General features: G+C 42.1%; 4 protein-coding genes across 15 annotated transcripts in view; 1 reads left to right on the top strand and 3 right to left on the bottom strand.

Annotated features, from left to right (window-relative positions):
* The window catches only part of CAMKMT (calmodulin-lysine N-methyltransferase), a 361,094-nt gene extending 321,196 nt beyond the window's left edge, over nt 1–39,898 (bottom strand). The window contains exons 1-3 of one of the 3 annotated variants that reach the window (XM_030557678.1): nt 39,373–39,898; nt 25,770–25,942; nt 14,973–15,037 (exon numbers count right to left, since the gene is read on the bottom strand). In XM_030557678.1, coding sequence (XP_030413538.1) covers nt 14,973–15,037; nt 25,770–25,942; nt 39,373–39,522 — 388 coding nt within the window. In that variant the 5' untranslated portion in view covers nt 39,523–39,898. The remainder of the gene's footprint in view (nt 1–14,972; nt 15,038–25,769; nt 25,943–39,372) is intronic. The other 2 variants (XM_030557680.1, XM_030557679.1) reach the window with 2 other exon arrangements.
* Nucleotides 39,899–40,281: 383 nt separating this feature from the next.
* Nucleotides 40,282–65,867, top strand: PREPL (prolyl endopeptidase like). 3 transcript variants are annotated; one of them, XM_030557674.1, is made up of 15 exons: nt 40,282–40,564; nt 41,001–41,355; nt 42,557–42,685; nt 45,636–45,702; nt 48,306–48,509; nt 50,168–50,291; nt 53,507–53,723; nt 55,249–55,434; nt 57,031–57,225; nt 57,957–58,132; nt 59,769–59,985; nt 60,496–60,645; nt 61,771–61,897; nt 64,701–64,783; nt 65,781–65,867. In XM_030557674.1, the coding sequence occupies exons 2-15, from the start codon at nt 41,146–41,148 to the stop codon at nt 65,832–65,834; spliced, it is 2,139 nt and encodes a 712-aa protein (XP_030413534.1). In that variant the 5' UTR covers nt 40,282–40,564; nt 41,001–41,145; the 3' UTR covers nt 65,835–65,867. The 3 variants fall into 3 exon arrangements, with proteins under 3 accessions (XP_030413534.1, XP_030413535.1, XP_030413536.1); XM_030557675.1 differs by having other exon boundaries at nt 40,314–40,387; XM_030557676.1 differs by lacking the exons at nt 40,282–40,564; nt 41,001–41,355 and having other exon boundaries at nt 42,597–42,685; nt 48,371–48,509.
* On the bottom strand, nt 65,832–89,345 carry SLC3A1 (solute carrier family 3 member 1). Its single transcript, XM_030557677.1, has 10 exons — nt 88,792–89,345; nt 87,141–87,320; nt 85,042–85,196; nt 80,375–80,500; nt 77,460–77,579; nt 76,359–76,483; nt 74,720–74,918; nt 73,083–73,229; nt 68,796–68,912; nt 65,832–67,867 (listed from the first exon to the last, which is right to left on the bottom strand). Exons 1-10 carry the CDS (start codon nt 89,225–89,227, stop codon nt 67,427–67,429), a joined length of 2,046 nt encoding a protein of 681 aa, XP_030413537.1. The 5' UTR covers nt 89,228–89,345; the 3' UTR covers nt 65,832–67,426.
* Nucleotides 89,346–140,436: 51,091 nt separating this feature from the next.
* PPM1B (protein phosphatase, Mg2+/Mn2+ dependent 1B) lies at nt 140,437–251,754 on the bottom strand. Of its 8 annotated transcripts, none has more exons than XM_030557670.1 (8): nt 250,787–251,004; nt 207,362–207,506; nt 170,752–170,999; nt 169,468–170,331; nt 167,604–167,721; nt 152,499–152,610; nt 151,178–151,235; nt 143,334–144,414 (listed from the first exon to the last, which is right to left on the bottom strand). In XM_030557670.1, the coding sequence occupies exons 4-8, from the start codon at nt 170,311–170,313 to the stop codon at nt 144,109–144,111; spliced, it is 1,440 nt and encodes a 479-aa protein (XP_030413530.1). In that variant the 5' UTR covers nt 170,314–170,331; nt 170,752–170,999; nt 207,362–207,506; nt 250,787–251,004; the 3' UTR covers nt 143,334–144,108. The 8 variants fall into 8 exon arrangements, with proteins under 8 accessions (XP_030413532.1, XP_030413530.1, XP_030413531.1 ...); XM_030557671.1 differs by having other exon boundaries at nt 170,752–170,996; XM_030557672.1 differs by lacking the exons at nt 143,334–144,414; nt 170,752–170,999 and adding an exon at nt 140,437–142,286 and having other exon boundaries at nt 250,787–250,999.
* Between the last annotated feature and the right edge of the window lie 36,604 nt (nt 251,755–288,358).

The raw sequence follows: 288,358 nt of genomic DNA, 5'->3' as shown, positions 1-288,358 counted from the left end.
ACACAGCAATGACTACCTGTGTCTAAAGATAGCCTTGAACACTAGAGAAGTATGAATTGCTCCATTCCTAGCAAAAGGGCTTAACGCACATGCTCAAGGCCAATAATTGAAATACCATTATTGTCAAATATGGCACTGCACATAAAAGAATGCAAGAAAGAAGAGGGACACAGTCATATTATGAAGATCTACACAAGCTACTGTGAGGGACATAACTGACTAATTCATTATAAAGGCCAGAAAGAACCACTGTGATAACTAGTCCAATCTCCTATATAACACAGGCCAGAGGACTTCCTTGAATGAATTCCTATTTGAACTAGACCATATCACTTAAAAAAAACATTCAATCTTGATTTTAAAATTTCCAGTGAAGGAAATCCATGCTAAATTGTTCCACTGGTAAATTACCTTTACTGTTAAAAATCTGCACCTTATTTCTAGTCTGAAATGATCCAGCTTTCAACTTCCACCCACAGAATACCGTTATATCTTTGTCTGCTACACCGAAGAACCCTCTTGTTATATTGCAGCCCCTGCCTAGGGGCTCTCCAGCAGTAGGCCCCGGCACAACCAATGCACCTGCATCAGTTTTCCCTTCAGTGCTTCCCTAAAATAGTCCAAATAGTCTTTCTGAATATAAACAGCCCCTGTGGGTTAATTTATCACAAAAGAAATTCCTGTGACTATAAACCATAACAAACCTAGCCCGCAGCAGTCCCTCAATCTACAGCCCCAGTGTCTCTCACTATTCTAATGCTTTCTGCAGCTCCAGTCTCTCTCTCACCAGGCTCACCTACCAGGTATTGCTCCAGTATCCCTTACCACACCTCAACCCAGCCTTCAGTCCTTTCTGGCCCTTCAGCAGGGATCTCTGTCGCTCTCAGCCTTCAGCCCTCTCTGGCTCAGGAAGGTAAGTAGGCATCTCCTTCTGCTGGCTTCCTTGCAATTCCTCACTCTTCCCAGGGAGCGACAGCAGAGCTTTCTGCTATCTCCAGGTTTCCCTTAAGCAACTTTGCTGCTCCTTGTGTCTCTCCTCTCCCCTGTGCTCAGGCAGCAGGGGCGGCAGGTTTGTATAATTTTTGGTGGTGCCCAGAATGAGTCCAAGTCCTACCCCCAACACACACACCTGCCTTGTAAGCTGATATATATATATTTTTAAAAGAATGTAAAAATGGACTGGAAACAGTAAGTGGTTAACAATGTGAGGGTGTGGGGGGGGGGTGAGGGATCTGCCTGGGGGTGTGGGTTTTGGGGTGAGGATGAGGGGTTTGGGGTGTGGGAGGGCTCAGGGCTAGGGGAGAGGGTTGGGCTGAGGGGGAGTGAGGGCTCTGACTGGGAGTGCAGACTCTGGGGTGGGGCGGGACTGAGGATGAGGAGTTTAGGATGCACGCAGGCTGCTCTGGGGCTGGGGCCAGAGAGGAGGACTCCACGGTCCTCCAGCTCTCCCCCCGCTCCTGGCAGCACACTCACCTGGCACCATCACTGCATGTGCTCCTGGGGGCCAGGCCCCTCTCAGGTCCAAGAAGCCCCCTCACCTCCCCTGTAGTGGGTGTTGGGGGAGGGAGGGCTGCCCTCACATGTGGCCTCTTTCCCTGCTGCAGCCTGCTGCCCTTCACCATAGCCTCACAGGAAATGGGGCTGCCCCTTGCCCAGCATGGGGCAGGAGTGGTGGCTGCAGGCAGCAGAGGGATGTGGATCACACTGTCAGACACTCATCCAAGCCCCAGCAGCTGCTCAGGAGAGGTCCAGACTCCATCTCCTGGAAGCCCCCTCGGCGTCGCTTCCCGGTGGGTGCGGGGGAGTGGAGGGCAGCCCCCCACTTGAGGCAGTGACACTCTGGGGCCCGGAGGGAGGCGCGCAGGACCAGCAGACAGGGGCCGGAGGACACTCTGGAGGAGGTGCGCGGGGCCAGAAGACAGGGGCCGGGGGAGAGACCCACTCTGAACACTCACCTCTAGGGCCCCTCTCTCACCACTAGGGACTAGCAGCCTGCTTTTAAGACAAATTGAATGGTATGGAATGGAAGTGTGTTTACTAGTCACAGGTCTCCTCCCCCTTAAAGGGCCAGTGTCACCCTGTGAAAACTCTATTATTAAATTTTGTTTCCCCATGTAGATACTTACACTATGATAAAGTCATTTCTTACCCTTCTCTTTAATAAGCAAAACAGATTGAACGGCTTGAGTCTTTCACTATAAGGCATGTTTTCCAACTCTTTATGCACTCTCTTGGCTCTTCTCTAATCCTAAATGGGTGGTGATTGTAAGAATATCACAGATTATTCCTTCCATTACCATCAAAACTGACCTCTGAAGCCAACAAGACAGCGGAAGGAGCAGAGCTCAGGGGTCTTCTGAACCCACAAAGGGGAAACCAAGCTCAAGGAGCCCAAGAGACCTCAGCAAGGAATCTGAGATGCACCAAGCAGGAGCCAAGCCCAGAGATGACCAGCAGAGCATGCATGATCACATTTTGAACTTCCAGGTGATTTACTATCTGGTTTTCTGGCAGTAGATCTTGGTATGTGGGAGGAGCCTCAGAGTACCACTGCTACTTTTCTTTTCCAATATAACTCCTGCAAGTTATATGCTGGAAAACATTTAGAACAGTCTACGGTGGCTTAAAGTAACTTCTGGGACTATCTCTGAATGTCTGTTGGGTTTGGATGGTTTTGATTAGAATCTGATAGAAGATTTGCAAAAACCATTGTTACTTCTCACGGCAGGTCTACACTACAGCCAGAATCGACACTCTGAGATCGATCCACGGGCAGTTGAATTAGTGGGTGTAGTAAAGACTCACCAAATCGACCGCAGATCGCTCTCCAGTCAACCCCTGTACTCTATCCCCAACAAGATGACTAAGCTAAGTCGACGGGAGATTTTCTCCCCTCGACCCCCCCCGCGGTGTAGACGCGGCGGTAACTCGACCTAAGATACGTTGACACCAGCTACATTATTCACGTAGCTGGAGTTGTGTAGCATAGGTCAACTTAGTGCAGTAGTGTAAACAGCCTCAGAAAAATCAAGGAGTCCAACGATGTTAGTATGAATTGTATTATATACAGTGAAACCTCGCTATAAAGCGATGTTTGGGGTCCAAAAACTTCCATCGCACTAAATGCGGGGTAGCAGTATAGCAGGGTTTGTCATTGATGTGCGCCACCTAGTGCCCCTAGTGCCCAGCAGGGGAGAGGAGTCGCGGCCCCCGCCTGCCGGGGACAGAGAACTCCAGAGCTGTGGGTGCCGGTGCTCTCTGTCCCCAGCACAGGGGCAGCTCTAGGAATTTTGCCGCCTCAAGCACGGCAGGCAGGCTGCCTTCCACGGTTTGCCAGCTGCCTTCCACGGCTTGCCTGCAGAGGGTCCATTGGTCTTGCGTCTTTGGCGGACCGCCTGTGGGAAGTCCTCCGAAGTCGCGGGACCAGCGGACTCTCCACAGGCAAGCCGCGGAAGGCAGTCTGCCTGCCGCCCTCGCGGCGCCGGCAGAGCGCCCCCGACGACTTGCCGCCCCAAGCATGCGCCGCTTCAAGAGGAGCCATGGCCCCCCATCTGCCGCAGAAAGAGAACTCCGGGGTTGCGGGCGCCGGTGCTCTCTGTCCCCGGCAGGCACAGGGCCGCAGCTTCTCTCTGGCTTCAAGAGAAGCCACGGCTCCCCGTCTGCTGCGGGCCCCAGAGTTCTCTGTCCCCAGCAGGCGGGGAGCCGTGGCTCCTCTTGAAGCCAGAGAGAAGCCGCGGCCCCGCTCCTGCTGTGGACAGAGAGCACTGGCGCCCGCAGCCTCGGAGTTCTCTGTCCTCGGCAGGTGCAGGGCTGCAGCTTCTCTCCCCTGCCATGGTGTTGGGGATCATTGGTACAATACTGTACTGCATTATGTCTTAAAGGGGAACCAACCTGTGATAGTGTTATATGCGATTTCGTGTTATGGTGGGGCGCGTTATTGCAGGGTTGGACTGTAGTCTTAATTATTATTTGAATTTGGTGAGAAGCGGACTTTTTGAACTATGGGGTTAGGGGTCATGGTTCATCAGAAGCCTGTAAGTGAGAAGAACAACAGGCCTTAGAGAGCAGGGAACGGAAAGATTGCTGGAAGGCCAGTGTTATGTCCCCTTTTCGCTAAATAGGGAAGTATCAACTTGTAGACCAGCACCAGGTATGCAGCATCAGGACAGAGGGGGACTAGATTTTATTCTCACTCCTAACACAAATCTTCCTCTGCAGTCTTAGCCTGATTTCTGTGTCTCCATCTGTAAGACAGAGATATTTTTCCTAACTTAATGCATCTTAATTCTTTAACATTTGTAAAGAACTTTGAGATCCTTGGGTAGTAAACATTACAGAAGTGCAAAATATTAAGTGGAACAGTGGACTAAAAGAGATAAAAATGTGACCTATGAGATACAATTTTGAAGTCTCATAGACAAATTCTGTGTCTTCAGGCCCTATCTACACAATGGATACCTTTTCCTTCCTGGAGCTACTACAGAGTGTTTTCACTACTATGGAGTGTGACAGGGTCAGGCCAGACCAATACAGGAGAGTGTTAGAAGAAAGGTATTAGCCTCAGGATAAGCAGCTTCCTCTTCCCCTGGTAACTGAGGAGGGGTTACTCCAAGTTAATTAGGACACCTGAAGCCAATTCAAAATCTGCCAGAATGGGTTAGAAGCCTTCCCCCTAGCAGGTGGGGTTGATAGGAATTGTGAGAGTGAAGGCATGCTGTTGTAGATTTGACAGGTGTGGAAGCTGACAAGGACCAGGGGAGACCCCCACACGTACAGGAGCTAGGGATCCTTCCATATTCAAAGACTGAAGAAAAGGACTCCACCTGAGGGGAGAGATTGAGCCGTGTGTTTGGTGTGGTGCTGCCATGCCCAGAAGGGCTACCGGAGACTAGGGGCTCTCCGTCCCCTGGCAGGAGGTTGGGAGGAACCCTGCTCAAGCAAAGTGGGGACAATAAGCCAAGGGGTGTGGGGAAGTAACCCAGGGAAGCTAGCAGCTGTCCTGGGAACTGGTAGAGTGAGGCTGCTACTTGTAGGGTCCCTGGGTTGGGGCCTGGAATAGAGGGCAGGACCCTTACCCCCTTTTTCCTCTCACTGGATGTCCACCGAGGAGGCCAGAAGCTCCAGTGAAGCAGTGAGGGCCTAGCAGGCCCAGAAACGGGAAGACCACTTGAAGACAGAATTTGCTCACCCACTATAAACAAAGTGTGGAGGAAATTCTGAGAGACAAGACGCTATCCTGACCCTCCGCTAGAAGGGAAAGCGGGACCCACCAAGACGGAGAAGAAGCCCTGCTACAAGAGATGCAGTAGGTACCTATATTTTAAAATACATTTTTAAGAATTTACACACTGTACTTGGAAATTGGTAATTTGTAACTTTCCAAGGGGCAACTTCAGGAAGTACACAGTAGATTATTGCCCTCACTCACACACTGTGGGAGGTGTCACACATCTTGAATTTTTTCACTTAAAAACTTGGAAGTTGTATCCATTTCTCTCTCAAAGGGATACGCATAAAAACATAACATAAGAACATATGAATGGCTGTACTGGGTCAGACCAAAGGTCCATCTAACTCAGTATCCTGTCTACCAACAGTGGCTAATACCAGGTGCCCCAGAGGGAGTGAACGTAACAGGTAATGATCAAATGATCTCTCTCCTGCCATCCATCTCCTCCCTCTGACAAACAAAAGCTAGGGATGCCATTCCTCACCCACCCTGGCTAATAGCCATTAATGGACTTAACCTCCATGAATTTATCTAGTTCTCTTTTAAACTCTGTTATAGTCCTAGCCTTCACAGCCTCCTCAGGCAAGGAGTTCCACTGGTTGACTGTGTGCTGTGTGAAGAACTTCCTTTTATTTATTTTAAACCTGCTGCCCATTAATTTCATTTGGTGGCCCCTAGTTCTTATATTATGGGAACAAGTAAATAACTTTTCCTTATTCACTTTCTCTACACCACTCATGCTTTAATATACCTCTATTATGTCCTCCCATGCAGTTCTGGCATGACCAAGAATAATTCTAAATGTCAATTATGTGGGACGAGACTGGGAAGAAGCTAAATGGCAATTTTAGGGGGGACATCTAGTGACGAATGTTGGGAGGCAGGGAGCATCAAGAGGGGAATATTTCTTCCATCACAGAAAACAAAGAATCTCCCCAAAAATAGAGGAAGAGGAGGAGGAGTTTCTGCATCAGCATTTGCAGAATGTTGACACACTCCCTTGTGGCAGCTAACTGAATGACATGTTACATGAAATGCAGGAGCAGCATGCACCTTTACTGCCGATAAATGATGTCAGCCGACCCTTTTCCCTAGATAGCTTGATGGCATCTCCTTCCAGGCATGATGAATCAGTAGCTGCCACAAGCTCTCCATAGTAGAGCTCAGATATCTTTGAGCTACCCAGTGAGACCTCTGAAGAAACTAGTAGGCCTCTGAAGAGAACCTTACATTCCACTTCTGGGAAGAAAAAAAAACAGACTCTACTTCCAGTTATTTGAGGGGAAAAGGAGAGTGTAAGAAAATGTGATTCTTTTCTGTAATTTAGCAATCGTATTTTCTTCCACAACAGCACATTTCTAAAAATACAGAAAGATTGGAGTGGGGAAGTTATGTTAAAAGTAATTGATTTAGAATGAAAAATCATAATTTACAAAATGAATATTATTTGAAAAAATATTGATTGAAAAAAATTATGGAAAACAGAAATAGAAAATACATACACCAAATTATTTCTCAAAATTTAGTACAAAAGGGTGTTCAACTTAACTAGAAAAAGCAGATACTGTTTTGTAATTAATATTTTTCAAGATGTTATTGTACATAAGTAGGAAGAAAGAAAGGAAAGTTAACATAGCTCATGCTTATTTTCGAAAATTCAAACAAACAGTTCATTCTGGAAGGAGAGGGAATCAAATTTGTAAAAAGAATATTCATGTTCTAAAAGATGACATTGATGTTTTTGAATTCCTAGTATCTCAATCAAAATTCACTAGAGTAAAAACAATTCAATAGATAATAAGAGTCTTCGCTATTGTTTATGATGAATAGAATGTAAAAATGAGTTCAGTAACAAGAAAAATATCTACTCATCATGCTTTCAGAAATGCATGTTGAAGTTTCAATCTATGACATTTTTGACAAACAACCAAAACAGATATTAAAAAATATGTATCAAGAAAATACATTGGTCTTTGGACTCTACAAATAAACATGTAATTTTATCGTGGGTGGAATTTATGTTAGGTTAACTATTCCCCGACCTTCATTTTTCTGAGTGCATTACTATATCCAACTGTACAACAGTTTGGGAACTGAGAGTTTTGTATTTGCATACTCATGTAATGAATATGTTACAAGATGTTATTGTACAGAACAATAACTAGAAAAAGCAGATAAGTCCAACATCTTTTTACCTAAACTTTGATAAATAATTTGGTATGTTTTATTATTTTCCCTTTTTCACAGAGAAGCAAGTCAACAAGGAAATCTCTCCATATCAATTCCTGCATATTACCAAATCAGTTTAATTGTCCTCTGCACCCTAACAGAGACTACAAGTGGCTAATGCTCAAAAAAAGAAATAATATAAGAAAAATGGCAATTTATCATGCAAACTACTATTGAAAATCAGAAAGTGACCCATCATTGTTAGAATCCACTACTAGGTATGCCTGAGACAGAATTCTCATGGAGCTGCAAAGAAGACAACATGGTATTGTTTGACTCTAGTAAGTCATATTCTGTAAGTGAAGTTTTACAGTATAGTTAAAACAGAATTAGAGTCAGTAGAACTAAAAAAATCTACAACTTACCTATTAAATGTTGAAAGTTTAAGTCTTCACAGTAACTGTATCTGCTTACTGCAACAGCTACTTTAGAGTATATGCCTGGTAGTTCTGTAACTGCAGCACCCTCTGCTGCTTTTTCAGTTCCAGAACATGTAATTTTACACTCAAATGGAATCACACAGTCAATTAGCTAGAAGACAAAAACTTGACTTACAGTGATTTCAAATCAAAGGAATGTTTGCACAATTAAATAATCTTATGTAAAGTTTACAAGAGAAAAAAGTATTTTTCTAAGCAAACTCATTCCTGTGGTAGATGTGCACCTTTACATCACGACAACATTCCAGAGCGTGCTGTTGGCATCAAAAGCATATGGTGGCATCAAGTGGATATTACCTGAAAACTCCACAATGCTTAACAATTTTATTTCATAGTTTCCCACACAAGGCAATTTGTTTAGGCTTGCAGCAAGTAATGCAGGAGATTTATAATCTTTTGGTAATTTTATCTTTTAGTCATTTCAGTTGATTAGGTTTATGTTTAATTAATAAATAAATAATCTAAGGATGTCTATTGTATGATATAATCATGTAACAATTGTGGGCCCAGACTGCCTGCTTCTATTGGAGGAGGCCAAAGAGAGGAAACACTCAAAAGAATCTCCTTGCAGACTTTCCCCCCCAAAATAATCTACTGATATGGAGGACTGTCTCTATATGGAATGAGCAAGGTCTCTACCCTCCAGAGCCTGCTGACACCACCCCACAATATCAGCACAGCTGCACTGGACCACTCTGCTAGGGCTTCACCTGTTGGCCACAGCTAGCAGAACTTCCTTTAAAGAAGCATCCTATGATAAAGTTAATGAAGCCTTCTTAGAAGACACCACATTGTTGTCCATGGAGAATGAACTAATCATTCCTCAACCCCACACTACTCCTACACATTCTTTAAAAATAATAAATAAATAAAAATAATAAATAAATAAATAAATAAATAAATAATAAATACTGATTTCCAGTTGTGATTTTTACACCTTCTAGCAGTAATCTTTTAATGAAAAATACATCCTTTGAAATTTTTTTTTAGAAAGAGACAGAAACCAGGCAAAAGGGTGCAGTCTGAGCAAGACATTAAAGCAGCAGTTTCCAAGTTTAATGCCAGAAGCCTCATGTACATAGCTTACTGTAGCTACTTCTACTGGCTCTATGGAAGAATTATTCAAGGTTCTTTTTTCATATACTCTTACCTGTATCAGGTAATACTTTTGGAAGCAGTCACATGTATTCTTTAACACCAGTTTATGCATATTTTATATAATGCTGCCAGCTAGTGGCTCACCTTAGAATAAGTTAATGTCTACTAGGAATTGTAACAACAGGTAATATGTACTTCCTCTACCATTTTATTCTTGGTGATGTACAGTGATGTCACAGGACTATTTAAAGAATTATGGGCAAAAAGAGTGAAGTACAGTGAAACAGGTACTAAATCACCACACAAGAGACTAACAAGAAATGGTCTTTTAAAGAAGGCTGTGTTAATAAAGGTAGCTGGGAATCTTACTGGAAAAAGCTAAGAAATAAGATATTAAATCATACTTATTTGATACCAAAACAATGTTATGATTTAGAGAACATTTGATGTGCAAATATATTAAATTATTTTATTTTTATAAAACACTTTAAATATCAATATTTAATAAAAGCATATATGTAATGTACAAAAACTCTCTTGTAGCCAAAACACTGGTGCTATATATAGCAGAGATATATGGTAGGCAAAACAAAAATGCAAACATTTTATATTTTTATCTAATAATCAGGCAAAAACCCTACAGCAACGTATACAGATCTATGCAAAGAGCAGAGTCTTCTGTGAGCAACCTACATGTATATAGTGTGTCCCTAATGAGTACTAAAGTCCATACCTGGGAGGCCTGTTGAGCTGGAAAGGGTATTACTGTATACGGGACCATTGCTGTATCTGTCCGTAACACACTGCAGGAGCTAGCTGGAGTTGTGAGCCACAGTCTTACCTCTCTGTCTTAGCAAGAGTGAGCTTTACTAGAAATTAGACTGTGTCAGCTCCCTGTCACACCAGTCTGTCTTCCTTACTGGCAAGTTCCTCAAGGCTCTCCCAGCCCAAGTAGGCTCTCCCAGCTCCTAGCAAGTAACCATCAGTGAACGTCAGCCCTCAAGCTTCTCAGAGATGTTTCTCTGCCTTACAAAGCCCCTACCATTCTGCGTTCACAGAAAATATTAAGTTTGCTGCTCTTTTTAAAAAAGTCACACCATTACAGCTTATTAACTTAACTAGAGTAAACACACCCTTCCCTTCAAACAAGTAAAAATAAAACAGGCTTATTAAAAAAATCATAGGTTAAGTGATACCAAGTAGAAGGAATAAAGATAGAAATGGGTACAAGAAAATAAAAATGAAAACACACATCTAAAAGACTTAATCTAGCTTGATATAGTCTTTGTTCAAAATTGTTTCTCTGACCTTCATGCTCCTTTTCAGCTTTTACTCAGACCAGCCTGCATCACAGAGATCAAATTGCTTGGTCCCTTTGTATCTAAGGGGAAGGATAAAGATGGAGTGTCTCTCTGTTTCCTCATATCCCCAAAGGGATTGTTTTTGTCTTAGAAGGCAGGAAGGCCTAATGGGGATTCAGCCCCCTGTGTCTCTGTGGGGTGCAGGAGCCATGTTAATTTTCCATTTCTCGAGTTCAGGATCATAATATGCCTGCTGGTTTAGCTCAATGGCTTTGTTTACTGCTAATATGTAAACTGAGGCAAACCCATATTCCTTTGTCCAGGACAGACCTGTTTATCACATTTACCTAGGCTTGGCTGTCTGGAATTGAACATGTTCTAATACAGTGGTTCTCAAACTTTTTTTTCCGCAGACCACTTGAAAATTGCTGATGGTCTCGGTGGACCACTTAATGAGCTTTCCAAATGTTTTCTGTCCCATTAGTTAACTATTGTAAAGTGCTTTAGATAAAAGCATTATATCAAAAAAAGTAATAATAATAAACTTTTTTTGTTCTACAAATAAAAGCACACAACTTATATTTTTATATCAGTAGTCTTACCTTTCTAATGCGATGGATGTGCCCTATCTCCCCCGCTGTGGCAGCCCCCCGAGCTAGGGCTGGGAAGGAGAGGGGTCCTCTTCCTTTCTCCCCTGCCACAGAACTGGGGCTGGGAAGGAGGGCCGTCTCTTCCAGGCAGCTGCAGCCCTAGAGCTGGGGAAAGGCGCCTCTTTTTCTGACCGCCACAGCCCTGCATGTCCCAAATTCCTCCCATCCCCTCTTCTCACCCCACTGCCTCCTCCTATCTGTCTCTTATTCCTCCCAAGGCCACCACCTCACCTTACATGTGTGTCTTCTCCAGGGTCCAGGCACCTCATTAGTGGAGCCACACCTGCACAGCTCCACTAATTAGGTGGGTGGCCCTTCATTCTCTTGTGTGTGGCCACCCAGGGGCGCACCTTAGAGGGAACTATCCGTGGACCACCTGAATGGAGCTCATGGACCACTGGGTGGTTCACAGACCACAGTTTGAGAACCTCTGTTCTAATAACATCACACAGAGAGAATCCATAATTTCACATATAACATTAACACACATATTTTACAATTATATTAATAACCAGTGTGTTACTAGTTTTTAAATGATGCCTCACAAGGCATATTTTGAAAAAATATCATTGCAGTAGTGTGTGGAGTATGAATTAGAATAGGGCCGTACTTAGGGGGCTGTGGGGCCCGGGGCGGAAGTGACGAATCCATCACTTCCGGGACCGACCATGCTAGGTGGGGGAGGTTGTGCCTCCCCAAACAGCCAGGCGTGGCCCCGCCCACACTCCCCCACACTCAGTGCCCTTATTTGGCAGTGTTGCTGGGCTCCAGGGGGCTGGGGCCACTCTGTCTGCCTTCCCAGGGCCAGAGAGGCCGCAGCAGCAACACTGCATGCTCTCCCTCCCGGCACTCCAGGACTGGGGAGGCTGCAGCGGTGGTGCCACACACTCTCTCTTCCGGCGCTCCAGGACCACGGAGGTCACAGAGCTGCGTACTCTCCCTCGGGTGGAAGGTGCGGAGTGAGGAGTAGCCTTCCCCAGCCATCGGTTCACACACCGCCCATATGCGCCAGCCCACAGGGCCCCCCAAAGCACAGGGCCCAGAGCGGTCACCCTGATTTGCCATACACTAGAGATGGCTCTGCAGGATGCTTAGGGACACACTGTCACTGACCAGTTGCATTACAGTTAGTTGCTTAACAGAGGTAATTTAACATTTTAAAATGCTAGGGGATACCTTAGGACTGTCACTTAGGAGAGACTGTGGAGTGCTTTAAAAACAGACACTGGTTTATATAGAAAAGGTCAAACATAACACTAGAAAAATCCAAGTAGGAGACATCTAGAAAATAATGAATAATCTAACCTCAGAATGTTTAGGCAAATGCTCTCATATCACTATTTCCTTAATCATAATTTAGAAACTACTGCACAAAAGTCACAGGTATTAATTTTATTGTAAAATTATGTTAAAGAAGATAAATGCAGGAGGACTAACTGCCCACAGAATAAGGATATTTTAAAAGGGTAAATGGGATGAAAGAAGTAGTTAAAGGCCTTTCAGCCTGACACTGATCTTAGGCAAAATAATGGAACAGCTGTTACAGGATTAATAAAGAATTAAAGGAGGATAATATAAGCAATGCCAACCAAGATGGATTATGGAAAAAAGATCTGATCAATCTTACCTGATTTTTTTAAATGAAATTACAAGTTTGGTTGATAATGGTAACACTATTTAATATTTTTATCAGTGATCTGTAAGAAAACATAAAATCATCACTGATAAAGTTTACAGATTACACAGAGAATAATGTAGAGGTCAGGTCACTGATACAGAGTGATCGAGAATGCTCTGGTAAGCCAGGGGCAAGCAAACAACAGGTGTTTCAATACAGCCAAATGTGAAGTAACACATCCAGGAACACAGAATGCAGACCATACGTACAAAATGGAGGAATTTATTCTTGGAAGCGATGACTCTGAAAAAGTTTTGTCAGGTATGATGGATAATCAGCTAAACGTGAACTCCCAGTGTGATTTTGTGGCCAAAAAGGCTAATGAGAGCCTTGGATGTATAAACAGTAGGAGTAGAGAGGTTATAATACCTCTGTATTTGGCACTGGTGCAACTGCTACTGGAAATCTGTGTCCAGTTCTGGCATCCACAATTCAAGAAGGATGTTGATAAATTGGAAAGGGTTCAGAGTAAAGCCACAAGAATAATTAAAGAATTAGAAAACATGCCTTATAAGTGTAAAACTCGAGGAAATCTATTTAGCTTATCAAAGAGAAGTTTATAGCTTGGCTTAATCACAGTCTACAAGTATCCATACGGGGAACAAAAATTTGATAATAGAAGTCTCTTTTCTCTAGCAGACAAAGCTATAAAAAGATCCAAAAGTAAGTTAAAACTAGTCAAATACAGACTAGAAATAAGGCACAAATTTTAAACGGTGAAGGTAACTGACCATTTGAACAACTTACTTAGGGCTGTGGTGAACTCTCCATCACTGGAAACTTTTAAAATCAAGACTGAGTGTTTTTCTAAAAGACATTGTCTAGTTCAAACAGGAAGTAATTCAGGAAGTCTTATGGCCTGTGATATAGAGTAGGTCAGACAAGGTATTCATAATGGTCCCTGCTGGCCATATAATCTATGAATCTATGATAAACTTCATCTTTTTTAAAATTTGATCTGTCATTTAAACAAGAATTTTCAGTATCGCTAAATGTTTTTTCCCCAAAAATCCCAAGGCGAGGTCATAAATCCACATATTCTCCCAATCCTTTCACTTGGCTTAATTATCCAGCTACTGATGACTCACATTGTCCCTGACATCAGCCTTTATCACAAAATTTGGATTTTCTCCCTTGGCCTTGATATTATTCCTTCAGCTACTTGTAAATCCTTTAGATTTCATTTCTCTACTGAAATTTGTGAACTGCTTCACTTACCTGGCAGTTCTTCAAAAACAAATTTTCTAAGTATTTTTTGGCCTGTGCAGAAAAAGTCTGCAGTGTTAAAAAAAGAAGGCTACCAAGTCAAGAACGGACGGCACAGAATGTTAGTCTCAAACAGCTATCCATACTTTGAATTTTCATCCATAGATTTATTTTCCTTTGAAGTCAAAAAGGTTACTTTAATAAATTGACATTTCTCTGCTCCTGAATTGTCAGTGTTCACTGAAATATAACTTTAAGTTAAGGAGAAACAGAGAGGAATTTTGAGGTGAAACGGTCATATTTGAGAAGAACAGTCTCACGCCATAGTTTGGAGGAGGAGAGGAAAAAAAAAACTTGTCTCTTGATTCTGCGATCCTTAAAGATCCCCAACTTTATTCTTTAAGCCTTCCAATTGAAAAAAGCAACAAAAAAACAAACCTGGAATAGAGTGTGAGGTAGTGAAGGATCAAGCACATAGTACATGCAGACTATTTCTTCAAGAGAGAGCCCGCAACTCTCTTCCTTCCCCACTTGCCATTTTTGTTTCTAACATATTACAGGTCTTCTCAATACCATTGTTTTAAAAGTTCTCAATAAATAGAATATTGTATCCATTTATTTAAGATTTGCAAATCAGTCCTCAGACAAAAATCTACAGTCTGTTTTGACAGCATTAATGCACCACAGTCAGAGTAGGCTAACATAAAGGCCTTGAAAATCTACTCTATTTCTTCCTTCTCTGATACTACAAAATAGCTCCTCAAAGAAATGGAGAACAAATGGTTTTATATCTTGAAATACAAATGCTGCAAGTTACCTGCTTCTATGGCTAACTAGCGGGCAAGAAGTTTTCATTCTTTCTAAAGTGTTGGCTGTGTACTTAGCCCCAAAATAAAATGTAAAGCCAAGAGGGAAAAACAAATATCAGAAGTTTGCATCGATCAGACATGCCTGTTTTTGCCATTTTAGTATGTAAAATGGCATAAACATACATTTATCAACCATAAAGTTTCATATGCCACCATCACCATAATATCAATGTTTCCCTGGTAAGACAGGTTGGCACACAACAGTCAGGCTTAACATAATCAGGCTTCAACCTATACAACACTGTACTTATAGAATAAATTAATAACTTACAGATATTCCCTGTGTTGTCAAAACTTGTAAGAACATCTTCGATATCTAAAAGTCCATTGTTACATCTAGAAGACAACAGATATTTTCATTTTACCAACAAGTAAAAATATACTTCAGTCCTCTCTTAAGACAGTGAATTTGCCATACATGTTCATATCTCACAAATCTTCTTACTACTCCTTTCATTACTATTCCATGAACACACATTATTTTAGTCACTAGGGGGGAAGATAATGAGAAGTGTTCAGAAAATAAAGTATTAGAATTAAAATCTGGGAGATTGTTTTAAAAGGTTATATTCTCAACATTGAAGTATTCTTAAAAAACAAGCAAACTGTCCTTAATTAGATTCCATATAGTATAAGTATTATGAGAAAAATAAACAAACTGAATTCTTAAACAAGGTTTTTAATTATGTTTAATATTTATGTGTACTCTTAACTTAATGCATTTACTCATATGTATTATTAGAACAAAGCAAAAGGGGTCCAACTGACTAATGACTTGTTTTGCTTTTACACTGGTTTAACTCGATTAAAATAAATGAAGTTACACCAGCATAAAACAAGAGTAACAGATTAAATTTTACCAATCAAGAATGTCAGATACTTAAATTATAGAATACAGTTTAATAAATCATTCAGAGCCATAAAAAGAACCTGCATATAAATTCAGTAATAAATGGTGCCTAAAATGTTTACTGTATTAATTTAAATGCTACAGTTTTCAATCTAGAGTCACATAAAAATTGTCAGAATTTATTTAGAATAACTTGATTGCCTCCAAGATTATTTTAAAATACTGTGCCCATCTACCAGTACAGAATATCTGCAAAGATACAACCACGGATCTTCAGCTCCAAAAATACAGACCCTTGCTGCTTGCATTGAAAGAGTACTTCCATTAGCTGGCAGCAGCAGTAGGCTCTTATTCTCTGTGGACCAGTCACTAGGGCCAGGTGACATGCTGATTAAGTGTTTCAATACAATAAACCTTTTTCAAAACATGGGAAAGTAGAAGTATACCCTTTTAACCATTACAAATTGATGTCACATGCATAATAAGCACAAACAAGTTTTTAAAGATGTCCGTATCTCTTACCATCAAAGGAACAGAAAATGTGAGTCACAATTTCAAACACTATACACTGAGTGTGGCAAACTGAAACCAAAGGTGGTTACAAGAAATATATCTGCATAAACTGATTTTGGAATTAGAGCAGCCCTCGGTCTCTTCCTTGGTTCCCACATGCACTACCTTTTTCACCTGCCGAAGTTGATATCCTTGCTCTGCTCTTCTGATTGAACTCCATCCTTAATTCCTTGGGCAGTTTCAATCCATCCCATTCTCTCTCACACACACACTCCCTCCTATGGTTCCCCATCTTCATTTCCTAAAAGTACATTTTTTAGGTTTGTGAGTTGGGTGCAGTGAGCAGAGTCAGGAAAACTTAATTTTTCAACAAGTGGAACCAAATATTTATGAATGATTCAAAAAAATCTAAACCTTTCAGACAAATCAAATCAAGAGACACTATACATTACCATGATCTCAACAAAATCCCAACTACAACTCCATTAAACATCCTCAGGAGAATTCATCAAAGCAGTGAATTCCTGTACACCACAGCATGCAAACAAAATGTATGGCACTAAGAGTCATCTGCGATATATGGAGTTTTGCATATCACAGCTTGGGTTCTAGAGATCCAAAGGTCACGCCCCTGGCCAAAATCAGCCCTGAGTGTTAAATGGGTGAAAGAAAAAAGAACAAACAAAAAAAAACAAGGAAACTTGGGGATTTTTTTTGTTTGTTTGACTGGGGTTTTGTTACTTAATTTTTATTCTTATTTCTTTTCTGAGTCAATTCTTGCAGCAGAGGGTTGTTGCACTGATGAATCATAGTCTAAGACAAAGTCAGTCTTGACCTCTTGCCTATTCTACTATTCGGCAAGTACAGAGTCAAGAATGCCAGCTTATTAATTCAGTAGTCATGGCAGAAAACAGAAGTCGGAAACAAAGAATGGAAGACAATTCTGCTATCATCTTTCTCTGAACATGTGTGTTAATGAATGAGGAAGACATCCAATTTCACCTTTCCCATTACAATATAGTTAACTTACTCTTCCATAAACACAAGATTCTTGCACTCTTAAAATGGGGTAACTTCTGAAAGAAAAATGAACCTTGGATGCAACTAAAAGTATCTACATACTTCAACCTGTAGAGAAGACACAGCAGTAATCAGCAGAGAATGGGTAGGGATATCATTCATGTTCTGTACAAACATGCTCCATGGAGATAGAGAAGAGAAGGAAAATGACTTTTTTTCTGTCAAAAAGAGCCTTTCTAGTCTTTCAATAATGCAGCAAATACAGGCTTCTAAACCGATACAGGAAGCCTGGGAACATCGATACATAATATTTTTTACCACTTGAAAGAGATGGGAGAAATCCATAGATTTCAGCATTTACAATACTTGTTCTTTTTCAAAGAGATTTTCCTTTTTGAAGGAACACTGTTGCAAGAATGTTTATTTTTAAAAGCTTAAATCTTTTGCACTTAGAGAACTGTAGATTGATAACAGAATCACAGAAAGTATGCATACCCATAAACAAAAATAGATATTAAAATAATTTTTAAATGGTTAAATGTCAAGGTTCAACGGGGTTACATGAGCCAAATAGGTATCCTTAAAAAAATGAAAATCCATCCCAAATGAAGCCAGTAAAAAGAAATACAAAAAGTGGCAACTATCATGCATTATAAAAATTAGGAAAATTACGAGGGAACTTGAAGAACAAATAGCCACATACATGAAAATAAATTCTTTAAGCACATCAGAAGCAGATAGTTTACAAGAGAATCAGTGGATCAACTGAACTACAAGACAGTTTATGAACTAATGAGAATGACACTGCAAAGAAGTTTTACGATTTCTTTTCATCAGTCTTCACAGAGCATTTTTGGGCGATACTTCCCCCAGATCTAGTCTTTTCACGTAATAAAGATGAAGTACTGTCAGAGAATGAAGTTTCAAAAGAGGTAGTGCTGGAACAAAGTTAAAGCCATAAAACACCAGGATCAGATGGCATTTATCCAAGAGGACTTAAGAATGAATAAGTTGAGTTGTTATAAAACCTCAGCAAAGTCCCATTTTTCTAGTTCTGACAGGCACCCAAGATGCACCTTGAGAAAAATTCCAGAATACATCAAGCCAGGCAGCAGAAAATTGCACCATGGGTTATCTGCCAAGAATGCTGCATGGTTACACTGAAGAAGCAAAGTGCTATGTGGGACATAATGATTAACAAGAGAAGTACCTCAAGACAGCACAACAAAGTGGTGAGGACACACTTCAGTTCGATGTAGTTTATTCTGTGTAATTAGAGTGAACAAACTGATTTAACAACCACATGTAGACAAGCCCTCAGGGTACAATATTCAGATTTACAACACATATGGTATTGTCTTGAGTACAGCTCTTAGTGTGCACTTGAATCACAGAAAGAAATGGAGCAAACAATGTTTTCAATGTATTTCTCTTTGTCTTAACCAAAAAACATTCCTAATTGTCAACTATGGACATAACTTCAGATACTTAAAATTAAACTATTTTAGAAACGGGAAGGGAAAGTATCTGAAAAAATATTAAAGAGTGAAAAGCACCTTCTCTCCACAACACACAGAAAACTCAACTGTCAAAATGTATTTTAAAAAAAAGTTTAACAAGTCAACAAACAAGGGCACGAAGACAAAAAGCATTCAGAAAGACCAGAAAAAGATTAGCAGTACTCTGTAACTGTACAACAAAAAGTTTCCCCATTTTCCACATTCATAAGTCCTCAGTTTAATCAGTGGAGAAGAAAATATAGTTATCTTACAAATATACTAAACGGAAAGCACCAAGAAGGCTAAGGAAATCTACTGCCAAATAATATTTCCACATAGGAATCAAGAGAAAAGGCAAACCATTGACATGGACTATTATGAAGCTAGAGTTCTGGAAGTAACAGAAAGGAAGAGCAGGAAAGGGTGAAGAATTACTTCTATGTGTAGTTTGCTTAACTAGCAAAGGATTACCTATAACTTGCTAAATATCAGGATCAACTGACAAAGAGGACTGATAAATCTCAGAAGGACTATCATCTCAAAACTCCATATCAAACAAACATTTGGTTTCTTTGCAAATCAGAAAAAAAATCTTCTCTTCAATTTGAACCACAATTTAGCATGGTAAAGAAATGACAACAGCTTCTTTGTCCATGTACTCTTTTTTCAAATATATAAATCTTAGAGCACCATGGAGCAGTCTCGGCTGGCTGAAGGATACCTGAGTTAGGTACCTTTGCCAAATCATTTTTTAAAATCTGCTTTCCTTTGGATGAAATTTACTTCTGCAAGGGTGACATGTATAAGGATCCCTTCACTACTTAAGCCACATATTGCCCCTCACTGAGCAGTAGAAGGATGGGAGGAAGTCATCCTTTGTAATTTGGTCATATCACATGCCTCAGATTTACACCCTTTTCCTTTATATCTACATCCCTAAAACTTTCAGTAGGAATTCAAAAGCTCTCAACAGAAATTTCAAAACCCATTCCTAAGGCAATTTTCAACAAGTCCTTTGAAAAGAGACAAATGTCAAGCCCCTCAATTCTGGACAAAAGGTCCAGAATCCTCTGATAAATTTATTTTCATACTAATTTCTACAAGTTCACATGAGAGGGGGGGAGATATTATCTTTTACAAATGGCAATTAACATTCTTTGCAGAGATTCAACCTTTTCTGTGAATAGTTGAGATTATTCTTTCTAGCTTTGCATTTTAATATTTAGAGCAAATTACTGGTCAACGGAAATAATTCTGCCAGAAAAGTAACTCTTTTTTCTCTGCTTGCTTAAAACCAGCCAGAAATTTAACAGTAAACACAGACTGTAAAAGTGAAAAAGTCAGTATCATTAAACTTACTAATAAAAAAAATGATTCTGTTTGAAAGATAGATATCATGGCATATGGGGAAAGTAATATCTTCAGAGCCCATAATGTCTCACCTCCAGAACTATTTAATGTAAAATTAAAATTTAAGAATAAATTTCCCTTTCCATAAGAATAAGTCAATTTGGAAACATGGCATTAAACCATGCACTTATTACTATATGTTTTGTAAAATATCAGCAAAAACTATTAATTATATATAAAAAAAAATCTTCCAGTAAAGTTATTGAAGTTGAATACTCAAAAAGAAAAAGAAAAGCTGCTAAAAACTAGCAGCTTGATAAAGACACAACTAAGAATAGAAAATGTTTTCTACTTTAGTTGAAAGAACTACTTTACCTGATTGCTCACTCCTGTCCCTATAATAGCTGCAAGAGATGAGACTGGGAGACAGGTTTCAAAGTAGTACACAGCCTTGAAGTCCTGTTCAACTCCAAATTTAAAGGCCAGATGGCATCTATGATGAAAAAAAATTCTTCTTTCATAGTTAGCTTGCTAGAAAACTTCATCCCACCCCTTCCTCCCAATGAGTATCAAGCCACGGTGCTGCACGTACACCTCTACCTCGATATTACACTGTCCTCGGGAGCCAAAAAATCTTACCACGTTATAGGTGAAACCGTGCTATGTTGAACTTGCTTTGATCCACCGGAGTGCGCAGCCCCACCCCTCTAGAGCACTGCTTTAACCGCATTATATCCAAATTTGTGTTATATCGGGTGGCGTTATACCGAGGTAGTGGTGTATTTGTTACCCACAGACTAGATAACTGTAACTCATTTCTAAATCATTTGAAACTGAATGTGAAATTAACTGGAAAGACTTCAGTTTGTGCAGAGTACATCTGCCCGCCTTAGCCATGGACGAGGCTTCCATAAACACACTGCCCTATGCACTGGTCCCTTCACTGACTCCCAGTCTAATCTGCCGCCAACTCAATGCCTCAATTCCAATCTTCATAAAGAACCAGTTCCAAGATACGCTAGAGACAGCATCTTCAGTTACAAAAATGCTAAGACAGTTACATTCTATTAGGACAATCCAGAACACAAAGCCCAGGATGAACTGTGTGAAAGCCCAAGATGCGGCACTCATCTGAAGGGATCCAGCTGTAGAACTAACTTCCAGCACAGATTAGACTAAACCAGAGTCTGACCACATTTAGGTCATGCTGCAAGGGCTTCCCCTTTGACAGAGCTTTTCCACCACAAGCAAAATGATATTAGCAACTCCACTTACTTTACCACCACATCCCACATCCCTCCCATCCCACACACCCCCCTCCAAAAATCCTGCCCTCAGTGTTCTTTCCTGAAGTCAGGAAAGGAAGAAGAGCTGAATATTTCATGAAGGACCTCACTATGACAATCTATTTATTTGGGAGGCACTCAAATACTAAGAGGGATGGAGTCCAGTACAAAAACACAAAGACAGACAGGAAGGGTGGGTGCACAGGAATGGGCCCTGAAGTAGTAACAATGCAGACAAACAGAATTTTATCAAAAAAGAAAAAAACACACACAACACCTCACACACACTGACATCACACACACATCTTTACACTGAGATTAAACATGAGTAATTTCAATGCAAAGGATAATTCTTTTAAAAAGTTACATGCCTTAGAAGTGGCTTACTACTATAATGCCATTTTTATTACAATACAATAATTTATTTAAAAGTAACACTGAAAGGAAAACTGTCAGACACCACATTCAATTAAGAATTCAACCAGAGCAGTACAAGTATTTGAGACACAGTGTGTAACAGGAACCCAGCCTTTGAAACGTAGCCATTTAAAGCTTTTAGGAACGATTTTTTGCTATGAAAAGAAAAGCAACTGTGGTGGTGGGGGGGGGGGGGGGAGAAATGCAAAGCAGTGGCACATGGCAGGGGATAATTCTACTATAGCTGATCATGCCTGGACAGAATAGGATGACTTGGGCTATGTTCTTATACTTGCACTACACAGATAGACACTATGGGTTATACTTAGCATTTCCAATGTCATGATGTGTATAATTTGTTTTGTGCAGAATCCCATGATATGGTAGCAATTTCATCTTGATAGCCCTGATAAGTCTGTGCTTGGAAGTGCCAAAGCTTTTTCATTGGCTAGCCATCTAGAATTACTCTCTCAAGCTCATTTTAAGGTTGAGTTATTTTATATTTTGTGTTCAACCCTGCAAATGTTTGCTGGATCAGGTCCTAATGTCCTCTGGGCAAAAAGAAACAATGAACCTGAAGAAACAGCTATAGGAAGATAGGAATCTATAGAGTGACAGAGACACGATGGATGATACAGGAGCAGTGTTAACCAACTCCAGAAATATCCACATGCAGCCCTTCCTCACAATCAGGGATGCTGGGGGCTCATGGTAGTCAAGTGAGAGGGAGACTTCAGAAGGTTGGCTAAGAATATGTGGAACTCCCAGCATGGAAAAAGTGCCCCTGTTGGAAGAAAAGGTAAGAACAGGGAATTGGAAAAAGAAGAACCTTTCCTGGGGAAAAAGATATGAAAATGAGAGCTAAGAGACCCTGAATGAAGGGGGAAGGGAAAGAGAGAGAGGTACGATGATGCTCTGTGGCAGCTGACAAGTAACTATGATGCAGTTGTGCTGTGCACAGCAGCGATTGTCCTGGATCTGTTGACTGCTCTTCTGCCACTTCCGGGCAGCCACCTTCCAGCTCTGTACCCTGCAGCTGCCTCCTGCTAAAAATCCAGAGCCCTGCGCTCTGCACACAAAGGGAATATGGTTTACATACCATGTCAAAGTTGGACTCTGAGGTGGAGAAGGGCCAGAAGGGGGGGAAGAAGGACATTTCAGTAAGGAATTTTCAAATAAGCCAGGAGTCTGGGGACTGCTGGAGGATTCTACTTCCCTCTGCTTTTCTCTCCTTCCCTTCTAAAGGATCTAAGCTACAGTTGACTAGAATAAGTATGACACCCTGCAGTAGAAACGAGCCTAGTTGCTTTCACACCTCCAGCTGTCTCTGGAAAAACATTTCATATGTTGGCAACTATGGGAAACCTCCTCCCCTGGCCCGTGGGAGATCAGTTAGCAGTGACAACTCTCAGAAGAAGAGCAAATAAGTATCATATTGAAATGTTATCAGTGCTTTGCTCTCCCAAACTAAGCACCCAATCTCGGCTTTGTATTGGGAGAATAATAATGTGTAAAGTTATGAATCAAGCTCCTGTCAGATGTCTGGAAGATCACTTCAATCTGTACATGACAAAAAGATTCTGCTGAAGCCACCACTCTAAATAGAATAGTCTCCAAGATCTTTTGTACAACAACTCCAGCTAGGTCATAGCATATCTGAATATACAATTTGATCCATTTTGATAGTCCTTGAACTGATATAGCTTGGCCTTTAGACTTTTTGCCAAAAGCCGCAAACAACCTGGTGAACTTTCTTAAGTATTTAGTCCTGTCAAGATAATAGCTGACAACCCTTTAAACATACAGGATGTGCAATGGGCTTTCCCGAGAAGATCCTAAGGCTTGGGGGGAAATATGTAGATGAAAATTTAGTCAAAATTTTAGATAGGGTCACAGCATTACATTATTCTTATAAAAAGCAGCATACAGTGGTTCCACCATCAAAGCCTGCAGTCCTGCAACTCTCCTGGCTGATGTTACTGTCATGAGAAATAAAAACCTTCAATAAAAAGTGCAATAAAGACACCACAAGCCAGCACTAAAGACATGACTGTATTACAACATATGGGAGAGAACTGGCAGCTATAACCACTCAAACCAGTGGAAAGACAGAAATTAGGAAAGACTATGCATTAATAAATAAATAAATAATAATAATAATACCAACTGGCTCTTATATAGCAATGCGTGTTTTCCATTAGCTTTCCTCCCCCTGCTTTTTCTTCCTTTCTCTTAGCTGTTTCACAGATGTGGAAACTGAGACAGAGCAGTAGAACCCAAGTTTCCTGAATCTTAGTCCAGTGATCTATCCACTGCCTGATTCAAGTTCAAGTTCTATAATGCCTGAGTCAAAGGATGAGTGCACACACTCCGCCCCCAATGATCAGCTGCTCTAAAACAATCTGTGGTCAGGCAGCAGTGCACACAAGTCTCACAGCAGAGCCCCATTAGTTTGTTTATCCTTTTAATAAAAATCCTCTCTCACAGGGAAGGCAGGCACACCAATTACCAAAGAAATTTCTACTAAACTGCTCTTTGCTGGAGGTATTTACATTTTGTTCCTGGAAAAATATTCTGGGAATTTAGAGACTCCCTCTCCCTCACACACACTCTCTCTCTTGAAATAACAAGTATGAGCTATTCCATGCAAACTGGTTCAATCCAAAGGCAAAACAACTGGATCAAAATATGTTTTTTTAGCCCTAGGGATAAGTCATCTCTGGTAGGCATCATTTAATATTACCCAGAGAAGAATAAAACCTGCCAGGAAATCATCCCAACATTCCCATATGAAATTCTGAAAGCCCCCTCCAGCACAAAATGCTGCTTCATTGATTTACATTGGCCAATCTGAAAGGAATGCAAAAGATTTAAAAAAAAAGTAAACTAGAGTTTTACAATAAGTAAATGTATTACAATGTATTTACTTCTAATAAATTAAAGTGTAATTAACATAAGCAAAGATATGTGTCTGTTTACAGTATGAGATTTTTAAGTAACTAATAATTTTATTGGTGAAGAAAATACCATTTACCAAATATAAAATATCATTTGAAGTGATGATACAGAAGAAAGTGCAAGTATAACCAAATGAATATCAAATTTGAGAATCAGGCGAGCCTGATGCTTCTCTGACATTGTTCTATGCTGGCACAAATGTACTTGGGTTTGGGAACAACTTTAAAACTCATGCCTGAAACTAGCGAAGTCTAGGAGACACGAAGTAGTGACAATCTTACAGAGCTGATGGTGGAGAGCAAAGGAAATGGAATGAAGAAGCATTAAGAAATGAATCTCTAGCACTCCCTGATGGTTCCCTGAAACAGATGGCATGCAGGGTAAATATTGCATTTGCTGTGATTACATTACTAACAGCAGTAAAACACTCTATTCAATGGGTTGACTTATTGAGGCAATATAGCACTGCTGAATATAAAAATGGAAAATTAACAAAAATTGGGTAGTCTCTTTGGGCTCAAGTTTAAGATTGAGAGTAATTTGATATTTGGCTTTATACCTAGCTGCTATTTTAAGATAACCAGCATGCATTTTTCTGTAAACTAGCAAAATGTCATAGTTAATGAAGGTCACTTGTTTGTATAGATCTTAGTTCCCAAGAGCGACTTCAATTTAAAGGTCCAAGTCAAACAGAAATGAGTTTTATAATTTCTATGAGTCAGGCTCTCCAGAATATTCTCCTCTGCATGGACCACAAAATCCTAAACCCTCAGCAGGTCTAATTAGGGGCTTTACAACAAGCAACACTTCAGGGATGCTTAAGTTACTGTTTCACTGATGCCTGTTGAGGCGAGTACAAGTTACAGGTGTGTAGAAAATCAAACAAGGAGGAGAAAGCAGTGAAGTGGGAGGGGAGAAAAGCGATTTGCATTCCACTGTGCTCAATCCATGCCTATTTTACTGAAGCTTTCTAGCTCTGGCAACTCAATGAGAACCAATGAAAACTGGAGAGGCTGCTTAACACAATGATCAACTAAAATTCAGTCTTACACAGTTTACAAGTAAACTATCTCTAGATACACATAAATATTGGTAGAATAAACCATCAGTTTTAGATTTGATTCCTGTGCAAGAGTTGAGAAGTACTTGAATCTTAAAACTGGAATGACAGTTACCTTAAAGAGACACTATACTCAGGATAAAAGACACTTGTGTATTGAACCCAAGTCCCAGTTTCCTCTTCTGTAATCCTTTTGCAGGCTTCTGCTGAAAAGAGATTGAACGATGCAAACCTTCTTATAGATGCTTGTCGAAGATGCACATCCTCCAAGTGTTTTTTCTTCAGAACCTTTGAAATTAAGAATAAAGTGTTAAAGATTAAGTATACAACTCACAAGAAAATATCTAATCTGGAGAGGTAAGTCTGGAATCAATGGGAATAGCTAAGCAGCAAACAGTATAATTGGTCTTAAAATGCAAAGCACAAGCTAGGCAGCACTGCAGTCTGGTTCTTCAGCTCTGAAAAGAGACTGTAAATATGGCAGTTTTAGTGGGATGCTGAGTATATGATGTTTCAATACTTCCAAAGCAAATGCGGTCACTTTACAAATAAACAAAGATTGCTTTTCTAACTGCCAGTTCAGGAAACTCATCCTGGAATCTGAAAGTCAAATTGGGTCCTTTCTTTTTCCCACATCATCACTGTTACAAAATCTTTTACAGACCAAATTCTGCCTTCAGTGACTTCTGAGCAATACACTGCCTTCAAAGGGTTTCCACAGCTATAAATAAATTCCTATAAATGGAATTAAATGGAACTTAATAAACAAGTAGATAAGGAGCAAAAGGGGAAAAAAAAGAAATAAGTATATTAATTTACCAAAGTAAATGGATATTGCTCTGAATACTCAACAGTTCTATTATTTGGCTGTAATCAGGTGCCATTTTTATATGCTGAATTTTCAGACTAGAACTACACAAAGTAAAATGATAACACACACTCAACTAAGTCAATAATCTTGTGCAGAACACTGTAGTGAAATCTTGCTCATTGGGCTTGTCTACAGTAGGAAAAATATGGACCAACAATTCTCCATTGGTGTATCTTAACCTGTTAAACAAGTTATAAGCTGCAGCAGTGTCAGGCTGCAGACATTTTTACAATAGCATTGTCTAATGATGCACTGAGGACGCTAGTTGGTAGTGCACTGTCTACACTACAGCTTCTACTGCTTCTATTGACAAAGACTAGGGAAGTTCATCAGCAAATTACAGATCTCAGTTTTCCCAATACAGATGTGCCTGCTCCAAAACCTAAAGGGAGTGTGAAGGCTGCCATAAATGAGACAGTAGAATTAGAACATAAATTTCACTTTATCAGTGTTAATACCTTCTTCATATGAGGTAGCAGTGTGTAATACTTAAAGAGAAAAAAAAATCAGAACAGCTTAACAGCTAAAGAAAACTGTCAAGACTGGTTTTCAGAAAAGTCTAGATTTTATGGAAAAGCAAAAGCAAACCATTACTAACAAAATGAGAAAACAGTATGAAAACACTGCTCTGTTTTCCATTCTTTGGTTTACAGAGACATATCATTTCCTCTAATCATTCTGTAAAGTACATTCTCTAAGCTAGCCGAACACCCACTTTTTGAAGACATTTTTTAATGATAAATTGTGCCTTCTCATCAAACTGGAACTAAAATCAAGCAGAACTCTGAAAATCAAAAACACAACGGAAGGACAGATTTTTTAAGATTCTGAAAGTAATTAAAGAAAATGTAGACTAGAGGGAGAACATGAGGTATGGTTATATTTCACCCATGTATTTTTCAAAAGACTCCAGGTTTCTTTTCTTAATTCAACTCCGGGAAGCATCAAAATTGTGTTACAAGTCACAAAGATATAGTATTGCTATTGTATAACTGTAGACAAAAACAAAGCTATCTAGAACTAGTTATGATAACATTTTGAAGAAAGACAGTCTTCTCTGTTTTCATGATGCCCTCCAAGTGAACTTCAAGACTCACTTACTTACCATATAATGCCTTCCAAATTAATACCCTCCCAGGGAATAATATAACTAGTACTCTATAGAGCAAAGCAAATGAGAAATGGTCACTAAGGAAACGGATAAATACAAGAAAGAAAAAAGTTGATCCAGAGCTATAATCTATATTTGATTACTCCACTGTAGAAAGTGAATAAACGCTTAAAATTTGGCTGGAAACAATTTAAGTAATATGGCTTTTAAAATGACCACTGAAAAAAAGGCTACAATAATAAATCTCATTTATGTCAAACTAAAAAAAATATGCTTCTGGGTGCATATATAATAAAACAAAATTCTTACAAAATAAATCATGAAATTACTCATCCAATGATATGAATGAACAAAAAAATTTTACTTAAGTGACAAGTTTAAAAAAAATGAGACTTCTTTTTAAAATATTTATTGTTAGAATAACTAACCTGAGATTGCAGAAAGTAATTTTTAGCATGATTACACTGTGGATTTGACAACATTTTGTTTATAGTTAGTTTCCTGTTTCCCAGTATAGTCAGGAAGTCATTTTCCCCTTTTTGTCTGTGTGAGTCTTTCACACAAGAAAAGGACAGATAAAAACATTTTATAAAATAGAAAATTATCGTAAAATCCACAAAAATTGGCAGGGAGACTTAAGGACAAGTGTAGTACTTAAAACTAGTTTTAGTTTTTTTAAAACACTGGACTGATTTCAAGTTAATACTGCCCCCTAATTCCTGAGAGAGAGAGGGTGAGTGAGGTAATATCCTGAGTCCTACTCGACTACAACACCATTGCCCCTAATGCCATATTTACTCTACCTTTCCTTAAAAAGACCTAGAGAACACACAAGCCTTGCAGATCAAAAGATTCCTCTCAAGCAGGCTGATAGGAAAAATGAGAATCTTTGCATGAGTACCTCAGCTGATCTCACCCGCGTCAGCTAGATCTGGTCAAAATTTTTCCATTGAAAAAATGTGGTTTTATTGAAAAGGAAAGAAGGGAAATAAGGGGATAAACAAAAATTCCAACTTTTCAAAATAATTCTTGGAAAATTTTGAAAAATGTTCTATTTTGAGTCTTGCAGAATTGAAACAACTTCAACCCTCTCTATCCCCATCACACAAGAAGAGCGATACCTCAGCTCAGTAGACAAAAACAAGCCTCAGTATGGGCTTTCTATGTTTTAAACACCACCCTGTATTTCACCTTGTAAGAGATTGGAGGCCACTGCATAATACACAGAACAGGAACAAATATTTCCTTCTTAGGTGCACCACGAATCAAGTGAGCCATATTCTGCACTAGTTGAATCTTCTGGAGGTCTTCAGGTGTAGCCCACATAGAATGCATAAAGTAATCCAACCCAAAGATAACAAAGCTATGAATAGCTTTATCTAAAGCTTTGTAGCTAACATAAATGGTGACAGACTGCTGGCCAAGTGCAATCCTGGCCACATCTGCTATGTAGGCATCCAGAAACAGGAGAAACTAATGACAAATCACAGGCATGCCCCATCACTCTAAGTAACCTCTGTCTCATTCAAACTGAGTTTTCACCCAACTAGACTTCATCCAAGACCTAATATTCCCAGGGCATCAGTCCAATAGCATGCTTAAGCGAGTGTATCTTTATGTACATAAGTAGTCCCATTGAAGTCTATGTCACTTAAGAGCTATGCTGGGTTAACTCCTGGGAAAATTGCTCAACCAAACCAACTGGACTAGATGGAAATATAGAGTTGAGTGACACCCCCATACTAAAGAAAATGCAATTCATAATGCCTCACTAGAACTGATTAAATAATATTCATCAACATATTGGATTCATTTTGTTGCATTTTTCTAATACAATGCCTAATTATTTTTCATCAAACTCTTCTCCTCATTAATTCTCACAACAACTTCACACCATGCACATAAGTGGTGACAGAACTGAGTCCGATAGAATGCACCATAACACAGTCCTCCGAGTAGATGAGCAGTTGCCCACAACTACTCCCTAGGATCTCTTCTAATGAAAATAACTGAATAACTCCATCTACTCCTGCTAGTGTCCCCTGGTTGTCAATGTCACCTCATAATGGATGCTATCAAAAACAGTGGTCAGATCTAAAAGAATCAATGGAACATCCAATATCTCCCTCCATCACCAAACGGAGTCTATCAAACAACAGCACTGAGGCAGTTTCACCAATACACAAACCTAAACCAAATTCATAGGGCTAAAGAGGATTCCAGTGCTCCTGGACCTACCTTGCTACAACCTCCCCCTAAAAGAAATATCTGAGACAGTGCAATAATTGAAGCATTTGAAGGGATCATTTACTGGACATGCAAGATATGGGCCAGTAAAGGCCCTGCAGCATCACCCAACCTGGTCTTGGGTATTTTCTCAAATCAGGGCCACATCCATGATAAATTCAAGTTTAATACTCATAGACTCTAGGACTGGAAGGGACCTCGAGAGGTCATCGAGTCCAGTCCCCTGCCCTCATGGCAGGATCAAATACTGTCTAGACCATCCCTAATAGACATTTATCTAACCTACTCTTAAATATCTCCAGAGATGGGAGATTCCACAACTTCCCTAGGCAATCTATTCCAGTGTTTAACTACCCTGACAATTAGGAACTTTTTCCTAATGTCCAACCTAAATCTCCCTTGCTGCAGTTTAAGCCCATTGCTTCTTGTTCTATCATTGGAGGCGAGGGTGAACAAGTTTCCTCCCTCCTCCTGATGACACCCTTTTAGATACCTGAAAACTGTTATCATATCCCCTCTCAGTCTTCTCTTTTCCAAACTAAACAAACCCAATTGTTTCAGCCTTCCTTCATAGGTCATGTTCTCAATACCATCCATCGTAGCCTGTCATCATACATTAAACAGCATGATACGAAAATTAATGAGGAAATCCTGAAGAGACAAGCTGGGTGAGGCAGTATCTTTTATTGGACCAACTTTTGATCTTACAGAACTCTATGTAAGCTCAAAAGCTTGTCTTTCTCACCAACAAAAGTTGGTCCAGTAAAAGATATTACCTCACCCACCTTGTCTCTCTAATATCCTGGGATCAACATGGCTACAACACCCTGCAAACAACTGAGGAAATCCTGACAGACTGAAGAGAGACCATTAGTGACAGCTAGCTCCAAGCTTGGGATTAGTGGGAGACGGGCTACTAGGATGATCCGAGAAATGGAAAACCTGCCTTATGAAAGGAGACTCAAAGAGCTTGGCTTGTTTAGCCTGGCCAAAAGAAGGCTGCGGGGGGATATGCTTGCTCTATATAAATATATATGGGGGGTTAACGTTAGGGAGGGAGAGGAATTATTTAAGTTTAGTACTAATGTAGGCACGAGGACGAATGGGTACAAACTGGATATTAGGAAGTTTAGACTTGAAATTAGACGAAGGTTTCTAACCATTAGGGGAGTGAAGTTCTGGAACAGCCTTCCGAGGGAAGTAGTGGGGGCAAAAGACTTATCTGGTTTTAAGACTAAGCTTGATAAGTATATGGAGGAGATGTTATGATAGGATAGTTTAATTTGGGCAATTGATCTTGGATTATCACCAGATAAGTCTGCTCAATGGTCTGCGGGGAGATGTTGGATGGGATGGGAACTGAGTTACTGCAGAGGATTCCTTCTTTGGTGCTGGCTGGTGAGTCTTGCCCACATGCTCAGGGTTTAGCTGATCGCCATATTTGGGGTCGGGAAGGAATTTTCCTCCAGGGCGGATTGGCAGGGGCCCTGGAGGTTTTTCACCTTCCCCTGCAGCGTGGGGCATGGGTCGCTTGCTGGTGGATTCTCTGCAGCTTGAGGTCTTCAAACCAATTTTGAGGATTTCAATAACTCAGTCCTGGGTTAGGGGTTGTTATAAAAGTGGATGGGTAAGGTTCTATGGCCTGCCTTGTGCAGGAGGTCAGACTAGATGATCATATTGGTCCCTTCTGACCTATGAGTCTATGAGTCTATGAAACCACAACTTTCTCCCTACTGCTCTGTGCTAAGACAATTCAGTCCTGAAGAATGGTGTTCTGTCTGGTTATAAGTAAAGCTGCATGTTTGTCACAGAAGTAACGGATTATGTGACCTCCGTGACTTCTGCAGCGGCCAGCAGCCAGCAGCAGCAGTTTGGGTGCGGGAGGCGGCTCAGGGCTGAGGCAGGGAGTTGGGGTGTGGGACAGTGCTTACCTTGGGGCGAGGGGAGGGGTCTTTCTACCTGGCTCCCACCAGCATGTCCCTACAGCTCCTAGGCAGAAGAGCTACAGGGCTGTGCATGCTGCCTGTGCCCGCAGGTACCACCCCTGCAGCTCCCATTGGCTGCAATTCCCGGCCAATGGGAGCTACAGAGCCAGCGCTTGTGGCACGAGCAGCGCGTGGAGCCCCCCTAGCCACCCCTCTCCCCACAAGCTGCAGGGACATGCCAGTCAGAGGTGGGTAGGGAACCTGCCAGCCCTGCCAACTCTCCCCCGCCCAGCATGGGTCCCAGGCCACGTGCCACCGCCCACCCCCACCCCCAGCAGGAATCCCGGTCCATGCACCGCCACCCAGCCCTCCCTTTCCCCAGCAGGGGTCCCAGGCCGTGCCATCGTTTGCACCCTCCCCCAGCATGGGTCCGGGCCACACACCACCATCTACAACCTCCCTCCCACCAGCACAGGTCCTGGGCCACACAACCCCAGCACCTGCGGAGCCCTTGGACTGTCCCCTCCACAGAGTAGCCACGTCCCCCCAGCCCAAGTTTTAGTCAGGGATATACAGTAAAAGTCATGGACAGGTCATGGGCCGTGAATTTTTGTTTACTGCCTATGACCTGTCCACGACTTTTACTAAAAATACCCGTAACTAAAACATAGCCTTAATTATAAACCACAGTTTTAGACTAACAACAAAAATGAAGATGCCCTCCTTTCCCCCCATGTTAAATCAGACCATTCTTTGCAAGATGAACTGCTCTGTCCTTCAGACACTGAGATATGCAATGTCTGGTAGTGAAAGGCTGCAGCAGTGGGGAAAGACCATTTTTTGCAACGAGGTAGACTATGTTTGAAAATGTCTGACACTCATTTAAATTTTGTCTACACTTACGGCAGCATGTATAACTCAGACACTGCACTCCCAGCTAGCATGGGCATAAATAGCAGTGAAGATGTGGCAGGCACTGCTTGGGCATGTAGAGAGCCATATATACTCTGGAGGTTCGCAGCTGTTCAAACATAATCCACATGATTGTAAAAAATGGTCTGTTGGCCAATCTGGCCATCACTTTCTCCTGAGTTTACCTGTACTGTAGAAGTACCAATATTGGCTACCGATACAGGGCTTGCGTGGGATTGGGGGAGGAGCTCCAGCCCCATTGGGGGCATCAAGACTCCCCTGAAACCGGTTTCCAGATGCCATCTGAGAACCACTGCTCAAAATGCTTTGTTTAATGAGAATATGTAGGAAGGTTGTCCCCATCTCGCTCTCTGTGATTCATGGATTTATCTGAACATTATTGGTAAAGAATGCAGAACAGATTTTTTCTTCAGATGGACCAGTAAGATTAAATTGATCTTTGTTCATTGGACCATGTAAAACCCATAGAAGAACTAATAAAAAACATGAAGAAGCAAGAAATCTGCAGAGGAAAAGGTCACAGATACATACAGGTTGAGGAGGGAACATAAGCCTTCTCCCCACACACTCAGAAATGCATCACCCTAGACACTGCTCCTGAGTTCTCTGCAGTTTTTTGTGTTTTAAGCGGGAACATGACACAATTAACACTCAGTACAATTAAAACAAATTAAAGGAAATATTTCTGTGTGTAGTGCATAGCCAGCCAACATAATTTACTGAAAAAGGAATTTACAGATTTGATTTTCTTACCTGTAAGTCTGAATTTCCTATTATGGTTCTCCTTCTTTAACATAAATTATAATTATAGGAATTTTGTCCAATAAAACTGAATGGAGGCAGGGGAAGGTTGGCTGTTTTCGGTGTTTGTTGTGGGAGGAGAGGGTAAAAACAGACTAAAGGCTCCTCCAGTTGGCAGGTTTGCTCACTGAACCAACCAAACCTTCCCCATACAAAAACTTCCAAAGCTGAGAAGGTATAACACTAGAACAATAATTACCATGAACAAACTGAACAAATGCTCAGAATTGTAGTGTGGATGTAATTACTGTGACACATTAGCCTTGTTTGGCATTCCCTCATCTTAACTTAAAGGACAACAACAGAGAATCTCATAGTAAACCAAACATATCCATTACACAATACTATCATATGGGCAGTCTTTCCAGGGCTACTGCTCCAAATTATGGGAAATCAAAATTACACATTAAAAAAAAAGTTAAAATTAAGACCCTAATGCTACTAACACCTATGCAGATGTATAATTTTAGACAGCTGACTAATCACACTGAAGTCAACTGAACTACTCACATGTTTAAAATGAAGAACCTTGGAGGGATTCACTAGAGCAGGGGTCTGCAAACTTTTCAGGGTTGCGCCTCTCCCTTACCTCTGTCTGTGCCCCACCCCCACCCAGGAGTGGGGCCATGGCTCCCGGGCAGGATAACACAGACAGGGTTAAGGGGGCCGAGGCTGGTGCCACACTGGGAGTGGGTCTGGGGCCGGGAGCAGGGACGGAACCGTGGCCAGGAGCCGAGCCACAACCAAGCTGTAGTGGGAACTGGCAGCTGGGCCCAAGGCCAGGCACGGCTCCGCTCCCAGCCCTGCCCCATCTCCAGACTGCAGCCAGGAGGCAAGGAGGCAGAGGCAGGGGTAGAGCTGTAGCTGAGCCGTGGTGGGGGCCAGCAGCGGAGCCACATGGAGGCTGTGGACGGGGCCAGGAGCGGGGGCTAGGACTGAAGCAAAGCTGGAGGCAGGACTGGGTGGCCATCCGTCTCTGTTCCCCGCCCCTCCCCCCGGGGACTGGCCCAAACCTGCTGACCCCCGCTCCAAACGTTCTCCACACCCTGCTATAGGGGCTCGCCCCACAGTTTTGGGACCTCTGCACTAGAGGATTCAGACTCCCTAGCACCTAATGGAATTCATAACCCTGAGTTAGGCTCCCAGACTCCCTATTCAATGCATGGCCAGAGTTAGGCACCTAATGGGATTCACAAAAGCCACCATGCTGAGCAGGGAACTGCCTAAGATAGCCAACAGAAATGCTGCAGATCTGTGTGCACTAAGTGCCACCCTCAAAAAGACTTAGGCACCTAATTCCAGGCCAGAGGGAAGCATCTATCTCCATATGGGATTCACAGCCTTGAACCCCCTCCTGGAGTTAGGTGCTTAAGCCAGGTGAATGGTTTTCCAAGAAACATGGTAGTAGTGATATCTCTGAATCTGCTGGAGCTGTTGTACTGTGTATAAATAACTATAGATTCATTGGAGCAGAGAAGCTGGAACATGAGTCTCCAATCTGAGTGCCTAAACCATGAGGCTATATAGTCATTCCCTCTCTCTGGCCCAATTAATATTTAATCATTTACATACAGTGGAAGAGCTTCAAAATGAGAGATTCAAAAAGACCCATGCCAGCATACTCTATAGCCCAGGGGTTAGGGCACTCTCCTGGGTGATGGGAGACCCAGATTCAAATGCTTGTTCTATACAAGGCAATGAGGGAAACTGAACCGAAGTCTCCCACAAACTGAGTGCAGTAACCACTGGCTAAAGGTATAAGGGGGATGGGAGTGGCACCATCTCTTCCTCATCCTCTCACATGGATATAGGCATACTCTAAGCGCATATACCAGCTTGAGTCCTGAAGGCTAGATAGCCGGGGAATGCCTTGTTTATAAATCCTGCAGGGGTGAATTTTAAAAGCAGAAACTCAAGCACCTCATGACTTTAGGTGCCCAGCTTTGGGCGACAGCTGAGCGAGGGTTTTGTGAATACCAGCATTGTCTAAATCAGGGGTAGGCAACCTATGACATGCGTGCCAAAGAACTCACATTGCCCGGGTCCTGGCCAGCATTTAATTTAATTTTAATTTAATTTTAAATGAAGCTTCTTAAACATTTTTTAAATCTTATGTACCTTACATACAACAATAGTTTAGTTATATATTATAGACTTATTGAAAGAGACCCTCTAAAAACGTTAAAATGTATTAGTGGCACACAAAACCTTAAATCTGAGTGAATAAATGAAGGCTCAGCACACCACTTCTGAAAGGATGCCAACCACTGGTCTAAATGTTGGACTTAGGCACCCTGAGGGGTAGTTAGGTGTTTAAACAGCCTTTGTGAATCCCACCTCTAGTGTAAATATTTGCAAAATCAGGGCCTTAAAATTGCTTTTCTTCTGCACTGGTTCCACTCTTCTGGACAGAAGTTCTGCTGTAATTTAGGAGAGGAAGCAAACAGTGACTATCATCCACCAAGCACGTACTGGTAGGGAAAACATTCAGATAATTGACAAAGGAAATAAAGGGAGAACTGAGCTTAAAAAATGAACCTTTTATAAATTAGAATGGATGTGAAATTAAAGAAATGATGTAAAGACTTTTCAATTACCTTGGGGCTCTAAAATAATTATGGGCAGATTTTTAACACTGAGGATTAAATAACCACAAGAAGAGTTTTAGCAAAGGTGTGGTAAATTCTTCAACACTTGAAATCTTTAAATTAAAATTGGATGTCTTTCCAGAAGATATACCTAGTTAAACCACAAGTTTTTAGATTCAGCGCAGGGATTACTGGGAGAAGTTCTATGGCCTGTATTATGAGTCAGACTACATTATCTCATGACTTCTCTTTTTTGATTTAAAATCTATGAATTTACTTCTCTCTGAAATACTGGAAGGTTTTGGTGGCTGCTGCCACTCTTTTTACTGCTGCCCTGAGTGGAGCTGAATTCATGGAAGCAAGCAGCAGCAGCGGGAAACTTTAAGAAAAAAAGATTGGTGTAGACACAGCCTGTGTGACAGTTCAAATTTTGGTGGAGAGCAGAATGTCAGCAATGCTTCAAAACACCACTTTCCTGTTGTCCACTTTGGTGATGCCAAGCCATTTACCAGCCAGGTGGAAGGCTGGCTTGCTCTGGCATGACAGTGATCTTGAAGAAGAAGTAGGTGTAAAATCCACATCCAGGGCAGAGACAGATAAAGAGAGAGAGAGAGATCAGTGGTTCAAGCACCTCTGCTGAGAAGTAGGAGATCCCTATCTAAATCCTTTCCCCCTCTCTAGCAGAGGGGGGAGAATTGAACCTGCATGTCCCACACCCAGGCACATGCTCTAACCACCTCCTCTCTGACCAGATTTTGGACAGGACCTGATCTGGTAGGTGATCTCTGAGCACACCTACTAACTAGATCAGGCCCCGCATGCAATGTAGAGAGCTGAATGTCTATCTACCCCTGGCTTGTGAATTGCTCTGGGGCTTAAACAGAGAGGTGGGCATCTCAGTTCCTAAAGTGAGGCAGCAGTATGCATGCCCAGAGCCAGAAACATAGGAGCTAGTGAACTTTTATTCTGAAAACTTAGGGGCCCAGTGGATTTAGGCACCTACAGGATTCAGCTGCAGTTTTGTAGATTGCAGTGGAGACAAAACTGGGATTTAGGCCCTTAAATCTGGAGTTTAGACACCTAAGTACCTTTGTGGATCCCACCCATACTGCGTTTAGGCCCCAATCCTGCAAACACTTAGGCATATGCTTAACTTTAGGCACAAAAGTAATGCCATTGAACACAATGGGACTGCTTGTTCAACTAAAGTTAAGCACATGAATAAGTGTTTGCAGGATTGGGGCATTTATGCTCAATCTTGCAAACCCTTAAACATAAGTAATTTTACACTTCGGCCCCAGACCTACAAACACTTAAGCTTGTCCTTAACATTACCTATGTGAGCAGTCCTACTGAACTCAGTGGCATTGTTCATGTGTGTTAGGCACATCTTAAAGTGTTTGCAGGACTGGGCTCTACTTGCATATACAGAGATGGAAACGGACTATACATAAGGTGTTGTCAAATGCACAGATTAAACAAAATGAAAGATAATACCAAAAACCCCTCTCTTTCTCTAATGCCTTTCAGTTATACAGCAGCAATCTTGAGTCCCAATCCTACAGCTGGTTCCTCACAGGCTGACCCTCTGAGCCCATAGACTTCAATGTGGCTCCATGCAAGTGCGGGAGTCTGCCTGCACATAGCTAAATGCAGAACTGATGCATTAGGCATCACATGCAACAATAACACACAAAATATTTTCAAAGAGAAGTGTGAGTTTTAAAGCGACAAGTGTCCCTTTAACCATAAGGCTCATCTACGTCACAAGTATTGTAAGACTTTGTTAATTATCCACTTTAAGCGTTCAAAAATTTCGATTCAGGTACCCAAAAATCATGAAATTTGTTTAGAGTTCATGATACTTTTTAAAAAATCATATATTTTAGGTTGTTTTTATTTGTCTTCTGGGTTTTGAGCCTCTAGGAAACATTTAGGTCACATTTTCAAACTTTTCTCCACAATCATAAGGACTAGAAACCTGCTATTACAAAAACAAACAAACACACTGACATTCTCATCTATTCATATTCTTTCTTTCATGAGAATTTGCAACATTGATTACCTTTAAAGTATAGGAAAGCACTGAGTGATCCTTTAGGATGAAAAGTCCTTTCCATTCCACCTAACCTCTTCTTTTTTCCTCTCCTCCCCAACCCTCATCACCTCCTTCCCTCCTCTCCCTATTTTTGTATGTCTTTTCCTATTTTATTACTGTTACACCCACTCTAACACATTATGTCTATGCAGTATTTTCTGAACTTGCAGCTTTGACAATCTGTAAAATTGCACAATTCCATAATTCCATTGGCAAGCCCAGGATACAGTATTTGAAAACATACAAGCTGTAGGTCATTTACCATTTTTGTCTCTTTATGAAAAATCAGTTAATAGAAAAATAGAAATGCCAGTTAATAGTACATATACTATTTTGAGGCATTAGTTCCCATTTGCTCAGAACTGTTGCTGCCTAAGGCTCTGAGCCTGCAATTTGCCCTGCATGGGCAGACACTGGCATCTGTGCAGAGCCCCAATGAAGTTGGGGCTGCCTGCAGGAATGGGCACTATGCACTAATGCCCATTGGTCCACCACTACAGATTAACTGAAAGTTAATTTTTAAGAGTTTCTCAGTTTATGGTGAAGGGTTTCACTGTTTGTATTTCAATGCCTTTTTTAACATTCCACTCATTTGAATAGTCACAGTTTGCAATAGCTCTGCAGTTCCCCAGTCATTGCAAATATACCATACCAAAATGTGAAAACAAGCTAAGTGATTGCACAGCATTTTGTGACTCTCAGGTGAAGCATGTTGCAATGGAAGTGCACAGTGTATGTTCTGGGAGGTGCTTTAGTGGTCTCAGCACCAGGTCTGAAACACTTAAACTCCCTGTGCCCACAAGCCTATACCCCAGCAATGTTATCTTAGCCCTTCATCCTGGTGAATTGCAATTGAAAGCATTAAGGCATCTTTCAGCACAGCTCGTAAAAACTGCAGCCTTCGTTGTTTTGCATGGACATTCAAGTGCCCCTGGAGAGCATTCTCCTAAGTGCAGGACTCGTCCACAGTGTGTGACCAAAGACACGCCCCCCCCCCCCCGCTGCTTTGCCATGGGACAATAGCCTAGCTATCGCCCACCACCCCAGAAGTGGCTGCATATCAGTGGCCTTGTGCACAGGTTAGCAGGCTTTGCGGCACCCTTGGGAAGAAAGGGCCTTGGGGAAATGTAAAGTAGCATTATACCTCTCTGAGCAGTTTCCACCGGGCTCTAGCGGCTCCCTGTTTCCTTCCTTTCGGACCTTCCTCAGCGTCTCCCTCTCCTTTTCCTCCTCCTGACTCACACCTAGCAACAGGAGCTGGGATGCTCCCGGGACAGGCTGTAACCTCAGTCATGCTGAGACTGCTGGGAGCAGGCTAGGGGAGAGCTGAGGGAACCCCCAGGGGCTCAAGGGGAAACAAGCCCTGAGCCACTCACTGACCCGTCCCCGCCCGGGGAGCAGCAGCCAGGGATAGACAAAGGGGGGACTGAATAGCTGGGGAGGAAGAGACGTGCGCTCGGCAGCCCAGAAAAAGGACTTGCCCTTACAACTGCTGCGGGCTAGGCTCTCCCAGCACAGGCTAGGGAGGCGGGACGGCAGCAGCCATCTTTGATAAGGGCAAGAGGGCCCTGTGGAAACCGTCCTGCGTGTTTCTGCCCTAACCTATACAGCGCCTCACCTGGGTCTCTGTAACCTTGAGGAGCTCGGGGGGTTACTACAAGGAGCATCTTGCGATAATAAAACCCATTTGTTACATATCCACTTTTCTCTATTAAGTTACGGTTATCGAAAGAGTCAGGTGCCCGAAAGCAAACATTTCCAGGCACGAAATTGGGGTAAAATAGCAAAGAAAATGTTAATATGCCTTAAAGCCAACAACCGGACAGATTAGAATAAGTATCTGGCCAACTGCCCATAACCAAGATGGCGACAGAGCGCACAGATTTTGTCGCCATCTTGACTGCTGGTAACCGCGTATAGAGAGGTATTGGTTCGGACGCCATCTTGGCTATGGGCATGCCCGTGAATCATCTTGACTGTGGGCCGCTCAGCGTGTAGGAAAATCAGCTGAGTCTCTGGCTTCGGCGCGGAATAGAGATGCTCTTCTGTGATGTCATCATTGCGCGCCCGGTCCGGGGGCTGGGGCGGCGGCTTGAGGCTCACAAGTGGCAGCAGCCGGGGCTCCTCCCAGCTGCCAGAGGGACGAGTCCCCGCGGGCGGTGGGAGCTGTTGCACAGCCGTTTCCATTTCCAGCATCAGCGCCGCCGGGGGCGAGTGAGGACCCCTCTGGTCTCTGTCCGGTGCCCTGCCTCGAGCAGGCCTGGAGGGGTCTGTCGCGGCCGCCGAGCGCCTTGTCCAGCTAGCCCGGGCCTGCTGCCCGACTGGAGGCGTGGGTGGTTAGCATGTGCGCGGCGCTCCGAGACCTGCCGGGTGGGATCAGATCTCAGAGCCGCTCCTCCTCGTGCAGGCTTGGATGTTTTCCAAGCGGTGCGTTAAAGCCACTGGCCGGGGCTGACGGATTGTGTCTAAATACAGTTCAGTGAGCCTTGAAAATCGCTCACATTTTAAAAGCTCTTTGAACTGGTCACACATCTGAACAGGAAAGTATCCGGCAGGATGCCTGCGGCTGACCCTCCCACCTCCGGGCCAGCCAAGGTCTGCCCTTCAGCCGTGTGAGCCTGGAGCCAGGGGGAGAAACACGCTGCTTACGTGTACAAACGATTTATTTGAAAAGAGTTAGAGGAGGCAGCTTCAGGTTTGCTTTTGTTTTCCCTGCTGTTCACATGGTAACTAAAGTTTACAGCATTCAGTCTCAATCTTTTGCCCATTTAGGTTTAAAGCCGTCACTTTTGAAGAAATCCCTGCTTCAGTTTCACCCTGAACATTTCAGGTACCCAGTTTAATTGCGCGCAACATAATTTTGGATTCTTGGAAAGTTCGGAGTGAGTACAGTCAGTCAAGTCAAGATTTGGGCATCATGCATCGGACTGTGAAATCTTTTCTCCAGACTCTGAAGTTCAGTGTTGGTTACTGCAGATACTACTTTAACCATAACTGTGATCTGAGAATAGCTCTTTGCAGTCAAATAAAACCGCAAGAATTTCAGTTTACAAAGTGTTTGGGAAATTCATGGAACAACACAAACTCACCAGGGCACACTGTCCCACGGAGATCCTTTTCTTGCAAGGTATGCAGTTTAAATATAATGCCAACAACCATCATGACCATTGTATCAGTAATGACAGTCACACTGTTTCAAATGTTAAGGAAACATTTTTTTCCAAAGGGTTTGAGATAGGGATTGGGATTTCAAGTATACTCAGAGACAAATGGCGTTGTTCAACTTGTCAGTTTCTGTACTTATTTTTCTTGGGAGACAGAAGAGGTAAATGGATCAGCAGGCTGGAAACAGATAAGGGGGAACACCCAGGGAACCATTTACAATGGATAAGATAACAGACAAGATAAACCTGGGACACAAGATGAGGTAAAAAGTAAATTGGGATTGGTTCCTACAAAGTGACCAAACCAATCCCAAAATATGTGATGCAATGTATAGGGAATGTAATGTGATGTATACGTTTATATAAAGGAAGGGAGTTTCTGTGTAACTTTGGGTGTATGGTATTCCTTGTACCTATGCTTGAGCCTGATCAGCTGAAGCATAGTTTGATTGTATGCCAATAAAAAAAATCTCAGTGACCAGCTGAGTTGAGCTGAGTTCTTGGGAAGCAAGTAGATCAAGTCTCGGAGGCTACTAAGTGGATAAGGTCTCAGAGGATACCCCCAACATACTGTAGCTTTTTTCCTAAAATCTAAATAGCTGCCAGAAAGCTAATATTAGGGTATCAGGATAGAACTGTATAAAGAATCTCCAGAGTGATGAGACCAGAATTTAACCACTGCTAGGTGACACAATGCTTAACAAAACTTGTCCTTGTCTATACAGACTAGTCAGTCTGTATCCATAATTGGATCTACTGGCAGCTCATTGAGCCTGGACAGACCTTGATCCTCCAATTAAATCTGACTGACTGTGGAGGGGAAATAATGAAAATTATTTATCAGCGTCCATGTCTGATGCATGCAATAAACAAAAAGCAGAGAACAAATTCTGATATTTTTCAATAGTATAAATCTTAGGTGTTACTTGAAGTACATAGTAGGTGAAATATTTCCAGACAGAAATTTGAGTTGTTTTACATTGACAGTGTTTATTTAAAGGTGACTTTAAAATGATTTTCAAAAAGGTGGATTTCAGCCCAGCCAATTTAAGTTAATTTTGTATTGCATAAGTGATGCAACATGACCTTGAGAGACAAGAGCATCCATCCATAACTTTGGACATTTAAAATCAGAGGTTGATTGCATTGACATATTTGTACCAGGATCTTCTGAAATCAGAGCAGGAGAACTGGAAAGTAGCTTCAGCAAGATATATGGATACAGCAGAAAGAATCAAGAAGAAATTAAAAGTAATGTACAACAAGTATACATTCAGCATGAGCAGCCCAGCGGTGAGTGGCAATTTTTTTTAAAAAATGCATTATAGTTTAGTACAAGTAAGAGTCAGTGAAGCTGTACCTACTATGAAATGTCTTTACACTACATGTTTTTGGTTAAGCTATTTTGTGTTCATAGTCCTGATTTTTAAATATTTTGATATTTATATCAGAGAGGTAGCTATGTTAGTCTGGATCTGTAAAAAGCAACAAAGAGTACTGTGACACCTTAAAGACTAACAGATGTATTGGAGCATAAGCTTTCGTGGGTGAATACCCACTTCGTCAGATGCATTCACCCACAAAAGCTTATGTTCCAATACATCTGTTAGTCTTTAAGGTGCCACAGTACTCTTTATTGCTTGATATTTATAAAGTACGAACAAAATAGTCTGGAGTATGCTTACCGTATCTTAAATCTAACTGAATACTTTTACCTGAACAACAGTCTTAATGCCACCACAGTCAATAGAAGCAATAATAATTAACAAGTAGGATAAAGTTAAACTGGCTTTTTGGCAAACAGTGTAGATTATATGATCCAAGAGAAGATTTAAATGCTTCTAGCCATTATTAGATTTAGGGGGGGAAATGGTAACTGAATTGTGGAGTTTTGATTCCATGCACCGATAGGCTATGATAAACTGCAGACCTTTGCTCTCTTAGGCTACGTCTACACTACAGCATAAAATCGAAATAACTAAAACCGGTTTTATAAAACCGATATTATAAAATCAATTTTATGCGTCCACACTAGGGCACATTAATTCAGTGGTGTGCGTCCATGGTCCGAGGCTAGCGTCGATTTCTGGAGCGGTGCACTGTGGGTAGCTACTGTAAAATGATGAGGCCAATAACTTCAATTTCCGTCCACACTAACCCTAAATCGATATAGTAATATCGATTTTAGCGTTACTCCTCTCGTTGGGGAGGAGTACAGAAATCGATTTTAAGAGCTTTAAAGTATGTTGTAGTGTGGATGGGCACAGCGTTTAAATCGATTTAACTGTGTAGTGTGGACCAGGCCTTAGACTCCAGTTCTAGAGACACTTAACTTCAGTACCGTGAGTAATCTCATTGATGTCAATTGGTCTACTTGGAATAGTTGAAGTTAAGCACATGCATATGTGTTTGCAGGATTGGGCCCTTAGGCCTTGATCCTTAAACTCAATTCTGATTTTTTTTAACATTAAGTAGTGAATAGTCCCATTGAACCTAAGTTGTTAGCATACTTCTTCCTATTTGTTGTTATAGCTTTTATTTACTTCAGTGAGACTATTCCTGTGCTTAATGGTACATATGTGTTTGTAGGCACACGGATTAAGGGTCCAATCCTGCAAACGACATGTGCTTGGGTAACGAGTAATTCTGTTAAGTCAGCTGTTCATAGGATAATGCTTTTTGCTTGCATAGTTACCAGAGAAATGTCTTCTCCATTTGTCAGAGCCTCACAGCAGTGCTCTCCAACCTTTTTGTGCACAAGATCACCTTCTGAACTTAAGATCAATGCAGGATCTACCCCTTCCCTTCCCCAAGGCTCCACGCCATCCACTCCGTTCCCGCATCCCTCCATTGCTTGCTCTCCCCCGCCACCCTCACTCACTTTCACCGGGATTGGGCAGGGGGTTCGGGTGCGGGAGGGGGCGCAGACTCTGGGCTGGGGCCAAGGGGTGTGGAGTGTGGGAGGAGGCTCCAGGCTGAGCCTGGGGCAGGGGGTTGGGGTGCAGGCTCTGGGAGGGAGTTTGGGTGCAGGTGTCATATGGTCACACTGCACTTAATCTCAGAATCCACTGGACATTTCATGAGTTTTACTTTTTATTAGTGCCATTTATGGATTATAGATCCAAAAGTCTTCAGGGATCGTCACAAGTCAGTGTAACATTCTCAGCTGTGGAGTGTGCATTGGCTGAGCCTGGGACAACGGGTTGAGGAGCAGGAGTGAGGGGTGCAAACTCTGGGAAGGAGTTTGGGTACAGGAGGAAGCTCGGGGCTGGGGCAGAGTGTTGGGGAGTTGGAGGGGGGTGAGGGCTCTGGGAGGGAGCTTGGGTGCAGGAGGGAGCTGGGGTGTGTGGGCGGGGGTGAAGGGTGTGGGCTCTGGGAGGGAGTTTAGATGCAGGAGGGGGCTGGGGCAGGGGCTTGAGGTATGGGAGAGGTTGCGGGGGCTAGGAGGGAGCTCTGGGCTGGGGTGCAGGAGAGGGTGCGAGGTGCAGGCTTCAGCGAAGAGGCGGTTACCACAGGCGGCTCCTGGTTGGCAGCACAGTGGGGCTCAGGCAGGCTGTCTGCCTGCTGTGGCTGATGCCCCTCCTGGGAGCAGCTGGGTGCTGGCACGGCTCTGCATGCAGCCCCTGGGAGGGAGGGGGCAGCGGGTCTCTGTGCACTGCAAGCACTGCCCCCATGGGGACTGTGCTGGATTGGAGGCAGCAGGCGGAGCCACCTCTCTCACACGCACGCACACACCCTTCCCCCAGGGGCCACAGAGCCGTGCCTGCCGCTTCTGGGAGCTGTGTGGGGCCACAGCAGGTAGCCAGCCTGCCTGAGCCCCTGCACTGCAGGACTTTTAGCGGCCCGGAGATTGCGATCATCTGGCCGAGGCTCCAGGATCGACCAGTCGATTGCAATCGACAGGTTGGTGACCACTGTATTATGGTAGATTGACTTAAAAAAAGAAAATCTTAGTGTATGAGTGACTCCCTTTCATTCCTCTGAATATGGCTAACAAAATCCTTCAGTGTATCAAGCACATCTTTTATATTTTGTTGTCTTATTTATATATAAAATATTATGTATATGTTGCTGAATTAGATTTTATTTATACATAAAACCATAGGCCTATTCATCTATTATATAACCTTAGCAGAAAACAGATTGTTTGTAGTGGCTTTTAGGAAATATTTTGACCTCTAAGGTCTGACCATGATTTAATTCTGCCTATATATTGGCAACATGTCTGTTTTGTGCTTAACAGATTAGGTTTGGGGATTGTGTTTACTTTGAAGAAAATGGCTGCATATTTCGTTCAAAATCAGATGCTGGTAAGATATTTTTTGGATTCTCTGATCTTTCCGCATGCATTGAGTTTTAGGATACTTTACTAAGCTTCAAGCTTAACCATCCCTGTTACTTACTTTTTTTTAACTTACCCTTTTGAGCTATTTTTATTTTATTTTACATAATAAAAGTAATTTAAGTAATAAATTTTATAAAAGTACTAAAAGCTTCAGAATCTAGAAAGGAGAATAGGACAGGAACTGGGGAATAATGTCATATGATTACACAAATTAAAGTCTCAAACTTTTTAAGGTCAGAAGGGCCACATGCTGCAGAGGAAAGCGAAAAGGGTCTCTACCAATCTGACCGGGGGGGAAATTCCTTCCCAACCCCAAATATGGCTAGGGTTGCCAACTTTCTAATCACAGAAAACTGAATACCTCTACCCTGCCCCTTCTCAGAGGCTCTGCCCATCCCCTGCCCCTTTTGAGACCCTGCCCCCCACTCAGTCCATCCTCCCTCTCTCCGTTGTTCTCTCTTCCCCACCCTCACTCACTCTCACCAGCTGGGGCAGGAGGTTGGGGAGGCAAGGTTGAGGGCTCCAGCTGGGGGTGTTGGCTCTAGGGTGGGGCTAGGACTGAGGGGTTTGGGGTGCAGGGGGGGCTGTGGGCTCCATCTGGGGGTGAGGCCAGGGATGAGGGGTTTGGAGTGCAGGAGGGGGCTCTGGGATGAGGTAGGAGGTTGAGGTGTGGGGGGTTGAGGGCTGGGGATGAGTGGTTTGGGGTGCAGGAGAGAGCTCTGGGCTGGGCAAGGGAGTTCAGATGTGGGGGAGTGAAGGATTTGGGGAGTAGGAGGAGACTCTGGGGTGGGGGTGCAGGGTCCTGGTGGCGCTTACTGTGGCTCCGAAGAAGTGACCACCAGGTCCCTGTGGCCTCTAGTCACATGGGCAGCCAGAGAGGCTCCGTGCACTGCCTTCGCACCCACAGGCGCCACCACTCGCAGATCCCCATTGGTTGTGGTTCCTGGCCAATGAGAGCTGTGTAACCAGCACTTGGGGAGCCTCCCTGGCTGTCCATGCACCTAGGAGCCGCAGGGACCTGGCAGCCACTTCTAGGAGCCATATAGAGCTAGGACAGGTAGGGAGCCTGCCTTAGCCCAAGGCCCCTGCTACACTACTGACTGGACTTTTAATGGCCCGGTCGGCAGTGCTGACCGGAGTCACCAGGGTCCCTTTTCAAACTGGCGTTCCGGTCAAAAACTGGCAACCCTAAAATACGGCTGTTGGTTGAACCCTAAGCACATCAGCCACACTCACCAGCCAGACACCTGGGAAAGAATTTTCTGTAGTAATTCAAAGCCCTCCCCATCTAGTGCTCCATCACTGGCTCTTGGGCATATTTGCTACTAGCAGTCACAGATCAGCTGTATACCCTTGTGGGCAGTCTCATCGTACCATCCCCTTCATCAACTTACCAAGCTCAGTCTTGAAGCCAGTTAGGTTTTTTGCCTCCGCTGTTCCCCTTGGAAGGCAGTTCCAGAACTTCACTCCTCTGACTGTTGGACACCTTTGTCTAACTCAGCGGTCCCCAAGCTTGTGTGGTCGCGGCCCCCCCTTACCCTGTCCATGCTCCCTGCTGGGGCCAGGAGCGGGTACATGGATGCGGACAGGAGGAAAGGGGTCAAGGCTGGGTCTGCAGCTGGAGGTGGGAGTGGAGCCCAGCCGGGCTGTGGTGGGGGCCGGCAGCCAGACCCGCAGTCAGGTGCAGCTCCAGTCCTCCCCAAGCCTTGGCCCTGGGCCAGGACTGGAGCCGCCCTGAGGCTGGGGGTGGGGCCAGTCACAGAGCCAAGGATGCTGCTGAGGGTGGGACTGGAGCTGAGCTGGGGAGCAGGGAGAGGCTGGTGGCACTCCCTCCCCGCTCCCCATGTGGGCTGGCCCCATGTGGGCAGGGCCTGGGCCCTGCTGCGCCCCTCCTGGACGTTCCTCCACCCCTCCTAGGGGTGCGTATCTCACAGTTTGGGGATCTCTGGTTTAACTTCAAATCTAAACTTGTTGATGGCCAGTTTATATCCATTTGTTCTTGTGTCAACATTGGCACTTAACTTAAATAAATACCAGGGAGAGAGAAGAGTTATCAATTTACATTAGTAGCGAAAGCTATGTTGAGACTTCTATTATGACCATGTGAAAACAAGAATTTATAAATTTCTGGTGTTTTTTTTTTCAGTCAGCACTTTGGGCTTATACAAAACAGACCACTTCACTGGGGGGAAAAAATAAGCAAAATTAATTCACCCATTTTTTTAATTCCAAAAGGGTGAAAAATATTTCTCCTCTTATTGCACACACATACTTCAAAAGTTTGACTTTAAATTTAAACCTTCCTTCAGAAGTATGGTCTCCATTTCAGGCAAATTTACAAATCAAAAAACATTTTTAAAAATAGCAACAGCAAAATCTTTTTCGCACATGCCATTAAACTCAGTTATGATACTGTTTATTAGCATACGTTAAGACAACTGAACTATTCCGTGCTAACAAATTCCACTTTTGGATATCATTAGCAGAATCAAAGCAGAATATAAACTATTATGATTCATTGTGCTGGTTCTTGGATAATACTGTTGTCTATATTCTGTTATGTACTAGATGAAGGAAGTGTTGAGGTTTTACTCAGTACTGAAGATCTTGGTTTTCATGATGCGATTATTCAGCGCATCAGAATTTCCCCAGATCAGAAGTATATGGCTACCAGCATAAAAAGCTCAAATTCTGAAGAGTCAAGCTGTATTGTTACGAAATTTGAGAAGTTACCTATGGTGGAATATATTATCCCAAATGTGTTCAGTTTTGGTAAGTAGTCTGTAAATGTAATGTGAAATATACAAAATGGCAAGATAAAATGCTCCATATATTGCAACTTAGAATCAGTAATAATATTTTAACAAAATAAAGGACTGCCATGTTAAAATTGATATCTATTATAAAACGCTGTTGCTGTAGCCGTAGCCATGTTGGTCCCAGGAGAGAGACAAGGTAGGTCAGGTCATATTTTTGTATCTATCTTGTCATATCAAGACACACACATTTTAAAAGTGCAGAATGGTTCTCAATTGATTACAAAGATTTACTGGCTCAAAAAGTTTCTTTTATACTGCACAATTGTACATGTTTTACAATTCAAACAAAAGCAGTTTATTTAGTAGGGTGGGCATTCCTTTGTTACACATGGTTCCTGCAAACATATATGCACATGATTAACTTCATGTATGTGAATGTGCCCGTTGAATTCAATAGGCTTGTAAATGTGTGTAAAGTTATTCACATATGTAAACATTAGCAGGATCAGGGTCTTCATGTCTGGTTTAGCAAGCCCTTGCAGCTCCAACTGAAGTCAGTGGTGCAGGTGATCAGCACCTCTGAAAATTAGAACCCAAGCACCAAATACATTTTCAAAATGTTGAACAACTGCAGTTCCAGTTGATTTCAGGATATGGGCCCCAATTCAAAGCCCCCTAACGTCAACTCGGAGTCCTTCAGTTGACTTCAGTAGGCTTTGGTTGGGGCCCTGGGGCCTTAAATTTAACTTAGGAAACTTTACTAGCTCTCAGTTTTGCTGGTAAAATATACAACACAATACTGAAATGGAAGTGGAGAACTTTCTTTGCCCTTACAGCATATTAGAGCAATACAGTGGAGAGAGTGTACTGTTTTGTTACACCATATGTATGTCCATACTGATTGATTATTTATTATTATTGTTGGCCAGTATGGAGACTGATTTTAGATGCGTTATCCTATATTCAGTGATCCTTTGGCTAGGCCTATGAACTGCAAAACTCTGGGCAAAATTTCCTAATTCACTGATCAGAATAAAGCAGATTGACAATTCAGTAGGTGTTCGTACACATGCTGTTCTAGTACTTGAACATTCCACTGGCATTATTTTCTCTCATCATGACTAGAATCTTCCGATGATTCAATATATAAAAGGAAAAGCACAATAGGCTTGATTCTTCAATGTCTTCCACCTTGTGTGGTCATGTACACTTGTGCAAAACATTACTTAATCAGAATGGTAGCTATTCACACTCACCTTGCACAGGTGTGAATGACTTCGAGGTTCTGTGCAGTAGAGAATTGGACCTTATATGTCTATGCAAAGTATGTTCTCCTAGTGCATAATGTGTAATAACAGACAGAAGGGAAATGCTTGATAATGTACAGCTGTGGGATGTGCTGATAGCAAAAACCTGGATTTCCTCTTTAAACCAAATCTAAACTATTAAAGTCATGGCCAGAAAAAAAATAAGTTTTAATTTTGGAAAAAATAAATAAAACTTAATGTCACCTTTAGCTTAATTAAATTCAGATTAGATTCCCAAGATCAAACTTTTTCACAAATCTCCTCTGAAACTTGCTTTGGGATGGGCAAAATATTTGCTTCTATTTTTCCCTTCAATAGCACAAAATACTGTGGTGTAGTTCACTTGCATTTATCTTTTTTTCAGAATGGGCTACAAATGATGTTCTGTTCTACACCAGTCAAAAAAACCTTGTATGCCATAAGGTGCTTCTGGCCACTTTCACTAACAGAAAATATGCTGAGCTAGTTTATGTGGAACAAGATCCAAGGTAATATTTCTCATCAAACATATTAAACTTCCCCTTATATATTCTTGTATGTGTTGAATTATAATTCATAATTATCATAAAATATATAAACACAATTGCTCAGAAAATCTAGAAAATGTTTTCTTGGCCATTCTTTGTGTTAAGTCATGTAAAGCCTATTTTTTCTGTTACTGATTATCAGGTGTTCTTGGAGAATGTGCTCTGTCTGATTTGTGATCAGCTTAAATTTAATTGTTCTCAGTTACCTGTTTAGTGGTTCGTAAATGTCAAGGTCAGTTTCAGGTCAAGATGTTCTTTGGTGAAAACCAAGTTGCGTTTTTTTTCTACTGTAAGTGTGTATGTTATATCTGTTAAAAAAGAATGTTTGGGCTAAGCTTTGGTGCTGTGGGTAGTCTATGACTGAAGCCATTGTGTGATCAAACTGTTGTCAACTGAATACCCTTTCAGTAACCTTTCTGGAAGCAGTGGTTTAGGAAGAAAAGCAGATTCTTGCTAAATTGACTGCAGAACTAGTTTTCCAGCTCTATAGCATGATCTAGTCTGTCTGAGGATCTTAGTGTTATACAGTACATTGTAAATATGTTAGTTTTGTCTTACGGAATTACATTCTCTGTAAAGAAATAGTTTTTTAACAGGAGCATGACTGATGCTGTACAACTGTGATGAAATAACTGAGATCCGTTTTCCAACTGCGCTTTATACATCCACTTGTATAAAACTATACAGCAGGTGGCAGAATCAAGTGGAACAAGTTGCACTGACCAGACACTTCCCCACGGGGAAATTGTTGACAGTTCTGAAGGTCACAGTCATTACTGTAAATCAAACAGAAAGCTGAGGGTAAGGCTCATGTTCTAGTGCAGTGCATAGCTGAACCACTTGCTTTGTGGGCAAAAGAAGTGTAAAGAATTCTCCTGTGTTACTATTATACATCAGGAAGATGTAGGTGAACAGGCGAGCTCTTGAGATTTGCAGTATAACATTTCTAAGACGCTAAAGACTTCAAGCCTTGATTAATAATAATGTAAAAAAAAAAAATCAAACCAGGGCCTTACACTTCTGTGAAAGGAATGGAGCACTTTACTGCCTGACCTCCATGGAATCCTGGCAGAGTGAGTGCAGTTCTCCACTCTTGCTCAGTTGGTAAGCAATGGGTAAGCAGAGGACTTATTCTCTGCAAAGTCTAGAAGCTCTAACCACCACCACAAAGGAGGCAAAGGAATGAAGCAGAGCAGGACAGTGCGGACCTAGAGGAGAGGCAAACAGTAGTTAGTTCTGGAACATTCACAGACAGAGTGGGGAAGACAACTACCATGACAGTAAAAAGGTTAAATTAAAGCCCTGAAAATGCTCTTTAAAGATTTTGTTAATTCCTATTTGTAGATTTTATGACCAGAGAAAGGATCATAATTATCTAGTCTAACTGCCTGCATAACACAGGTCATAGAGCCTCACCCAGTAACTTTTGCATCAAGCCCATATCTTCTGTTTGAGCTATAATATGCGCCTTAATAAGACATGCCATCAATGCACAGCTTTGAAGTGATGGAAGAATCCATCACATCCCTTGGTAAATTGTTCCAATGTTTAATTATTTTTACTGTTAACAATTTGCTTCAAGTCTGAATTTATCTGGCTTCAGCTTCCAACCATTGGCTGTCATTATGCCTTTAGCTGCTAGAATAAATAGCCATCTGCTATCAGAAATCTTTTTCCTATGTAGGTATTTGTAGATTTGTAGAGAGTTATCAATTCACCTCTTAATCTTCTCTTGGATAAACTAAATACATTGAGCTTTTTCTGTCTCTCACTATAAGGTGTGTTTTCTAGACTTCAAGTTATTATTGCTCTTTTCTGTACTCTTTCCAATTTTTCAACCCCCTTTTTTGAAGCAGGCCCAGTATTCCATTAATAGTATCGGTAATACCACCTCCCTACTCCTACTTCCCCTACTTGTACATTAAAGGATCACATTAGTCACATTAGTATCACACTGAGAACTCAGTTGGTTTTTTATGATCCGGTAGTGACTGATAGGACACTGTCTAAGGTTTTGGTATAGTGCCTAATACCATAGTCTCAAAGCATCATTGATACTGATATCTACTAGAGTGAAATTACTCCAAAACTCATTTGACATTTTTACAAACCTCTGCAGTTACGCAAGAAGAATGCAGCACATGCAAGTGAAGAGGAGGCAGTGCAGCTCGGGATGTCTCACTTACAATACCTATTCCCTCTTCTCTCAATCCCAAAGTGGATCCAATTAAGGTTATCCTAGCATTCAAACCAAAATGCCAGTCTCTCCTCCCATTCCAATTACTGCACCAGTCAGACTGAACCCACTGAAAATATTAAGCACCTCCACAACATCGCACCATCTCAACGGGCAGATGTTATTACTTCTAAAGCAGGTTCATAAATTTTTTGGGGGGGAGGGGAAGGGGATATTGTTCCTTCTCTGTCTTTAGTTTTGTGTTCTGCTTCCAAAGATTTTTCTTTCTACTTGTTCCCCAGGAAATTTATTTTTTCTTGCTTCCGCCACACCAGATTTCATCTAGACCATTTTCTTTTTGGTATCAATCTTTTTCATATTATCCTCATACTGTTCTTTTTAAAGAAAAGAAAATTGTCATTTCTTCCTCCGTGGTCTTAAGCATCTCAGCCATTGTTGGGTTATCTCATACTAGCCAGTGTTAACTTTTGATTCATTGTCTTTTTCTGAAGCAGCTGCCGTTACCCTTTGTGTCTCACTCCTACCTATAACAAAGGGAAGTTTTTCCTGTTTTCTCAGTAATGATTTTGAACGCTTTACCAAGCCTTTCATTTGGGCAGAAGAATTTGATGTTCTTTCATAAAGGAACTTTTGTTTTGTTTTTGCATCTTTTGAGCCTGGTTAGTGGTTATACATCGATGAACTGCCAGTTGGCCTAAAACATCAAGAAAATCTGTTCTTGTCCAACTGATTTCAAAACTTGCCTCTCATCAGTGTTTCCTTGGAGGATTCCAGCTTTTTTATAACTGCATTTTTCTGAATCTCAGGAAGGAGACAACACATCTACCACTAGAATCCAAGGTGGCTGAACTTCCCATTCCTTGCCCTAACCCCTAGGTGTGCTTCCTCTTGACTTAGATAGAATTACTTGATTCTGACAGAACTAAGGATTTTTTTTAAATAAGAACTCCATGAGTTTAACTTCCTTTTTTTCTTGCAGATTTTTTGTGGATATATATTGCACAAAAGACAGGCGTTTTCTTACTATCAACAGTAACAGCAAGACTAGCTCCGAAGTTTGGTTGGTTGACTGTAGTAATCCTTTTAATTCACCTATTCTCATGCAACAGAGAACTAAAGGGGTCATTTATCACGTTGAGCACAGAAATGATGAATTATACATTCTTACTACTTATGGAGAGCCTGCGGAATACAAGGTAATCTTCTGACAAACTACTAAAGCATTGTATTTGTTCAGATACCTGCTACAAATCACATGGAAGTATGACTTGAATTTATCTGTAAGGGGTGAGAAAGTTGATTTTATTTGTGTTTGACAGCTTACTAGAGGAATTAAAAAAAAAAAACTAGACATAGGGGACTGCATGGCTCTAAGGACTAACAACAGTATATGGAGTCTTTCACCTTTAGGAATGCTAGTTTCACTCTAGCCCATCTGGTAATGACTGAAAATTATTACTCTCTGATGGTTGTTTAGCCTATATTAAAATGTGTTGGTGGTTTCTGTCCAATTTCTAGCTGACCAGCGTATCTATTGGAAAAAATACCACTCACAAGTTAGTGATGAAGCACATTGGCAGAGCAGTGTGAGGAAGTTTGTACTGCCATTGCCCATGCTGTTAGATATAAAAAAAAGAATTTTAGTCTGCAGGGCATCAGTCTCTCACATTGCATCAGCACTAACCTTACTTCTACAAATGTACATTTCTACAATATGCACTAGACATTTTTAACCATCCAGTTCTATTCCCAGTCTTTAGTGCATACATTGTCCTCTTGGACACCACTTCATCTTTTTATTGACTTTCCTGCTGAGCTGTTTAGAATCTCATAGAAAATACTGCAAGGTTTATTTTAAAAGAAACACTGTGCTGCTCAGTTTCTCAGTTTTTTGATTTATAGTAAAAAGGAAGCCTTGTACTTTGTTGGAATAGACATCTAACTTGCCGCCAACATTCTGCCTGGCTGGTTTATACCACTCTTCGTTATGTACACAAGTCAGAGAAACTGAATAAGCATGTGCAGTATTCACACAACGGGCTTAAATCTATTTTGAAGGTACTTCGCATTCCTCTAAAGCATCAGTTATTAGCCATTACTGAAGGCAGAGATAGCTAGATACCAGTGTTTATACAGTTGCCTTGATGGCCCAAGCAGTTAATCAATTTTCATGACTTTGTTGGGTTGTTTTGCCTACTAGGAGAAATTGATTATACAAATCAGATTTTTTTTTTGCACTCCTGTTTGCAAAGAAACAGAGAGTCCCTAAACACAGTAGAAACAAATAACAGGCAATTTCTTAGCTTGCCATTCTTACGGTCATGCCAGTGAGTTCTATGGCCCAATAATCTGTCTCTTTGCTCCACACTCACCTCTGCTTCTCTGCCTCTCTCACGCACACAACTGCAACCAATCAATACTCTAACTCCCCCTGAATTTTACCCTCAGTTCCAGAGAAACCCCTCAGCTCACACATCTTACCTGCTTGAACAGTGGCTTCCTATTGTCTCAAGTTATAATCACTACATTAAGGGACATTTAATTGCTCCTTCCATTCCCATTTAGCCTGAAGGGAAGGGTGGTTAGCATGCCCATCAACTTTAACCAGGTCTGTGATTGATGGCAGCCATTAACACCTTCCAGTATGATAATTCCCAAGTGTGTGTGCATTATTTTTGCAAATCCTATCATTTCATTCATGTATGTTTTTTCATTTTGTAGTTGATGAAGACTCCAGTTGGTTCCTATGGTATGGAGAACTGGCAATTGGTTTACACGTTGAAAGAAAAGACTAAGCTAATAGACTTAGAGATGTTCAGAGATCACTGTGTGATGTTTTTGAAACACTACGGTCATCTTTATTTAAATGTGATTTCTCTTGTTTCTCATTCAGTTCAGTCTATTAAGGTATATTTTAGATTTAATTTTAAAACAATTGGTTTATTACATGAAGACATTCACATTTGGCTATTAATGTAAAAGTAGAAAATATAAATGTCAGCAACAGAAAAGCTGTGTATGTTACAACAGTGACATGTCATTTTGTGTACTTTCAAGTGTGCGTTTCTGTCCTCTGATCTTATATTACAGTCAGACCTAGTACCATAAGGCCAGTTTCCGATCCCCTTGATCAGGTTAAGTAGTAGTCTCATTGACTTCAGTGGGCCAACTGGTGGTACTATGCAGTGAAAATTAGAGTATCATCATCTGGCACACTGAGAAGAGCAAGACAGATAGCCGAAGTCAATATATTGAAAGAATATTCAAAAGACCAAAGTGTAATGCTGACACACCCTAATAGTAAGTAATTTAGAAGAATTATGTTTATTACAGTATGATTGATACAAATAAATATTGCCTACTTTTCCTAGTTGTTAGATGCCAAATTTTCATTATGACTTTAATCCTTTTCCTTTTAACTCCTATCTCATCAAAATACTTTAATTTCTGCAGATAAACAATTCAACAACAGGATTTAAAATTGTTTCTTTGTATTTATTCAAAAATACAAAATCTGAAGAATACTTAACCTTGTTGCAATAAGTTACTAATGTTGTATTCTACAAACCTCCTTCCTAATGGTGTTCCTATAGGTAAATATAGTACACTCCCAGCACAGTTGCTGAGACTGTTGCTTTTTTAAATGATCTTGTTCAGTTGAATCAATTGTTCAGAGAAGGGACTGAAATTTCTCTGTAAAACTTTGACTTTTAGTGGCACAATTTCTGAAGCCTCTATCAACCTGCTAACCAGAATTCCTTAAAGAAAGTAAGTTGTGGTCTAGCAGGGGGCTTGACACAGGATCCTGCTGCTCTCAAAGAATGAATCTTGATTCCTTTCATTTTTAGTAGAGTTAAAAATCTTAAACATAATAGCAGTGAGTTTCTGAGTGTAGATGTGCCAAGAAAAGGTTTTGTTCTTCTCAGTGGCTAGCACTGGGAACAAAGTTAAAGGCAGGGGTCTTAAGTGGCTGAGCACTACTGAGTCAACTTACGGCACTGGAGTAATAACTGACATTGACTTGGCTGTATTACAAGTTGAACAAGAAGTGGTAGATCAGAGGAGAAATGAGAGAAGGAAAATTGTTTAACAATACAGTAGAATACAAGGTAATCCCTAAAGAAAGAGTATCTTAATTATATTTTTTTTAAATCTTGCTAATACAGTATTCCCATTTTCAAACAGTCTTTTGAGTATTGCTGTATTTATTTTGTCCTCTCTATGAAAAACTTTGGAATTAGGTTTTATATTCCATTTTACATCATTGTTGAACCTCATTAGGTGGCTGTAGAAAAAGATTAGCTAAAATCTTACACTTGCTGACACTGTTTCATTAAGCATTTTAATGTATAAGACATGGAGCTGGTGTTAAATACAAACTGAGGTAATTAAGCATTGTGTCCAAATCTTTTCATATGAGAGAAGGCAATGGACATAATTATAAAAGCAGTAAAAGGTTTCACTTTAAATTTTTGGGATTAACAACAATCTTCATTTTTTCAGTTACCTGCATGGGCCTGTGCATTTGAGTCAGAACCCCATCCTGAGTACAATGCCAGCACTTGCTATTTTCAGCTCACCTCCCCAGTACAACCCCCTAAACGTTTTGCATATAAATTAGTGGAAAATCATCTCGTTGAGCAGGAGGCACCAATTACAATTAATTGCCACATTGTACGGCTAGAAGCTAAGAGCCAGGTAAGATTTTCAGCCATTTCCCCTCCCCACTACCTTCCCCACAAACTCTACCCTCTCTGTAGAAACTGTTTGTGGAAGGGACTCAGGAATAAATACCATAAAGAACTACTGGTGCCATATTTACTAGAACAGTAGGTGTTTTCTCCAGCACTATATAAAAAAAGATCAGGAAAAGGTAGTGTTAGGGTTTTTTCCGGATTTGGTATACCTTGGAGCTGGTATGCTATAGTTAAGAGGACGTAGCTGAACATAACCTGATACAATTGTATTAGTATTATGTCTTTATGACAAACAAACAAAAAAAAATGCCAAAATGATGTACAGCATACATCAGTCAAAAAGGGAAAAAAGTTAACATCCTTCTGGAGTATAAAAAAGTTGAGATGTTAAGTTAATAACAAGTTTGCTGCTACAGTAAGTGCTAAACTATTCAGTTCACAATACATATTGATGGTGTTATAAGGGGATGGAAGAGCTGGGTACTTTGATACTTTAAAAACACCTCAGGTGTTGCACTTAAATGAATTTTATACTCTGCATCAGTAAACCAGCCCAGCAGAGGTTCAGTCTCTCGCTTTATTTTTCAAGAGTGCTTTGTACAATCTAAGTGGGGAAAAAAAATTACTGTAATCAAAAACACACATTTAAAACAAATAATTGAAGTTTTCATTGCCACGTGTCATAGTGAACTCTGAAACATCCTTTACTGTAAAATACTCCTTCATTTTCAGGATGAAATTTTGGTGCCAATTACAGTTTTTTATAATGCAAATTCTAAAGAGCTACACAGGAAACCACTTCTGGTTCATGTATATGGAGCTTACGGCATAGATTTGAACATGAGCTTTAAAGCTGAGAAGCTGATGCTAATTGAAGATGGTTGGATATTAGCATATTGCCATGTTAGGTAAGTTGTAGTTATATAATAAAGATTTTTATTTGTAGGGCACATGGTCAATATTCTTGAGACTCATCTGGACTGTTAGGAAGAGCTTTTTCATTTTGCTGTCTTGTACCGTAGCCATTCCTATACCATCACATTTCCATCTCTCCATAAAATTATAGGTATCCTTTTTGGTAATTAAGTGATTCAGTTACAACTCAAATGCCCTAAAGCAAATAATGTTAAATTCACAAGATCCATGCACAGTGCTTGAATGTCTCTACTTATCTATAGGATAGTTGTATTTGATTTTTCAGCTTAGCCCTGACAGTATCTGACTTCTCTAATACACACCCCATTTTCTGTAAAGTCGCTTCTTGTCCTTGCTCAAAAACATAATTTCTGCTATTATGTTCACGGTGTAAGGATTTACCATCCCCCTCTTATTCCCAGGCCGGTAGCATACATTCATGTTTGATCTGTATCTGTTGAAAGCATTTGTCTTTTAAAAACAGTATCCAAGCCTGTAACCTGTCGGTCTCTTTTTTGGCTAAATCCTCTCTGCTTTCTGTTCAGCTGCAATCCTGTTGCAATCACACTTTTACCACAGTGTACAGTCTCTTTCCAGCTTCCATTTGGTTCTAAAAAATTCATTCGTCTGATCAAAGATACAGGAAAACTCCATTATTTCTCAGTTATGTTCTTTAACAGGGAAAAAATGTTGCCTACATGAGGTGAAATATTATTGCTCATGAGGCTAGTTCAACTATAAAATCATCTTCGGAGTCCACGGTTACATTTATATTCTGATATTGCTCAATGGAAAACGTTCTTTTTCTATTAGCATCTTATGACTTAGCCAAGTCTTACTTGTTTTACAATGATAACATTACAGATGAAGAATTCTGGCAATTTATTCAGTTTTGATTTTGTTCTAAATTGAAGGATGCCATAAGGTAATTTAGATCCAAATTACTGATTTGTGAAAAATATTTCTGATGTTTCATATGATTAACAATATTAATGAAGTATTATTTTAAAAAAATAGAATTAAACTTTCCCTTGAAGTGTTTGCAACCGCACATTGTAGCGATGTGCAAGTGTATGTGAACCAGAAAGTGAAAGTGATTAGCCTAGTGTCCTAACTCAAACTCAATGAAAGGCAACATCTCAATGAATGTAATAAACTGATTTAATTTTTCATTGTTTAATGGATTAGTAACACACAGATGGAAAAATATTTTTTTCCTGAGTTTCCCTTTATTTTTTAAGTGTGTGTATAAATAATTTTAGAGTGATATTATCTACTTTGGTAACTTAAAGTATTGATCTACTGTGACAACAACCCAGGCAGACCTTCCCTCAAAGTCCTTCTCTGATGACTTTATGGAATATTCACACTAAGCAGATTGGTGCATATGCAGTTCTAGAGACAGTGCACACATACTAGGTTGGGGTTTTTTAAAGTTTCACCAGAGTTCATGGGGTTTTTTTCCCCTGCATTTTGCCATGAAGTGAGTAGGTGTTTGTATGATAGAAAGAAAGGGAAGGCTAGTTATGGATACTAAAATATTATTTTGTACTACCACAGATGATGATGTCTTAATATTTGAAACATAAGTTCTGTGCCATTTGTGACTTGAATTGTTTTAAATTTCAGGGGTGGCGGAGAGTTAGGCCTGAGTTGGCATAAAGATGGATGTATGCATAATAAACTCAAAGGTCTCCACGACCTTAAGGCTTGTATAATGCTCTTGCATGGACTAGGATTTTCTCAGCCAAAGTATACAGCGCTAACAGGTAGCAGTGCAGGAGGAGTTCTTGCAGGAGCTCTGTGCAATGCTGATCCTGACCTCATCAGAGCTGTAGTTTTGCAGGTGAGATGACAGATTTCTAATGGAATAGGAGGTTAAACTATGTTGTTTATTTTATCTTCTCTAATTTCAGAATTAGTCAACAGTTTCTTACTCAGTGAAAGATTGTTCAAGGAAGGGGGTAATGTTGCAATTTCATTATATGAGGGAGCAGACAGACATTGTTTACCCTGAAGAGCTAAGACTAGGGAAGGCTATAGAAAAGAGAGTTGTCATAGTGAAGGTAAGAGGAGATGGAAGTATGGCTAAGGATTTCAGCATAGGTAGAATCGAGGTGCTTATACATACACAGCATAGAATAAATAATTATTTGGAAACACTTTTATAATCATGTAAACTTGTGAGCATCAGCAAGAGGATTAAAGGAGTCTTTCCACTGACTTCATTGGATGTTGAGTCACGTTGTAATTTTGTGCCTTCACAGACATTTAGTGGATTCTAGTAGAGTAGACTGGACTTTACGTGAAGGTCCAGTGTCCTTGTATTAACTGTATCTTTTTGTTTTGTTTTTAGGCCCCTTTCGTAGATGTTCTAAATACAATGTTGGACACTGATCTCCCACTGACAATTGAAGAACAGGAAGAATGGGGAAATCCATTAGCAGATGAAAAGTACATGGAATATATTAAAAGTTACTGCCCTTATCATAATATTAAGCCACAGGTACTAAGGAGTAATTAAACCATTCTGCTTTTTCTTAATACAATGTATAGTACCACACAGAATAAATAAATAAAACATTTAATCATGAAAATGCAGAGTTGGATTTTCTAAAGATTCATTCTTTAGGGCCTTTGGAACATACAGCTTTAAAAAAGCTCTGAGATTGTGAACTATGTGTTCTTAAAAGATAAATCTTGATTGAATATGAGGAAGCCATCTTTGGCTAGTTAGTTCAAAGCAATATAGATTATTCCTGTAGTGTACAAAATCATAAATAGCTGCTGAAATTAATTGAACACCTCCCCTTAGACAAGCAATCTCAAAAGTTTTATTGCTGGCATACTATAAAGTATTCGATTATTCCTATTATACAGCAAACCACAGCATGAAAAATATTGCTGCTTCCCTTGTGAGGATTTTTAAATAGTTTTCCTGACAGACTAGGGAATTGTCACTGTGGAAGACAAGTAATGTCACTAGACACATGGTGCAAGCAAGTGTTTCAGTGTCATTTCTGAATGGCTAATTCATTTTCTCTGAACTGTGACTGGTTACTAATGCTGTACAACTTCCCTAAAGATAGTCTTCTGTGTATGTGAACTCTTACTACATCTAATTTGATGCAAAGTTTGACTCTTTTTATCTGTAAATTAAGATCACAGCCAGAAGTAAATGTAATTGTAAGTAAAATTGCTTATTTGTAAGCTGATAAGTGACTAGAGCTCCTTTTGCCTCAGTCCTACATGGGTGAGGCAGTCCCCAGGAAGTGTGGAGTTGCTCCAGTAACTCTCAGCAGAGGGATTTTGTTAGGAGGGGAGAGGCATGGTCAGAGTATTCTGCGCTTTGGTTATCACTTCATGGCAGATGGTCCCTTGAGGATAAATCTGGCAGTTTTCAGACCAAACCAATTTTCAAGTTAAAATTATAGGGATGCTAATGTAGGGCTTTATAAAAAGAAGCTGGCTGCAATGCTAAATATAGAAGATATCTTTTCTCAATCATTGTCAAATGTAACAAGCCTTCAAGTACTGTAATAGTATAGGGATTCAAAGTGGAACTCTTCAGGTTGTTCACATTTGAGGAAGTGGAAATGTTAATAACTCCCCCCCCCCATCTCTCTTTTAGGCTTATCCTTCAGTTTTAATCACAGCATATGAAAATGATCAACGAATACCACTGATAGGATTATTAAGATACGTTCATAAACTTAGAAGAGCAGAAAGGGATCATGCTAGAAGCATGAATAAGAAAGGTAATGTGAAAGTGTCTTTTATATATGTTGTTAAATAAGCACACACAAAAGTCACATAATTAATTATCCATCAATCATATGACATGTAAGAGTGGAAGGGATCTTGATAGGTCATCTAGTCCACTGCATTGAGGCAGCTCCCAGCCCTGACAGATGTTTGTCGAACCTGTTCTTAAAAACCTCTAATGACAGGAATTTCACAGCCTCCCTAGATAATTTGTTCCATTATGCATGTGTGTACTATATAAAGCACAATATCGAAAAGTTGGAAGCAATTCAGGGTACCTATAACCTTGAGAAATTAGTCTCCCTATATTTATTGTATAGTGTGGCAGAGCTCCGACCTTGTCCCTAGGGGTCCCACGCTTCGAGGCGGTTTATGCTAGCCTCAGTGGCTCACTACCACTGTTAGGGGGCTTATTCCTTCACCCTGTCACTTCCCTGGTCCTTCTCCCATGAACAGAGAGCAACAATACCCGAAGTCCAAAGGCGCAAACAATTCGATGTTTATTGGGGTGAACTTCCAGCAAGCATGATGCCAGTTTCCTTCCTTAGTGTCCCCCGTTCCAGCTCTGACACCACAGAGCCTTGCCTGTGTCCCCATCACCTGTTCCCATTCCCCCTTTAGCAAAACATGATCCTAATTCCCCCATCCCTGTTCCCATCCCCTCCCCCCTTACTTCCTGATTGACTGCAGACTATATAGTAAAACTTGAGTTCTGCTTAGCAATACCTTAACCAATCATTTTATTGAAATTTAACTAACCAATCCTAATATATTGTAACATGGTTATTTAACCAATTCTATCCCACCACCTTAATTGGTTTATACCCAACAAAATTAATTATACAGCAGACAGAAACAATTACAGAACCAGACAGAGACCATGCAAATAAACATACAAAACAATACAGAAGTGAGGATTTCACAACTACAGACATAAGGGTTTTCCAGCTGTGTCTATTGATAAGTGAGTTCTTACCAGATAGGATGCTATCAAACTAAGTTTTCTTTTACGTCTGCTAGGCTCTTCTCTTTCTCTGGAGGTGAAAGATCGAATCACCTTCCTAACAGCCCCAGATTGCCTTATTTCAATGTGACTAGTTCGGAATGTGAGGATGTGACCATATACTTCCCAGTTTATGGCTGGCCTCTGCTGCTTAGCTGAACCAGGCCTCAGACTGTCACAGTAAGAAGAGGCCATTACATAGACAGTGATTTTTTGATTTTTTATTATACCTCTATAACTGGCTAAGTGATAAGAATACACCTAAATTCTTAAAGTATAGGCCTTTACAGACAGACCTGAATATCTATATCCTAACGCTGACCCTCCACATAGCCCTTCTCCTCAAGGGCCAGGGTTACAGTCCACTGAGCCCTTTTCATCATAAGCCAGCAAGGAGGTTGGTGAGAGAACTTCCACGGTCTCTGTTGTCCCTAGGGCTTATTTCAGAACAGTTTAGTCTCCTGTCCTGACAGGGGCCTGTCTTCCCTTCCCAGGAGGTGTTTCTGTAGTGGCAGGTTGGGGGGAACCCGGGCCTGCCCTCTTCTCCAGGTTCCGGCCCAGGGACCCTAATGGTAACAGCTGTTGGCAGCTGACTTTTCACTGCCAGAGTTGCTACATTTCCCTGGGCCACTTCCCCACAGCTCTCCAGCGGCTCCCTTACCGATGGCTTGAGGATGTCTTCGTTAACCTGCCCATCAGCTGCACTTCCTCTCCCCTGACTCTTCTCAGCCTGAGTGGAGTGAGCCCTTTTATAGTATCAAAAGGTCGTTAATTAATCAGGTGTTCACATTACCGTAATGGACTCACCTGACTCTTTGCAGGTTAATTGGAGTCAGGTGTTCTCATTAGGCTGGAGCAGCCCCTGCTCTGGTCAATCAGTGAACAGAAAACTGCTAATCCAGTGGCCAGTATATCTGCCTTCAACTACTTTGTTGTACCCAATTGGCCTGGGTCTATGATGATGCGTTAAGCTGCCTACTTGTAATGATATGGGTAGGGCTAAAGCTTTTAGTACTCACTCTCCAGAATCTTAAAAGGCACTCATCAATTTGAGATCTAAAATTTGCCTTAAAATAGTCAAGCTAATGGGTGCTAAATAATTATTTTTAAAAAATTAAATAAATAATCCACTTCATGTATCATTCCATTGCTGTGAATTTTAAAGCCCTTTATTATTCAGAGCCTGCACAAACCTATTTCCCTGTTCATTCTGAAGTTGTAGACATGCTATTCCCAGAGATACAATGACATGACTGTTAAAGCACAGAAGTTGTATATTGTTGATAGAAGTTATCACCAGCCAAGAACTTTCTTTCAGTAACAGATGCTAAAATTATTTTTTAGTACAACAGAATCCAACTAATCTGTACTAATGAGGGGAAGAGGCCCTCTTTCATCGTTTTAGCTCTTGAATTAGCTGTTCCTGTCAGCTGGGAGCCTAGCTGCAGGGAATAAGTAAAGATGGCAGCTGCTCCTGCCTTGCTCATGAAGAAAAAAAATCCATCCTTCAGATGGAGAGACAATTGTGTATATATACTTCCTGAAACGTAATCATCAGGAACCATTTAATGCAAATAGTTCATCTACCAACCTATTACATGTGGTCTAATGTCATACAATTTGGAGTTTTGTTTGTTTTTTTGGGTTGTTTTTTTCAATTTTCTTGCTTGTAGAACTACACAGACATCTTGTCCAGGATAGTGGTAATATCATCCCTCTCCACACATAATACACTCAGCTCCACCTTTCTGTGTTCGTTCAACAGTGACCAACGTTAAATGTTTTTGTTTCAGGAAACCTGATACCTAATATCATCTTAAATGTTCAGGCAGGAGGCAGTCATTGTGCTCCATTGTGGGAAGACTCATTAAATGAGGTATGATTCCTCTATTTTATAGTTAGTATACACTTCATTATAGATTTGTTTTTGTCCTAACACTATGATATCATTTTTGTGTATTATTTAATATATATTGGAGCTAACAAACGAGAACCACTGGCCTGGGAGTTTGAATGCTCAGCTGCTGTTCCTGGTTCCCTGTGTGTGTGATCATAGACAAGTCACTTAACCTCATTGTGCCTCAGCTTACCCATCTTTTAAATGGAGTAATTAACTATGGAACTGCTCACCAGTGTTCTGAGCTTTAAGTGTTTGTAAAATGCTTTGATACCTTTGGATGAACAGCTCTAAATAGTGCAAAGTATTAGTACAGTAATAGCGAAAGCTTTACACCATCCAATTGTAAAGGCTTCAAATGTTCTGATTAAATTGCCTTTCATTTGCTCTCATCAGCCTTCTTGGTTGAGAAAATCACCAATGTGTTTCTGTAGCTTTAAATTTTGCAAGTTTGGTTTATACTGTGGGTGGCAATTTGTCTTTTAGAAATTCCAGATTCTCATGGCCCCAGCTGCATCCCCTGCCAAACCATGGAAGCAGCTGGGGAGGGGGATGCGGCCCCTGGCAAAAGCCATGGGGCTTGGGTGAATGACCCGAACCCCTGCTAAGCCTGGGACTGGGGCTGTAGGATTTTTTTTTTTAAACTCCTAAGCTTCCTAAAAATAACATAGTTTAAGCAAATCAACTCAGAAAGCACCTGGTGACACCTCCTTCACTGTTACTGCTGTCCCATGCCCAATGTTTTCTTACTGGGAAGCTTTTCAGATCTCAGTGGCTGCTTTTTTTCTAAAGAAAATTGAGCAAGAAAATCTGTTTACATCTCAGATTGCTGCAGGTCAGTATTTAGTGGCACCAGTGGCTATCAGGGTGAATAATGTAAGAAGGGGCCAGAAAAAGTGTGGGAAGGTTTGACAGAAATCCAAAGATTTTTTAGAATAAGTCCTCTGATTTTTTAACCAAATTTTTATTGTTTTAGGTTACAAGCCACCTTGCTTTTCTCTACAAAGAATTTGGACTTGAGAGAGAATAACTTGAAGAAGTGGTTTATTTAACATGCACAGTTATTTCAGAATTTGTTGAAAGATTTAAAAACTGTGTATGTACACATTAGACTTCTGAAAAAGCCATATCACATACCTGTAAATTTAAAAAATGAGCACTCATTCTCCAAAGGAACCAGCTGTAATAGATCCCTATTTATGGGTCCCTGATTCCGGTGCATAACCAGACCAGGAGCTCATAAGGACAGAGTTGTGTGAGCTACTGGCTTATATATACATACCAGGTGGTAAATTCCTTCCCTGCTGCATTAGAGGAGCAGCATCTCCAGCCACCAGTTCCTTGTGCAAACAAAAAATGTGAATGAATACAAACATCCATCCCAAATCTACAGAGGAGGGTGGATCCCTTATAATTCTTCTATGAAGATTGAATTTGTGACTAAGGCTAAGATTTTACATTGGTTATTTTTAATAAAAGTCACCAACAGATCAGGGGCAATAAACAAAAATTCACAGAGCTCGTGACCTGTCCATGGCTTTTACTACAAATAATTGGAGGAGGGGGTTTGATGAGGGGGAATGACTGACAGGCCAAGCCCCCTGCCATGGCAAGGGTTACAGCTCCCGTTCCAGAGCTGGCTGCAGCTGTGGGACAGTGAAGCATGGCCCCAGCTGCATCCCCTGCCAAACCCTGGCAGCAGCTGGGGAGGGGGGATGCAGCCCCTGGCAAAAGCCATGGGGCTTGGGTGCATGACCCCCCCAACCCCTGCCAAGCCTGGAGTCCTGGTTCCAGCCAGCCCCAGTTACAGGGCAGGAGTGCACAGTCCTGCCTCCCCATCCTGAAGCCCTAGAAGTCCCGGAGATCTAGTAAAATCACGGAATCCATGACTGCCATGACCTCTGTGACTAAATCGTAGCTTTAATTATGACATGTTTGGTAAGTAAATTTCTCTTCCAGCTGATACTAAACACTTGTTTGTTACATATTTACCTTGATCATCTCTCAATTTTCTCTTTCCTCTAAATGAGTTGTTTTAAAATTGACCTGATGACTTATTTGCTTCTAACTATTTCAGACAATTCAGTGCCCATTACACAAATAGGAAACTTGCAAAACAAGTACTATGGAGCGTAAACTGCCAAAGGATTTGCGGCTAAGTTGTGGCAGTCAGATACAGTGCACAGGTACAACACACAAGCAGGAAATCCTAAGAGCTTTATACCTTAGGCACAATGCCTCTAGGAGCCTTATAGGCATATGGTTAGTGTTCTACCCTTGCACAAATACTTATCTGAATGGACCAGCCCCAGGGAGGCTTTATAAGGGAGGATCCTTACCCTTCCTGGTGCCTGTTCAAATCCCTCTGGAAGCTTCTAGCCTCCCTGGTTGTTGGTTAATTGGTTACCCTTAACGTAAGCACCTTCTGCCCTCCACTCACCACCATTGCTCACACACCAATAAAAGAGGCCAGACAATTAAGCCACTTTAGTTTGTTTATGGACTGCTGTTCATTTAATACACAAACCAGAAAGTTTAAAAAGCCATTGCCACAGTATTTACCTGAAATCAACACTTTCTGCCTTAAATGCATAAAACAAAATTTCCTACATGCCCTCGCACTTAGCAATGCATGTAGAGTATATTCAAGGCACTAGAATAACATGCTTTTTCAGCCACAAAACACTTCCCTTGGAAAGCTTCCGTAGTATGAACTGTCTTCCTTGTTTTATACTCAAGGACAATTCCTTCCCCTTTTTCAGTTTTAATTGTTTTGGTATTTACAACTTTACCGGTGTTGCTAAAAATAGTGCTTAGCCTTATGGTAGCTTCAGACGGAAGCTCAGAAACTACAGCTTTCAGGTCTATGATTGATTCCTGTCCAAAATTAAGAACCATTATAAAGACTGTGTCTAATCCATCTAATTCCCTCAGATACACAAAAACATTGCTGTCATTCCAAATATAGCACATCCATCCCCTATGAATGGGCAGCTCATTGTTGCGAAGTAAATTTAGCTCTCGATATAGATTCAGTGTTGAGTTAGGTTGAGTCTTTTGAAGCTGTTTTAAAAAAAAAGTCACATCATTACCATAGTCATTTATTCCTCATTAAATATTGAAAATGTTACTTTGAAGTACAGAAGTGGTTACCACATCTGCTAAGATTATCTTCCCACCTTTCTGACTATGCTCCCACTGCAAATCCTTCCACAGATTCAAGTTGAAGCTATTTGTCCTCAGCCTCTGGGGACCTTCACAACTCTGCCTCTCCATATACTTATCTGCCCTATCTCTCCCCATATTGTCCACCTTTGCCACTCCACCAATGATGATAGCCTTGTCTCCTCCTACAACTGTCTTTGCTCCTTCCAATGCGCTTCATACACTTTTTGTAAACAAAGCATTCCATACCAAGGAATCAGAGCATTCAGCATCAAGGATTGGATCTTGCTCCCACTGACTTCAGTGCTGCAGAAGCAACCCCCAATGGATTAGGTTCAAGTATTTTTTTCTTTGCTGTTGTTCACTGTTGTAGATCAACAATACCTTTATTTGACCTACCTGGTGTAATGGCAACTGCCAAGGTTGGTCTTAGACAGATTAATATATGCAAACCTAGAAATGCATCCATCTTATTTCCCTGCTAAGTTTAACAAAGCCTACTTGTATTAATCTAAATTAAAATGGGGGTGAGAGAATTTCAGATTAATCTTGAAAGATTAAATGAATTAGACTAAAAAAAAAATCATTTCAGTATCACCATATTTTTCTGGTTAAATGAGGGCTGGTAAAATAGCCTTTGCTGTTGCAATAAGATTTTTTTTTACCATTTTTCTTCCGCAGATTCGTTTTTTCTTAGTTTTAGTTTTACTTAGCTAAACTGCCACATTCCACTAATCAAAACAAATTAGAGCTTCATTTAGCTGAAGCTATTTTGCTAGCATTTTTTTGTAACCCATACGACTGTGTCCTTAATTTAAATACTTACTTCGACATTTACATTTTGGTAGTCCAGATTAACAGGTAACCAGCTTATGTTACCCTCACTGAAGCCAGCATGAAGTTGGCCATTCCACTGCATGGGTGACTTCTCTGGAAAGGTCACCTAAAAAAGAAGAGAGTATTGGGCACCATTCAAAAACATCCTCGTTAATGTGCTAAAGAATGATCTTTTGCTCAAGTTTATCTCTCATGTCAAGATTATTCCATCTCACAGGAGACTTTAATTAGGTCTTCGACAGGAAGTAATTAAAAATCCCAGAAGTGTAGGGGGATCATAAAGAGAGAGAATCAGAAGCTATCACTGAAAGGGGGAGGAAAAACTGTGTAATGGGTTTGGCACTGGACTGGGTGCTGCAGATTTGTGTTCAGTTCCCAGCTCAGACACTCATTTTCTGTGTGACTTCTGGGAAGTTACATAATCTGCTCTGCATCAGTTCCCCATCTGTAAAATGGAGATACTACTTGCTTACCCTGCCCAGAAGTGGTGTGAGGATAAAAAGCTATTAATGATTATTAGGTGGTCAGATTCTACAGTAATGAGGGTCATGTAAATTCTTTGACAGGTAGAAATGCAGTTAGTGGATATATGGAGTGATCTGTATCCTGGAAAGAGATACTGTACTAATATTTGAATAATCGAAGTTTCTATTAAATGTGAAGACTGTAAGTACCTTATTCAGTAGCATATCAGTGCTTGTTAATTGTTCTAGTGTGTATTATATTTTAGCTCTAATTATCTGAGAAAATTTAATCTGTCCTGATGGGTGCTTTGTAAATATATTACAGTTTTCAATATATCAGTCCTTTTGTAGAATTCCCTTCTCAAGTGAAATATATACTCTTGGAACTCATGGTCTGTAACAGGTAAATAAAAAACATGTCAAAACTTGCTTGCAAAACATAAGAAATTATTTAAAATTGAGACGTGTGACAGTTGTACTATATGTTGCAAAACAAATTATTACATTTGATCAAAAAATGAAAAGCTAACTTTGTGAAAACTTCCAAGTTTTGTTTTGAAAAGTTCAAAATAGACTTTCAAAAACATTTCCTGAATGTTGTTCAATATTTTTGTAAAAAATTTATTGAATGTGATTGAACACCTTATCTAAATGATCAAAAGCTCTAGCAACAGTTGCAATGATTTGATAAATTTTGTAAAATTTTAAAAACAAAATGTCACACACTCATTTCAGCGATTTCACCAAGGAAAAAAGTATGTGTGTGTTTAAAAAAAAAAAAAAAAAAGGCCTTAGTGAAAATTTTGACCAGTTGTACCACTTTCCTTTCTGTGGCAATATAGATACTGGGTTTCTCCTGCTCACATGTTCTGACAGGCAGGATAACCACCAGTTCCAGATGTCTGTACCCTGTAATGCTCCCTCACCACATTCCGTTTATCTCCTGAGGCTTCAGTTGTTACTCCTGCAGGAATTCTGTGCCACACACAATTTTTTTTTCCCCTGCAGAAAAACTTTTTCTGGAAAGTTGCTGCAGTTCTGCTTTTTGCCACAAGGGGCCACTGTGGCACTAGAACAGAGCAGCCAATCCCCTGCCAGCCTCAGCACTCAAAGGGAAGAGAGAGAGCCTGCCTTCTTCATGGTACTGGTGAGGCCACATCAGGAGAAAGGGAATATGGATAGACAGACAGTGTGGACAAAGTGGGGCTGCTGGGGGGACAAAGATGAGTTCATAAAGGCTACTGTGGGAGGACAGACTGGGGCAGGGACTGTACGGGAGTGGAGGTGCTGGAACACATGGGGATGGGGGGGTGTAGGGCCACATGGGGGAAGAGGGTTGATTGAGTGGAGTCACAGACACATGGGGAGGGGGTGCAGGGACACATGGGGACAGGGGCAGATGTGTCCAACTGAGTGGGAGACACTAAGAATAAGCCAGGGTCTGCATGGGGGAGGCTCCCTACCAATTCCTCTCTGCCCCCCCAAAAACCTGTTGTATAATTTTCCCACCCATATGCAGCAACCCTCCAAGTTCACATCTAGACTCTTTCCCAGCAGTTACTTCCCTTTCCCTCGACTCCTCCATTATCCCTGACTGCCCCAAGCGTTTACACTGCTTCTGAGGGGTGCAGGAAATACGGTTCTGTATTGTCGTTTAAATGAATTATTACTTAGAGTTCTGTATTAGTATGCCTAGTAAGGAATCTATTCGTCAAGAAATTTCCTGAATTTTTTTTGTCTATTGTTACAGACATACTTGCTGATGGGTACTTTGAAATAAATTACCAAAATAATTCAAACTGGTATGATTATAGTGTGTTGTTTTGGTAATATTTTAAAAATCTGCAAATTTTATTTGTGTGCAGAATTTTTAATATTTCAGTGCAGCATTCCCCCAGGAGTAAATTTTCATGGCTGCAGAAGTGTACCTCAGCAAATGACTCCTCCTTTCTCAGAGACCCTGCTCATGAGTCCTGTCTCTGATGGTTAAAGGAAACCTTTCTTTCCGTCCTGTGGCCCAGGGCTCAGGACTGGATGGCCATTGAAACCCCAGAGTGAGAGGGCTGTGCCAAAGGGTGAGACCTTTCTAAGAAGTAGCTTTGTGTTTGCAGCAGACATGGCTCTGGGATCTATAGTAATAAGCTCTTGAGAAGCTTTGTCAGCATATTTCTGGAAGGAAAGAAAGTTTTCCTGAAAAGATTTAAACTTTTAGAAGGACTCATTAATCCACTGGAAGGGTCCAGGGGAAAAAGTGGGTTTGTCACTGAAACTCTTTTCCTCAACACAGAACTCTTTTCAGCATCCAAGGCAGACTACTTTGGTGCCTAGATGTGTATTATCACTATTAGCCACGAGACTGCAATGTGTGTTTTATTCTACTACACCCTTAAACACCATATACTTCCTTCAGCCCTACTGGGGCTGCGGGCAGTGGGCAGAGGAGCCTACTTTGGGAAGGCTAGTCCTACCATTGCTGTTATCCACATGCAGTCCTTGTGCTCAGGTCATCTAGGGCTGGATAACTACTAGCTCTGTGCAGGGGCATGAGGAGATGAAGCTACTCTGGTTCTCTCACACACTTAGTTCTCTCCCATAGCGAGTGAGTAAGAAACCAAAAAAAGGAGGAACATTTGCCATTCAGAATGCTCCCACTCAATGCTGTCTTTTCATTAAGATAATAATGAGAATAATCAAGTGGTTGCTCCCGTTTCACTGGGGAAAGATTATTTTAGAAACAGGACAGTGGTTGGGGATGGAATGAGAAATATATTGATATTCAGGCCTGTCTGCAAAGGCCTATACTTTAAGAATTTAGGTGTATTCTTATCACTTATCTAGTTATAGAGCAATAAAAGAGAATCAAAATCACTCTGTGTGTAAGGGCCTTCTCTCGCTGTGACAGTCTGAGGCCTGGTTCTTAGGCTAAAGCCTTCGGCTAAGCAGCAGAGGCAGCCATAACCTGGGAAATGTATGGTCACATCCTTACAGTCCAAACTAGTCACACTGAAATAAGGTGCTATTGGGCTGTTAGGAATATCAGGACAGGATTGTATTCCTATCACCTCCAGAGAAAGGGAAGAGCCTAGAAGATGTAAAAGGAAATTTAGTTTGATAGCATCCTGTCTGGCAAGAACTCACTTATCAATAGCTGGGATGTGAAATCCTCATTTCTGTATTGTTTTATCACTGTAGTCTCCACTTCCCTATTGTTTGTCTGTATAATCTCTGTCTGGTTCTGTGACTGTTTCTGTCTGCTGTATAATTAATTTTGTTGGGTGTAAACTAATTAAGGTGGTGGGATATAATTGGTTAAATAACCATGTTACAACGTGTCAGGATTGGTTGGTTAGTTAAATTTCAGTAAAATGATTGGTTAAGGTATTGCTAAGCAGAACTCAAGTTTTACTATATAGTCTGCAGTCAATCAGGAAGTAAGGCGGGGGGATGGGAACAGGGAATGGGGGTAGGGGAATTGGAATCAAGTTTTGATTAAAGGGGAATGGGAACAGGGAATGAGATCAGGGACGGCTCTGTGGTGTCAGAGCTGGGAAGGGGGACACTGAGGAAGGAAACTGGAATTATGCTTGCTGGAAGTTCACCCCAATAAACATCAAATTGTTTGCGCCTTTGGACTTCGGGTATTGTTGCTCTCTGGTCATGCGAGAAGGACCAGAGAAGTGAGAGGGTGAAGGAATAAGCCCCCTAACATATGTGCTTAATTAAACAAAAGTTACTGTTTTGTTGGAAAATTCTGTGTACTCAGAACTAACAGTGCTCCTTAGGGTATTTGAATTTATAAGTCCTTCACTCACATTTTCAGTTGCAATATTTTCCATTCCTATTTCTTCACCATAATAAGTTGTAGGTGTCCCAGGAAGAGTTAAAAGGAGCATATTTATGACCTTAGTGTATTCTTTTCCAATCCGAGATGTAATTCGAGCAGTGCTAGGGTCTCCAACCTAAACAAAAATAATTTCTTATATCAAAATACAAGAATAAAGGTCCATACTAAAACTAAAAACATCCATATGACATTGGTCTAACACAAGTTCTGTTCATTTACATCAATGTAAACATGGAGTAACTTCATTTAAACTAGTGGACTTGCTCTGCATTTATAGAGGTGTAAGTGAGGAGAATCTGGCTCTGTTCCCTTGTGAAATGATGTATGTTAAAAGCACTGGGTAGCTAGTAGCCCCAGAGGAAAAAAGTTTCACATATATTTCTATTATATTGTCCAAGCACTTACATGCTTTATGATAGGAGTGCTCAGTAGCATAACTGTTTTACTATTGCTTCCCTCCTGCTCCCTCCCCCAAGAGATGCTGCTCTGTATGGTATAATGGTAGCAAATCTATTCCATTATCACTGAATGCAGAATGAGATTTTATCATATTAAGTAAAAGAGGTGGGTTTTTTTAATGTAACAAAATGTTAACTATAAATCTCAGGATGCATTGCATCAATTTTATATGATCTTTTTTCGTATATTTTCAAAAGGTTTTCTACATTAAATCCTACAATGCAAACTATTAAGTTTATTTGACTTCTTTCTTTCACTTCCATATCCTCAAGGAGAAAGATTTGAGTATTTTTATATCAGTAAAATTTGCTGCCTGACAACTGAAATCTGGAAATACTACCAACAGCATGACAGACCGAAGTAAGCAATGCTGATATATTAGCATCCCAGCCAACAGTGTCTTCCATTCTAACACAAACACCCTCGGTTACAGTTCTCACGTCTTTCTGCCAACATTTGCTTCGCTGACCACAGTTATTTTTCTGCTGCGTAGTGCTGATTTTGTGAGGGTAGCATTCATCCATTGTAATAGGAGCAATGGAAGCCCCTCAGCACTTTGGGACTATGGTGATTCCACTGCACTAGAGGCAGACGTCCAAGGAGCAGGCACACTTGGGCAGCTTGACTTGCACCACAGACCAACATGGGGGAAAAGAGCGGCAGAGCGGAGCCACTTTATGCACAGAATCAGAGGCCATAATCCCTTAGGTAGAAGGTGCATAGGGTCAGAGCCTCTATTCCAGTCCCAGAGCTGCAGCAGCTGACATGGAAGCAGTCTGGAGCGGTTTCAAATGTGCCTCAAGGTTTAGAGGGATTCTGTCACCTTTCCCAAATCCCACATCATTCCTGGCACAAACCTTGTTTGGCCAAGGAAAGGGGGAGTGGAATATTATCCTGAAAGAATAAAAAAGGTGCCTGATGATGAAGTTTAAAACTAAGCAAAAATGCTATCACACTCCTGTAAATATGCTTGGGATGGATAACCTGGACCTGCTAGAGCCATTGCTGTAGTGGGCTGAGAGAACATGGTAGATTTCACAGATACAACAGCTATAGTTATTTTGGGTTTGTTCTTACTCCAATGAGAGCTTTTCTGTGGGCTGTAATAGGAGCAGGAACATGCCATTTAAATGTCTGAACTCTTACCGCCCAGTTTGGCCATTTTCCTTTAGGCATATTCTTCATCCACAAAGATACAGTTTCAAAAATACTATTTCCTGAGAAGTTTTCCATGTTAATTAGGTAGAAGTTGAAGGGGAAATCTGATTCTTGGATAAAAGATGTTCCATAATACATCATTGTTGCTTCGATGTTTTCCTGGTTATTGTCTTCAGTCCCCATAAACCTACAAAGGAGCACACAAGTGGGTTCTTTTAAAAAAGAAAATGAAAACTGCGTTCATTCAGAGTTCATCAGAATTGCATGGAATTAGAATGGACCTTGATGTATGTAATAATTTAGCACTGTCTTCGTGACGGGTTGGATCACAAAACCCCTGTTGGGAGCTGCCACCTGATGTGCCAAGACTACCTCTGCTCCAGCTTTCCCTGCCAGTTCAGGACCCCAGCATCCTTCCTTGCTGAGTGAAACACTCCTGTCTGCTCCAACAAAGACCCAGGGTCTGAATTACTTGCCCCAAAGCTGCAGGTTTACCTGAAAGCAGCTCACAGAGGTGTTCCTGTCTTAACACTCAAGATGCCCAACTCCCAATTGGCTCTAAACCCAAATAAATCCGTTTTACCCTGTATAAAGCTTACAGAGGGTAAACTCAAATTGTTCGCCCTCTATAACACTGATAGATATGCATGGCTGTTTGCTCCCCCAGGTATTAATACATTAATACTGTGGGTCAATAAGTAAAAAGTGATTTTATTAAATACAGAAAGTAGAATTTAAGTGGTTCCAAGTAGTAACAGACAGAACAAAGTCACGAAGCAAAATAAAATGTGCAAATCTATGTCTAATCAAACTGGATACAGATAATCTCACCCTCAGAGATGCTTCAGTAAGATTTTCCTCAGACTGGACATCTTCCAGGCCTGAGCACAATTCTTTCCCCTGGTACAGCTCTTGTTCCAGCTCAGGTGGTAGCTAGGGGATTCTTCATGACGGCTCCTCTCCTCTTTGTTCTGTTCCACCCCTTTATATATCTTTTGAATAAGGCAGGAATCCTTTGTCCCTCTCTGGGTTCCCACCCCCTCCTTATCAATGGAAAGACACCAGGTTAAAGATGGATTCCAGTTCAGGTGACATGATCACATGTCACTGCAAGACTTCATTGCCCACTTGCCAGCACACATACAGGAAGACTTACAGGTAAAACAGCCATCTGAAGTCAATTGTCCTGGTTAATTGGAGTCATCAAGATTCCAAACCACCATTAATGACCCACACTTTGCATAATTACAATAGGCCCTCAGAGTTATATTTCATATTTCTAGTTTCAGATACAAGAGTGGTACATTATACAAATAGGATGATCACACTCAGTAGATTATAAGCTTTGTAATGATACCTTACAAGAGACCTTTTCCATGAAGCATATTCCAGTTACATTATAGACACTCATTAGCATATTTTTATAAAACCATGTAGACTGCAACATCACAGTCTTTTAAAAGAATTTCCTTTTCTTTCTATATATCACATACCTATATGTCACTATTACTGGCTGGTATTCTTGCAAAAGCATCCTACCATGAACAACCTGTTTATCCACTGGTGAGATTGTGCCTTTAGCATTAGAGGGAAAATTCAATACGGCTATGCTAACAAACTGAGTTACCTGTATCGGCCAGGCTCAACGCTGAATTCATCTAGGGTGTGCCGGAAACTGCGGACGATATCATGCATGCCGACTTGTGTGGTGGTGAAGTCATGATACAGCTCAGAATATGCTGAGATGCTCTCCTTGAAGAATAATGCAACATTTTGCATTAGCCCTTCTATTGTTCATTGAATTACACTTTCAAAAGACAGTGCACCACTTCAGATAATGTTTTACTTGAGTCTGTTAGCAAACTGGGGGCACAATGTTATTATCTACTCTTTTTTCCTGCTGCTGCAAAGAAGATATAAGGGAGCCCACATTCCTGGCATTTCCTTTTCCATGCCCTGAAGCTGGCTTGACTGAAGCGGGGAGAGGGATTGCACCACTCACTGCCCCAAGCCCTTACTCCCTAGAAACGGACTTTGATGAATGAGGCCCTGACTCCGCCACCTTTACTCATGTTTTTGCTCCTTGAGGATTTCAGTGGGACTACTCACAAAATAAGATACTGCTCATTGTGAGTAAAGATAGCAAGTATTGTGGCCCTATGGGGAATACAGTTATTTCCAAATATCTATCTGAAATAGTGAATCATTGAAATAATACATTAATGGCACAGTTTTGGAGCTGCATCTTCATTAGTTATTTATCTAATGCTGTGCTAGATGAGGGGCTAAATATTTGGGGAACATATTAATCTAAATGAGGAATAATCTAGATAACCCAGTTTACACCAGTGATCATGACACATACAGTAGATGCTGCTGAATACCAGACTCCAGGCAGAAGCAATATAAATGAGATTCTTGTAGTGACTTGCAAAGTCAACAAGATGCACATCTTTCTGTCAACTCAGTAATGTTATTGCTGCTCAGTGCTGGCATCATCTCCTGACTTTATTGGGCCCACAGCCCCACTAAAGGCAAGTTCCATAAATAATTAGTCATACACTTTTGAAGCTCATCTGTACACATTTCACTGTAATTTATTGTCAATGAAAAACCTACCAGAAAAACAAAGAGTGAGTCCCATTAGCATTTCAAAGGGGAAACGTATTAGTGGTACATCTCCAAAGACAATAAGGAGCAAACAAATTCAAAACAGAAAATGTGTTACCGGATTTTGGGATTTATCCACTTGAGGTTCATTTCTCAGGTGTGTTGCTTCAAGAAGAAATTTAACAGCATTGATACTAAACCCATCGATGCCTTTGCCAAGCCAAAATTTGATAATATCCTAAACATAAAATGAAGATAATTCTTGATGAGTCACCTGCTTTCCAAATATTAATTTAAATCAAATATGTTGCACATAATTTATGAAATACATAACACATACTAATATAACACTATCTAATGTAACATTATATAACAATACATCATTTTTAAATTTAACGTTTTAGTAATGTTAAAGCTGACCATTTTTGATTGAAGCTACTGTCTATGGCTGAGTTTGTCTTACTAAACCGGAATTATTTTTCAACCATAATAGACATACAGCCGTGACTACCCCAAGCATTCAAGGAGGACAGGGGACAGAAAAACTCCATATCTCACAGGAAGCCACCTTTAATCTAGTCTATCAAAGAATCTGAGCCTTATAGCAGTTTGTAAATACCTAATCAAGAGGAACAGAGTGTAAAGCAAGCTGGTTCTACTAAGCCCTATGGTTGGTGTACACTCATCAAGCCTGCAGGCAATCAGAACATATTGATACAAATGTTCATTGTTCTGCACAGACCTTTTGACACTGGGTTTTCTTTTACACACTTCCTAAATCTCTGTTCTCTCTTATTTGACTGATGTGAAAAGAATTCAGATTTGTTATCCGGAAAATGAAAAATGATTACCTAAGTTAAGGGTTATGGATCTATGGTTTCTTTATCAAATTCAGAGTTTAGCTATTATGAGTAAAAGTACATCATGCTTGCATGTTATTTTATTACTATAATTGTAATGGTCCTACATTTTAACTGATGAGTCCAAAGTTTAATCCCCCTGCAGCAATCTGTGTAAATATTACTATGTCCTAGACAATACTTTCAGCTAAGTAATAAAAATAGATTATGCACACAGTGCTGTCATTTATTATTATTACACATACAATATACTTGCACAAGCCAGGACTTTGATCAAAAATATGATGGAATTCAACAAGTCCATGTTAAAGAGTCACTGATTTTATTAGGTCAATACATACTCCATTTTATTGAATTGCTTGTCCCTTTACAGTAATTCTGAAAACAACTACAGGTATCCATGTCAACAGCCTCTACCGTGATTTCACACACTGAAAGAGGTCTCATCTGAGCACTTGTGCGCATTGTAAAAAACTCTCAATTAGAACCAGCACAAAAACACTGAGGATGGTTTGGGCCATGGAGACTGAACTATCTTTATACACAGAGGTTGGTTGTGGCACATTGGCAGAGTTTTGGTAAAGCTTGACTGTTCCTGCTTCCCCTGTTTGGTTTATCCACACAGAATGGAAAAGATTTATACTTTGTCACAGAGTAGCCCTGGTCTCCTATTAAGTCACAAAGCACCAGCCTTTTGAAATAGAGCTTCATTTTAAAACACTAACCTACTGTTTTCTTGTACCTTAAAACACTGACAGAACTAGTGGTGCTCAGAAGCACTTCTGAAATGTATTAGACTGTTCTAGTCCAGAGTATTTTTCTGCAGGCACTCTGGGATGCGCAGTATTGCCAACTCCCATGATTTGAGCACCCCTAACAATTTGGGGCTATATTCTTTTAACCTTTCATGAAAACACAATGACAGGTGCCAACCCATTAATTTTCCCTTATTCAAAATGGCACCATCTATTACTGTCAGTGGGGCCAAAGCCAGCAAGATGGCTGCCATTTTCCAATACTTTAACTGCGCCTGAAGTCAGGCTGCTCTTAATAAAGTTGGCTGCCACCTCCCACTATTTTCAATGAGGTTAAAGCCAGGCCCAAAGGCAAAATGGCTGCCACTCAATGATTCAGGGGGCAAGGCGGGCCACATAGACTGTTGAGAGCAGCCCAGACACTGAGAAGTGAAGGAGGGAGTGAGGGGGAGCAGGGCATGAGGGAGGCAGGAGACAGATTTGGGGGTTGCAGGTGAATGGGGTGCAGAGGACAATGATGGGGTGGGAGATGGAGAGGATAAAAGTGGGAGCTCCCCCAGCCTGTGGGGTGTGGGTAAGGGGAGTTCCCTCTAAGCAATTGGGGAAGGCAATGATCTCTTGTGTGAACCCTTCACAAGCATGGTATTTTGAAAGCTTCAGGAAGAGCTGTCACAATGAAGTGAGACACTCCTCTGATCCCAAGATTTTCAAGGCTTGGCATAGCTCAGTGCAACAGCTTTGGGGCTAAAGACACACATCTGCCCTGCCACTGAGCCCTCCCTTCACATACAGCCCTATAGCAGAGACAAGGTTCTGGGGCAGCAGGAGGGGGTTTTAGGGAAATGGTGCTGCTGATACCCAGGCAGAGAAGTCCCAGGGAAGGAGGCGGCAAAGACTTTTTGGCTGCTGGGTCAAGACCATAATAAGACATACATGGTAGATCCTGTATCTTAGAAGTCAGGAGATGAGTGCAGTCTGCATCTGAGCAGCCAAGGAGAGGTGTACATTTGTGTAAGCCGCACACACAGAAACTAGATCTTAGATATTATATGATTAATCCTTTTAAAAATATAATACAATAATGGTCACAACACTGCAAACTATAGGCCGTTGTACTGCAATGTATGGGACTCTCTCAGTGGGATGCTGCCTCTTTTTTTTTTTTAATTAGCAGGAGACTCTTCAAAGATAAGACTCTGATACTTGAAGCATTACAATAAATGCTTTAAATTTTGCCTAAGCAGGTATATTTGTCTTGACTCTTCATTGTCTGCATTGTTTGCATAGACACTAATCCTTGAATTACTTCCCACTGGATTGTCAACTATATAAAGAAATTACATTCTAAAAATTAAAACAAACATAAAACCCAACAGTTTCCTTGCTACTGGAGTAGCAGCAGTGGATTATATACTTACATGGATTTCTTCTTGCACAGCGGAGTTGCGGAAATTTAAATCTGGTTGTTCTTTCCCAAACTGGTGAAAATAACACTGCTTTCTCACTTCATCATATTGCCAACTGGAATTCCCATAAACACTCACCTGATCACATAAGAAAATGATGATTATTAATTACTTAATAAACAATGAGCATTTGCACAGCATTGTAATTTACACAGTGCTTCACAAGCATGTAGAAAGGCATGCATCACTTAGTCAATACTATTCACTTACTATCCATAACAGTTGGCCTGAAACTGATTAGTCTGTTTTCATTGTCCAAAGGAGAGAAATGCAAAAGTAAATATGCAATATAGCTACTTAAAATCCAATTTACTGAATATATATGGCTCTTACATGAAAAATATTGAAGTCAATGAGAGCTGCATGTACTCAGTGCATCTTCAAATTACGATGACTAAAAAACGGAATTTAATATTACTCAGCCTACTCTATTTTTAATTTTTTATTTTTCATTAATAAAGGTAAACATCAAATACCCTCATTTAAATGAGATGTTTTTCCTTAACATTAACATTCCTTAACTTTAACCTAATAAATTCACATTTACATACAAGTGTAAATCTCATCCACAACTATAAAACAATTTCCATATATTTCACCTAGTACTACTACTACAAACTTATTTAACCTGCAGAGACATGACCAGCTGCTCTATATGGTCCTTCATATGCAAATCATCTACCCTAGTACACTTCTGCCTATGACCTGGTATTTATCACCTTTAATAGACCTATTTGTGTTTGGTCAATCTCATATTATATATTTATTTGCTCAAATTCCAAAATTGCTCACCAAACAGCATAAAATCTGCTTAACGATTTCCCAAGCCTAGAATATTTTGTACAAGCAATATAGGTGCTTCTAAGAATTTCAACAGTAATGAAAAGGACTATTAATAAAATACTAAGTCTGTCAAGCAATGAAAACAATTTAATTTGTGAATTAAATTGCTTAAATAATTGCTTTGTTAAACAATTATAGAGTGCCATTTATTTAAATATTTTTGGATGTTTTGTACATTTTCAAATATATTTATTTCAATTACAACACAGAATAAAAACGTGTACAGTGCTCACTTTATATTAATTTTTCTACAAGCATTTGCACTGTAAAAAACAAAAGAAATAGTATTTTCAATTTACCTCATACAAGTACTGTAGTGCAGTGTCTTTGTTGTGAAAGTGCAGCTTACAAATGTAGATTTTTTTTGGTTCCATAACTGCGCTCAAAAATACAACAATGAAAAACATCAGAGCCTGCAAGTCCACTCAGTCTTACTTCTTGTTCAGTCAATCGCTCAGACAAACAAGTTTGTTTACATTTGCAGTAGATAATGCTGCCTGCTTCTTGTTTATAATGTCACCTGAAAGTGAGAACAGGCGATGGCATGGCACTGTTGTAGATGGCGTTGCAAGATATTTACATGCCAGATTCACTAAAGATTCATATGGCCCTTCATGCTTCAACCATTATTCCAGGGGACATGCATCCATGCTGATGATGCGTTCTACTTGATAACAATCCAAAGTAGTGCTGACCGATGCATGTTCATGTTCATTATCTGAGTCAGATGCCACCAGCAGAAGATTTTCATTTTTGGTGGTTTGGGTCCTGTAGTTTCTGCATTGGAGTGTTGCTCTTTTAAGACTTCTGAAAGCATACTCCACACCTCATCCCTCTCAGGTTTTGGAAGGCACTTCAGATTCCTACAGTTGGATCAAGTGCTGTAGCTTTCTTTAGAAATCTCACATTGGTACCATCTTTGTGTTTTATGAAATCTGCAGTGAAAGTGTTCTTAAAATGAACAATATGTACTGGGTCATCATCCAAGACTGCTATAACATGAAATACATGGCAGAATGCGGGTAAACAGAGCAGAGGACATAACAATTCTCCCCCAAAGAGTTCAGTCACAAATTTAATTAACGCATTATTATTTTAACAAGCATCATCAGCATAGAAGCATGTCCTCTGTAATGGTGGCTGAAGCATGAAGGGGCATATGAATGCTTAGCATATTTGGCATGTAGATATCGGGCAATGCTGGCTACAAAAGCGCCATATAAATGCCAGTTCTCACTTTCTGGTGACAATGTAAACAAGAAAAGGGCAGCATTATCTCCTGCAAACGTAAACTAACTTGTTTGTCTTAGCGATTAGCTGAACAAGAAGTAGGACTGAGTAGACTTGTAGTCTCTAAAGTTTTACCTTGTTTTGTTTTTGAGTGCAGTTATGTAACAAAAAAAAAATCTACCTTTGAAACTTATACTTTCATGACAAAGAGATTGCACTACAGTACTTGTATGAGGTGAATTGAAAAATTATTATTTCTTATGTTTATAATTTTTACAGTGCAAATATTTGTAATAAAAATAATATACACTTTGATTTCAATTTCAACACAGAATACAATATATATATATGCAAATGTAGAAAAACATCCAAAAGATTTGATAAATTTCAATTGGTATTCTATTGTTTAACACTGCAATAAAAACTGCAATTAATCATGAATAATTTTTTAATCACAATTTTTTTTGACTTAATCGCATGAGTTAACTGCAATTAGTTGACAGGCCTATAAAATACATGATGAGCTTGCAATGTGTTGAGCTGGACTTTTCTTCCTGTTAGTCTGTGAGAAAAAGATATGGAGAGAAATGGTAAGCTTTTTTTGTGGCACTAAGTTTTAAAGGGAGACTGTACAGTTAAACTTCATACCTTGTTTTAAAAAAGCCTTATTTATTATTATTGTTGCTAATAAGCAGCTGTTACATTAGTTACTAATAACAACTTAGAAAATGAATTCTGAAAATAATTGTAAAAAGTAAACTGGATTCTAAATAATTATGTTTCTTGTTTACTTTTTACATTTCACTCAGGTTAGACAATGAAAATAAACTAGTCGGTTTCACTTTTTCTTTACAATTTCATTTTCAGATCTCATAAACCAGCTGGTATGCCCATGCTATAAATACTCACAGGAACGATTCGTGTTTTTTAAAAGCAGGTTTTAATTGAGAATTTTCTTTAATTTTATGGGAGCATTTCTAGTTGATATATTTTGTGAAACTTGTTTCTACAAAGTCTCAACTGACATAACAGCCTCTTTTGAAATATCAGCAACAATGAATATTTGAGAATAATAAAGTCATCAGCTGTACGTGAGTTAGATTTGAGACAATATTCAAGATATTTCTCAAAACTGTCGCTGTGTTACTAAGTTAAAAATAATTATGGTCAAATATGTTAATTTGCTGGTTTCTAGCTCTCATGTTTAGAAGATGCAAGTTCTTATTATAGAGTAAATGGTTGGATTTCCAATTAAAACACGGAAAATAAGTAAATAAGTCATTTTCCAGCATCTTGGCCTGCTAAGAAGGCTAGGAAAGGAAAGCAATAATCCAACAATGTGCTGGTTCATTTTTCTGACCTCATAGTTGGCATGCATAAAGGACAACTGGTAAGAAGCTCCCCAAATGGAATGTCCATATACTAGGGCTGTCAAATGATTAAAAGAAATAATCATGATTAATCATAAGATTTAAAAAGAGTCATGACTTAATGGTAGTTCTAATCACACTGTTAAACAATAATAGAATACCAATTTAAATTTATGATAAATATTTTCTACATAGTCAAATATATAGATTTCAATTACAACACATAATACAAGATGTAAAGTGCTTACTTTATATTATTATTTTTAATACAAGTATTTTCACTGTAAAAAAGATAAATCGAAGCATGAAGGGGCATACAAATGTTTAGCATATCTAGTATGTAAATACTTTGTAATGCTAGCTACAACAGTGCCATGTGAATGCCTGTTCTCACTTTCAGATGACATTGTAAACAAGAAGCAGGCAGCATTATCTACTGCAAATGTAAACAAACTTGTTTGTCTGAACGATTGGCTGAACAAGAAGTAGGACTGAGTAGACTTGTAGGCTCTAAAGTTTTACATTGTTTGATTTTTGAGTGCAGTTATGTGGAAAAAAATAATTCTACATTTGTAAGTTGCACTTTCACTATAAAGATTGCACTACAGTTCTTGTATGAGGTGATTGAAAAATACCATTTATAAAATCTTTTTTACAGTGTAAGTATTTAATCAAAATAATATAAATTGAGCACTGTACACTTTGTATTCTGTCTTGTAATTGGAATCAATATAATTGATAATGTAGAAACACATCCAAAATTTATCATAAATTTAAATTGGTATTCTATTATTAACACAGTGATTAAAACTGCGATTTTAAAAATCTAGTTAATTTGTTTTATGTTAATCACTTGAGTTAAGTGCAATTAATTGACAGCCCTACCATATACCAAAATGTGTTAGATACAAAATTAAAGGAGAGGAACAGAAATCAAAATAGATTAAAACCAAATGAAATCAAAGAAAAGCAATGCTGCCTCGCTGTCTTATTCTTGTATTTTAATTCACGTTGTTCAGATGAACTCAAATACGAGCAGAAGTTACAAATGAAACAAAAGATTTGAATTTACATGCTGTGTAAGCAGCCACCACACAATGATTTCATATTCACTACATTGCTGTGATTTTCCTGTTCATTTTGTGATTTGAAGGTGAACCCAAACCTTGTATTTACCCAGTTGTTGGGAGGAGTGATTGTCCCATCAGTGTGTGCACAATCATGCCAGATGTAGTAATCCGCATACTTCCCAGTCTGATTGCGACTCAGCTGAAACCAACTGTGTTTGTCACTTGTGTGGTTTGGTATTAAATCCATTATCACCTTTAAACCTTACAAATCAAATGTGGGAAAGATTAAATCAAAACAAAACATACCAAGTCACAAAATTTACAGTATTAACATAGAAGCCAAAATAACACTCGTGGCTTTACAGACATACAGTTAAGAGAGGCCTCTGTCCTCAAGGGCTTAGAGTCTAAGGCCTGCTCTACCCAGAAAAGTTTTGCCAGCATAGCTGTCTGTTAAGAGGGGGAGTGGAAGATTCATACCACTGATCTCTGTGTCAGCAAAAGCCCTAGTTTAGATGCTGTTATACCAAAATGTTATGCAAAAAGTCCTTTTTTTCAGTGTAGGTCATTTAATTTGGGGAACTGGTATAACCTATACTGGCGAACCCTTTAGAGTCTAGACAAACACTCAGGCCCCATCCGACCGTCACTTACGTAGCTCTTTAACTTGGTGCATATGAGCAGTCCCTTTGTAGTCAATGGGACCACTCACCTGTATGTAGTTCAGTGCTTGTATAAATGTTTGTGGGACTGGGGTCTAAACAGACAGACAAAGGAGGTCATGCTAGTGAAAGAACCCAACTTTTCCTAATCTTCTTAATTTAATTTTATTTTCTAACTCCAGCAAGAACATTATTGCTTATGGATGCAAAGACAGAAGTGACAGCATCTCAGGCTTCAGTCTTCAGAAGATTACTGCAGGGTCTAATAAATACAACCTGTCAAAAAAAGAACAGGGCCTGTCCCCCAACATAGAACGTGAAAGGAGTTTCATTCCAAAACACCAGTAGCCATCCTGAGAGCTGTGTGGATTTTAGAGGATCTACAGTACTGGCTTCCCTCTTCCAATGCCTAGCTCCCATCCATGTTGCATAGGCCAAGTTCCATGAAGCCTCAATGGAGAGGCTTCTGCAAGATTGATAGAAAGGGTTGCAATGCTGCAGTCAGTACTCATCCCTTCAAAACTAGGCTTGCCAGGTAACCAGTTTTTTTGACCAGAACAACAGGTTGAAAAGGGACCCTAGTGGCTCCAATCAGTACCGCTGACTGGGCCGCTAAAAGTCCAGTTGGCGGTGCAGGCATGCTCCCTACCTGGCTTCATGAGGATCCCGGAAGTGGCGACATGTCCCTCCAGCTCCTAGGCATAGGGGTGGCCAGAGTCTCCATGTGTTGCCCCCAACTCGAGCACCGGCTCCACAGCTCCCATTGGCTGGAAACCACAGGCAATGGGAGCTGCGGGGGAAGCACCTGCATGTGGGAGCGGCACCTGCATGTGGGAGCGGCACAGAGAGCCGGAGGGACATTCCAGCATCCCCAGAAACCACCTGAGGTAAGCACCGCTCAGAGCCCACACTCCTCACCCTCATATCCCCCAACCCTCTGCCCCACCCAAACTTCCTCCCACACTCAAACTCTCTCCCAGAGCCCACACTCTCTCCAGCACCCTAACCCTGTGCCCAAGCCTGGAGTCCCCTCCTGCACTCCAACCCCCTGCCCCAGCCCTGAGCCTCCTCCCACATCCAAACTCCCTTCCAGAGCCTGCACCCTGCATCCCCAGCCCCTGCCCCAGCCCTGAGCCCCCTCCTGCTCCCCAAACCTCTCATTTCTGGCTCCACCCTGAAACCAGAAACCCCAGACAGAGCCCTCACCCCCCCTGAACCCCAACCCCCTGTGAATAAGGACTGGGGAGAGCAAGCAACGGAGGGAGGGGGAATGGAGGGCGGGGCCTCAAGAAAGGGGCAGAGCTCAGGAAAGTGGTGGGAGAGGACGAGGGGCAAGGGTGTCTGGTTTTCTGCCATTAGGAAGCTGGTAACCCTATTCAGAATCCCCATTCGATGTGCCAGGTTCTGAACCCTTTTGCCCATGGAAGCCACACAAATTGAAACACAAAACAACAAAATGTGAAGTAAAAAAAAGAAAAGTACATCTACATTCCATGTGTGAGCAGTGCATATTTATTTTTTATTGGTCATAGCTAAAGTTTACCTTTGTCATGTATAGCTGCAATCAAGTTTTCAAAATCCCTCATCGTTCCAAACATAGGATCAACATCCCGGAAGTCTTCAACTCCATACCCAAAGTCTTTTAAGGGTGATTTATAAACAGAAGTAATCCAGATCGTTTTTATATTTAAATACATTATATGATCCAGTTTTTCTTGGATACCTGTAAATAAAGAAAAAAGTCTGTTTTGCAAGGACAAAAACAATGTGTCTGTGTCAAAGTTATCATTTCTATTGAAATTAAGTTTCCATCATCTGGAAGATGTACACAGGTCCATGGGCGGAGATCTCTTTCCCTTTCATTATGGCTAGAGGTAGCAGAATCCTAAAGCTTTGGTGGTGCAGTATTGGATCACAGTATGTTAAAAGGGTGAGGGCAACTAAAGGTCTTTATTCTATAATAAGTAACTGAAAAAGATTAATCATGAAAAACAGAGCAAAGATGCTAATTCAAACAACATTTACACCCTGGCTTACAGCTTTTATTCTTTCATTCGTTAAATGTAACATTCAATTCTGGAATATTGAGATTAATGAATTCTAATAAAATGTTTGAATTATTTATTTTCATTGTCAAGGAATGTGAGTTAACCCTCACAACCACCCTGAGAAGCAGGTAAGTGCAATTTAAATGAAAAAGCCCTAGGCTTCACCTCCAATTAGATAGAAGATATTCTCTTGTAACCTATTATCAGAGGGGTAGCCATGTTAGTCTGTATCCACACGAGGAGTCCGGTGGCACCTTAAAGACTAGCAGATTTATTTGGGCATAAGCTTTTGTGAGTAAAAACCCCACTTCTTTTAACCTGTACTTTTTCTCTACTGCTCACTCTAATACTGTCTCCAGTCCCTAAATCATTCCAGTCACCCTCCTCTTAAATCAAAACTAATATACGTTCATGGCATGTGACAAATATTATCCACCTATAGAAACACACTGTTCTTCACTTCCTGATTGAAGATATGATGTTCTAGTACATTTTGTGTGTGTATATATATATATATATATAAGTTTATTTTTTCGTCTTTTCCTATCCACTTTTTGTAGTAAAATGTGTGAGTCAACTGAGTTCTTAATATTTGGCACCATCTATATAGTGTATCAGATACATTTGTATTGAGGTATTGAGTCTCCCTAAAGGCTCAAAAAAAGCATTTCCTCCTTTTTCATTTTTTAACTGGTTTCTTTCCCCCTCAGATTTTTTATGGAGCAAAATCCAAAATGGCAATTAACTGATTGTCTAATAACACATTGGATTCCAAACACTCTCCAAATTTTGGTGGGAAATTCTAATCCAGATTGCAATTTTGCAGCTGTTCTCTCTTTTTCTCTCTGATGGGTCAAATCAAAACTCCAGATCTGAACAGTGGCATACTTTGGGGAGGTTTTAACTTTGATAAAGATTTAGACTCAGCAACTTGTGCCCTTCCTGATTAGATGGTTAATGATAATCACAGTTTTGGCTGCCTGTGGGTTATTAGCTAACTTGTGATCCCACATGTCTCTAATCCGGTGGCTGCCTCTACTGTTAATACACTTTTTAGGGAATGAGAGATTGTGGTAACAAACATATCTAATACACACAGCTTCATGCTACCAAGGACTGAACGTCACAAAAATGTAGAGCACGCACCTTTCAGATCACCATTCCCATCCTTGTTGGTGTCCTTAAATGAACGTGGGTAGATCTGATAAATGGGACTAGCTTGCCACCAGTCCAGGCACTTTGGCGACACGGCAACAATTGCAATTGTAGCACCGACAAGCACTGGTGTAGATGCAATTATGAGCCAGAAGAGGATCTCTCTGGTGACTCTGTACCGTGCCTGACCTGAGAATTTAAGCAAGACTTCCTTAGGCATTCCTGCAAAGGGCTTCAAAATTTCACAGTCCTGGTTCTGCACAGCTGCTGAGTTGATGCCAACAACGCATGTTTCTGGTATCTCCTCTTGGCTGCTGGCATTGCATTCCTTTTCATTAAGCACCTCATTTTGAACAAATCCTTCGTTTTCTAAACCTCCTTTCTCACTCAGCTCAACAGAGAAGCTCTTACTTTCCTCCTCAGCCATTTTTGGTCAGAACGTCTTGTCCTTATGAGAAGTCTTGCTGATGCTAGGATAGGTGGCAACATACCTTTGTTCAGTGAAACGGGAAGCAAGGTAATTAGCCTGTGGTTTATAAATAAACCTGACTAACCCGTCAAAGTACAATGAAGATGAAAAGGACAAAGTGCTCCTATTCTTTTGCATAATAGATGTCTTCAGCTAAATGGCAAACTGTTGCAAAGAAGCATGGCCATAGCCTAGTGCTATTAGGATTCAGCTTTATTTCTTACGCTAACTGATCAAAGTTATGTCTTCAGTTGCTCATGTTCCTGCTAGCCAAGCTAGACTTTTATTGCCTATTGCAACCATGAAAAGAAGAGGCCATGCCTGACCTCTGGCACGACATTTGTTTAGCAAGTCACTTATCTATTGAGTGAGAAACTTTCCAGTGTAAATATGACATTAAGCACGCCTGTATTCACACCCTGCACACTAGCATGTGTATAATCTTTGTACAAAATATCAGATTGGTGAACTCCTGGCACAGCTAGGAAAGCTGTGGGCCAGAACGCCACTGAAAGCAGAGAAACTGAGGCACAGCTGGATGTTGCTGTGGCACAAAACTGCTGAGCATATACAGACACTGGCACAAGTAAGAGTAGTTGTGGGCCAGAACTCTGCTGGGAACAGGGCAGACTCAGAGTGGTAAGAGGTCTGGTTTCACTCTTTACTGGTCTGTGTGAGGGAAACTAAGAACATAAGAATGGCAGTACAGGGTCAGACCAAAGTTCCATCTAGCCCAATATCCTGTCTACCAACAGTGGCCAATGCCAGGTGCCCCAGAGGGAGTGAAGCTAAGAGACAATGATCAAGTGAACTCCTCCTGCCATCCTTCTCCATCCGCTGATGAACAGAGGCTAGGGACACCATTCTTTTCCCTTCCTGGCTAATAGCCATTTATGGACTTAGGCACCATGAATTTATCCAGTTCTCTTTTAAACATTGTTGTAGTCCCAGCCTTCACAACCTCCTCAGGTAAGGAGTTCCACAAGTTGACTGTGCGCTGCGGGAAGAAGAATTTCCTTTTATTTGTTTTAAACCTGCTGCCTATTAATTTCATTTGGTGACCCCTAGTTCTCGTATTATGGGAATAAGTAAATAACTTTTCCTTATCCACTTTCTCCACATCACTCATGATTTTATATACTTCTATCATATTCCCCCTTAGTCTCCTCTTTTCCAAGCTGAAGAGTCTTAGCCTCTTTAATCTTTCCTCATATGTGACCCTCTCCAAACCCCTATCAATTTAGTTTGCCCTTTTCTGAACCTTTTCTAGTGCTAGAATATCTTTTTTGAGGTGAGGAGACCACATCGGTACACAGTATTCGAGATGTGAGCGTACCATGGATTTATACAAGGGCAATAATATATTCTCAGTCTTATTCTCTATCCCCTTTTTAATGATTCCTAACATCCTGTTTGCTTTTTTGACTGCCTCTGACATCTTCAGAGAACTATCCACGATGACGCCAAGATATTTTTCCTAACTTCTTGTAGCTAAATTAGCCCCATCATATTGTATGTATAGTTAGGGTTATTTTTTCCAATGTGCATTACTTAACATTTATCCACATTAAATTTCATTTGCCATTTTGTTGCCCAATCACTTAGTTTTGTGAGATCTTTTTGAAGTTCTTCACAATCTGCTTTGGTCTTAACTATCTTGAGTAGTTTAGTATCATCTGCAAACTTTGCCACCTCACTGTTTACCCCTTTCTCCAGATCATTTATGAATAAGTTGAAAAGGATTGGTCCTAGGACTGACTCTTGGGGAACACCACTAGTTACCCCTCTCCATTCTGAGAATTTACCATTAATTCCTACCCTTTGTTCCCTGTCTTTCAACCAGTTCTCAATCCATGAAAGGACCTTCCCTTTTATCCCATGACAGCTTAATTTATGTAAGAGCCTTTGGTGAGGGACCTTGTCAAAGGCTTTCTGGAAATCTAAGTATGCTATGTACACTATGCTATGTATGTATGTAACTATTGTTTCGACTAATTTGCCCAGTACCGACGTTAGACTTACCAGTCTGTAATTGCCGGGATCACCTCTAGAGCCCTTTGTAAATATTGGCGTTACATTAACTAACTTCCAGTCACTGAGTTCCGAAGTCAATTTAAAGGACAGGTTACAAACCTTAGTTAATAGTTCCACAACTTCACATTTGAGTTCTTTATGAACTCTTGGGTGAATGCCATCTGGTCCCGGTGACTTGTTAATGTTGAGTTTATCAATTAATTCCAAAACCTCCTCTAGTGACACTTCAATCTGTGACAGTTCCTCAGATTTGTCACCTACAAAAGCTGGCTCAGGTTTGGGAATCTCCCTAACATCCTCAGCCATGAAGACTGAAGCAAAGAATCCATTTAGTTTCTCCGCAATGACTTTTTCGTCTTTAAGTGCTCCTTTTGTATTTTGATTGTCAAGAGGCCCCACTGGTTGTTTAGCAGGCTTCCTGCTTCTGATGTACTTAAAAAACAGTTTGTTTGTGCTGTGGCACAGGATCTGCTTTGAGTGGTGGGACTCTAGCACAGCTAGGTAAACAGCTGAGGGCCAGCACTCCACTGACAGTAGGGCAGATTAAGAGTAGTAAGAGAAGTGAGTAAATATCTTCAGGAGTGATAGGACTCTTTATTGGCCTGGGTGACCCAGATGGGTGAGAAGCAAGTGTGAAGGGAAGTATATATGTTAAGGACAGTGGAAGGTGCCCCATAATATGTGGGCTTAGGATGGTCATTTCAGATATAATTAAACATATTGAAGTGTTGCCGCACAGTGGGTTTTGATATGCTACCTCTGGGTCAGCATGTAGCTAACCCTCCTGCAGCATTGTAAGGGAGGAGGTGTGGCCCTAAATATCCCTATATTCATGCCCTACACATTATAGTAATAATCTTCTACAAAATATGCCTTGTGAGCTATTATTTCAAGGCTAATTACTCATGGATCATTAATATTTTTGTGTGATGTATGTATGCAGGAGATATTAAGCATTGTAGCAGAGGTGGGCAAACTACAGCTTGCAGCCCCCATCCAGCCTGCGGGACCCTCCTGCCCAGCCCCTGAGCTCCTGGCCCCTCCCCTGCTGTTCCCCTTCCCCTGCAGCCTCAGCTCGCCTCGCCACCAGCGCAATGCTCTGGGTGGCGGGCGACGAGCTCCTGGGGCAGCGCAGCTGCAGAGCCTGGCCTGACCCAGTGCTCTGTGCTGCGTGGTGGCAATGGCGTGGCTGGCTCCAGCCAGACCAGCTACCAGTGCTCCAGGCAGCGTAGTAAGGGGACAGCGAGAAGGGGGGGGGGGTTGGATAGAGGGCAGGGGAGTTCGGTGGGGGGCAATCAGGGGGTGGGGGTGTGGATAGGGGTTGGGGCAGTCAGATGGCAGGGAACAGGGGGGCAGGGGTTGAATGAGGGCAGGGGTTCCAGGGGGAGGAAGTCAGGAATGAGAGGAGAGGTTGGATGGGGCAGTGGGGGGCAGTCAGGAACAGGGGTTCTGGGGGTAGTCAGGGGACAGGGAGAAGGGGTGGTTGATTGGGGCAGGGGTCCTGGTGGGGCCATCCAGAATGAGAGGAGGGGTTGGATGGGGCTTTGGGGGGGTGGGAGTTCCGGGGGTGGTCAGGGGACAGGGAGCGGAGGGGTGGGTGGATGGGGCAGGGATCCCGGGAGGGCAGTCAGAGAACACTGGGGATTGGATGGGCAGGAGTCCCCGGGGCAGGGTGGATGGGGGGAGCGAGCAACGACCCCCACTCCCCTAACCAGCTCTCCATACAATTTCCAAAACCCGATGCAGCCCTCAAGCCAAAAAATTTGCCTGCCCCTGCATTATAGATATACACACCCAAATTATGACTACAGTGTGCTTGGACCTGGTATGTCATGGGAAGTTGATATACAGGTTTGCTTTAGACAAAAGAATGTGTCTTTGGTTCTCTGGCCAGCCCAGTCTTCAGGGAAAAAAAAAACAATGAAGTGGTTTGTTTTGTTTTGTTTTGTACATATTAGAAAAGCTATTAAGCTACCAACTGGGGGAAGAAAGAGCATGGAGCTTCTTTCACCACTAAATTTCATGTCGCCTTCCTCCCAGGTAGAATAAACTTTACTTTTAGGGGTTACCATGAGAAGCATCCATTGCAAATGTTCACTGGTCTATAAAGACAGGATGGTTGAACCTTGACTGTTAAGCAATTGAATCAACTGATTGTGTATAATATTACTATATTAGTGAACAGAGTGGGGTCTTTTCTGAAAGCTAATGACACACTGGTGATTAATAGTGTTAATGCTATATGAGGATATATGGATACATAATATCATGTTTTCAAATCTCTGGCCAAACTGGGAGGGAACCTGTTTCTCCCTGACAGGAGAGACGGCAGCTATTTATCTGTCTATTTATCTGTAAATTAAGCATGGTGGAATCAAAACAATGAAACCTCTATTTACATACACGGAGATGGGAAGTCCACAGGAAGGGAAGAACAGCAGGAGACCATCCTGACTCTTGAAACAAAGTCACTGAACTTTGGGAGACAGAAGCCATATTTGACATCCATCATGAAGCAGATGAAAAGGAACAGAACTGTTGCAATATGAGAAGGATGGGTCCTTCAACCAAGGGGGGAGGTCAGGTCTCTGAGAACTGAATGTAGGTGAGAAATCTGCTTAAACAAAGACCTTTCATCTAGGATGACAAAGGAAGACAGAGCCTTGTACTTTTGTGGAAGATCCTGACTGAGGGAAAGTCAGGCACAGGGCCGGCTCCGGCTTTTTTGCTGCCCCAAGCAAAAAAAAAAAAAATGGGGGAGAGCATGGCCGGAGTGGCAAAGCAGGGGAAAAAAAACCCCACAGATCATCTGGAACGGCAAAACAGGGGGAGGGATAATACGGTGTGTCTGCAGCAGCAAAGTGGGAAGTGGGGAACACAGTGCATCTGCAGCAGCAAAGTGGGGGGTGGGGAACACAGTGCAGCTGGAGCGGCAAAGGGAGGGGGGAGAAACATGGCGTGACTGGAGCGGCAAAGCAGGGAGGGGAACACCGGTGCGGCTGGCATAGCAGGGGAAAAAAAACAAAACAAAAAACCCTACAGGGTGGCCGGAGCCAGGGTGCAGGGGGACCCCCTGTGCTGCAGAGTGCGTGCTCGGTCTAGTGGAGGGGAGGGGGGAGGAGAGAGAGAGAAGTGGGGCAGCCAGCGCTTCAGCAGGGCACTTGCCATGCAGCCCCGACCACCGCGCCGCCTGCTGGGAGGGCTCTGCGCTGCTCCAGTCGGCGGGGAGGGAAGGACACGGGCTGCCCTGCCGAGTTTGCTGCAGGGCGCTCCCCTCCTCTGTGCCACCGCCCCCTACAGGGCGGCCAGAGCAGCAAACAAAACAAAAAAAAAGCAGCTGTGCCACCCTAGGTTTGGGCGGAATGCCGCCCTGTAGAATCTGCCGCCCCAAGCACGAGCTTGCTTGGCTGGTGCCTGGAGCCATGCCTGGTCAGGCATGTCTGGGAAGAAGAATGACTGGTGAAAGAAGCAATATTGAACAAAGCCTGTACATTTGCTGTGGTAAGTTTTAGACTTTGAGATGCATGTTTTCACTTTCAGTTGCTTGTTACCCTTCTAACTTTATTCCTTTTACTTGGCATCACTTAACCTATGTCTAATTGTTAATAAATTTGTTTTATTTTTACTATAAACCAACTCAGTGCCATGTTTAAAGGGAAGGGTGTTGCCACGCTGTCTGGAGTGGCTCACGACTGTGAGTGCCTATCTCAGGGCAGACTGTCAAAAGCAGGACAGACACCATAAACTGATGGTGCAGTCTACAACTATATTTCACCAAGCCAGTAATGTGAACTCCTGGATCAGTATAACAGTTTTACCATGGAGTCACAGACTGGAGAGTCTAAGGGGACTGTCTATCTTGCCACCCATACAAAGTGGACTTAGTGATAAATGGTCATACACACCAAAAATCAAGCAATATTCAGGTTGTTTCCAGTCTCAAGGGACCAATTACTTACCCCTAATCGGTTGGTACTCTAGATCTTACACCAAAGACTACGTCTGTAGCCAATTCTGTAATAAACTGTCTAAAGGTTTATTAACTAGGAAAAAGAAATGGGAGTTATTTAAAGGTTAAAGCAAGCAACATATACACACAAGTGAGTTACCATCTAGATCTTAAGAGTTCCAGAGTTGTTGTGATCTGTCAATTCAAAGTGTCTTTCAGGACAGATCCAGGAGGCAACCCCAGGGATATTTGGCTTTAGTTTGGTCTCTCTTGCCCAGTCGGAGATCAAAAAGCAAAGAGAGGGAAAACTTTCCCATGACTTTGTTTTGTTTGTTTTTGTTCAGCTTCCAAGTCCACGGGATGAGCTTCCTTGCACATAGCATTTCCATGGTGTGACAGGGCCATTGAGCAGTCCTTTGTATTATGATGTTCCTTCAAGGCCCATCTGATTTTGATAGCCCTTCAGGATGGGTGGGTTCACAGATTCAGAGCAAACATTTTCAAAGTTATAACGCAAAACTTACATAATTTCTTATGGCATGGAATACCAACATTACAAGTGAGATTAATGTATGCCACAATTTACAAACATTTCAGAGTCTAAACACTAAAAATATTCTTATAAAATGAACACCTACATTGAGCTAAACTAACATGCAGGTGAAGGTCAGGTCTCTAGTTATGAGTTTGTTAGTTCTTAGCTAATGCCTGCAGTGTTAGCAAGAGAAGGCACTTCATTTGTCAATGCAAAAGTGGCTTAAAAAGGGGTGTTACTGATGCTCCTGAATTTGCCTTAGTGTCCCCCCCATTCTCAATAAGGCATCAGCCACTACATTTTCCTTTCACTTCATATGAATTATTTCAATGTCAAATTCCTATATGTATGTCAACCAAGGGTATGTCTACACTACGAAATTAGGTCGATTTTATAGAAGACAATTTTTTAGAAATCGATTTTATACAGTTGATTGGGTGTGTTCCCACTAAGTGCATTAAGTCAACAGAGTGTGTCCACAGTGCTGAGGCTAGCATCAACTGTCAGAGCGTTGAACTTTGGGTAGCTATCCCACAGTTCCCACAGTCTCCGCCACCCATTGGAATTCTGGGTTAAGCTCCCAATGCCTGATGAGGCAAAAAAAAATTTTGCGGGTGGTTTTGGGTAAATGTCGTCAACCCCTCCCATGAAAGCAATGACAAACAATCATTTCTCACCTTTTTTCCTGGGTTACCCATGCGAAGGACATACCACGGCAAGCATGGAGCCGGCTCAGCTCACCATCACCATACGTCTTCTGGGTGCTGCTGGCAGACATGGTACTGCATTGCTATACAGCAGCAGCTCCTTGCCTTTGCGGCAGCAGGCAGTGCAGTACAACTGCTAGCCGTCGTCATCTCCTGGGTGCTCCTGGCCGACCTCAGTGAGGTCGGTCAGGGGCGCCTGGACATAAATCGGAGTAACTCCAGGTCATTCTCTTCTTTAAATTTCGTCTCAGGGAACATAAGAATGGCTGTTCCGGGTCAGACCAAAGGTCCATCTAGCCCAGTATCCTGTCTACCAACAGTGGCCAATGCCAGGTGCCCCAGAGGGAGTGAACCTAACAGGCAATGATTGCGGAACGATTGATTAAGGTTTGTAAACTGTCCTTTAAATCGGCTTCTGTACCCAAGACTGGAAGTTAGCTAATGTAATGCCAATATTTAAAAAGGGCTCTAGAGGTGATCCCGGCAATTACAGATCGGTACTGGACAAATTAGTCGAAACAATAGTTAAGAATAAAATTATCAGACACATAGAAAAACAAACCGTTGAGCAATAGTCAACATGGTTTCTGCAAAGGGAAATCGTGTCTTACTAGAGTTTTTTGAAGGGGTCAACAAACATGTGGACAAGAGGGATCCAGTGTACATAGCATACTTAGATTTCCAGAAAGCCTTTGACAAAGTCCCTCGCTAAAGGCTCTTACGTAAATTAAGCTGTCATGGGATAAAAGGGAAGGTACTTTCATGGACTGAGAACTGGTTAAAAGACAGAGAACAAAGGGTAGGAATTAATGGTAAGTTCTCAGAATGGAGAGGGGTAACTAGTGGTGTTCCCCAAGGGTTAGTCCTAGGACCAATCCTATTCAACTTATTCATAAATGATCTGGAGAAAGGGGTAAACAGTGAGGTGGCAAAGTTTGCAGATGATACTAAACTGCTCAAGATAGTTAAGATCAAAGCAGACTGTGAAGAACTTCAAAAAGATTTCACAAAACTAAGTGATTGGGCAACAAAATGGCAAATGAAATTTAATGTGGATAAATGTAAAGTAATTGGAAAAATCACCCCAACTATACATACAACATGATGGGGGCTAATTTAGCTACAATGAGTCAGGAAAAAGATCTTGGAGTCATTGTGGATAGTTCTCTGAAGATGTCCACACAGTGTGCAGAGGTGGTCAAAAAAGCAAACAGGATGTTACGAATCATTAAAAAGGGGAAAGAATAAGACAGAGAATATATTATTGACCTTATATAAATCATTGGTACGCCCACATCTCGAATACTACATACAGATGTGGTCTCCTCATCTCAAAAAAGATATACTGGCATTAGAAAAGGTTCAGAAAAAGGGCAAACTAAAATGATTAGGGGTTTGGAAAGGGTCCCATATGAGGAAAGATTAAAGAGGCTAAGACTCTTCAGCTTGGAAAAGAGGAGACTAAGGGGGTATATGATAGAGGTATATAAAATCATGAGTGATGTGGAGAAAGTGGATAAGGAAAAGTTATTAACTTATTCCCATAATACAAGAACTAGGGATCACCAAATGAAATTAATAGGCAGCAGGTTTAAAACAAATAAAAGGAAGCTCTTCTTCACGCAGTGCACAGTTAACTTGTGGAAATCCTTACCTGAGGAGGTTGTGAAGACTAGGACTCTAACAGCCTTTAAAAGAGAACTGGATAAATTCATGGTGGTTAAGTCCATAAATGGCTATTAGCCAGGATGGGCAAAGAATGGTGTCCCTAGCCTCTGTTTGTCAGAGGATGGAGATGGATGGCAGGAGAGAGATCACTTGATCATTGCATGTTAGGTTCACTTCCTTTGGGGCACCTGGCATTGGACACTGTCAGTAGACAGGATATTGGGCTAGATGGACCTTTGGTCTGACCCGGTAAGGCCATTCATATGTTCTTAACCTGGTTACAAGGATAGGCATCCATTTATCTGGGATCTTGTGGATATCACACAGTCTCTCAACAAAGTCAGTCTCTTGATGAATTGGGCGGGCTTTCTCCCACTCCCTGATGTGTTTGCTGCTCCAGGATTTTGAATATCTGACTGGGATGGCCCAAACCATATCGGGGCCTGTCCATGGACGTGGCTCGGGACTACACCCGGGTAAAGGCGGCAATCTTAGATGCCCTGGATGTTAGCCCAGAGACCTTCCGACAGTGGTTCCGGAACTTGGTCTACCCTACGGGAGCCCGACCCCGGATGGTAGCCCAAGAGTTGAGGGAAGCCTGCAAGTGGTGGCTACAACCTGAAAGGCAAACCCCGGATGAGCACATTGAACAAATTATTCTGGAGCAATTCTCCCATCGCGAAGGAGGGCCTGAGTCTTCTGCCATCAGCCTATGATCTTTACTGCTGCCATCACATTGATGGAGGAGTTCCTCGCTGCTAAAGCACCAGTTTGATGGATCACTCGAGCCGCCATGACAGAATTGGAGCACCCTAACCCAGAGAAAAGTGGGGCCATCCGGAGTAAACCATGAAATCCATCACGGGGACCGGAGCCCCAACCCCGACCTGCTGAGGTCCTGTTTCGACAAGCGCTGGCACCTCGAACAGATGCCTGAGAGACCCAACCAAAGTCCTCCCAGGGGCCAGGCAGGAACACTGTCCTAGCCTGGGTGCTCGGATATCAGGCCCTGTTTTTCCTGTGGGAAATATGGCCATTTACAGGGAAACTGCACTAAGGTGGATTGGAGCTTTAGCCAGGTCTGCATGAGAGAAGCCCGTGCCCGCTCACAGGCCACCAAAATTACAGTGCCAGTGGTTGTCAGGGATTGGCCAACCTTGGCTTTAATTGACTCAGGCTGTGGTCAGACGCTGGTTCACCAAAGCCTAGGCCTCCAGACCGACCCTCAACTGGGCACGATTTGTCTACAATGCATTCACAGCGATGTACGACCTTATCCCAGTGCCAAAGCCTGATTGATTGTGGATGGGGTCACATGATCGATGGTGGTTGGCCTGGCTCCTCGGCTCACCTATCTGGTGATCCTGGGGTGGGACTGGCCAGACTTCCCAGAAGTCCTCCGCTCCAATGCCAACAAGAGGCCCACAACTACCCCAGTACTGGAAGGGAGCCTCCCTGAGACTCTGTCCGAGGGGGAGGAGGCACCAGCCCCTAATGGTCTGGAAGAAGAGCCTGAGGACTCCCATCCAGAAGCTGCCACTGAACCCCTGCTTCACACTGACTTTTATCATGATCAAAGGGCAGATCCCACCCTCAGTCATGCTTACGAGCAACTAGCCACAGTTGATGGGGCCATAATTGACCCGCACCGGGCAAAGCAGTGGCCACATTTCAAACTGCGACAGGATCGGCTCTATTGGGTAGAATGGGACCCATGCACGGAAGAACCCTAGAGCCAACTACTCGTGCCTTGATGTCACCAGCAGGCAGTAATGAAACTCACCCACAACATCCCTGCTGCTGGGCACTTGGGCCAAGAGAAGACTTTAGCCCGGATACTGACACGCTTCTTCTAGTCTGGTGTGCATCAGGAAGTATGGAACTATTGTAACTCCTGCCCAGAGTGGCAGCTAGTCACACTCCCCCAGACACCCAAGGCCCCTTTGGTCCCCATGCCCATAGTTGAAACGTCCTTGGCCATGGACCTGGTGGGGCCTCTCCCGAAAAGCACCACAGGATTTCGGTATGTGTTGGTCCTAGTAGATTATGCTACTCATTTCCTGGAGGCAGTAGTGCTGCGGAACTGCCCGAACCATTGCGGGAGAGCTCATGAAGGTCTTTGCTCATGTAGGCCTGCCCCTGAAAATTCTCACTGACTAGGGCACCAACTTTACCTCCTAACTGCTGCGGCAGATGTGTAGGCTTCTGGGGATCAAGCAGTTGCGCACCTCCATTTACCATCCACAAACCGACAGTTTGGTTGAACGGTTTAGCCATACTCTAAAAGACGTTGCACAAATTCCCCCCAGAAGAACTATACCAATAGTAGCAAGGGAGGGATAGCACAGTGGTTTGAGCATTGGCCTGCTAAACCCAGGGTTGTGAGCTCAATCCTTGAGGGGGCCATTTAGGGAACTTGAGTAAAAATCTGTCTGGGGATTGGTCCTGCTTTGAACAGGGGGTTGGACTAGATGATCTCCTGAGATCCCTTCCAACCTTGATATTCTATAACTGTAGTGCATAAGCTTACATCTAGCTCTGCTATGGTCTTTCCTCAGCTTCTAGTTGTTCTATGCATTTTCAGTGAGCTTCCCCCTCTATTTCAGCAGCGTCTTTAGCAGGCTACCTGCTTGGTCTCTTTCTTCTATCTATCTATTTCCACTATCAGTATCTAGTGCTCAAATTCTTTCTAGGCTTCCAGGAGCTCCAGCCAAACGAACTATGTTGCAGCAGTTCCTGTGGCATCTAGGGTATGGGGGTGTTCAGACCCTGCTCCTTGCTCAAAGTCTCTAAGCAAAGCTCTGAGTTCCTGATCTGAACTTTTTTATGTAATATTCCCCTATTTTAACATAATTTTTCAAGGCCTTTTGTGTCAAGACCTTCACATGACTATGGTTCACACTTTTTGACTAATCTGTAGCACTTAAAAACTCTCAATATCAACTTTTAACAGTGGTTGGGTTATGATTAAGACTAAGTTTTTGTCACCAATATTTTTAGTAAAAGTCATGGATAGATCACAGGCAATAAACAAAAATTCACAAAAGCCCATGACCTGTCTCTGACTTTCATTAAAAATGTCCTTGGCAAAAGGGGAGGCAGGTTCAGCACCCACTAGTGGGGCTCCCAGGTCCCTCACCACTGCGGTGCGTGGGAGCTCTGGGGTCCCCCTGCCCATGAGGGTGGGCTGCTGTGGGGTCTTGGTCCCCCAGCCACGAGTTGGGGCTGGGCAGCTGCGGGGGTGGGACTGACTGGGAGCACCAGCCCCAGGGCAGAAAATGTCACGGCGGTCAATGGAAGTCATAGATTCCGTAACTTCCTTGATCTCCATAACATAATTGTAGCCTTATTATGAGCTGTAAACTTACTTGACCTGTGGTATGTGAACCCTGCCACAACTACGCCAATTGTCAGGCTGTCTGGTCTCCAGCTATGAGTTTGTTAGTTCTTAGCTAATGCCTGCAATCTTGGCAAGAGCTGGCACCTGATTTGCCAGCATCACAGGTGTATTTACCCCAATTAAATTAATAAGCTGTGATGCGGTTTGGGGACTTCAGAGGAACAAACTAACCTTATAATTTCTCTGAACTGTCCAGGAGAATTGCAGAGCACATAGACATTGCATAATACATGGTATTGGGAAAATTCAGGATTTGGAGTGTGTGGGGTCACCTTGTTTTTTGTAACCAAGGCTGGTGGGACTGTACACAGGCTGGTGAGGTCAGAGCTGCTGAATCAGGGCTGTCTAGCACATGGACATGCAGGGTGTGACTTGCATGCTTGTAGGCTGGCTGTGAGCATCCCAGGCTGGGAGCTACAGCAGCCAAGTACTGTGAGGCACCCAGGGCTTCACGGCAAGTGATGACACAACCTCTCACTAGTCTGGGTTGCACCCCAATCCCTGTTCCAATAAAACATTCTGAATAGTGACGTTAAAGAGTGATTTAATCACTAACAAGAATGATGTGTAAAATTTCTTGCCCACCAGTAACAGTACAAAATGAATCATGTTAGTCTTCAAAATCATTCAAATGCACAGCCAACTTTTGAGACAAGCAAAATATATTTTAATTATATTTTTATTGTCTCAGGTAACATTATTGTCATGTGATTACAATAAAGAAATATAGACTAGTGTTATAAACCATAAATCCCTGATCTTGCAATTCCCTGCATGTGGGCACCTTGCTGTGCTCACATGGTGTCCCAGGTGAGTGAAGGAGGCTCTGCACAGAGGCAGCAGATTGCAAGATGGGGCTAAGGTACAAGACACATGCTGTTTACCATAAAAATAGACACTGAATTTATGGCTCATTAACACAATCTATAATCCACTTTGTTCTATGACTGCAGAGATGTTAACTGCCCTCTTCACCTTGAATGGTCTCTAACAACATTTAACTCCTTACGCTAGACAGTCTGTTCCACCTTGTATTTAGCTGCAATTCTGTCAGTACCTTATCCAGACCTGAGGAACAGCTCTGTGTAAGCTCGAAAGCTGATCTCTCTCACCATTGCAAGTATATTACCTCACTCACCTTTTCTCTCTAATATCCTGGGATCAATATGGCTACAGTAACACCGCAAACAAAAATGTTGACTATACATAGTCAGGTAACACCCAGAACATGCTCCTAAGGGCTTAAGACCCCAGTCCTGCACAGACTTATGCATGTTCTTTACTTAATACACTATCAGGCTCCATGGGTCTCCATGCATCAGAGAGTCTACACTCAGGCAGAGCCTCAGCTGGTGTAAATTGTCATAACTTTTTTGAAGTCAATGGAGCAGTGATAATTTACACCACCTCAGGATCTGCCTCATGGTATGTAAAGATAAACTCGTGCATAAACTTGATAGGATTGGGTCTAAATTAACAACTTCATTTAAATGATGGGATTTTGACCCCATTATGTCAATAAGATGATGTCTACATTGTCATAGTAAAAATTATTTAAAAGCATCTGTTAAGTATCAGTTTTTCTAGAAACAATATGGAAGTTTTATAGCCAAATGACAACAATTCACTGTGTAGTGCTAAGAATTTTACTCTATTGTTTTAAGTAGTTCTGCTAACATCAGGGAAAAAAATTCCTTTTATCTGAAAATTATAATCCTATCTTTCCCTCTTCATAATCCCACAGTGATGCCAGAATTCCTTTGACTGTCCTTGTTGAGATGAAGCAAACAAGGAAATTCAACAAACAGAAAATGTTTTCAAACAGCAAATTCCTTTTCCAAAGATTCTGCTGTGCCTAATATCCTAATACTAGTAAATTTTATAAAAGTTTTCAATTTTTTGATGTATTTAAGCATGATATTTTTATTAAAGTTTCACTTAGAAATTAAGTAGTCTCAAGGCTTCATTAATCTTTTTTCTAAAACCAGTCACACTTTTTTCCAAACAGGGTAATTTATTCCAGATCCAACATTTTGATGAGATTGGTTAAAATCAAATTTGGACTCAATCACATGTATATCATGGACTTGAACTTTCTTCTTGCTTTCTGCAAACCCAGACCATCAAATATGGCCACAGCTTCCTGAACTTCCATCATGTATGATTCCTGAACCACTCATGGATGTGATAACATCTCTGAGTCAATCAAATATAAACTATTACATTTTATAATGTAACATTTCAATGTTACATTAACCATTACCTACCCCTTTGGAGGAGGGGGAGGTGGCTAGTGAGTTAAATTCTGAAACTGATATCCTCTACTTGGCACTAATAATCTCTAACAGGCTAGGTTTATTGTATTAGTGGCACTTTTAAATACATGGGAAAGGAAGCAATTGTTAATGAGTAATCAGTGTAACATTCTGTTACATTGTAACAAGTAACATTCTGTTACTGAATCATCATTCCTTTGTTGTAGCCACTGAAAGCTGTAACCCTGCAAGGAGGTCTACCCCTGAAAGGAATTCACTCTGAATTTTAAAAAAAGATAAGGGGTCCTTTGAAGTCTGTTGTCAGGTGTGTTTCTGGTCAGCTGGAAAGGCAATACTGAGATCACCTTTTATTTACTCCATGTTAACCCATTGGTTCACTTACTGCCAACTATATTGACACACTGTCATCTTACTAGCATCTCCCTAGCTCCAGGTCCACCTGATCCTTCCTGCTGACTCCCACTCCTCTGGACCCTCCTCCATAACTGCACATGTACATTCAAAAAGGAACTAGATAAATTCATGGAGGATAGATCCATCAATGGCTATTAGCCAGGATGGGCAGGGATAGTGTCCCTAGCTTCTGTTTGCCAGAAGCTGGGAATGGGCAATGGGATGGATCACTTGATGATCACCTGTTCTGTTCATTCCCTCTGGGGCACTTGGCATTGGCCACTGTCGGAAGACAGGATACTGGGATAGATGGATCTTTGGTCTGATCCAGTAGGGCTGGTCTTAGGCACCTGAACACCACTACTCAGCCTCAAGTCTAACATCACCTCACCTACCCCACACCCCAGTTCTCCCTAGTGCCTCCTGAGTGACACTCCCACTTCCATTTCCAACCTCCCTCCCCCACTACCAGGCGGTCATTCCCTCTGAATCCTCTCCAATCTATTACTCTCCTAGTGCACCTTAGTTCAGGAATGAGAGGGTTAATCACACTAAGAAATTGATAACAGTCCTCAGTAACTAAACTCCAATAACTGATTTAAAGTTAAGGAGCCTCATATACTGTAAGTTATTGTTACTTATTTGTATTGTGGCAGCACCTAGGAGCTCCAGTTAGGGACCAGGACCGGGTTCTGCCAGGTGTTGTCAGAACACAGAACAAAACAACACACATTGCTTCAAAGAGCTTTCAGTCTAAGTGTACATTTTTTGTAGTTTTCTTTCAGTTGATCTGAGCTCTAGGAAGCTTCTCCTAAGTAGGAAGTTCTCTTGTCTTGTCAGCTTTTGACCTAACTGCTCCCATTGGCTTCAGAGCTAGGCTACTGCCGAGTCCTGTCAAAAATCCCACTCTAAGAATTCAGTGACATGATGGGGCTGAAAAGCAAAAGTGTGTGTAATTCAATAATCCATTACCATTCTATAGATCCCCTCTGTTCCCAGTTCTCAAACACTCTGGAATTCCATCGAAGCACCACTGTAATTGAGTTGCTAACAGATCGTCGACTAGTTAATACTACTTCTAAAAGCACTGATTATTCAAACACTAGTAAAAGTTTAGCTAAAAATGCTGTTAATAAATGTGTAGTACTTCTCATATGCAGATGCTAAAGTGCTATACAAAGATGAGAAAGCAGTTTTATTCTCATCTTGTAGGTGGGAAATTGAAGCAGAGAGAGCATTGACTTTTTGTCCAGAGTTACATGACCAACCAGTTACAGAGCCAGGAATACAACCTATGGTCTCTTGACTCTTATCCCAGTGCCCTACCTGCTAGACCATATGGCCTTCACATAGGGCTGATTCTGTGTGGTACTGGGCACCTCACAAACTCAAACTTAGGAGGGCCACTTACTCCAAGTTTATGACAAAAAGAACTTAATTTATTCACAGGGGAGGGATAGCTCAGTGGTTTGAGCATTGGCCTGCTAAACCCAGATTTGTGAGTTCAATCCTTGAGGGGGTGTCAAGGTATTTTTCCCACTTTGAACTTTAGCGTCCAAAGAGTGGGGACCTGCATGTACCCTTCTAAGCTTAATTCCTAGCTTAGATCTGATAGCACTGCCACCAGCCAAAATACAGTGTTTGGCACACTTTCTGTTCCCCCAGAACCTTCCTGGGGAACCCAAGACCCAAACCCCTTGGGTCTTAAAAACAAGGAGAAATAAACCATTCCCTCTTCTTCCCCCTCCAAGACTTTCCCCTCCCTGGGCTACGCTGACAGACTACATTGATCCAAACTCCTTGGATCTTAAAACAGAGAGGAATTAACCCCCCCCCCCCCGCTTTCCCCCCACCAATCCCTGGTGAGATCAGACCGAATTCCCTTGGGTCTTAGACAAGGAAAAAAAAAATCAATCAGGTTCTTAAAAAAGAAAGCTTTTGAGAAAGTAAAAGTTATCTCTGTAAAATTAGGATGGAAAATGTTTACAGGGTATTCAGCTCATATAGACTAGAGAGACTTCCTCCCCCCCCCCCAGCTTGAGATTCAAGTTACAGCAAACAGAGGTAAAATCCTTCCAGCAAAATACACATTCATAAGTTAAGAAAACAACATAAGACTAATCCGCCTTTTCTAGCTAGTACTTACTATTTTGAAAATAAGAGACTGTTTCAGAAAGATTGGAGAAACCCGGGGTGCACGTCTGGTTCCTCTTAGCCCCAAGAGTGAACAACGAACAAAACAAACAGCACAAAGACTTCCCTCCACCAAGATTTGAAAGTATCTTGTCCCCCCATTGGTCCTCTGGTCAGGTGTCAGCCAGGTTTACTGAGCTTTTTAACCCTTTACAGGTAAGAGAGGTACAGGTAACCCTTAACTATCTGTTTATGACACGCCCCCCCAAAGTGTGGAACCACTGGTGGTGATTTCTTTCTAGAACTTTGGAATAAACAGATTAATAAAACACATGCACCTTTACATATATTACTATATATGTAAACTACAAGACTTCTCACATTTTAAGGACAATTTTTAACCAGTTGATTCTGGGAAACTTTCACGGGAGAGTGCATCAGCTGCTTTGTTAGAAGCTCCTGAAATGTGTTGAATTTCAAAATCAAAATTTTGGAGAGCTAAACTCCATCGAAGAAGTTTGTTGTTGTTTCCCTTGGCAGTATGAAGCCATTTTAGTGCAGCATGGTCGGTTTGTAGCTAGAACCGCCGTCCCCAAACGTATGGGTGTAGCTTTTCCAGGGCATACACAATGGCGTAGCATTCTTTTTCACTGATTGACCAGTGGCTTTCCCTCTCAGACAGTTTCTTGCTGAGAAACATGACAGGATGGAAGTTTTGATCCGGTCCTTCCTGCATTAAAACTGCTCCCACACCATGCTCAGATACATCTGTGGTTACTAGGAATGGTTTGTCCAAGTTTGGGGCCCTTAGCACAGGGTCAGACATGAGTGTCGCCTTAAGCTGGGTAAAAGTCCTTCTGACACTCATCAGTCCACTTAACTGCATTCGGCTGGGTCTTTTTGGTCAGGTCTGTTAGTAGGGCAGCGATTTGGCTGTAGTGTGGTACAAATCACCTGTAATACCCGGCCAAGCCTAAGACGGATTGGACCTGTTTCTTTGACCTTGGGACAGGCCACTTTTGGATAGCATCCACCTTGGCCTGTAGGGGGTTTATGGTTCCTTGCCCCACCTGGTGTCCCAGGTATGTCACTCTGTTTTGGCCTATTTGACACTTTTTAGCCTTAACAGTTAGTCCTGCCTGCCTGATGCACTCAAAGACTTTTTCCAGGTGTTCTCGGTGTTCAGGCCATGAATCAGAAAAAATGGCCACATCATCGAGGTAGGCAATTGCATATTCTCCCAATCCTGCTAGGAGACCATCTACAAGTCTTTAGAAAGTGGTGGGTGCATTTCGCAGCCCGAAAGGAAGCACATTAAATTCATACAACCCTGCATGGGTGATGAAGGCTGACCTTTCTTTGGCGGGTTCATCTAGCGATACTTGCTAGTACCCCTTGGTTAAGTCTACTGTAGAGATGAACTGGGCACATTCCAATTTCTCCAATAGCTCATCGGTGCGTGGCATTGGATAGTTGTTGGGACGAGTTACAGCATTTAGCTTATGGTAATCCACGCAAAAGCTTATTTCCCCATCTGGTTTGGGTACCAGAACCATTGGAGATGTCCATGCACTGGTAGAGGAGTGGATTATACCTATCTGTAGCATGTTTTGGATCTCCCGTCTAGAGAAGCTTGGGCATGAGGAGACACCCGGTAGGGTAGGGTTCTAATTGGGTGAGCATTACCTGTATCAATGGAGTGGTATGCCTGTTCAGTCCGTCCTGGGGTGGCTGAGAACAATGGGGTGAAGCTAGTGCACAGCTTCTTGATCTGTTGCCGCTGCAGACATTCCAAGGTTGTGGAGAAGGTCACCACTTCCACGCCACCGTAACTTTTTCCTTTGTAGTAGACACCTTCAGGCCACTCAGCATCATCTTCTCCCTGGGCTTTAAACTGACAAACCTTTATGTTTCTGGAATAAAAGGGCTTGCGATAATTAACATGGTACACTTTAAGCTTTAGAGAGGAGGTGGGAAATGCTATGAGATAGTTAACAGCTCCCAGGCACTCTTGGACTGTGAATGGCCCTTCCCATGATGCTTCCATCTTATGGGTCTGTAGCGCCTTTAAGACCATAACCTGGTCTCCTACCTTGAAGGAACGTTCTCTGGTATGTCTATCATACCAGGCCTTTTGCTCTTTCTGAGCATCCTTTAGGTTTTCTTTAGCAAGAGCTAAAGAGTGTTGGAAGGTGCTCTGTAGGTTGCTTACAAAGTCTAGAATGTTAGGTCTGGAGAAGGCGTAAACCCCCCATTGCTGCTTCACCAACTGTAATGGCCCCTTAACCTCGTGCCCATACACAAGTGCAAACGGTGAAAACTCTAAACTGGGATGTGGTACAGCCCTGTAGGCAAAAACTAACTGATGCAACACTAGGTCCCAATCATTGGAGCGTTCATTTACGAATTTACATATCATGGCCCCCAAAGTTCCATTAAACCTCTCCACCAGGCCATTGGTTTGATGGTGGTAAGGGATGGCAACCAAGTGATTCACCCCATGAGCTTCCCACAGATCTTTCATGGTCCCTGCTAGGAAATTAGTTCCTGAATCTGTAAGGATGTCGGAGGGCAATTTACCCTGGCAAAAATGTCTGTTAAGGCCTGGCACACATTTTTAGCCCTGGTGTTGCTTAGAGCTACTGCTTCCGGCCATCGGGTAGCAAAGTCCACGAAAGTCAGTATGTACTGCTTTCCTCTGGCTGTCTTTTTTGGGGAAAGGACCCAGAATATTCACAGCTACTCGCTGAAATGGGACCTCAATTATGGGGAGTGGCTGGAGAGGGGCCTTGACCTAGTCTTGGGGTTTTCCCACTTTTTGGCACACCTCACAAGACTGGACATAATTGGCAATGCTCTTGCCCATCCCCTCCCAGTGGAAGGACTTCTCCAACCTGTCTTTGGTTCTGTTCACCCCAGAATGGCCACTGGGATGATCATGGGCTAAGCTTAAGAGCTTTTCCCAGTACTTAGTTGGAACTACCAACTTTTTTTGAGGATGTGTCCACCAGAAAGAGTCTCCTTGTATAAAAGTCCTTGTTCTACAACAAACTGGGATCGGTTAGAAGAGCTGAGAGGTGGTGGGGTGCTCCATGCCGCCGCCCAAGCTTTCTGAAGGCTGTCATCTGCTTCCTGCTCAGTCTGGAACTGTTCCCTTGAGGCTGGAGATACCATTTCCTCCTTAGACTGTGGACTTGGGCTTGGTCCCTCTGGAAGCGATGTAGGCGATGGGATTGTTTTAGTTGACGGTGAACCGCTCTCCGCTGGTGCACTAGGGGGTATTTCAGGCTTTGGCTGAGCCTCTTGGGTAGGGTTGTCTGCTGCTTCTGCCAGTTCAGGCCTCCTGGCGCCCTCTGACGTTGGGGTTGGAGATGGGTTTGCAAGCACTGGCGTCTGTGCTGGCAACGGTTCTGGTGCTGGTTGCATTTCCAGGTCCGGGTCTGGGACTGGAGGTACTGTGGCTGTTGCAGTCGTTGGCAGGGGATCTGGGTCCACCACCTCTGCCTGGGTCTTTGGTAACACAGACGGGGCCCTTGTGGATGGCTTAGGAACAGGGATGGGTCTGGAAGGTTGCCTGGCTTGGCTGCGTGTAACCATTCCCACCCTTTTGGCCCGCTTCACCTGGTTGGCCAAGTCTTCCCCCAGCAGCATGGGGATGGGATAGTCATAGTCATTGTCATAGACTGCAAAAGTCCACATTCCTGACCAGCCTGTGTACTGGACAGGCAGTTCAGCTGTAGGCAAGTCTATAGATTTGGACATGAATGGGTAAATTGTCACTTGGGCCTCTGGGCTGATGAATTTGGGGTCCACTAAGGATTGGTGGATAGCTGACACTTGTGTCCCCGTGTCTTTCCACGCGATAACCTTCTTTCTGCCCACTCTCAAAGTTTCCCTTCGCTCCGAGCATATTTGAGAGGCATCTGGACCTGGGGATTTTTGGTGTGATGGTGTAATGAACTGCACTCGGTTGGGATTCTTGGGGCAGTTGGACTTTATATGTCCCAGTTCATTACATTTAAAGCATCTTCCAGCTGACTGGTTACTGGGCCGAGGTGGGTTGCTGGAGACTGGTGAGGTGGGACAATAGGGAGTCTGGGGCTTTCCTTGGGTTGTAGGTGGGGTCTTGGGTTGCCCTCAGTGATAGGGTTTATTGTCTGTGTGCCCCCCTGTGATATTCACTCCCCTTGCTAGTAGTTTTTTTCTTTTCTGCCACTTCCACCCATCTGGCTCCAATCTCCCCCACCTTGGTTACAGTTTTGGGCTTCCCATTTAGGATGTACCTTTCTATTTCCTCAGGAACACCCTCTAAGAACTGTTCCATTTGCATTAGGAGGGACAGCTGGTCCAGAGATTTAACATTTGCTCCTGATATCCAGGCATTCCAATTCTTTCCAATGTGGTAGGCGTGTCAGGTAAATGACACATCTGGTTTCCACCTTAGGGCTCTGAACTGCTGACGGGCATGCTCAGATGTTAGCCCCATTCTGATTCTGGCCTTGGTTTGAAAAAGTTCATAATTGTTCATGTGTTCCTTTGGCATTTCAGCCGCCACTTCTGCTAAGGATCCACTGAGCTGTGGCCTCAGCTCTATCGTGTACTGGTCTGCAGAGATGTTGTACCCATGGCAGGTCCTTTCAAAATTTTCTAAAAAGGCCTCAGTGTCATCACTTGCCTTGTAGGTGGGAAATTTCCTGGGATGGGGAACAGTACCTGGAGAAGGGTTGTTCGGGTTGGCTGTGTCATTCTGCTTAGCATTTGCTAATTCCATGGCCTGCTGGCGGGCCTCCCTTTGGAGCTCCAAAGCCCTCTGGTGGTCAGCCTCTTTCATCTCTCTCTCTCTCTCTCTCTCTCTCTCTTCTGGGCCGCCTCTTTGGCTTTTTCTTCATTTTCTCTCATTTCTCGCTCTTTTTGATTCCTCTCCATAGCTCTCCTGTGGTCAGCTTCTTTGGCTGCATCCAGTCTTGCCCATTCCTGTTTAACTGCTTCCTTGGTACTCATTTTTTTTTCTCTTGTGCTGGCCACACTACCTCTGCAGCTTACTGACTGCTTGGTTAACAGAGATTTTCTAACTAGCTATGCCCGAGAACTAGAAAGAAAAAAACCCAATTCACTTGCAAATACTTTTGCTGGTTGTGTGTTGGCTCACAGCTTGAGCCTCCTCTTAACAAAGACCCTTGTTAAAAAAACTTAACACCTCTGCCCTCAGGCTGCCTTCCGAACAGCCAGAAAGGAGAGAAAAAAAAACTCACTGGCTTTGGTTATTAAAAACAATCCCCTCTAGCCTGCTTTCAAGCAGCCAGAAAGGAGAGAGAAAAAAAAAAACTCACTGGCTTTTGGTCCTAGAAATCCCAATCGCTACACACCATGTCAAGGTATTTTTCCCACTTTGAACTTTAGCGTCCAAAGAGTGGGGACCTGCATGTACCCTTCTAAGCTTAATTCCTAGCTTAGATCTGATAGCACTGCCACCAGCCAAAATACAGTGTTTGGCACACTTTCTGTTCCCCCAAAACCTTCCCTGGGGAACCCAAGACCCAAACCCCTGGGTCTTAAAACAAGGAGAAATAAACCATCCCCCCTCCTTTCCCCCTCCAAGACTTTCCCCTCCCTGGGCTACCCTGAGAGACTACATTGATCCAAACTCCTTGGATCTTAAAACAGAGAGGAATTAACCTCCCCCCCCCCCCCGCTTTCCCCCCACCAATCCCTGGTGAGATCAGACCGAATTCCCTTGGGTCTTAGACAAGGGGAAAAAATCAATCAGGTTCTTAAAAAAGAAAGCTTTTAATGAAAGAGAGAAAAAGTAAAAATTATCTCTGTAAAATTAGGATGGAAAATGTTTACAGGGTATTCAGCTCATATAGACTAGAGGGACTTCCCCTCCCCAGCTTGAGATTCAAGTTACAGCAAACAGAGCTAAAATCCTTCCAGCAAAATACACATTCACAAGTTAAGAAAACAAACATAAGACTAATCTGACTTTTCTAGCTAGTACTTACTATTTTGAAAATAAGAGACTGTTTCAGAAAGACTGGAGAAACCTAGAGTGCACGTCTGGTTCCTCTTAGCCCCAAGAGTGAACAACGAACAAAACAAACAGCACAAAGACTTCCCTCCACCAAGATTTGAAAGTATCTTGTCTCCCCATTGGTCCTCTGGTCAGGTGTCAGCCAGGTTTACTGAGCTTCTTAACCCTTTACAGGTAAGAGAGACATTAACCCTTAACCATCTGTTTATGACAGGGGGCTATTTAGGGATCTGGGGCAAAAATCTGTCTGGGGATTGGTCCTGCTTTGAGCAGGGGGGTTGGACTAGATGATCTCCTGAGTTCCCTTCAAACCCTGATATTCTATTCCAAATTAGTAGCCTCCTAAAATTTACATTTATCTGCCCATCACCTAATTTGCTTGGTTGTCTTGGAAACAGGCGGCGAATGGTGCAGTAAATGGGGATAAGAGGGAAGAAGAGCTGGAGTGCAACATGGTAAACTCTTAAAATTTTGGATCCTGCCAAGTTTTTTTTAGCTGCACACTCAATATAAATTATGGATTTACTCATTTAGAGAACTCTCAATTACATCTGAGACTCTCTCAGTAAAACTGCAGCAACATATTCTTCCATAATTTAATCCTCAAGCCCAACTAGGCTTCCTTCTCTTGACAATAAAAGAGAAGCCTCTCTTTGACTCATATGATCATAGAGGACTTGGTTGGAAGATAAAATTCTTCTAAAGCCATAACACTCTTGGACAGAAGATTTTTCTACATTTGATGTTTGTGTAGTGCCAGGCACAATGAATCCTGATGGGGTCTCTGGGTGCTATTATAATACAGATAAATACATGTTAACTGAGCAAAATATTTGATATGTTGCAAAGAGGAGGCGATGATGATGATGAAATATCACAGGGCCTGTATGTCCAGCATTGCAATGTATCCTGTCTCCACCTTCCCTATACTGTTAGATTCTCTTGCCGAACTAAATGTTAGAGGTTCCTATAGCTAATGTATTGCAGAAGGTGGTACCCAAGCATATACCATCAGTTAGAGAACAAAATGCTGATGACAGGTTATAACAATGCTGCCCTTGGTGGGACACTTCAGAGAGTATCAATTCAGGACAAATTGCTTAGAGCAGGGCAGTTACAGCCCAATGTTGGGGTTTCTCCACTTCTAAGGCAAACCAAACCAGCCAGCCAGAGAGGACTTTGGTTTTACCCCACTGGCAAGTCATACAAGCAAATCCCTTAGACACTCCAGTTTCCCATATCACCACCAGTGCCACTTGTTATGGGGACAAATGGTTATGAAAACCAATACCCCAGTAAAAGAAAACGGTTGTCCCAATCCCAAAGGACCAAGCCCCAGACCCAGATCAATATACAAATTAGATCTTACCCACAAATCACGCTGTTGCCAATCCTTTAGGATCTAAAATCTAAAGGTTAGGCCAATATATTAGCCCTAGAATGTTAAAAGGCCCTACAAGCTGAGAAGGGGTTACTTCAGGTCAATACACAGGAAAAAGGAGCACGGAAGGGGGAAGACAAACCCTGCCCAGAGCGGGGCTCATTTCCCAGGCCCGCAATCACCAGAGGGGGAAGTGCTAAGTCTGGTGAGACGAAGGAGGTACCTTGCCATAACACATTATCTTACTATTTTAAAAATTCACCTACTCTATTTATTCGATTTCAGCATTTTAAACTCTGTTACACATTTTAATGTTATAATGAACACCAGTAGATATGAGGGCTAGCAATCTCTACAAATCAAATCAACCTGTAACTGCAAACTGGCTTCATGCACAAAATAACATACAGCCAGTTGAGTCCATGGTTATGTTGTTTTGAACTGCTTTAACATATACTGGCTGTACACTTTTCTCTAAATACATAAAATGAATGGCTTGGCATCTCTCAATGTGGAGAAGGGAACAATGCATTTCTTTCCAGAGCAGCTATCTCACTTGATCTGCTTCCAACCACTATGAGGCTTCATAATACAGTATAAAGAATCCACAAATGTGTATCCATGGAAATAACTTTAAAAAGCAAAAATAACAATTACGGATACATCTCACACACTTTGCATTTCTGCCTCCCAAAGCAAATGCAGATTAATTAATTCTAAACAAATACTGTATTCTCTTCCCTCATTCCTTGCTTCAAATATTATCAGACATTCCTACTGGCAAATCATGATAATATAATAGACTTTTAAAAAGAGTGTATGGGGAAGTCGAAGAGGGGAAAGGCCTTATTTGCACACAGACTGGCTAACCTAGTAAGGAGGGCTTTAAACTAGGTTCAACGGGGACAGGTGAGCAAAGCCCACAGGTAAGTGGGGAACAAGACCAGGGAGATGGGTTGGAAACAGGAGGGAGCACAGGCTATAATGGCAGAGAGGAAGGAGGGTCAGGGCAAAGCTGGGAGGCAAGATCAAACCAGTATCTTAGATGCCTATATACAAATGCAAGAAGTATGGGTAATAAGCAGGAAGAACTGGAAGTGCTAATAAATAAATACAACTATGACATTATTGGCATTACTGAAACTTGGTGGGATAATACACATGACTGGAATGTTGGTGTGGATGGGTATAGTTTGCTCAGGAAGGATAGACAGGGGAAAAAGGGAGGAGGTGTTGCCTTATATATTAAAAATGTACACACTTGGACTGAGGTGGAGATGGACATAGGAGACGGAAGTGTTGAGAGTCTCTGGGTTAGGCTAAAGGGGTAAAAAACACAGGTGATGTCGTGCTGGGTGTCTACTACAGGCCACCTAATCAGGTGGAAGAGGTGGATGAGGCTTTTTTCAAACAACTAACAAAATCATCCAAAGCCCAAGATTTGGTGGTGATGGGGGACTTCAACAATCCAGATATATGTTGGGAAAATAACACCGCGGGGCACAGACTATCTAATAAGCTCCTGGACAGCATTGCAGACAACTTTTTATTTCAGAAAGTTGAAAAAGCTACTAGGGGGGAAGCTGTTCTAGACTTGATTTTAACAAATAGGGAGGAACTTCTTGAGAATTTGAAAATAGAAGGAAGCTTGGGTGAAAGTGATCATGAAATCATAGAATTTGCAATTCTAAGGAAGGGTAGAAGGGAGTACAGCAGAATAGAGACAATGGATTTCAGGAAGGCGGATTTTGGTAAGCTCAGAGAGCTGATAGGTAAGGTCCCATGGGAATTAAGACTGAGGGGAAAAACAACTGAAGAAAGTTGGCAGTTTTTCAAAGGGACACTATTAAGGGCCCAAAAGCAAGTTATTCCGATGGTTAGGAAAGATAGAAAATGTGGCAAAAGACCACCTTGGCTTAACCACAAGATCTTGCGTGACCTACAAAATAAAAAGGCGTCATATAAAAAATGGAAACTAGGTCAGATTACAAAAGATGAATATAGGCAAATAACACAGGAATGCAGAGGCAAGATTAGAAAAGCAAAGGCACAAAATGAACTCAAACTAGCTATGGGAATAAAGGGAAACAAGAAGACTTTTTATCAATACATTAGAAGCAAGAGGAAGACTAAGGACAGGGTAGGCCCACTGCTCAATGAGGAGGGGGAAACAGTAACGGGAGACTTGGAAATGGCAGAGATGCTTAATGACTTCTTTGTTTCAGTCTTCACTGAGAAGTCTGAAGGAATGTCTAGTATAGTGAATGCTTACGGGAAGAGGGTAGGTTTAGAAGAGAAAATTAAAAAAGAGCAAGTAAAAAATCACTTAGAAAAGTTAGATGCCTGCAAGTCACCAGGGCCTGATGGAATGCATCCTAGAATACTCAAGGAGTTAATAGAAGAGGTATCTGAGCCTCTAGCTATTATCTTTGGGAAATCATGGGAGACGGGGGAGATTCCAGAAGACTGGAAGGGGGCAAATATAGTGCCCATCTATAAAAAGGGAAATAAAAACAACCCAGGAAACTACAGACCAGTTAGTTTAATTTCTGTGCCAGGGAAGATAATGGAACAGGTAATCAAAGAAATCATCTGCAAACACTTGGAAGGTGGTAAGGTGATAGGGAATAGCCAGCATGGATTTGTAAAGAACAAATCGTGTCAAACTAATCTGATAGCGTTCTTTGATAGGATAACGAGCCTTGTGGATAAGGGAGAAGTGGTGGATGTGATATACCTAGACTGTAGTAAGGCATTTGATACAGTCTCGCATGATATTCTTATAGATAAACTAGGAAAGTACAATTTAGATGGGGCTACTATAAGGTGGGTGCATAACTGGCTGGATAACCGTACTCAGAGAGTAGTTGTTAATGGCTCCCAATCCTGCTGGAAAGGTATAACAAGTGGGGTTCTGCAGGGGTCTGTTTTGGGACCAGTTCTGTTCAATATCTTCATCAACGATTTAGATGTTGGCATAGAAAGTACGCTTATTAAGTTTGCGGACGATACCAAACTGGGAGGGATTGCAACTGCTTTGGAGGACAGGGTCAAAATTCAAAATGATCTGGACAAATTGGAGAAATGGTCTGAGGTAAACAGGATGAAGTTCAATAAAGATAAATGCAAAGTGCTCCACCTAGGAAGGAACAATCAGTTTCACACATACAGAATGGGAAGAGACTGTCTAGGAAGGAGTATGGCAGAAAGAGATCTAGGGGTCATAGTAGACCACAAGCTTAATATGAGTCAACAGTGTGATACTGTTGCAAAAAAAAGCAAACGTGATTCTGGGATGCATTAACAGGTGTGTTGTAAACAAGACACGAGAAGTCATTCTTCCACTTTACTCTGCGCTGGTTAGGCCTCAACTGGAGTATTGTGTCCAATTCTGGGCACCGCATTTCAAGAAAGATGTGGAGAAATTGGAGAGGGTCCAGAGAAGAGCAACAAGAATGATTAAAGGTCTTGAGAACATGACCTATGAAGGAAGGCTGAAGGAATTGGGTTTGTTTAGTTTGGAAAAGAGAAGACTGAGAGGGGACATGATAGCAATTTTCAGGTATCTAAAAAGGTGTCATCAGGAGGAGGGAGAAAACTTGTTCACCTTAGCCTCCAATGATAGAACAAGAAGCAATGGGCTTAAACTGCAGCAAGGGAGATTTAGGTTGGACATTAAGAAAAAGTTCCTAACTGTCAGGGTAGTTAAACACTGGAATAGATTGCCTAGGGAAGTTGTGGAATCTCCATCTCTGGAGATATTTAAGAGTAGGTTAGATAAATGTCTATTAGGGATGGTCTAGACAGTATTTGATCCTGCCATGAGGGCAGGGGACTGGACTCGATGACCTCTCGAGATCCCTTCCAGTCCTAGAGTCTATGAGATTTTTGATGAAATTCACCTTGGTGCAGAGAACTCACAAAACCTATGCAACACTAATATTCATATACATTCCTAGAAATCTCTCTTCTGATCTCTGTTTTGCATCCTTCTTGTTCATAATCAATTTTATGCACCTGCAGCTGTATTTCAGTGGAAGCATGGTAATATTTAGTGACCAATTAGGCTTGAGCCACTTGAAGCTCCTTTGTGAATATGCCAAAGAATAGCTTTATTCTGTTTTTTCCATTAAAGGCAGCAGCTGGAATTAATTTAGGTATCGACTTCCAGCAGTCTTACTTCTAGTAACAAAATAAGCACCTATCAACTATAATCAAAACATAAAATCTGAATGTCATAGTCAAGACTTAAAATAGTATTATTTGAGTGTGTTCAATGCTAGGTATAGTAAGTGTACAAAATAACCCGGTTACTAACATTTCATAACTGTTGTTCTTTGAGATGTGTTACTTGTGTTCATTCCCTGTTAGGTGTGTGAGCACCATGTGCACCATTTCTGAAGATTTTTCCCTTCGTGATATCTGTTGGGCTGGTTCTAGGGTCCTTCAGAGCCACGTGCTTATGTGCTGGTATAAGGGGCATCACTGGCTCAGTTCCTTCTTGCATGTTAACTCTGACAGAGGAGTAGGAGGGTGGGTTGTGGAACGGACATGAGCAACACATCTTGACCAGTTACAAAAGGTTAGCAACCGTTTTCTTTCCCGAATCCTTGCTCATATCCGTGTTAGGTGACTCACAAGCAGTATGCCGGTGAGCTTAGAGTTCATGGACATGCTGACTGCAACACTTCTTTTCTGAAACTGGCATTGCCTTGGTCCTGTTGGGTGTTTGCGTAGTGGTGTAGATGCAAAGGTATGCTCCATGACCAGGTCACAGCTCTGCAGGTGTCCTGAATTGGGACATGTGCAAGCAACACTGCTGATGATGCCTGGGCTCTTTGTGGAATGAGTGATTAAGATGGCCGGAGCTGGGACATTCACCTGTTCAGAGCCGTAACTAGCTATTTTTACACCCGAGGCCAGAATATAAAATTGCACCCTCCCCCCTCCTCAGGTGCTACCCATCCCCCCCCAGAACACCCCCCCAAGTGCCACCTGGCCCCACAGAAACAACCCCCACCCCCAGCGCTGCCCGCCCCATGGAAACAAACCCTCCTTCCCCAGAGCTGCCCCACCGAAACAGCTGTGGGCTGAAAAGGTTTTTTTTGGGGGGAAGGGGGGGCGGGGGAAAGAAACAGCACACATAGGGTGACCAGATCACAGCAGTAAAATAGGACCCGCCCTCTCTCCGATCAGCCCCACCATCACACTCCTCTTCACTCCCTAGCCCCCCACTGGCTTGCTGCATCCCTCCTAGTCAGTCCCTCACCCACCACTTGCCTCCTTTCACCTTCTCCCTCCCCTGCCAGAAACCCCCATGCCTGCCCCTAGAACCCCTGCTGGCTCACTGCTCGCCTCTTTGCCCACCCGCTCAACCTCTCAACAGGATCTTCTATACTGCCATGATATCCTGGTCTTTTAATTATGTATTGAAAAGCCCTAACTGCGTTAATCGAGTTCATGACAATTCCCTAATCTTGCACTGCTTTGGCTGCCTTTTTGCTGTACTGTTATTGATCTGTACAGAACTATTCCTTTGATTACAATTCCTCTGATATGTTTACATGCCTTCTTCCTTTTTGTTATAAATAGTAAAAGCGCAAACACCCAGAAAAAATTATCTGAATCTATTTATTTCTGATGTAAATACTTAAATGCCCTGAATTTAGTATGTTCCATTTGGGTGAAGTCCTTGCATCCTTTATCTTCTTGAAACATAAAACATTCAAGTGGACTACACATGGGATTATGAGTGACCGAGTCTCAAGGTTTATAGCAGCTTCATAAAAGTGTCTTTAATTATCCCAGGTCTCAGTCTCTCCATCTGGGAAATAGGGATAATATTTACTAACCTAGCTCATATGAATGTTGTGAGTATTAGTTACTGCCTGTACAGTGCTCTGTGATTACAAAATCACAAAGTATTATCCACTCTAAAAAACCCGTCCTTCATAATTACTCCATTACATCAAAGTTGCTGTCTGTAAAGTGCAATGTTGTAATGTCAAACTTGTGTCCTCTAGAGAATACTCAGATATCACATGTAGGTATGAACACTCATACCACAGTGATGAATACAGTATAAATAGACAAGAGAGCAATACAAGTAATACTTGGGAGCAGCCCCAGAAGTAGAGCACTGAGTTTCAGTATTATTAATTATTATTATTAGTCTTATAGTCTAATGGGGGAAAACATTCAATAAACCTCAGCAAGTGTATATTAAAATAACAGTCCAAGCCCCTCTGCCCTCCAGAAAATAAAGAGAAGAGACAAAGAATGCACTCATTATAGGTTAGTAATCTGAGATGACATTTATTCATTCTGCACTACTCCCCAAACACTTAACAATATAATCTCTCAGACAGACTTTGCAGTAGCATTCCAAGCTACCTTATCAACACAGTTTAATTTAACTGGGAAATACTGATGAAAAGGTGGAAAAAAGACAAAACGAAACTCCCTTCCAGCACTACTAATCAAATGGTTGCTGCTGATTATTCTAAATATTGCAGGCAAAAGTCATCTGCAAGCAATTAAACTAGAGGAAAAAAAGGGTTTCCTCTTTCATAGACATTTCATATACACAGTTTAAGGGTCCAATGCTGCAACCACTTACGGGCATGAGAGTTCTGTTTGGTGAAAATTCAAGAAGTCATCAGCCTCCTCAGTGGGAATGTCAGATTTCCATTTCCAGGCAGGATTTAATTGCCCATTCAGGTGTTTTTTCAGGGGCAGCAGGAAATATTATTTGCCTAATAAAAATCTGAATGCAGTGTTGTTGTAGCTGTGTTGGTCCCAGGACTGGTGAGAGAGACAGGCTTTCAAGCTTACACAGAGCTCTTCTTCAGGCCAGACTTCACCACCCTGTGTTGCTACATAAAGTCTATCATTTTTGGACATCATTGGCTAAGGTGACCAGATGTCCAGATATTATCGGGACCATCACAATATTAGGGACTTTGTCTTGTATACACTATACTCCCCTCTTCCTCTCCCAATTTTTCACACTTGTTATCTTGTCAAATTCATCCTTCATGGAACTCCACTGAAGGCAACGGAATTACAACAGGGGATTATTCTGCCCATGTTTAATTAGTATTAATGTAGTACATATTTATTTTTGTTCATCTTTTTCCACAGTATTCAAACATTCAGATACCACAGCAAGTGACAGACATGCCTGTAACTAAATAATACCCTTGAGAATTAAGTCTCAGCCTGTTTGTTATATATAAGCAATTCTTCCCATAGCTGCTACATTGAAGTCTTTCAATCAGTCCAGAACTGGTGGGGGAAAGAGAAGAGATTCCAGAGTCACTGTTCTGTAAGATAATCCTGTGCTTCACAAGTCACAATGAAACACATACAACTTTCCATTTAATATTTTTGTAGTTATGTCCACATGCACAAGGGTTCTCAAATTTTTCCTTATTAGGATCTCCTCTTCCACTCTTCAAGTATCTCCAAAATATCTGGACCAATTTAACCAACCTGGCTCAAACTAGCTAAGTTAACTGCACTAAGATTTCCTTGCCAGGAAGGTGCCTAAGTTCTTGTGTATTTTTCCTTCTTCCCTGTGGGGAATGGTCTCAATCTCCCTCTTATGAGATGACAGATTCTCCTCATATTCTTGCTGATATGTTTATTTGTTAAGCAAGAAATACAAAGTTACAAATGTTGAAATAAGGGAGGAAATGAACATGAAAAATCTGCAGAAGCAGGCACTGTTTATAACTGGTGTGGCAACACCTTTGTTCATAGCAGAATCTGATACAGGTGGTTATCCATAAGGAGTTCCTCTGAGAGAGAACTGAGACATTTTATCCTTTTCACCACTGCGATGAAGAGTTGTCTAGTTCTTTTGATGTAGAAGGGCAAGGCCTATCTAACATCCAGAATAACCTACATTCCCTTTGCTTGGTTTGTGAGATTTTGGAAAAGAACACCAAAAGAAATATGTCCTGAGTATTGTGGAACTGCAACATCACCTTTGGTAAGAAGGCTGGGCAGGGCCACAGCAGGACCTTGTCCTTGTAGACCACCATATAGGGGAGTTCTGATGTCAGCACTCTAATATCAGAGACCCTTTGGACTGAAGTAATTGCCATGAAGGAGACCTTCCATGAGAGGTGCAGCAGAGAACAAGAAGTTAATGGCTCGAAGAGGGACCCTGGGAGCTTTTCAGGTCCCAAGGTGGGATAGGGTCATGAACTGGAAGGTAAAGCCTCTCCAGACCTTTTAGGAACCTGACAGTTATGTTATGAGAGAAGACTGATTTACCCTGGACTGGAGGTGGAAGGCTGAGATGGCCACCAGGTGAACCTTAACTGACAAGAGGGCCAGGCCTTAGTGACTGAGATGTAGCAGGTAGTCCAAGATGGATTGTAGTGAGGCCCGGGAAGGAGAAAGGTTCTGAGGCCCATAATATAAAGTGCTTCTATTTGGCTAGGTAGGTCACCCTGGTGGAGGGCTTTCTGCTACCCATCAGGACTTGCATAACTTGCGCTGAGCATGCATTCAATGATTCAGCAGCCATGCCATCTGGGACACTTGATTCAGGTGCAGTAGACGGCCATGGTTCTGTGAGAATAGCTCCAACGGGATTGCTATCAAAAGCTCTATCAGCATGCCAAACCAGTGTTGATGTGGCCACACCTGAGCTATCAGGATTACCTTCACCCTGTCCCGTTTGATCTTCAAGAGGACCTTGTGAACCAGTGGTAGATAGGAAGATGTATAGTAGAAGTAAGAAGGCGTCAGATAGGGAACCTCTGGAGACCCAGCGGATCGAGCAGAACTGCTGACACTTTCTGTTCTGCTTGGATACAAACAGGTCCCCTTGGAGAGTCCCCCACCTCTGCAAGATCATGCTGACCACCTCTGGGTGGTGACCACTCATGGTGAAACAAGAAGAACCTGCTGAGGAGATCTGTCAGTGCATTCCTGGCCTCTGGGAGGTGTGAAGCCATAAGATGAATGGCATACAGTACACAGAAGTCCCATAACTAGGGAGTCTCTTGGCACAGGGCTAATGAGCAAGCTCCACCTTGCTTACTGATGTAGAACATCGCAGCAGTATTGTCCATCAGGATTTGAACCACTCTGCCCATCAGGCAGGGAAGAAACTCCTAGCAGGCCAAGGGTATCACCTTGAGTTCCCTGACATTTATATGGAGGGAATGATCTTTCTGCGACCAGAGACCTTGGGTACTGAGGTTGTCGAGGTGGGCTACCCACCCCAGATCCGAAGCACCAGAGACCAACGTCACCAATGGAGATGGGACCACGAAGGGAATTCCTTCCTGGCTTGGTGGACAGACCCTCTATTGGTGTTGGAATGACAGGACGTGTGATGGGACTGTGACCACCAGGTCCAAATTGTGCCTGCTGGGAACGTAAACTGACACCAGCCAAGTCTGCAAGGGTCTGAGGCGTAGATGCGCATGACAGACCACGTGAGTACATGCTGCCATATGGCCCAGCAGCTTGAGGCATACACAGTTGGTCATGAGGGGATGGGCTCTAACATGCGTGATGAGGTCTGACATGGCTCAAAACCAGGACTCTGGCAGCAAGGTCCTGGGCTGGGTCAAATCGAGTACTGCTCCTATAAACTCTATCCACTGAACAGGGTTCAGAATTGATTTCTGCTAGTTTATAAGCAGGCCCAGGATCCCTACAGGTGGCCTGCATCAGACTGATGCTGCTTAGAACCTAGACTTGTGCTCTGCCTCTGATAAGCTAGTTATCAAGGTGTGGGTAGATCTGCACCCCTCAACATCTCAGGTAAGTGGCCTCTAGTGCCATATGCTTTGTGAAGACCCTCAGAGCAGACAAAAGGCCGAAGGGCAGTGCTGTGAATTTTTAATGTCTTTGGCCCACTACAAATCAGAGGAATCTTCTGTCTGTGGAAACAGAAATATGGATATAGGTGTCCTTTAAGTCAAGGGCAGCAGACCAATCTCCTTGATCCAGTGAAGAGATGATGGGGGCTAAGGAGACGAAGTGGAACTTCAACTTCTTGAGATATTTGTTGAGGCGACGCAACTCTAGGATGAGTCTGGGACCCCTTTTGGCCTGCAGGAGCAGGAAATCTCAGGAATAAAACCCCTTTTCCCTCATAGCTTGGCGATCTTCCTCTACAGCCCCTACCCATAGGAGAGTTTCCACCTCCTGGATGAGGAGTTGCTCATGAGAAGGGTCCCAGAGGAGGGTGGGAAGGAGGGAGGATGGAGGAAAACTGTAGGGTGTAAACAACTGTAATGGTGTTGAGCATCCAATAGTCTGCGGTATCCTGGAAAGGAGACAAATGCTTCAGGAACGAACAGGGGTATGGATCCTGAGGCTGGACTGGAACATCATCCTTGGGTGCACCCTCAAAATGCCTGCCAAGGGCCACCTGGGTGGTTGCACAAGGCCTGACTGGGGAGCCAAGGAGGATGATGCAGGACAGCGACATTTAAAGCCTCTGTCCTTTCTCTTGTAGGAGCTCTGATGCAGAGAATCTAGACAGTGGAAGTGGCCAGAAATGTTTTCTGGAGGCCTGAAGTGTGTACAGGTGCAAGAAGCAAAGTATGGCACGGGACTCTGTCAGGCCAATAGTCTGGTATAGAGCATTGCCCTTGAATGGAAGGTCCTGGATACACTGCTGCACTTCTTGGGACAGCCCAGAGGACTGCAGCCACGAGCTAGGTCTCATGGACACAGCAGAGGACATCAATCTGGCTGCCAAATCAGCCACATCCAACGCCATCTGTGGAGAGGCTCTGGTCATTGCTTTGCCCTCCTCCAGGATGGACACAAACTTCTGTCCAAGTTCTTGTGGCAGGGAGTCCTTAAATTTATCCACAGAGTCCGATATGTTATAGTTGTATCTCCCCAGCAACACTTGATGATTAGATATTCTAAATTGGAGATTGGCAGTAGAATAAATTTTTCTCCCGAAAAGATCCAGCTTCTCAGCATCCTTGTTTTTAGGCATAGGGCTCGCCTGTCCCACTCATTTGTGGCAGACATTACAGGAGATCCATTGGGCGGGTGAGACTATAAGCACTTATAGCACCCTAGTCAGAACATAATTTTTCTTCTCTGCCCTTTTAGACATTGGTGGCAAAGAGGACAGGGTCTGCCCAAGGGTCTTGGCCACCTTCAGTACCCCTTCATGCACTGGCAGAACAATCTTAGAGGGTGCCATAGCCACCAGAATATTGAAGTGGCTAGCTGTGGGCTCCGTGAGGTCCTCCCCCTCTAAATCCAAGTTCACTTAAGTTGTCTCTGGTGGCCTGAAAGTTATCTGGAGGGAGTGGCTGAGTCCTGTGACACCGCCTTGTCCGTGGATGAGGACGATGATGGCAATATCAGGGCAGGGGCTGGGGTCCCCTCCTCTGCTGGGGGAGTCTCCCTTGGGGCTGATGCTTACCCTTTGGCAATGGCCTCAGAGCCTGAGTTTGGCTCCTGCCTTCGTGCAGGCAGTGCTGTGGACCACTTCTCAGATGCAGCCATGGATGATTGCTTGGAATATGGCCCTGGCATCCTGTGGAGTCCCCATGGATTCCAGTATAGTCAGTGTACTGGCCACTGTTCTTGATGCCAGGCGCCCGCTGCGGTCTCCGCTGTGAAGTCTGGTGCCAAAGCTGACCAGTGCTTCTGAGGCTGGGAACTGAGTCCGAGGACTCCTCCCTCGTGGACCATGGCGGGGCTGTCGGTGCCTCCCTCTGTCAACTATGATGGGAAACCAGAGAACAGTGCTGAGGGGAAGGTGACCGGTGGCATTCCTGAGAACGGTACCGCATAGGCGGGGACTGGTGCCAAGGCAGTGGAGAGTGACGCGGAGCTGGTGATTGAGGCATCGGGGACCTTCAAGGGGTCAGTGATCTGTGCTGTGGTGTCAGCAACCATTGTTGACAGGAGGGCAGTCAGTACCGGGAGGAAGGGGACCGATGTCATGAAGTTGGGTGATTCACGTTGCAAAGCCAGAGAACGCGAATGTTGAGCAGGTGACCTGGCCTGCAGGATCAGAGACTGCAGTCACACTATGAGAGATCCAGGCTGTGGTGTGAGAGAGAGGTGCCGTGACTCTGGGGACCCGTGATGGCCAAGTGACTACTGCAACAGCTCCATGGAGGTAAGTGCCTTTGCTGACTCTATAGCTGGCAGGAGATCCCATGGTGTAGGTGGTGCTGGTAGGGCCATGAGGTACTTGGTTGTCTGAAAAGCTTCTGATGTCAAAGGTACCACTCCCAGGAGTCAGAGGTGGTTCCCTAAGAGGGAACAGGGCCCTTGGTGGAGAAGCTGCCCCATGCCACTCCAGAGAGGGCAGGTGGCCCAGCACAAGTTCTTTGCTTGCCACTCCTTTCTTGTCCTTGATCAGCACCAGGGAGTGCCCTTGCTGTTTCCTGTGCTGCTTTCTTGGCACCAATGAAGGCAAATGGTGCCAGGGTAAGCCTGGTGCCAGTGAAACACTCCATACTGACACAGACATGCCCAGTGCAGAGACAGAATGGAACGGTTCTGAGGCTGGTCTAAGAGCCGCCTCCATCAAGAGGACTTTCACAAGGATGTCCCTTGCCCTTTGTGTTCTTGGCCTGAAATTCTTACAAATTATTTAACATGCATCTCCCCCAGACGCTTAGACAGCTTCCATGGGAGTCTCTGACCATCATAGGGTTGTGACAATCGGAACACAGTTTGAAGCCCAGGGACAGGGGCACGCCTGTCCCTGGGACAAAGTCCCTCAGGGGACCACTAACTCACTCTAACTCAAACTCACTGACTCTATGAATAACTATATACAAGAATCACATTCCAACAACCATCATCGGTGGTAAGAAGGAAATGAGAGGACACAGGGCTGGCGGTGCCTCAAATATTGGCGCAAAAGCAGGGAACTCCAAGGGGGCACCAGAGCCGATCCTATGGATACCACTAAAGTAAAATTCTCTGGCAGCTGTGCACATGGGTGCACACACACCTAACATGGAATGAACACGAGCAAGCACTCTTAAGAAGAATGCAGCTTTCTGAAACAGGAGGGACAGTGGACAGGAAGCAAGGAGCTCCAATGGAGACCCCATTAAAGCTGCTGAAACTGTGTTCAAGTTCCACAAGGGGACCGGCTCTTGGACTGGAGGATGCAGATGGAGATGTTCTTTCAGAAATCTCATCAGCATGGCATTGGAGAAAACCGATTTTCCTTGGATATGTGGGAATCCAACAGGTGCAGGGGAGCACGTGGTTCAGACAGAGACATCCCTTAGGAGAGAATTTATTAATGGAGATTCTCTATCTAACCCTGATATCACTGCCAAGTGCACGCTCAGAGAACTGAGTGCTAAGTGCCAGATTCCTGAAGGTGTAGCAAGTACTCCAAGATGTCCTGGATTGAAGTCTCCACTGGAGGGGTCCCCTAGCCAAGGACCATATGGAAAAACTCTTCCACTTCACCAAGTAGGCTGTTCCAGTGGAAGGCTTTCTACTGTTAAATAGCATCCGTTGGACACCCTCTGAGCAATGCTCTTCCTCCTCATTCAGTCATGCTGTAGCCACGCTGTAAGGTGCAGGGAGTCAATCACCAGATACAGGGTGCAGCTGCGGTCCTGTGTGAGGAGCTCAGGAAGGGGAGGAAGCAGCATGGGAGGCTGAACTGAGAGCAAGGAGATGTGAGAACAGCACTGCCTCGGCCACGAGATGGGAGAGATCAGGATCAGCCTGGCTCAATCCGCCTTAAGCTTGGTAACAACATGGGGAACAATCAGGACAGGAGGGAATGCATACAGCAGAGTTGACTGCCTGTTGCAGTGGAAAGTGCTGGAGAGAGCACCTGGACTGAGACCCTCCCAAGAGCACAAATAGACACTTCCTGTTTTCCCTCATCACAAAGAGGTTGATCACATGGATCCCCCATGTTGCAAAAAACATCCAAAGGATCTCTGCCCTTAGAGCCTATTCATGGCTTGGGGAGAAAACTCTGATGAGATAACCTGTGAGCCAGTTCTTGACCCACAGTAAAGTGGACAGTGATTTGGGTGATGGCCTGTTTGATGCAGAACTGCCACAAGTTGATCACCTCCAAGCAGAGTGGTCTGGAGCGAGCTCCTCGTTTGTTCACTTTGTACATGATGGTTGTATTGTTGGTGAGTATGTGAACCAATGAGTGTCTGGTATTTACCTGGAAGGCACGACATGCATCGTGGATAGCTCAAAGGTCCAGCATATGTTGATGTGGAGTGAGACTTCCCATTCTGATCACAGGCCCTGCCACCTCAACGAGTCCAGATGCGCTCCCCAACTCAGAAGGGACATGTTGGTGACCAGTGACTTGGTCAGAGAGGGCCATGCGACGAATACTCCTTGGCACACATTGCATGGGAATTCCCACCAGTGCAGGACTCCAGGACTGATGGAAGAAGGCAAACCAACCTATCTAGAGAATGCAGGAAACCATTCTGAGCCACATCTGAAGAGGGTGAAGTTGCACTCAAGTGAGGTGGACCACTGGGTGAAAGTGGACAACAGGCTTGATACACATGGATTTTTACGGACTGTTGATTGCAAATTGAGGCACAGCTATCAAATTGCCTGGAAGCAATCAGTCAGCAGGAACACTATCGACTTAATGGAATCTAACAGGGCCCCAATGAACTCTAATTGCAGAGTTGAAGGCAAGGTCGACTTCACAGTGTTTAGGATAAGTCCCAAGTGGTTGAGTTTGGGAAAGCCAACAGGTGCAGAGGAGCATGTAGTTCAGACAGAGACATCCCTTAGCAGAGGATCTATTAATGGAAATTCTCTATGTCCTAGTAAGGAGGAAAGGATGGAAGATGATAAAATACAGGTAGGATCTGATGAGAAACAGTCAAATGAAAGTGACGAGTGCGTCTGACGAAGTGGGTATTCACCCATGAAAGCTTATGCTCCAATATGTCTGTTAATCTATAAGGTGCCACAGGAATCTTTGTTGCTTTTTACAGATCCAGACTAACACAGTTACCCCTCTGATACCAGTTAAATGAAAAAAAGTCCTATTCAATTACAACATGTAATGGCAGACAGCTAAAAAGTGACATTTTTAAAGTGCTTATATACCGATGCTAGAATAATAAGATGGATGAACTAGAGTGCCTCATATTAAATGAGGATATTGATAATGATATAGGTATCACAGAAACTTGGGGGAATGAGGATAATCAAAGGGACACAGTAATACCAAGGTACAAAATATATCAAGACAGAACAGCTCATGCTGGTGTGGAAGTGGCACTATATGTGAAAGAAAGCATAGAATCAAATGAACCAAACATCTTAAAGGAACCAAACTGCACCATAAAATCTCTATGGATAGTAATTTCATGCTCTAATGAGAAGAATATAGCAGTAGGGATATATTACTGACCACCTGACCAGGATCGTGATAGTGACTGTGAAATGCTCAGAGAGATTAGAGAGGCTATTAAATGGAAAAACTCAATAATAATATGGAATTTCAACTATCCCCATATTGACTGGGTACATGCCACCTCAGGACAGGACGCAGTGATAAAGTTTCTTGACACTTTTAATTACTGCTTCTTGGAGCAGCTAGTCCTGGAACCCACAAGAGGAGAGGCAATTCTTGAAGTGGAGCACAGGATCTGGTCCAAGAGATTAATATAACTGGACTGCTTGGTCATAGTGACCATAATATAAATTTAACATCCCTGTGGTGGAGAAAACCCCACAGCAGCCCAACACTGTTGCATTTAATTTCAGAAATAGGAACTACACAAAAATGAGGTTAGTTAAATGGAAATTAAAAGGCACAGTGCCAAAAGTAAAATCCCTGCAAGCAGCATGTAAACTTTTCAAAGACATAATAACAGAAGCTCAATTTATATGTATACCCCAAATTAAAAAACAGAGAACCAAAAAAGTGCCACCGTGGCTAAACAACAAAGTAAAGAAGCAGTGAGAGGCAAAAAGGCAAGTGGAAGTTAATTCCTAGTGAGGAAAATAGAAAGGAGCATAAGCTCTGGCAAATGAACTGTAAAAATATAATTAGAAAGACCAAAAAAGAATTTGAAGAACAGCTAGTCAAAGACTCAAAGTAAATACATCAGAAGCAGGAAGCCTGCTAAACAACCAGTGGGGCCACTGGATGATCGAGATGCTAAAGAAGCACTCAAGGATAAGGCCATTGCGGAGAAACTAAATGAATTCTTTGCATCGGTCTTCATGGCTGAGGATGTGAGGGAGATTCTCAAACCTGAGCAATTCTTTTTAGGTGACAAATCTGAGGAACTGACTCAGATTGAGGTGTCAGGGGTGGTTTTGGAACAAATTGATAAACTAAATAGTAGTAAATCACCAGGACCATATGGTATTCACACACGATAAGCCTGAGTTCAGTACCAGGCAAACTGGTTGAAATTATAGGGAAGAACAAAATTGTCAGACACACAGATGACCATGATTTGTTGGGAAATAGAATGTTTTTTGTAAAGAGAACCTCACCAATCTACTAGAATTCTTTAAGGGGGTCAACAAGCAGGAGGACAAGGAGGATCCAGTGGGTATAGTGTGCTTAGATTTTCAGAAAGCCTCACCAAAGGCTCTTAAGCAAAGTAAGTTGTCATGGAATAAGCAAGTCCTCTCATGGATTGATAACTGGTTAAAAGATAGGAAACAGTTTTCAGAATGGAGAGAGGTAAATAATGGTGTCCCTCAGGGGTCTATTCTGAGACCAGTCCTATTCAACATATTCATAAATGATCTGCAAAAAGGGGTAAACAGCGAGGTGGCAAAATTGGCAGATGATACAAATACTACTCAAGTTAAGTCCCAGGCAGACTGCGAAGAGCTGCAAAAGGATCTCTCAAAACTGGATGACTGGGCAACAAAATGGCAGATGAAATTCAATGTTGATAAATGCAAAGTAATGCACACTGGAAAACATAATCCCAACTATACATCTAAAATGATGGAGTCTAAATTAGTAGTTAACACTCAAGAGAGAGATCTTGGAGTCATTGTGGATAGTTCTCTGAAAACATCCACTTAATGTGCGTGTGTGGCAGTCAAAAAGCGAACAGAACGTTGGGAATCATTAAAAAAGGGATAGATAATAAGACAGAAAATATCATATTGTCTCTATATAAATACATGGTACGCCCACATCGTGAATACTGCCTCATCTCAAAAAAGATATATTGGAATTGGAAAAGGTTCAGAAAAGGGCAACAACAATTATTAGATGTATGGAATGGCTTCTGTATGAGGAGAAATTAATAAGAAGGGGACTTTTCAGCTTGGAAAAGAGACTACTAAGTGGGGATATGATTGAAGTCTGTACTTTCTCCACATCAATCATGATTTTAAAGAAGGAAGCATTACTTACTCCTTCTCATAACACAACAATTAGGGGGTCACCAAATTAAATTAATCGGCAGCAGGGTTAAAACAAATAAAAGGAAGTATTTCTTCACACAATGTACAGTCAACCTGTGGAACTCCTTGCCAGAGGATGTTGTGAAGGCCAAAACTATAACAGAGCTGCAAAAAGAACTAGATAAATTCATGGAGGATAGGTCCATCAACAGCTATTAGCAGTGGTGGTGTCCCTAGCCTCTGTTTGCCAGAAGCTGGGAATGGGTGACATGAGATGGATCACTTGATGATTATCGGTTCTGTTCATTCCCTCTGGGGCACCTGGCATTGGCCACTGTCGTAAAACAGGATACTGGGCTAGATGGATCTTTGGTTTGACCCAGTATGGACATTCTTATGAGTAAACATAGCTTGCTTTCGATATAGGTGACAACCTTCTCTCTGGGGGCACCCTTCAGCAACCAATCATTGACATAAGGGAAGATATGGATTCCCTGCCTCTGGAGGTACACTATGACCACTGCCATGCATTTGGTGAAAACTCGGGGGGGGGGGAGGGGAGGCGGGAGGGAAGAAGAGAGGCCAAATTGGAGAATTGTGTTCTGAAAGTGGCGATCTCTTACCATGAAGTAAAGAAACTTCCTGTGACTTTGTAGAATGACCACATGGAAGTAAGCCTCGTGAAGGGTCAGAGCAGCAAACCAGTCACTCCAAGAGAAAGCAGGGAGGACAGCTGATAAGACTGATCATGTGGAGCTTCACGTATTTGATGCATTTGTTGAGTCCGCGGAGGTCAAGGATGGGCTCCATTCTGCCCTTGGATTTTCATATCAGGAAATACTGTCAGTAGAAGCTGCAATCTCAGTGTTCACTCAGAACCATCTTCACCACTCCCAATGCTACCAGAGAGCTGACCTGCTCGAAGAGTAGTGTCTCTTGAGAGGGGTCCCTGAAGAGGGACAGAGATGGGAGTGGAATTGGGCATAACCCAATTTGACAGTGTGTAGGACCCAGCTGTAGAGACTCAGACATTGTAAAAGCAGACTAGCTTGTCCCCAAAGGAATTGGGAGGAGACGGAGAGAGACCAGGGAGGAAGAACAACAAGTGGAACAGTGCTCTGGACTACCAAGTCAAAATAGGTGCTTAGCAGGTGCCAAAGGAAAGTCTGTAGCAGCTAGGCCATGAGCTTGAATGCTTCCTCTTGTGAGACCTATCCCTCTTCTTGTGGCAGTCTTGCTGTCTCAGGGGGAAGGGATGCACCAAAAGGTGTTGTGGCCTGTAGAGCTGTTTTTGCTGTGCCCTGTAATAGGGTGTAGCTTTCGAATAATTAAAGGAATGCAAAGTTTCATCAGTCTTGTCCAAAAACAAGGTTTGGCCATAGAACAGCAAGTCATCAATTGCTTGCTGGACATCCAGTGCGATCCGAGTTCTGGAGCCAGAAGGCTGCCCTTACAGTAATTGCTCAGATCATGGTCCTGGCATAAGTGTTTGCACAAGCGCAAACTGCAGAGATATTTCAGCCACCAATCAAACCTCAGTAACAGATGCCCAAAATTCACCCTGGGAAGCCTCGAGCAACAGCTCCTCAAAATTGGACACAGCCAACCAATTGAAAAAGTCATATTTGGCCAGCAAAGCTTGCTGGCTTGTGATCCTCATTTGGAGTCAAGAGGATGTGTATATCTTTCTGGCCAAAATCTCCAAGCACTTTGAGTCTCTATCCTTGGGGGAGGAATTGAACCTGACCTGCCAGATTCAGTTGCTCACTGCCAGGACCATTAGGGAGTTTGGGGCTGGATGGAAATAAACCCCAATATCCCTGTACAGGTACAAAACAGAGCTTCTCCAAGTGGTTGGCCACTGACAGCACCAAGGCTAACACCCCAAGGAGCCATCACAGGCTCAAGGAGCACCTCATTAATTAGAAGGGCAACTCTCCAAGGTGTTTGGACTTGCATCTGATCCACAGCAACCAATACCACATGAGCAGGTGATCATGCTTTTGACTTGGATGAGCAAAACCTCTGGGACCAAGGGGGCCACTGGTATCGGTGAGAGGTGGCCAATAGGTGCCATGCCAGGTCCTCCACCCCCTGGCGGTGCATGCCAATCCTAGTAGCCATACCGGAGGTCTTTGGACCGCTTCCAGTGGAGTGGGAGGATGAGGTACAGAGTGTCTATACTTTCCTATCCTGTACCAAGGAAGGGTCAGGGAGCACCCGTGTGTTGGAGCTAGCACCAGAGTTGCCCTGGGATCTGGAACACTCACAATCAGTCTTATGTGACCTCTTCTTTGGCACTGATAACGCAGAACAATTCCTGTACTACTTTGGAGAAGGTCCCACCTGGAAACGGGAGGCAGCAGCACTTTCAGACCCCAAGAGATTATCTGCGGCCCCAGGAAGGCCTTGGTACTGGGCAGGCCTTATGGCCAGTTCAGGAAGAAGCTGCTTAAGGCAAAAGTTCCATGCCATCTGAGCCCTCTTTTTGAGCAATCTACAGATCAAACAGCACTCTTTAAGGTGGGCTTCACAAACGCAGAGCAGGCAGTGTGTGTGTGGGCTCACGGTTGTGAATTGCCACTCCTCACAAAGGGCAACACTTGAACCTTGGAGAAGGTATAACCAGGGAGCAGTTCCGCTGCCACTATACTATATCCTGTAACTTTTACTCTAACATTATTAACTATGTACAATAAAACTAGGCTCAGGACGTAAATTGTGAGGTTCTGAAGCAGCAACCATGCAGGGCTCCGACTACAGCAGATGGATGGTTAGGAGGAACTGAGGGGAGGTTGTGGCGGTGCCACTTCATATATCCAGGGGAGGGGCTATAGGCATAGTGCTGCCCCTCTGTGAGCACTGCCAGGTAAAAGCCTTCATCTCTGGCTTGCGGAGCACACAACATCTACATCTACTGTAAGAAGAATGTGGCTTGTGGTGGTAATGTGGCTATGGTTCCCCTTTGGTTCATCTTGAGAAGCAGCACTTGAGAGTGGTTAACTAAAAAAAAAAAAAAAGCGTTTACCTACCATTACCACAAAAGTATAGATACTGCAGTTACTTCCCTCTACTAATTTGAGTAGGGAATAAATAATTGGATCTCAGAGTATCTCAGATACCAGCATAACTTGGTAAATGTTTATTATTTTTAGATATGCAAATAGAGCAGTGCCTACAATCAACATAAGAACCGCCAGATTGGGTCACACCAAAGGTTCAGTAAGCCCAGTATCCTGTTTTCCAACAGTGGCCAATGCCAGATGCCCCAGAGGGAATTAACAGAATACATAATCAAGTGATCCATCTCCTGCCGCCCATTCCCAGCTTCTGACAAACAGAAGCTAGGGCAGTGGACCCCAACCTTTCCGTGTGGCAGGTGCCGGCCGACTAGCCGCCGAGGAGCATGGTCGCCAGACAAGCAGCCGCTGAAATGCCACTGAGAAGCGGCAATGACAAGAAGCATTGCTGCCTGAATGCCGAGAAGTAGCGTTATCAAGAGGCATTGCCACAAAATCAGCAGGATTTTGGTGGCAAAGCTTCTTGACGTTGCCACTTCTCGGCGGCATTTCGGTGGCAGCGTTTGATGTTGCTACTTCTTGGTGGCATTTTGGCAGCTGCTTGTCCGGTGGCCAATAGGCGGGTGCACACAGATGCCCCAGCAGGTGCCATGGCGCCCGCGGGCACCACGTTGGGGACCCTTGGGCTAGGGACACCATCTCTGTCTAGCTCTGTCTAGTAGCCATTGATGGACCTGTTCTCCATGAATTTATATAGTTTTTTTTTTTTAAAACAGTTATAGTCTTGGCCTTCACATCCTCTGGCAAAGAGCTACACAGGTCAACCATGTTGTGTGAAAAAACACCTCTTTTTGTTTGTTTTAAACCTGCTGCATATTAATTTCATTTGGTGACCCCAAGTTCAAGTGTTTTGAGTAAATAACACTTCCTTATTTACTTTCTCCACACCAATCATGATTTTATAGATCTCAATCATATCCCTCCTTAATTGTCTCTTTTCCAAGTTGTCTTATCAATCTCTCCTCATATGGAAGCTGTTCCATATCCCAAATAATTTTAAATCGACTTTTTCTGAGCCTTTTCCAATTCCAATACATCTTTTTTAAGATGCATGCAGTATTCAAGATGTGTGTGTATCAGGGATTTATACAGAGGCAATACGATATTTTCTGTCTTCTTATCCATCTCTTTCTTAATGATTCCCAACATCGTTAGCTTTTTTGACAGCTGCTGCACACCAGGCTAAACTGCTTTTAATCAAGCATGATGTCCCCTAGTAAAAACAGTGGCGGCCTATGATCATACATTTAGATCTATCTTCACTGAAAAGATTTTACTGAATTGCCTGCAATCCCTACCTGAATACTGTCCAAATGGTTAACTTCTGAAGGGATCCTAGAGGGCAGTCTCAGGCAAACACCTGCCTCAAGGCTGGGTTGGAGGTCGTTTGTTTTGAGGGATTGTCTTTTGTTTAAAACACTGCATTGTAATTATGTCCACGTGTTTTTAGATGGGTAACAGAACTCATTTTAGAAATAAAGGCACAAGTTGAGTTTTGTATATCTAGTTTTGTTGTTGGTGCTTTCATTCTTCATGTCATTTCAGTCCAGGACGACCTGAAACTTAAGAAGGAAATGTAGGACGTGTAAAGTTAATTCATTTTGTGATTGTTAAAACTGCAAAGTTCTCTCCCATTTTCTGTTTTTAAATGAACAAATGTAAAGCTAAAATTTGGAGTACACTTTCCATTAACTAAAGAGTAAATGTCACAGTTTAAAGTGGACATAAGCTCTTTCAAAAGCATGACCTGTGGCTGAATCCACATTCCATACAGATCCAAAATTCCCATTGACTTCGTTATGAATTTTTAATTACCAAAATTGCAGGATTTGGTCTTTGAGGATCCAATGCATTTTTCTTACTTCATACTGATTGATTAAATCAGTGACTGGGGCTATTGGCATGAGAAGGCTCTCAATTGAAGTTTTCCCCTCAAAACTCACTTCATGCATAGTGTCCACAAGAAGTTAGCCAACTGGCAAAGTGGGGCAGCATTTGGAGTATTGATGATTTAAATAATTGGAGTGTGCCATTTTCTCCTTCCCTTCTTATGCTGCTTTTCTTATATTGTGAGCTCCACAGCACAGGGACTCTTTGTATGCATGGATATGGACAGATCAGAGCATGATGTTATTGCAATACAATAGCAGCAATAATCACAAATTCTTCAAAATTTAGCAGTAGCGTGTGTGTCAGGATTCCTGATAACCAAAGTTATCACAAAGTTAATACGCACTTTGGCCCAATCTTGCAAAGGCTGACGCATGCTTAAGAACATGAATAGCTCCACTAAAGTCAAGAGGCATACTTGTACACTTAAATGTAAACATACAGTAAGACTTTCCAGGAATAGGGATACAGTGTAGCAACATTTGCCTTAGTTTCTTATTGTTTTATTCCATATTTCATTTTATATGCTTAACCGAGATACCTGATTATTTTATTTTCACAGTTAAATCAAAACCATCAGATCCAGACAATACACTCTCCAATGCACTCCATGACAAGTTACAAGCTATCTGAAAATATTCACATATGAAGCAAAGTGAGTTGTATTTCTTTAGTATGAACACAAATTTCTTAGGTGGGAATGACACTTCGCCCCACCAGGATTCTATGAACAATTCTCTTCATCCTTGTCTCGGGATATTTCCATTATGGTATTGTTAGAAGAATATAATAAAAACCAGATTTGTTAGTTAGCTGACCATAGCAGTTATAGATTGAATAAATGAACAAATTACTGATTAGAGTAAGCAATGTCAGACCTCTAGCTTTTTTTCACACCAGTGGAAGTCAAAGATGAGCATGTTTTCCAACTACTATAACACTATTAAAAGAAAACCAAGTTATTTTGAGATCATCACCACTTTAGCAGCATGTTCTCTTACAGAGCAAGTCTAGGTATGCTGAAGTGTGATATATAGGCTGTAAAGCGATTTTAAAAATAGCTATTAATCACACAATAAAATTAATCTCGATTTATCACACAGCTGTGCTATTAAACAATAGAATACCATTTATTTAAATATTTTTTGATGTTTTCTACATTTTCAAATATACTGATTTCAATTACAACACAGAATACAAAGTGTACAGTGCTCACTTTTTATTTTTCATTATGAATATTTATTGTAAAAAACAATAGTATTTTTCAATTTACCTATTACAAATACTGTAGTGAAATCTCTATCATGAAAGTTGAACCTACAAATATAGAATTATGTAAAAAAACTGCATTCAAAAACAAAACAGTGTACAACTTTAGAGCCTACAAGTCCACTCAGTCCTACTTCAGCCAGTCGCTCAGACAAACAAGTTTGGTTACAATTTGCAGGAGATAATGCTTCCTGCTTCTTGTTTAAAATGTCACCTGAAAGTGAGAACAGGCGATGGCATGGCACTGTTGTAGCTGATTTCGCAAGATATTTATGTGCTAGATGCGCTAACAATTCAGATGTCCCTTCACGCTTCAAACCATTTCAGAGGACATGCATCCATGCTGATGGGTTCTGCTCAATAACGATCCAAAGCAGAGCAGACCGATGCATGTTCATTTTCATCATCTGGGTCAGAAGCTACCAGCAGAAGGCTGATTTTCTTTTGTGGTGGTTTAGGTTCTGTAGTTTATGCATTGGAGTGCTGCTCCTTTAATACTTCTGAAAGCATGCTCCACACCTCATACCTCAGATTTTGGATGGCACTTCAGATTCATAAACCTTGGGTCGAGTGTTGCAGCTATCTTTAGAAATATCACATTGATATCTTCTTTATATTTTGTCAAACCTGCAGTGAAAGTATTCCTAAAACAAACATGTGCACGGTTATCATCCAAGAGTGCTATATGACAGAATGCAGGAAAAACAGAACAGGAGACATACAATTCTCTCCCAAGGAGTTTGGTCAGAAATTTAATTAATGCTTTTTTTTTTTTTTTTTTAAACGAGCATCATCTGCATGGAAGCATGTCCTCTGGACTGGTGGCCAAAACATGAAGGGGCATACAAATATTTAGCATATCTGGCACATAAATACCTTGCTACGTTGGCTACGAAAGTGCCATGTGACCACCTGTCTCACTGTTAGGTGACATTGTAAATAAGAAGTAGGCAGAGGTATCTCCCGTAAATGTAAACAAACTTGTTTCTCTTAGAGATTGGCTGAACAAGAAGTAGGACCGAGTGGACTTGTAGTCTCTAAAGTTTCACATTGTTTTGTTTTCGAGTGCAGTTATGTAAGAAAAAAATCTACATTTGTAAATTACATTTTCATGATAGAGAGATTGTACTACAGTACTTGTATGAGATGAACTGAAAAATGCTATTTCTTTTATTACAAATATTTGCACTGTAAAAATGATAAATGAGCACTGTACAAAACTTTGTATTCTATGTTGTAATAGAAATCAATATATATGAAAATGCAGAAATACATCCAAAAATGTTTAATAAATTTCAATTGGTAGTCTATTGTTTAACAGTGCGATTAATCACGATTAAAGTTTTGAGTTAATCGCATGAGTTAACTGCGATTAATCGACAGCCCTGGTGATGGAACGTATCTGGTGTCCAAGTCACAGTCGGAGTTTAAAGCCAGAAAAGACCCCAGATCATCTACTCTGCCACCAACCAGCAAGCACACACTAAACCCAACAACCAAAAGCAGACACACATCGAATGGCATAATTTCTGAAAAAGCAGATGCATAAACATCTGTATCTAAGGGAAAGAACGACCTATTTTACATTTGTAAGGTAGTTGTATGGATTAAGGCCCTGTCCTGCAAAGACTTCTACACATACTTTACTTTACACAACTGAGTAGTCCCATTGACTTCACTTGTTCACAATGTACTGTGACTATAAATATAAACCACTGCAGAAACAGAGCCTATGAGAAGAAATGTAAGTTTTCCTACTGCACTATAAAGAGGAACTAAAATGGCTAGTTAATCAGGCGTTTAGGACAAAAATTGCATTCTACAAACAGATCTGACCAAAATAAAATAAAACAAAGCTTATAAAAGCAACAAAATGTTTTCTGGCTCAGTATTTGGGTCCTGCTAAGAGCCATTCATGAACATTATGGCTGCACTTTTTCCGACGAAGTTCAGGATTTGAAATTTATGTGAAATGCCTGTTTTAGAATCTCAACCTGGGAAACTGCTGGAAAGAATTAAGATCTCTTCTGAGAAAAATGGCCCTGATTTGTGTGACAGCTGGAAGTCTGCAAAAATGGGCCAAATCTGGCTTCAGATAAAATGGCTTCTGATTTGGACAATCATGAGATGCAGGTATCTGTATTTCATACTAAAACTTCATCCATGGAATTACAACAAATTTTGTATCTGAAACAACAAAATTGTCAACTTGTTATTCTAACCCTCTCCCACAACATTCCACTACAGTGTAAACATTTAATAGGGGCCAAAATTAATTACTATTTACCAGTAACATCTTTGCTAGAGAGTAACTTCTACCTAGTACTTTAGCAGAAAGTATAAAGCCACTGTTGGAAGAGCAGATTTACCCTGAGACGGGGCGGTTCCAGACACCAGCGCTCCAAGAGCGTGCGGCAAGCCACAGGGGGCAGCCTGACGGGTGCTGTGAGGGTGGCAGTCAGGCTGCCTTCGGCGGCATGCCTGCAGGAGGTCTGCTGGTCCTGCGGTTTCGTCAGCAATTCGGCAGTGGGTACATTGAAGGCGCGGGACCGGCGGACCTCCTGTAAGCATACTGCCGAAAGCTGCCTGACTGCCACGCTTGGAGTGACAAAATACATAGAGCCACCCGTCTGAGATTGTCAAGCTGTTATACTTGGACAGTTTGTCTCAATTTTATTTGTGCAGATGCAGCTGGGGATCTTCCATGAATTTATGGTTAGAATTCAAATCCTGATCACTTTTGTTTTAATTCCATCTGAAGTTCTTACCAGACTTGATTTTACTTTCCAATCGCTAGAATAATGGATAAACTACAACTAAACTAAAGTGAAAGGTTGTTGGTGGTTACAAGGCCAAATTCATCCCACTGTTTGTACCATTCTGTGACAGACGTGCCTATTCGGAGATTTTTGGTTTTGTATGTCACCAAAGGACCAACTCCTGAAGTCTTGGCCTTGTCAATACAGCAAAACCAAAACTGAATATTTAAAATTACACACAAAAAAAGATAATCTAACTTTCTACCTTTTCAGCATAAATCCCTTCTGCACAAAATAGTGTATCACACTGTTTTAGCAATCCTTTATTGAAGATAACAAGTTGGTTATGTTCACTGTATTGTATGAAACATCACAATATCATACTGGGAAGGTACTATCAGTACAGGGTTGGACCAGAGCGGACAGTCTGAACAATAAACCATTTTGCATTCTTCATTCCCAATCTTTTAACAACCCAAAAACCCAGCAAAGGGACAAAAATCTGTTAACATCGTCATTTAGAACAATTTAACTTACAAGGCTAAAATCTAATGAATAAATAAAATATATTGTGGCAATAATCCTCTCTAGAACAAAAAACAAAACAAAAAAAATCAGATACACAATGAATCAAAACGATTGGGAAAGCTGCCCATAGGCACCAGTGAGAGAGAGAGAGAGAGAGTGTGTTTTTACAGACTCAGCATGGGGATAAAGTTACAGAAGAATAGCATGAATTCCATTTCACACAAAACCAGTTGATGACTGTCATTAGCTTAAACTACACACAAGGGCAATTACATCCTCGCTGAAACACAGTTTAAACAAATAGGAAAATGTTTACAAGGCATCCACAGCATGTAAAGCATGTACAGATGGATACATTCATTGTTTCCCCTCCCCAATAGCTTTTTTTAATTTTTTTTTTAGATAAATACTTTACTTTTCTCTGTTTTTAGCATCTACTGGACTCAATACATGCACAACTCAAAAGAATTCAGAAAAAAAATCAAAGTTATTGCAAAAATAGAATTAAACTAAGAATCTTCAAGTACCTTACACGACAGCCACTCTGTACCATGCCCATTGCTTATAAAAGGAAAGGTCATTGAACCCATGAAAATATCTCTAATATTTTCTTAGATTTAAAATAGATAATTTTAACTGTATTTATAGTAATCTCAAAGTGATAAATTTGAGCTTTGAAAATAATGCAAACAATTAAAAATTATATCCATATTACACAAGACTTCTGTCTGTATCTTAAGCTGAAAAATCAGAGGAAACTATAGAAAACCACATGTAGAACAAAAATCACATTTTACATTATAATAAAGGCAAATTTTCAGCATTTAAAAAAAAACCTGCAGCAGTGAGTGAAATGTCAAATTAAGTTACATCTAACCATAAATTAATCAGTTTGGTTTTAAAAGTTTTTTTTTCTAGCAAGAGTTTAAGGATATGTTGTACGCGTGCGTAAAATTCCTATTGGTTTTAGATGCCTAAAATCTTCTATTATTGCCAAATACATTTATCATCAAGCAAGCAGTAGGCAATGTATCACAATTTGGACACTGTAGGGAAACCTAACAGTCTGGTAATACAGATAAAACTGGAAAATTAAAAAAAAAAATTACAAATCCTATAGCATATTGCCCAACTGAAATTACTTCCAAGCCACAGAGCTGCAAAAGCCTTCCAACTTGGTAAAGTGAAATAAGTAACGTCTCATACAATTATTTGTACTCTTTCATGCTTATATGTTAAGTTTTGTTAAACCATAATGTATCTTCAGAGTACAACTACAATCCCACGCACCTCAGGTACATATATTGATTTGCTGAAAGAATCACTTTTTCCTTCTTTTTTTAGGGCTAAAAGTTCAACAAAGATGGAGTCAGTATGCCTGAGGCTGGTAAAGATACTGTAACACAGGCAATGCTAAGAGTGGCAATATCAGAAAACACAAAAACAAACAAGTGATGGAAAACTATCTTTCTGCCCATTTCACAAAATGTTGGAAATCCACCAGAATTTTCCCCTTGTATTGAAGAAAACTGATTAAGTTTTTTCCCCCATTTTTTTCAGAATCAAAAGCATTTTAGTAGATTTGTAAGGCTACCACGGATCTTCTAGATCTCCAGCACCCTACAGGAAAAGAAGAGGGAAAATATTAATACTCACCAATACAAAAAACACATTCATAATTAATTGAATTCTAACAACATAATAAAATGTAACACAAGCAAGTAAAAAATGAAAGGAATGGCCATGTTTTCTATACTAATTTCCACATACACAAAATTGGTTTTTCCATGTATATCTCTGTTCACCAGAATCTCTGGAATTCATCTCTGGAAGCAGCATGACTACCGATTAAAAGCTTAGCTATGCTTTTCTCTTACAGAACATATTAATGCAATAAAAATAATGCACTGCAATGAATATAAATAAAAACCTAAACAAATCACCCAGTGTATTAGTCCATCAATCTACCAGCTAACCAATACTTGAAAGAAAAACAAAACAAAACAAACAAACAAAAACATAAAAATCTGTGCAATGCCAAGGAAGATTTCTGAACTCTTGAAAGGGAATTTAGCAAGAGGTTCTCAGAGGATCTTACTCACTGAGGTAGTGAACTTTCATTTATATCTTTGTTGGATGATAAAAGCTATAATTTTGTGCAAGTGCTTCAACAACTGCAACCAAAATATAATAGAAACTGTAACAAAATACCTTTGTCACTGCTGACAATGGCATACTTTTGACAATGGCATTTCAGAAATAAACTACAGGCAGTTAGATTCACACTAACATAGTAATACGCTAATCTACTTGAAAAAGTGTGTATGTGCATGTGTGTACACAAAATGAAGAGGAATAACACAAAATGTAGACTATAACCTAAAATACAACCGCATGTTTGCCTCAATTTTATTGTAGTGTTTAATTTAAAACTATGAAATATTGCTAGAACACAGATAACAGTTATGATAATAAAAACTCCCAGAATATTTGTGTGAATAGCTAGTTTAATAAACACTGTCAGGATCCTTGTTGTCTGTTATTAACAGTAGCTACAAATATTTCCAAACCATGACTAGATAATTAGTATTTCAAATGAACTTTCAAAAAGCTTGAGATAGCACATCATCAACAAAATTACTTAAAAAAAGTCAATATGCATACAGATATTATTCCACATCATATTTTTTATTTGGATTTAAACAAATTTTTAGAGCTTCACACTAAACACTAATTCTAAGTACATATTATTGTCTGATATACATTATGCTATAACCTATGGAATAGTGAAGGATACAGTTCGAGAAAATAAGTAAGATATTCACACTGAACAGAAGAGACAATCTAAATTGAAAGGACCATACATGGAGGAAAAAAAGAGAGTGGCATAAATCCTAAAACAAGTGAAAAATTATTTTTGTAACTATGATAATGTGAACTATATACAATTCAAACAAACATGCAATATGTCGGATAGTATGCTGTGAAATAATTCAATTCAGAAATTTGAATAAAAAGATGTATTTGATTAAGATGCCAATATATGTAATGTAAAGTATTAAAATTCAGCATTCACTAGGAATGCGCTTACAACACAAAGAAAAACTTGCTTTGCATTTGTCAAAAATCCCTATTGCTGGTGTCACAGGGTTTTAAAAAAGTAAAACCTTAAGACAACCAACTACCAGTAATGTAGATGTCTTGTTTCCTGCTACACATAATATAAAATTTAATTACATTTTGTTTATTAATCCAAACTACAGTAAATAGTAACTTTTAAATTACTCAAAAAAGAATGACTTTTCATATAAAAAGTCTGTACATATAAATGTAGGTACAAACAAACTAACTTTCTAGAACTGATGCAACAATGTGCTGACATATGAATACATTAGAACAGCTAGGTCAAGCTATCAAATCAGCTATGTGCAACACAAAGACATTACACCTGTTTATCACTCATCTCATTTCTCCCTGAATCTTCATTAGAGCTCTGCATTTCAGCAAGATGATTCTCAGATTCTGTTTGGGTGTCTGCCACTGGGTCACTGGGTCCAGCAAGATTATCAGAAGTAGATGCTGTAGCTGGTTCAGCAGTGCACTCTTCTCCCTGTATTTTAGCTAGCCTGTAACTAGTCAGCATCTCCTCCAGAAGGTGGCGGTAGTTGCCCCTATGATTAATTCTCATTTGCCTGAGAGCTTCCACCAATTTCCCCTGTGTTCCACTTTCCTCAGGTTCGCCAGGGTCCTTTTTTTAAGATTCAAGACCCCAAAATCAGCAGTTACACTAGGATATTTTAGAATGATACATATATTTTAAAATACATTATATAAAAAGTCATTTCTGATTGAGGAAAAGATCTGAACTTTATGCCCTCCTATGCATATATAAAAATACTTCAAGTTAACAACATGCATCCTAAAATTAAGTTATTTGATTCACGTTTATTTTAGAATGGGCATTTAAGAAAATGCCTTGTATTTAAATTGTTTCTATTAAGACTTCCAGTATTGACAAACATTTCAATCTACTTTATGTGAGGCACAAAGAACAATATAAAAAAGATGACCCCAGAATAAATCGGTCCTTAGTTCAAACTATGTCCTTTGATGCACATAGATGTCTGGCAGTCATTGACTTCAGTGGAAGCCAAAGAGTGAAGAACTTGGCCATTTAAATTTACACTAACTATTGAGTTAATATTTTAAAATGTAAAGTACTACTGATTCAGTAGCAATATACACCTGATGTGAACAGCTTAATTAAAAATGTTTACTGCCAATAATGTATGCTGTAGTATAAGTATTAACACTTGAAATCTGATTTTCTTTATGTGTACAATGCAGAAGGTAGAAGGCCAAGCTATTGCCAATCAGCATCACAAAGATATTGTTTCACAAAAACTCCAATGATCTAGCAATTTTTCTTCCCAAGCTGCTGTCAGGAAAATGGATATCCAGAATATCTAGCTAAAGCCAAATCCAACAACCTAAATTTAGGCACCCATCTCGAATTGTAGCCTATGATGTGGGAAGGAATACTCCCCCTCAAGCTGCAGAAGCACTGTAGACTACTTCAACCAAATGGGTAAAGCAAACAAAAAAACCCTCTTGTTAGTCTGTGTGACGGTGTTTAGTGTGCTTTTGCCCGGAGAAAAAGTTGCATGGCTCTGAGGTCCAAACTGGCTATTTTAAGTTCCTGATCAGTGCCAAAACAGCTCTGTTGCTTTGAGGGACCAGAAGATATTTTAATTATTGATGCCTCACTAACGATCATGCTAGAAATAGTAGCTAGATATCACTGTAAGACTGGTGATTCTCACTACAAAAGATATTATAGGCAAATCATCCTGATTGCCACTTACGCTTTCCCACTGCCTCCTTCAATTCTGATCTGATTTTAGTGGCCCCTATTCTTGAGATCTTTCAGAGTTGTAATCAACATTGTAAGCTATCTGAAAACTTGGAATTCTAACCTTACAAATGTCAAACAGTATCTAATTCTAGGGGGGTCATGAAAATATTGGCTGCCATAACATCTCTTTTCTCTAACCTTCAATTCCAATAATCAGAATAACTTGGTTTTAAAATGTGGGTGTCATTTTCAAAATTTGTTATTGAATATAAAACTGTAAAATTTCTTTATTTCAGAGAACATAAAATGTTAATATTTGAAACTCCACTGAGGTTTCCTGTCCTGTGAAATTTGAAACACTTTTCCAAGGTGGCTAGTACTGACAGTTCAGACTTCTGCATTCAAGGGGAGCTGCAATGTCTCAAGCCATGGCTACAACAAGGGACTAGGGTAACACAGCTACAGTGCAATAGCTATGTTAGCATAACCCCATAGTGAATAAAGTCTACAGTGATGGAAGAAGTTTTTCATTAGGAATACCACCTACCCAAGTGATGGTAAGGTGGGCTGACAGACGCACTCTTCAATCAATCTAGCTGCATCTACACCAGGGATAACTATGGCACTCAGGTGTGGCTTTTTCACACCCCAGAATGCTGTAGCTACATCAACCTACTGTATACTGGTCTCTAATCAGTACAGTGAATGTATGAAGAACTACTAAAAATACAGCCACTGAAAAAAAAAACTACAAAAAACCTCCAATATCTGAGAACAATCCAACCTCTTTTTTTAATTAATAAAATAAAATAACTCTTCCTATTACATTTTAGCTAGCCTCTAATGATTTTTTCTAGTAGTATTGTAACCCTCTTAAAATAATTTTTATAAGTTGTTTCCATTTTAAATCCTTCAGCTACAGCATTAAGAAAATCAAATGCAAGTTAGCAAAAATGCATTACACTATTCGTTTAGACTGCAAACCTTTTGGTGCAAGGGCCTATTACATGTTGGGTACTGATTACTGTACAACATCACATACATTTATAGCGCTATTAAGGAGCAGATCTTCTCTCCACCTTCCTATCTATGGAGATCCTTGTCCACAACAGAAATGGTGAAATTACTACACAAGAATGCTACTCAAGGGTTCCTGGTAACCAAGCATGCCCCTAGGGATCAGTGATCATAGAATCATAGAATATCAGGGTTGGAAGGGACCTCAGGAGGTCACCTAGTCCAACCCCCTGCTCAAAGCAGGACCAATCCCCAGATGAGCCGGGGTCCCAACTACTCCACTCCACACCAAGTAACAGTGCACAGGAGTCCATCTCAGAGGCTCCAATACCACCCACAAAACAATGCTGCAACATTATAGGGAGGATTCCTTCCTCCACAGATCTCTTCCAGTACAGTGTAAGCATATATAGCAGGGTTAGGCAACCTATGGCACGGATGACAAAGGCGGCAAACGAGCTGATTTTCAGCGGCACTCACACTGCCCAGGTCCTGGCCACCAATCTGGGGGGCTCTGCATTTTAATTTAATTTTAAATGAAGCTTCTTACACATTTTAAAAACCTTATTTACTTTACATACAACAACAGTTTAGTTATATATTATAGACTTAGAAAGAGACCTTCTAAAATGTTAAAACATATTACTGGCACGCGAAACCTCAAATTAGAGTGAATAAATGAAGACTCGGCACGCCACTTCTGAAAGGTTGCCGACCCCTGATATATAGGCTGTGCACTGTGTTAAGGATTTGCTCTTAAGTCATTATTTAACAGAAATATATTTGAGAAATTAAATAGTTACCACAAGAAAGTGCACGAGACCCAAGGACAAAATTCTTGAGCTTGACTACAATTTAAATAAAAGCCTTTATCGCTGTGAAAAATATAGAAACATTTGTATTCTGAAAAAAATAATTTATAAAAGATGCTTTCTGAAAATTCTTGATCATCAAGCGATAAAGTTCATTTGTCATCAAATGAAGATTACTTTTTTTATTTAAAAGCAGCAAAGAATTCTGTGGCACCTTATAGACTAACATACATTTTGGAGCATGAGCTTTCATGGGTGAATACCCACTTCGTCAGATGCATGTATTCACCCACGAAAGCTCATGCTCCAAAACGTCTGTTAGTCTATAAGATGCCACAGGATTCTTTGCTGCTTTTACAGATCCAGACTAACTAGGCTACCCCCTGATACTTTTTTTATTTAAGCTGTTCACACTGCAGTATATTGTTACAACCTAGACATCTGCTCAAATGCAAAATTCATATAAATATCTTTTACTTTATGATTTCATCAGTTCAGGTTTTATCCCACACCATATATTTTGTTTACCCTACATTAAAAATATGCAGTGCAAATCATATCTATATATGACGACTTTATCAATACTGTATAAATTAATTATAAGGAATGTCGGTAAATATATTACGCATCACTAAATGAATGACTGAAGATTTCTGAATGTTGCCATAAGTAAGGTGTTTCAAAGATTGTTACAACAACATTGCATATTCTTCTTAGTCTATGTAAGAATACAGTTCACCAAAATAGGGTAAGACTCTCAGCAACGTAAAAATCAATGCAGCTCCAGATTGTGCAAATTAATACTCGCTGTGGATCTGGCTCACAATTTTTAATATAAAGCTCTGCTTTTGCTATAACATCACGTACACTAGGAGCATTGTGATATTTCATTTTGAAACACACTTTACAAGCCACCACTAACTGGGTGTGTTGTATGTATCCAGCCCTTTCCTTTGGTATCTGCTTGAATGCAGGTTTATAGGGGTACTCCAGTTATGCTATCACAACACAAAGAAGAACAGAAGCATTTTAACTAATAATGGAATTATTCCTTCTTCAGTTTTTTTCTCTAAGCATCAAGCTCAGGAGACTGAAGGAAAGTCCAGGGGCTAGGGGGGCGAGTTTAGCAGTGACCTAGAGCAGTGTTTCTCAAGGACTGGTCCACGGACCAGAGTTGGTCCCTGCCTGAAACAGTTTAGTAAGGCAGTAAGCCTGTCCCTGGTATCAAAAAGGTTGCCAAACACTGACCTAGACTATCAGGTTCAACACAGCACATGAACTACTACGCTCAGCCTCTCTTACGGAGAAAGGAAAGTACCTTTCATCTACTGGGGTACTACAAAGAGGTGTCAGCTCTGTTGTCCAATGGCAGCACTATGTTTTCTCCTCCCTTTAAGCCCTTCTGGGACATATGAGACGAGGACAGAGAAGGGAAATAATGCTGTTGCCAAATGAAGTAGATACTCCTATCAGAGAATCAAACTCTATCCTTTACCTAGTGTGGCTGATGCATTAAACTGCAGTTCCAGGTCTACGTGACCTCTTGGTCCTCCAATACTCAAAGATCACAGAGATTTCCCTTAATATAGGGATTTTATTCAATTCTAGCAGAAAAGAGCATTATATTTATATAGCTCAAAAAGTGCATTGCACTCTATTGTCCACAGTTTGGGGATAATAAAGTATTCAATGTAAATATAACCTTTAATAGTAAGCCTGCCCTCCCTTTGTTTTTACTATGCCCACCAGACCTGAATTTGTGTAAGAATTAACCAATTAGTTTAATAAAATACAAATAGATAATATTTAAGAACTGATGAAGCAAGTCCAAGACATTTCTTGAGATTCATCAGTAGCTGAGAGAATGCTTATCATATTTGTTTACTCTGGTTTTTGCCTTTGTGGAGCTACACAAATTATAACAATTTGGTCCTTTGTGTTTTCTTTTGAAAGTCTTTCTTTGTCACAAATATGCTGCAGCACCAGCAGGCATTTATAATTATCTGACAGAGAAACCAGATTTTTTATTTTCATTGCAAATGTTCTGAATAGGGTGCTTTAACTAATCTTAAGCATTTTCATTTTTGGAAATGGGTAAAAAGACACTGAGGCAGAGACAAAAATCTAGTATTCCAACTGTTAGGAGTCATGGTGGGTTGGGAGGATGCAGAGTTACTAAGGAAACACAGATGTTTGAGGATATGAAGACAGCTGAGACATTTGGAAGCATGCTGGTTTATTTTGGGAGGAACTGTGGCACAGTTTGAAAGGGTTAAGGATGTAAAATTTAACTCTAACCTTTATGATCTAAGACAAAAAACATAATATAAACAACAAATTTTAATTTTTAAAAAGACAGACACGACAATGAAAGCATTAGCTATTTATCTGTATTGCGATAGCACACAAAGGCCCAAATCAGAATCAAGGCCCCCAACTATGCTAGTCTCTATAAAGACACACAGAAAGATAGGTCCTGCCTTGAAGAGCTTGCAATCTAAGGCCACATTTACACTAGAAAGTTTTACAGTAACTTTATTGCTGGCATACAGCTGCCAACATTGCAATTGCACATGCACTCTTAAGACAACACAACATATCAAGCTAACAGCCAACAGAAGGGAAGTAGATGGAGTGAGGCGAGAAAGACAGTGATAACAATAAGATCATATAATTACAGAGGCTAGTTATATGCACAGTTAGATTCAGAATAATTTCAAAGTAGTTAAAATAAATAAATAAAATCTGACATCCCTATCTACCCTCTCACCAGAGCTTTCACTTGCTGACTGAATTTTTTTTAGGCATCTCAGCATGCATGGTTCCTGGGGACCATTTAGAGAACAGAGTAGTAGCTTTACAAATTAGCTTAGGAAGTGAACTATGGATAAGAGTCAACATTTCGCTAAGCAATGAGAAATTATCAGTAACTTTTAAAAGGCTATCTAAACAAGTCAAAAAATTGTGTTAGTCTCCTATACAAGTCTCTAAACCAATCTGTCACTATGGAGCTGACTGACATGGAATGGCTGTGACAGTTACTTTGTAAAACAGATGTTAAAAAAGTGTAAATTATAAATTTCACATTTATTCCTTACTCAATCCAGTAATGTAGTAATTTAAACAGTTATTGCAACCCACTATATTTCATAGTGTTGAACTTTTTTTTGTCTAATTGAATGTTTAAAGATTCGAAAGCTCACGTGTTCAGGAGTTGAACAGATAGGTGTAAATAATTCATTAAAAAAATTAAATCAGGATGAACAAAGAACTTGTTACTTTCATTCAAGTGTAAATTATACTAGTTCTAAGCGATTTCACAAAAGATCTTCAAAACTGAAATACACTAAAATTCACTGGAATCATATGTGCAACATGCTAATATCACTACCAAAACCCTTTTCACTTAGTGCACACTCAACAGAAATTTTCTACATAAATACGATTCTTACAAGGACACAGAATTTGACACTAGATTTTCAAGTACAGGACACGTAACAAAATTACAATCTCATTAAATGTACTCTGGCTTTGAAGTAAGTAAACTACCAACAGCTCCTAAAGTACGTTCCCATATTGTGGCTCCATGGTCTTGAATGAAAAGCAGAAGCAGACATTTATATTAAAAATTAATTCTTCAGAATTGGGTATCACACACAACATCACTGTCCCTTTAACAATAAAGTTCTTGAACAATGATATACATGCAAATATATATCAAATATTTAAATACAGGTTACTTAAATTTTGTTCTGTACCCCACCTGCATTGAAATACTATGGTTTCCTCATTATTAGTGAAGTCTAAGACCCCAAAGTAAAACTTACCCCATCATTCTCTCTGTGTGGATTCAGCCTGTTATACACAGCTTCTATAATATTACGCCTAAAAATGAAGAAAAAAAACAAAAAACAAAAAAAACCCTGTAATATAGCAGCGAAATGCCAAATACATTTGAACATCCTACCAGACAAACGAAGAAATATTTCATGTCTAAACTTCTGTTTGTCTACTTTGCATATAAAGAGTTCAGCTAATGGTAACGAAGGATTTTTCAAGGCTTAGGTTTGTATGCGACCAAGGTTTTCCTCTTCTGAATTTTTGCTTCCCAGCCCTCCTCTCCTCTCAGGTTTTTATCCCGCTATATCTTCAGAGTTGCTTGAACATTTCATAAATTCCCACCATGTACATGCAGAATGTTCCAAGTTTTACATCCATACTTTCAGCTAAGCCCAGCAGTCTAAGAATTCCTAAGGTGAGCAGCAATTCTTACCATAAACAAACTGTGAAATGTGAAAATAGATATTTTAAAATTGGTACTTTTGAGTCTTATACTGGGAAATGACACCATGTATGGGAATCCCAATGTAGAAGATTTTAAACAGGTCTGTACCTTGGCTTAATAATGGCTTAAACAACCAAAACAACAGTTCACTAAAATTCTCTCTTGGGCTCATACTGCCAGTGAGTGACACAAACAAATCATTAGCAAAAAACCTGGTGTCCCATCTATAGGCTTGCAAAAAAACTAGTGTCCCACCACAGGTTTACCTCAATTTTTCCTAAAACATCATTTTAAAAAACATTTCACAATTTTAATACTGAAAAGTGCTTTCTACCTTTCAAACTTTCAGGCTGACATGTTAAACAAAATGGGTGCAATTTTTCTTCGAAGAGCGTAACGCTGGCACTGACCCAAGTACACGTTGGGCCCTGAGACCAAAAATTCAGAGTAGCATGAATATTGCTCAATTTTCGATTTTATCACTTTCTATAAATAGTGAACAAATATAAAGAACTAAAAATCCAAATATGTCAAATTTTATATCTTTAAATGTAATTGTATGGGATGGTAAACCAATATGTTAAGTATCAAAATAGTCTATTTTCTTCCCTATTTGGGATGGAGCTGGGGGCTGGTAGTGGGAGAATAGAAAGTATTGCCTGTATTTTCTGTAGTGCAGACAGTGAACTAGTTTAATATATGAAAAACTGAGCAATGCTAAATGTTTTAGTAACTTAAGTTTGTACATCTTCTTTACTAAAGATAATCAAGTCTTCAGTTAATGAAGAAACATGTTGTACTTGTATTTGTAGTCAAAATTATAAATTACTAAAAGCCATAAATTGTTCCAGCACTGTACTTACTTGCCCGCTAGACCACCCCCAGGTGGTAAATTTGGGATATTCTCTGCAGATAAAATGCGCATTACTTGAGCAAGATCAGGCATTCCTTCCTCACCCGACTTCTCCATAATTTCTGGTTTAAAACAAAAAAAGTCCCAATTATTAGTTAAAAATCAATCAGCTGCAAATAGTAAAATAAAATCCAAGTTCTATTACTTTAGTATGGAAAAAGATTTCAGTTTCAAAATAAAAAAATCTTATTTCCCCATTGTACATAAGCAACATTATTCGTATGATGGTAGGCAGGCCCAGTCAGGATTGAGGCCTGTTGCAGTAAGGGCTCTGTAAACAGAATGCATTTCCAAAATAACCAGATATACTTTACTAAAACATTTGGCAATCTGAAATTTTTGAATTGCTGTGTATGTAATGCTATGTTACATGAATTATTTTCAGAAAATAGAACATCTTTGGTTTATTTGTTAATTCATCTTAAGGACTGCTCATGAAAAGTCAGAGCTTCTACAAGGTAAGGTCATACCACTTGCATCTATTATCAGGTATGCGCAAATTACCATAAACAAAACACAGGGAGAATAAAAGCCCCTTCTGGATGGTATAGAGGGGTTTGATTTTCTTTTTTTTGCATCTGACCAGGGTGGAGACTTGTTGGAATAAAGGAGAGAGATATACCCTAGATGTACACAGGTCATAGTGAATTTTAGGTCAGATCCAGAAAGCCTTGTCATCTCTTAAGAGTCTGCTCAGTGTATGTGAAAGATAGTGCTTTTAGCACAATTACCCTTTTAAAAGCTTTGCTATTAAGAGGACAGCTTGTGTATCAAGGCAAACTGGATAACCGTCCTTCTAGACCTTATACAAGGTATGCTGATCGCTTGCACTCTCCGCATAACTACAAGAAATCCATAAATATTTCCCAATGTTCTGGCATAGGAAAGGACAGTTTCTCTTCAGATTTCTTTAGTTGGAAGGAATTCCTTTTTGGGGTATGCCTACATTATCTGTCTCCATAGCAGTAGCCTGGTGCACTAGGCCTTGTTTTATCTTCCTAAGAATTTTGCTTTTTGTGGAAAGGAGAAGAACATAAGAATGCAATTTTACCTTCTTCTGAAAAGAGATTTCTTGGATCAATGTTGCAATTTTCTTGAACCCACTGAAGAAGGCCACAGAAGTCCCAAAGGAGATCAGATAGGTGAGTAAGGCTTCCACAAAGAGAGTGCGAGGGGCGGGTAGGTCTCCTCAGAAGGCTGAGATACAGGGGAGGGAAAGGAACAGCTCATGCATCTTCTGCTTGCTGTTGACCTTGGAGAACTGCGCTGTCCCACTAAAGACTCAGCATTGCTGTACCTGGCAGGCTGAAAATTTGTTCCAACAACAGGAGGGAACCTGATGGGGTCTGGGATACAGTTTGGAGCCACCGCTGTTTCAAGGAATGGGAGATCAGTGCAGGTAGAAAGAATGCTAGTGGAAGCAGACTAAGCTATATTGGGGAGACTGATCAAACAAACTGGCCACTGTATCTGGAGACTCCGCAGATTGACAAACCCTACTCAAACTACTCTTTAGCTGGGAAATGCTTGCAACTTGTAACAGACAATACACAACTGCTGCTGCAGCTCACTGAAGAATTCCACCACTGATTATGAATGAATATGGAGAAGAAGAAACTGCTGACCAGAAACTGGGTCCCACAGGCGTGGAATGGGACCCAGGAGTGAAGGCAGCAGAGAAAGGAGGAACCCAAGAAAAATATTCAAAGCAATTAGATGAGAAAAACTATTGAAGGTGTTAGTTTGCTGCTGGACGCAGGAAAACTGGCATTTAAATTCCAGTGCTGGATTTTAAAAGGCCAAAGCTAGTGCCTAGAAAAGAGACATTTTTATATACTTCTCTCCCATATAGGAATTGGCAAGATTTAGGCAGAAGTGGCTCTAGACTGACAGAGGAACACTTCAAGGGAACAGAAGAGAAAGTATGAAAAAACAGAGCACATATATAAATACTCCAACCATAAAAAAAATGGTTATACAGTAGACAAGAAAAAAATTATACCAAGCTACTATCTTCAAAGATATTTGGAAAATCCTGAAAACAAACACTCTACTACTGCTTACACAAGTATAATGAGGTGGCAAGGTTTTGCTGTTGGCCTCACTTTTAGGGACTTCTGGAAAATGCTTCTTGATTCCTGTTTGCCCACTGTGGCTCTCATCTCTTATTAAATACCAAAGGAGGTGGCAGTAGCTCACTTAGCTGAGGAATTTTAGGAACACAGACATTCTAAAATTCTATTTGCGGAATGATGTCCAATGAAATACGTTTTGTATAAAATGCCGGCAAGGGGTGAGAGCAGGCCTGGTTGGGCAAGGAGACTGGGATTGGAATGAGAAACCTGAGAAGGGAGAGATGGGAACAAGGAGCCAGAGGTGGGAAAGAGACTGGACTGATCCACAGATAGCTTGGGTAATGCTTGGAAGAATGGGAAGAAGAGTCTGTGACCAGCCGAGAACACTCCTCTCTAGAGTGGGAATGGAACCCAAGAGATTCCTGAAAACAACAAGGAGTCCAGTGGCACTCGTTTTTGTGGCTACAGACTAACATGGCTACCCCCGATATAAGATTCTTGAGTTTCACCATTCCTCTACTATCAGCAAACATCTGTGAAACCCTCTGGCACAGTGTCCCGACCCTTCTAGTGTTCGTTCATGGAGGAGGACAATCTAAAGCTTATGCTACAATAAATTTGTTAGTCTCTGGCCTGGTCTACACTACGCGTTTAAACTGAATTTAGCAGCGTTAAACCGATTTAACCCTGCACTCGTCCACACAACGAGGCCCTTAATATCGATATAAAGGGCTCTTTAAACCGGTTTCTGTACTCCTCCCCGACGAGAGGAGTAACGCTGAAATCGGTATTGCCATGTCGGATTAGGGTTAATGTGGCCGCAAATCGACGGTATTGGCCTGTGAGCGGTATCCCACAGTGCATCACTGTGACCGCTCTGGAAAGCAATCTGAACTTGGATGCACTGGCCAGGTAGACAGGAAAAGCCCCGTGAACTTTTGAATTTCATTTCCTGTTTGCCCAGTGTGGAGCTCTGATCAGCACGGGTGGCAATGCAGTCACAAATCCAAAGAGAGCTCCAGCATGGACCGTACGGGAGATAGTGCATCTAATCGCTGTATGGGGAAACAAATCTGTTCTATCAGAGCTCCGTTACAGAAGACAAAATGCCAAAGCATTTGAAAAAAATCTCCAGGCTATGATAGACAGAGTCCACAGCAGGGACTCAGCACAGTGTTGCATGATAAGCGTAACAGAAAGCCAAAGAATCAAATGGACACTAATGGAGGGAGGGAGGGGGTACTGAGGACTCCAGCTATCCCACAGTCCCCGTAGTCTCTGAAAAGCATTTGCATTCTTGGCTGAGCTCCCAATGCCTGTAGGTCAAACACATTGTCCGGGGTGGTTCAGAGTATAGCTCGTCAATTTACCCCTTCTCCCCACCGTGAAAGAAAAGGGAAAAAAATCGTTTCTTGACTTTTTTCAATATCACCGTATGTCTACTGCATGCTGCTGGCAGAAGCGGTGCTGCGGCACTGAACAACAGCATCCTCTCCCCTCCCTTCCCCGGTGGCAGACGGTACAGTTCAGAATGACTGATAGCCTTCCTCGTCATCATCACGTAAGTGCTCCTGGCTGGCCTCAAGTGAGGTCGGCCAGGGGCGCCTGGGTAAAAATAGGAATGACTCCCGGTCATTCCTGGCAGATGGTACAGAATGGCTGATAACCGTCTTTATCATAGCAACTGGGGGCTGAGCTCCATCAGGCACTTCCCCCCCCTTCACGTCTAAAGAAAAGATTCTGTACTGCCTGGACTATCTTAGCAGCGGGATGCTGGGCTCCTCTCCCCCCACCTCCGTTTAATGTCCTGCCTGGACTATCATAGCAGCTGGAGGCTGCTTCCCCCTCATTTTATCTCACTAAAAAGTCAGTGTTTCTTATTCCTGCATTCTTTATTACTTCATCACACAAATGGGGGAACACTACAACAGTAGCCCAGGAAGGTTGGGAGAGGAGGGAAGCAAAGGATGGAGTTGTTGCAGGGGCACCCCCTGGAATGGCATGCAGCTCATCATTTCTGTGGGATCTGACATGGAGTGGCTGTGCTCTCTGGTTCTCTAGTACATTTGCCCCATATTCTAGGCAGGACTGACTATTTTTAGATAAAACATAAAGGAGGGAATGACCCGGGGAGTCATTCCCATTTTTGTCTTTGCACCCTCTGCCGACCTCAGCAAAGGCCAGCCAGGAGCACCCATGACAGCAGCAGACGGTACAGAACGATTGATAACCGTCATCTTATCGCAATTTACACTGGCACAGCAGAGGGTACAGAATGACTGATAACTGTCTCTGCTACCCTGCAAAGGCAAATGAATGCTGCTATGTAGCGCTGCAGTACCGCCTCTGTCAGCAGCATCCAGTAAACATATGGTGACAGTGACAAAAGGCAAAAAGGGCTCCATGGTTGCCATGCTATGGTGTCTGCAAGGGAAATCGAGGGAAAAAGGGCGCGAAATGATTGTCTGCCGTTGCTTTCACGGAGGAAGGAATGAGTGACGACATTTACCCAGAATCACCCGCGACACTGTTATTGCACCATCATGCATTGGGATCTCAACCCAGAATTCCAATGGGTGGAGGAGACTGCGGGAACTATGGGAATGCTACGGGACAGCTACCCACAGTGCAATGCTCCACAAATCGACAGTAGCCTCAGTACATGGATGCACACGGCAGAATTACTGTGCTTAGTGTGGCCGTGTGCACTCGACTTTATACAATCTGTTTTACAAAACCAGTTTATGTAAAATCGGAATAATCCTGTAGTGTAGACATACCCTCTAAGATGCCACAAGTACTCCTATTGTTACTCCTTTCAGTTACTCTATTAGTTCAAGTGCCAAAGGTCTGTGCAGTGAATCTAAACATTCCCAACACTGCTGCTGACCCATGTGGGTATCAGTATGTTGTCACATGATGGAATCTGTTTTTTCAGTTTGCTTTTTTAAAATGTAGGAAATTAAACAAAGAATCTATCTGAAAAACAACATTTTTCAATTTCACACTCAAAAGCTAGGAAATGCCAGAATTAAGGTTGCCTGTGCAACCTCAATTTGGCCTTCTTCTATGTATGCATTATTGTACAATTTAATTAAATGATCACATTATCTTTTCTATAGAGCTGCTGCTCCACTGTTCTTTTAACAGGTTTTGTGTGGCAGAGTATACATATGCTCTACCACCAGATTTTTGAAGCAAGGCATTTTAGCCACAGGTCAGAGACTTGATATTTCTTGCCTATTTTCATGTCATGCCAAGTTCCAGATGAATTGGTAATGTACAGGATATACTAGGTTAAAAAAAACTGAAGCATTTAACATTTCTAGCTATGTGTGTATTAAATGGGAACAAACAGTAATGAACTGAAAACAAACTGAATATAGATGTATAATAAATGATTAGCCATATTTGAGGGGGGGAAAGAAAAACATTTCTACTCCTCATGAAGGAACTAAAAAAAGTTATAGTTACAATTATCTACCAACTAATATACTCTACACTAGTAGGCTTTGAACTTGACCAAGAGAAAAGTATAGTTTTGAATTAGGAGTAATTAATTATCAAAGACACTAGTTTTAAATAGTGACTGTATAAAAATGGAATCTTACTTATAAGGTTTTTTTGTTTTGTTTTTTGGTGTATTCACAGTAAGATCCTTTGTATTCCTGCAGACCCAACCTAGCTAAGGCTGAGTAAGTTGGAATCTATTCTGTCTCATACATCAACACTTTACTTACTAGGACACAATCATTTAAACCTGTGCAACCCAAGAAAGACAATTATGTGACATAAAAACCAAGTACACTACTTTAAAAACCTTTTTTTAAACAAAGCCTAAAATTTGGGCCAGAAAGATGTAAGTGTTCTTTAAATCCAGAGTGTGTATGTACTCAATTAAGAATTAAATAAAATATTTGTTTTGATTTAAATAATAAAGACACTTATACAAGACTCTGGGCACCCTAACACATAATTAATACTACAACAAATCCTAACCAGCAGTAAAATAAATATTCAAAAGAGAATTCTCTCAGCCAGCCAACTAGCCACAAAACCAATTCATTTCCAAACTGTCGTCATTTCAGGAAGTATACCTCCAGCTCTCAAAAAATCTTATCAAATATATGTTTTGCTCCATGCCCAAAAAAGGTCATAAAATACAGGGTATTTCATACCAAGAGGAGCAGTAAGTTCCTGATTCTTGTAGCACTCACAGAGAATGATGCCCTGCCAACACCTTTTATAACTATGGGATTCCAACTGAAGTGCCTCTGCTGACCATAGCTGCAGCAGTGTGGCATAGATAGAGAGACAGGAAAGAGCCAGGCCATTACTGTATAAATTCAATAGTTGAAAGCCTTTGCTTCAGATATCATAAGCAGAATAAAACCATTCCACATCATGAAAAGTATCAACAAATGGACTACCACACTAATCAAGCCATCATTCAACTACAAGAATATGATGTGAACTAAAAAATAACTCAAGTTATCCACAGCAACACTCCCTTTCTTTAACTAAACAAAATAATTATCTCCCTCACACCACACTATGTCCCTCCAAATAACTAACTCAATCTATTAAATCAAGTTGTCATGTCCCTGTTTTTTCTTCCTCTATGGCCACATCTGTAGCTTTTCTTAAAAACACTTGGCAGATACCCTACTATTTCTAAACAAGTTAATACTAGCAAACATAGCTAACTTATCCCCCACCCCGTGAATAATCTGTCTCATGCACATCACTTATGTGCCAAAGTTGGTTGGTTTGTTTTGTAAATGAATCACCTGAAGAGCTCCCATTAAAATGAAGAAACTATAATATTTGAGCTAGCTAGCCATGTTCATTGTTGGATAAATAAATTATTGACCTTGATCCATCAAATGCAACTTTACAAATAGGCTTCAGAACTACTCATAGCTTGTGCCTTTGCAATATGGTAGAACACACTGTAGATGTCATGACACAAAAGTAGCTTTCTAACAGTTACAGTAGATAACCCCCTTTAAAAACAATCTCAGACCCAGCTGAGAGCGTAAGTGATTTCTAAGCAGTGCACTGAACGCTTGAGAAAGGCATATGAAACAGTCAAATCAAATTGTAAGCACATAGGGTCACTGAACTTTACTAGTAAGCCCTAAAACAGCTTGATTTTTTACAGACCATTACATACCTCACAATTTAATGATGTGTCCAAACCTAACAAGAACCATACTCTTCACTGCTTTGGGGTTTTATATTAAAAGCCAAACTGTGATTTAAGACACAAGATTATAGCCACATCACCATCCTTAGCACACTAAACAACCACCAACATAAAAATAATGTCTTGGTTATCAAATTGAGCTAGTATCCCATTAAAATCTACAGAACTTTTCTGTATGAGTGGAAAAAAATGTCATTTCTATGAGCTTGACTTAAGTACTTTGTTTCAGGAAGTATATTTCTCAGTCAAAAGGTCTGGCATATTTAGAACTCACATCAGGACAATATTTACTTAAAGCATTTTTATTGACAGGTGCCAATATCTCAAATCTAAAAAAGAAATAAATTTAAATTTTTATAGCCTCTTAGCTATCACAGTTTAATACACCATGGAAGAGCTCTTTTAAAAAAACAACATTTGGAATATTTTTAACTTGGGTATTTCAAAAGTAAAACAAATGCTACATCATTCTTATTACACATAATTAACTTTACACCACTTTTTCAATTTAAGAGACTTTATGGAGACAGAACAAGCAGAGATTAATAAAAGTGTTATAAGATTTATGTGGTGACTTAACAGGGGGGCAAAGTCAAACAGTCTTCCTTTTAGTAAACAATGTTGTTGGTTTGTTTTTTTTTGCAATTTAGTGTCTTATTTCACATTCTAACAGTTCTAAGATCTATTATACTTATTTGAACAGAATTATCCAATCTCTTTTCTTTATAATGCTAGCTTGAAATTAAATACAATACAAAACCATACTGCTTTTACTTTTGCTGTTGAGCACACTTTCACACAATATTTTAATTGGCAACATATTTTTGCCATCCAGTACTCAATGGTAGTTTCTACCAAGTTCTTTCTTTGAGGATGCAGATAGCATTTTAAAATTTGAAAGCACAACTACCATTGTACTGCCCCCCGTAAATGTTAGCCTTATTAAACGTTATTTCATAAAATGACCGATGTGATTAGAAGAAATGTATCCTGTTCTTTTGTGTCCATCTGGTAGAGAACAAATTCACACATCCTAAAAGTTAATTTTCCTCCCCCTCCCCCTTCCTATTTCATTCTCTTCTTTTCCTTCAATTCCTTTTCTTTGAAAAAAATCTTAAAACAAGAAAAACCCAAACAAGCAAAATGACAAAGCTTGTATTTCCTATTCTTTAAATCTTTATATTTTTTTCCCATCCCATTCCCTCTCACCCCCAGAACAGATTATTCTCTTTTCCTGCATTTTCCACCATACTCTGTTCCTCCTCAAACACTCACTCTCTCTTCTTAGCTCCTCCCTCCTTAACGCTTCTCAGCGGGAAGCAGAGGTCACTTTTGCTCCCTTATAGAAACAGTGGACCAGTAGCTGAATGGGACCAAGTTCTTCTGATATGTAAGCAATGGTAGAAAGATGCAGTATTGGATCTTGGATATCTGAATTCTCTTCTCTGCTAGTTCCCTTTTTGTTCTCTGCTCCTGACCTCATCCTTTGGATAAAGACTATATCTTGACACACACTTGGGCTATGATCCTGTCTCTGCTTTTCTGTGAAGTCTATGGGAGAGTGCCTCTATGGAGCTGGGCAGAATTAGTAACCCTGAGGCAATTTTTAACGTACATATGGAACACAAAAGACCATTACAATCACACGCACAACTGCAAGTTCAAATTAGTCTGAAATTACATGCACATTTTTAACACCTAACATTTGAAAAATCTGATTCCTCATGGCAAGTAAACCCTACACTAGTCTTTTTGTGAAATACCACATGTAACTTAACTGTAGCTGAAATTACTTATTATGCTCCATTCTCAAAGACTAGTCCAGGTCCTGCATGTTTTTCCCCTCATTGTCTGCATCATGGAAACACAGAATTTTACTTTCTTGGTACACTCTGATTACTGGTGTATGAGGGGAGCATAAAAAAATCCACTCTGCTGGGAAGAGAGGGGAGCTTTCCTTGGTGAGTGCCATTAAATTCTGCAAGATCCATTTTTCTTTTTTTCAAAACAACAACAAAAATGATATTTAGTCCTTACGGTTGCAATGAATCTTGAAAATATTAACTTAGTATAAACTGCTGCTGTGTATTCTTAAGCCTGCAGACGAACAGCTCACAATACCTCTGATGTTACTGAATTTTGTCACACTGAGACAGAGTAAAAGCTGACCAAAGTCTTGCCAGTTATCATTGCTGATATTGAGAATCCTGGGCCAAGCAGTGAACTGAAAATACTAGTTTTTTCTCTGCTTAACTTTAAGAAGCTACCTTTTCCTTAAAATCTCACATATTTATTTTATTCAACTACTCCATCATGTCTCATATCAAAAGGGACTGTTAATTATAAATACTGGTTGAACGATGAAGATACCACTTTCCAATTCTTCATTCCAAAGAACAAAATAGTACTCCTACTGCAATCCATTGGACCACCACCACCTCTCAAAGATCAAAGACCGTAGATTGAGAGAACTCATGTCCTTCAGTTGACAACTAAGTAATTTGTTTTAAAATAAAGGTCAGTTACATTTCACTCTGTTTGGATAGGCAAATCTTTATGTATTTATACGCTACTCTGAGGCCTGATCCACCCAAGCGCTTAAGCATATGACTAACTTAAGCACACGAGTAGTTCCATTGGCATCAATGGGATGAGTCGTGCTGAAAGCTAGGCACATGTTTAAGTACCTTGCTGAATTTGGGCCTGAAAACAATCACTACAGTGACTGTGAACATGGGAAGACACAGTCTTACTGACCATTATAAACATGAGTACATCAAGAATATACCTACGTAAAAAATACTAATAAAAAAAATATATTAGGAAGCAGGAAGTCAAACAAAAAGAGTGGGTCACCTGGCACTCTCTCACCAGCAACCCAACTCTTCCATTTAACAGGCTGGGACTATAAAGTGTATTAGATTGCAAAATCAACTGAACGACTTTCACAAATTACTAATTCTTGCACTCTATTCTCCAGAGTGCATTCTATCCAAAAATGCATGCAAAACTGGTGAGAGCAATTAGCTCTCTTCTGATGTTTTTTTAAAAAGAGGCTCCTTCTCATTTACAAAGCTGCTACTTTTTTTTTAAATATTCAACCAATTGTTCCAAGCTTGACACCAAACATATTCCTCGTTGAAGAGTAAATACATGTCACAATGTAAATTTTAAAGACAAATTATATAAGTTATCTGGACACAACAGACACAATGGAGTCAAACAATTTTCCCACACTCAAATAGCAAACAAACCATCTAAAGTGTCTACTTCAAGCTCCCACAAAAAGTCTACTTCTGTCCTATAAATATTTGATGAAAAAATTTAATAGTAAAATTATAGGCTGCCAATCTCTTAAACCAGAATTCAGCCACTTTATTAAGGAAACAATAGACATCTAGTCAAAAGGCTGGAGAGATAATGAATTTATTGAGGATCGACAAAATATGCTGGGAGAAAAAAAGGGAGGGGAAATATTGTGGGTTCTTCTGCTGTGTCTTCTGTTGTCCTTACTTCCTTCTATTCTTGATATAAATTCCTTGACTACTAACTCTCATTTCTTGTCAAGTGTATGTCACTTAAAGGTCTTATACTTTATCCAACGTACAGAGCATTGAATGGCAGGGGGAACTCCTGTTGGAAAACCAAAAACAACTGAAATAATACGACTGACAAATGTCTGGGTAACTTATTTCTGTTGAATACTCTGGCTTACCAGTCATTTATATTTTGAGTTATTTCAAAATAGTATTAGATCAAAAGCAATATTCCCCTATATTTGAAATAAAGGTCATGGGTTTCATACTTTATTTTATGTTTATGTAATATAAGTCTATTTTTCAAAATCTGAATTATGTATATTTCTGTCCAAAATTAGATTTGGTGGACTGTTATAAACAAAAAGCAGTAGCTTATAATAGTAGTATACTTCCCAGATCATTTCTATTTAGTTTGAGTGGGTTAATTTTGGAAATTATCTGACAGGCCACCTCTTAAACTTTTCAGTAATCTGCATTTACAAAAGCTGCCCTGTTTTTACTGTTCTACGTATTTCATAGCTCCTTAGGGTATGTCTTCACTACCAGCCAGATGGGTGGGCAGCAATCGATCCAGCGGGGATTGATTTATCGTGTCTAGTCTAGATCCCCGAGTGCTCTTCCGTCGACTCCTGTACTTTAGCTCAGCAAGAGGCGCAGGCAGAGTCAACTCACCGTAGTGAAGCCACCACAGTAAGTAGATCTAAGTACATCGACTTCAGCTACATTTTCACATAGCTGAAGTTGTGTAACTTGGATCGACCCCTTTCCCCCCCTACAGTGTAGCCCAGGCCTCAGTGTAATCAGAAACAGACACCAAAAAAGCTGAGAAAAGCAAAGTAGCATGAGAAAATTTGTGACAATGATGAGTGTGGGTGGCTTTCCCAGAGTCTATTAACAGTTTGTATGTTCACTTATTCAACAGATATACACTTAATGATATATATTTTTATCTTAAAATAGGTCATCTAGGAAGTCAAAGAATTTACACCAAAAATTTTCAAGGAAATATGCCGAAAGTTAGCATTTCAGAAGTCACCATTATCTACCATTAAACTCAGCGGGAGCTGCAAAAACTCACTACCCCTGAGGGGCGGAGGGGGGGGAGGGTGTGTGGAATCAGACCACCTATTAAGATAACTAATCTAGGTCCCAAGTTAGCAAAGAACAAAGCCTGAACTCAACTTTAAGTTCACAAGTAGCCTCACTGAAGTCTATGGGACTACTAACATGCTTAAAAGACAACAACATGCTTAGGTGCCATCCTGAATCAGGGCCTCAAGGCACCAAAAATATTTTTTTTAAATATTAGGGTCTTGTATGTATCATCAGCTATTCCACCATGAATGTATTATTAAACACTAAGACACTAATGCACATAAAAAAAGTTTAGTTTAGACCCACTTCTGTATTTTGCCATATAATTCTGTATATGACTGCATGTAACAAGAATATTAAGTGAATTTTCTTAGAAAGAATGATTTTCACAAATAAGGTTTAACTAACTTTGCATAATTCTAAGCAAGTGAATGCTTAATAATAATGTTTATTGTGCACTTCTACAGCAAGTTTCATTCAAGGAGTTCAATGAATTTTAAAACAAATCTCAAAACATCCCTATAAAGTAATAGTACCTCTGCTTTACAGATAAGGAAACTTAAGGATGAAGAAGTTAGGTGATTTGCACAAGGTAAAAGTGGTAAGGCAAGGCATATGGTCAAATCACTAGAAAATGCTGTGTCCTGCACAGTACTGTAGTAGGTATACAATAAGTTGTGAACAGTTAGTAGTATGCTTTTCTTTAGATATTTTCAAGAGTCTGAGAAGAATATCACTACAGTTACCTCTAGCCCTATTTATTTTATTTGGATGTTTACTATTCTACATACAATAAAAGCATGTCCACATACTTACAGAAAGACCAACATAACCCACCACCATATCATCTCAGTCTTATCTGGATTGGGCCTCAGACAGGTAGCCCTGATTTCTACCTACACTGTCCCCCAAAACACTGAGTAACACAACTGATAGCTTCAGCCAAGTCAGTGAAGATAGAGCTATAAAGCTCCATCATCAACATACTGAAGACACTCAATCCATGCTTCTCACTAATCCTTCCAACAGTCATGTAAATATTAAGCAAGAGGGGTGATGAAGGAAACTGTCAGAAACTCAAATGGAAGTGCCCTCAGTGAACAGCAATTGTATACCACCACCTGCAGAGCACTCATCAAAGTCAGACTGAAACCACCCAAAAGCAGCCCCAATTCATTCCTGTGGTGGTTTTGCAAATGAGTCAATGCCAATATGTAGTTAACAGTATCCAAGGTAGATGACATATTTGATATCATCATCATGAACATGTGATCTTCATCTATCACTAACAGGAGTGTCTGTGCCATACTTAGCTCAGCAACAAGACAGACAAGGGTCAAAGAGATGAGAGGCCACTAGATACTGTGAGAATTGTCTTGCCACAGCCTTTTTACATAATCTTAACCAAAAATATAAGATTCAATAAAGAAACAATAGATGATGAGATAGCATCAAGCAATGAATTTCTGGAATTAAGAGCACTGTGAAGGATAAGAAAAAAAAAATTGAGCCAGCAAGCCACTTTTACACATGCAGTGTCACCTTCAGAAATCTGCATCTACAGAGAGAGGGGAACTTTACTGAAGTCTCTGGATTGGTAGAAATTAACAAAGACACTGATTGATAGGGTTCTGCATGCAGATATCCATGCACACACATGCTTATACATACACATAGAACACTTGGCGCACACTTAACCCTTCCGGAAAACATAATGCACTCGTGCATATAGTTGTTTTCAGTCAAATACCCTCTTTTTCTTTCCTTTTTTAAAATTAAAGTCTTAGCAAAGCATGCATTTTTCACTGAGGACTATTTATATGCTAACTTCAAAGTTTTAAAATAAAAAATTGGTTGAATTATTTAAAAGTTAAAAGAGCCTGAACAATTTTTAGTGCACGAAAAGCTTATTTCACATTAACTAAAAAACAACAGCTTTCCTTCAAACCTAAAAAAAAAATTAAAAATAAAAAAAAACATCAAACCTATGGGTTGAAATGAAACATTTGAAATAGAGTCTAAAAGAGTAAATCAAAAGTGCCTTCACAACCATATGGAATAAGTTGTTAGCATTATATTACAATACACCTCTACCCCAATATAATGTGACCCAATATAACATGAATTCAGATATAACGCAGTAAAGCAGCGCTTCGGGGGAGGCAGGGCTGCATGCTCCGGCGGATCAAAGCAAGTTCGATATAACGCGGTTTCACCTATAATGCGGTTAAGGTTTTTTGGCTCCCAAGGACAGCATTATATCAGGGTAGAGGTGTATATGTAATGACAAAGTGTTTAGAATCCATATTTATTTGTTGAACAAGTAATATTTAATTTATGCCAAAATTTAGGAGACAAACAGAAAACCAATTCAAGAGCCAGTTTGAGTATTTGCTGCAATAATAATTAAAAATACCAAACTACCAATATATCCTACAATACACATGGCTGATATGAGGCATATGCTCTCTAAAAACCAGAGATTACTCAAGTTACCTCAGTGGCATCATAGCTTACAAAAGAATGGTGTTTCTGCCATTAAAAGAAAAAGATAGCAAGATCCATCATGATATATTATCACTGAAGGAAAACGTTTGTGTGTGACAAATTATAAAAAAGGAGGGTGGGAGACAATAGGCATTATCCCCTAAATACAATTTTTCACTATAGGCTTGATTAGCATACATTGTTTAAATATAATGGGCTACATTCAAGACACGATATAAGCAAGTTCATCTCCACCAACTTCAATAGGAATTGCCTAGATTAGGCAAAGAAGTTGTGTTTAAATCAAGTGCTAACCCCAACCTTTTCCTTACCACAGGCACAGGTTAACATTTTTTACCACAATTTAACAGATCGAGGTCAACCCTAGGATGAAGCCTGTGACTGACTTCAGCCAACTAAGCAGAGGTAGAAGGTGTTAACTCATGTCTAGATTAAGGAAAAGATATAGGTTATGTTGGGGTTAGCTAACCCCAAATAATTTAACACTTTCTAATCTTGGAAATCCATAGAGTTTTATCTACTTACATCAGGTCTGAATTTGGCACAGAATAATTTAAAACTTGAGAACCATTAGGTTTTTAAGATTATGAAGAGAGCAGCATTTTTAATACACCAAGTAGTTTTCCTACCTTCAACCCGTGATTCCAAGTGCTTATCCAGCTCAGTATCCTTTTTCACTGCCTCATCTGAGACCTTAGGGGCATTTGAAAAACAAACTAGTACAATACTCATGTTATCACGACTTCCCTATATAGTGGAGAGAAGAAAAAAAAAGCACATGAGAGGGGGGATCCTTAGTTTTAAAGCTCTTGCCTTCCTCACTGTTAATCACTCTAGCCTGTTCTAAGATAGATATTACAATGAACCACTGTTAACACAATTACTTTATTGCACATATGTAACATGTTAATTAGCTGCAATATAGGTCATGTAGAAAAAGATTTTATAGTCTTGTAATTTTATATATTATCTTATATAATTATTAAGCATTTCTTCACTTGTTTAAAAAGGTAACAACAAAAAGATCATAACTTAAAATGATGAAATTGTTTAACTGTTACCCAAACTAATAACAAATTTAAAAAGCTAATATTTTATTCTATGAAAATATTCAGGTGAGACATTACAGCTCATTCCAAATATATTCGTTCATCTGAAATTTTATTTGTGCCACTGCCTAAATTGCATTTCATTTTGATGCTATGAAGTCCAAAAATGAATAAGATCACTTATATGGGCCAAGAACCAACATAACGTTATGTTTCTCTATCCACCTCTCCAGATCAGCCACTAATATACAGTTAATCTGGAACACGCGATTTTCTTGCAAATTATGCAAAACTACAAATTTCTAATATTAATCTAATCTCCCACATGGAAATTTGTACACATTTCCAGCTGATATTACAGTTCAACACATACTGTGCGAACACATCAACACTATTTTCTGTCAGAATCTCTCTTGTACCTCACTTTTTGCTCAGTAGTAATTTGCAAAACTATTAACGCTTGCCCTAATTTACTTTACTACTGTACACCCATTCCCAGAGTGTATACTAATTCCCCCACAGAGCTGATCAATCAAAAGTTTGGTCTTCCCTCCCTCTCCCTGCCATGTTTGTATAAGCTTAACTGAAACTCTTGATGTTGTAGTCTTGAGGAGCTTGTAAAGGAGTTTAGTAAGGACTGGAAGAAGAATAGGTATCCTAGCTGCTTTTATACAGCATAAAGATTTGAAAGAAGGTTTTAAGAAATTATCCATTCTTGCACTGCGAATCTGGAGAGAATATTGTGACAACCACCAGTAGCCAAATGAATATGGTAAACCCAGGATTACTAGTCCTTATGTAGTCCTTTTTGTTCAGACCTACACCAGCAGGCAGATCCTAGCACCCATCATCACACCCACTCTCTTGCAGGAGCACAATAGGACTCTGGAGTAGGGAAAACACCATAGTAGAAAGGTCTTTGTTTTTAAAGTTTCCTTCTGCACCAGGCCAAAAAGGATTCTCACCTTTTGCAGTCAATAAAAGATAGTTGTTGGAACTCAAAAAATTCCCTCCTCTTCCAGAGTTGCAGAACATTGAGGCTAAAACTTCAAATTCAACTCCAATCTTGGCATTGGTATGAACTTATTCATATGGAATTTGGACATCAGTGCCCTGTACTGAATCTGCCTATATGGAGCTCAGTGTAAAAGCAGGGCTCAATTAAGCATTATGTATATTATAGTAGTCATGCCACATGCACAAGCCTTGCAGATGTTGCTGGATGGAAAAACAGCAGCACATTCAAGCAAAGCTTACAGTGTGTGCTGCAGGCTACAATGCAACCATGAAGAATTCTCTGGGCAACAAGAAGGAAGTGCAAGCTATTTGCATTACCTGAATTACAACCAGAGGGAAGTGAAATTCTTCTTTGTAACTGGTACTGTATTTATCTAAATAAAGATCAACAATTGTGTAACAACTTTTAGGAAAAATAGTTACATACCTTATGTAAACAAGTATCAACCACCCAATTGCACACTTTTTCCAGGTCATCTGATACTTCAAGCCTAGACTTAACAAATTCACAGAGCTCTTCATTGCTCATTACATCCCAGATTCCATCACAAGCTAAGATGATAAATTCATCCTCTTCTGCTCTTAAAATTTCATAAACCTCAGGCTCTGGAGAAACAAGCTGTTCTGTAGGGCCTTTGCCATCAACACATTTGTAGTCATAGTCGCCCAGAGCTCGAGAAACTGCCAATGAGCCATTAACACGCTGAATCATTACACTACCTCCTGCATTCTGGATTCGCTCCTTCTCCCTTGGGTTGCAAGGTTTGTGATCCTGTGTTGAAAAACACACTTGTCCATTTCTATAGAGAACAGCACGCGAATCACCACAGTTGATAAAGTATATATGCTCACGAGAAATCATAACTCCCACTGCTGTTGAGCCACTTCTGTCCATTCCATTTCTGAGGTCAGAAAAATTGCGCATATATTCATCAATTTTCAAAAAGCCAGTTCTGATTCCACTCTTGACATTTTCCACTGAAGGCTCAAGAGCTGATCCTGGTTTTTCTGACGCCCTAAAATCATCATTGTTGGTGATGTGTTCTAATAAATGTGTTGAACAGTAATTTGCCACACGAGATCCTGCATGACCATCATAGACAGCAAAAAAGGACCAGTCCTCTAGGCCATGAGGAATACCTACAACAGCTGTGTGAGCATCTTCCATTTCCACTCTCCATCCCTGCATACTGCTGAGCCCATAACGCAAGCCATTCCCTGTACCATGAGCATTATGTTTATCAGTTTTTGGTTTATCCAAGAATGCACCCATGTTTATTTAATATTGAATCTGGAAAACAAAAGAAAAATCTTATTTATAAATCTCTTATCCTACAAAAATCTTGTACAGCAATCTGTGAAACAATTCATATATAATTCCTTGTGGCTTTTCTTACAGTAGTCAGTGAATTACTGTATAACAAAGTGTGTACAACAAAGTATGCATTTTTATTCAGGTTAGCTATGGGGGAAAAATAAGGTCACTATCATCTTTTTTAAAATGTGATCCTGTCAAATTAGACATTTTTGGTAGCTTACCCACCACTGCCCTCAAGGGGGGAGATGGGGCTTATCTTTGTCTTAGGAACTTTTCATGCTCACTTACATATATAAATGAAGGAGTCCTTCATATGGAAGGAACAGTTTTGCTACCTCTGTAGTACCATCCCTTCCTCCCCAATCCATGTCCCTCCAATTCCATAAAAGTTACCAGGAAAAACTAGTACAGCCTCCCACTAATTTTTCTCCATAGCTCCACAGAAGCTGTCCAGTGTAGGGGAGTCCTGGATAGCGCTGAGGAAGTGAAGTAACATTGGTAGGGAGAGGCCGGCCTACTACTGGAACACTAAGTTTGGGGGCAACTTTTCCAAGAGGAGCTTGAGGACGAATCCTTCTCTCTCATCCACCAGCAAGATGATGGGAGTAATTTCCAGAAGAGAATCCTCAGAGAAGTCCCTGCTGAAAGAGAAGTCTGGAAACAATCTGGCCTCCTGTTTGTGCAAACAGTTCCAATTTTTAACTTTTCCAAAACACATTTCTTAAACTAATTTTGGATGCAATTTAAAATTCAAAAATATATATTTGCCTAAATTAAAATTATCATACTGCAAATAAATCACACCGTTCACAATACTAGGAAAAATCAAGAACTACAAAACAAATACAGTTCTTCCGTTCCAATTAAAAACCTATTTAAAATAAAATAACTAAATGGATATAAGGACAGCAACCTTCTAAGATCATGGCAGATAATTTACTCCAAATAGTGAATTTGCAATTCACACACGTTCCCTTTAAACAATATCTTTTTACTGGTCTCATTTTAGAAAGAAGTCATATCTTTCACTCTGATTATCACAATGAGAAACAACATTAATTATTGTTCTAGTTTTATGCTGTATTATCTTGGTTTATACGTTTCTTTTCCAAGTCATTTCAATTCTCGTTTGCACTAACATTCCCTTCAGTACAAAAGTTTCAAGTTCAGCTAAGGGGCAAGCCAGAGTTGATAGAAACTGGTATGACTAAATGACATAATTCAGCCCCACCCTTTTCTTAAATGCTCTATACAGTCCTGAGGCAGATACTGTCAGACTGAAAAACAGACAGATCGAGGCAGAGTTTTCCATAATCACCCCTGAGGGCCCAGGTGCACAAATGGCAGAATATCTACTGTAGAAAGAAATGTGAATGGAGGGAAATTTACAATAAGCCATATCCATGTTCAAGTTCTAATGCAAAGGTTAAAAGTGCCATGCGCACCATTTTTTCTTTTTCTTTTTTTTGGAACTCATGTTCTTTCTCCTCTTTCATTCTAGGACTAGATTATCTTGTGCTGCAAGGCAGGTACATGACTCTGCCAGTATTATATTGTTAAACCTTTAAGATAAACCTAGGCATCTCCTTTTAATTACATAATCTTCTTACATATTACATATCAAAAACTTCTCAGCTAATTTTTTTTTTCATTAAGCAGAGTACTGGAAGCTACTGATATTAAAAGAGTAAGTATGACATTCAGTAGTATTTTGACAATTTCAGACTAGATATATTAAGTGACTAACTTCGGTGCTCTGTCCTCCATATTATAAAAGACATGCCTGGTAATTTAAAAAGAACCTCATCCTCAGATATCTTAATTTTATGTAATAAATACCTTATGGATTCAGAAGTTCAACTAACCACACCAGTTGTGGCCCTGTGAGCTACTGAACTGCCTAAAATGCCAGATGTATGGGCTGCCTGAGGAATTAGGTATACAACTCATTTTTATGTGGAATTTTTTGAACCAAAATCCAGGTACAGATGAAGAATTAAAGGCTTTATTATGATTTCCCATGGAAGCCTGCCAATGTGGGAAGGCTAAACTTGCTTGGAAAGTTCACCTAGAGCTAAAATACTTTGAGGTTTTGCGGAGAGAGAAGACTTGCCTTATGACTCCACAGAATGAGCAAACTATCAGATGCCACCACCTCTACCAGTTGGCGGCTCCTATTTTGCAGTAACACAAAGGCAGTTGTAAAGCCTTGCAATGAGAGATGTAGTTTTTTTTTTTCTTTTTTAAAGAAAAGAACAGGATTTGCAAGGGCCCATTTGCAATACTCTCATCTCAGCTTCCTACAATGAAAACCCCTTTGGCGTAGATTGCTTCTGACAGGCTGGGATGATTTGGGCCATCTGCTTAAAGGCATTGTGGCTATAGATCTGTTCTGCCATAGGCCAAGTTGATAGAGATAGGACATTCAAGATAGAACTGACTTCGTTACATGCCCTTTCAATTACATTAGTAATGGCCTCGGATCCTAATTAAAATCCTAACTTGTGCCAAACCTACCAGGGTTCAATTCCAATCAATCATCTTGAAATAAAAAACTGGACTCATAAGGAAAGTTACATGTATCCTAAGAACACTAATGACTTAGTTGCATGGACTGAGTATTGCACCCTCTCAACCGTCAAGAAGCACCCAGCTCCTCTCATTCTTCAAGAAGGCAAACACAATACACTGAGTATATGCCAAGAAAATACAATGAGCCCCTATGAAGTGAAGCACTGAAGTCAGATGCAGGCACCAGTTAAGTCAATCAGGTTCTGACATTGTGCCCACTCAGCAAGGTGTCAGAGGGGTGATGAGAAAGGTACTGATCTTACCAGGCCCCAAAAAACTGACTAATGAGCACCAGAGAGCAAAAAAGTTGTTGGGCCAATAACCTGAAATGCTATTGCCCAGGAAGGCACTTGCACACCAACAGGAACCTGCAGATAAAGCCAACATGATGCTGGAGCTGAAAACGTGGGGGAAATATTCAACACCGACCACCCCAGCTGCTCATGTCCCAGGCAAACAGCCCCAGGCACCAACACATTCTTACTAAGTGTTCGTGTGCCAAAGTGCACCAACACTGGAAGTCCCAGGTGCTGGTCTTGCACAGCACTGATGTGATGAAGTGGGCCTAGTGCTAATGATTCACTGTGCTGCAGAAGATTAGTGCCAGTAGTATACTAATGTGCGGGCTTCACAACCCCGTTGGTGCAGCAAAGGGATCAGGTGCAACTAGACCAAAGCACTACTGTGACAAAGGAAAAGAGGAGGTTACTTACATGTAACTTAAAGTCCTTCAAGATGTATGGTCCTATCTGTATTCCACTGAGTGTTATAGGCACGAGCCATGCGCCCGGAGCCAGACAACTTGAAAGTAGCGGTGTCCATTGAGCTGCGCATGTGCCCTTGCTTTGCCTCATGCTTTCATCTGAGGCAATAAAGAGCAAGGTGGTCCAACTGCACCCTCAGTTCCTTCACCACAAATCGAACAGTTCTGAATCAGAGGGGAAGAAGGGTGGGATCAGAATACAGATCGGGACCACACATCAAAGAACCTCCAAGTAACCTCCTCTTCTTCGAGTGATGGTTCCTATCATACTTCATTGAGGGTGAATAAGAAGCAGTACCTAAGTATGCAGAGGATGCAAGGAGGAAGATGGAATGGTTGAATGGATGACAGCTGCATGGAACTAAGCATCCATTGCAGAGTCTTGCGCCAAGATGTAACATGAAGCGAAGCTATGTACCAAACTCCACGAGACTGCCCTACATATGTCTGGAAGCAGTACATCATGCGGGGTGGCTGTAGTTGATGCATGCGCTCTCGTGACATGGGCCCTCACTCCAAGGGGTGGGGACAGTCCCAGTAACCAATAACAGACACAAAACCCATTCAGAGATCCTCTATGTGGAGATTGTCTTCCCTTTCATCCATTCAGCTATAGTGATAAACAGCCTAGGGAACTTTCTAAATAGTCTTGTCCTCCAAAGGTAAAAGGCCAACGCTCTGTGGAGGTTGAGGGAATGAAGGTGGCACTGAGCCATGAGGCTTTGGAAAGAAAGTAGGTAAGTGTATAGGTTGGCTGAGATGAAAACGGGATACCACCATTGGCAGAAACTTGGCGTGTTTTTACTGGTCTCATTTTAGAAAGAAGTCATATCTTTCACTCTGATTATCACAATGAGAAACAACATTAATTATTGTTCTAGTTTTATGCTGTATTATCTTGGTTTATACGTTTCTTTTCCAAATCATTTCAGTTCTCATTTGCACTAACATTCCCTTCAGTACAAAAGTTTCAAGTTCAACTAAGGGTCAAACCAGGGAAACCTTGTCCTTATGGAACGTGGTAAAGTAGAGTCAGTCATCACGGCCCACAATTCTCCTACCCTTCTCACAGAAGTAACAGCTACCAGGAAGGTGACCATAATGGAAAGGAGAGACAAGGAGCATGAAGCCAGAGGTTCAAAGGATGATTTCATTAATGTCAAGAGGACATGGTGAGGTCCTATTGGGGAGTGATAGGTTGAATGGGTGGATAAATTCTAAGAAGGCCTTTCCAAAACACGGCAGTCAATGGGTGAGTAAACACTGAGCTTCCTTCTACAAGGGGTTGGAAAGCACTAATAATCCACCATGTGCACCTTGATGGAATTGAGCTCAAGCCCTGACATCTTCAGGGACAGAAGGTAGTCCAACATAAGGGGAATGTCCACATCCTTTGGGGCGAGACGCCTCTGCCTGGCTCAGGAGGTGAAATGCTTTCACTTGGCCTGATAGAAACACCCTATGGACTCTGCTGCTGCTCAAGAGGAGGTCTTATACTGCAAACAAACAATCCCATTCTAGCAAAGATAGTCATCCAAAAACCAAGCTCTGAGGTGAACTGTCTGCAGGCTGACATGCCTGATCCCACGGCCGTGTTGCATAAGCAGTTCTGCGAAAGCTGGCAGTGGAAGTGGAGGACACATTGACACGCGGAGAAGGTGAGGAAACCAGAATTGGCAAGGCCAGAATAGGGCTATCAGAATAGCCATGGCTGTTTTCCTCCTGATACTGCAGAGAACACATGGCGGCAGCAACAGCAGTGGGGGAAAGATGTAACTGATCTGGTCTGAACAGTGGATGACAAGGGCATCATCTTGGGAATGGGTGCCACGCCCTCTTCTGGAGCAGTATGTGATGCATTTACTGTTGGCATGGAGGGCTCCTTGGTCCAAAAAGTCGTTGACTACGGTGTCATGGAGCTCCCATTCATGGTCGGTCACAAATTTCCTGCTGAGAGAGTCCACAATCACATTCTGAGTCCCTAGAACATAGGCTACCAACAACAGGATCTTGTGGACCAATCCCACAACTGGAATGCTTCTGCACAAAGCACTGGTGACCACATGTCCCTCTCCCCCCCCCTCCCATTTATTACATCAACAAATGGTGGTGGTGTTGCCCGACATAATTAGAACATGATGGGAGAAACATGCAACATGCCCTCTGTACTGCATAAAGCTCCTGAATGTTGTTCGTACTGGATTCCCAAGTGGTCCAGGTCGCATGACATGGGCTTACCCATGTGGGTACCCCATCTGGCAAGTGATGCATCCGTGGGGAGGATTGAAGGAAGGGTATCCTGGTGCAGACCTGACCTAGGTTTGTCCACCATCCGAGAGACAGTACATCCAGCAAGATCCAGGATATGTCATATGGGAGAACAGACCTTCTGGAGCCACAGCTGAAAACAGTAAAGGTGCAGACAAGCAAAGATGGAGACTTACATGCAGGCCACCATGTGGCCAAGGAGAAAAAGGCAAGTCCTGACCTGGACAGAAGGATTGGTTACCACTTTGACAATCAGTTCCTGTAGGGTCTAAAAATCTTTCCCTCGGTAGGCAGGCTCATGCTGAACCGCACTGAAGGGGGCCACAAGGAATTCTAGGGCTGCGAAGGATCCAAAGTAGATTTTTTTCTGTTTATGCTCGTCCCCAGGAAGGAAAGGAGTATGAGCAACATGGAGATTGAGGCCTGAGCCTCTCTACTGGATTGTGCTGCTAGGAGCCAGTTCTCAAGATATCAGAATATAAGGACCAACTGACACCAGAGATGATCCGCTAGTCCAAAGAAAACCTCGGTAAATAGCAGTGGTTAGTCCAAACGGCAAGACCCTTTATTGGAAATGCCAAAGGCCAACTGTGAACCTTAAGAACCTTCTGTGGGTTGGATGGATGTCTATGTGAAAAACAGGCATTCTGCATATCGCGAGCCATAAACCATGTGCCTTTTTCTAGCAAAGGGATGATGGCTGCTAAGCTGCCCATATAAAACTCTGGTTTGTGTATGAACTAATTGAGATGACAAAGGTCTAAAATTGGTCTCCACTCACTCTTCTTCTTGGGCAGTAGGAAATGAGTGAAGTAAAATTCTGCGCCCTGATAGAACCCGTTCCTCCGACTTATCGCTCTCTTTTGCGGTATGGAGTCCACCTCTAGGAAGAGGATATTGTCATGAGAGTAGTCCCTGAGGCAGGATTGGGGTGGGGGATGGGGAAGTGTGGTGAACTCAGATTGTACAGCCATATTGAATGACATCCAGGATCCATTTGTCCGCACTCCAATCTGGTAAAAAGAGTGCTAGATGCCCCTCAAAGGAAGTGGGTGAGATGAACAGCGGGAGGCAAAGTGTTTGGCAACTCTCTAGGCACACTCAGAAATATTGTTTCTGTGAAGGCTGAGCATGTGATGCTGAAGACTGTGACAACGGACCAAAAGGATGGGATCTTTGAGTCTTCTGCTGCTTGCGAGGCGGCTGTAGGCCCACTGATGGAAGAACTGAGGAGCTTCGAACCACTGTGCAGGAAAAACTTGCGACTCGGTGCTAGCATGTAGCTGCTTAGGGATCATAGAGTGGCTCTGGAATCCTTGAGGGAGTGGAGGGAATCATCGGTCTTCTGACTGAAGGGGTGGGACTCATTGAAAGAAAGGTCCTCTATAGTATTCTGCACTTCCCTGGGGAAACCAGACGAATTCAGCGATGATTCCCTCCTCATGTCGATTCCCCTTCCACTAGAAAATTTGGGGGGAAGCGGCACAGGGGGGTGCTCAGAGAACAGAAACGCAGACCTCTCAGAAGGCACATAATACCTCTTTCTCTGCCACCTTGGGAGTGGGTGCAAAAGTAGCTGGAGGGTACCAGACCATTCAAGAAAGCTGAAGAATAGCATCGTTGATTGGCAGTGCAACCCTGGTACTGAGGCATGCAGGATGTCAAGAAGCTAATGTTTGTCCTGTACTTCCTTCAGTGAGTATGGAGGTCCTCAACCACTCTGCGCAAGAGCTCCTGGAACTGACTAAAGTCATCCAGAAGTGAGAGGGAAGCCAAGGATACCGCATTATCAGGAGACAACAATGGGAATCGTTCCTGTTCCGGTGGTACAATCGGACCTGGACTGAGCAGATCCCCCTCCAAGACCAGTTCTCAGCACCAGTTTCAATGACAGCTGAAGTGGGGAGAGGGGCAAATCCTCTCTTGCTGAAGGGAAAAACTTCAGACAGGACCCCCAGTATGGCCAACAGGAGAGATCCATCAGATGCTGTGGAGGGCCCCACAGAGCAGGATACCAGTGCCCCCTTCATTGGGAAAACAGAGGATACTGCTACTGTGTCGGTGGAGCCTTAAGGTGCTTGTATCACTGGCAGGGGAGGGGCAGTCCTAAGAACCAATTTTAGTATATGTGCTGCCGATACTAAGACTAAACAACAGAAAAACAAATCAAAACTATGTACAATGCTAAAAACAATTGTTGTTTCAAAGTGTCAGAGAAAGATGAGAGAACACCAGCAGCTGTGACACAGACCATGCAGGGGTGTGAAGGAACTAAGGATGCAGTTGGTCTGCCCCACCCTTTATCGCCTCAAATGAAACCATGAGGGGGAGCAAAGGCGCATGCATGAACCAGCGAACAATACTACAGTCAAGTTGTCTGGCTCCAGATGCATGGCACATACCTATAACCTTCAGTGGAATACAACAGGAACCAACACTTGAAGAACTTTGCACTTGCTGCCTCGGGTGCTAATACATCAGCTTCAAATGCATTGGTACACCACAAGGAGTTCTCGCGTCTGCAACCTCAGGGGCTGATTCCCTCGCTTCACATAGCACCAATGCTTCAAAGGAGGCCTAGCATCAGCATTTCCACTGTTTCCATGTATTGAAACAATAGTGACAACAGCCTCAGACGGTGATGTACAGTCCCTGTAGGACTCCACCACCAACGGGAGCTTGGTTCCTGTGGTGCTGACCCAGATGAACGCTGGGGCACCAGTGTTAATGGCCCCAAGACACAAAGATGCAAGGATTACAACTAAATATTCAGCACTGTCAGAAGCTACCAAAGCTAGACATTTGTAAATCAGCTGACCCAGATAATTTGTATCCAAGAGTTTTAGAAAAGCTGGATGAGGCGCTTGCTGAATCGTTAATGCTGATTTTAAAAAGTCTTGGAATGCTGTAGAATTCCAGAAGACTGTAAGAAAGCTAATGTGCTAATTTTTAAATGGAGCAAATGGAATGACTCATGTAATTATGGGGCCTGTCAACCTGATATCAATCCTGGGCAAGATAATGGAGCAGTTGATACAGGATCCAACTGATAATGAACTAAATGAGGGTAATGTAATTAATGCAAATCAACATGGATTTAATGGAAAAATAGAACCTGTCAAACAATTTTTTGACAAAATTATAAATCTGGTTGATAAACGGAACAGATTCCTCTAAGGAATATGGTCTGGTACCAGATGATATATTGATTAAAAGAACTAGAAGAAAGTAAAATTAACCTGGTACACATTAAATGGATTAAAAAGTGGCTAATAGGTCTCAAAATGTAACTGTAAATGGAGAATCATCATCAAGTGGGTCTGTTTCTGGTGGTGTGCCACTGGGACCAGTTCTTGGCCCTCTGCTATTTAACATCTTTATCAATGATCTAGAAGAAAACATAAAACCAACAGTGATTAAGTTCGCAGATGAGACAAAAATTGGGAATAGTGAAGAGGACAGGTCACCAATTCAGCGCAATCTGGATTGCTTGAAAGACAAGTCACAAGCAAACAAAGGTAAACATATATCTAGGAACAAAGAATGTAGCCATGCTTCCAGGATGGAGAACTCTATGTTGGAAAGCAATGACTAAAAAGATTTGGGAGTTGTGATGGATAAGCAGCTGAACATGAGCTCCCAGTATGACTCTATGGCAAAAAGTATTAATGTGATCCTGGGTGTGTGTGTGTGTGGGTGTGTGGTGTCGCCAGATGGCTGTAGTAAAGTAGTGGGAGACAGATATATTAGTCACAGGCTAAACAAATCCCTGCTACCAGGATAAGCAAATGGCAGCTGCTCCAGGTCAATTAAGACACCTGGGGAAAATTAAGATCTTTCCAGAAGGCAGGGAAGACAGTGGGTTGTTTGGGACACCTGAAGCCAATCAGGGGCTGGCTGAAACTACTTAAAAGCCTCCCAGTTACTCAGGTGTGTGTGGGTGTCAGGAGCTGTAGGAGGAAGTTGTGCAGTTGGAGAAATTGAGTAATACAAACCATCTCAGGCACAAGGAAGTAGGCCCTGAGGTAAGGGTGAAGTAGACACGGAGGAAGTGGGGGCTGCTGTGGGGAAGTGGCCCAGGGAATTGTATGCAGCCTGTTTCCAAAAAGTCAGCTACCATAGCTGATACTATTAGGGTCCCTGGGCTGGAGTAGAGGGTGGGTCTGGACTCCTCACTTCCCTTCCCCTGAATTAATCACTGAGACTGGGAGACAACAGAGACTGTGCAAGGGAGAGTAGCTTCTCCTCACCTCCCTTACTGGCTTATGATGAAAATGACTCAGTAGGCTGTGATCCTTGGCTCTAGAGAGAAAGGCTACATGGAGGGTCACAGTGAGCCTCTGAGGCTAGCAAAATCTGCCAGGAAGCGCAGGACCCATGGAAACAAGGACAGAGCTTTGCCACAATAGGTAAATCTTGAGTAGGAGTAAAGAGGTTATTTTACACTCTGTATTTGCCACTGGTGTGAGCACTGCTGGAATACAGTGTCCAGTTCTGGATGTCAACAATTCAAGAAGAATGTTGATAAATTGCAGAAGATGCAGAGAAGAGACATGAGACTGATTAATCAATTAGAAAACATCCCTTATAATGATAAGCTAAATAGACTGAGCTCCCTGAGTCTAACAAAGAGAAGGTTAAAGCGTGACTTGATTACAGTCTATAATTATCTACATGGGGAAGAAATATTTAATAATGGGCTCTTCAAAATAGCAGAGAAAGACATAACATGATCTAACGGCTAGAAGTCAATGCTAGACAAATTCTGATTGGAAATAAGGTGTAAATTTTTAACAGTGAGAATAACTGGCTGTTTGAAAAATTTACCATGAATTGTGGTGGATTCTCCATAACTGAATTTTTAAATCCAGATTGGATGTTTTTCTAAAAATAAACTCTAGGAATTATTTTGGGGACGTTCTATTGTCTGTGTTAAACAGGAGGTCAGCCTAGATGACCACAACGGTATCTTCTAGGCTTGGAATCTATGATGCCAGCAGGTCCTAAAATGGATGATTATTCCAGTGGACAGAGATTTGACTACGCAGCACTAATGAGGTGCTCATCCTTAAAGGCAGGCTGGGTGATATTAGAAATCTCTCTTCCATGCACTAACCTCCTGATAACTGAAGTCATGAGGAGAGTGGCTCAGTGAGGTGTAAATCATTCAGAACATCACAGTCTCTAACAGCAACAAGCTACCAGTAACCCAGGTCATTTTCTCAACAGTATTTTCCAACAACACCTCTACTTTGTTAGAAGGAAATGAATTACTCACAAGTCTATGCCTGCATTATTCAATGTACAACAAGACTAAACTCCCCATGATACGCAGCAAATCACCTTAATGTGTACGAACACCAAAGTACCAACACTTGATATGATGGATGCACCTGGTAGCAACTGCATAGTTCAGGCTGTGCTTTAGTTTCTATGCCCTTTGAATTTTCTATGTAGATTTTATTTGGTTTCTCTTAACAATTTTTTTTTTAATAAGTCTTTGTATTTGGGTTCTGAATGAATTTTTTTTTCTTGGAGTCCTACTTTTCACTGTTGACCAGTAGCTTGGGGGAGGAGGAGCTTTGTCTAGCTACACAAAACTTGATAAAGGTGGATACTGAGCACATCTGGTCCAACAGGCAGGATTTTCTTTTTTAATATGGGATTTAGCATAATTTGTAGCTGTAATTCACATTATTACTGAAAGATTATATGAACATATAAGCCTGCTGGATTTTGGAAGGGCAAACCCAAATCCAATTGATGAGTGGATTAGGCATACACAAGACCTTCTTCAATAGGAATGTCACTTTTCTGTCAGATTTTATGCTACAAACAGAGGGATTTATGGTCGGCTGCTAATGGATAAAATATTCTATCAATAGCTGCACTCCTATACTCTGTCCTCACCTGCAGTTGTGCACACTTAAAAAAAACAAAAAACCACAAAACCTTTGTTTGGAAGCAAGTAGTGTTGCTTCCCCTAAACATACCTGACACAAATTGATGAAATTATGGAAATTAAAAGTTAAGCCATATTACATTACATACTCTTCACTCTTTCATCTAGCAACGTGCACTTTCCCTTCTCCCCATTTATAGATCATACCCACAATCCTCCTCTGCTCCTCTAGCAAAACCAGTCTTCCATCAATCTCTTTAATTGCCTTTCTGTAATTCACCCACTCAACTACCCTTTCACAACACAACCACTGCCACTACCAAACAGCCACTATTACACTAGTATTGGGAAGCAAAATCTGGTAGATGGGTGTGCGCAGAAGGACAAACAGGAGACAAAGTTAAAGTTACAGTACATGGTAGTTGTGGTAACAATAAGATATGCACTTGTCGGTAGAGAAGTAGAGGATATGAATTGTTCCCATGACTTAACTTTTAATTTCTTCTCATTTGAGGGTTTGTCAGGTATGAGGTGTATGCAATCATCCTAACTGGTTCACAACTAAGTTTTGCGTGTATTAATTATAAAGACAAAGCCATAGAAGATCCATCTAGTTTGATCCTGCATTATAGTCAGGGCAGAACAGGTAGCAATAGTTATATAATATAGTTGTGCTTTCCTAACATTTTCCAGTAAAATTCCTTCATTTTCAATTGCTTAAAACTTTGTTAAACTAACATTTCAGGCTGAAAGTTTCTATGACTCAGACTCATACACTTTAAGGTCAGAAGGGACAATTACGATCTTCTAGTCTGACCACCTGCACAACGCAGGTCACAGAATCTCATCCACCCACTCCTGTAACAAACTCCTCACCTATGTCTGAGATACTGAAATCCTCAGCTTGTGGTTTAAAGACTTCAAGGTGCAGAGAATCCTCCAGCGAGTGACCCATGCCCCATGCTTTGTTTTTGCCATCAGCAAAAATGGTGTAATGGTTTTCAACTATAAAGTTAGGGGGAAATAGGCAGTGTTTCCAACATTAATTTATTTCCAGGCATTCTGAAGAGATCTAGAAGTGCCATACTTAGGAGTGAAAGCCTGAAATTTGGCACAGGGAAAGTCTTGGGGCTCAAGAAATGTCTTTTGCTGGCCCCATAAAATTTTATCCAGATTTGGCCAATTAGGCCCTGAAAATTTTCCATTTGTACATGCTTAATAAAGCTGGTTCGAGGTCGGCTGCTAAAATCTTTGAACTTCTGACTCCCTTGGAACTCTCTGAACATTGAGCATGTTTCCTATCCTTATGGAGTTCCTTACATGACCCAGTATTGTAGAGAGGCAAAGCAGTACCTGAAAAATAACCTTTGGCTGAAAAGCACTGGATTAGAATCTAGGAAGCAACCGTGAAGTTTAGTTTCAACTCTTCTACTAACGAGGACTAATTGTGCCCTTCACATGTCTTATTATTGAACAAGGCCTCATTCATATTCCTCTCAAGACACAAACTACCATAATTCACCGTCATTTTACAGATGGGATAACAGATTGCACAAAACGAGTACTGGCACAACTCGGTAAAAATCTGGAGCACTAATATGAAAGGCCTATTTAACCAAACTGCCTTTCAGAACAAACATGCCAAATCTGTGGATTCAGATGTTCTGTCTATAACCTCTGCTCTATCCTCTAGTCCATTGGAGCCTGAAATAGAATTCCGATTGCCAATACTGTTCCACTGTCCAGCAAATAGTTGTGTAAGCCATTAAAAGTGGGTTTTGCATTCCCTCCCAATGGCAGGCCCTCCCACATAGAAGACAACTGCTTATTGCTGCTACCAATTACTATTTTAGCTCAAGTTTTAAGAATTTGTGCCAGGAACCTAAAGGTCCTGGGTACTAACACTGCTAATGACACATGAGGTGGGATCCTTATGGTTCTAACTCCATTAAAGTTGTTTGTGTAACTAACATACCTCCATTTTGGCATATGCATTATGATACAGTCTGTAATTATCACATATAATTTGCTCTGCAGAACCCCATTATTCAGTGCACAGAATGAATGATAAATGAGACATCTGCAAGCTGAGAAAATGCTCTCTTACAACTAAGTGCTAGACTTGGATTCAGGAGAGCAGGGATTATATCCCGGGCTGAGTCAGTTTTCTGTGGTGCTAAGCAATATATATAACAAGGCAGAATTAATTAATTCTGCGTTTCCTAATTTTTGAGTGCTTGCCTTTACAACATTAATTGTTTCTTAACAGTTTTTTGCACACAATATTAATAGTAATGCTCTTTTTCCAACTTGACTTCAAGACACTAAATTTTCAACCTTCTACTATCATCAGACTGGCAAAATCCGTGTTTTATGAAAAGTTAATTATAGGGTTTTGTTATACAATGTAGAAATTCTCAGCAAATCCTCTCACAGATTAATCCTCTGCTTTGATGTAGAGCAATGATTGATGAGGTAGTCCAAACTTCATACACAGTAAGTTCTTTTCCTTTCAGTGGCTATTAAAAAGTGAAAAGGAATGGTTTTATATGAACAAGGAGGAAAAATACGGTTTTATTTAAGCAGGCATGTGTTCTACTACTGTATACACAAGGCTGTGTACTCAGCTGTGCAATTTGAAGAGAAATCAATCCGTTGTCACAAAATGTGTGCTCCGGAATCTAAGCTTTCACATTTTAAAATGAATGTTTCTACTATGGCTGTGAAAGTAACTACAAATATGTAATCAACACTATGTTGTCTTCCTGAATATGAAAACAGTATGAAAAAATGGTAACTAGCCTTCTGTAAGTGTTGTTCTTTGAGGTGTGGTGCTAATGTCCATTCCAATGTAGGTGACTCCCAATCAGTTGTGGGGGAGGGTTCGGAGTTCATTGACAAGCAGATTGTAGCACCACTCTGCCAAACCCAGCATCATCTCCGCCTGCTGACTGACAGCAAAGTGAGATGCAAAAGTGTGGACTGAAGACCATGTTGCTCCTCTACAGATGTCCTGGACAGGAATCTGTGTGATGAATGTAGGTGAAGATGCTTACGCCTTTGTAGAATGCTCCCTTAGGCAGGAGCGGGGACCTTCGTCAGGTGCATGTTGGATACAGGAAATGATCCACGATGAAATTCTCTGGGCTGAGGCTATAAGACCCTTCAGCCTGTCTGCCACTGCTACAAAGAATTAAGAATTTTCCAAAATGATTTAGCCCTTTCTACGAAGAAGATAAGTGCATGTCTGACATCCAGGGAATGAAGTCGCTGTTCCTGTTTCTGGCATGTGGTTTCAGATAGAAGACTGGAAGACAGATAGTTTCAGATAGAAGACGTCCTGGTTACTACAGAATTGTGAAACCACCTTTGGGAGGAAGGTTGGGTGAGGGCACAGCTGGGCCTTGTCCTTGAAGGATACTGTGTATGGAGGCTCTGAAATAAGGGTCCTAATATCCGAGACCCTTCTGGCTGACATAATAGCCACAAGGAAGGCCACCTTCCAGGACAAGTAGAGCGGAGAACACGTTGCCAATGGCTTAAATGGGGGACCCAGGAGCCATAACAAAACCAGGCTGAGATCCCAGGGTGGGATTGCTTGTTGTACCTACGGATACAGTCTGTCAAACCCCTTGAGACAACAACTACAGACAGAGTTTGTAAAGACAGACAGGCCGTTTACCCATGGGTGAAATGCCGAAACTGCAGCCAGATGGACTCTAATCGACTACACCGATAGCCATTGCTGCTTCAAGTGTAGCAGGTAGTCCAGAATGGCACTGATGACCCCATGGGTGAGACACCTTTCTGCACCGACCAGATCAAGGACTTTTTCCACTTTGCCACGTATGTAGCTCTAGTGGGCAGCTTTCTGCTTCCTAAAAAAACTTCTTGAACTGGTTCAGAGCATGCTAGCTCCAAGGGGTTCAGCCATGGAGCTTCTAGGCCATGAGTTGGAGGCCTTGAGGTGAATAAAGTGGGCCATGCAAAATTCCCATAAGCGAAGTACCCCCTGGCACAGGTGGGAAGAGCATGCTTCACCCTGCCTGTTGATCTAGAACAGGGGTAGGCAACCTGTGGCACACGTGCCGAAGGTGGCATGCAAGCTGATTTTCAGTGGCACTCACACTGCCCAGGTCCTGGCCACCAGTCCGGGGGGCTCTGCATTTTAATTTAATTTTAAATGAAGCTTCTTAAACATTTTTAAAACCTTATTTACTTTACATACAACAGTAGTTTAGTTATATATTATAGACTTATAGAAAGAGACCTTCTAAAAACATTAAAATATATTACTGGCACATGAAACCTTAAATTATAGTGAATAAATGAAGCTTGACACATCACTTCTGAAAAGTTGCCGACCCCTGATCTAGAAAATGGCTGTTGTCTGTAAGGACTGACATGCATCTGCCTGCTACATGGGACTGGAACTCCTGGCAGGCCAGGCACACTGCCCTGAGCTCTCTGATGTTAATGTGTAACAAGAGCTCTTCCGGGGACCAGAGGCCCTGAGTTTTCAGGGACCCCAAGTGTGCTCCCACTAGCTGGGAAGTAATCACAGATAGAAGAACTGTAATGACCAAGTCTAGAGGGTGTTGGCGTGGCGAGTATACCGATGCCAACCACGCCTGGAGAGGTCTGAGACAAAGTCTTGTATGCTGAATCGCATAGGCATATGATGCCATGTGTCCCAGGAGCTGTGAGCAATTTCTCGAAGTGGTGATAGGATGATTCCTGATACTTTCTATAAGCCTCTTTACTGCCTGGAAGCATGCTTCTGGGACAAAAGCTCTGGCCTGTACTGAGTCCAGAATTCTATCTTCTGGACCAGGGAGAAAGGTGACTTCTGTGCATTTTTGAGCAGACTTAAGTCCTGGAAGGTCGGCTGTATTAATGTCACATCTTTCACTACCTGAAATCTGGACTTCCCTCTGACCAGGCGGTCACTGAGGTATGGATAAACCTGAACCCCTTGTTTCCTCAGGAAGGCCGCGATGACTGCCATACACTTTGTGAACACTCGAGGGGTTGCCGACCAACCGAATGGGAGCACCGTAAATTGATAGCGCACATGGTTCACGACCAATCTGAGGGCCCTTCTGTGTCCCTGAAAGATTGCAATCTGGAAATATGTCCTTCAAGTCAAGGGCGGCATACCAGTTCCCTGGATCCAAGGAGGGAATGATGGAGGCCAAGGAGATCAGGTGGAACTTCAGCTTCTTCATTAATCTGTTGAGGTTTCGCAGGTGCAGAATCGGTCTGAGACCATCATTGGCTTCTGGGATTAAGAAATAGCAGGAGTAGATCACCCCGCCCCATACCTCTGGTGGAACCTCCTCCACTGCGTCCATCCTTAGGAGAAACTGCACTTCTTGGGCTAGAAGTTGCTAGTGAGAAGGGTTCCTGAAGAGGGAAGGGAAGTGGGAAGGAGGGGAACAAGAAAACTGAAGGGTGCATCCCAGCACTATCATGCATGGCAGTCATCAGTCTGAGGTATGATGGGCCCACACCCGATAGATGGGAATTTGGATCCACAAATGGCCCTGGCACATCATACCCGAGCGTCCCAAAAGCCTGCTTTGACTCCGCCAAGTATCTGGGGGAGTGCAGGTATAGAGGCAGACAACGTCTGTGGTGGAGCCCTCATCCTGTAGCCCTTGCTCCTCCTCCTGCTATAGTCCTGTCAAGGAGGTGGCGGGAAGAAGGGAGCCATCGGTTGTTGCCTTTAGTGTTTCCTCATGGGGGCCAGAGTATGAAGGCCTAAGAACTTAATTGTGGCCCTTGAGTCCTTCAAACTGTGCAGTTTGGGGTCCATCTGTTTAGAAAAAAGCAACGTACCCTCAAAAGGGAGATCATGTAAAGTTTGCTGGACCTCGTATAGCAAGTGCGAAGATTGACGCCATAAGTTTCTCAACATAGTCATAACCAAAGCCATGGATCAGGCTGTCAAGTTTGCCGCATTCAGGGCTGCCTGAATGGACACTTTTGCCACAGACTTGCCTTCTTCAATGAGAGCCACAAATTCTTGTCTGGACTCCTGAGGAAGCAACTCCTTAAATTTCAGCATAGAGTCCCAGGAGTTGAAATGGAACCTGCTCAGGAGTGCCTGCTGATTGGTGATCCTGAGCTGGAGACCTCATTTCAAATAGCACTTCCTCCCAAAAAGGTTTAACTTTTTAGCATTCTTGGCCTTTGATGTCGGTCCCTGCTGGCCCTTCCTTTCCCTCCTGTTTGCCATCAGAGCCCAGTGGTGGGTGACTGTATAGGAATGCTAGCCCCTTAGCCAGCAGAAAGTATTTTCTTAGCTGTTGGCTGCAGGATGCTGGGGTCTGCCACAATGCTCTTATGGGATCCCTGATGGTATCACTCAGGGGCAATGCCACTCTCACGGGGCCTGGTGCTGCAAGATATCAGTGTTCTGGTGGTGGAAGCAGTCTGGGCTCTGAAGCATTCCATTCCTGGAATGGGAACCTGGCTGCGATGGAAAAGCCCAGGGTTCCAGAAAAGCCACTGAACGAGGAACTGCCACTGCCCTGGTGGCCACGCTGCAGGTGAGATCTCCTGGCTTGAGTTCATAGCGGGATAGCGCCAGCTAGAATGGTGGTGCCAGCTCCTCCACGAGACATAAGACTCCACCTCCAAGGATCCCTCTCGAGACCAGGGTGGAGCCATGCCAATTGGTGTCAGGAAGGTGGGAACAGGGGCTGTGCCATCACAACTGGTTCCCCTTTTGAAACTATCTGAGGCCTCCAGCCCCCAGAAATCTTTCCTATTGGTGCTGCCACTGACAGGTCCTGTAAGACCAGGGACAGCAGTACCAGTAGAATAAGTTCCTCACTGCTGCGAATGGCTCTGGAGTTGACAGTAATGGCAGATTAGTGGGACTCCGGTGCTCTCGTGGCAGCAAGTGTATCTGCACTGAACTCAATGGCTCCTATTACAGGACCCGAATCAATGGCATGGCGGAGGTTGTTGGTGCCACAGGGTAGCCCAACACAGGTCACACCCTAGCAGTATCCCTCTGCCTCACCGACCTCGGTATTGGAGATCGGCCTACGGTGAATTGTGCCTAGGATCTCTCATAAGCGCATCTTTCTTAGACAACAAGGATGTTTGATGGTGCTGAGATTCCTTAGACGCAGTAGGTGTGTCTTGCCTCAGTGCCGGAGATGCTGAATGACATTGGATATCCCAAAGTGTAGCTGGGGTGTTCCTTACTGAGGCTGAAGTACTTGGTGCTGGTCTGAGTGACCCGGCTCCGAGGGAGGTTGGAGTGCTTCTTGTATGAGGACAGATTGGAGTTTAGCATCTCTATCCTTTTTTGGTGAGGGGCTTCAAGTCCCTACGGATCTTGCACCGCTCCTGCATGTGAGCTTCCTCCAGACATTTGACACAGCTTGAATAGGGGTCACTCACAGGCTTAAGCTTGTGACAGGACTCACAAGGCTTAAAACTCAGAGACCGAAGTATGCCCCAGTGCTGGGCAGACTTAACACTGCCTAGTGGGGGTCACTAACTCCTAACTATCTACTAATAACTGAAAATTTAAATTTCTAAAATCAACTATATACAATAAGACAAAAGTCCACTGAGTACGTGCAGAAGCAAGAACGAGTCGTAGTTCTAGTGACCATCATAGGTGGTCAGAAGCAACTGAGGGTGGTGGATCGGCAGGGCTCTTTATACTAGCGCTTTGAGAGTGCAACTCCAGAGGGCACCAGAATCAATCCAACTGATACCACTGAAGGAAAAAACTTTCTGGCAGCTGTGCTCCAGGTGAGCACACATCTACATTCGAATGGACATGAGCAAGCATTCAAAGAACAGCTATGAAACTGCCCCATTCATTCTAATGGGGTGTTAACTGAAGTTGACAATTTAAAATGCCATACACTTAATTATTTCACCACAGGTTATTTGAGCAGAAACAGGCAGCTAATACATTTTTCCCACAATTCCAAACAGCCTCCAGTAATTCCTCACATGCCAGAAGTCCCAAGAGTACCTCCAGCTTCTAAAATGCAGGTATTCACTGTCAATTCAAAAGTCTTTGGCATAAAGCACAGCGACAGCATGCAATTTAACTTTACATAAAAACAAGTGACACAGGGATCAGCATGTCATATTTACTGTTACTCTTTGTAGACCTAATACAGTGGCCCTCATATATAAAAGCTATTAACCAGCATATCATAAACAAGGAAATTGGATACACAGATATTGAGACTGTAAGCCTCATATTACTTGTAACTTGCAAATTAGTGTGACATGCCAGTGCAGTGTTTTGTTCAGCCTGTCTACATCATTATGTTTCTATTCTTATCTGAAATAAGAGTCTGATTTTCAGTTATAACACTGCTGCTCAACAGTGTAAAAAACACACAGCGCAACTCATTCCAACTGAGCCAAAGAACTGACATCTCAGGAAGCTTGTCTTATCGAGACAGTTTTAATTTTTTTTATTTTCCCCACTGAGATGTTTTTGTTTTGAATCTTTAAATTAGACTCCATAATAAAAAGAAATTAACCAAATTTCCCAAGACCTGAGAAAATGGGTTTTCTTATCAAGTAGTCGGTGCCAGATGTTTCAGAGGGAATGAACAGAACAGAGCAATTATCAAGTGATCCATCCAGTCTCAATTCCAGTTTATGGCAGTCAGAGGTTTAGGGACACTCAGAGCAAGAGGGCTGCGTCCCTGACCATATCCTGACCATAACCATTTATGGAGTTTTCCTCCATGAACGCATCTAATTCTCTTTTTTAAACTCAGTTATACTTTTGGCCTTGACAACATCTGTTGGCAACAAGTTCCACAGATTGATGGGGCCAGGTCTACACGTACAAGCTTACAGTGGCATAGCTGTATCAAAACAACTGTGCTGCTGTAAGAGCTGTTGTTTAGTCACGTAATGCCGATGGGAGAGAGCTCTCCTGTTGACACAACAAAACTGGCTCAATGAGCGACAGTAACTATGTCGGCGTGAGAGCGCCTCTCACCAACATAGTGCTCTGCACACGAGCACTTATGCTGGCAAAACTTACGTCGCTCATGGACTTAAGAGCTTGTGACTCTCTTTCAAACCCTGAACGACAACAGTTTTGTCAACATAAGTGCTAGCGTAGACATGGCCTGTGTGTTGTGTGAAAAAGTACTTCCTTATGCTTGTTTTAAACTTGCTGCTTATTAATTTAATTGGGTGACCCATGGTACTTGTGTTATGTGAAGGAGTAAATAACACCTCCTTATTCACTTTCTCCACACCATTCATGATTTTGTAGACGTCTATCACATCTGCCTTTAATCATCTCTTTTCTAAGCTGAACAGTCCCGGTCTTCTTAATCTCTCCTCATATGGAAGCTGACCTTCTCTGTACTTCTTCCAATTCTACTACATCTTTTTTAAGATCGTCTGACCAGAATTCCAGAGTATTTAAGGTGGGTGTATACCATGAATTTATATAATGGCAAGTTATTTTCTGTTTTTAGAGAACTATTCAAAATGACTCCAAGCACAGGCACTGACTCCATGGGTGCTCCAGGGCTGGAGAACCCATGGCAAAAAAAGAGTGGGTGCTCAGCACCCACCAATGGTCCCACCAATCAGCTCCTCCCCTTTCCCCTTCCCAGCACCTCCCGCCCACTGGTGACCAGCTGTTCAGCGGCATGCAGGAGGCACAGGAGCGGGGAAGGAAGAGGGGCAAAGGCAGGAAGAGGCAGAGGAAGGGTGGGGCATACTCAGGAGAGGAGGCAAAATAGGGCGGGAAGAGGTGGAGCGGGGACGAAGTGAGACAGTCTAGCTCAGAATGGCTCAGGCATGGAAATCTCCGTCATATCCTCTGCAGTGAACACCAATTCAAAGAATTCATCTAGCTTCTTCACAATGGCCTTGCCTTCCCTGAGTGCTCCTTTAGCACCTTGATCATCTAGTGGCCCCACTAATTGTTTGGCAGGATTCCTGCATCTGATGTACTGAAATTTTTTTGCTGTTAGTTTTCATGTCTTTTGCTAGTTGCTCGTCAAGTTTTTTTTGGCCTACCTAATTATAGTTTTACACTTGACTTGCTACAGTATATGCTCCTTTCTATTTTCCTCAGTAGCATTTGACTTCCAATTTTTAAAAGATGCCCTTTGGCTTCTAACCAGCTCTTTTACTCTCTTGATCAGCCATGGTGGCATTTTTTGGTCATCTTACTGTTTTAATTAATTTGGGGTATACATTAAGGGTACGGCTACACTTGCAGATGTAGAGCGCTTTGGGTTAAACCAGCCTTCGTAGAGTGCAGTAAGGAAAACACTGCAGTCTGTCCACACTGACAGCGCACTGTCGTGGCCACATTTGCAGCGACACAGAGCAGTGCATTATGGGCAGCTACCCCAGCGTTCAAGTGGCTGCAACGTGCTTTTAAAAGGGAGGGGGGAATGGAGTGTGACAAGGAGTGGGGGGGGAGGCAGAGAGAGAATGGGTTTTTGCAGTGCCGACACTGTCAGCACCCTGCCTTGCAAGTTCAGACCCCCATCCCTCCTCCATCCCTCTCTCACTCACTGAAAGCAAACAGTAGCTGTTTGTTTTTTTTCCTCATAGACCAGATAAGCATCTGCTTGCCCAAACGGACACCCCCACCCACCCACGCAGCCTCTCTCTTCAAGCAAACATTAGCTGTGGGCATTGCAAAGGGAGCGCCCCTGCCTGTCTCTACTCATTCAAAGCAAACAGTATCTGTGTGGGTTTTGTTTTTGTTTTTTAAAGGTAAGCAGCACCTGGGGCATCCGGAGTTCACAACAAAACAAAGAGGCACAAGAGAGGAAGCTTCACTTAAAAGGATTATGGGGAAGTTTCCGGAGTCAGTCACTGTGTAATAAAGGTTACTCTCCATTCACACTGGAGCACCAGCATCTCAGCCACTCCGCAGCAGCTGTTAATGCTCATGGGGAGAGGTGGAGTACCTGCAGCACTGTAGCCACGGAGGTACAGCGCTGTACGTGCCTTGCCAGTGTGGATGGGAAGTGAGTTACAGCGCTGTGGGCGGCTTTATTGCGCTGTAACTCTCAAGTGTAGCCAAGGCCTTGGTTTAATCTATTACAGTGTTTCAAAAAAGTTTCCATGCAGCGTGCAAGCACTTGATTCTTGTGCATGTTCCTTTTAATTTCTATTTAACTAGCTTCCTCATTTTTGTATAACTTCTCTTTTTGAAGTTAAATGCTAGTGTGATGGATTTCTTTCATATTTTCTGCCCTACACAGGTGTTACATTTAATTACATTATGGCTGTTACTACCAAGTGGTTCTCACTATATCCATCTTTTGGACAAGGTGCTGTGTTCCACCACTTAGGATTAAATCAAGAACTGCCTCCTCCCTTGGGGGTCCAGGACTAGTTGCTTCATGAAGTAGTCATTAATGGTGGCTAGAGATTTTCTCTCTGCATTCCATCCTGAGATGACGACTATCCAGTCAATATGGGGATAGCTGAAACCCCACATTATTACTGGGTTTTCTGGTTTTATAGCCAGAAATGCTCAGATCTGTCTTAGCATTTCACAGTCACCGTCACCATCCTGGTCAGCTGATCAGTAGTATATTCCTACTGCTATACTCTTATTATTCAAGCATGGAATTTCTATCCAGACTTGAATAATAAAAATTTATTACATATAAACTATGAAGATACAGGATTACAGAGAAATGTATAAGCTGAGAAAATATATAAACTAAAATTCTGCCTATCTTATAACTCTTGGATTTTGCCACACACATATGCCAACTGGAAGCAGTCTTTCAGCAAGTCAGCACACTTACACTTGTTATGGAAGGCTGAGGTTACTATACCCATTATACAACATTCAGTGAAAATATGAAGAGATGCCAAATCACAACATTTTACAGATCTTATAAAAAGCCTTCTTTAAGCAGAATCAAACAGGTTGCCATCAAACTGATGGAAGAAGCATGAATCCCTGACAGTGGAGACCTTCTAGATCTCCAGATGGTTACCTGCAGAAAATGGTAGCCGTGGAAATTGACTTTTTTTTTTTTTAAATGGCCATGAGCTACAAAAAATGCCTCTACAAGGAGACATCCTACCGAGGTACTATTTAATGGATTAGGTGAGACATTTAGAAAGATGGGGAGGGAGAGGGAAAAAAGGGAAATATTTTGATTTACATGGAAGACTGCGCTGATCCTAGAAGCTTCTGAAGACAACTTCATCAGGAGAAGAGAGCCAAGGTGAAAACAATGAGGAAAGTAACATTAAAATGGACGTCCCCCTGTGTTTTGCAATTCCACAGCCACTGAAATTACCACTCAAAAACTCTCAACTTTTATTTTTTAAATTATGTTTCTAGATCCTGCAATTAAGAGAAAAATCATGAAAGCATGAGCTGAGCAAGCCCAAACAGTCTGCAGAGCCTGAAACAATTAGCTCAGAAGTGAACTCTGCCACATTAATCTTAAATCAAGAACATGTGAGTTCCATGATTCCACAGCTGCAGAATTTTGTATTTTTCCCCAAGATGCTATGAAATTCAACATTTCTGCCATGAAATGCATTGTTTTGCTGCAGCCAATCATCTGACATTTTGTTTTCTGTCTAATTGTAATGTTGGAATACTTTCTAGGAAAAAAGAAAATAAATGAGATTTGTTGGATAACTGAATATCAAAACTTCACATTAGGGGTAGACACAATGGATTGAGGCACAACACAGGTCTCTGATGCAAAAGGTGTCTGCCAAAGACTGAGGTAAAATTCAGGGTGAATCTAGAGACATCTGGGAGGAGGCTGAGGAAATATGGTCTCTGTGGCCAATACTAAATGATTACGGTGACCTTAATTCAATCACTCCCTTTTTGTCTTCACAGGGTTTTCAGACTCAATTTAGGAGGAGGGAACTGAAGAAGGCAGCCACCTCCCAAGGATAGAGGGTCGCACTGTCAAACAAAAACAGGGGGAGCTGAGAACTGAAATAGAAGGCAAAGTTGTCACCCTGGCATAGGCCCTGTGTGGCAACATCCTGAACAGCTTGTTTGTTCAGCTGCCATTTTTCAGAGGAAATGGTGGATATGTTGAGTGAGGACCAATTGAAAGTATGTCAACCAGACAGTCAGATGAGCCTTTTCTACCTTGGTAACAATCCAGGTAGGGCCTGGAGATAGGACTCCTCCTGGTTTCCCCCACCTATGGTTTACATGTTCTGTCTATCTGTTGCATTCTCTGAGGATAGCAGAAATGGAGATTTATGGTAGGAAGTGCATCAGATCACCAGGCCCATTGCCCTGAACTCCAGGAAGCTGATGTCCCTACACAAATCAGATTGGGACTACAAATAGTGACATGACTTGAAACCCATGAAAACTTTTCACCTCCAGAGGCTGGGCTCAGTTGTCATCCTAGACACCTGGAGATTTAACTAGAGCTTACCCTTAAAGAGGCTCAACTTGAGGCACCAGTGAAAAGCTCTCTGGACCCAAAAGATAAATGCAGTTCTACAAGGGACTCTTCTCAACTAACTCCTAATAAGCAGAAACATCTCTTGTACTGTGTTTGCTACTGAGACCAGGAGGCAAAAATGTAACCCTCAGTTTCACTGCTATTAAAAACCAATGCCTGAAAAACAATTAAGAAGAATTTGAGGACTCAGTCCCATTTCAACAGCTAATCTGGTGGCAAATCTCTCCACCAGAAAAAAATTCTCTTGATAAAGCAGAAAAACAGACTTCTCTAGGGACACCCGCAAATCTTAAATGTGTCTTTCTATACTCTGTACAGTTTGTCACAACTACGGCTAGTGAACTTCTTGTGCTCAGGAGTTGGCCATTCAAAAATATATAGTTTTCTCAATGGAGAAAGAGACTGGAAACACTTAATGCAATAAATAAAATGGGGCCCATGAAGAAAATGATGTGATCTTGTAATCAAAGGCAGCTGTACTGCATAAAATAAACAGTCAAATTAAAGGATTCAGATAAGCTTAATTTCTGCTCTTTCCTAACTACTGAGTGCTTTTCTTTAATTTTATAAAGAATAAACTCTTACCCCAATGTTTTCTGTTTCTACTTGAATACCTCTAAGTCTTACAATCATATAGTTTATGAAAATGAGCAATCATTTGCAAAGAGTCATGGAAGACAGGAGAGATTCCATAGGACTGAAAAATGGCAAATATAATGCTCATCTATAAAAAGGGAAATAAAGACAACCTGGGGAATTACAGACCAGTCAGCTTAACTTCAGTACCCAGAAAGATAAGGGAGCAAATAATTAAGGAATTTGCAAATACTTTTCATCTTATTATCTTCTAAGTAACAGTCAGCACAGATTTTTCAAGAACAAATTGTGTCAACCAACTGTAGCGGGGCAGTTACCTCGCTCCTGGGGAGAAAGGTAAGCTGACTGGGGAAGCAGCCACAGCTGGGGCCACACCCAATCAGGGCAGAACTGGGTCAGTCTCACTCCAGCTTTGGAGTGGGAAGGACCTAGCTGCAGGGGAGCACAAAATACTTAAAGCAGAGCAATTCTAGGGAAGGGAAAGAGGAGTTGGAGAACTCCAGCCTGGCAACTCCCCAGGCTGAGGCCGTGTTAAGGCCTAGGAAGATACTGGGGCTGTAGGGAAAGGCAGCTGGTCCAACCCCCTTGCCAGTGATGAGTGGCCATTACGGACAGCAGTGTGCCCCAGAGTATGGGGGCGAGATGACAACTGGCAATAGCCACTGAGGCAAGGTGGGCTTAGAGTGTTGAGGGTTCTCATGGGATAGGAGACCTAGAGTGTGGGGGTGCTGCTGTGGGCAGAACGCCAAGGGACACCGGGGTCTGGGAGGGACCCAAGGCACGTGAGACACCAGTCAGCAGGAAGTGTTCTGAGGCTGGAATTGATCTAATTCCCGGATAACCAGCAGAAGGCACCATGGTGGTGAGTGCTTGACTTGCTACACCAACCTAATAGCTTTTTTGAGAGGGTAACAAGCCTTGTGGCTAAAGTGGTAGATGTGGTATATCTTGACTTTAGAAAGGCTTTTGATGCTGTCTCGCATGACCGTCTCAAACTAGGGAAATACCACCTAGATGGAGCTACTATAAGGAGAGTGCATAACTTCTTTCTGGGAAAGGTTTTCCAACCAGTTATCAGTGGTTCACAGTCAAGCTGGAAGGATATATTAAGTGGGGTCCCGCAGGGATGAGTTCTGGGTCTAGTTCCATTCAATATCTTAATCATTTATTTAGATTAGGCATAGAGAACACACTTACAAAGTTTGCAGATAACAACCTAAAAGGTGTTGCAAGGGCTTTGGAGGATAGTATTAAAAATCAAAATGATCTGGACAAATGGCCTGAAGTAAATAGGATGAAATTCAATAAAGGACAGTACTCCACTTAAGAAGGAACAATCAGTAGCACACATACAAAATGGGAAATGACTTCCTTGGAAGGAATATGCTGGAAAGATCTGGGGATCATAGCGGCTCACAAGCTAAATATGAGTCAACAGTGTAACACCGTTGCAAAAAAAGCAAACATTCTGGGATGTATTAGCTGGAGTGTTTGCAAGCAAGACACAAGAAGTAATTCTTCTGCTCTATTCCCCGCTGATTAGGCCTCAACTGGAGTATTGTGTCTAGTTCTGGATGCACATTTCAGGAAAGATGTGAACAAATTGGAGAAAGTCCAAAGAAGAGCAACAAAAATTACTGAAGGTCTAGAAAACATCACCTATGAGTTCGGCCCTACCAAATTCATGACCATGAAAAAACACATCAGACTGCAAAAAAAACTAGTCTCGTGTGCTTTTACCCTATACTATACAGATTTCACAGGGGGGGGACGGGGGGGGACCAGCACTTCTCAAACTGGGGGTCCTAACCCAAAAGGGCATTACAGGGGGGCTGCAAGGTTATTTTAGGGGGGTTGCAGTATTGCCACAATTACTTCTGCACCCGCTGCCTTCAGAGCTGGGCGAAGAGAGAGTGGTGGTTGCTGATCAAAGGCCTAGCTCTGAAGGCTGCATCACAGCCTTCAGAGCTGGGTTCCTCGCCAGCAGCCTCTGCTCTCCAGCTGCCCAGCTTTGAAGGCAGCACTACTGCCAGTAGCAGCGCAGAAGAAAGGATAGCAGAACCGCAAACGCCCCCCCCCCCCCACAACTCTATTTTGGGTCAGGACCACTACAATTACACCATGAAATTTCTATTTTAAATAGCTGAAATCGTGAATTTTACAAGTTTTTAAATCCTGTGACCGTGAAATTGACCAAAATGGACCGTGAATTTGGTAGGGGCCTACCTGTAAGAGAAGATTGAAAAAATTGGGGTTTTTTTTAGTCTGGAGAAGAGAAGACTGAGGGGATACAACAGTTTTCAAGTACATAAAAGGTTGTTACAAGGAGGAGGGAGAAAAATTGTTCTCCCTAACTTCTGAGAACAGGACAAGATGCAATGGGCTTAAATTGCAGCAGGTCGGGTTTAGGTTAGACATTAGGAAAAACTTCCTAACTGTCAGGGTGGTTAAGCACTGGAATAAATTGCCTATGGAGGTTGTGGAATCTCCATCATTGGAGATTTTTAAGGTTTTTTAAAAAAAACAAAACCCACAACTATCAGGGATGCTCTAGATCAGTGTTTCCCAAACTTGGGACACTGCTTGTGTAGCGGCTCCCACTGGCCACCGTTCACTGCTCCGGGCCAATGGGAGCTGCTGGAAGCAGCGCAGGCCAAGGGAAGTACTGGCTGCCGTTTCCAACAGCTCCCATTGGCCTGGGGCAGCGAACCGTGGCCAGTGGGAGCCGTGATCAGCTGGACCTGTGGACGCAGCAGATAAACAAACTGGTCCAGCCCATCAGGGGGTTTCCTTACACAAGCGGCATCCCAAGTTTGGGAAACACTGGTCTAGATAATACATAGTCCTGCCATGAGTGCAAGGGACTAGTTAGATGACCCCTCGAGGTCCTTTCCAGTTCTACAGTTTTGTGAAAACATACAGCATGGCAACAAAAAGATTAAACTTATTAAGAATTGTAAGTCAGTTGGAAGACAAAGGTCATGATTTAAAAAAAAAAAAAAATCTCATGAGGATTCTGGAGTCTTTTTTCCATTAAGCATTATAAAATTTTGGGTCCTGCTTGTATTTAAATTCTAAATGGGGAACTCTTCATTAAGAAATGATGAAAACAGTAGTAAGATTACACTTGTATATAGGAAATAATTATTTGACATTCTCTACTTAAAGGAGGAAAAAAAGGGCTGATGTTGTCAAAAGTAACTATCAATTCCCCCCTTTCCCCCAGTGTGTGTGTCTGTCTCTTGGTTTCTTAAAACATACAGGATTATGTATTCTATTAGTTTTTTTAAAATATTGAATATTTTGAGGTATACTGTTTACTAGATTATCGCATGGGGGCATTTAGGATTTTGTGCAATAAAGTATTTAAGGCAAAGATGGTAGCAAGGCCTATAGCTAAGGTTGCTTAACACTTTATAACAGAAAACAGGAGCTTTCTAATGTAAGTTTGCCAAATGAGGGCTGAAATTGTGCATGTTCTCTCTTTCAGGCTGAACAAAAAAAAAAATTATTTTTTTTAGGATTTTCCAGCAAACAATACAGCCATCTTCAAAAATAGCAAAACTGCTTATTTTCCCCTAAATTCAATGTTCACTTTTTTTTCAGCCATTTCTTAGACCTCTAGAGCAAGGGTCCCCAACGCAGTGGCGCCGGAGCATCTAAGGTGAACCATCAGACAAGCATCCGCTGAAATGCTGCCGACAAGCTGCATCACCCAGAGGCATCACCGCTGAAATGCCACCAATTTTAAGAGTTAAGAGGCTGAAAATAAAATCTGTTTATAGGATGGTTTGCTGCAAGGCAAAAAGTGTAATTAAATCATCAGATACAGGTTTGAAAAGCTAGTATTAACGATTTTCAGCGGTATTTCAGCGGCAACCCGTCTGGATGATGATGCTTTTGGGCAGCATTTCAGCAGCGACGCCTACTGACGTTGCCACTTGTTGGCAGAATTTCAGCGGATGCTCATCTGCTGCCATGCTCCTCCGTGGCTCATCGTCTGGTGTCCACCAGATGCAAAAGGTTGGGGACCACTGCTCTAGAGCAACTACACAATTTGGGGCCAGGACTTAAAGCTTGACGGGGGGGGGGGGTAAATTCTGATGTCAGATTCCCTTTTGTTGACCTCATGAAGATCCACTAATACTTGGCTAGCTTAAAAGCTTGAGAGGATCCTCATTTGCACACACTCAAAGCTTGTTAGAAGCTTGCTTCAAAAAATTTTAATATTCCTTTTGCATTGAATATGCTCCTTAGCCCTAATGAGCTTGAGCTCCAGATGAGACAGCAGAAACTGCCACCTCTTGGCCTAGTGAAAGGAAAGCAGGGCGAGGAGCCAGAAAGAGACCATGAAGTTCTAATCCTCACTCTTCTACTGATTTAGTAGGTCTGCACACTTCACAGCCCCTAGCTCAAACCTCTACCTAGGAGAGGAGCAAGCACTTCCTCCATTATACAGATGTTGCAAGTGATTGGTTGCAGGTCACTTCTCTAGCACAGCTGGGAATAAAACCTTGTCCCTAATATGGCAGATTCAAATCATCCATTGCCACTGTATTTCAAAACAAATATTGCAAATCTGTCCTTGGCTATGCTGTTTGTAGTCGATGTACCCCACTCCCATTAACAGTCTGAAGCAGAGCCCAGAAATCTTGATCCTTGATACCCACTGAGTAGCTCTGACATTGACACAGCTCCCAAATAATCTCATGTTTTAACTGAGGCGCTCAGGCGTTATGGTGATGGGGGAAGGGAACTATATACATGCTTAACAGATAACACTTATATTGTATACTTATTTCCTATTAACCATATACTTCTCTAAAAGTTATCTTTCCGTTTCATTCCCATGCTTCATAACGTGCTCTTTTACATAAGGCTATCCAATCTTTTTGCCACCATGCAGGTTGAATTTTTTCTCTTTTAATATTATGCATTCTGGTCACTTGACATACTCCAAACATAAATACAGAACCATTGGTATTACACAAATGTTGATGGGTTTATACACTTCATCTACTGTAGCTGTCCTTTAAAGTATGTTTGTAAAATATTTCAAGATCTTTGAAAGGCAGTGAAGAAGAGCAAAATTATTAGTCTTCATCCCTATCTCCAATCACTAGTTATATAATGTTATGACAGAGAAACAATTATCGTTATTTAGTTACAGCATATTCTTGGTGAGGTTTTTTGGTTTAGGTATTTGGGGGTGGGGTGGCAAGAAGGTTAACAATTCTTTTCCATTATGTTTAAATAAAATACCTGTATGTTGTTTTCCACATATATTCAGAGTTAAGAGGCTGAAAATAAAATCTGTTTACAGGATGTTTTGCTGCAAGGCAAAAAGTGTAATTAAATCATCAGGTACAGGTTTGAAAAGCTAGTATTAACAGTAAATCTTTGATATATTAAACAGTAAGTTTTAGATAACTTGTGAGTTTCAAATAAACTATTCTGAAGTAAAATAATGCCCTGATGATTTACAATCCATACAAAGACAACAAAGCATCTTTTAATATAACTAGGGTAGCCCAGTCTCAATCTTTTTGGGAACAGAATATGAAAGAATAATTCTCTTCCTCTGAAGAGTTTACTCCATGGGCTAATAATTTTGAATAAGTCCGTGCTATGGAAAAAATGAACAGTGCCAGAGTTGCCTTTTACGAAGTGCATGTGCTCCTACTATAAAAAAGGCTGACATTCCTACAGAAAACACTCTATGCCTTGTAAACTGAAGATGGAACTGATGACCAAAGTAACTGAAGTCTCGTTGTCACACAATACAGTACAGGTTATTAGATCTTTTTATCTGGGGGCAGCAGGCAATATTGAAAAGAATACTATTCTGAAGGAAAACGTACATTTCATTTGGATCTAAATGAACATTTAAATCCCTGGCCCAGAACTAGTACCGTATGCTCTGCAGTAATACACCACAAGTTTCTGGTTTGTTTTTAACAAGTTTATAAAGAATCAATTAACACATTCCACTTTATTCTTAAATCCTACATAGAAAAATGAATACTATTTAACTGTTTGCATTTGAACTGAGCAAAGCAAATCAAGGAACTTAAAACTATTACTTGATTTTACACACCAATTACTGTACTGTTACCTGGTAAACACCACAAGTGGGCATGCAGTATTACAATGTTTTAGTGATAATTAAACCACCTTCTTACATATCACTTCTTATATATAGCGCTTTACAAAAAGGAGCAGTTTTATCCCCACGTTCAATAATAAGAAAAATATTATGGAAATGCTGGTCATCACATAGCTAAAGTTGCATTCTATTTTGCAGGTAACACAGGGATTCAACCTTAGTTTTGTCTGAAAAATACCAGTACACTCTTCCAAATTTACAGCATTTTACCCCAAGTGAAGAATCAATTGTCTGATAATCTGCAGGTAAATCCAGTCGTTTATATTTTAAATTAGTTAAAAATTTGGTCCTTTAAACAATTTCATGTATGCCAGTCTTTTCTTTGTCCTGAATGACCTTAACAATGGAACAAAATTAACTGCAATCTGCAAAGATAGCCTGCACTTAAGAAATTAGATTATAATTAAATTTAGCTATTACAACAATTCGATACACAATTGTAATTATAAGGACTATAGATAATTTGAGAGCCAATAAAACCATTACCTACCTTTCATAACTGTTGTTCTTCGAGATGTGTTGCTCACGTCCATTCCATTTTAGGTGTGTGCGCACCCACATGCTCCATTGTCAGAATTTTTTGCCGCAGGGCCAGCTCTGGTACCCTCTGGCTTCTCATGCTCATGCACCGGTACATGAGGCGCCGCCAGCCCTACGCCCTCTCAGCTCCTTCATACCAGTAACTCCGAGAAAGGGGTAGGAGGACAGTTAATGGAATGGACATGAACACCACATCTCAAAGAACAACAGTTACAAAAGGCAGGTAACAGCATTTCTTCTTCGAGTGTTTGCTCACACTGATTCCATTCTAAGACTTACAAGCAGTATCCTCAGAGGTGGGCTCGGCATTTATGATTGTGCGGCTCGCAAAGCTGCTCTACCAAAGCCAGCGTCGTCCCGGGCCTGCTGGGTAATCACGTAATGGCACGTGAACATATGAATGGGTAACCAGGTAGCAGTCCTGCAGATGTCCTGAATCAGCATCTGGGCCAGGAACGCTGCTGACGAGGCTTGAGCTCTGGTCGAATGGGCGTTTATGATAGCCGGTGGTGGCATCTTTGCCTGTTCATAGCAAACCTGATGTAGGCGGTAATCCATGAAGAAATTCTCTGAGCAGAAACAGTAAGGTGTTCATCCTGTCCGCCACTGCAATTAAGTGTTGCGTCGACTTACAGAACAGCTTAGTCCTGTCAATATAAAAGGCCAGCATTCTCCTGACGTCCAGAGAGTATAGTCTATGCTCCTCATCTGACTTATGAGGTTTTGGAAAGAAGACCGATAAAAAAATATATCCTGGTTAGTAGGAAATTGCGAAACTACCTTGGGCAAAATGGCTGGGTGCAGTTGAACCTTGTCCTTAGAGTGTAGGGGAGCTCTGATGTAAGGGCTCTGATTTCAGAGACCCTACAGGCTGATGTTATTGCCAGCAGGAAGAAGGCGGGAACAAGAAGCCAACTGCTCAAAGGGAGGACCCAGGAGCCTTGACAACACAAGGTTTAGGTCCCAAGGTGGGACAGGGTCAAGGACTTGAGGGTAGAGCCAGTTGAGACCTTTTAGAAACCAGACCATCACGTGATGAGCAAAGAGTGACCTGCCCTGAACTGGAAGGTAGAAGGCTGAAACAGCTGCCAAGTGGACTCTGACTGATGAAAGTGACAGGCCATGGAGCTTGAGGTGCAGAAGGTACTCTGGGAACAACTAGAGTGGGGCCTGTTCAGGCAGAAGATTTTGGTCCGAAGCCCAACATGCCAACCACTTCCACTTAGCCAGGTAGGTCACCCTGGTGGAGGGCTTTCTGCTACCCATCCGTACTTGTTGAACACGGGGCAAGCACGCCTGTTCCTCCACATTCAACCATGCGGCAACCAAGCTATCAGGTGCAGAGCTGTCAGATTTGGGTGCAGCAGTTGTCCATGGTTTAGCAAGAATTTTAACAGATCTGCTATGGAGAGCTCTAGAATGCCAAACCAGAAATATTGCATGGAAGCACTCTCTCTTTCTTGTTTAGTATTTGGGACTCCAGTTTTTTAAAAAGTTAAAGAAATTTCCAAACAAATTTTAAGATATAACTATGGTTGACTGTGCATCAGTAATTTATAGATAAACACACTACATGGAAGTTATAAATATGGCAAAAACAAAGTTAAATGTTACACTAAAAAGAAAAACATTAACCTTGTAAATGCATAGTTAAGGCACCCAAACCACCTTAATCTGCTGTGTAGTGAAGCCAGAAGAGAAACTACTAAAAAACTCTCCAATATGCCTTTAAAAATCAATTTACATCTAGGGCCACAAACACTAAAGTGCCTTTATTATTATTATTATTGCATTTCATCATGATAGGCCAGAGTTATGACTGTTTGAGTGCCTTGTGTATTATTCATCTTAACAGTATTTGATTTCTTTAACAAATATACAGTATAGATGTCCAATAAATCAAACTGATTTTCAGAGTTAAAAGGAAACAAATTCATCCATGTAAAAATCAATGCTTGTAATCCCAAACCTACCACGATCATTTTACAGTTTCACAATTCCAGAGGAACAACATAGCCCACTTGTTGTAGTGACGGTTTCAGAGTTAGAGATAATCTCTCGGGTAGCTAGGTCCAATACCACAGATAGCTTTGTAACGGACCTTGAAATAAACTCTGCTTTCAGTGGGGAACCAATACAAAAAATGCAGCATCGAGATGACCTCTGTTGCTAAGCAGTCAGGCTGCTGCTGTATTTTGTACTAGAAGAAGCTTTTTCAAGGTGCATTCTCAGATACAAATTGCAATAATCAACCCAGAATCACAAATGCATGTACTGCTGTGGCCAGGTCTGAACCAGACAGGAAGGGGTGCACATCAAAGTGAGCATTTGTGGCTTCCATGAGTATTCCATGAGCATCCAACAGCAGTTTGATGTTCCACGAAGACCCCATGGCCGTGGAATGATTTGGCAATCTGAAGGCAGTGATACCCAACAGAAGGAGACATTACAGAGGAGGCAAGTTCTTTATAGTACTTCCTCTTTTTACCATCATCATCCTTAAACCTAGGTTCAGCTTTAGACAGGTTTTCTTGATTCAGGCACTGTGAAAGCTGGGAGAAAGTGCCATTTACACATGATGTAAAGGAGTTGAAGAAATTCCTTGTGTTTGAATCTGTCTGTACCAGATCACATTTTCTACAGCCAATAATCAAGCTTGCTTCCCTCCCACATTTACTTCTGCAAGCTATCCAAAAAGCAGGGCTATTTCTGTAGCACATGGCTAAAATAAGGCTCCGCTGCTGGAGTGTGAAGTTGTGCAAGGAACAGGCTGCAATTCACTATTTCTTCTAACCCCATGAAATATGTTCAGCTATTCTGTTTCTTATTTTCCTGACTTACATATAAAGGTAACCAGACTCATATTAAAGGTCAAGTTCTGCTCACTTTACTTAGGTGCCTTAAATGATACCTGTCACATGAATAAGCCCAGCAGATTTTGGCTCTACCAATAACATTTAAAAGTAGTAAACATCAAAGCACGATAAAAAACCCCAATATTGGCTATAAATATTAGAACAGAATTAATTGATATTTTAGGCATGATCTGGAAGTGATATCTGTACAAGATCAAACTTAAGCATTTAAACCAAAAAATACTGATCTATGGTGGTTAAGAACCATGTCCAGATGATATTCCTCCATTGTGTTAAGTATGGCCATTTTAAATGATACTTTGTTTCATGCCTAGTTATACGCTAGGGTTCTGGATCTAGGGCACTGCCTTTAACTATTTTTAAATTACAGTTTTGATCTTTTTCAAGAACATAATTTTTTAAATAAAAACTTGACAGGGATTTGTACTGGAAAGACAATTAATTACACAATCATATATGCCATAGGCCTTTACTAGATGGACTGCTAAAGCATATTTGATTTTGAGTCTTTTATCGTTCAAATGTAATTCTCATATTGTTAAAGATACTAGCAACTAAAATAAGGCTTTTTTTTCTTTTCTTTTTTTTTTAATAAGAGTCACACTGACGACATTACTGCAGCTGCAATATTAAAAGGGAAGCTACCAAAAATGATTTGAGAATGCATAAATATACTGTCCTGAAGCATACTGGTTTAACACACACACTTTGTGGTAAAAACAGTGATAAATAATATGCTATGGAACACAGCAACCAGACAGAGTAACAGGGTCAAAAATGTTAATGCCACACCCTGGTTGATATAATCACTTTCTGGTGAAAAGGAGATCAGTAACCTCTCCAACAGTTCTCAACCTGCCAGTCAGAGCAATGAATAGAAATGAAACAACCAGACCCTGCAACAATGAATTGGGGAACTCTGCAACACCTCAGATATCTTTCCCTTTGCAGAGGTTTTTCAGCAGTTGAATCTACAATATACTTATGAAGGATAGTTAACAAAAGTTACAGAAGGTTCTGTAACTGAGTCAAAGAGGAAACTTTGACAGTACTGCCACAACTGCCTCATTTAAGGCAAGAGAGACACTAAGGGTATTTCTACACTACCCGCCAGATAGGCGGGTAGGGATCGATCGGGGATCAATTTATCATGTGTAATGCAGACGCAATAAATCGATCCCCGATCACTCTCCCATCGACTGCTAACTCCAGCTTGAGGAGAGGCGGAAGCAAAGTCGACGGGGGAGCAGTGGACGTCGATCCCGCGCCGCAAGGACACGAAGTAAGTGATTCTAAGTTCATCTAAAATATGCAACTTCAGCTACAAGAATAGCATAGCTGAAGTTGACGTATCTTAGACTGACCCCACTCCAGTGAGGACCAGGCCTAAGAGAAAGGAAACAGTAAACTAATCTCAGCCAGGTGTTGCCAAGAGTTTTTACTAGTTGCCACTAGAGGACAATATTTATTGGAGAGGAAGAACCCATCAATTCTGGATTACTGGATACCAATGTGCTGATTAATTATAGTTTTTCACTTACTAAAAATGTTTTCCATTGAAAGTTTTACAAAAATTTAATTATCCTTTAATCAGAAAAATATGTCTAGCCGAAATGATCTACCTGTTTGCAACATATACCCAGGATATGAATGTTAAATGTATGTTAAAATGTTGACGACTACATTTAAGAATGAGAAAAATCAATTAAACTCAGAACAAATGTCAAGAAATGCTAAATTATAAATCCTTAGTCAATTTCAAGTTGAAACAGCTGAACAACAAAAATTGCTACCTCAGTCATTAAGGTAAGATTTCAGGTTACCTTTCCATCTTACCTCCCCAAAACTAGCAGAATCTGTTCTTACCTGTTAACTGCACCTCTAGCCAATTCCTCCAGCATTAATCTAGAACATTAGGTTTACATTCCTGCCAACACGTACAGAAGCGAGTAACTTGGAAAACCTTGAGATACCAGGGCACGATGCAACATCTGCTTTATTTCAAAATTTCCTAGAGAGAGAGAGAGGGAAAAAAACAAAGTAGTTATCTACTCAGAAAGGTATACAAATAATTAATTGAATGTTAAGACTAGAATAGGGTTTGTCTGGTTTTTTGATACACTGGTTGTATTAAAACTCCTAGCCCGGTTGTCAAAAATATCAGTGCATCCTGTTAATCTATACATTCAAGATTCACTAATGACAACACAGCTGATGAGTTTTTGGTAGATTAGTTTGTGTCGAATGTATTTGGGCATGTTTAGCTAATTAAAAGGCAGCTTTCACATTTCAGTAGTTAATGCTTTTCTTTACTTTTATGCATGTGAATTAGGAGGATTGAGTTCTATGTCTGGGCTAGATTCTGATTTTAAAGCACAAATCTCTACTGCTGGAAGAGACACCAGAAAGAGAGCTGAGTATGTATAATTAATGAATACGCTCTTTGGGACAGAGACTCTCTCTCTTAGATGTTTGTAAAGTGCCTATCACTGTGGGGATGGGCCCTCAAATAAATGTGTAATTTCAGCCTCAGGTCAGCCTAGACCTGAGGAAGAGCTCTGTATAGTTCAAAAACTTGTCTCTCTCACAAACAGAAGTCGGTACAATAAAAGATATTATTACCTACATCTTGTCTCTCCAATATCCTAAGACTGACATGGCTACAATACTGCATAACTGATAGATACATTTTAAAAAAATTAACTCCAAAAATATTTTAAATGCCATTTTCACAACAGAAAAGAGATGAGTAATATAAAATATATTTATATCGAACATGGTTCTATTCCACAAAAAGTTACCTAGACTGGTATACTGGTGGAAGGAACCAGACTGGAGCAAAAGCCCCAAGAAAAAAATATGGTTAAGTAGCCAGAGTTGCACCTGGGACATGGGGGGCGGAGGGCAGAGTACAAGACTTACTGGAATATCCACTACTTTAAAAACAGACTACCCAAATACCTGTTCAGCTCTGATGACCAGGATGAAGGGCGTGTGGCCATAGCCTAGCCCTCACACTGTTCAGTGCCAGCGCAGAAACAGAGCACTGGCTCCACTTTGGCCCTCTGCAGGGAGTTGGAATCTAGCAAAACAACAAACATTTTTGCCTACATTGCTTGGAACTAAAAGTTCCTGGAAAGGAGAGAGGATATAATGGCTTCTGGATGAAGCAGAGTTCTCCAAGCAATGCCTGCACTATACCCTCAGTGCACTAACTGTTGAAATATTAACAAAGAAAGACACTCACACAGCAACAAGCAGTAATATCCAAAAGTCATTCCCAATCCTCAGAAACCCTATGTATGGAAAAGCTCTCAATATACAATTCAACAGCTATAGCTAAATCAATCATTATAAATTGTGGGACCAGAAGTATAAAATGCAGTCTTTCATAACATTCTGTTTTAAGGCTTAAAAGAATTATATGGAAATACATTAAATATCATACACTTTTGAATATTCATGGAGACTAGAACAACGAAGCATTTCATAAGCAGACAGAATACTATTAATCCAAAATAACTAAAACATATTAGAATTCTTTTAGCTTAAAAAATACTTGGTGATTGTAGTAAGACTTAATTGCTGTTAAAACATTCAGACAACAAGTAAAACAATACTAGGACATTTACAAGTCATGTAAATATGCTATACATAATATGCCCTAACTGCTAATAGATTTCAAAGTTTTTTTCTTTAAATTCCTTCAAAACTACCTAAGGAGACAAAGCCCTTAAACTGTCAGAAAATTAAAATCAACCACCACAGAACATAAGATGACTGCAAAGGTATTACTTAACTATAGTTATCTTTAAAAAAATAATAATTTAAAGAACAATGAGACATGCAAATCCAGTTCGGGAAAATGTATAAATCCGTAAGTGGAGATTAAAAGAATCAAGGTAAATAAATGGTTACTCTAAATACTTTTATTAAGAAAGAGAACCTCCATCTTATTCCACAAAAGGGTAGGCCTACCAACTGCTGACCTCATGGATATCTAATTTAATAAATTCCTGCAAATTAACTATCTATTAATATCCTAAATGACCAGGTACAGAGGGGCATAAACACAGCATTAGCAGCTTTTTTTTTTTTTTTTTTTTTTTAAAACGCTCTCAACATCCATACCTATCACAGGTCACCACTGACCTGCTCAGAGTGACAGCAACAATGTGCTGGTTTTAGTCTTGCAAAATGACATGCGTGACACAGCTTGCCTTATATGAGTAATCAAATGATGTATGGGAGGAGTGAGCTGACTATCAGTTTTTTGGGTGTTTGATTTTCATTTTTAGGCTGAATGGCAGATGGAGATTTGGTTGGCCTGCAAGTACTTAAACATCTGATAAGCATGAAGTATCAAGTCATTCAACACGTAGCTGCATCTAAACAAGACAAGGATGAGGCAGAGGGTTACTACAACCTCCAGATTTATTATCTCATTCACTGAGGAACACTAATGGTAAAGAGTTCTCCAAACTAAATCAGTATTGACCGAGGACATCTATTGAAAACAAGAATTCACTTGAGGATAAAGCTATCCATAACATCTTAAGACATTGTCCTAAAAGGGAAGCCGATACCTTTCCTTAGCCGTGTTGCCCACCCTTTATTTTATGGTATTAATAAACCAAGGTTTACATTTAACAAGAGATAAATAAAATTTCAGACATTATTTATGAATTGCTCAGTGCCAACATATGTTTTCTTCTGTACAAAGAAGATGCCATGGAATTACCTGAGTTTTAGAAAATTCTAACTTGAGCATTTGTTTTCTCAACATTCATGTTACACTAAGCGCTAAATTTTTCCACTTAAACTCCCCTGCTACATTTGTTTTTCTGAAGGAAGGAGGAAATGTGGGTACTTCACTTTGAGACATCACTTACTGAAACTCAGCATATCAAACAACTATTTAAAGCACTCTATACCTTTAGAGCAATTTAAACAGTATTAGCGACTTTACAAAAATATAACCACAGCTATAGTACATGTCTAGACCTTTCAATCAAAGCTAGAGCCCCCAGAATATTAAAGGCTTTGCAAAGCTTTATATCAATTTAAAAAAAAAATTCAACGGTGTAATTTTATTTTAAGCCATATTTGAAGAAATTTGGTTTTGTTCTTTAAGTTGCAAAGAGATGGACAAGAAAAGCCAACAATGAAGTATCCATCTTCAGTCATTTGAATTGTCTAAGCATAAAATTTGATTGGAAATGAACACTGCTGAATGTTATATCTTGTAGCATTAGTTTCTGCTTAACTTCGGTGAACTCCTTAACAGTGTATGCTAAAATGAAAGTTTGGGACTAGCATAAATTTAGCAGCATTTTAAGTTAGGTCCACACTTGTTCTAGCTAAAGATGATCTCCACCTACCCATATACAAAAACAAAAGAGTGGGTTTCTGGAGCATGTGGAATCTAGAGGTCAAAGATCTGTTTGGAACTTTGTTTTCCCCAAGAAAGATGTCCTGATTACATCTCCTTCTAGGAAAACCCTGTACTCCAGTAGAATGAGCAGAAGAGAAGACAAGACAAAGTATGCTCGTCATTTAATAACAGATAGAAATACACTGTGTAATCCATGTAGATATTTTCTATACTAGAATAGCTTGTCCCTTAACTATTTTGAAGGAGATGGGCATCTAGCCAAATAATACAAGGCTTTAGCCACATCCAGAACATGCTATTTCTCAAGTGGAGTGGGGTTCTGGAAAGAAAACAGGGAAAATTGATTGATTGATTTGGGTAAAATTAAAAAACAATTTTGGGAATAAATTTAGGAGACCATACACCACTTGACCTGTGGACTATAGAGTGCGAACAGTCAGCCACAAGTGCTTGGGAGTCGCATCCTTCTTGCTGATGTAATGACACAAGGAAAACGGTCTTGAGAATAAGGTGGTGAAGAGAGCACTTGCAAGGAGGGGCTCCAGAAAATCTTTTAAGACAGTGAGATCTTAGGAAGATGTCAGCTGGCTCCCCACTGGACAACTGTAGATAAATTATTTTAAAGAGCTTCAGAACAGTAGGGTAAGAACACAGATCATGACTCAACTGGAGGGTGGCACACTGCAATTGTTGCAAAGTGGACCCTGATTGAACTAGAGTCATGAGAGCTTTTACTGTAGTGCGTAGTCAAGAATCTTGGGAATGGAAGCCTTCAGAAGATCAATATTGTTCTAAGCCATCCTTTTTGAGAATCTCTTCCTTTTGGAGGAACAGGGTTCTCTTTGTGGAAGACTGCTCTGCAGTAACTCTCTCAAACCTACACTGAACAGTCTATTGGTGGCGCTCCACCAACCAACTTCCAGGTTGAGAGGTGTAATGACTTCAAGTCTGAGTAGAAAATTTTATTCTGATTCCAAATGATATGTCCAGGAAATCTGGTAGTGTGAATCAGGGGTTGAGCTGATAAGTGAATTAGATCTGTCGTCAGAACTGGCTGGGCCAATAAGGATAGTTTGTGCTGTATTCTGTCTTATTTTTCATATTATCTTGGGTAGAGAAGCAAACAGAAGACCTTGTTTCCAGGATGTGAGAAAAGCATCCTCTACAGATCTTCAACTCGCATGTTCTGGAGCAGAATTTTGAGCACTGTGTTCTCTTTCTTGGCAAATAAGTCTATGATGAGAGTACCCCCCTAGTGACACATTCGAATAAGGACAGATATTTTGAGGGACCACTTGTGACTGGTTATGGATTGCCCTTTGTGATCAGCTAGGGTGTTTCTGAAACCTGGTAGGTGAAGGGCTATCCCATGGGTCAGGCACCAATTCCAAAACTTGATGGACTCGCAACACAGGAGCAATGAGTGAGCCCTGCCTAGTTTCTTTACCTAATGCATTGCAGACACACATTCTCACGGACCATGTGTGATAGGCTGATTGTCCAAGTTCCAAATTTAAATGAAGTCATGAATCGCCTCTTGATGCTAAATTCCTTACATCTGAAGGTATTTTAAGAGTGCACCACATTTTATTCCTTAAACATCTGTGATCACTGTCTCTGTAAGTGAAAGAGTGGGAAAAAGTACCCCTCTGTGGATTGAGTTTCTATCCATCAATTTATTGATGCCAGAATATGAAATAGGATAATTAAACGTCTGTGTCTCATTCCATACATTGATCTTAGCCAGCCTTGCAATGATCTTAGAAGTCTCACTAGCATGGAAGTGCAAGTTGGCATGTGACCCATGAGTTTAGACAACTCAAGGCTGAGTGATCAGTTTGCTTTGATACAGGAGATAAATGTCAAAATAGAGTGAAGTGTCTTTAGAAAGATTATACCAACCCCTAATTAAGAAGAAAGCACCTGCCTACTCCCTACTTATTACCCTCTGAGAAAGAAGCCTGGTTTCTCCCAGAAGAAACCACCACCTTCACTAGGCATCAAGCCTCCTGTATAGTCATCTGGACAGTAGGTTTGGTATGAAAGTTGAGAGTCAACCAAACCAGAGAGTCATCCCTGAACTGATCTTCAGATGCCATCTTCCCTGTTTTATCAGCTTAGACAGGAATAACCTCAACCACTAATAGATGGGTACTTATCTCTAAGGGGTATTCTGTCCAATTCCAATCCTTTATCATTTCCCACATTCCTTCACTGTCCTTTTTCAACTTTTCTCACAAGAACCAACTGAAAGTAGAGATAGCCTCCTTGATCTGTCTTAGAGACACAGATGAGATGTCTATGGCATTCAGAGGAAGAAATTTCTACTCCTAATATTTCCTTATTCTGGGAAAAGGAGGAAGCCTTCATGAGATATCAATCTGAGAAGGTCAAACAAATACATACACCTTCTCAGACTCAAGATGGTAATGGTAGCCCCTAGCTACCACCATTTGTTTGTTGAGCCCTAGTTCATTGAGAAAGAGACTTGTCCCATGTCAGCAATCTGTACTTCAAATAATGTTTTGTAATTTGCTATACATAATTGAAGCGAGGTAGAATGGGCTTTCTTACTAACAAAAGTGAGCCTGTCAGGATCTTTATCTTTGGGAGTCACTCGCACTGGGCCAACTGACTAGCTTCCTCCCGGGCTACGGTCTTCCTGATAATGGGTGAGTAACGGATTACTCAACGCTTCTTTATGGCCCTGTGTATCTTTTCTCTACTCTCTTTGCTGTAGAGGCAAGAGCAGCAGGAGTCTGCAATGAACTTTACAGATGGCTCTAGGTTACTCTTATAAGGACATGGCCATTCTACCTGGATCAGTGAAGAACAAGATACTAAAATCTTATAGACCTTAACTTCAGTTAATGTTGTCTCAAGTTCTGGTGTATCAGCTAATTGAGATAGTAAATCCTGAAAGTCATCAGGCGCTGAAACTGAGACAGAGTCTCCCCTGACAGGTGACAAAGCTGAGTGGTGTTTGGGAAAGGCTATATGGTATTGGTCCAGTTGTTCTGGACTGATTTCCTTCGCTTGTTCTTTGTCTCTGTCCAGGATGGTAGAAGATATGGCTACAGTAAGTCTTGAGGTCAATGCTGCAGAAGTACAAGAATATCTACATTTATGCAATAACATAGGGAGAGAGCTAATACTGGGTGTTCTACAGTTCTCACACTACAGGGTAGACCTCCCAAGGAAGGCGCAAGAATGCATCAGTGTTTGTTTAATCTTTGTGTTGCAGTTGTGTTCACCACTGAAAAGTACAAGAGATAGAGAAAGTGTCATACAGTGAAGCTGGCACGGGAAAACCTTGTTTTTCTGGGATTAAATCAAGAAAAGAGTGAATGTCAAGGCTATAACCAGGAAGTCTAGAATGGCATGCTACATGAAGGAAAAGTATTAGGATAATGTCCTACTTCATGGGGGCAGGGGGTGTTTTTGGTGTTTTGTTGGTTTTTGGGAGGTGGGGAGTAGACTAATGACATTACTGCCCTTTCCTCTAAATTCATAGTTTTCTTAATTTTAGTAGGATTTGGTCAGAGAGAATATTGAAAGGGCCAAATCTCATTTATACTGCTCTGGCTGTATGCAAGGGTCTTAAAGTGGGTGGGTGGGTGTGATCAGACTTGTTATAGAAAAATGAAGTTGCATATTACAACATTTTGAAGAACTGAGAGAAGTAACTAGCATCAGTGAGCATGGTTAAGCTAATATTCGTAGAAGTGCAACTGATAGCATTTAAGGCAGGCAGCCCACTGAGAAATTATACAAGCTTCACCACACTACCACCACTTAAGGTCTGATTAAAGGTATATCGTAACAATTATGAGAATTTATGCTTCCTATTAAGGGTATATCAAATGAAACCAAAACCTACTTATATGTTATAGCAAAGAAGCCTGAAGCATTAAATAAGAAAAGAAATTAAGAGGGAAGGGATAAAAAGTCTCAAAAAAATTAAATGTTTTGATTATTTGCCAAATTCCTAGCGAATACTACAAAAAGTACACTCTACATGAACAATGGCTTTGTTCTCAAAGTGAAAGCCTAAAATATAAAAAATTACATCTAAAAACCTGCCTGTCTGTGTAGTGGCAGAGTGGCCTCCCACTGAGTCAGAGGAAGGATCGCCCCTTGAACCCTAGTGAACAAAGTCAGACTGGGCTTGGGCCTCTCATTGGAAGTTAAGGAACGGGACAGGAAGTATAAAGGAGGAGCCCTGCAGCTCAGCTGTGCTAGAACAGCCCAGGGGAGATGGATGGTTTCTGCCCACTCCAGGGGGTCGAGCCTGAGAAGGATCCTTACCCCGCTAAAGACTCGCTGGAGCTAGCTGTTGGAGCCACCAGCAAAACCAAGCGGCTGGAACTGCTGCTGCCAATCCTACCCCAGGGAAGTGGAGGACCCCATGAATCCAGGTACACTCGAAGGGGAGGGTAGGAAGTGGCTCAGGGAAGCTGACTCCAGTCTGGCTGCGGTGCTCCCTGAAACCCAGTCAGCGTGCTGCAGCCAGGATCTCCGCTGACCAAGTGGCAGAACACTCTGCCACTGTTAGGGCCCTGGGCTGGGACCTAGCGGACCAGGGTGTGTCTGGGTCCCCCTACTCCTTGCCACTCCACCCTTAGGCCAAAAGGTCTGTGTGACTCTGCCATCTACCTGAGGCAAGACATCAGGCAATAGGCTGCGTATTGCTCTGCCTGCCTCAGAGATCAGAAAAAGCCCCTCCTGAGCCAATAGACTGTTTGGTACTCTGCCTGGCTTGAACACATAGACTATTTGGTCCCCACTCTGCTTGAGAGACTGAGTCATGAGACTAATTGCTGCTCTGCCCCTGCCTAAGTTGGTAGTCATACCAGTGCCAAGTACAGCAGTAATATAAATGGTCTACACATTCTCAGTATTCCCTTATACATCCCTTTTGGCCACAGCATCACAGTAAGAGCTCATGTTCAGCTGTCTACCTACCACCAGGACCCCAAAGTGTTTTTTTTTTTGGTGTCACTGATTTCAAGAATAGTCCCTCATTTTGTATGTATACCGTTCCTGCATTGCACTCCTTGGTGACCTTGCACATCACTGAATTGAAAAAAGTATTTGCTTATGCCCTGCTTATTAAGTGATTCAGATTGATCTAGACCAACATCAAGTTTTCTTCACTTTTTACCACTCCCCAATCTTCATGTCATCTGCAAACTTGGCGAGTAATCCCATTTTCTTCCATATAATTCATAAAAATGTTGACTAGTGTAGAGCTAAGAACTGATCCCAGTGGGAACTTGCTAGAAACACCCAAGCTCATAGACTGCTCATTTGCTCAGTCCTTCCCTGAGGGACAGAATTCACAGAATGCTTGTTTGCTCAGCCCCTGCACAAGGGCCAGAGCTCAGAGTGCCCAGTTGCTCTACCCTGCCTGGAGCTCATTGTCCTGCCCTGCTTGAGGGTCAGAAACTTTTAGAACATTTGGGGCTCTGCCCTGCCTAAGAGCCAGAGCCTTGGACTGGTTAGTCATCTGCTAATTCCCTGCCTGTGGGTGTTAGTGACGCAGTGTGACGACCCCCCCCCCAACTGATGCAGAGTAGGAGGACTCAACGTTAACTCACTATTATCTGGAATCATGCAACTGAGTTCTTGGAGAAGTTTGAAGAGGTTTCTCCATAGCACAGCTAATATTGAAAGTTTCAGAAAACTTGTACTGATAACATGACAAATATATAGAAAAAATGGAGAAATGAAAAAGTTAAACTTGCAAACAGGCAAGAGAAATGGACAAGCCTTTATTGCTCAATATTGTAAGGGACTTTGAAATTCAGTTTGCCTCTGTTTTTGGTAGGAAGTTGGACCTGAGAAGTAAGTGTGGTTCCTTGAAGACTCAACAGGAAAAGTGTAAACTTAAATGTCCAAAATTTTCCTGAACTTAATTCTAAAATGATTTCTCCCCCTTTCTCACATAGAAGATGTAACTGACTTGAATCAGATGCCCTGAAAACTGTGTTCAAAACATTTCTGAAACTTCAGTGATTTCTGTATTTCATGAGATAGGATATCTGTACCTCACAGCCACACAGTCCTTCTTGTTATGGGACAAAATGAATATGGTTATCTTGCACAAAATAGCTTATATAAAACAGGTTTGTAGACTTAATGAGCCTTGCCATTTAGTGCTAAAGATTGACCTGTATGACCTTATGACATCCCAAACTGTAGTTGGGATTTTCTTCTTTTGAGAGAGAGAGAGAGAGAGAGAGAGAGAGAGAGAGAGAGACTGACTTAATTTTAAACAAATGAAGACAAACTCCTCCTGCTACTCCTCAAGAGGTACCTTTCCTTTTAGAGGCTACTACATTCTCCAGGGATTCAGGAACTGAAAGTTAAGGGACTTCTGCATGTCACTTATCACTCTGCTATGAGAAAATCCTATTTTTTCTGACATTCTGAGAAGACAGACAATTCATACACTTCAGAAGAGGAAAAATATTAAAAAAAACACAAAAACTTTTCTTACAGACTTTCAGCCTCAAAAGGATACTTGGATGTAGAAAATGATTAAAGAGCCATACTGATGACTTGCTCTATCAGGAAATAATGAGGGTATAAGGGAGAAGAGAAATTTAAGACTCAAGCACTGAAACACTACTTCTGCCTATTACTGGTTCTGGAGAGAGGCCTGAGGAAGTATGTGCTGTCACACTCATAGAAAACCAAAGTAAGCCTAGTAATTCCATTGAGCATAGACTTCCTCTAGCTAGAACTAGATATCCTGAATGAGTAAACCAACACTGACAGTGAAGCAGAGGACCTCTCTCTCTTCTGCTCTGGTGGAACTAAGAACCCTAGCACAAGTTTCATATTCACAGTGGAGGATTCAGTAAGGACAGACTGTTCATCCTGGTGTGTGCAGTGGGATAAGAGAATGTAATACTCACAAGCCAGCCTCCATGCCCAACCTACCACCTTCATCTTTGATCCCCACTGTGACACTGCATCCCATATTCTTCAGTGATATATAATTATGGCATAATGATGCATTTTGTATAAAACAGGTCACGTGAGGCATCATTGGAAAGTTAGGATAATCCATATTCAGCAAATCATATTTGCAGATCCTGCATGTATCGTTTTATCTAAAGTTAAGAATATTGACTATGTATCTGTATTTCAAATGTAATAATATCTGGGTGACGCTCACTAGGCAAGATACTTTCAGTCTAGACAGCTGACGGGGAAGGGCCTATTCATGGTAATGAGCCATTAGGGAAATCAATAGGCCTAAGGAGAAGCTTATCCATCCCTGGGTGAGCCTTCCTGACAATGCTTCAGACAGCCTGTAAGTAATGGCTGCTATGACTCAGCAAGGTGCGCAAGAGCCTATGGCAGGCCACATGACTCTGGACTCCTCCTTGGGATATCAGTGTTTTTCCACAAACTTAGTTCGGGACAAAAGGTTCCCGCCCTATGCTAAAGCTATATAAGGCAGGGAGTGACATCATCTGTTCTTCAGTCCCCACACAAGAGGGCTCCTGAAAACAACTGATGAACAAAGACTGAACCGAGGCAAGTGCTAGACCCAGGCTAAAAGGATTTCTAACCTGTGTATGAAAAAGCCTGCAGATTCTACACTGTAAAGCAAGTGCAGCTTGTATTTTGAGAATCTGCAAGCCTGCCTGTACTATCAGCCAGGGTGAGAATTTGTTAATTTATATCCTGTCTTTCTAGTATCTTAGGCTTAGTTTGCATTCTTATTTACTAGGTGATCTGCTTTGAGCTATTTGGGCATAAGCTTTTGTGGGTAAAAAAACCCCACTTATTTAGATGCATCTGAAGAAGTGGCGTTTTTACCCGCAAAAGCTTGCGCCCAAATAAATCTGCTAGTCTTTAAGGTGCCATCAGCCTCCTCGTTGTTTTTGTGGATACAGACTAACATGGGTACGCCCTGACACTGCTTTGATCTGTTTGCTATCACCTATAATCACTTAAACTTTTGTGTTTTAATCTAAACCAGTAAGTTTGGAGTGAAGTGCTTGGGAATCTCAGCTCAGTAGGCTGTTGCATTTCCTCTCCATATTGAGGGAAGGGCAAACTCTGAGCTTATGCTGTACAGCGCAAGATGGTATAACTTTGCGTTTATACTCCAGTGGGGAAAGGGGGCATAAGGTGGGAGGCTGGTGGTTATTTTGGCTGTAGCATCTTTATTGTTGGTTCATGCAATAGCTGATCAGAGAGCCTGCATGTAACTGCAGCTGGGTGTGTCCCTACCTGTGTGACTACTGGAGGAAGTGTCCAAGTGGAAAGGGGGCTGCAGCTTGTCACTGCTGCAGAGGGTGAGAGGGAGCCCAGGCTGGTGGGTCAGAGGGCTCACTGGTACTCTAATTTCAGGGAGAACTCGTCACACTAGGCCTCATTTAAGGTATCTATAGACCAACAAAGTTTTACTACCACTTGCAAGGCTGAATCTCTAAAGTTAGGAAAGGATGAAAAAGCTATATCACATGTATGGCCCAAAGCAGGAGTCAAAGGAGAAATACATGCAAGGATGAATAAGCTACGTTTTACTTGCTGGAAACAGTTATAGCACACAGAGGAACTACCACTAGGAAAAAACAGTTTTTATTTAGCATGTTCTACGTTCAATGGAAGGTAGAGAGTTTCAGCAGATCAGCCTTCATTTGATTGAAGCAGCATTTTCTAATACTTAGAACACATGAAGGAGTCAAAGATCAGGTTCTTACTCTGGCGTTATCCTGTTTAAGTTACCATGTGTCTTAAGTTTTATGCACCTGCAAGATGGGTAATTATCCCTCACAAAAGTTTTACCAGGTGTAATTATTGCTAGTACAGCATTGAGGTCCTTGGATAAGAAACCACTACAAGTGCATGGTATTTTTAAATATCAGGAATCTTGGAAGCACTGCATTCCAGTTACTGTAACACAGCACACTCAAGTGTTTTATTTTGAATTAAGTCTGACTTGGAATTGTTTCATAAAATAAGCCAGAAACTATGGCTATAGACAACTATAACAAAAGGCTTTTACATTTTTATACAGATTAAATAGTTTATTTTTAATCAATTTCATGCTAAGTTTCATAAAAAGTCCATATTAGTTCCTAGTACAAGCAATTACATATGATGGTTACAACACCTGAACTTCCACTATGCACTACCTTTAACTCTCCAATCCCAATGGCTGTAGTAACTACAGAGGTCTTCAACCATGGCTGGAGATTCCACTTTCAAGACTTACAAGTCTGAAGTCTTTGGAATCAGCAGGAATCCTGATTACATATCAGTATTACAGATCTCCAAGCAATACATTGGGCATTACAATCTTTCAGTCCCTCCTGCTCTGGCAACGTCCTTAAGAAAAATCTAAGACACTGTTCCTGTGAAGTCAATGACTCAGTTGACACCAACTAGGTCTGTTTTCTAGTGCCAGTTGCATACGACAGTGCATGCTCTGGCACAGTCCTCAGGCTCCCAAATGGCACTAGAAAACAGACCTAGTTGGTGTCAACTGAGTCATTGACTTCACAGGAACAGTGTCTTAGATCTTTCTTAAGGACGTTGCCAGAGCAGTGCTGAAGCTGAGGATGGGAGCCAGTGTTCTAACTGTTTCATAAAGGAGAGCTTCAGTGCAGATGCAGATCACTGAGAATCCAAATCAGCCTAACGAAAGAAAGGGGGCTAAGAAAGTCTAAGTGCAGATCTAACAGAGGTTCCCAATGCTCTTCATTGTAGAGGTATGTGATATACAGTAGTTGTAGTAGTAAGGTGCATACTTATGGGTGATACTCTTGAGGCTTAATTTTTCATTTCCTTGGTTTTGAGTTTCTCAGGTATGTTGTGTGTGTAGCAAACCTATTCCCCAAACACTGTGTCCTATATTTCACTATAGTTATTTAAAAATAATGCAGCCTGTACATGGTGGAGGAAACAAAATGTATTTAGAGCCCAGTACTGCTATTGAGCTAATATACAAGGTTTCAATACTTGAAATAAGGAAGGGACAAAAAATTCAGGCTCAAGAAAAGAACTGTAGGTTGAACGATAAGATTCAGCAATTTCTGTATCTATGGCGATAACCCTTAGGTTATTTTACCTCCATTGTTGGTTTAGAAATTTGAAGATGCCACCACTCAACAGCCCAGTCAAGCAGGTTGACCCCTTTTTCCTTCTCCATGAAGAAAAACTGAGAAACTTCAGGGTGAGTACTCAATCCTTCAATCCACTCACCAAAGGAGCGGGACTTTTCTTCTGCTCTCTGTACATGATGCTCCAAGACTAAACTGCCTTTTCATTCACCCCAGAGATCTTATAGAATCTGCATCTTCTGTTTCCTTGGTAACAGCATGAAGCAAGCATAATATTCCATGACACCTACCCACACAGCTTCACAATTAAAGTATGGCAACACCTATTTCATAAGGCTTTTCTTTTCAAGTGGTAATGACAGGAATTAAGCCAAGTAAGGGCAGGGGAGGGGGAGAGAGAAGAGTGGAGAGGTGACTTACAAATGCAATTCCTCCCACTTCCAAAAAGAATATTCAAAAGGATAAAGGTAACTGCAAATAAATAGGATTAGGGGGAGGGGGAAAACAAACAAAAGGAATTCCACTAATGAGTGAAATGTAGATCATGCGTTACTCCCTTCCCACACTAAGAGCAGGGAGTACTTTTGCCTATACGCGTTAATTCATCTTAAGAGAATTTTAAATCCATGAGACAACAACAAGACAAGAGACAGTTATTCTTCAGCTCCAAGTCAACCTTCCCATTGGCTATAACGAATTATATTCACTCAAAAACCCATTTTTATATCCTTCCTCTTTAGTGGCACAAGAAATTGTTGCAGCTCACAAGCAGAGCTTTTCCAAAGCCGATAGAGAGATCAATAGCCACCATTTAAACAAATTTCATAGAATAGGATCATCTAGAATAGTGGCTGTCCTATCCATAAGAAAGTTACCCTAGTTTACAAAAAAAAACAAACAAAAAAAAACACTTTTCCTTTTCTACTAAAGCTCATTCACTAGCTAGGATCATTCAACTGGCAGCCTACAGAATACTATGGTCAAAGGCCTCATCTGCCAATGAAAACAAAAAGTGACGTAGAAAGGAATGAACAGAGAACAGGTTCTACTAATAAGCTCAAGGAAGTAGGTACTTCTTGCAGAATGGTCTTCAACATCTATTAAGGAAGGTATTTTGTTGAGGATATAGGCCAATCCAATTTATAACCTAATCCATTGGGGGATTATTTTGGCTTCTTTCTTAATAAGGAGGGGCTGTTCCATATTACCACATTCTTTTGCAGCAAAATTTCATAACATCCTATTTTGGTCTGAGGAAGGAGTGAGGGTAAATGAACACTGATTTAAGTGAACAGAAAGATTAACATTTTATATTAGTTTTACAACTGGTCCAAGAGTAGTCCATTTCAGGGAGAAAATGGAGGTGATTCCTTCGACTCCAGATTCACTGACTTCTTACAAAGTTGATGGCTGAAAGCATGGATAACTGAAATGACAGCAAGAAATCTTCAGAAACCTGGCAACATGATGGCGAAGGTTCAGACAACTATGTCTGCCTTTTGGAAAAGATCTTTCTGCCAACAGATTACCCTGTACTTAAGCTCAGATTGAGGCTCATCTATACACCCCATCTATACAGAAGTAGAGTGCTGAATGGCTTTAACAAACTCAGCACTAATAGAAAAGAGGCCTCTATGTTCTAATTATAAAGACTTCCTTGATTTTTAAAGTAGGTCTATGACATCCTGATTAGAAGCCACCTTTCTGGAAGCCTAATTCTACTACAAATCTTCAAATGAAAATCTATTTCAAACTGGGTGAACTAGGTCACTTTGTATACCGTAGGCTCTTCTAAGTCAGGAGCCTTCATACACTGGAATTGGAAGTCAATAGTGCCAGTCAGCAGGGTGCTTCAGGAAGCCTGAGACCTTCTTGTTTCAACTGTTCCTGACTACCTGAGATTGGTTTGTGAATGGAAGAAAGGAAAATGTACCCGTAGAACTTTTGAAAGTTCTAATATTTCTGTGATGTATTTGCAGGGAAAGAGGTAAGACAACACTTTGTTTTCTTGAAGCGTACATTTAATTGATCTTTTAAAGTTAAAAGACTATTCAAAAAATGAGAAGTTTTGATATACAAAATGAGAAAAATATAATTTTTTAATTTTTAAATATGATAGCACCTGTAAGAAGTCCATTATACCTTTCTTTAGTTTCTTTCAAACCCATCAAACTGCACTATGCAACAGTTAACACTTTATGGTAAGTGTTTTATCTACACCAGTAGTATTATGGTTGAAAAGACTAACTTGGAGCTTTTGTTTTGAGCTACTTTACTTTCTATAATAAAGCTAGAATTTTGCATGCAATTTTTTTTATTATTATTTTTTAGGAGCAAAGCAAGTTCCATTGCACTGGCTGAGTTGGAATCTAGATATTAAACTTTAATATAGATTTCTACAACTTTAAAAAGGATGTACTAACCTGATAATCACAAATTTTTACTCACATAAAAGACTGAAACACAAGATCATTCTAGAATTAAGAACGCATCCCTGGGACTTCAGGAACAGTCTACCACAAGGAAAACCAAAATAAAGCTTCCACTCACACTAAAACAGTGAAAGCTTAAATTCAATAGAAGCTGCATCGTACCACTGACAGCATGACAATTCTTAATTTCTAAAAGTTTAAGAGACAAAACCCAAGTATAAAATAAAGACTTGGATTGTTATTCTATTTTTAAATATAGTAAGGGGGGAAGTTTCAACTGCTCTTTAGACAGTTTTTTTTAAATCTATACTTTGACACAGGACAGAAGGTAGATTTTTCAGTAGAACTCATCCAATCAAGGAGAGAAAATTCAGATCTCATTGTGTATTTGGTTTGTAAAAATACTATTTAGTTTGAATACAACACATCTGTAGACCTCAGAGCACTTTACAATGGAAGATTATCCTTATTTGCTGTATGGGCAAGCAAAAAGTTCAATGATTTGCCCAAGGTCACACAAGTCAAAAAGTACAGAAAACCCAGATCCCCAATTCCCAGTCCAGTGCCCCAATCACTAGAGCACACTGCACTCTTAGCAGTTTCAATATATTGTTAATTTTCAAATATTTTTCCATTACCTTTTACCCTGACAAGGTAAAATATTTTGAGTGAATACAGTCACCAGTATTGTACAGTCCATGACAGAAGGCTACAAAATATACATAGTCCACTTTAGACCTGCCTACATTAAGCAAAATACCACAAATAATCAGGTTGGAAGTTCCAAGGACAGACGCTTATAATTCTATAGAGGAAAGACTTCAGGTGTTTGATTAGCAGATTGAATAGTTTCCTCCACCTCCTTACCCCAGTTACAATATCTGAAACACGGAAACAGATTCAGAATAGTTTTGAGCAGTGTTATCAGTACATCAAATGAGCACTCAAGTAACACTACAGGTGGTAATAAAATGAAATAACAGTTATAAAGATAATCAATAATACAGAATGGTAGTGTTTTTCATCTTTTGTTAAGTCACCATGGTAAAGCACTGGAAAACTACTTTCAATTGTTTCTCTTTATAAAAAATAAAAACAAAAACATAATAGTTCAATGAATTCAAGATCAAAGCCAATGATTTGAACAAGGATAAAACTTATTAAAATAGGAGGGTTTTAAAAATGCAGTGCCTAATTACTTTCTACGTAAAGCAAACACCTAAGTTCTATTGGAAGGACCATAATGAGAATATGAAATAATATCTACTGGCTTCATTCTTCTGTCGTAGGTTAAAATAATGAAGTAGAACCATCAGTTTTAATCATTTAACAATTGAGCTGTTTGAAGGAGTGGACACACAAGAGCACTAGTTTCTGATAAAGCAGCTCATTTTTTCCTTTAGTAAGACAAGTTTATAGACAAAGCAATGAGTTTTGTATATACAATAGCTAGCTCCAGCGTAACAGAAGAATATCTGATGAACAGAATTCAACTGGTACATAAAAAGTGTAGCTTTGGTCAGAAAAGGGACTATGTAAAAAAAACATTCTTTACTCACTGCATTGCTTCCTTTGTATCAAGTACATTTAATTACTATATTAACAAAACCAAGTTTTTAAACTAGTATTAGCAATGCAGAGCCAATGCAGGCATGGAAGAGTTAGAGGGATCAGTTTCTGCCATATCCAATCAAAAAAGGGTAAGCAACTTCTAATGTAGAATATAAACAGTGTACAAGCTTTGAATAATTGTTTTGGGGTTTTTTGAAGAACAAAAATGCTCATACATTATCCCAAAGAGATAGCCCTGAAGACTGCATCAAACAAATGAGTTTCTGATCTGCAAAAATGCCAATCCAACTAAGATTTTAAAAGTAAATATCCCATATTGTTGGAAGTCTACTTATATGAAGAACAACTTGGGCCTCAATACTGCAAATATTTACACATCAGTAATTCTACACTGATGAAAATTTGGAAAGCTTATAAGTAATTACTTCTTTCACAATTGTTTAAATGGGAGTTTGGTACCAAAAGTATTCACATGTCAAGCAGAACCATTTTGGAGATGGAAAGAGCTCCAGTTCACATACAAGGAATATATTTTCTAAAAACCAGAAAAAGTGGCAATTCAGATGATAAAGAATAATTTGACAAGAGCTTCCACAACTGAATTGACTTGTTAGCTAGTAGCTACTGATTTGATTTTTTTAAACATTAACATATATAAAGGAAAGTCAGCAAACACTAAGTGCTCAGGAAATATTAATTCCTCTCGAGATTGCAGAAAGCCCCATGAGGCTGTGGAAATGTCAATCCATGCTGGAAATGCACTAACATAAGTGACCGCTATAGAAGTTGTAATGAAAAATAAGAATAAACCAAAGGATAGCTACATGAGGTACAAAAATCTTTTGCTAGTAGGGTGGGAGAGCACCAAGAGAAGTCCACAGTAGAGAATGAATGCCTTTTAATTCGAAATCAAAACTGTGGAATACGGAGGATGTGGAATATTATTGCTACTCAGCATTCAAAAGAACTTCATGAAAAATCTTCAAAATTACATCCAAAAATATTCTATCCCATAAAACATTGTCACTACTACATTAGTGTTTCAGAAAGTTGTACAGAATTGTAACTTCTCAAAGTAATGCACTAACATTAGAAAACTTTTCAAACTATAATTAATAACTGATTTTTACTTAGGAATACTGCATTAAAAAGTAAGTTTGCAATAGAAATCTTGAAATAGAAACAGTTACAGTAATGTTCATGAGTGTTACAATGGAAGTATTCCCCCTTCTCAGTAAAGGACACTCTGTAATACTGGTCGTCCCAGAAGACAATGAGAAGTCTAATATTTTAGAGCAGAGGTCCCCAACTTTTTTGTGACCAGTAGCACATTCATGTTTTCAGAAGAGTGTGGTGGGTGTCAACAATTTTTCAAGGCTTATTTTGTATTTGTGCATTAAATACAAAAAAGATATTTACATAACACATGAATCCAGAGAGAAGCCGGAGAAAAGCCGTGAGGACAGAACACCTGTCTGCAGCAGGTGTAGCGCCCCGGATTCTCTTCTCTGCTGGGCATGAGGTGGGCCCCGCACCTGCCGAGGACCGCGAACACCAGCGCCTGCAGCCCCAGAGTTCTCTGTCCCCGGCAGGCACGGGGCCGCAGCTTCTCTCCCCTACTGCGAACTAGGCAGGCCCCGCACCTGTCAGGAAGAGAGAACACCACGCCCGCAGCCTAAGTTCTCTGTCCCCGGCAGGTCCCCTGCTGGGCACTAAGCAGGCACACATAAAATGTGCCGGCGGGCGCATGGTGCCTGCGGGCACCACGTTGGGGACCATTGCATATTAGGGCAGAACTAAATTCTCAGTAGTTCTCCTAATTTAATTAGAAGAAAAACACCAGTTCAAAAAAAAAAAAAATTGCAAAACATGTCCATAAATCCAAGACTTCGGTTCCCTAAATATTCCCTTACTACAAGATTGCTTACCAACCTCATATTAAATATGTAAAAGATATTGCACTCAAACATTGGCACCTCTAAGAAAATGTTGGCTTTATTAGATTTTCATAAAACTAGAAGAAATTCTCTTTCAAGAAATATTAGATAAACCAAAGGAGAAACCAACGCTGGGGAAGACAAGCTATAAAATGGAAACAGAGTGAAAGGTTTGGCCAATGTACTGAGAAGGAAAGAAGGTTACAGCAAAAAAGACAAAATAATTGCATCAAGCACCTTAAGTTGGTATGGGAGGAGAATGTTAAATAGGGACCAGAAGGAAGAATAATCACATGAAGACATCTTAGTTCTTGTTTTCAAATAAAGCAAGTTTTAAAAATCTAATAAAACTAAAACTAGGATAGAAAATTAATCCATTCCTCTAAGTTGCCCATACTAAATTTGCCTCATCAAAAAGGGATGCCTTTTTGCCTCCAACAGAACAGGGCACAATCCTAACCTTTCCTGATGCAATTATCTCCAAACTATATGTACTCCTGGGGAATTCTGCATCACTACATATGCACAAAATTCACATCCCCCCCAAAAAAATGTATCTGCAGAAAACACATTCTGCTGGAGAGGCGGTGAAGTTATGCCTTCTGCCCACCAGGGACTGCTGTGGCACCAGAACAGAGGCAGCTGGCTCACTGGCAGCAGCAGTCAGCAGCCCATAGGGAAGAAAGGATGCATTCCTCACAGTGCCCTGCCCGCAGGGCCAAGCCAGGAGGCACGGGATATAAGAAGGAGGGACAGACAGATCAGGGCAAACAGGATTACTGGGGGAGGCGGAAAGATTACACACTGGGATTCAAAAGGGCTAATGTGGGGAAGGACAGACTGGGGCAGGAACTGAATGTGAGAGGGGGGTGCAGAGCCACATAGGGATGGAGGGGGGCTGAGTTGAGGTGCAGAGACACATGGGACAGGGTGCATGAAGGCAGGGGATGGTGGGTGGCTGAGTGAAAGTAGGGGGCAGAGGGAAATGCATCTAACTGAATGGGAGAAGTTAGGTGTCAGCAAGGGTCTACATCGGGTGGCTCCCCAACTCCCTAACAATCCATCCTTCCTAAAAAAAAATTACTCAAAGTTATGTATTAATATGCCTAGTAAGGAATCTATTTGATAAAAAACATTTCCTGATTTTTGTTGTCTATATTGTTACAGACATATTTGACAGGAATTTTTAAGTAAGTTACTGAAGTAATTGAAACTGGCATGATTATATTATGTTATTTTGACAAATAAAATATGCAGAATTTTAAAATCTTGAACACAGAATTATTTTTTTGGCACAATTTCCCCAAGAGTAATCATGGAAATGACTTATGCAGAAACAGTGGATGGCATCACAGTATGTAGCACCCTGCTACAAGACAAGGAACAGACACTGCTGACAAATTGACAAAGAGGGATGAGATGCCAAGCAGTATGTTTTCCCTTCCTGGGTGAAACGTACATACAGACAAGATATTAGAGTGTCTTTTTACATATTATGTTAAAAATTCAATAAAAAACGAAATATTACAGTGGAAGTTACCAAACAGATGATAAAACTATCATGAACTACAAGTGATATAGAAGGCAATAAAAAGAGAGGAAACAAAAAGGGAAAAACAGAGAGGGGAGAGGGCACAAGAAAGGGAAGTTACTTACCCTTTGAAACTCGAGTTCTTCAAGATGTGTGATCCTTATCTGTATTCCACTGCATGTAAGCACGTACTCCACATGCTTAAGACCAGAGATTACTAGCAAGTAGTGTTCACTGCTCCATGCCTGTGTAGTTGTTCCCATCATAGTCCACACCAAAAGTAAAAGGGGTGGTGGAGACCCACAAGTCTCCTGTTCCTCCTCTTACGGTGATTCAGAGAAAATCTGAAGCAGAGGGGAAAGAGGATGAGTAGTGGAACAGATAACGACCATATATCTTGATGAACTCCAGTTACAAAAGGTAACTAACTGCCCTTTCCTTCTTCGAGGGCTGGTGCCTATGTATGTTCCACTAGAAACAGTGAGATAAGGAGAGTGAAAAGACGCAGGTGGTATGGCAGCTTGCAGAACTGTTGTCCCAAAGGATGCAAAGGTGAAGGAGAGCTGGACCAAGGTAAATTGTCTTGTGAATACGTGGATGGAACTCCACACTGCTGACTGCAAATGTCAAGCAGAGGTACTTCCTGGTGTGATTTTGCTGAGGCTGCCTGTGCTCTCAGAGTGAACCCATACCCCATGTGGGGGAAGATGATGTGCCAGTTCATAAAAGGATGACGCAGCCAGAGATCCAATTCGAGATCCTCTGGGAGGAAAGTTTGTCCTCAAACTCGTGTATGCCAGAAACTGCCCTAGGTGACGGATTTGTTCTGTTCTCTGTAAGTAAAAGGATGAACTTTGTTTCGTGTCAAGGAAATAAAGCAGGGGTCAGCAACCTTTCAGAATTGGCGTGCCGAGTCTTCATTTATTCACTCTGATTTAAGGTTTCACGTGCCACTAATACATTTAACATTTTTAGATGGTCTCTTTCTCTAAGTCTAATACATAACTAAACAATTATTGTATGCAAAGTAAGTAAGGTTTTAAAAATGTTTAAGAAGCTTCATTTAAAATTAAATTAAAATGTAGAGCCGCCCGGACCAGTGGCCAGGACCCAGGCAATGTGAGTGCTACTGAAAATCAGCTCATGTGCTGCCTTCGGCACCCATACCATAGGTTGCCTACCCCTGAAATAAAGTCTCCTCTCTATACCTGAGGTTGGGGTTTGGGAAAGAACACAGTTAAGTGGATACTCTGGTTTATGTAAAATTCCAAAACTACTTTGGGGTGAATTTCAGATACAGACATAGGGAGATCTTGTCTTTATAAAATATAGCGTTAGGAGGGTCTGCCATTAGGGTCCCTAGCTCATGCATCTGGCTGAGGGGATAGTAACAAGGCAATCTTCATAAATGAGTGAAACAACAAACAGGTAGTGCTAAGTGTTCAAAATGTAACTTGGTAAGTATTCAGAGCACTAAATTAAGGTCTCATTGACAGGTTGGGTTTATTACAGGTGGGTAAATTCTAATTAAACCCTATGAGGACCTGGAATGACCGCGTGAGTAAAGACAGCTATCTGATGGAAGGTACATGCACTGATTGCAGCCAGGTGAACAAGTATTGAGCTAAGGGAAAGGCCTGACTTCTTGAGGGAAAAAGGGTAATCCAGGATATAAGATTACTCAGGAGATGGAAGTGCTGAACCCAGATAGAGAAGGGCTTCCATATTTCAAGGTAACTTTTTTTTTGGGGGGGGGGGGGGGGGGGGGGGGGCGGGGGGGAGTCCTTCCTGTTACTAGTAAGGACAACTTACATGTTCTGGGAACTGGAACATTCTAGATCAGATGCTCATCCAAATACCAAGCCATGAGGTGAAGAGCTTCTGAGCTGGGATGTCTGATCTTGCCAGTCTCTTGTGTCAAGAGGTCTGGGAAGGAAAAAATGCTGATGGGCAGTCAGGCTGACATGCAGAATTGGAAACCAGAACTGCCAGGGCCACATGGGCACGATGAAAATGACTTGTGCGCTGTCATTTTGAATGTTCCAAAATACTCGAGGAAACAGTAAATTAAGGAGGAAAGACATAGCTTAGACAGTCTGCACAAGGAAGTAGGTGAGCATTGCTGCTAGAGAATTGGCCAAGAGCTCCTTTGGAACAGTATATGCTGCACTTCCTATTTTTCTGATAGGCGAACACGTCTCAGGTAGAGATTCCCAACTGAGAAAACATGCTGTTCAACACTGAACTGTGCAATTCCCACTTGTGGTCCATGACAAAATGCCTGCTAAGGCTGTCTGCCAGTGAATTCAGGGTTGCTGGGAGGTATGCTGCTCATAGGGTGATGTGATTCTTGATACACCAGTTCCATAGATTAATCACTTCTACACAGAAGGTAATAGATCTCACTCCTCCCTGTTTATGTACAAAACAGCTGTGATATTGTCTGACATTATGAGATGTGGCGAGATTGCATTAATGATAAGAATGCCCTTCATGCTTTTTAGACAGCTCCAAGTTCCAGGAGGTTTACGTTGACCCTTGTTTCCCAGGGCATCCAAGTGCCTCTGACATATGATCAACCATGTGAGCCACTCACCCTAATAAAGAGGCATCTCTGATTAACCTTCTGTCAGATACAGCTGATAGGAAAGGAATGCCCACGCATACTTGTGCCAGATCCTTCCAGTAGGTCTGACGGGGATTGTCACTCCAGAGTTTATGCTAATGCAGGTGACATAGTGTAGTGGTTAAGAGTGCCGCCCTTTGATACGGGAGACCGGGGTTCAAATCCCAGTTGGTACCCCTAACGCGTCACCTGCCTACCTCAAATATGAGAGCAACACGAACTAAGAGAGCCATACCAGCTCGGACGTCGCCCAGATTAACAAGGTCCGCGCCAGATGTCGAGGAACCAGGTCAATCTGACGATAAGTGGGCTACGGGAACAAACCATTCATGGACGAGACAAGAGAACCTGGAACTGATGGAATGCTACTATAACAGTAGACCTAAGGAGAGGGGATATATGAAACGTATGAGGGGGCTATGGATAGACAAAAGACCTACATCCACACTTACTGAGAAACAGCTAGTTACCCAATGCTTCAACATAGTAAAGAGGAAGCTGCTCTCACAGCTTGAGATAGACCAACTCCACATTACATCCCAGACTCACGCAGGCCTGGAAGAACAAGTGGATGTGCAGCCCACTCGTGAAGCTGAAACTTCACTGCCACTCCCTCCATTGCAGAGCACAGCAGCTGATATGAGGCATAAGATCATGGAGAAACTAGCTACAGTCAATCCTCGAGACCAATTACCAAGGATCAGTGGAGAAGTCCCATCAGATAGTATGTTAGAAGATGCCAATAGGGCCCTCATGACAATCCCTACTACCACCGTAACTCAAACCAATGAACTGGTATACGCTACAGCCTCTGTAATCCTGGAGATGCTTGGCTGTACGATCAAGAAGAACAACAGTATATACCCACCCTGGAAAATGAGGTTGGAGGATAAGACCAAGGCGACTCGGAGAGAAGTTAGTCAGCTGGTGGAACTACAGAAGGGTGTAGAGATTAAGGATAAGACTCGGCTACTGAAAAAATATAAGGGCCTGACTCCATCTGAAGCCCTAGAGACTGCTAAACAAAGGCTCACAGCACTGGCTACCAGGTTAAGGAGATACACTAGAGAAGCATAGGCCAAAAAAGTAAATGCCCTGTTCTCTAAAGAACCATCTAAGGTGTACTCCCAATTACAGTGCAACAACACAATAACAGCAGAGCCACCAGCAGCAGAAACTGAACAGTACTGGAAGAACATATGGGAGAAAGAGAAGACTCATAACAACACCAGTGCAAAGTGGCTGCAGGACCTGAGAACAGAGCAAAGCAATCTCCCAGAACAGAAATCAGTTACCATCACAGTAGAAGACATCCAGCAGTGGGTCAAGAACATGAAGAGCTGGACAGCACCTGGACCAGACATGATCCACACCTACTGGCTAAAGAAACTAACAGCAGGGCATGAACGCCTAGCAGCACAGATGAACCAGCTGCTGGCAGCAGGCTCCCACCCAAACTGGCTAACACAAGGAAGGACAGTGCTGATCATGAAAGACCCCTGCAAGGGAATAGAACCATCCAACTACTGGCCAATAACCTGCCTCCCCACAACATGGAAAATCCTATCAGGTATCATAGCCGCCAAGCTACAGGACCATATGGGCCAGTACATGAGCACAGCTCAGAAGGGCATTGGGAACAACACCAGAGGCTCAAAACACCAGTTGCTCATAGACAGAGCAGTCACCCAAGACTCAAGGTCTAGACAGACCAATCTGAGCACAGCCTGGATTGACTACAGGAAAGCCTATGACTCAATGCCGCACACGTGGATCTGTGAATGTCTGCTGCTATACAAAGTCAATAGGATACTAAGGACCTTCCTCAAGAACTCAATGGGACTATGGAAGACTACACTGGAAATCAACTCAAGGCAGCTTGCACAAGTGGCCATCAAGTGCGGCATATACCAAGGTGATGCACTGTCTCCACTGCTGTTCTGCATAGGCCTAACCCCCCTCAGCCAGATAATTACAAGGACTGGATATGGGTATGGGTGTAGGAGTGGAACTACCATCAGCCACCTCCTCTACATGGATGACATCAAGCTGTATGCTAAGAATAAACGAGACATCGACTCACTAATCCACCTGACGCGGATTTACAGTGAGGATATCGGGATGTCATTCGGACTGGAGAAGTGTGGCCGGATGGTAGTGAAGAGAGGGAAGGTAGTCAAGACTGATGGGGTGGAACTACCAGCGGGCCACATAGCAGACATACAGACCAGCTACAAGTACCTTGGCATCCCACAGTCACATGGAAACCACGATGAGGAGGCAAGGAAGACAGCAACATCCAAGTATCATCAAAGGATAAGACAGGTCCTGAAGAGCCAGCTCAGTGGGAAAAACAAGATCCACGCCATTAATAGATACGCCCTGCCAGTTATCAGATACCCTGCCGGTATAGTGAGCCGGCCAAAGGAGACATGGAGGCTGCCAATGTGAAGACCCGGAAGCTCCTCACAATGCACGGAGGTTTCCAACCCAAGTCCAACACCCAGAGACTGTATACCACCAGGAAAGAAGGCGGGCGGGGCTTGGTGAGCGTCAAAGCCACTGTCCTGGACGAAACCTGAAGCATCCAGGAGTACATCAGTAAGATGGCCCCCAAAGATGAGCTGCTGAGAGAATGCCTGAGGCAACAGCAGACATGGGAGGAAGACCAAGCAGAAGAAGTGCCATGGCAAGACAAGATCCTGCATGGGATGTACCATCGACAGATAGCTGAGGTGGCTGACATTGGGAAATCCTACCAGTGGCTGGAAAGGGCTGGACTAAAAGACAGCACTGAGGCACTGATCATAGCAGCACAGGAACAGGCACTGAGCACCAAATCCATTGAAGCAGGGGTCTACCATATAAGAAAGGACCCAAGGTGCAGACTGTGCAGAGAGGCCTCAGAGACAGTCCAACACATAGTGGCAGGATGTAAGATGCAGGCAGGAACAGCATACACTGAACGGCACAACCAAGTGGCTGGCATTGTGTACAGGAACACCTACACAGCGTATGGGCTAGATCCTCCCAAGACCAGATGGGAGATTCCACAGAAGGTTGTGGAGAACAGCAGGGCTAAGATTCTGTGGGACTTCCAGATCCAGACGGACAAGCAGGTATTGGCCAATCAACCAGACATTGTGGTAATAGATAAGGACCAGAAGACAGCGATGGTGACAGATATAGCAGTGCCAAGTGACAGCAACATCAGGAAGAAGGAGTATGAGAAGCTGGAGAAGTACCAGGGCCTGAAAGAAGAACTAGAGAGGATGTGGAAAGTAAAGGCCAAAGTGGTCACAGTGGTGGTAGGAGCACTCGGGGCTGTGACTCCTAAGCTGGGTGAGTGGCTCCAACAGATCCCAGGAACAACATCAGAGCTCTCTGTCCAGAAGAGTGCAGTGCTAGGAACAGCTAAGATACTGCGCAGAACCCTCAAACTCCCAGGCCTCTGGTAGAGGACCCAAGTTTGAGGAAGACACATACCACCCATAGGGGTGAGAGGGCGGTTTTATATATATATATATATATATACACACACACACACACACACACACACACACACACACCCCTGTGGTCACCAACCCATCGATTGCGTGCCGCTCCAGGCAGATCAGTCAAGGAGCCAAGCTCAGTCCAGTGCAGTGGGGCTCAATGGGAGCAGCGGGGACAGCGCGTGGAGCAGCCTCCCACCTTGGGGGCCACAGAGACATGCCAGCAGCCAGCTGTTTCCAGGAGCAGCATGGGGCCATGGCAGGGAAGCAGCCTGCCTGAGCCCCACTGCACTGCCAACCAGGAGCCGCCTGTAGTAAGCACCTCCCAGCCAGAGCCTGCAACTCACACCCCCTCCTGTACCACAACACTCTGTCTGGAGCTCCCTCCTGCACCAAACTCTCCCCCAGAGCCCAAACCCTTCACTCTCTCCTGCATCCTAACACTCTGGGTGCAGGAGGGGGCTTCAGGCTGGTGCAAACTCCCTTCTGGAGCTTGCACCGCTCATTCCTGCACCCCAGTCCTCTGCCCCAGGCTCAACCAATGCACGCCCCACAGTTGAGAATGTTATATTGATTTGTGAAAATCCATGAAGGATTTTGGATCTATAAACAAAATGACACTAATAAAAAGTAAAACTCATGAAGTGTCCAGTGGATTCTATGAGATGAGGTGCAGTGTAACTATATGACCCTGCACCTAAACTCCCTCCCAGAGCCTGTACCCCCCTCCTTCACCCCAAACTCCTGAGGAGTGGGGAAAGCGAGTGACAGAGGGAGCTGGGGAATGGAGTGAACATGGCAGGGCCTCAAAGAAGGGCCAGGATAGATCCTGGATTGATCTTAAATTCAAAAAGTGATCTTGTGAATAAAAAGGTTGGAGACCACTGATATATACTGTTCAAAGCCAAGCCTGCAGGCAGCAGAGGTGAATCTAGCAAATATTCTATACATGACATTATGTGACCCAAGAGGGGAAAGGCATATCCAGATTGATGTCCAATGGTTGTGCATAGCTTGATCTATCAGTCTGTCTGTAGCTTGGAATCTGTCCATAGGGAGATAAACCTTAGCCCTATTAAGTCTATAATCGGGGTCACAGTCAGACTAGACTTCTCTATGTTCACGGAGACTCCCAGAAATGCTAGGAGAAGGAGCAGCAATGAGGTTAATGCTATTACTTTGGCTTCTTACAGAGAAGACATGCAAATCTAGATACATGAAGATGGTGGAACTGTTCCATCTGAAGTATAGAGCTACTTCAGAAAAGTTAGTGAAGACTCTGGGTGAAGTTGCAAGGTCAAATGGGAGTATCCTGTATTGATAGTGATTTTCTGTGGAGAAGAGGAATATCTATGTAAAAGTAGGTGTTTTTCACACTGAAAGTTGTGAACCATGTGTCTTTCTAGGGATGGTATAATCGATGCCAACAAAACCATGCAGCATTTTATCTTGCGAGTAAGGATACTGAGTTGTTTCAGGATGAGGACTGGTCTGAACCCTCTAGTCTACTTAGGGACTAGAAAATATTTGGAGCAAAACCCTGTTCTTTTATGCTCAAAGTGTACTCGCTCTATTGCTTCCCAGTGTAGTAAGGATTCTACCTCATGAAGGAGGATCTCCTTGTGAGAAAGGACTCTGAAGAGGGAAAGGAAAAGAAACTCAATGGTGTATCCAGAGTGGGTAACAGCCAACATCCATCTGTTACTGCCCTCCAATTGTGGGGACATCGTGTCAGGTGTCCACCAAAGTGAATCTGGGAATCAGGTGGAGATGGCATCAAAACTAGATTGGATGCTTGAGAGCTGCAAGCTAAAGCATCTTCTGGTCGGAGAGGGAGGTTGGGTAGCTGCAGCAGAAGCAGATAGGGAAGTGTATCTAACTTTTTGTATCCTCTTCCTTTTGTGATGTGGCTTGTCAGAGCATTGGTAGTACAACTGCTGTAAGGACTTCAGCCTGTAGGGTTGTTTACAGTAATTCCTCTTCAGGGCTGATGTGTATATATGGCTAGTAAGTGAAAGATTTCCCTGGAGTCCATTAGCAAATGCAAAGACTAGTTTGTCTTCTCTGAAAAGGCAGATTTCATCAAAGGGCAAGTCCTGCAGTGTGTCCAATATCTCCTTGGGAAGCCCTGAAGAGTGTAGCCAAGAAACTTAGGACATCACTATAGCTCTCGACATGGACTCTAAAGCAGCATCAACAGAGTAAACAGCAACTTGTAGCAAGGTTCTTGCCACCAATCTGACTTCACTGATAAGGGCCTGAAATCAGGCCCTCTCTTCCTTGGACAATTTCTCTTCAGAGTCCATGAACTTGGAGTAGTTCTTTAAAAAAAATCCTTTTGGAAGGAGGGCCTCATAGTAGGAGATTCTAAATTGAAGGCTGGTGGAAGCAAATTACTTCCAGGGGAATTCTGTGCCGTTGTGCATAATTTATATCTGGCACAGAATTTTTTCATCCCTGCCGAAAATATATTCTGTAAAAGTGCTGCAGTTCTGCCTTTCACACACCAGAGGCTGCTGTGGCACCAGAACACCCAGCTGCCAGCACCCAGTTCGATGTCATCAGAGCACCCAGTCATGGAACCAGGTTAAGACAGACAAAGTGAGGCACCTGAGGCATCACATACTAAGTACCAAAGGGCTGGGGGGGAAGTGGGGGAAGAAGAATGGACTGGGGCATGGGCTCAGGAGCTATTTGGGTGACAGTTATTTGAGCCATGGGACCACCTGGAGATGGAGGTTGCAGGGATACACAGGGATGGGGGCAGATGTGCCTGACTGAATGAGAGAGGTCTGAGATCAGCAAGGGTCTGCATGGGGAAGGGTCTCCAACTTCCTAACAATCCCTCCACCCATCCAAAAAAAAAAAAACAAACAAAAAAACCCCACCAGTTCCATATTTTTCCCACCCATGCCCAAAAATCCTCTAGGTTCACTCCCACACTCCTTCCCTCTCCCTCAGCATCTCCGTTATCCATGACTCCAAGCCTTTGCACTGCTTCTGAAGGGTGAAGGAAAATATGTTTTTGTATTGTAGTATAAATGAATTACTCCATGTATTAATATGCCTAGTAAGAAATCTATTTGTTAAAAATACATTACCTGTATTAATTTTTTTTTTGGGGGGGGGGGTCTGTATTGTTGCAGTCCCACTTGCTGATGGGCATTTTGAAATAAATTACCAAAATAATTGAAATTGGCATGTTTATATTGTGTTATGTAGACAAATAAAATATGCAGAATTTTAAAATATTGTGTGCAGAATTTTTTTGTGCAGAATTCCCCCAGGAGTAGTAAATACCTTTCTCCCCAAGAGGTATAAAAGCCTGGCCTGTTATTGTCTGGATGTTTCTATGGCTGCCTGGATGAATAGGGAGCTTGGGCACAAGATACATGCTCCCTTAGCCAGGACCAAGTACCACTTTTCCATCATCTAAGGTATACAGGCAGAAGTGGCTATACATACCATACAGTTCTTGACAGTTGCAATATGGCCTCGTTGACTGGGAGTACTATTTGTCTAGACCTGTATAGGTTATAGGATGTCCAAGAGCCTCTGTTGCAAGTCCCATGACTACTCTAAGGGATTTACGTTCTTCTGCTATATGCCAAATTAGTTATTGGAACTCTTTATGGTAATCTGAAGGAGAAAACCAGGCTGGAACAATCACCTCATTGGGCAAGGAAGATGACATGTTAGTATTGGAGGTACAAGTGAATCAAATTCGACATCCATAGGTTCAGGAGGCTCCCGGGTTGATCACTAAGGGGAGACTGACAGGATTCCCTTTGGGATTGCATAGACTCAGGCTTTCGTGCATACAAGTCATGTGGTCCCCAGTGAGCCCAACATGAAGTGTCAAAAGTAGGTTACCTTGGGTAGCATTGGTCCTGAAGGGGGGCGAGGGTGTCCCACTTGGATGGACAAGGGTGGAAGCAGGAGGCTCTTGAACCTCTGTCCAGACTGAACTCTCTTGGTGGAGGGGAAGATGGATCCACTGGAACATCAGATCGCCAGAAGATGAAAAGGTTGGGTCCAGTTCCATTCGTGTTGCCATCAGTACTGGTACTGGGAAGCTGCTGCCAGTGAATGGAATGGGAAATGAGCTTCTCCCTGGGATCAGAATCTCACTGGTGAGGGTCAGTGCAGACAACAAGGGGGACTGAGAGTCTGGGAGGATGAAGATATCCTCTGAAGTCGTGTTGAATGTTGGAGCCTTAGAAGCTGAATCTCGTTGCCCCATGCCACTGGAGTTAGCGTAAGGAAACTCTTGGTAGTCAGTGGTTTCTTCCACTGTGGATGTGGCAGTATTGCCAGTGATGGAGCCTCCATCTGCATGGTTATCATTGGTACCAAAGATTGGCAGTCCTTCGGCTGCTGGTACTTGGTTTTATTTAGTATTGAGGTTGGTGCTGATTATGCGAACAATGGCTAAAAGAGCCTTGTTCTTCTGCACCTTTTGATCATAGTCACAAAACGTAGGAGGATCTAAGTCCTTGAATCCTGATCGCGAAGACTCACTTGACTTGGACGGGGGAGAGATCTTCTCTTAGAGATCTAGGAGGGGGATCAACTCTTATGTTCACAAAGTGCCTCTTATGTTCATGAGAATGCAGAGATGAAAGGTCCTTTGCTTGAACCATACCCATTCCTGAGTCAGACATCAAACTATGAAGTGCACTCCTCAATGTCTCAGGCTCAAGTATGAGGCATCTCACCAAACTGTATCTGACTGAGGCCTCATTTGGTGCTTCCAAAGTCTGAGTTCTCACACTTGTCACATTCATCTGGGAAAGGAGCAGCAGATACTGCACTTAGGCTATAACTATGCTAGAGACCTTACAGGGGCACAATGGTACCTCTGCAGTTGCGCTTCTGTGAGGTCTCCCATGTAGCTGCTCTATGCTGACGGGAGAGCTCTCTCCTGTTGGCATAATTAAACCACCCCCAATGACTGGCAGCAGCTATGTTGGCAGGAGAGCTTTTACCCACTGACCTAGTGCTGTCTACACTGGCACTTCTTTTGATATAACTTATGCCGGTTGGGGGATGTTTTATATCCCCTGAGCAAGGTACGTTTTAACGACAAAAGTGCTACTTTAGACTTAGCCTTAGTGGAGATATGTGTTTCTCAAAGACAGTAGAGGCAGCAGTGGTGATTGTCACTGACCAAAAAGGAGCAGGAGATGCAACTCTTAAACCCTGGAAGGCAGAGGATAATCTATATCCTGCCCCCAAGGATTCAGAGGATTCCCCAGGGTGGGGCTTTAACTATGTACTTAGCTATACTGATTTAACTTTTCAGTGTAGACGTGCCTCTAAGAGGTCTGAACCACCCACACCCCGAGAGAGAGAGTTATATGTAGACAGCACTTCCATCACCCTAGCTACCACCTCTTAGGGAGGTAGTTCGCCTACAGTGATGAGAGAAGCCCTCCCATTGCTGTAATGTCTACGCTGAAGTGCTATAGCAGTGTGGCTATAACATTTTAAGCGTATGCATAGCCTAAATAACTAAACACATAAAACTTTTAAACATTTACTAGAAAAACACTGAAGAGGATCAGCTCTGGACACTAGAGGATTCCAACTGAAGCCATGACGCAGTTAAGAGGGAACTGGAAAAGTGCTGATATGCACCACTCCTTATACCTGGGGTATGAAGCATGAGGGAAACAACTGTACTGGTATGGACCGATACTACTTGTTAGAAAAATCTTGCGTCAGACCCATCGAGCACATATTTACCCACTGTGGAATACACATAGGTATCAGCACTCTAAAAGTCACCCACCAACTTATTTCACCATTTCTATAAAGTCTGTCCATATGTCAGTGAACTGATCTGTATCATTTTTATTACAAGAGTACATCTCCTCCATTTCAGACAGTGCAGATATATCTGTATACCATTCTTCAATCACTTGCCTGGTTTTGATTTCTAATACTAAAGCGTAAGGCCTGGGCTATACTAGCAGGGGGGTTCGAACTAAGACACGCAACTTCAACTTCAGCTATTTACATAGCTGAAGTTGAAGTATCTTAGTTCGACTTACATGGCCGTCCTCAAGGCAGCAAGTCGACTGCCGCAGCTCTCCCATCGACTCCACTTACTATTCCCGCTGATCTGGAGTACGGGCATCGATTAGCAGATCGATTTATCGCATCCAGATGAGATGTGATAAATCAATCCCTGATACATCGAACACTATAGACGTACCCCTGGTCTCTAAGCCATTATCAGAGCTCTGTACAGCTACAGTTTCTTGGAAAAATAAAGATTCCAAGTGTTCTCTACTAACCAGAAAATAGCATGTTCTCCTTTAAGCACAATGTCAGATGGCATATACCCCATTTCCTGACAATGCCAGCATTTATCAATGTAACAGTTCCTAATTATATAATTTATATCGTATCCAATATATATTCCAGATAGTATTATCCAATATAAGATATACTTCTCTTGATTTAATGCCTCCAACTGGTTTAACAGAAAACTGTGTTTCAATATTTGGTAATGGCTAAATCTTTATACCAGCAGGATCTTAATGCAGTATCTAGTTCAAATTTCTTTGACAAAAATGCATATAGCATTGCTAATGGTCTACAGAGGCCCAGCAGGGTTCTGGCAAAAGGGGGATTTTGGGAACTTGAAGCAGCAACACTTTGGCAGTTCTTGTATATCCTATCATGCCAATAAAGAAACTTGAACTGAAATTGACCTGAATTGCAATACCTCTTCTCCCCTACTTTATCTTTCTGCCTCCCTACACAAAGTTTTTCAGTTTTCTTTATTTCTTGAACAATCACACTTGGCAACATTTCACACTACAGGAAGAATACAAATGTATGGAGTGTGGTCTCCCAACTCACCCTCTTGGATCCCATTCAGAACCCACAAATTCCCCCACATGCTTCCCAGCTCCACCACCCATGGCCATATAGCTTCACCAATCATCATATTAAAGCAAGACCAGTAGCACCAACTTAAGATTGCCCCACACTTTCCATTAAAAAGACCTTTTCATTTGCTTACAATTTTGCCAAGCATTAACTATTTGGACAGAAGTTTTCCATGTCAGCTGTCTAGAATTGAAAACCTCAGCCAAAACAGTTCAGCCATTTAAGAATAGGGTTAAGAAAAAACACTTTGTTATGCCCATGTTAAATTCTGATGACTTTCTTTGAGAAGTTCTACCACAGGGGTGGGCAAACTACGGTCCACAGGCCAGATTCAGCCCCTCAGAGCTTTGGATCCAACCCACATGATTGCCCCCCATGGGGCCACGGGCCCTGTGCCGCTCTCAGCAGTGGCCGACCCGACGTCCCTGGGGCCCCCAGGCCCTTGCCTCCAGACACACACACACCCCCACACTGACCGGGAAACCGTGGCCAATGGGAGCTTCAGCGGAGGTGCCTGGAGACACAGCAAGAGCAGCACATGTGGAGTCTTTCGCATCCCACAGGGTCCACAATGCTTCCTAGAGCAGTGCAGGGCTGGGGACAGGGCAGGTGTGCAGGGAGCCTGCCCTGGCCCCAGTGCATGCTGCTACCACCCTGGAGCCCAAAACCTTCCTGCACCCCACCCCTTAACTCCCTGCCCTAAGATCCCTGCCTGCACTGCACACCCCTCCTGCATCCCAACTCCCTGCCCTGAGACCCCTGCTCCACTCCTCCTGCCCCCCAACCCCCTGCTCTAAGCCCCCTACTACACCTTGCATCCCTCCTTCACCCCTGCCCTGAGCCCCCTCCTGCACTCTGCACCCCAACCCCCTTCCCTGAGCCCCCTCATATACCCTGCACCCCTCCTCTGCCCCAATCCCTTGCCCTGAGCCCCTTCCTGCATACCACACCCTACACTCCCTCCCACCCCTACATACAATTTCCCAGATGTGGCCCTCGGCCCAAAAAGTTTGCCCACCCCTGCTCTACCACATCCATGCTGTGTGTCAGAGATGTGTATTTTATTGTCCCCACAAAACTTCACCCAAATTTGGCACAGTAATAAGCCTCTAAATGACTTGCAGTTGCCTCTTATTCAGTGGCAATTTGATAGAGCTTCACAGTTAAATTTCCTCAAGATTCTATCCACACTGAACATGTTCCAGCCCAGGGCCCAACAGCAATTTCAGCTCTGGGCTTCTGCAAATTGGGCCAGACACCAGAAATGAGAGCAGGAAGCATCTGTCCCCCTGTGCTAACTCAAATTGCCTGACAACTGTAGAATGTATAAGAGCAAAACTAGCTAGACAAGGAGATGGGGAGGGAGGGGCTGAGATCAGATAAGGAGCCAAAGGCAAGACTGGAACTATCTGGAGCAAGGAGGAAGCAATTGGAAACCAATGGGGACATATAAATTAAGTGGGGGAAGAGGCAACTAGAGGCCAGGGTGAGGAAAGACTGGATGAAGACCCTGTAAGGAGTACGGGGAACAAGGACTGGCTAAGCAAGGATATTGGAACTGGAAGTAGAATGGGGGAAACTAGATAGGAAATCTGAATGGATAAGATTAGAATTTGCGTGGGAGACGGGGACTGGACTGAGAAGTCTGAGGATCAGAGACTGATTGGTTAGGCAATGAGAATGCAACCAGGACCAAGAGCCAGGAGCATTGAAGAGAGAGACTGGGATAGGTTGGAAGGATTGAACCAGGAGGGGTCAAGCTTGAGGAGAATAGGCAGAAAGGTCTGTGGCCACTACAGTACACTTCCTTTCACAACCCAAGATTCCTGAATCTCTTCATCTTTCAGTAGATATCTGTGAAACCCACTGGGGCAAAGTGTCCCATGCCCCTCTACTGCTGGTCCACATAAGAGCAATAATAGATTGTTTTCTCTTATCAGTTATTCCATTAGCTCAAGGGGGAAAGGTCAGTGTGGTGGCTGTAAACGTTCTAGCCCTGCTGGTGAAACATATGGCTCTCAAAATGATGCCACCTAAGTTCCCGCTAAGCTGTGTGGCTGTGCAGGAAGCTATAAGGGGCTACAAGGGCCTGGAGAGGACAGAGGTAGGGAGTGGGTGGGGACCGGGGAGAGGAGCAAGTTGAGGCACGCAAGGCTGCTGCCAGCAGGGGATAGGCACCTCTCCCCCAGAGCTGCTGCCGACGCAGAAAGGGCTGGTGGAGGGAGAGGGAGAGGGAGGGAATCCCCTGGCCCTGGCCAACCCCCCCCCCCCCCCAGACAAAGCCCTCATGCCCCCCATACCAACCCTCGGTCTCATCTCTCCACACCCAGATCCCCCCTGCTGAGCCCCAACCACCTTCCCCTAGATCCCCTGCAGAGTCCCACTGCCCCTGCACCCAGGACCCCCAATGAGCCCCTGTGCATCTGCATCTCCCACTGAGCCACTTGTACCCAGATTGCCCCACACAGAAACCTCTCACACCACACCAGGATCCCCTAACACTAAGCCCCTCCACACTTGGATCCTGCTGGGCTGAGCCTGCCCACTCACACCCAGTGCACCTTGGGCAGGACCCTGGGGTGTTTCTAGACCAGGTCCAGCCCAAGCACTGTGTCAGAGTTGGGTGCAGCCTCACTGTCGAGTCTCTGTACCAGAGGAGGTGGGGGCTTCAGAGTTATCTCCCACCTCAATGCAGCCAGTGACCTGGGCGCCACACTGTCATGCTGGAGCCACATTTATTTATTGACAAACACAATTTGCAGAATTTTAAAATTTGAAATTTTTTTTAGCACAGAATTTTTAATTTTTTGGTGCAGAATTTCCTCAGGAGTAAAAATAGCAGACACCACAGTCTGTAGCCTTCACATGTGTCAACAGGTTGAGGTCAAGACTATGGGAGAGCATAAGATTTACCCTAACCTTCAACATTGTGAAGGATAAACTGCTGTGTCTCTACTAAGATTTTACCTTGTTAGTGAACACCAGTTAATCTTTTTCCTGCACTTTTTTCCTGGTGAAGACAAAACTACTAAGGCCTCCCAGCCCCCTTATTCCAATATGCATATGCATAGGGTGAATAAAAATGAATGATTTCCCGCCCCCGCCCAAAAACACAATTAAAAGTTTTTTTTTAATTTAAAATCTGATTTCTAATAAAGTTTAAAAAATAAATTTGAACTTTATTTTCTAAGTATGGCAACCTATGTTGTAGGCCTAAACTCACTATAACCTATTAAATTCATTCAAAATTCAAAAATAATATAGAGCAGTATGTTTACTACCAATGTTTTAAAGAGAATCAAATTACTGACGTGGTGGAAGTCATTGGCTAAGCACCTGGAACCCGAGTTTGCAAAAGCACTAAACCAGCTTTTGACAGCAGCAGTCTCCTCTGCAGGTGCAGAGGGAATTTTTTTCATTTCAGTTTATTTAACTAATACAGTTCAACCACGGTGACTCAAAGTTAAGAAACCAACTGATAACTGGAAAAACAAAAAAGCTTGTTTTACTCTTATTTATGAATAAAAGCCTGCCTACATTACAATCTTAAGTCAACCTATGTTAGGTCAACTTACAGCCACTGCAGTAGGTACTGTGGACGCTGATGTCTACACTACCCTCCTTCTGTCAGTGGTATATTTCCTTACCAGGTGCGCTTCCACCAACTGAAGAGAGGCAGTGTTGGACGCTGACAGCCAGGGCTCTCAACTCTGCACAGCTCTCTGCCAGAAGCCTAGCTGTCCCATGGGCTTCTCGCCTCCCAGATGTCCAACAAGACTGCCAACAGCTGATCCAAGCAATGGAGTGTCTATAGACTACACCAACTACACTAACAAAAGTCCTACACCTCTCCTGGAGGTGGAGTTATGTTGGTGTAGTAGGGCACTTAACATTGGCAATGTATCACAAGTACTCCTGTTCTATTGGTAGTGTAGACACTGACATAGTTAGGTCAACCTAAGGCAGCTTATGTTGACTTAACTCGGTAGTATAAACTAAGCCTATGTGTTTGACAGAATGAGACCTAACAGTTCTAAAATTCTGAAGGACATTGTGACTGGAAACAATCAGTTCAACTCGTTACCTACAAATACTTCTTTTGATTAATAAATAAAATCATTTTAAACACAAAATGTTTTGATAAACCTATTTTCTCTTTTGTGTCCAGTAAATTTAAAAATTTCAATGCTGTTTGTAAATTTTTAAATGCATATCTCCATCCAAACAGAACCCATTTTCTAACATACTAAAAAAACAATTAAGAATCTGAATAAATGTACATAAGCTATACGATTAAATAGATATGTAGATATAGTATAGCCTCTTGGTTAGCAAAAAATATTACATTAAGTGAAAAGGCTATATTCAGTTGCAAATCAACGTGTCTTAATGGTTTCCAACCAATGAGAATCCATCTTTCTTTAGGAAAAGTACAAATGCAAAACAAGATGGAAATCAGTGATTTTAAATTGCTTTTATTTAAATCAATCCACCCTGCCATTTAAATCATCCATCCAACACCCAATTCCATAACACACACATAGGATTCCGCACCCCTCCTCAGCCCCAATAACACAAATATACAGGCCTCAAGGTTGCCAACTGTCTAATCATGCAAACCCAAAGACCCTTGCCTACCCCTGTCCTGCCCCTTCTCTGAGGCCCCACCCCCTGCTCACTCCAGTCTCCCCCCCGCATCACTCGCTCTCCCCCATCCTCATTCATTTTCATCAGGCTGGGGCAGTGGGTTGGCGTGCGGTCTCTGGAAGGGAGTGCGGGAGAGAGTGCAGGCTCTGGGAGGGAGTTTGGGTGTGGGCAGGGGTTCAGGAAAGGGTCGAGGGTCAGCACATACCTTGGGTGGCTCACAAAAGTGACTGCACATCCCTCTGGGAGCAGCCCCTAGGTAGGGTATCAGGGGGCCTCCAAGCACCACTGCTCACAGGCACCGCCTCCGAAGCTCCCATTGGCTGCAGTTCCCAGCCAATGGGAGCTGCAGAGTCAGCACCCAGGGCAGGAGCAGCATGCAGAGACCCCCTACCTCTACACCCCCTCCAGGGGCCGCAGGGATAGTGCCGGCTTCTTCAGGGAGTGGCACAGAGTCAAGGCAGATAAGGGAACCTGCCTTAAACCTGCTGCTGCGCCAGACTTTTAGAGCCCAAAATCTCCTGGTTTGGCTGAAGTAGCCTCTGGGAGATAGAGTGTGATTCCAAGAGACTCCTGGTGAAACCAGGAGGGTTGGCAACCTTAACAGGCTGCCAACTATTTCACTCCTTAAATACAATACATATAGGTCTCCCAGCTTCTCGTGTCACCCTCATACACATATGTAACCCACTCAATTTCTCCACTCCTATACACACAGGCCGTCACAATACATATACTGTACACATGTGCCTTTCCTCCCACAATACACACACAAGGCCCCCCCAACTTCTCCTCCCCCGATACATACCCCAATCACTCACAAGCTTCTAACTCTCACCCACCCACTTCCCAACTGCCACTGCTTTTCCAAAGCTTCTCCTATTCTTCCCTCTCTCTTCTCAACCTGCATAAGCTTTCAGCTTCTCCTGTTCTTACTCCCACTCTATAGACATCACCCCTCCTCCCCAAATTCTTCTCACCCACACAGGCATCCCAGCTGCCCCTTCTATTCTCAATATTTAAACAGGCCTCCTCTCTCCCCTCCCCAGGACAATGCAGACCTCCCAGCATCACCCTGAAAAAACACTCATCTCTCCCAGATCCTCTCCTTGTCCCCAAGACACACTAACCTACCAACCAACTCCTCTAACCACCCAGTACACAGGCAGACTAGCCTGCCTGCCACCACAAACATCAATCCACCAGAAGACGACCCACCTGTTTAGCTGCAACCTGATCACCTTCCTGCTTCCTCCCCAAAAAGCGCGCACATAGGTCCATACCACCACCTCTTGCCGCCCACAGAATACATACCTTGCTTTCCTGCTGCCTAGCCATCTAACCCCAGAAATAAAGACACATGCCTGCCTGCCTGCCTTCCTGCTACCTCTGGCCCCCCAATACACACAAAGACCTGACTTACAATCTACCCAGTACAAACAGACCTGCCTGCCTACCTACCAATACATCCGCCCCTCCCCCCCAAACAACTCTTCCTCCCATGGAATAGTTACACAGGCCTTTCACTTCACACACCCCAATTCACAGAAAGGCCTGCCTGCCACCTTTCCACCCCCATATACACACAAGCCTGCCTGCCACCTTCCTTTCCCTCACCTCATACAACAGAAGCCTGCCTGTAGGGCGGATTCATTTAAGTCCCTGATTTAAATCATTATGTAAATCACCCTAAATTTTAATCAACCTTTTCATTTGTACTTCAGTAATCTTCTAAAGAAAGGTGTATTCTCATTAGTTGACATAATCTTTAATACATGTTGATTTACAATTCAATAGAACCTTTACACTAGATCTGGTACATCTTTCTGCTACCTAGAATAATGCACTAGAACTATATACATTTACTTAAGCAATTACCTAGCTTAATATTTTCAGATTCTTATTAATTGTACACTTTTAGTATGCTAGAAAACTGTGAATGATATACTGCTTATTTACTATAAACTTAACTGTCTGCCCATGCAAGCTGCCTTAGGATGGCAAGCACAATTTAAATACACCAACCAGCATATAAAATTGTAGTGTATTAAGGGCTTCTTTTGTTTAATATGCATACATAACCTACTGTGCCATATTTATAAAGCTTAACTTCAAAAGTTAAATGGTTTACCCATGATTCTCTTTTTATATAGAAAAAAACTTTAGTTTTTTATATAAGCTCATGGATTCAGCATATTTAGTTCATTTAAGTGTTTTAAGAGATTGTAAAATTCAGGCCTTAACATTTTGTATTAATTCGCATTTTATTTTAAAAGAGGTTTGCTTTTAAAAAGTAAAAAAAATGAAATTAAAAACAAAAATAATCCAATTTAAATAAAAACTGATTTTTTTTCTGCCTGTCTGCCACTTTACTCCTCCTCTCTCCAAATGTCTGTGAGCCCCCTGCTCCCACCATGCATTTGCATGTATGCCTGCCAACCTCCCTGCCACTTCACACCCATACACTCACAGGCATTCCTATATGCCAGCCACTTTTCTCCACCCCAAAAACACTCAGAAGTCAGCCTGCCTACCAACCAGGCAGTCACCCCAGAAGCCTTTGGTAGCACAGTAGACAGGGTAAACACCTTGGTTCAATTCTTTCCTGGGCTGTATGAGAAGCTATCTGAACCAGGAAGTCACTTTCACTGCCTATAAACAGACATGCCTGCCTGCTGCCTTACCCTTAACCCCCATCCATACACAGACCAGCCAGCCTGCCTGACATTTTCCCCTAACCCCAGTATACACAGACCCTTACTCCTATCTTCCCACTCCCACTACAAAAACAGGCTGACAGGTGTGCCACTTTCCCCCTATCCACACCCCAGTACACTTACAGGCCTAACCTGCCAGCCTCCCCTCCCAACATAACATTCAGGCCTTCCTATCACATCCCCCTTCTTCCTCCCACACATACACACAGGCTCTGACTGCCTGCTACCACCCCCAAAACACACACAGGCTCTGTCTGCCTACCAACATCACTCCCCCAAATACACACATGCACAGATCCCACCTGCTGGTCACTCCCACCATGTGTACGCATGCACAGGTGCTGCAAGCATCACCACCACCTGAAATGCAAGGACACACACAGACCCTGCCTGTAGCCACTGCCACGCCACCAAAACGGGTGCCAAAACAGGGGCACATGTACAGGCTCCGCCTCTCACCGCAGCCCCACATTCAAAATGCATGCATGGCCCTTCCCGTTCCCCTACTCCAAGATGCACTGGCCCCATCTCCCACTGCCCCCCCAACACACACGCCACATTCCCCCCCAAATGTGCGTGCGCCCACAAACCCACAGGCTTCACCTCCCCCACAAACAAGCATATGCATGCACAGACCATGCCTACATTTCCCCCACCACTCCAATGTGCACACGCAATGCCTGCTCCTGCTGTCCGCAAATGCCCACATACATGCTTGCCTGCACTAGGCCTCCCGTCTGCCACCTTAGCCCCCCCCCCACTACAGGAACACGCAGGCCCTCCCGCCTGCCATCCTACCCACCCCTGCAGTATAGGCACATGCAGACCCTTCCACTGCCCACCTATGCCATCAAAAATGCACTGACACATGCCCTGTCCAACCCCCCACTCCTCTCTCCCTCCAAAAAACAGGAACAGGCTCCAGCTGCTCCCCCAAAAACACAAACAGCTCCACCTACTCCCTGACCCTCCTGTATGCCACCCTACCCACCCCCAAGTACAAGTATAACACCCCTCCCACCCTAAATACAGGCACAGGCAGGCTCTCCCACTCACTGCCGCCACCCCCCATCCCCGAGTACAGGCACAGATGGGCTCTCCTGCCCACAGCCTTACCCCCCTCCCACTAAGTACCAGCGAGGGCAGGCCCTCCGCCATATTCACCCCCCCCAGTTGCCACCCTACCCATCTCCCCAGTACAGGCACACACAACCCCTCCCAACTGATACCCTACCCATCCACTGCATGTACACACATGCTTGCGCAGCACCCCCCATCAAGCACACTACCCCCAATATAGGAACACAGGCCCACCTGCCACCCTACCCATCCCCCAAGATACACAGACCCCCCTCTACCTGACATACACGTGTGCGTGTGGAAACCCCCCACCTGTCCAGGTACTCCCGCCCAATACCGGCTTGCACGCACGCACCCCACCCTCCCAGCGCACGCACGTGCAGGCCCTACCTGCCATCCCCCCAGTACACACACGTGCGTGCACAGGCCCTGCCTGTCCCCTTCCCCACTCCCCAACACACACACAAATCCTGCCCCCTTCCGTGCACCCCCCCACAAAGCACACACCCGCCTTCCCGCTCCCTACAGTCCCCCCCCCATACACATTCACAGACCTGGCCCGCCCCCTACAACACACACACGTTCCTGCCCCCTTCCTCTTTCCCCTCCCACAACACACACACAGGCCACGCCTGCCGCCTCCCCCCTTCACACACAGGCCCCGCCTGCCCTTTACCAACCCCGTACACGCGAGCTCAGCCCCACCTGCCCGTCCCCCCCATACGTACAGGCCCCGCCTGCCCATCCCCTTCCCCCTACACGCGCACAGGCCCCGCCTGCCCCGCTACACGCGCAGACAGACGACTCCCGGCGCTGCGGAGAGGCCTCCCGCGCCGCAATGCCCCCTAGCCGAGTCGGGGCCTGGCCTGTACCTGGCCGCGGGCAGAGTCTGTGCCCCGGTGTCCGAGGGCCGGCCTGGCCGGTGTGGCGGGCTGGGGCTCACGCTGCGGGCGCTCCTGGTCGGCCTCCCCCCGCCGCAACAGCCGCCCGCTCGCGTAGTCCGAACGCAACCAGCAGCACCGACATGTTGGGAACCCCTCTCCCAGCGCCCGATGCTGGGCCCTCCCCCTCCCGCCGCTCACGTCAGCAGCCAAAAGGCGGGGGTGGGGGGTGAAATGATCCGCCCTCAAAAGCCGGCCTCGGGAGCCAGCATAGGCAGCTCAAGTCTATTGGCTAGCATGTCTGTCATTCAGTTAGTCCCGCCTCTTCCTGACTCCTATTGGCCAACAAACAAACAAACAGCACATATGCTAAGCGGCATTGGTTAACCCCTTTGCCACTCACCAGTTGTCCTGTCCTCTCTCCGCCCGATCAGATGGCAATTGGCGGATACGCCAGCTTATTACTGAAAGCTATTGGTCGCGGCTGCCGTCAATCAAGTGCCTCTCCTGTTGTCCTCCTTACTTTTCCGCAGTTTTTTACCCGGGCACTGCAGCCTGGGCACGATTGACGGGAGTCGCTGTCAGTTAAACCCACCGCCCCTCCCCACGCAGCCTTCTTTCCCGAACACGAACCTCCTTTCACATAGCAAGTTGGTCGCCCACACTCCATAGGCTCTTGATGCTGTCAGTCCAATTACGTCCCATCTCCCTTCCAACATCACAGCGGCCTAGCTAATGGGCGGGTACGTACATAGCTGTAATAGCCCCGGTCTCATTGGGCTGCATGCCTGTCAATCACTCTCCGAAGGGAAGAGGCGTAGGAGACTACAAGAGCTAAGTCGGCTTTGAAAAAGCAAGCAAGCGTTTCCCCCCAACCGCAGGCCGCTCTGCCCTGTGATTGGCTGCGCGGGGGGTGAAGAGGATGCCCTCCCCAGCTGCAAACGGGCAGAAAGGTCGGAGAGGTGATGAGAAATGCCCGTATGTGCTCTCCCATTACATCACCGCCAGCCAATCGGCGAGCGAGGGGTTCAGCCGCCCACCGCTGGGGAGGAGGGAACGCGTTTTGGTGCTTCGCACCTCGGCGGCGGCGGCGGGGAGCCGCCGGGAGCACAAGCAGGGGCAGGGAAGGCCAGGGCATAAGAAAGACGGAAACTGCGGCCCTTGCACTCCTCTTGCGGTCCAGCCCAGTGGCTCATTGACCTGTACCCTGACCGGCAGTGCAGGGCTGATCCCTGTCCGTGTCCACGGTCTCCGGGTCCCGCGCACCAGCCCTGGCTGCAGCCCGAACCCAGGGCTTTTCCAAAGCAGAAGTGAGGAGGCGGACAGGGGAGGTACTTGAATGGCAGCAGCTGCAACCAGTGGCTTTCAGTAACGGGATTATGGGAGTATGCTCACCCAGTGCCTTAGCACACCAACGCGCCATCCTTTTAGACAGTATTTTAATTCTGCAGCTAGTCTTCAGCCAAAGCAACTGTTAATTGAACTCTCTCCTTTCACATACAAAGTTGCCTCCTAAATATCTTTGGTAACAGCATGCAATCAGCATAGTGTCCTGAGGCAGCTGCCCCTCACACTCTCATTCTTTCCATAATCCTCCTGGTAAGTGGCTCTAGGCTACCAGAAGGTTATGTTGTATTTAGGTCTCTTTCTGCAGAAGAACCCGTTGATGCTAGAATATTTTTGTAACATCTGTAGTGTTATAGTCTTCTAGGAGTATTGTTGCCTATAATTTGACATTAGCCCCATTTATCCATTTTAATCAGAAAAGGAAAATAAAGTACATTCTCCCTTCTCCCACCCCACATCATGTTTTTCTCTACATAAATGGTGAAATCCAGTACTCATTGAAATCAGTGACAAAACTTCCCTTGGCTTCAACTGAAGAAAAGTTGACCCAAACTTCACGTGTTTTTTTGAGTGTCCACATGTTAATCCATTATCTGTACAGTAGCATAAAATATTTCCTTTGCTAATACTTTTTACTGATGTCAACAATGTGGTGTCCCCTCCCCTTTCATTAAATTGGTTTAAAGTTTAATTTCCCCCAAATTATATGTATCACTATATGCTCTAAACATTTGTCAATCACAGAACTCATGATCATGGGCATAAAAGTCAGTTTACATGGTATTTTCCTTTTATTCGGATCTAAAGGAGTGTGGCTGCAATGGCAAAAGTTCATGAACTGTCTCTGGAAAAGGCTTTGATTTTTCATTGTGGGGGTAGGCTATTCTCTAATAATCTATTTATGTATGTGCTTGTAAAAAAAGTGGACTCACTGCTGGAGTGCTTCCTGGTGGCTGGGTGTGGAGCAGTAGCTACCCCCTCCCTTGCATATGGCACCACATGATCACAGCGGCTCTGGTTGTCTTGTGGTCCACCTCTTCCTCTGACTTGGCCTGTGGCCTGGTTGCATTTTAAGACAACCCCCTCTGGGGTATTAAAGTCCAAAAATAAAGGAATAGTATGAACTTTAACAACCAAATGACATGAAATTCTGTATTGATAAATGCCAAGTGATACACATTGGAAAACATAAACCCAACTGCACATACAAAATGGCAGGGTCTCACTTAACTCTTATTGCTCAAGAAAGACATCTTGAACTCACTAGATAGTTCTCCGAAAACATCTGCTTCAATGTGCAGTGGCAGTCAAAAAAGCTAAAAGCATGTTAGGAAACATTAGAAAAAAGGATAGATAAGACGGCCAAAAATATCATAATGCCACTATATCAATCCATGGTATGCTCACACCTTGAATACTGCATGTAGTTCTGGTTGTCCCATATCAAATTATATATTAAAAATGGTACAAGGAAGGGCAACAGAAATGATTAGAGGTATGTAACAGCTTCCAGATGAAGGGATATTAAAAAAACTGGGACTTTTCAGCTTGGAAAAGAGACAATAAGGGGGGATATGTTAAAGGCAGTGGTGAGCTGAATCCGGTTCGCACTGGTTCGCAAGAGCCAGTTGTTTAATTTAGAAGCTGGTGTAGAACCGGTTGGTAAAAGGGTGACCTGCCTTCCCCAGGGGGGCATTTTAAAGGGCATGAGGTTCCCAGCACGGACTGGAGCCCCAGGCCCTTTAAATTGCCACCAGAGCCCCACTGCTGGAGCCCTGGGGTAGGGCTGCAGGGTTCTAGGGGCTATTTAAAAAGTCTGGGGCTCCCACTGCTTCTACCGCCCCGGCCCTTTAAATAGCCACCAGAGCCCCGCTACTACTCCAGGGCTCTGGCAGCAATTTAAAGTACCAGAGCGGTAGAAGCAGGGGAGCCACGGGCCCTTTAAATAGCCCCCAGAGCCCTGGGATAGCAGGGAGCTCCAGGGGCTATTTAAAGGGCTGGGGCTCCAGCTGCCTCTGCCGCCCTCGTCCTTTAAATAGCCACCAGAGCCCCGCTGCTTCCCCAGGGCTCCAGCAGCTATTTAAAGGGCCAGGGTGATAGAAGCAGGGGAGTTGTGGGCCCTTTAAATAGAGCCCAGAGCCCAGGGTTAGAGGAGGGCTCCAGGGGCTATTTAGAGGGCCAGAACTCCAGCTGCCTCTGCTGCCCCAGTCCTTTAAATAGCCATGGGAGCCTCGCCGCTTCCCCAGGGCTCTGGTGGCTATTTAAAGACCGGGGTGGTAGAAGCAGGGGAGCTGTGAGCCCTTTAAATAGCCCCCGGAGCCCCGAGCTGCTTCTGCTACCCCCGTGGGGGAAGGGAAAGGGAGGAGAAACGCAGGTTCTGAGGGGGGCAGTCGGGGGCAGAACATAGTTGGGGTTGGATGGGTGTGGAGGGAGACAGGCATGTGGGGCTTGTACTGTACTCACCACACAGTTCCCTACCAGGTCTTTGGTGGCACTTCAGCAGTGGGGTGGGGGTCTTCACTCGCTCCAGGTGAAGGACCTGCCGCTGAAATGCCGCCGCCGAAGTGCCACTGAGGACCCGGTAGGGAACCGGTTCTTAGGATTTTGGGAGCTCATTTTTTTGGTTAAAGGTCTATAAAATCATGAATGGTGTGAAGAAACTTAATAAGGAGATGCTATTTACCCTTTCACATAACACAGGAAGGAAGGGACACCCAGTAAAATTAATATGCAGCAGATTTAAAACAAACATAAGGAAGTACTTCTTCACACATCACCCAATAAAAGATATATTGTCTCTTGTCACCTTGTCTCTCTAAAATCCTGGGACCAACATGGTTACAACTACACTGCATACAACAATAGAAAAGATCTTATTTAGCCATCTGAAATGGAATCTCCACAACATGAAAAAAAAAGGAAGCAAAACTTAACAGCTACATCCACACCTGGGGAAATGCATAAAACAAAACAACATCCCCAGTGGTGTCACAATTAATAATCCTCTGATCACTACATATAACTCTAGATATGTTGAACAGCTCTGCAGATGGACTTCAGAGAAACTGAGGAATCACTGCACCTCACCCACCCCAGAAGGGACCACCTCAAACAAGAAATCATCACATGCTGTTATACACTGGAGGGGAAAAATGGGGAAGTTAGCTGGAAATCATGCAAGAAATTAAAAACAACTTGATGACAGCCATACAACTATAAAAAAATCCTTGATGACAGCCATCCAACATGAAAACAAAAAGTAGAACCAATGTCAACTACTCAACAACCCATAGAACACTACCTAAAGGAGAAACCAGGATACCAGTACTCACCACGTGGACACTATATGACACCCAAACATCATCAACTTAATTAAGACTACCTCTCACTGGAGTTGAATTATCTGTACTCTCTAAGGGACTGAACTTCTGACTCACTACAGAACCTGATACCTGCTAAAATGTAGAAAACTAGAAGAATTCTTTCACTGTCACTGCCTCAAATAATTCTTTCACAACAATGATGACACCACTCACAATACCACATCCACACCAACAATTATAAGGAAAAAAGAATCATCTGACTTAACACCACAGAATGGATGAAATCACACTCCTGATCATTAGCTTGATTGCTAAAGGAAGGAAATTGACTGTGAAATCCTTAACAAATGTCACATTCACCATAATCTCTCCAGTGCCAAGAGGACAGCCTTGAAATCTAACCACCAGATAGTGATCAAACCAGTAGACAAAGGAGGCACCATTGTAGTCCTCAACCATGATGACTATGGTTAAGGAGGCCAATTGACACCGCTCTGACACCACCTCCTATAAAGAACTCAAAGAAGATCCCACATCAGAATTTACCCACAAACTTAAAGATATCATCAAGTCCTTTCCCAAACAAATCCAAGAGAAACTCTACAAACTTATCCTCCACATGGACCTTCGACATGCTTCCCAAGATACACAAACAAGGGAACCCAGACAGATGCATCATTTCTGGCTACAACACTCTTACTGAAGGAATATCAGGACCAGTGTTCCCTCTAATTTTTCCCACTCATGTGCAGAATGAATTTTGTTATGTGCAACAACATGGAGGTGATGTTTGACACATTACTTCCATATTGGTGCACATAACAAATTTATGTGGTGGGGTGGGACTGAGGGGTTCGTAATGTAGGAGGGGGATCAGGGCTGGGGCAGAGGGTTGGGGTGCAGAGGGGTGAGGGCTCCGGCTGAGAATGCAGGCTCTGTGGTGGGCCTGGGTATAAGGCGGTCAGGGCTGGGGCAGAGAGTTGGAGTGGGGGGGTAAGGGATCTGGCTGGGGGTGCAGGCTCTGGGGTGGAGCTGGGGATGAGAGATTTGGGATGCAGTGGGGCTTTCCCCCAGCTCTTTCTCCCTGCAGCAGCACCTGGGCTGAGGGGGAGGGGCACCAGTCCTCTGGCCATGGCAGGTCTGGGGCTAGGCTGTGGGGGGGGGGGGACAGCTAGGGAGTGGCTGGGGGAGAGGTGCCTGTCCCCAAGCTGCAGCAGGGCGAGGCTGGGTCAGGGCCAGGGGTGGGAGGACTCCTGTCTCCCATCTGTGGCAGGTCCAGGGCTGGGGAGGGGGGGTGCTGCAGTAGATCTAGGGCTTGGGGAGAGGCATCTCTCTCCACCATAGCCCTGAGTGCCTGCACAGGGCTTAATCGGCAGCTGCACAGCTTAGAGGGAACTTTGATCAGGACTCATAGAAACTATCTTCAACCCACTCACCGCACAAAGGGCCAGCTTCCTCCAGGACCACAACTGATTTCCTCCATAAACTCCACGACATTAACAACCTCCCTCAGAACATCATCCTTGCCATGGATGTCACTTCCCTATACACTAACATCCCCTCACAATGATGGCATAGCTGCCTGCCTCAAATATTTACAAGACAATAGACAACCTTCAGATATCCAGCCCAAACTCATTGCCAAACTCACCCATTTAATCTTCACCCATAACAATTTTACACTGAACAAGAACTATTGTATCCAAACAATGGAAACAGCCATGTGTACTAGGATGGCTCCCCAATATGCCCTCTTCCCAGAGCTCCCAGGCATGGTGGGCAGTGGGGGGAGGACTCTGCAGCTGCCCAGCCACAGCAGGCAGCAGGAGGACCCATCCCCTGCTGCCCAGCCACTGTGCGGGGTAGCCTGGAGTTCCCACTCATTGCAGCAGCAGCAGGGGATTCCAGAGCCCCAGAAGTGGTGGGTGCTGAAGTCTCCTTCCTCCCAATTTTGTCAGGGATATTTTTAATGAAGGTTAGGGACAGGTCACAGGCTTTAGTGAATTTTTGTTTATTGCCCATGACCTTCCATGACTTTCACTAAAAATATCAGTGACAATATCTTAGCCTTATTTATGGTCTCCTTCATCTTCCTGGGAAGAGGTTGAGGCAGTTCCCTGATTCGTTGTCCCGCTGCCATCTGCATATGATGGGCTAAAAAGACTGTAGAATGTAGCTGCCAGTTGTCGTACTTGGGTCTTCTGGCATCAGATTCTCCCAACACATATGGTCTTGGTGGTCCAAGTGTTGTGTATCTGAGAGCCCTATTCTGGCTCCAGAGCATAAGGGGCTATAAATAATCCCTTCTGAGCTTTCCATGGTAGATCCATTTAGTCTTTCTTTTATCAGGTTTTCTAATTACTGATCCTATCTGCTGTATAACTTCATAGGGGCCCTGTCATCTAGGGTGACCAGATGTCCTGATTTTATAGGGATCATCCCAATTTTTGGGTCTTTTTCTTGTATAGGATCCTATTACCCCCCACCCCCTTTCCCAATTTTTCACACTTGCTCTCTGGTCACCCTACTCTCATCAGGCCAACAGTGTTGACTCTGTGTTAGAGAGCAAAAGGAGCATCTATTCACCAGCTTTGAACATTCTGATATGACGTCCTTTATTGTATGCACTCCAGTGCTTAGTTTGTAATGAAAGAGGGTAAGCATTCAAGAAATTACATGCTGGGGCTCAAGAATATTTTTTACTTTCATAACTGATGCAGCAAGCCCAGAGGTGCCGGGACTATGAACTTCCAACCGTAGACATGCCAGGACTCAGCCCTGGCACAAATTAAGCACTGACACACTCTCTTGAGATTCAAAAAGTTCTCCCTTGCAAAGGAACTTAGACCTTCATGCTTCTTGCAAAGTTTATGTACATAGTGGACAACATTTTCAGCTTGAGAATCCTGTTCCTCCCACATCTCCCTCATCAAGCCCAAAATCCTTTGAAGTTGCCTCCCATAAGAATTCAAAAGAGAACCCTGTAGATGGCTTGGCACCTTTCATATTGCAAACAGGAGGAGAGTGAAGGACTGGTCCACATGACGAAGATATGTGGTGATGAACTTCTTTAGCATGTTCTTCGATATCCAATTAAAACACTCCACCAACCCATCCATCCACTGGTGGTAAAGAGAAGTTCTGAGTCTTAATTTTTATTCTTTTATACACTTATTGCATAACCTTCAATATAAAGCTGGTTCCCTGGTCAGTCAAAATCAGTGATTTCCCTACACCCCCCCTGAATTTCCCCAACACCCCCCCCCCAGTTTTGTGAGCTAGTTACATACCAATTCAGTGACTGTTTGGAAATCTGAATTTAAACTGAAACATTAATATACACTTTAAAAGCTTATACAGTGTATGATAAAATATGTGTATCTGAAAAAGTATAATAGATTTGAAAAGTATGAACTAGCTTCCTTGCTTCCTTATATAGCTGTTGTTTTTTATGATGTCAGTGCATTCATTTTGGTGATGTTGGCCAACCTAATAATTTCAAATGATGATTTGTAACAACGTCTACTCCCTGACAGCCGGTGATGAGCTGGGGCTGTGGGGAAAGGTTTCAGGGCCAGATTATATTTACATTCACACCTAATCTACCTAGGTATCCAGCAAACCGAGCTGTGTTGTCCAAGTGATAGATTTTGGCTGGGGTTAGGTTTCAAACCACTTGAATGTGGGGGGACTCGGGGATGAAATGTTGTTCTTATTGTATGAGTAAGGGCAGTAGAACTGTAGCCTGTGATGATTTGAAGACATCAAGAGAGAGGGTGGGGACCTGTCCCTCTCCACTGTTTAAAGACAGAGATTATTAGGCTCCATAGATAGTCTTTTGTTCTGTTAAGTGACCACTGCAGCTGAAATCACTGACAATCAGGTCTAAGTGCTTAGTCCTGTTGTGGGGACAGTGTTCCTGTGGGTACAGTGTTTTTGTGTAAGAGACAACCCAGACTGCACTAGCAGCGAGCGAGGTTCCCGCACTGAGAGCTCAGCTGAAATCACTGAGAGCTGGTGGAACCTCAAGAGACCAACTCGCAGAGGTCACAGTGGCAGGTGGCAGCCAAAGGTGACTGTGCAGGGCCATTGGCAACAGAGTGGTGGAGTGAACGGTGGCACAACGAACAGATATGGCCAGAGCGAACAGTGAGCAGCTGGAGGAACAAGCAAAGTGCCTTCTTGTCCCCCACCTGGAAGGTATACTCACGAGAAAGCACCTCTGAACTCTGAGTCTCCACTGACCAAGGACAACATCAGTGAGTGGAGTGCAGTGGAGGGAAAAGTAAGGGGCATGTTAAATAAACATTTGTTTGTTGAACTTTATTTTAGTCACTTTGCTCCAGAATGCTAGATTTGTGACTGGGAATGGAAACTTACATAAATATGTTTCCTAGTAGGCCAAGATTTTTAAAATTCATTATTTGCCAAGGTTGTTATCTCACATTGTTGCTATCTTGGGAGGTCATTATATTGGGGAGTTTCTGTACTAAACATTTTTATTATTATAATCAATTTTTACATAAGAATGGTCATACTGGGTCAGACCAATGGTCCATATAGTCCAGCACCCTGTCTTGCAACAGTGGTCAAGGCCAGGTGCTTCAGAGGGAATGAACAGAACAGGTAATCATCAAGTGACCATCCCCTGTTGCCCATTCCCAGTTTCTGACAAACAGGCTAGGGACACTCAGAGCATGGTATTGCATCTCTCCCCATCCTGGCTAATAGCCACAGATGGACCTGTTCTCCAGGAATTTATCTAGTTCTTTTTATAATCCTGTTATAGTTTTGGTCTTCACAGCATCCCCTGGCAAAGAGTTCCCTGGGTTGACTTTATATTGTGTGAAGAAGTACTTCCTTTTGTTTTTTTAAAACGTGCTGCCTATTAATTTCATTGGGTGACTGCTAGTTCTTCTGTTATGTGAATGATTAAATAAAATTTCCTTATTCACTTTCTTCACATCAGGCAAGATTTTGTAGACCTCTATCATATCCCCATTAATCATCTCTTTTCTAAGCTGAAAATTCCCAGTCATTTTAATCTCTCCTCCTGTTTCATACCCCTGATCATTTTAGTTGCCCATTTCTGTACCTTTTCCAATTCCAATATATATATTTTTAAGATGGGTGACCAGATCTGCACACACTATTCAAGGTGTGGGCGTACCATGGATTTATATAGAGGCGATGTGATATTTTCTGTCTTATTATCTATCCCTTTCTTAATGATTCCCAACATTCTTTGCTTTTTTGACTGCTGCTGCACATTGAGTGGATGTTTTCAGAGAACTATCCACAATGACTCCAAGATCTCTTTCATGAGTGTTAACAGCTAATTCAGATGCCATCATTTTGTATGTATAGTTGAGATTGCTTTCCCATGTGCATTTCTTTGCATTTATCAACATTGAATTTAATTTGCCATTTTGTTGCCCGATCTCACAGTCACCGAGTTTTGTGAGATCCCTTTGTAGCTCTTCACAGTCTGCCAGGGACTTAACTGTCTTGAATAGTTTTGTATCATCTGCAAATTTTGCCAGCTCACTGTTTACCCATTTTTCCAGATGAATATGTTAAACAGTACTGGTCCCAGTACTGGCCCCTCAAGGATACCACTATTTATCTCTCTCCATTCTGAAAACTGATAATTTATTCCTATTCTTTGTTTCCCATCTTTTAACTAGTTACTGATCCATGAGAGGACTGCCTCTTATCCCATGATGGCTTACTTTTCAAAAGTCAATTAAAATTAAATACATTTTTTTTAATTTTTTTTTTTTTTAGAAATCTAGATCTGTTATGTGTTTTGGTGTAACTTGCATTTTCCTTATGTTAAATTTGCATAATCCTAACAAAACATTTACTTTATTCATATCTCTTTTATATATCTCATTGGACCTGACACCCCCCCTGTAAATTCAAACACCCCCCCAATTTCAATTCCTGAGGAAACCACTGGTCAAAATCTCCCAAGGGAGTGCTTCTCTGGCAAAGACTTCCATTAATCCCCCTCCTTGCCTGCATGCAGCTTGTATGCCCCATCACAGCCCTAGTTTTATTTTTCCAATCTCCCCTCATAGGACTTAAGTAAGATACTTTCTAACAGACCTAGCAAGTCCTTTTCTGCTTTCACTTAGGCTGCATCTGGTAGTCTTTTAAATGCAATTCATATATTATTCAATTGATGGCACATCTGGCTGAAAAATGCGCTGTCTTTTGTGTGGGCCACTATAAAAATCATTCAGTTCTGATAATTCTTGAACCATACTTTGAATTGTGGCAAACAGAAACACGAGGACGGGGTGGGGAGGGGGAAGGTGGCTATCTTATTTTGACATCATTTAAGCTAATGGGACTATCATTGGTTTCAGTAGAAGCAGAATCAGGCAGATTGTCTGTAAAACAGAGACATGATAAAACTCAGATTCCACTTTACTCCATGGTTGCCATGGGGTAATGACTATGCTCAATATGACTGAGGCACACTTAGCTGCTACTGCATCTTCCATTTATCTCCTTCTAGCATGCATTCTTTCTACAGTGAATATTACACCAACATAGTCAAAAAAACCAGGAAATCACTAGTTGAATTTTAAACCACCCCTAGAAATCTACAACCATGATTTTTTTTTCTGCCCAGATCAATCACCACAAGACTCTTTCCTTCATCTCCATACAAAACATGAAATCTTAACTCCAGCCATAAACATCAGCTTTTGAAAGAGACAGAAAAAAATCATACTTCCCCATTACATCACCTGAGTAGTGCTAGAAACATTGCAGACAGTAACTTCCCAAAATGATAAACACTACAAATGCTTTCCACTTTCTAATAAAAAGTTTTCTTCTTTATCATCTAACATAACTCACTTAAACATAACCATCATCTAATAAGCTACAGCAAGCCCATGAACTGTCTAATTCAACCCAACATCACTTCAACGTTCCAAACAATTAGAAAATTTAAATATCTAGCCACTCCACAGGGCTTAGAACTAAAATTTGCACAAGAGGAATGTGTGGCAAGAGGTATTTGTCATTGTGGTGGCAATGGAAGTGGATGAGGTGATAAAAGGGTGAAATAATGGCAGGATGTTGCAAGGGGGCAGCTAAGGACTTTTTTTTTTTTTTTTTTTGGTGGTTGGGCTATTCACTTAAGAGGTTTTCAATTAATTTTGTTTTAAAGAAAACATTATATATATATATAAATATCAGTGTGTATATACATATAAATGCACAAACTTAAGTACAAACAATATTCAGACTCCTTTTCTGGTCAGGAAAGTAAAACAGAATAATTAAGCTAAAATGAAAGCAAATTCCTAAATGACCTATACAAATGCTACTGAATAGAAGATTTGAAATGGACTCTACAGGACAAAGTTGTAAATACAAAGTCAATGGGTTATTTACAATAAACTTCTATTTGATGCTGCTGTAAAAAGGATGAAAGGATGTTCTTATTAAATGGATTTTTCTAAGTCCTCGGTTTTTATGTTCTTTTGTTATTGTGAGAATAGATTTGTCCCTTCAGTGATAGCTGTTGATGGATCTCCTCAGGAATTAAATCTGCTTCATGCTCAAGTCAACGAGCTGTGAAATAGGTCTTGACAAAATAACATCAGTAACTTCAGAAAGATACTGAAGCTGACAGTACTTTTACATTATCATCTCACCTTTTACCTTTGGTTTCTGAGCTCTGAAAATGTTAGCTGTTCACTTGAAACGTGTGTCTGTCTAACATGTGTCAAATGGACTCCATCCTAGTTTCATCACAAGAAGCAGATGCTCCAGTTTCATAGAACAGCATTTTACAGTCACTGAAAAGTAACATTCTTGATATAAAAATAATCAAAGATTTTTTTCTCCAAAGAAAACAAGCTGCTTAGTCTTCCGATGCTCCTTCTCAAACCTGCTAAGTAATATCCACCTAATAACCCATTTATTGAACAAATAGCATTAATAAAATTCCTCACCCTTCTGCTGGGCAGTCCCTTCTTGATACACTACACCCGCTATGTGAAGTGGAAAGGAAAGAAAGGTACCCAATTCTCTCCTACTGACAGAATTCCCAGATGGGTGGGAGCTCTGTTTGAGACTTCCCTGCTGTATGACCATAGAAGAAGAAACCTTTCATAAAGATTACATTTATTTGCTGGTATTAATGTATCAGTTACAGAAGATCCCCCACTGTACTAAAGAAGATGGAATATCTAAGCCCCCTGATCTTGCCATCAGATATGTGTGAGTGGACCTTTGTGGCCATGCAGAGTCCCCATGAATCTGATGGCAGATCTGGGGCCAAAAACAGTAACAGCAGAATTTTTAAATTGTTGCAAATGTGCATCAGATTGCCTTCTTTACCATTAGATAAATTAAAATGTGAAATTTCTTAACTTTAAGGGACTTACAACCTCCTGATTCTTATGAGTAAGATTCTAGATTTATTTGAACAGTGTATTACCGTAGTTCTTCCTTACATAAGTGGAATAGCTGGCACATGATACTCCTACTTGCGTAGACCATCATACTAAGAGATTTGTCATCAGCATGTATAATGTACCTTGGCCCTAGTAAAAAGCAAAATTCCCATTGATATGAGTGGAGCCAGGATTTCACCCCATTGATCTACTATTTACTATATCTTCTACAGTGACAAATTATTGTACCAAATTCAAATAATATCACAAGCATATTTGGTGTGTAAACTTTAAAACATTTAACCTATATTTCTAAAATATGAATTTGCCCAATAGTAGAGCTAGGCAAAAAGAATTGTTTTTGTCAATTAATTTTTTTTGGCTTATGATTTGTCTCAGAGCAGATTAATTTTAAAAAATAAATAAATGTGAGAAAATCATTCAATTAATATTTTTAGATAATTCTTGATTTTTAGATTGTTCACATGCATTTCATTCAGAGTATTTGAAATAGTTGTCATGTTCCTGTTCTGTGATTGGATGACTGAGAATGACATCTTCAGTGTAAATAGTTATTTTTATGAATGCAAAAATATGCTTTCCACATCTACTCTCCTATAGTATATATGTAAAATTCACCTTCTGCAAACAGTCCTACCAGTACATTTGCTAGATAGAACAGTTGCAGAAAGCAAACACAAAAGGCATATGAATAAGCTCAAACCAAATTAGTTCAATTTTTAATTAATTTTTTTGTATTCAGCTCTGCCAAACAGTATGTTATATTGCCCAGTGATACGTGATCATGTTATGAATGCTCCTAGTACACTGGAGAAAGGGAGCCTTAGCAATGAGGGCAAGATCTTCAGCTGCTGTAAACTGGTGAAGCTCCATTGACTTAATTGGAGCTTTGCTAAATCACATGAGCTGAGGATTGGGCCCTGAATGTTTTGCATTTTGAGTATTTAAACATCTCAGTCTTAACTGTACATTAACATAATATTTTGCGTGGAAAATATGTCTTTCTATGAGCAAAATAACAGAACAAAACTGTTGTTCACCTATTGTGAGTAGAAGTCATTAAACCAACATTTATCGTTATCACAATAAATGATATACCCCCCATGGTATAGGGGGTGGGACTAGATGACCTCCTGAGGTCCCTTGCAACCCTGATATTCTATGATTCTGTGATCACCATGAGTTGGCTTAATGTGCCCTAGTAAACATTTGCCAATAACCCAAAGAGTGTTTAATTTTGATAAGTATTGTTCTAGATGGGGGTTCTGTTATCATCTGAATGAACAGACACCGACTTGACTAGAGCCTTCATACAGAAAAGTCATTTAAAACCAAAGATCAGAATCCAACAAAAGATTCTATGGTATTCCAATTGTTTAGCTGACAGTAGTAGGTCAGATCCTCAGCTAATGTAGATCAGTGTGGTTGCATTGATGTTGTTAGAGCTATGTTGATTTATATCAGCTGAGGATCTATGCCAGTAGAAGAGACTGGCCTAAGTCTATGACTAGTGCCATGGTAGAGACGAACCAAGGTGATATATTTATGGGTAAAAAATATCCTCGACTAAGCTGACTGGGGTGAATCAAAAGGTGTTAACTCCACCTGCTTGAGTCAAGGCAGACTCCAAACTATCTATTATGCACACGAAAAAAGGAAAATAGATAACACAAGTAAATAGGTTTCAGAGTAGCAGCCGTGTTAGTCTGTATCCGCAAAAAGAACAGGAGTAGTTGTGGCACCTTAGAGACTAACAAATTTATTTCAGCATGAGCTTTCGTGGGCTACAGCTCACTTCTTTGAATGCATAGAAAGGAACACACAGACAGGAGATATTTATACATACAGAGAACATGAAAAGATGGAAGTATGCATACCAAGAGGAAGAGTCTAATCAATTGAGATGAGCTATCATCAGCAGGAGAAAAAAAACTTTTGAAGTGATAATTGAGAAGGTGTGAGGAGAACTTAACATAGGGAAATAGATTCAATTAGTGTAATGACCCAACCATTCCCAGTCTCTGTTTAAACCTAAGCAAATTGTATCTAATTTGCATATTAATTCAAGTTCAGCAGACTCTCTTTGAAGTCTGTTTTTGAAGTTTTTTTGTTGCAAAATTGCCACCTTCAAGGCTGTCACTGAGTGGTTAGAAAGGTTGAAGTGTTTTAAATTGTTAACTAGATTTAAGTGTGTCCTAGTTAAAGTCTGGGTACCTCTGCTCTTCAGTCTGGGCTCCATAAGACTTAGTGTGAGAATAGTTATCAATAATATTAAAATGAGTGTCAACTGTATTAGTAGATGGGAGACACATCTTATTAAATCCTAGAGAACCAGTACCAACTGTTTGCCCAGGTAGTTGTATAGTTCTGCACTACTTCTGATTCACCTGCAGTAAATATAGTTTCCTGTATTAAGGATCCATTGAATAAGATGCAAACAAAAATGAGGGAACAGTTGGGGGTAACCTCCCATTATCCATTGTCTCTGTAATCTCTGATAACTTCCTGTTCCAATTTACACTAACACTGTCACTTGCACCAAGGCAGAAGTTCTGCATCATTCTGAGAAGCAGTGGCCTACACTATTCAACATTTGTTATGAAGAAGTTAAAGTAACCTATAGTCATAAAACTCACAGACGTGTTAGTGCCTAGGTAGAAAATAGGCCATGTTTTGGCAACTGTTATAATGACATCTCCCCCAGCCTCAAACTACAAACGGTATTAACATGTTCCCATATTCTGGTTGTGACAGTCCCATGGACAACTATACAATCAATTACTACTTAAAACAGGAACCATTTACTGAAAGGACTACACAGAGACCATGGTATAGTCTGGGGAAGTAAGTATAGACATACATACTTTAACCCACTGGTTTGTGTGACTGCTGCCATGTTGGCCAACAAAGTACTGTTGTCCCATCTGACATCCAAGTCACCCCTCTGCAAATCATTAGCACATGTCTGGGGCCTAGCAGGTCAGCTTCCCAGTGGAGGAAAAATCAGTGACATGGAGTCAGGGCATATACTAAATGTAACATGGTTTATTACACACATACACTGGTCCTGATATGAAATGGTCAAACAGCGTGCAGGACAATTCCTTTGTTCTGGAATCTCAGTCCAACACCAGTGCCCAGTTCTCATGAAGTACCTTTGCATCAAGAATTTACTTTAAAGAGAGCTCAAAGCAGAGAGCAAACTCTGCTGCTGTTTGCTCAGCGCCCTCTCTCTCAAAGCTACCTCACACAAAACCTTGAATAACTGAAAACAAACAACACTGCATGTCTTTCCAAGAGTCAACACTTGTTTCTATGCTAAGAAAAAGAACTCACAGCAGTACATCCTGGTGATACATGCCATAACAATACAATACACTCATCCCATTAAGCACATGCAAGTAACTGCCTTCCATGGCTTCTGTTGCAGAGAGCCTACTGGATTGGCCTCTATGCAACATTTCTATGAGAGTGTAGGCTGGTCTATGAGGCAGGGGATAGGCAGACAGCCATGCATAGATTAGGTTTCTGTCCCTTACTCAGGGCCAGCTCCAGGGTTTTTGCCACCCCAAGCTGCAGGGGAAAATTAAAAAAAGGGCGATCGCGATCAGCAGCAGCTCCACCACGCCACTTTCTTCTTCAGCGGCAATTCAGCGGCAGGTCCTTCCCTCCGAGAAGGACCAAGGGACCCGCTGCCAAATTGATGCCGAAGAGCCTGACGTGTCGCCCCTTCCCCTTGGCCACCCCACACACCTGCTTGCTGGGCTGGTGCCTGAAGCCGGCCTTGCTCTTACTTCAGGGCTCTGTTTATTGTCTTCCCAAACAAAACAAGAAGAATATAAAATAAGTATGACTACACAGTCTGGTTAGAGGTTCAGACTGGGGTCCTCTGGCAGCTACCAGACAGAGCCCTTTCTGACCCAGGGGCACTCCACAGGGCCAGACAGCCTGGCTGCAGTCTCCTGCTCTATTCAGCACCGTGTAGTGGGAGCATGGGGGGGTCAAGTACCCCCCAGACTGGCCTGATCTGTCCTTCTCTCCCCTGGCTCGTTTGGCCGCTCTCCCTGGCAGCTGAGTGCATGTGTATGTGAGAGCGAGCCTCCCAGACAGGCTTTCTCAGGCAGAAGCAGCTCCATTCTGCTCCCCGCCCAGCTGCCAGGGAGAGTGGCTGAAAGTGCGGCTGGGGAGGCACAGGGAGAGAAGGACAGAGAGCCCTCTGCCACCTGCAGGTAATGTGGGGCTGGGAGAGTGTTGCGGCCCTGGGTAGGGTGCAGGTTGGGAGGGGTCACTGAGCGGGATGACATGTGGAGCGGTCACATGTCCTTCCTTTAGCTTGTGCCTGCCCAGTATGGGGAGGCACCAGTTGTCTACTCGACCAACTGCATGGCTGAGCTTTCCTTTATATTCCCACTGAGAGTTTGAGCAAATCATGAGGTGCTGATCAGCTGTGTCAGCTGATTCCCAATAGCTGTCTGCTGGGCTCCTATCTGGGGTAGAGTCAGCAGCTGCTCCCTGTCCCCCAATCCCTAGGCTGTTAAAGGGGCAGATCATCCTGTAAGAGGGACCATAATAGGAGCAGCCAACATCCACTCTGTTTTTTCAGTGCTAATATTTCAGTATGTACCTTGGTGTAGTCTTGGTACTATAAAATTGGTTAAAAAGTAGAACCTAAGTTGTCATAAAGCTTTGATATGTTCTTAAAATCTTTCTACATAGCTGCCTTTGCTAAGATAGCATTGCTTTGATGCCTAGTTTACCACAATGTCTAACTAGACACAACTAGATAAGTCAGTGTACAATATAAACAAGTTTCTTACCTTTCCAGATCTGTCTGATCTTCGCAAATACAACTAAAGAGATGTTCAGCTAAAGTCATACAAATGCAATTTTGGCTTAATGAATTAAAAATAGATCAACTCTGATTCAGCAACTACTGTAACACCTGGAACTTCTATTGAGTAAATCCCAATACTTTAGTGCTGCTATAGTGCTCAGCTTTCTGATACAACTAATTCAAGCGGCATATAATCAGATATAGCTACTTTGAGTATAAATCATTTAGGACCTTCTGTTCAGCCACAATATGTATGACTTCTGTGGCATGGAATCCCACTCAAGAAGTCTATTTTGTGGATTTTTGGGAGTGGATGTTTGATGGAGATAAAAATTTACACCTCATGAGAAGTCTCCAATGTCCTAAGAAGCTGCCTCTCCATCCCTTCTGTACTTTCATGCAGATTCACCTGGCTGGAAGATACATATAGATTTCAGTGAAAGAGTGTTGAGGCTTAACTGTGGTGAAAAGTTAGCTACGTGTACTAATCCCATCTATCTGTAGTAGAGTATGTTTGGAACTTAATGGTGTGTTAGGAGTTTTTACTGTTAGCCCACGTCCACACTACAGGGTAAAATCGATGTTATTAAAATCGATTTTATAAAGCAGGCTTTATAAAATCGATTTTGCGCGTCCACACTAGGGCTACTTACATCGATGTTGAGCGTCCATGTTCCCTGGCGTCCATGTTTTCCCTGAGCGTTGCACTCTGGGTACCTATCCCACAGTTCCTGCACGGGTCCCTGCCCTTTGGAATTATGGGTTACTAGCCCAGTGCATGATGGGATCAAAGTCCCCGTCCTGGGTGGTTCTGGGTACAGCCCCCCCCCCTTCCTGTAAACGGCACACAGTCAGTTCGCGCTGTTTTTACTGGCTGCAGTGAGGGAAACGCCATTTTGCAGCAAGCATGGATCCAGGTCTGCTCTTGTCCTTGATCGCGAATGCTGTAAATAATTCACGCATTCTCGTTCTATCACTGCTGACCCATGATGCAGAAATGCAAGAGAGAATGCTTGAATGCGGGGACGACAGCGATGACGAACTGGAGAACGAGTTTTCTGACACCCCGGGCCCCTGCACGTTGGAGCTCCTGACGGTTATGGGTGAGGTTCTACCCGTTCCGCGCCACTTTTGGGCACGGGAAACAAGCACTGACTGGTGGGACCGCATAGTCCTGCAGGTGTGGGACGATTCGCAGTGGCTGCGGAACTTTCGCATGCGTAAGAGCACTTTCTTTGAACTTTGTGACTCGCTTTCTCCTGTCCTGAAGCGGCATAATACCAGGATGAGACCAGCCCTCACAGTGGAAAAGCGAGTGGCAATAGCCATATGGAAGCTTGCAACGCCAGACAGCTACCGGTCAGTCGGGAATCAATTTGGAGTGGGCAAATCTACTGTGGGGGCTGCTGTGCTGGAAGTATCCAAAGCAATCATTAAGCTGCTGCTTCGAAAGGTTGTGACTCTGGGAAACGTGCAGGCCATTGTGGATGGCTTTGCTGCAATGGGATTCCCTAACTGTGGGGGGGCCATAGATGGAACCCACATCCCTATTTTGGCACCGGAACACCAGGGTGCCCAGTACATTAACCGCAAGGGGTACTTTTCGATGGTTCTGCAAGCCCTGGTGGATCACAAGGGACGTTTCACCAACATCCACGTGGGATGGCCAGGAAGGGTTCACGACGCACGTGTCTTCAGGAGCACTACACTGTTTAAACGGCTGCAGCAAGGGACCTACTTCCCTGATCAGAGAATAACAGTTGGAGATGTCCAAATGCCTATAGTTATCCTTGGGGACCCAGCCTACCCCTTGATGCCCTGGCTAATGAAGCCATACACAGGCAGCCTTGACAGTGCTCAGGAGTTGTTTAATTACAGGCTGAGCAAGTGCAGAATGGTGGTAGAATGTGCATTTGGCAGGCTTAAGGCGAGATGGCGAACGCTTCTCACTCGCTCAGATCTTAGCCAAACCAATATCCCCTTTGTCATTGCTGCTTGCTGTGTGCTCCACAATCTCTGTGAGAGCAAGGGGGAGGCCTTTATAGCGGGGTGGGAGACTGAGGTAAACCACCTGGCCGCTGATTATGCGCAGCCGGACACCAGGGCAATTAGAAGATCTCACCAGGATGCTGTGCGCATCAGAGAAGCACTGAAAAGTAGCTTCCTCATGGGCCAGGGTACAGTTTGAATGCTGATTTTCCTTTCAATTGATTGCTGCCCTCCCCGGCTATGCGGTGTTGCTGCTGCAAGATACTTTGCCTGCAGCATTCCTCAATTGCTTGCTTAGGTTACTTGCGAGAGCTGTCCATTGGAAAACATATAATTCTGTATTTCCCAATTATTACCTACCTCCACCATTAGCTGCTTCCGTCTGCTGCTAGGCACAGGACCTGCAACCTTCCTTAACTGCTTTTTTATTGAAAATAAAGTTACTACTATGTGTTACAAGAATTGTGTTCTTTATTTAAAATCAGATCCTTTCATCAATCAAGCATCATGCTTGTTGTTACAATACTGTGCTTGAAATTTCATAACTCAGCGTTCTATGGGGGACGGAGCGAGGGAGGTTTGGAGGAAGGGGGAGGGAGGTTTGAAAGAAGAAAGTGCATCAGAGTAGACAGAACAAGAATTCTCATGGACCAGGGTATGGTATGGCTGCTTTCTTTGTTTTCCCTTTATTACCCATATCCCCAATTGTCAAATCCTGATGCTGATAACTAGCTTCCGTGCAGCTTTCCAAAGCTGCTTGCTTCAGTTCATTACCAAACTACAGTCACACTTCCTTAATAGCATGACCTGAGAGTAAAAATAGGCAAAGGTGCCATGGGAGAAGTTTGGATCATTAGAGGAGGGAAAAAACAGGACACAAAGGGCTTTTCAATCTAATGAAAGCCTTCTGGTTGGAGTGTCCGCAGCAGTGGAGGGGGCTGGTGTAGAGAGCCTTCCCCCACGCGTTCTTACACGCCTGGTTCTGGAAGGTGTGGGACAGGGTGAGTACTGAGGGAGGTTATACACGGGCTGTAGGGGCATTCTGAAACCACGGAGCTCTTGCAGCATATCACGGAGGATGTCAGTCTGATCACGAAGAAGATCCAGAGTTGCTGCTCGCCAGCGCTGATCTTCCTGCCACCTGACATCATTTTTGGCGTCCCTCCTGTCTTCGCGTTGACTGGCAGCCTCCCTGTACTTTGCGACCAATTGCTTCCAGTCTCCCTGCTGAGCTCTCTCTGTACGGGTCACTGCCATAATTTCGGTGAACATGTCCTCACGCGTCCTCCTTTTCCTCAGTCTTCTTATGATACCCCCCCCACGTGGATGAGAAGCGAGAGGGAGGCTGGAGAAATGTGCAGCTGTGTGTGGGGGGGTGGGGTTTGGAAAGAGTGATAAAAGAATCATGAGACACATTTCACACAACCATTCATACAGTCTTTCTCCTCACTGACCTGTGCCTGTTACCGAACCTTGAACATTTTACTTTACCACAAGGTCACCTTAGGATTCCTTTAATACTTATTGCTTGTGGCTGAGGACAGAGAGTTCTGCTCAGACGCAGGTCAGGGAAGCACACAGACCTTGTCCGGAGAAAATGGGAAGTTAATAATGGCTAGTAATCCCTGTAGTAGATTGTACTGGTAATCAAGCTACTGTCCTTCCCTGCTTTGCTCTCGCGTTCCCCGAACAAGCAGGTCTCCTTGCCTGCGGTTTGCTGGGTGGTTCGGGGAACGGGAGAGCAAACCGCGGCGAGGCTGCTCTCCTTCCCTGCTTTGCTCTCGCATTCCCCGAACAAGCAGGTCTCCTTGCCTGCGGTTTGCTGGGTGGTTCGGGGAACCGGAGAGCAAACCGCGGCGAAGCTGGTCTCCTTCCCTGGTTTGCTCTCGCGTTCCCCGAACAAGCAGGTCTCCTTGCCTGCGGTTTGCTGGGTGGTTCGGGGAACCGGAGAGCAAACCGCGGCGAAGCTACTCTCCTTCCCCGGTTTGCTCTCGCGTTCCCCCAACAAGCAGGATGGAGACTTTTCTAAAAACCACCTCATGGGTCAGTGTTTTAGGAAAGGTAAAAAAAATTACACTCACCAGAGGACGGTCCCTCAGCTTCATTTTCTGGAGTACTGCCTTGAGATGGCTGGCAGGGAACCTCAGTAAGGGTGAGGAAAAGATCCTGGCTGTTTGGGGGGATAAAATGCTCTGTGCTCTCTGCTGGAGCCTCCTCCTCTTGGTCCTCATCATCCTGATCATCGCCATCAAATAAATCTTCCGTAGTTGCAGGAATCACGACGCCCACCTCTGAATCAACAGACAAGGGGGGGTTCGTCGTTGCGCTGTTCCCCAATATTGCGTTAAGCTCGTCGTAGAACCGGCATGTTTTGGGGGCAGAGCCTGACCTGCCCTTTGCTGCTTTGGTCTTCTGATACGCCTGTCGGAGCTCTTTCACTTTCACTCGGCACTGTAACGAGTCCCTGGTATGTCCCCTCTCCCGCATGGCATTAGAAATTTTTTCAAAGGTTTTCTCATTTCTTCTGCTCGAGCGCAGTTCTGAAAGCACCGACTCTTCTCCCCATACAGCTATCAGATCCTGTAACTCCTGTGTGCTCCATGCTGGAGCTCTTTTCCTATTTTCAGGAGACTGCATTGTTCTCTCTGCTGCTGAGAGCTCCACGCTGTGCAAGCAGGAAATGGAATTTCAAAGTTCCCGGGGCTTTTCCTGTTTACCTGGCCAGCAGAAGAGTACCTTTACCTGTGTAGAGCGGCCACTAGAGCACTGTGGGATACGTCCCGGAGGCCATTAACTTCGATGGCCGTCCACACTATCATAAAATCGATTTTAAAAAATCGATTTTGGGGTTACTCCTCTCGTTTTGATGGAGTTCCAAAATCGATTTTAGGGACCCTTAAAATCGATTTTATGCACTCTGTAGTGTGGACGGTTACAGCTTAAAATCGATTTAAAGCTCTTAAAATCGATTTAAAGCTCTAGTCTGGACCTGGCCTTATTTGAGTTCTGCAGAGATGAGATTGAACAACAGAGTTTGGATCATAATACAAAATACAGGCAAGCGTTCCACATCCAGGCTTTTGCTCAGGCCCCATATTTAATGCTACATAGTTATTCAGGAACTTGGGGCACAGATACATGTCCAATGTCACACATTCCACAATGTCCAGGTACTATAGGAATGGGAACAGTATAAATTTCTAGATTGGTTTCTACATCAGTCCATTTGATCCAAAGAGTTGCCTGCCACCCATTCCTTATTATGCTTTATTTCTTTGCAGTCCATCTTTGGCTTTAGTCAATGTTTCCATTCATCCATTTCTAAAACTTTCTAACATTAGTAGCTAGATTCGCTGGTTTGCCAAGTTCTCTTTGTCCTGTTTATGCAGCACAAAGTGCACCAAAGCAGCCAGGGATTTCCCCTGAGAATTTCCCTTGTAGGATAAGTCATGTCCTGACCACAATGCCTCCCTGTCCCAGAATAAGGGGAGGGAAGTGCACCTAGTTTTTCACTAGTGTAAGGTCCCTGAGAAAACCTATATCAGTGGTGTAAATTCAAGCTGCTGCCCTGAAGCTTTAACATGCACTGGAGCTGTGCTGCTGTGAATCATGGAGCTGCAATCAACTCCCTCCTTTCTACTGGGCTTGAGCAGAGCTTGAGCACAGTGGAGATTGAAGCCCTGGAGCAGGGATTCTCAAACTTCATCTCACCGTGACCCTCTTCTTACAACAAAAATTACTACATGACCCTATGAGGGGGGGACCCAAGCCTAAGCCCACCCAAGCCCTGCAGCCCAGGATGGGGAAGCCAGAGCCAAAGCCCAAGCCCCACTGCCCCGTGCGGAGGGCCAAGGGCTTCAGCACCAGGCAGGGGGCCTGTAACCTAAGCCCTGCCACCCAGGGCTGAAGCCCCCAGGCTTCGGCCCCAGATGGTGGAGCTCAGGCTTCAGCTTTGGCTTTGGTCCTCAGCAAGTTGAAGACAGCCCTGGCGACCCCACTAAAACCCCACTTTGGGGTCCTGATCCACAGTTTGAGAACCACTGCCCTAGAGACAGCAGAGACCCATTAGTTCATCATCCTGCCAATTCAGGATTATCCTCTTTAGTACATTTATTAATAAATTGTCCATTCTAGTTCCATGTCTCCCTAGGAAAGTGGCTTCCAATGGTTCCCTAATCCACAACTTTGTACATTACGCTGGGCTAGATTGTGCAATTTTAACTCACACAAGAAGTCCCATTGAAATCAGTGAGAAAACTTTCCTCTGCAGTTTAGCCAAACTTTATTTCATCCCGCTACTATTCCTAGTTACATCCCTTTGTACCATGCTGAATAATTCCTCTCCTTTGGTGTTGATACCCTTCAGATGTTTCTAGACAGTTATCTCCCACATCTTCCTTAGTCATATAGTGAAATTACACATATGTTTAGCTATATTAATACTGTCTCAAATCATTCCCTCTCATCCCCTGATCATTTGTATTGCTTTTGTTTGAGCTCCTTTGCATTCATTAATTCCTTTCTGGAACTGAGGAGTCCAAAACTGAATGCAGTATTGCAGCTATGGTGACAGAAAAGCTATATTAGCTGGACTTTTACCTCTCTGCTCCATGACATGATGAGTCTCAATTTCCATCCTAAAATGTCACTGGCCTTTTTCTGCAAATTTCTACTTAGTTTTCTATCCACTATCACTATCACTGCTAGCTCTCTTTCAGCATTACTACTGTCTTGGTTTCTCCCTCTTTGAAAGCTGGACTTCGGATTATTTCCCCTTCCCTTCAAGCAACTTTTAATCAGTTTTGAGTGTAACACTTCATGAGAAAATCTTTCAAAAGCTCAACTATAACCAAATATACTGTACTTACTGTGTTCCTTTTCTCCTGATTTTGTTATTTTAACAAAAAGCAATCACGTTTGGCTAGCAAGGTCTGTTATTTAGACCTGTGCTATCCATTGCACTTGGTTATATTATCCTGTTAATTTTCAGACATTTTATTTTGATATTTGTTTCCTTATTTTGCTAGGAAGAGAAACTAGAGTTATCAAAGATAGACTTCTGGGAGATTGCAAATTATTTTGATTGTAGTCCCAATTTGACTGGCTGATAAGGATTCTGAGTTGTGTAATTATGGCAGCAACTGAGTCATAAATAAGCCAGTATATTAACAATAACTTTTAATAAACAGTAATACTACCTGCTGTGCGATTAACGTGTCATACATAGGAGACTGCTTAAATGAAAACCTGGTAGAGTGTGATTTTTTTTTAAAAATTCTGCAGCAAATTGCAAATCATCTATTTGACACTTTCGAAGCAGTCTCCCTCTAAAAGAAAAAAATGTAACAGAATCATTGCCTTATTCTCTCACCATTTTAAAGTGAATTAAACAAGACCGAATTAGGGCCACTTCAATTCTGAAGGAGAGTTTTCATGCAGAGGTTTAATGCAGTTTAACTGAGCCCCTTTAAATTCACAGCTTCAGTTAATTTGGATTAACTTTCCTGAGTGTCCCCCTATAGACAAGCCCTAAAGATGTGATTTTAAACCAGTTTAGTTGAAACGTGCAAAAGGCAGCATGGACACTCATATCATTATAAACTAGATTAAAATAATAATCAATAATTATTGTGGTTAATTTGTGTAGGAATTGGTATAAGCTAAACCACAATAAGCCACTTACAAACCAAAATATGTCAACACATAGACTTGCACCTGTTTAACTAAACTGGGTTTTTTTTTAAATCACACTTTTAGTTAAACTGATGGAATTATGTTATTAGACAAGGCCTAATTAAACAGTACTAAGAGGTGGGAGAAAGGAAATATTGTTTTCATTCACTCTATGCTAATGCCAATGATTACACAAAGTGCAGGGTAACAGTAAACTGGGCTCTAAAAATTAATATTGTGAGGACAATATTTTTATTAGGCTCTGTAGACTTACAGCTCTTGTACCCAAAAAAGTTAGGTAATCCCAAATAAAGGGCTATATTACATTAATTATCTTTAAAATATCCTGCAGTGCTATACAGTTAACATAAGAACATAAGAATCGTCATACTGGGTTAGACCAAAGGTCCATCCAACCCAATATCCTGTCTGCGGACAGTGACCAATGCCAGGTGCCCCAGAGGGAGTGAACCTAATGGGTAATCCTGCTATCCACCTCCACCCTCTGACAAACAGAGGCTAGAGACACCATTCCTTACCCATTTTGGATAATAGCCATTAATGGATTTAACCTCCATGAATTTATCTCGTACTTTTTTAAACCCTGTTATAGTCCTAGCCTTCACAACCTCCTCAGGTAAGGAGTTCCACAGGTTGACTGTGCGCTGTGTGAAGAACTTCCTTTTATTTGTTTTAAACCTGCTGCCCACTAATTTCATTTGGTGGCCCCTAGTTCTTATATTATGGGAACAAGTAAATAACTTTTCCTTATTCACTTTCTCCACATCACTCATGATTTTATATACCTCTGTAAGCAGTGTCAGGATAAGCTCTACACTGACATCTGCTGGAAAGAATTTCAGAGAGTGTATTTGCATAGGCACGCCTACCCTATCCCAGACTGCCGAGCTGTGGGACTGCTTGGTGACAAATGACTCACCCTCAGTTGGGGGGTACTTGCTAGACAAGGGACATGGGTTCCAAAACCCAGAGAATTGAGAGAGGTTGGGGACAGATATCTGTGTCTGGTGGTGCAGTCTCCTTGTGGAGCCAGAAGCACCAGTTTTAGCCCCTCCTCTCTCCACTGTGGAATGTTAGAGTTGATTTTTTTATTCCCTTAAGAATCTAAATACAGGTTACTGAGCTGAACTCACTTTGGGCTAATGGTGCACTAGCACTGGGGCTCCCCTGCTATGAGCTGAAATCACTAAAGAGCTGAAAATCACTAAAGAACTGAAATTACTGAGCTGAGAGCACTGAGTACTGTGCTAACTAGTGGGGAGCCCAAAGCTATACTGTGGAACAGAGCCGCTGGCGGAGTGGAGCAGTTTGTGGGGGCAGCTGGAGCTGATCACGGGACAGCTGGTGGAGCAGAGCGGCTGGCAGAGCAGAGTAGCTGTGAGACGGGTGGAGCGGCCCACAGAGCGAGCAGTTTGCAGGGACAACTGGAGCAGCTCACGGGACAGCTGGTGGAGCAGAGCAGCTGGTGGAGCGGAGCAGTTTGTAAGGACGGCTGGAGGAGCAGAGTGGAGCGGCTGGTAAAGCAGAGCAGTTCGTGGAGAAGGCGGGAGCAGAACCCACGGAGAGGCAGGGCAGTTGGCCCCGGACACGTAAGGTGCCCCTTTCTGCCCCGGGGGGGGGGGGAACCTCTGCAGATAGACTCTCGAACTTTGGGGCTGCACTGACCCAGGACAGAGACTTTTGGGATTGTGGGACTTTTGGGACTGTGGGTGATTTGGGGGGTTGCTGGACTCAAGAGCCCAGGAAAGAGGACACAGCCCAATTTCCTGGGGTGGGTCTTTGCTCACGGTTTGGTCTATGAACTCTAGTTGAGGTGTTTTTCCCAATATAGCATTTGTTGTTTATCTCACGTATTAAACTTCTGCCACACCGAGACTCTGTGCTTGCGAGAGGGGAAGCATTGCCTCTTTGAGGCGCCTAGGGGGTTGTGTAAGATTTTCCCAGGTCACTGGGGGGGGGGGGGGCTCGAGCTGGTTTGGCATTGGGTTATTGAACGGAACCCCTGGATACTGAACCCGGCCCTTGTTGCTGCCAACTCAGAGGGGCAGAAGGGTTACACCTCTATCATATCCCCCCTTAGTCTCCTCTTTTCCAAGATGAAAAGCCCTAGCCTCTTCAATCTCTCTTCACATAAGACCTGTTCCAAACCCCTAATAATTTTAGTTGCCCTTCTCTGAACCTTTTCTAATGTGAGTATATCTTTTTGAGATGAGGAGACCACATCTGTATGCAGTATTCAAGATGTGGGCGTACCATGGATTTATATAGGGCAATAAGATATTATCCATCTTATTCTCCATCCTTTTTTTGATGATTCCTAATATCCTGTTTGCTTTTTTGACTGCTGCTGCGAACTGTGTGGAGGTCTTCAGAGAAGTATCCACAATGACTCCAAGATCTCTTTCCTGATTAGTTGTAGCTAAATTATCCCCATCATACTGTATGTATAGTTGGGGTTATTTTTTCCAATGTGCATTTCATTTGCCATTTTGTTGCCCAATCACTTAGTTTTGTGAGATCTTTTTGAAGTTCTTCAATTTGCTTTGGTCTTAACTATCTTGAGAAGTTTAGTATCATCTGCAAACTTTGCCACCTCACAGTTTACCCCTTTCTCCAGATCATTTACGAATAAGTTGAATAGGATTGGTTCTAGAACTGACCCTTGGAGAACACCACTAGTTACCCCTCTCCATTCTGAAAATTTACCATTTATTCCTATCCTTTGTTCCCTGTCTTTTAACCAGTTCTCAATCCATGAAAGGATCTTCCCTCTTATCTCATGACAATTTAATTTACGTAAAAGCCTTTGGTGAGGGACCTTGTCAAAAGCTTTCTAGAATCTAAGTACACTATGTCCACTGGATCCCCCTTGCCCACATTTTTGCTGACCCCTTCAAAGAACTCTAATAAATTAGTAAGACACGATTTCCCTTTACAGAAACCTTGTTGACTTTTGCCCAACAATTTATGTTCTTCTATGTGTCTGACAATTTTATTCTTTACTATTTCAATTAATTTGCCCGGTACTGTCATTAGACCTACCAGTCTGTAATTGCTGGGATCATCTCTAGAGCCCTTTTTAAGTGTTGGCGTTACATTAGCTATCTTCCAGTCACGGGGTACAGAAGCTGATTTAAAAGACAGGTTACAAACCATAGTTAATAGTTCCGCAATTTCACATTTGAGTTCTTTATGAACTCTTGGGTGAATTACCTCTGGTCCCGGTGACTCATTACTGTTAAGTTTATCAATTAATTCCAAAACCTGCTCCTCTAAACACTTCAATCTGTGACAATTCCTCAGATTTGTCACCTACAGAGGATGGCTCAGGTTTGGGAATCTCCCTAACATCCTCAGCCGTGAAGACTGAAGCAAAGAATTCATTTAGTTTCTCTGCAATGACTTTATCGTCTTTAAATGCTCCTTTTGTATCTCGATCGTCCAGGGGCCTCACTGGTTGTTTAGCAGGCTTCCTGCTTCTGATGTACTTAAAAACATTTTGTTATTACCTTTGGAGTTTTTTGAGTTATTTGTTTGGTGTTTTTGTCATTGCACTAAGTACATTTAAGTATCAGTGGCTTGCATGAAAACATTTCACACATAGCTATAATAATACTAAATTGCAGTCATGTAGTTGGTTCTATCCAGATCTGTCAGAAACGTCACATTATTAGGTAGCATTATCACTGTTTTACAGATGAGGGGTGTCATAAACAGATAGCTAAGGGTTAATGTCTCTTTCACCTGAAGCACCTGACCAGAGGACCAATCAGGAAACCGGATTTTTTCAACTTTGGGTGGAGGGAATTTTGTGTCTGAGGTCTTTGTTTTCTGCCTGCCTGCTTTCTCTGAGCTTTGGAGAAGTAGTTCTGTTTTCTAATCTTCTGTTTCTAAGTGTAAGGACAAAAAGATCAGATAGTAAGTTATATGGTTTCTTTTCTTTGGTATTTGCATGAATATAAGTGCTGGAGTGCTTTGATTTGTATTCTTTTTAAATAAGGCTGTTTATTCAATATTCTTTTAAGCAATTAACCCTGTATTGTGTCACCTTAATACAGAGAGACCATTTGTATGTATTTTTCTTTCTTTTTATATAAAGCTTTCTTTTAAGACCTGTTGGAGTTTTTCTTTACTTCAGGGAAATTGAGTCTGTACTCACCAGGGAATTGGTGGGAGGAAGAAATCAGGGGAGATCTGTGTGTGTTGAATTTGCTAGCCTGATTTTGCATTTCCTCTGGGTGAAGAGGAAAGTACTTTTGTTTCCAGGACTGGAAACGGAGAGGGGGAGTCACTCTGTTTGGATTCACAGAGCTTGTGTCTGTGTATCTCTCCAGGAGCACCTGGAGGGGGGAAGGGAAAAAGGATTATTTCCCTTTGTTGTGAGACTCAAGGGATTTGGGTCTTGGGGTCCCCAGGGAAGGTTTTTCAGGGGGACCAGAGTGCCCCAAAACACTCTAATTTTTTGGGTGGTGGCAGCAAGTACCAGGTCCAAGCTGGTAGCTAAGCTTGGAGGTTTTCATGCTAACCCCCATAATTTGGACGCTAAGGTCCAAATCTGGGACTAAGGTTATGACAAGGGGAAAATGGGGTATACCAACTTGCCCCGGATCATAGAGACACTTTATCAGAGAGGGAAGAGAAATGTCTAGATCACCTCACTCATAGTGCTGTACTCTAACCTGCAACTAGATGACACTCCTTCCAAATTGCCACTCTGGCTAGTGTGTGCTAATGCACTAACATAATAAAGGGAGATATGACATCAAAATAGTCATATAAGCTGTGAAAGCAGCCATCAATTTTCCCCTCACCTCTCCTTTCCTCTCCAAAAAGGTCCACTTTTCCCTTCTGACCTCTTTGCTTTCATGTTAATACCACAATTAAGAGAAAATGCCAGGTTCAAATTCACCATCACCTGACCCTGTCAAGAGCAAACATAGTTTCTGTCTAAATTAAACAGCATTTAAAAAAAATAAAATGAAGACTGTCTCAAAGATATAGCAAAAGAACAACAAATAGATACCCATACCCTAGCGTGTCAGTATACTTATTCCTAGTTTACACGATCATAGGACAACTTTTGTTCTTCCGTCCTTTATCATCCGTTGACACAGTTGACACAGCTCCACAATTCTTAGCCCTGATTGGCCTCAATAAGAAGTCCTATTATCTTACCCCAACCCTTTCTGTGTGTGGTTTTGTCACTAGAGATCTGAGCAAGGAGTTAATTCTTTTCATGCTAAGTCCTCTGCATCCAGTCACAAAGGACTGGTAATTCACAATCTGCTCCATCTGCACATCTCTAGAGACTTATCTATGCCTTTCAGGGTTATATCATGATTTCTTTAGTAAGATTATAATACCATTTGGTCTGTTCTACATAGGTAAAACCCAATAATATCAGAACATGATCAGGACCCAAGCATGTTGCAAACAGGTTCCCTGACATAGCAGTAATTGTTATATATATACAGGACCCTGTAGGCTGTTTATATCACTGCTTGAGAAAACTGCAGCAGCTTTAACTGGCTTTTTCTAATCTAAGAGTTAACCACAAAATGTGTTTTTTTAAAATGTAATGTAAATTGTTAAATCTAAATTTAACTATTTTAATGATTCACAGCAAATTTGATCTTCAATTCATGAAGAAATGCATACAAGTCATATGGATGCTTATGGCATAGAGGCAGAAGACACAGGGTTACAAGCTGTAAGAAATCTAATAAGGACCTTTTTTTTAGTAACAACAGCCAATTTTTCAAATGCGTAGTAACAAGTTTCACAAAGATGCAATCACACCAAGGTAAATATGCCTTTAATCTATTTTTTTAAAATGCTGCTAAATCCCTCTTCACTTTATCCATTAGTTAAATCTTCCCTCAAGGGGAATGTATGTGTGCATTTCTAATTAGCATGTCCACATGAAGAATACTCATACTAAAATATTCATTAATATAAACTATTCTTCTGGTGTCTATAAATGACATTAGTGTGCCTGGACAGATGAAATACCAAGATACATTCTCACCATGGTGACCTACAAGAGAACTGTCATAACAGAAGTGGCTGTTGCCACTACAGCTTCCAGAACTCCTGCTGTTGATGCTGCTGCTTAAGGAAAATCTGTTGCCCTTTTCTGCAGTTATTGGCTGAGCTCTGTCTGAAGATCAGATTCCAGCTTGAGGGCAATGTTCACTCTTTACTGCACATCAGTAGCAAAGGGCGCATAGGAGCAATCAAGGTATGCCAAGTGTATCAATAGCCCAAATCTGCAATGTGCTGAGCACTTCCTGGGAGGTGCTGAGTGCTCTGACCACCTCCTGTCCTCAGTAGAAGATGAGAGAATATAGTATACTTGCAAGATCAGCCCCTACAGGTTCTGTTCTGCTCTCGTTGTTCAGAACAAAATCTCCTGGCTTTAGCAGGAGTATGATCCATATAAAGAGTGCAGGATAGACCCCGAAAAAGAAAATCCAATGGATTTTTTAAAAAATGGAAATGAATGAACGTTCCCAGACGTCACATGAAATTTATAAAATAAACAATGGGGACGTTGTTCCTCTGCACATTTAACAACATTAACTCTGTTCCTACGCTGCAACCAAGGGCATTGCCAATAAGATATATAGGTTTACACTGTAAGGATGCCTGTGCACCAATCTCAGGAGAAGAAAATGCATTGCATATAGTGTGTCCATTTAACAGGCTGTGGCTGCAGCTACCCATTACCTAATTGAATAAGTGAATTTTAAAATTACTGGTAAAGATATATGAATTACAGGAAGGTCTAAGGCAAGTCTCAAGATGACATAAGATTTTTTTTTCTTTTAGATGCATGCCAGGCTGAGGAAAAGAGCATGAAAGAGACTACTTTCCTGAGCTTTTTTGGTCTGCAATACAAATGTGCAAGAAGAAGAAGCCAGTCTCTCTGGAACAAGATGTCAGAATTATAGGACTTTGATATTTTAAAAGAAACATCTTTTAGATATGCAAGGGACCCCAAAGGAGATCTGACTAACCTGGTCAGTACCAGATGCTATTAAATATTTTCCCACATGCCGGGATGGCAAGTTGCAGGGGCCCGTGGTGCCCAGGCTCCAGGAATATTCAAGGCCTGGGGGCCTGGCTCTATCAATTTTTGGAGCCGGGTCTCTCCCCTGGTTCTACCTGCTGCCCCCACATGCCTCCCCCAGAGTGTCCCCCAGCCCCTGCCTGCCGACCCCGTGTGCCTCACCCTGGAACGTCGCTGCCTCAAATGGACAGCTGCCCTGCAGCTCTGCTCTGCGCTCCCTTGCCACTGCTGCCAGTGGCCGCTGCTGCCTACAACACAAGAGCTGTGCCGTGGCAGGCTGAGGTGGCTGCTGCACCTGCGGAGGGAGGAGGGAAGAAGGTACACACATGACTGGCAGCTCTCCCCCCCACACACACACACACCGAAAGGTGAGGCCGAGGGGACTTCCAAGAGATGGAGTCTGGACCTCTCCTGAGCAGCTGCTGGGGCTTGGGTGAGTGTCTGACAGTGTGATCCACATCTCCCTGCCGCCCACAGCCACCACTCCTGCCCCATGCTGGGCATGGTCAGCCCCGTCCCCTGTGTGGCTATGGTGAAGGGCAGCAGGCTGCAGCTGGGGAGGATGCCACATGTAATGGCAGCACCCCACCCCAGCACCCACCACAGGGGAGGTGAGGGGGCTTCCTGGACCTGAGATTGCACATGCAGTGACAGTGCCTGGTGAGTGTGCTGCTGAGCGGGGGAGGGCTGGGGGATTGTGGAATCCTCCTCTCTGGTCCCAGCCCCAGGGCAGCCTGCCTGCATCCCAAATTCCTCATCCTCAGCCCCGCCCCACTCTTGAGCCCGCATCCTCAGCCAGAGCCCTCACCCCCCCACAGCCCAACCCCCTGCCCCACCCTGAGCCCCCTCCTGCACCATGAACTCCGCATCCCTGGCCCCTCCCCACAGACATCACCCCCACAGTTAAATGCTTACTGTTTCCAGTCCATTTTTATGTTATTTTAAAATATATATATTGGCTTACAAGGCAGGTGGGGAGGGGGACTTGGACTCTTTCTGGGCACCACCAAAAATTATACAAACCCACCTCCCCTGCCCACACCCAACAATGAAACAATAGTGATCTGGTGAAAAGATTAGCAGGAAATCTAGTGTGAAAAGAGATGGTGTGGATGGAAAGTAATTAAGGAGATTTTGGGATTGTATTTTTCTAAAGGAAAAATAAAGCAATTTATATCTAAGTTACCAAGAAGTCAGTGAAGCAGATACCCACCATGGCCTAGCCAGCACTTTTAGATTCTAGATGGGCGAGAGATCAAAGGACAGAAACATAGATGAATCACCATAGGATAGGAGTATGATCCATGACTGACTACAAGAACAAGAAAAATGAAGCATGTAATCCAGAACTATAAAAACACCACCAAACTTGGCATGCTAAAGAGAGAGGTCACAATTTCCCAGAGAAGCTGCCATCCTGGAGAAGGGGTGGGCAGCATGAGAGTAGGTAAGAACTGTTTTCTCCAAAGACATGAACAGTGTAGCAAAACAGTTTCTGGAGCCCCCTACTGACATGATTCGGTGTTTGATCCTACTCCTGTTGGGAGAAGGATCATTGTGTAGACCTGATTTTCTGTTGCCTGTGACTTGGGTAGTTATATATTGCAAGAGATTAAAAAGCAAATGACTCCAGAACAAGTCCAGGCAACACAGAAGTCTAGATCTGTTCATTTTATACACTCTCTCCCCCCGGATCCCTTTTGAATAAATACTTGTAGATTCCTTACAAAAAATAAATAAATTACCTTGAAAGTGGAGAGCTGGCATGAAACCATTTGTGTAATCATGATTTAACAATTATACCCAACTGTATGGGAAGATCAGGAAGTTGCAATGAAGTGGAATGCAGAGAAGTGCCACTTTCTTTGTTTCAGAGAGAGTTTCCAGGGCATTTCCCTTTTTATGCCACTGCAATATTTGTCCTTTTACAATAGAGAATTACTTGGAGGCATACACCAGCTCACTGCTGTAGCATATCAGAATTACATCTAAAATTGAGAGAGAGATTGACAATGGACTTAATATTCTTTTCGTTGAAGTCAATGACAAAGTTCCCAGTGACTTCCATTCATATATTCATAGCTACACTTATTAGGAATTTATTGGACTTGATTCTGATCTCACACCAATTTTTATATCACTTCGCTGGACTGGCTCCTGATTTATACAATTGAAAATGAGATCAGAATCAGACCATTATTGTCCATTCATTAATTATTTCGGAGTGCAAGACTAGAAACATTTCACAACTGGGCCTTGCTTCTGCTCACGTTGAAACCACAGCAGAAATCCAGTAGTAAAGTGTTAGGCCTTTGGTTTCCATAAACATCAGTAAATTATCACTGCTTATGTATAACTGGAGCATGTATAAACAAACCTGTACGGCTGGACGTAAGAATAGTTGTGCCTATCCACACCATTTTAAAAGCTGGTTTGGAAATAATAGCACAAAACGGCTTATGAATACACATTGAATAAGACAGAAATAAATAAATAAAACTAAAATTACAGAATTGTATGTGTCCCTGTAGCAAAAGCATGCCTAATTACATTTTAAAGAAATCACTCTGTGGAAATCATATCACTGTAAGCGGGTATGGAGACTAAGTAGCTGAATGCTCACTTACTGAATGAGTCAGCATGAGTCACTGGCAGACATGCAGTCCTGCGGATATGTGAATCTTCAAGGTAAATTTAGAAGCATTTCATGGCAACAAAATAATGTCATCCTACTGCTGTTTGTCTAGCTGACATTTAATGATGGTCCCAACTTTCCTGGAGAGCAGTAGATATTCTCAAATTAAACACATGTAATTTTTCCTGCTATTTCTTCATTCTGACCTTGTAATTAGACAAAGCTAACACAAGTGTGAAGGCACATAAGGAAGCCTCTGGTTGTGAATAAAGCTGTTGCTTGCTTGCAGTAAACTTACAGACTAGAGCAACATTTGCTTTTAGAGTTTGAGTCCTGATTGCCTGATCAGATCAGAAAAGGTGGGTTTTCCCCCCTTAATTTTAATTGTTTCCACTTAAAGTTTAGAAATGGATGAGTTGCTATAACAAACAAGTTTACTTGGCTGACATTACTCCATATGTAATAAGCAAAGCAGAGACCATTTTGTTCTGAAGGATTTTTTTTATTTGCTAGATTTTTCCAATAACGTTTTGAGTGCTTTGTGGAAGAGCAGAGAAGCATTTGTAGGGACTAATTTCAGCTGAGAAGCCTCTGTTCTCCCCTATCTATTTCTCCTTCATTTTGCTCTCTTCCTGCTATTTATTGTATAAAGTACTAGTTCTGCACCTACTGAGGTGCATGGCAAGACTCCTATTGACTTTAATAGTGCAGTCAGGTCCTAAGTTCAGCTACGTACATTGTTTAGAAATATAATTTGTATTCAAGATATTATACAAAATAAGCACCCAATCCTGCTCTCCTTGACATCAGTTGGAGTTTTGCCATTGATTTCAATCAGGGAAGCATCAGGACCTAAGATGTATAGCTAGGTCCTCTGCCCTGTTAAGATTATTTTTGCACAGCTCTGGCATCACAGAGCATCCTTAAAGCAGGTATAATTGACCATTTGGGGGTCTCCTCACCAAGGGGGAATCCCTGAGTGGTATAAGGCAGGTGTGCCACCCCCTCTCTCAGTTTAAGGAGCATGTCTTGTGAAAAGGAGGATGAGGTTTAAGTTGCCCCTGCAAGCTGGTGATTGCCAGCTTTAGGAATGACCCGTAGGAGCCATTGGGAAGTAGTGCAGCCCAGAACTGCCCTAAAGCTCCTTTAAGATGCTTCTTGGGACAAGTTCAGTGGCCCCAGGATTGGGAGGATATAAAGGTGGCATAAAATCACCTTTACTTCCACCCTGAGTTGTGCCGGGTGACAAACAATGGGAAGGACTGCACCATGCTGCCACATCTGCATCACTGGATGTCTTGTTTTTTCAAAGTAACATTTGTAGCTCTCTGTGACTGGCATTTTGTTTATTACTACATGTTTGTACAAAATGTAATAGCCTAAGGCTCTGGACCTGGACTGGTGCTGTTATAACAGAAACAATAAAAACCACTAATAATTAGAGGAAGAAGAAAATTACATTTTATGCTCTGAAAATATGAAAAGGGATAAACTGTCTATCAGTTGACCAGATGTTAAACCCCACACCTTCCTGCAGAGTAAGAGACCTGAGGATTTATTAAGGGCTTTCATCTCCCTTGTTTTCAGTCTCTCTAGCATTTCCACAGAATTCACCACAGCTCTTATTGCTGATAAGACATTTCTTTGCCGAAACATCTTAATTCACTTTAAATATCCATTAGCTACCAAGGCTGTGCTTTATGTTCCTCCAAGGCTGATATTGTCTTATGAAACCCTACTGACATAAGAAGCTTGCACATTATGAGCAAGAACAGAATCTGATCCACGTGATTTAGTGGGAAGTTTTAAATTCTTCAACACTGACTCCTTAATTTAAATATTAAAAAGAGATGGTTTCCTACATGTACGAAGCCACAGTAAATAAAACTGTCTCTTCCTATGTTTCATGCTGCAATGGGTGAAGATTTAATCTGATCTCTTCACAAGACAAAATAGGACAACTAAAGTAAACATGCTCAGATGGAAGCATGTGTGCCAGAAAGAAAAATCTACTCTGAATGCAATATAGCCAATACATACCTACTCCATTTAAATCAGTGGCAAAGCTCCTATTGACTTCATTGGAGAAAGACTTTGGCCCATAGTAAGTAAGTGGCTAAAAGATATTTAGAAAAATGAGAAAAATAAAGCTTGTTGATTCACTTTCTGAGTGTTAACAGGCCCAATCAAAGGTAAGAGTCATGGAAGATTCATGCTAATCTGAG

The sequence above is a fragment of the Gopherus evgoodei genome, chromosome 3, assembly GCF_007399415.2.
Source record: "Gopherus evgoodei ecotype Sinaloan lineage chromosome 3, rGopEvg1_v1.p, whole genome shotgun sequence".
Lineage (NCBI taxonomy): Eukaryota > Metazoa > Chordata > Testudines > Testudinidae > Gopherus > Gopherus evgoodei.
This window is presented reverse-complemented; position numbering and strand designations above follow the sequence as displayed.

Coding starts and splice junctions, on each gene's coding strand:
- PREPL (XM_030557674.1), top strand. CDS start 41,146: ATGCATCGGACTGTGAAATCTTTTCTCCAGACTCTGAAGTTCAGTGTT. Junction 57,226..57,956: donor GGCTAGAAGCTAAGAGCCAG/GTAAGATTTTCA, acceptor CTTCATTTTCAG/GATGAAATTTTGGTGCCAAT. Junction 58,133..59,768: donor TTAGCATATTGCCATGTTAG/GTAAGTTGTAGT, acceptor TTTAAATTTCAG/GGGTGGCGGAGAGTTAGGCC.
- SLC3A1 (XM_030557677.1), bottom strand. CDS start 89,227: ATGGCTGAGGAGGAAAGTAAGAGCTTCTCTGTTGAGCTGAGTGAGAAA. Junction 68,913..73,082: donor AAAATATTGCAACTGAAAAT/GTGAGTGAAGGA, acceptor CTTCTTTTTTAG/GTGACCTTTCCAGAGAAGTC. Junction 67,868..68,795: donor ACCAAAATGTAAATGTCGAA/GTAAGTATTTAA, acceptor TTTTTAAAACAG/CTTCAAAAGACTCAACCTAA.
- PPM1B (XM_030557668.1), bottom strand. CDS start 170,313: ATGGGTGCATTCTTGGATAAACCAAAAACTGATAAACATAATGCTCAT. Junction 151,236..152,498: donor GGGGGTGGTCTAGCGGGCAA/GTAAGTACAGTG, acceptor CTTCATTTTTAG/GCGTAATATTATAGAAGCTG. Junction 144,415..151,177: donor CACACAGAGAGAATGATGGG/GTAAGTTTTACT, acceptor TCTTAAAAAAAG/GACCCTGGCGAACCTGAGGA.